The sequence below is a fragment of the Taudactylus pleione genome, unplaced genomic scaffold, assembly GCF_031769625.1.
Source record: "Taudactylus pleione unplaced genomic scaffold, aTauple2 ptg000262l, whole genome shotgun sequence".
Classification (NCBI taxonomy): Eukaryota; Metazoa; Chordata; class Amphibia; order Anura; family Myobatrachidae; genus Taudactylus; species Taudactylus pleione.
The window spans coordinates 2,056,006-2,281,314 of NW_028284664.1; the positions used below are offsets into that span (position 1 = coordinate 2,056,006).

The 225,309-nt window shown below is 43.9% G+C and overlaps 1 protein-coding gene across 1 annotated transcript; it reads left to right on the forward strand.

The window, feature by feature from the left end:
- The first annotated feature begins 8,378 nt into the window (after positions 1-8,378).
- Positions 8,379-212,647, forward strand: CRYBG3 (crystallin beta-gamma domain containing 3). The gene is made up of 22 exons (XM_088481057.1): positions 8,379-8,876; positions 60,188-60,254; positions 88,747-89,156; positions 114,797-119,558; positions 122,791-122,838; positions 134,448-134,563; positions 140,059-140,206; positions 143,979-144,112; positions 146,148-146,262; positions 147,064-147,099; positions 147,199-147,338; positions 150,169-150,295; positions 166,524-166,666; positions 171,165-171,291; positions 172,887-172,919; positions 176,913-177,022; positions 178,736-178,862; positions 183,140-183,279; positions 201,401-201,524; positions 203,020-203,178; positions 208,420-208,579; positions 210,483-212,647. Exons 1-22 carry the CDS (start codon positions 8,542-8,544, stop codon positions 210,569-210,571), a joined length of 7,650 nt encoding a protein of 2,549 aa, XP_088337183.1. The 5' UTR covers positions 8,379-8,541; the 3' UTR covers positions 210,572-212,647.
- Positions 212,648-225,309: the final 12,662 nt, after the last annotated feature.

Here is a 225,309-nt window from a genome sequence, read left to right on the forward strand (position 1 = left end):
TCTGGAGCCAGGGTTCAGACTGCTGTCGGGATTCTGGAAGCTGGTATTTTGACCGTTGGCATCCTGACCGCCTGTACGCTGACTACATCCCCTGCTGTACTAGCTTTACCCAAATAAATATAGTGTGTATGTAATTATAGTATACCTGATGGTGCCACATCATACACACGTGTTCCACATTTACAACCACTTGTCATTATTTTGTTGTTTTTTTCTACATCTATAAATAATCTATTAGGAATCTGTCATTTGTTGCATTAGAACAAATGGCACAGATATTCAATTTGTTTGCATTGCTCAGGCTCTGTGACTGCTTGTAAGTATACATAGGCAAATGCAGTGGGGGTTTCCAGTTGCCCGGAAACGCGGATCAAATCATGACCACAATAGAAAAATGATAAAATACGATTTTACTAGAGTTGCGGCCACAACATGCAGTATAAACAACTGTGGGGTAGATGTATGAAGCAGTGAAAAGAGTGGAGAAGTGTGCCAGTGGAGAAGTTACCCATAGCAACCAATCAGATCCTGCCTATTATTTTATAGACTGTACTTGATAAATGCAAGTTCAAAAAGCTGATTGGTCGCCATGGCAACTCAGTTTGAGCACTCAATTAACGCACTAGACCAAGTTATATCCTGTTAAGTGCTATGCCCCCTCCATGGAGCCTCCTGATGAAGTCTCATGATGAAACATGTAGTGGTGTGGCTTGGCGTTTTGGATTGTGCAGAGGAACCAGTTCCCAGAGAAGTCCTTGGAGACGTCCAGGTTACAGACCGGGTGACTGCCTCTGCTTATTATTGTGTTGTTTACACTAGCGGTGGCTCTGACCGCTTGTTCTGGTACGAGCATTGTCATTTTTAAAGATTGCAATAAAATATTGTTATACTTTTAAGCACGATGTAGTGCCCCCTTTCTATGTTTTCTTTCTAGTGTTGTTCCCGGCTGGATTTGGGGGTTCTTATATTGGGGAAGACGCCGATCCATTTCATATACAGGATCTCTGCTTCACAATCCCACTTTCATATGTGAGGAATTGGTTACAAGACACTGTTTGTGCAATCACTTGTGGGACTCATTCCCTGGACATTGGAATTGTTCCAAACTCTGAATTAAGCGCACTAATTATTTTTTTATATATATATATATATACATACGAGCACACACATATACATATATACATATATATATATATATATATATATACACACACACACGTCTCCATTTGCAAACATTTGTGATATAAAATGGGCCACGAAGCAGAAGACCACGTAAAATCACAGAGCGGGGTCAACGACTGCTAAGGCGCATGGTGCGTAACAGTCACCAGCGTTCTGCAGATTCTATAGCTGAAGAGTTCCAAACTTCCACTGGCATTAATGTAAGCACAAAAACTGTGCGGCGGGAGCTTAATGGAATGGGTTTCCATGGCCGAGCAGCTGCATGCAAGCCTCACATCACCAAGTCCAATGCCAAGCGTCAGATGGAGAGGTGTAAAGCACACCGACACTGGCCTGTGGAGCAATGGAACATGTTCTGTGGAGTGACGAATCATGCTTCTCTGTTTGGCAGTCAGCAGGGGTGGGATGGGCAGGGTGACATCTGCCCCCCGCAGTGGCAAACACAAGATTTCTAGAGGGGGGTTTCCAAATGCTTGATTTTAGAGTGCGTGTGGCCAGTCCATGAAGAGGGTATAATTATCACTTATCCAGCTTTAATACGCGTCATACAATGTGTATTGTGTGTCATAATTCCAGCATATACAGGACCAGAGATCACAGTAACCCATTAGATGTGGCAGTAGGGTCATCCTGCATGAGCTGAATGTTTTTATTATAGATGTGGGCACCATTCCAGAGTATTAGAGCAAGTTCGGGAGTCTGGGGGAGCAGCAGAGGAACCAGCGCTTCCCAGGACATACTGTATATGTATTGGGCTCTATAGCAGCACATTCCTAACAGTGAATGTTTTCCAGATCTCCTAGTTGGTGCACAGGTTATTTATTACGGACTAATACATATTAAAAGATCCAGAGGTGGTGTTAATTATTTAATTTGTGATACTGTGAAGAACATGCATTACTAGTAAAATTCTATTACATTACTATTTCTATTGTGGTCATTGTTTGGGCTGGGGAGGGGGGTTTCCAGGCAGACGGAAACCCCCCCTGCATTTGCTTAAGCCCCGGGATGGTACAATTTAGTTACTAAGAGGGCCGCTTCACCGCAGGCGTGCATTGCATGTACTGTACATGCCTGATGACCGACAGAGAGTGCTTCACTCCCCGGCTGCTCTGATTGTGTGTGTAAGACAATCAGAGTCAGGGCCGTAGAAAAGGGAGGGAGGGCTGCACGGCCGCTGCTGCTCCATGTGCAGACATGCTGCGACGCATAATTCATGAGTGGTGTGCCCGGCAGTTGGCTGGCTGACTCTGGTTACCAATGAGTCCCTTCCTCCTGCTGAGTATGCCAGGGGCAAAAGGCGCTGGTGTTGAGATAGGAGTGAGGGGTTAGGATGTTGTGATGTCATAACGTCTCCTTCACCATCCAAGAAGAACAGCCTGCATGCAAGAGGAGCGAACACGCACCACCCTGGCAAGCCTGAGTCAAGCCCCAGCAGCAATCAGAAGACAAGAAGAGAAGAGGATGAAACTGAGAAACATGTAAGTAAAAAATAAAAGTTGACACAAGATAATTAAACACATACTGTATAAGGGAAATGTGGTCTTGGGAAACAAACTCAAAATACATATGTATTGTAAGGCATGTAGGTGGGGGACACAAATGCAATAAATACAGTATCTACAGTATATAAGTGGTGGTGGTGGTGTTCCTGGAACACAAAATACTAATATATATATATCTGTATAAGTTTCACTTTTACGCCAATTCATCACTTTGTGCATTTGTTCACTATATTCTCATTTTAGTAGGTTCACTGTCCTGTGTAGGTGTGCAATTTCGGGAAAATGGGATATTTTGCCATTTTGGATGCAAAATTACTATGAACTTTTTTTTATTTACTAATTTTATTGCCACAGTTTAATGTCCTTTTGACCCCTCCATGTGCCCCTTATGTGCCATTGGACCCCTCAACATTCTCCTTATGTGCCATCAAACCCCTGACATGTGCCCCTTATGTGCCATCAGATCCTTTCAAGTGCCATCAAACCCCTCCATGTGCTCCTTGTGCCATCAAACACATCCATGTGCCCCTTATGTGCCATCAGACCCCCCCACATGCTCCTTATGCGCGTTCAGATCCCTCAACAAGTACCTTATGTGACATCAGACCCCTCAACATGCCATTTATGTGCCATCAAACCCCTCCATGTGCCCCTTATGTGCCATTAGAGCCTTCCATGTGCCCCCTATGTGGCATCAGATCCTTCCATGTGCCTATGTGCCATCTGACCACTCCAAGTGCCCCTTATGTGCCATCTGGCCCTTATGTGCCATCATATTCTTCAATGTGCCCATTATATGCCACAAGACCCCACCACATGCCCCTTATGTGCCATCAGATCCTTCCATGTGCCCTTTATGTGCCATCAGTACCCATCATATGCCCCTTTATAAACAGCTTGCTTTAAATAACATCACCTGGCTTGTATTATTGTGCTAGTGAGGGTGACAGTCTGAGCATTAGCACTGATTATAAAAATGTATGTTCCCCATGCAGAGAGTATTTATCCTTTTATGCACCCTCATTTTGAAGTTCACTATGGAAGAAGAAATAAACACTCCATCCGACATGTCTCAGAGCAGTGTACAGACCGCTCAATTATTTGTCAATGCACAAATTGGTAGTGTATATACAGTCAGGTCCATAAATATTGGGACATTGGCCCTCATTCAGAGCCGTACGCTCTGAGAAGAGCGCACGCTCTGAATGAGGGCCGGCCTCCATGAAAATGGAGCGTCCTTCTGGACGCTCGTATAGCTGTGGGTCACCACCCACAGGCTATACGAGCGTGCATTTTGATGGCCGCGATGGTCGAGACCATCGCGACCATCGAAATTGCGAGCCGGAGCCTGCGGTTGAGGTTTTCAACCGCAAGCTCCGGAGTGATTTTGGCTCTATCAGAGCCAAAATCACTCCCACTGACATCACTAGTGATGTCAGTGGGCCGGCTTTTGACGGGAGGCGTTCCCTTGGGAACGCCCCCGTCAGGGAGGCACGCCCCCGGCACGCCTACCAAAGGGGGCGTGCTGTCAATCAACATTGACAGCACGCCCCCTTTGATCGGACACAACGAGCGAAGGACTTTCCTTCGCTCGTCACGTCTGGCGCATGCGCACGACGGAGCTCCCTCCGTCGTGCGCATGCTCAGTCCAGAACATCGACCCACTTGCGAGCGGACAGCCGCTCGCGAGTGGGTCTGAATCAGGCCCATTGACAGAATTTTCATATTTTGGCCTCTATTCACCACCACAATGGTTTTGAAATGAAACAAACAAGACGTGCTTTAACTGCAGAGTAACAGATTTAATTTGAGGGTAATTACATCCAAATCGGGTGAACGGTGTAGGAATTACAGCAGTTTCAATATGTGCCTCCCACTTTTTAAGGGACCAAAAGTAATGGGACTATCAACTCAAAAGCTATTTCATGGACAGGTGTGAGCTATTCTCTCGTTATTTCATTATCAATTAAGCAGGTAAAAGGTCTGGAGTTGATTCTAGGTGTGACATTTGCATTTGGAATCAGTTGCCATCAACTCTCAATATGAGATCCAAACAGCTGTCACTATCAGTGAAGTAAGCCATCATTAGGCTGAAAAATTAAAAAAAACCATCAGAGAGATTGCAAAAACATTAGGTGTGGCCAAATCAACTGTTTGGAACATTCTTAAAAAGAAAGAACGCACCGGAGAACTCAGCAACACCAAAAGACCCGGAAGACCATGGAAAACAACTGTGGTGGATGACAAAAGAATTATTTCCCTGGTGAAGAAAAACCCCTTCACAACAGTTGGCCAAATCAAGAACACTCTCCAGGAGGTAGATGTATATGTGTCAAAGTCAACAATCAAGAGAAGACTTCACAAGAGTGAATATAGAGGGTTCACCACAAGATGCAAACCATTGGTGAGCCACAAAAACAGGAAGATCAGATTAGAGTTTGCCAAACAACATCTAAAAAAGCCATTACAGTTCTGGAACAACATCCTATGGACAGATGAGACAAAGATCAACTTGTACCAGAGTGATTGGTAGAGAAGAGAAGGAAAGAAACTGCTCATGATCCAAAACATACCACCTCATCAGTGAAGCATGGAGGTGGTAGTGTCATGGCGTGGGCATGTATGGCTGCCAATGGAACTGGTTCCCTTGTATTTATTGATGATGTGACTGCTGACAAAAGCAGCATAATGAATTCTGAAGTGTTTCGGGCAATATTATATGCTCATATTCAGTCAAATGCTTCAGAACTCATTGGACAGCGCTTCACAGTGCAGATGGACAATGACCCGAAGCATACTGCATAAGCAACCAAGGAGTTTTTTAAGGCTAAAAAGTGGAATGTTATGCAATGGCCAAGTCAATCCCCTGACCTGAATCCGATTGAGCATGCATTTCACTTGATGAAGACAAAACTGAAGGGAAAATTCCCCAAGAACAAGCAGGAACTGAAGACATTTGCAGTAGAGGCCTGGCAGAGCATCACCAGGGATGAAACCCAGCGTCTGGTGATGTCTATGCGTTCCAGACTTCAGGCTGTAATTGCCTGCAAAGGAATTGCAACAAAGTATTAAAAAGTGAAAGTTAGATTTAGGATTGTTTAGTTTGTCCCATTACTTTTGACCCCTTAAAAAGTGGGAGGCACATATAGAAACCGTTGTAATTTCTACACCGTTCACCTGATTTGGATGTAATTACCCTCAAATTAAATCTGAAAGTCTGCAGTTAAATCACATCTTGTTTGTTTCATTTCAAAGCCATTGTGGTGGTGAATAGAGGCCAAAATATGAAAATTCTGTCAATGTCCCAATATTTATGGACCTGACTGTATAAGTTCCAGATGGGTGGCACTCCCATTACATTGATCCACAGCACCGGTGACCTCCGTAGGTACCCATTGCTAGGAGTCCAAATACAGACCAACTTGCGGCGGTACTCAGGGTATATAACACTCAAAACAAATGCAGGTTTAAATCACTGAATTTGTTTTGAGTTTTATATACCTGAGTGCCGCCGCAAGTTGGTCTGTATATATGTGTGTGTGTGTGTGTGTGTGTGTGTGTGTATATATATATATATATATTATATATATATATATATATATTGCAGAAAAATGCAATATCAGTGCGCAAAATTAAAATTAGGGCAACAAAAAAAGTCCCGGTTAGATCATAAAATGTCCACAGCCGGTCCATCAGCACTGTCTCATGTATTGGACTGGCGTCTTCCATTTCTAATTCAAATCCCCATATCCACAGACAGGTGTAGTGTTTATCTAGAAAGCAGATGAAGTGTGCGCCACATAGGACCGTATTCAATTTGAATACCAGCAGAAAAAAGTTCAGAATTGGGGTTTTGGGGTGCAACGATGCGGGAACCCCCGTGCAGCCTTCAGACAGTCCCCCAAAGGTAAACTGTGTCAAAAACAATGTAAAAAAACACTTAAGGATACCCCAAAAAATTACTTTGAATTTGGGGGCGTAAAAAAAAAATGTTGGGGGACAAAGTTAAAAACTAGCGAACTTACTCTGGGGGGGTCCCCAAGTATGCCCCAGGTGTTTTGATTGCAGGGGCTTGTAGCAGGTGGATTTTTCACGATTTTTTCAACTTAACTTTAGCAACTTTAAAATATGCTGACCCCCATTTTCAAGTACCCCAAATTTGCTGGGATAACTTATTTTCTGCAAAAATTACTCCTGAATACTATTCTGCATCAGGTATAGAAAAACGCTATTTAGCAGCTATTGAGCCCATTTAAAAACACCAAATACTTTCAGCAAGCTAAATCGGGGGGTACCATAAGGAACCCCCATGTCAGAGCATCTTTTGGGGGGTGTCAGGCTGATTTCCCCAAATCTGACAGGACTTTCCACTTGTTACAGTATCGCCGGGTCCCATTTTCGCGTACTTCCATATTGAATACGGGGTAAAGCAGGGACGGCCACGATACTTTTCTGCCTACAAAAGACGCGATGTAGGTGAAACATGACTGTGCCCCAGTGCTCATAGCAAGGACTATAAAGACATGGTTTGACGAGTTTGGTGTGGAAGAACTGGACTGGCCCGCACAGAGCCCTGACCTCAACCCCATCGAGCACCTTAGGGACAAACTGGAATGGAGATTGTGAGCCAGGCCTTCTCCTCCAACATCAGTGCCTGACCTCATAAATGCTCTACAGAATGAATGGGCACATATTCCCACAGAAACACTCCAAAATCTTGTGGAAAGCCTTCCAAGAAGAGTGGAAGCTGTTATAGCTGCAAAAGGGGGCGTCACTCCATAGTCAGGGTCCGCTCTAGGGGTGTTCGACCTGAGCGGTCGCACGGGGGCGCCACCCATAGAGGGCGCACCCATCCCCAACATCCCGATTTCAGCGGGCCTGCTGTTCCACCCGTGGGCCGAAGTGGCCCGCGGGTGGTTAAATCGGGAGGATGGGGAACCCCCACTGCCGCAGCTGTGCGGCGGTGCCGGAACCCGGAGACTCTGAATGGATGCTGCGCGCATGCATAAATATATATATAAATATATGTAGATAGATAGATATGATATAGATAGATAATATGAAGTAGATAGATATGATACAGATAGATAGATAGATAGATAGATAGATAGATAGATAGATAGATAGATAGATAGATAGATAGATAATGAAGTAGATATATAGATAGATATGAAGTAGATAGATAGTTATGAAGTAGATAGATATGAAGTAGATAGATAGATAAATAGATAGATAGATATGAAGTAGATAGATAGATAGATAGATAGATAGATAGATAGATAGATAGATAGATAGATAGATAGATAGATAGATAGGGACTTCTGTATTTTGAACAAATACTAAAGATTGGAGGAGGGATCATCTGCAGGCAGTGACAGGCATGCACAGTCAACCAGCAGCTGTGCTTCGTGTGCTGTGACTCTGCCTGGCAGCATGGAAGGGTCACCCTGTTGGCACAATCCCATTAATCTCCCCCTGATGTGTGTGTGTTCATTATACAGCAAAGTATATTACACATGATGTAAGCTAGCAGAGCTCCTAGCTGGGTCATATAACAACATTCCCCGGGCTCCTAGCTGAAGGGCTGCACCTCTGCCTCCTCCTCCCCCCGCATAGTAGGGGCAGGGCCCCGGACAGTGCTGCTGCTGCTATAGAGCCTGTGTGTGTGTATCCTCTCCCCGGACGGTGCCAGCAGCAGCAGGTCACACACAGCAGCGCGCAGCAGGTTCTCTCTCCCTATGCAGTGACCCAGCCCGTCCTCTTCCTCCTTCGCAACTAAACTTCCCAAACTTTACACCCAGGAGGCAGAGAGGCCCCTCAGTCCGCATGTCCCTACTTTCCCCACTCTCAAGACATGGGCACCCGCAGGAGACCCGTCTGGCAGGATGAGCTGTCCAGGAGCTTCTCCAGGCTCTTCTCCCGGACTCCTTCCCAGGAGAGGGAGGAAGACTTCAAGAGCACATCCCAGGAGAGTAGTGACAGCACTGAGCCTGCAGGGGAACAGGAGAGAGGTCAGAGCCACTCCAGGCTCTTCTTCAGGAGGACATCCCAGGAGAGCAATGTCTCAGGTAGAGGGACCAGAGAGGAGCCCAGCGGGTTGTCCAGGCTCTTCTCCAGGACATCATCTCAGGAGAAGGAGGAGGACAGTGACAGTCCCAAGACCAATAGTGCAGGAGAGGACCGTAGCAGGTACTAATTTATTATTTATATTATTATTGTTGTTGTTGTTTTGTGTTAGCTATATTGGATATTATAGTTTTGAGTTATTATATTCTATTTTTATGCAATTGTGTTAATATCAGTCCATTGGGATATTTAAGACTTGTCTGATGTTTGCAAAGGACAGAAATGTTTTGTTGGGCAGATTTTTATTTTTAAGACATAAACTTCAAGGCTGGCCACACATACACACCTATTTTTTGGCTTCTGAATGAGCAAACCGTAACGTATTTATATAGAGCCACAAGAGTTCCATAGCGCCATACATACTGAATGGAACATGATAGTATCTTATACTGTATAATTGGGGAACATGCGTTACAAGCCAATAGTTTTGTTTTTTATCCAGTAATTGTTAATAAGTTCACAAAATGAGTTATTTGCGCCATTCAGTGTTACAGGGTTGATAGTTGAGACGCGTAGTTAGGAGACGCAGACTTCAATGCGCTTTAATACGATCGTTTTCAAAATATTTAGAATGTAGACCTACATCAGAAAATTCCTAACAAATAGTATGGAGGATCCCCTCCAACCGAGCCACATGAAGTTCATTGGATGCAAATCTGGCATACTGAGAAAGTGACAGATTTTGCAGGAAGTTATGTATTGGTGCTGTGTTTGTATGATTTTTGGTGGGGGACTATGTTTTTGAAAAAAGGTATAGGTAAAATACCATATTACTGTGCTAATTCTATTAATCATCATTAGGGTTAACCTTTATTAATTTGACAGCATAGCGATTAGCATACATGCCCAGTGCCGCCAAGACATTGGGCTGGCCCAGGTACTTGGGGGGGAGGGGGGCATATTCACTGCAGGGGCGCAACTAAGTCTCGTTGTTGCGTACAGTTTTATGGTGCTTGGTGGTGGCGCATGCACCTGGGGCTTGAATGTGGCATTGCAGGGGGCGTGGGTACTCCCAGACCCCCACAGAGAATGAATGTATCAGTCTTTTTAATAATCCATAGCAAAAAAGATGATTGTCTATCCATGTGATAAATCCAATTATTTCCATTATTTACTAAGAAAATCTCACTGGGGAAGATAAGTGATACTTCACGGTGATTAGTTGCGACTTCAGCAGTCAGAGTGGAGAGTGGATCTCTGTGCCCATTTCATTAAAAAAAAGTTAGTAAAAAAAAAAAATGTTTTTAAAAAATAAAAAACAATCTGTATTAGTTTTTTGAGGGAAAAAATCCTATATTTACAGCTACGATCTTTCTTAAATGGTAGGGCAACTTTTGTCGGAGAAACCTGGGTATTAGCTTCTTCAGTGGGGTATACAGAGATTAATAACTTCCCTTTGAGCACTGTAAAAACCACTGGTAAAAATGGGGAACACTGATCCCTAGGATAATTGTACTGGCTGTAATTTTAGACACATCAGACTGACCATAAACACTTATACTTTCAGCCTTTGCTAAGTCTACAGCAAGCACAGATACAGTCTTGCTGTCTATCAGAAGAATTAAACCATATTGGAAAATTTCTCAAATAACTCTCCCACTCCCCGACTAGCCGCAAGGGACTCATGCTCGGGGCCTGGTTTGGTTGACAGATTGCTTACCCCAGTGACAGATGTCCAACAGCTTGAATGACAAATGATCACAGATTATTATGAAACTTCTCCAGACTATGAACCCGAGCAAAGCTACCATTACATATGCTGGAGTAGTAATTATTGAACTGCGCAGGTTGGAGGTTATATACCCATGGCAGTGCTACTAGAAGGGTCGTGGGAGAGATGATTTGGATTTGAATGGTTAGTGATCCCAATTGTTACCAGCATTTATCATAACATATGGGGGAGATGCACCAAGCCTTAAGGTGCCTACACATTAGATGATGTGCAAACGATGCAATGCCGTAAACTATTTCCTTTGAACTCACCACGGAACTCCAGGAAACGATATGGTGCTAAAAAGTGTCTAAACTGACCAACGATCTATCGTGCATCCTTAACGATTTTCACAACGTCATTCCTGCTGTAGGTAAAATCTGAAGATACGACGCACGACCCGCGGGTAGGCACATCGTTATCGTGAGTGGACACTCGCGATTTGCACATATTTTGCACGATTTGTCGTTTCGGTTTGTCGAATTCGGGCACATTGTGCAAAATATTGTCTAGTGTGTAGGCACCTTCAGAGAAAGATAAGTGGAGAGAGATAAACTACCAACCAATCAGCTCCTAACTATCACTTTACAGGCTGTGTGAAAAATGGCAGTTAGGAGCTGATTGGTTGGTAATTTATCTCTCTCCTCTTTATCTCTCTCCAAGGCTTCGTATATCTACCCCAATATCACACTGGACTGTATTCACTTGTTTGCCATCAGTCTGTAGATGCCATACCTCTCCACAGCTTGTTATAGTACTGTGTTCTACAAATCACTGCTCAGATAAACCAAACGCCCAAATTACCTTCCCTTTAAAAGACTGTAACGATACACAGATCTGTGCAAGTATGCTTTGCAGAGACTGAGTAACACATAGCCGGGAGCCTCAGAAGACTGAACACTTGCAGAATGTTAGTGCTGTGCCTTATCATTTGTAATCTAGGTCTTGTGTAACTTGTAACCGGACAACAGAAAAGAGAAGTTGGATTGTCATGAGAATACACAGTAATTAATGAAACAAGTCTGAAGTCTGCCAATCAACGATCATCAAATTCTGCACACCATCTATCTGGGATGGGCAACAGGATGCTTATTGCTGGCATGTCGGATTATGGAGAGCCTTAAAGGGCACCTGTAACTGACACACAAATAAGGCAGCCACTATATGGGGGTAGTCATTGTGAAGGCTAAATGTCACAACTCATGGACGGTTAGTGGATGCTAACCCGTATTTTGGGATTGGCGAGACCTATTACTGAGGCGTGGAGTCTAACGTGCCGGCTGTATTCACCAGGAACCCCTGCATGGAGGTTTGGACTTAGCTGCGTCCGACACGCAGGTCGCGGCCCTCAGTTTAGGTTCCCTAATACAGGTGCTGGTGTACTCTGGATGGACCGGAGTATGATGAAGACGTACAGCGTAGTCAACAAGCCGGGTCAGAGCCAAACGGACAAGACGGTACCAGGGACCAGTCGTATGCAGGTCAAGGAGGATAGCCAAGGTCAAAACCGGAATACTAAGCATAGTACCAGGGAGGAGATGAAAGCAGGTCACAAACAAAGCCAAGGTCAGGAACAATTAGAAGGTATTACTGGGAACCCTGGAGTATGGTTTGGGAGTTTATACTCTGGCACAGGAGTGCTTCCAGTGACTTCCTTATATAGGGAGGGTTTGAATTAGGTGCCTCCTGTCACGTCACAATGAGGGGAGCCTGGCCCTTTGAATCTCATTTAGGTAGGTGCGCGTGCCACCAGGGGAGCCCCGGCTGCCCGCACCATGCTGCCAGGAGGAGAAGGACTACACAGCAGCAGGTGCCGGGGACTCCCCACCGCTGCCCTGCCGCTGAGCAGTGTCGCAAGACCCGGTAAGTACGTGCCGGTGTCCGGCGCGCTGTGACACTAAGGGCCTGATTCAGAGCCGGACGCAATTAGCGCTCGCTCATCCAGAAAATAGGGGTGGCTATTCAAATGAACCGTTCGCTCTTTGCGGTCTGTTCACGCCTCTAGGTCTGAACGAGCGAACAAAACTTGCGGTCGTTTTTTGGGAAACTACGCCCTCTGGCTGCTCGCATCCTACGTCATGTCAGCTATTTATTAGATTAATCGAGTACATCGACCAGCGTATGAACTGCTCGCTATTCTTGTGGTTGGTTTTTGCTACCACAATTTTGCGAACAGTTCGGGCTATAAAATAACCCAGTGACGTGGTCAATGACGCTGCTGTTTTAATTATGCACACCCATAAACCGCCCGTTTTGACCTTTAAGCACGCATGCGTTCGGATCTCCACTCCCTGTTTTCAAGCACCTTCCCCTGTTACCACCCACATACGCCTCTTTCTGTCACTCAAATTATCAGGCATTCGCTATTTTGCGAGCACATGAATTTCGACCGCACTGACTGGTTCGCGCATGCGTATAACGATCCGTACGCATGCGCAGTTGGGCAAACATCGCTTGGAGCGAACGAGCGGCCGCTTACGAGCGGCTCTGAATCAGGCCCTAAATCAGTATTCAAGTGGCTGGGTTAGTGTCATTGCTGTACCTTGGTGAGGCTGTTCCTAGTGTTCTCATTGTTTTGTACCATTATTTGTGCCCTGATGATGGAGGAATAAAGTAATCAAAAATGTTTGGTGACACTTACCTGCATCTTCTTGACTGTAATTTACTGAGTGCCACCGTCCCTGTGGTTGTATATTGAATTCACGGGCTGGGTCCTAATACGGAGGGCACCGGGGACTGTTGTGTTTGATAAGCTGGAGTCCATCTTATTGGACATTATATATAAAAAATTGTAATATATTTACGTTTGCTTTGTAGAGCAATTCAGATGCATCAAGCCACTTGGATATTTTATTATTTGCACATTCCGGCCATTAATCTTAATATTTTTCCATTGTGTGATGCGATTTTCATCAACTTTTGTACTGACAGCGAATCCACGCCTCAAGTCACAGTCCAGTCTTATCTCGGCCGGGTACGACGAGGGCAGGGAGTCGCAGCCACGGGGAGAGAGTTGCAGCTCCTGATTTGCGGTTGCTACTGACTGTGAATAGGTCACTGCTTTAGTTACGTCGGTATGTATGAACAAAATCACAAAGGACAGCTCTTTTGTAAGTGCTGTCTGTTGGGACTTTGGGGTCTATGACTCCGAAGTCCCTGTGGTGTCATTCTGCACACGCGCGGCGAGGGGGTGCTGGGAGGAATCCGATTGGATCCCTATCACAGTACTCTCTGAATAGAAGCCCATAAGCTTGTATAGGGTAACGCCATCAGAAGATGGCATTACCCACCGCATCCAAGCTGCATATGAGAAATGCGGTCAAATCCGCATTTTCGGGGGTTTGACCGCATTTCTCACATTGCTTCAACCCGTGTGACTAGGACGCACCAGCAGACTGCGCTGATTAATTTGATGATTCCCTGAATCTGTATACGAAATGCTACAATGAAGTTCCGCAGCTTTTTTCATTCCAAGTTCCATTGTGGTTCATATACAGACTCAGGTATCACACAGATATACAAGTGTCACATATCAAATTAATCAGCACAGTCTGATGGTGCATCCTAGTCACATCGCATTACGACTTAGGGCCGTATTCAATTAGAAGCAAAAAGCCGAGATACGGGAAAAAGTATCGCTGATTGCGTCTTTTCGCTTGTCGGAAACTTATCTCTTTAATTCCAGCCAGGTTTCGTGTACGTGGAAAGTGAATGCAATGTAATAGGTGAAATAGATTCGCCTCTGAATAGCAGGAGAAAAGAAGTGCAGCGTTTTTTTGGGGGGTACAAAGGTGGGGAAACCATTCAGACCCCTGGGGACAGCCCCCAAAGGACAACTGCGTCTAAAAATTCCAGGAAAAAAGCAAAGTACACCCCAAAAAAGTATTTTGAATTTGGTGGCGAAAAAGCACAAAGTGGGGGGACAAGATCGCAAACTAGTGAAATAAGGGTCTGGGGGTGCTCTAAGAAGGGGTCAGGTGTTTTTGTGATTGCAGGTGCTTTTATGAGGGAGGAATTTCACTTTTATTAAAACTACACTTTAGAGACAATAAAAGATGCTATCACCCATTTTCAGGTACCCCAAATATGACAGAACTAGTTATCTTCTCCCAAACATACTTATTTATGCCATTCTTCACCACTTGTGCAAAGACACTAATTAGAGGCAATTGTGCAAACGTAAGTACCCCAAACAGTTTTATTAGGACTAATCGGGCACTGCTACATTGATACCCAATGTTTCTGCATCTTTTTGGGGGGTTCAGGCTGATTTCACTGAATCTGACGCCACTTTCCGCCTGTTCTGACTTCACATGTCGCCGTTTTCGCATCTTTTGGAATTGAATATGGCGAATAGCGGGGACGCGCACGATAAGTTTCCACTGCCAAAATACGCGATGTAGGAGAAAAGTCCGGCTTGCAAAACTTTATCACGGGTGTGAAACTAATTGAATACCGCCCCATGACGCATTTTCGGCACAAAAAAGACGCCCGACCCTAGCAGAGTAGCACGAGACCTGGTTGCTCCTTCATGCCAGGCAAGTCGCACTGCGTGGGGTATCGAGACTAGATGTATGAGGGCACATCTGTATGCCCTTAGATTAGATTTCAAGTTAAACTGTTTACTATTAAATGATTTGCATAATAATGTAATGTGCCTCTTGAGAAAACAATTATGCATATTTTAATATTTTTAAACCAATCTACTTATGAGCTGGTTTAGGATGAATTTGAAAAAAATGATAGTCTAGTCTCTCGTACCTACCTCCTTTCCTTTACTATAGTAGGACTTGGTAGATAGCCAACTAATGTTGTTGGACTCTGGAAGTCAACCTTGATTCTGGCAAAACAATCTGTGGTATAGTAGCTCATTTTAGGTAATTGGCCCAATATTGCTGCTGCTGTGACCCCCCAAAAAAGACGATAAATAATATTAATAACACAAATGAATATTATTTTGGTAAATGGACAATGACCTATACTGACCTTGGTGAGGTCATATTACAAATATAATAACAGGTCCCAATGTTGCTCTTTTCTTGGGGCTGAACCTCCGGACCTTGTCCAATTGATCGTCCCACTGTGTCACCAAATTCGGCATTAGGCCCTGCGAGGACAGCTTTAGTGCTGCAGAGAAGCTTTAAATTGTGTTTTTCAGCAATTTGATGTGCACTTTATTTCGTTAGCAATTGTGGAATATGAAAAAATGTGAACTTAATTGAACTGCAGATCCCATACTGCTCTGCTATATGTTGCACACTGATATGTCACATGTAGGCACCTCACAGGGGAATACATACGATTTACCGCTGGCCGCATGGCAGGCGGTCCTAATCCCGACAGCGGCATCCCGGCAGGGGAGGAAATCCCGATCGTCAAAGGTAAAGGTGCATACACACGTAACGATTTTTTGAACGATTTATCTATAACGGCGTCGTTATTGTTCAAGTTATAACGATGAACGTTTATCGTTCATGCGCGTTCCCGTTTGTAGTTTGTAGTTCATTCTGACTGACCAACTGAACGATTTTCATTAAGGGAAGTTACAAAAATCGTTTGTAGTTCAAAAAATCGTTCATTACACTTTAAAAAATCTGACAGATAATCTCACAGAAAATCGTTCAGAAAATCGTTGGTAACAAAATCGTTCTGTGTGTATGGAGCTTCAGTATTTACTAACCTAATTCTACCCCCTAACCATAACTCTCCCTTAGGGGTGCCTAACCCTAACCTCCACCCCAAGTACTTAACCCTAATCCCCCCTCAGTGCCGAAACTTAACCCCCCCATCCCCGCCGCCTAAACCTAAGTCCCCCGGGGGGGGTGCCTAACCCTAGCCTCCCCCCGGGGGTGCCTAACCCTAACCTCACCCCCAAGTGCCTAACCCTAATCCCCCCTCAGTGCCGAAACTTAACCCCCCCATCCCCGCCGCCTAAACCTAAGTCCCCCGGGGGGGGTGCCTAACCCTAGCCTCCCCCCAGGGGTGCCTAACCCTAACCCGCCTTCCCCTAGCCTAAACCTAACCTCCCGGGGGGTGCCTAACACTAAGTCCCCCCCCCCCCCGGGAACCCTAGGTAAACCGGGTGTCAGGCTCCCGGCGTAGGTAAAATGACTGGCGTCGGCATATCGACGCCTGTCAATTAACCCCTTGCCGGGATTAGACAGTCGGGAAGCCGACGGTCGGGATTCCGTCCATCGTCTTCCCGACTGCTTCCCCTCACAGGCAAAACTTACAATATCCAAGAACACGTAACATGCAACACCAATCATGTGATATACATGTTACAATGTCCCTGCAACCGTCAATATATAGGACGCACTATCAGACCCCTCAAAACTAGAATCGCAGAGCACATTAGAGGCATAGTAAACAAGACAGATACCCACAACGTCCCCCTACACTTCCAAGAAAGACACGCCAGTAACACAAAAGGTATGACCTTTATAGGCATCAAGGCTCTGAGCAAGAACTGGAGAGGAGGGGACATACTAAAAAGAATAAATAAAGAAGAACTCAAGTGGATCTTCACCATGCAAACATTCGCACCAAAAGGCCTAAACATTGACAATGAAATAAAATCAGTAATAACCCGTTAGGCTCAACCCACTAGGGAGGTACGGACCATGCAACACACCCACAACCCAACAATCACCCGAGAGTACCCGACCATTTTACTACATATAAGGTTAACCATTATGGACCACATCGCACACAATGCCTAAACAATGCACTCCCATAATGACACTACAAGAGTAACTCACATGTTACAACCAACACTCCGTCACACCAAGAGCGTGTACATACAACACAACGATGGTACCACCATACACACACATCAATTAGCAAGTTATACATCACCTTCACATAGGACACGGACATGCACATGATGATAACAAATGCATCATGAGACAATTCCCACATCAACCAATACAAGACATTTGTCAACACTCAGTTAGACGTTATGACACGTCCCTCACAACCACCGTCTCCACATCACCGACACTGGACATCAGTGTTGACACACCCAGATTATCAGACCAACAATGCATACCTGATCAGGTCACAGAATATACAACTCTTAAGATTTAGCGCCCCCACGCACCCACCACAGTATGATGGCACCAAGCCACCCATCCCACATTCACCAGAATACGTAACTAGATATCAACCCTCAATCAACCCCCCCCAAACCCCCCCCTTTCCTTACCCCTCCTTTTTCCAAACCCCCCCCCCTCCGTAACCACCATGTCCCTACCGCTTGACTGTAACTCTGCCCATAACTCTGTCGTTAACCATGTCTCTACCACTTAACTGTAACTCTGACGCACCCAGAATAACAGACTCCACGACACAAGCACCTGCCCATATTACACTAACATAAGGGGTAACCTGTACACAGGGGACATAACCAGAATCTCAACATGCACACACCGCATTTTGGCAGCATCGGGCCACCCATCCAACGATTCCCATCACGCGCACCCATACACCTATATATGAAATTACAGACACATAATACCACTTAAATATGTATTGTATACTTTATACTTTATTCAATCCCCTCTCCATACAATATAAACCCCCATTATAGGCGCTATACGCAAGACGCCTGCCGCATACAGCACCTCTGTAGTCAGGTCCCGGCAAGCTAGCGTCACCATGAAAACCAGGACGCTGCCACCGCGAACCCCCTCCCTGATAGGCCCATGTACACCATGTGACGCTCGACGCAGGAGGATGCCTGCGTCTATGCGTCACATGACTTGCCACACCCCCGGCCAACACGGACCACATGTTAGCGACGCGCGCGTGGGAGGTGACGTCAGAGGGATACCCGACGCTCCCACAGCAACGCTCACCGCCGGGCAGCCCGGCCATCACCGCGTGGTGTATTACGCGCGCGCTGACACACACACCCCCCGCTTGCACAATATACCATTACCACCAATGATTAGTCTGTATCAATGTCAATCACTCACACTGCCCCACCCCACCCAATACAGCCCACACCTGCTAACACTGCTGTCATGATAGGCTACACAACCCACAGGCCACGCCCACACACCCACCTTCCACCTATATAGCATGCTCACATTCATACTATCAGTAACTCCTTGAAGAAGGCTTAAGGCCGAAACGCGTTGGAGGCAACACACCCCTGCACAGGACTACTGCACTACCCCACCTTGTACCCCATCATCAACTCCACGGCAAGGTGGCACAGAATTACGAACGCGGACCGCCGCATCATCCCCTATCACAAAGCAGTGACAAGCGCCCGTCCGGCACACCCTGCGGGCTCGCAGGGTGCCAGTGACCACCGGACCGATACCGGAGTACACGACATCTGTACAAGGACTAGAGACTGCAACCTACCGGTAGGTAACTACAACATCAGTGCGGGACGCCGCCACTGCCACTTCGCGGGACTTTATCATAGACATCATCACTATCCTGGTCCTCTAAGACTGTGACCATAGGTCCAGCAGAGGGGACGTGCAGAAGTAAGGGCCGCACGGAAAGGAGCCCCCTAAAAGGGCTCACCAACTCCCTGACCAGGAAATCACTAAACCCGCCATTCAACCCCAATCTCATTCACGATACCGCCTGGGGAGCACTGTGACTCACCAATAAACAGGTTGGATTCGATCTCAAGTGTCTGGCTTTTCATTACACACCAACAACACCCACACAGTAGACAAACACTAATACACGCCATCTATTGTTATTACATAACCACCCATATTCCGCTTTCCCACCTACCCTCCCCTGTCACCTCCCCCCCCACCCCGTTCCTCTCACCCCTCACCCCACCATCATATATACATACATTTCTCCCACACAACCCCCCCCCCCTTTTTTTTCCTCCCCTCGCAGCATGTATCCACATACAGGAGCGCACATGTAAACCCCCCTCGTCCAACTTGTAATTAACAGGATCTGGTACTCCTGTTCCACGTGCAGCACCACCATAGCCCCACCTTTCTTGCTTTCCCCCATCTTGCTCCCTTATCTCCCTTCCTCACACACCTTATAGACATACCCTCTAAGACCTGGAGCGCGGACCACTCTGTTCATTATATATGTATACTGTATAGCACAGGTTCTCAAACTTGTTCCTCAAGACCCTAAACAGTACATGTTTTCCAGGTCTCCTCACAGAATCAGTGAGATAATTAGCTCCACCAGTGGATCTTTTAAAATGTGTCAGTGAGTAATGAATACACCTGTGCACCTGCTGGGTGACCTGGAAAACGTGACCTGTGTGGGGGTGCTGAGGACCGAGTTTGAGAACCACTGCTGTATAGTAACCATTGTAGATGCCAAATAACTTCATTATTTTAAATCTTGAATAAACGAAAGATTATTTATATGTGTATTTCTAAATCATATCAAATGAGAAAATATTCTAATGACTTAAATTCCAGTTATATATATTAGATTATATTGTTAGTTTTATCACCAGGAGCCTCTTTTACTTTCTGCATCCAGAATTTCTGAAGACAGTTTAACTATTCCCCTCCATAAATACAATTTGTTCGCCTCTCATCTGGCCTCTAAATGCCCAAATGATGATGAGTAGCAGAGATTAATGCCAACGCTTCTCATCTGCATTTGGCAACTGAGCACAAGTCTGGCAAAATACCTTACTCAAAAGAAATAGAGCCCTGGGCATTGAAAATGACTGTCAGTGAGAATTACTCTACATGACATGGCACGACCCACACGCGTTGCAATATGCACGGAACATAAATGACCTGTGAGATGATATTATCACATTAACTTTTCTGTATTTATTAACATTTATGTAAATAGCACCAGCATACTCATACCACCCAATGCTTTGCCAGTCTACAAACATACATCAAGTCTTGTTTTATTTATTACAGTAAAGAGGGCTGTAATGTTCCTCTTAAACTTGAGAAAAAAAGAGGACAAATAAACAGCTACTACCCACATAAACCAGGGAATTCTCAAACATAGAAGAAACTAATATATACAGTACACAAAGAACCAATAACAGGGCAATTGCAACAGCAACAAACAAAGCTAGTGTTGTAGCTATGAGCTCCACTTCTATAAAAACCTATGGCAGAAGTTTACACATAGTAGGGCTCTATCTTGTTTGTTTTTTTTGCACTGTTAAAGCTCCGGAGCCAAGCGTATGTAAGTAGGAGCGAGGCAGATTTGCACACATCTCAGGCGCGTCCACACTTGAGACTGAAGAGACATAACTGGGATGTAACAGGGGCTCTCTCACGTAGGCAAAGTGTCAGAGAGGGCGTGTTGACAAAATTGCAGGCTGTGCAGAGATGACCTGTCTCCAGGCGTATCGTTTGCGGCAACTATAAGCTGCTGTAAGTCCACCCTGATGACGAGTATGAAACCTAGTAAATGGATAGGAATGGTCTTCCCACAGAGATGCGTGTAACTAGGCATACAGACAAAAATACGCATTTAGTTACACTCAAGACGGGAGTATCGGGAATGTTGCAGAATTGAATGAACGTCGGCGACAATTGTTCCAGCATATAATGTATTTAGATAAATTTGTATGTCCGCCCGTATGCAGAGGTATATAGTGTTGCCGCTGGGCTGTTTTAGTGGGGCGCGGCGCCCTGCCCTCCTTCTGGAGGGCAAAAAGCACCCTGCCCTCCAGAAGGAGGGCAAAAAGCACCCTGTCCTCACAGCCTGCGGGTGCCGTCTTCACCCGCAGGTCGCAGTGTCCCGTGGGTGGGGAAATGTGCGGTGACCCGGTCACCGCCGGAGAATAGACAGCGGGCGTAAGCGCCCGGCATCTATTCTCCCTGTCGGCAGCGCTTGGGGGCTGCCCAGCGTGTCCGTAAGTGCCGGGCACGCCCCAAGAGGGACGAAAAGGGGACGCGTCTTAAGGACACGCCCCATTTTCAATGGTCACGCCCCCTTTTCGGGCGCGCACACGGAAGTGCCCTCTCGAGCTCCGGCGCCCTGCCTGCCGCCGGAGCTAGAGTGAACACTAGGTCTATGCGCCTGTGTGACGATACCACCACTAATTATACACCTAGTTTGAGAGCTGTCATTATGAATACGCAATGGCACCAGCCCTATACCTCTGTAAAAGGAGCGTTATGCCCATTTGTGTATAGCCGTCACTAAACAGCCTACATGCAAACACCTCCTTACCAGTGATCTATAGTGGGTGCAGGGTGTGTGGTGCACAGGGGCTCATGTGTCCAGGGGTGCCCACACCGCACAAGCTGCTTCCATAGTCTTAAATACTTACCTCTCTAGAGTCCCGCGCCGACAGTGGCAGCGCTGCACAAATCACTGGAAAGAGTGGCGCAGCTGCCCTGTGCAGTAGAAAAGTTGCTGGGAAATTGGTCGTCGCGCCACTCTTCCCGGAGACCTGTGCATGCGTAGTGGACTCTGGCATGGCACCAGAGTCTACCCACTTGCGCCACCCTCTAGAGAGGAGGGGGCCCAGACGGAGACTGCACACGGGCAGTCTTACTATGCCCCTGCTCGTTCCACTGACGCCCACTCAGCCACCATTTCAGATGTGTCTGAGCTGCGTACGATGCTGCAACGCCCATAGAACCAACCAGCCAGAATGCTTTGCTTCGAAACGCAGAAATTGTCGCTTCTTCTTTCCTTGGAACGTTTGTACTTGATAAATGATTTACGGTGTATTTTCCTTTAAGCTAAATGCGTGACTGAAAATGCTGATCAAGGTAATTTTGTAAGCGTAGGCACATGTTTCAGATGTGTCATAAAAATGTAACACAGCCACAATGTAGAAAGCTCACAGTGATTTTATTCCATACATGTTACGTATGTGGCTTTAAGTGGCTGCTAAATTCTAGGCCCTTTATAAGAGTTGCGTGATTCTCTGTTGCAATAGGAGCTGAATGCGGGTGTGGATTTTGCTGCTATTAGTAGATTATGGCTTTGAAGCTTTGACTCTACTGAATAATATATTAATACATCTGTTTTTAACCCTACGCTCTGATTGCCATAAATAACTCAAGGTAAAATAAAATGTAATAGAATAAAAAATAGAAAGAACTCAAAAAACATTATTGTCAAGAAAATGTCATCCATTGCAAAATAAAATCTGATTTCCTAGTAAACCTTTCAGTTTTAAGAGGTGTTAATTGTTGCTTAAGTTAAAACCTGTTCGGCGAATGTTTTTGATAATTGCATTTATCACATTCTGTCCCAAGTTGTAGCTGACTGCATTGACAGAGAACACCTTTGTTGTAAAGATACTTTGTATTACTGTTGTTCATAAATTATAATAGTTGAAAAACCTATGTTGTTCTGATTAATGGCAATGAGCCAGCCATGGATGTGTCTATTTAACTACAGCATCTGTGTCCTGCTTCGTGTTATAGCATCTATAGAACTCTGAACCGCCACCTGTTCTTGAGCTGTAACTCCGATCGTTATCATCCTGCAGATGGTAGAAGCTTGGGGTTCACTGCTTGGGATGGATTTGCTGACCTGTGCTATTGTATAGTGGTATGATTTATTGCTGAATCACTCTGTCGGGTTCATAGTATACTGAGTCAAATTAAATGAATGCGTCATAATGGTTATAGATTGTGCGCTGGCAACCAGCTGTTCTGACGGTTTTGATGAACTACACTGACTAGCATGTCTTAAGCAACATTTGTATAAAATATACTATTTCTTTTGCATACCGATTCTTCAAAGGTGGAATTACCATAAAAACGGACCAGGTGCTGGAGGGCTCTAGCGCTCCATCAGAATTGCTCTACTTTCTTTACACCACATAACGGAACTGTGCCGAATAAGAGGATACAGAACCAATTCCATGGTTCTGTCCTTCCTTCCAGTCCATGGAAAGTTGGGAAGTATCTCCTCTTCATAGCAGAACTACAGTGAACAGGTGCCACTTGCAGCAATCAACAGGTATTAGGAGATCAGATGAGTAATGGGGCCCATACATATGTGACTAATTCCCCGTTCTGCAGATGTCGTGGTCTGAAAATTGGAGAAATTCAACATCTTGAAAAAAAAATCTCAATTCTTGACCCGAAAATCGTCGTAATCGTCAAGTCGAGGTTTTTTACGTTGAATTTTCCGGATCTGCTGATGAATCGCCGATCGTCCATGGCCGCCGATCTGCATACCGGGGCCGTAAATGTAGGGGCTACTTAAGTGGCAGCTTAGCTGTTCATGCGGACTAGGCCCGCCTCCAATTGTAACTCTGAGATGCCTCCATCGTGGCACACTCACTGCCAGTCCCTATATCTCACAGTGAAATGTTGGATGCTTTAACTAATTTCACAGTTACACTGGACTAAAGTACATAATTGATATTTATTAGTAAAAATGTTCACCATCATTAACTTAAGTCAGTCCAGGAGAGTTCAAGGGCCAAATGTAATAGGGTGAGAGTTTAGAAAATGTGAGAGAAAACCAAGCCAATGTAATAAAGTCACAGAACAGGCAAACTTACATGTTTTTCAGACTCAAAAAAAACTCTCAAGATTGAAACTCTCATCCAGGTGTTTCCTGTTTTGAAAATACAACTGGATCAATGTATTAGAGAGTTTTACTGCTAAACTCACATTTTCTAAACTCTCACCCTATTACATTTGGCCCCAAATAGGGAATAAGTCAGAAACCTGGAGCATGTTGGTAGGTATTAGGAATGTTTTTATTTACCTGTGAATTAAAAGAGTAAAGAAAGCCATATGTGGGTTTAATTCAAAACTAGTGATAACACTGAGGAACGAGGCACCATGTACCTCAGTGATGTAATTACTTCTGAGCAAGCTCATAGGCCCACTAAATGGCTACTTACTGTGTATGGGTGAGGGTATTTCTACTTTAGGACATATCACATATTAGGGGACTAGTTTAGTGCATTATAAATGCATTCACTCTGATAATAGCAGCCTTTGTTCCATTCAACAACACATCGTATAACTGATGCTATTTTCAGAGGAAGGCAAGTGGTCTGAACCTGATCCAACGAGATGCGGCCTCATAACATAATTTCCCTTGGGCTTCGTACATTAAATTAGCTGCTATAGCCTCGTATCATGTGTTCAGATTGGATTCCAGTTCTATAACTATGTGGAGAAAAATCAAATGTTAAACCAACTTCCGAACATTACATGTAAACCAGTGTCAATGATTGTTGTATCACAGGCAATTCTTTTACATGCTATATAAATCTACTATAGTTTTTCAGGTATTTTGAAATCATTGACACTGTTCTGCTTCGAGCGCCAAATATGGGCGTCACTTGTCATACATGTAACAAAAGATTAACTCAGTATTCTTTGATACAATGGGCTACATTTATCAATCTGAATTCTCAGGAGAAAAGTTGCTGTACTACATAGCAAGCTGTCAGAAGTTTGCTTTCATTTCCCTGACTGTACTAGAAAATTGCAAGCTAGAATCTGATTGGTTGTTTTGGCTAAAGCAAATATCACACAACCATCCTGATTGTGATAGAGTTTACTATGAACTGCTTCCAGTAAGTCTTGCTGTAGCCTCAGGCCCACTGCTGATTCAAAAATAACATGCAGCACAAACTTTTTATTTAGTATGAATAACATGACTAGAGAGAGATGCATTTCCAGTCTTTAAAGTCATTTACCTTTTCTTGTCTTTTTGTTTTTATAGTAGGGACCTGATTGGCCTATTGAGTGACAATGACATGTACCTGGAGCTGGATCCACTCTTTTTGTTCTAGTGATGTATTATTATATTTTCTGTGCAGAGTCCGGGTGGTTTACAGAATGCCATAAATAGTTATTGATGTTGTTTGTACAGCCTATATATATTTTAATATACCCCATTGTTGAATACATTTAGGGGTAAATTTACTAAAGTGAGAGTTTTTAGAAGTGAGTTTTAAAAGTGATGTTGCCCATAGTAACCAATCAGATTCTAGCTATTATCTTCTAGGAGGTGGTAGTTAAATGTCAAGTAGAATTGATTGGTTGCTATGGGCAACATCACTTCTAAAAACTCTCACTTTAGTAAATTTACCCCTTAGAGTATTCTGTAGTACAGAAACAGGTAAACTAGTCTACTTTTTGGGAAATCCGAGGGGCGTGATGACTCAATTTGCATAATCATGGCCCCGACACCACTGCACAGTGATCCGAATAGCTATCGTTGAGGCATGAGGCACAGAGTGGCTGAAGTAGACTGCATATTGTGTGTAGGTAATGGATTTTTTCAAAGAAAGATCAAAGTAGAAATTATTTTCCATCCCTGGTAAATTGGTATTTAAAGAGTACAAAAAAAAGTATAAATTAAACAGGATGTAGTTATAATCCCGACGTGCGGCATCCCAGCTGAAGATATCCCGGCGCCGGAATGCCACTACCTGGCTACAAGACCGGCGTCGGAATACCGGCAGGAGGTGATATCCCGACGTCGGAATCCCGACAGCCAGGATGTCGAACATGAGTATCGCGGGGCTGGTTAGGACTTAGCCGCTGGGGGGAGGGAGAGGTTATTTTTAGGCGTCATGGGGTGGTTAGGATTAGGTTAGGTACCCCTGGGGGTGGGTTAGGGTTAGGCACCACTGGGGGGGTGGGGGTTAGGTTTAGGCAGTAAGGGGGGGAGGGTTAGGTTTAGGCACCAAGGGGGGAGGGTTAGGTTTAGGCACTAATGGGGAGGGTTAGTGTTAGGATGTACAAACATCGGGTTAGGGGGAGAAGGGGGAGGGTAAGTATACTTACCCGACCCTTTTGGGGATCCTGAGCATCGGGATGCTGCTGTCGGTATATTGACAGCAGACATCCCGACTGCCGGGATTTCATACCCATTCCGATTAGACATCACTGGTTTATGTTAGGAACTCCAAGCACATTTTCTCTTCTACCTTATTATGTTCCAGCAAGTCCCTCCTTGATTACACTTTGGTGACTAATAGTGATACCAGTCATTCTTTCTCCCTGTACATAAATAGTCTACAGTTTATATGGTGATGTCACAAAGCTGAATAATGTCACATGGTAACACGATCTCGTGCTTCTAGTCCTATTCTAAACACGAATATGATCTCTAAGCACTTCTACATAATGTATAATTGTACATTGTACCTTTTTAAAATGTATTTTTGCTATTTTAGTAAAGTATTATGTTATTTATAGATAGAGTTGAATATTTACTAAACGGGGCTGTCAAAGCCGCAAGTTTTCTGTATTTAAACTGGCAATAAATGCAAAAGAAGCCTGGTATAGCATTTATTACTATCATGGACGTCGGAACGTTTGGGGGGGGAGGGTGGGCAAGGGAGTACCCCCCCAAAAAAACATTTGAAAGGCTCGGTGGGCAGACAGGGGCTGTGCTTTATAGCACTAGGCTGCACGGCCCCTGCACCGTACGGGGGAGGAGGTGTAATGTGCTGTGTTTAAGTTAAAGGACCACACATTACACCTCCTCCTTCGTGTAGTGCAGGGGCTGTGCAGTCTATTGCTATAAAGCACAGCCCCTAATGTGGCCGCTGCCCCTGTCTCTGCACGCCGGGCCCCAGCAACAGATAAGGGAGGGGGAGGGGGGGGGATGCAGGGACGTTGGAATGATTTTATGTTGCCCCCTCAACATAAAATCATTCCGACGCCGCTGACTACTATTGTATTAAATTCAGTGGTCATGGCGATAAATACCCCCTAGTCTCTATTATCCAGTGCTTAGTGTTTCATATACAGTATATACATTGTCAGATGCTGATTTGTGTGTGCCTGGATACATGAGATAAAGGCATTATAAAGTAGGCCACGTACCGTAAGGGCATGTTGATGAAATTTTGAACAAATACACAGATGCATATATGCCTGGGAAAGCCGTATTATTTGCGGGTGGTCAGGGACAGGTGCGCATAACAGATGATAATGACAGTCCCCAGCACTAGCAAATAGGGATGGCCATCGCCCATCGATGATTCATAATCATCGGTTCTGATTTCCCCACGGACCAATCAGTCATAGAACAGGGATGACCATTGATGGTAATTCATTAGATAGTTGGTAACCATCGATGGCCACTTGTTATTTTACCATCGATGGTAACCATACCGATGGCCATCCCTACTAGCAAACCTCTTATTAAATTCTCCACTGATGCCTACTGGTAATTTATGTATCGCACAGCCATATGTGATGCATTTGTGAATGTGTTTAAGCAAAAAAAAAAAAAAATATTCCCATACATGAAATAGGGCTTTGTTTCTCCTGTATTAGGGGTTTTAGCAGTTACATTGATGCCTAATATTGAATGCATTTGATGCGAACAAAATAAATGATTAAAAATATAGGTGCAAATGGGACGCAAGCATATGCCTGGTGTAGATGCATCTTAGCATAGTTGTAGTTTTGCATATATTCATAATTGCAACTTTTTGAATGAATGCAAATTGTGCCTACGATTTGGGACGTATTTGCAGTTTACTCTGCATCAGCCCCAATACATTTTTAGAGCACCATGTATAATGTCTTCACTGCTCCTGGCATTCCATGCCTCATTACATTGCTCCTCATAGTAACTATAGATAGAAACACTTTAAGGGAAATGTAATAGCCTGCACAATAAAGGCAACGCCGAGTTGCTGGTCAGTATGGACAATGTCTATCATTTAAAAGTGAAAAACAACCTGGTTTGACATTGTAAATGATTACTCCTTTAAAACATTTGGTAGACTCTCCAGGAACTATCCAATGCCTGCATTGCGCGGGCTGTTATATTTTCCCTGCTGTCTGTACATATCCCCGAAATGTAGCAATAAGTTTCTTTGTTTCCGCTCTGCACTTTGGAGTTTTCCGATCATGGGTTAGTGGATAAAATCAGAACACCTGTATTTATAACTATATTTTATAATCTGCAGCCACAGATGTGATTAAGCATGAAGGTGAATACTTTTGTATGGGAAGTTGTGATGAGAGAACATTTCTTGTCACTTTCACAGACTATAAACATTCAACTAGAAGTAGAGAGAGTGAAGACACTTATCTGGAGAATATCTGCTTATTAATTCATCTACCCAATTCGGTTGGGGAACCTGTAAACATCCAGGTGTTTAACTACAACTCCCAGCATTACCGTCATGTAGCTAGAATATCATGATCAGGGCCGTAACTAGGGGTATGTGACCGTTGCTGCCCCACGGGCCTTGCTTCAGGCTAACGGGGTGCCTGAAACGACACCCTGCAGCCAGTATCGCTGCCGCCATGCTGCCCGTAGTGTCCTGTAGCCCACTGTCTGGAACTAACAGGTCCACTTTAACCATGCTGTAACTTTGTTTTGGGTCAGGACCAAGGAAGGTCCTTGTCACTCCCTTCAGCTCCTCTGTTTGCTCCCTTGTTCTTCATTCATTGTCTCCGCTCGTCTCATATTGGGATCCTCATGAATATTTGTTGACAGAGAGAGACAAATAGAAATCCAGCTTCAAAAAATATTTTTGTATGACATTGTTGGCAGGCTGCTATCCTACATTGCTAATGCCGACAAGCTGTTTGGGGAGGCACATCTTCACCGGAAATATACGGCTGGGAAACCAGATTTATAAAACTTGGATTTTAGGAATATAGTGGGTGTATTGTTGTTGTGGGACTGGGACTGATTTAAAACAAAGAGAACTGTATATATTTTTCCTCTCTCACTATTACTCTTCACTCGTGTCTTTTATTATTCATTTTCCAACACATCTGCAAAAACAACTGATGTTTGCTGAGGTCAAAAGCTTCGTTTTGTTAAAGTTTTAGTGGCGATTCAGTTCAGCGTGATGTGCTGCCGGGATGCTATTCAGGCCGACTCAACTCTTTAAATGTCCCCTTTCAGAATAAACAATTGACATTTCAAATGGTGATGTGGGCATGGAAGATCTTCTTAAAGGGAAAAATAGGCGTAGTCTTATCTTCTCATCTTCATCTGGCAAAAGTCATGAGATAACTGAACCATTTTTTTAATTTTTTTTTAAAAGACAATTATTGAAAGTAATGTGGTTTTACAGAAAATATTACTTATTGTTAAAGGGGGTTTCCGTCCTCACATGGCATTATTTTATTACTTGTACATTGGTTGCTACCAACTATTACAAAGCACATTGCTTAATCTTTCCTACTTCCTTCCTTGCTTTTTAGCCACGTAATTATTGTATTTCTGGACTATAAGACAATCTCGTACATTGGAGCTCTTAAAACTAAAAAAATCCAGTATGTCAGGGCTCCATTAGTAAGAGAGAGTGTTCTGTAAAAATGGGGAATTCAGTGCAGTTTTTGATGGTTGTAATTTAAATCCAGCCTGAAGGTCAATTACCCTGGCAGTGATATAATGGTGATAACAAAAACATAAGGCCAGGTACACACTAGAACGATATCGGAACGATCTGCCATATTGGAATGACAAATTGTCAACATTGTCTAATGTGTATGCACAATTGCACGTTCCCGCACATCGTTTACGACGTCCTATGGTTGGCTGTGCTGCACGACCAATCAAAAGATATTGTGTTTGATGTGGTGCACATCGTGTAGTGTGTACAGCCAACCGAACAACCAGGCGATATGTCGTTCCAATTTGGCATCACCTATTGCCATTCCCAGCCAGTGATCTTAAAGATGGTTGCTCTAGTATGTACAGGAGCAACAATAAATCGTATACGATCAAATGACACGTTAAATCATTCCATCGTCTAGAATGGCACCCTGCAGCCAAAATCTATGCAGCAGTGCCGTCTGGAGAATCCTTAGGATGCTTCAAACAGTCACACCGCTGCCCTTACAGCTCCCCGGGCATCCTCAGGATACTCCGGGCATTGCTGTAATCACCGGAGATTGTGGCCCCACCACGTGTGACATCACACAGAGGGGGAGTGGCCTGCACCAGGCCCGCAAATAATGTTTTATATATCAAAATGGCCCTCGGCAGCAAAAAGGTTCCCCACCCCTGGCCTAAAGGATTGTACAGGGTGTATGCTCAATATCGTTTGTTCTGATCTCAAAGAAAATTGGGTCAACCATCATGCCAATTGTCCGTCATTCTGATGTGTACCAGGCCTAAGTTTAGCATCAAGCATAAGGCTCTCCTATATCAGAAATCCTAGACACTCATGTAGCAGAAAATGTTTTAATAAAAACATATTCTGCGCCAAAAATGCAAGGTTAGCATATACGCTATTTTTACGCCAGGATACAACAATAGTTTAGGCGCCAGATTGACACTAGGATAAAAATAGTAGCATAGGTGCCTGGTTATCACCAGGGGTCGTGGCTTTACAGTGTTGTAAATGCTAAAGTTACAGTACCCAATTTGTAAACAGTATAGTACTTTAATAAAGTATCACATACAGCAGACAATGTATCTGGTCAGTGTTATTAATAAATACTTTAAGTCGCATTTGTCTTTTCTTTATGTGCAAATCATGCTTTCTGACTTTCTAGCTGCCCCCTCTACGGCGCAGCATAGGTGGACATTGCGGGGGTGGCATTCTAAGACGGGGCGGGTTTATGATGACGCGATTCATCGCTAATCGCGTCTTCTGCTGCCCGGTGTGAAGTAGGCGGACGCGGGCATCTCCAGAAGACTTCCTGGTGGCCAAGATAGCCACTTGAGTTTGGAGAGCCTACCGGTCGTTCCGGGAGAGTTGGCAAGTCTAGGGCAAATATGCAGTATGAAATGTGTATTTTATACATCAGATCCGATCTGATTCCGAGCCGTACACAATCCACATCAGGCCCACGAGCTAGGTATACATTATACAATTATTGGGCCGGTTTGTCAATAACCCGGTGATCAGCCTGTTTTATACGGTAGTGTACGTGTACGTTTCGATGTTTTGTCAATAAAACGGTCAAAAAACATTCACATACTCTCTCCTTCGATAGTTGAATCAGTCAGACTTGCCGTCCCAATATCGTGCAGTGTGTGGGCATTCTCGATTGTCTGACCATATGTCCTGCGATTTTTCATGACTATGCCATCCTCCATGTGGGCTGACATACGCAAATTCTGTGTTGTGAAGGTTGTTGTGTGTTGTGAAGGTTGTCAGTAGTACCGTGGACAGTTCTGGCAAAGGGTGGAGTTCAATTGAAAGCGATGTTGAATAGCTACTCAATTCAACACAATGTTTGGGCTGGCTAAAGGATTTCTTCTCGCACCCCCCTGGGAATGAAAGACAACTCCCCTGGGAATGAAAGACAACTCCCCTGGGAATGAAAGACAATGCTCAGCATACAGTAGTCTAATGGTGCATACACACGTAGCAATCATCCAGCGATATGATATCGCTGACTGATCGTCCTGCACCGTCCCTAGTGTGCACACCACCAACTCACCAACGAATATGGCGACGGGTCCCTATAGTAACCTGCTCGATATAGAGCAAGTTGACCTGCATGCATGGCCGATGTACGATATCGCTATCGTCCATACATGGCTGCACATAAAAAAGGTGGTGGCCCTTGTGACAAACTAGACTACAATATAATGCTCACTTAGCAGATGCCTAGCGTTCCTGGTGGTAATTCTGGAAGGGAACTTTGTAATATACTTAATACATAAAGTGAATTGATATACTTGCACTGTGCAGGTTTATTGCATGTTTATGTCTTTAGAAGACTTTATTAAACAATTATGTGGGATGACAGATGCAGTGATTTATTACACTGGTATGCACATATAGCGCATGGCAGCAAGTTAGTGCGTATATAGAAGTAATGGATGAGTTTTACAAGGCAGTTTTATTGTTCTGTTAATGTTGGTGTTCACAGTTTCTGTGTGAGATAGTTTATTGGTGAATTGTGTGATATTATTATTATTGCACCTAGCGGACGATGTAGGTGAATAGTGAGCGGTGTAAAGACAGACTACAGATGTAACTCTCTTCTGCTTGCTGATACTATACACATGCCATCATAGTATGTGCCTATAAACATATGAAACTGCGGATATGTCATCTGTTACGGTGATTTAAAATCTGTTTGTTTGCTTTTTTTCATGCAATTTTCATTCAGACTTCTTAATACAAAATATATGAAAAGAGCTTAGATTTAAGTGAGTCCTGCAATAACCCTACACTTATTCCCAGGGTTCATTTCACTTTTATCATTCTCATAAAGGCTCTTTGGTAAACCCCAGGCTCACTCCTCTTTCTTTCTTCATATCCTTCATTCCTCCAAACTCCTTAAACCTGTGCTCATTCCTTCTCCTTATCCTACACTCACTACAACTCCCTATACTGGTGTTCATTCCTTCTCCTTATCCTACACTCACTACAACTCCCTATACTTCTGCTCCTCCTTTCTTATCCTACACTAACCCCAACTCCTTATACCTGGGTTCATTCTTTCTCCTTCTCCTACACTCACTCCAACTCCTTATACCTGCATTAATTCCTTCTTATCCTACACTCATTCCAGCTCCTTATAACTGCATTCATATCTTCTTAATTCTTCTTAGCCTTCATTCCTTCTAACTCCTTTTATCTGCCTTTGACTTTGTATTAATCTGCTCCAACTCCTTATCCCTTTATTAATTTTGTCTTCTTATCCTTTATTCCTTCAGCTCCTCACACCTGCACTCTTTGATTGTCATTATCCTACTCTCCCTCCAACTCCTTAAACCTGTGTTAATTCTCTCTTCTTATCCTTCATTCCTTCCAACTCCTCATGCCTGCTTTGTTTCCTTCTCTGTATACTTCTTCATTCCTTCCAAACTCTCTCACAAATGCGTTCCTTCCTTCTCCTCTTCTATCATCACTCACTTCACACCTCCACTCTTCCCCTTATCCTACACCTAATCCCTCACCTCACACCTCCACTCTTCCCCTTATCCTACACCTAATCCCTCACCTCACACCTCCACTCTTCCCCTTATCCTACACCTAATCCCTCACCTCACACCTCCACTCTTTCCTTTATCCTACACGTCATCCCAGTCTTCACATCTCCACTCTTCTCCTATCCTACACTTCATCCCTCACCCCATACCACCATTGTCCCCCTTATCCTACACATCATCCTTCTCCTCACACCTCCACTCCTCTCCTTATCCTACATGTCATCCTTCTCCTCACACCTCCACTCCTCTCCTTATCCTACATTTCATCCTTCTCCACACACCTCCACTCCTCTCCTTATCCTACATGTCATCCTTCTCCTCACACCTCCACTCCTCTCCTTATCCTACATGTCATCCTTCTCCTCACACCTCCACTCCTCTCCTTATCCTACATGTCATTCTTCGCCTCACACCTCCACTCCTCTCCTTATCCTACATGTCATCCTTCTCCTCACACCTCCACTCCTCTCCTTATCCTACATGTCAAACTTCTCCTCACACACTCTCCTCCTTATCCTACATGTCATCCCTCACCTCACACCTCCACTATACTCCTTATCCTACACATCATCCCTCACCTCACACCTCCACTCTCCTCCTTATCCTACATGTCATCCCTCACCTCACACCTCCACTCTCCTCCTTATCCTACATGTCATCCCTCACCTCGCACCTCCACTATACTCCTTATCCAACACATCATCCCTCACCTCACACCTCCACTCTCCTTCTTATCCTACATGTCATCCCTCACCTCGCACCTCCACTTGTCTCCTTATCCTACATGTCATCATCCCTCACCTCACACCTCCCCTTATACTGCATGTCATCCCTCCCCTCACACCTCCACTTGTCCCCTTATCCTACACGTTATTATCCCTCACCTCACATCTCCACTCTGCTCCTTATCCTACACATCATCCCGTTCTCATAACTCCACTTTTCTCCTTATCCTCCACTTCATCCTTAACCTCTCACCTCCACTATTCTCATTATCCTACATGTAGTTCCTCACCTCACATCTCCACTCTTCCCCTTATCCTACACATTATACCTCACCTCACACCTCCCCTTATACTGCATGTCATCCCTCACTTCACACCTCCACTCTTCCCATTATTCTACATATCATCCCTCACCTCACACCTCCACTCTTCCCATTATTCTACATATCATCCCTCACCTCACACTTGCACTCTTCATCCTATACTCCATTTCATGCCTCACCTCACACCTCCATTCTTCTCCTTATCCTACATGTCATCCCACACCTCATACCTTCACTCTTCACCTTACCCTACACTGCATCCCTCACCTCACATCTCCACTCTTTTCTGTATGTCATTCCTCACCTCATACCTGTGTTGCATTGGAATTTCCCTACGGGTTAAAATGCTGCTTGGGAAGAAAAACAGCTGCTGCAGTACCACTTGTGAACTACAAATCCAACTAGTGTTTCAGTGTTTTAGTAAGGTGTCATATATTTTAGTCTACAGTGCATAACTGTATACCTACTACTGTATTTATGTCATTTATATGTGTGTATTATATATAGTGCTGAATCTGTGCTGAAACACACAGGAATGCACTTACGGCACTTCTTTTGATGCTATATTATTTAATGTTTAAAGATAATTTTTAATTTCCTCTAAAGGCCTGATACACTACCGTACGCAACTGCGTATGCAATAGCGATTACACATGCAGTTCAACTGCGATAGTATGCTAATTCATTGCGATCGCCCTTCGCAGCACTACACAAGGACGCCCACTTTACTTACCACACATCCGTAATGTTTAGCAAGACTGCAAAACTGTACAATCGAGTACCATCGCAGCCTCACACACACTTGCACAAACCCTGACCTTACTCAGATATTGCTAACAACTACGCACGCCATCAGGCCTCAGGCTGCGTAGGCCAATGCAGTGGATAAGTTATGCATGCCCCTGTAACGGCGATGAAACGCACTGGCACGTCTGCGTTCGCCCGACTACCCCCCCGTCGCCACCCATAAACGGCACTTCCTGCCAATCACTCTGCGATGGGTCTGCGTAGTCACTGCGATCGCAATAACTAGTTTGCGCATGCACACTGTTATGCATACGCATGCACAGAACACAACAACCGGTCGATTGCGTGCGTATTAGCAACTGCGTTCTTTGCTGAATCAGGCCCTAAGTCCTGTCATGTGTGTGTGTGTATATGTATAAATATATATATATATATATATATATATACTGTATATATATATATATATATATATATACACAGGTTGAGTCTCCCATATCCAAAATGCTTGGGACCAGAAGTATTTTGGATATCGGATTTTTCCATATGTGAGATATCTTGGGAATGGGACCCAATGGGACACAGGATGCATTTATGTTTCTTATGCACATTATACACACAGCCTGAAGATCATTTTATACAATATTATTAGTAATTTTGTGCCTTAAACAAAGTTTGTGTACATTGAACCATCAGAAAGCAAAGGTGTCACTATCTCACTCATGCTCCAAAAAAAATCAGTATTTTGGAACATTTCGTATTTCCCAATATTTGGATATGTGAAACTCAACAGAGAGAGAGAGACAGAGAGAGAGAGAGATGTGTGTGGATCCCTGTGTTTTGGTTTTGAATCTGGATTCATCTTCGTGTTTTGGTTTTGCAAAACCACCCTCAAGTGTTTTGGTTTAAGTTTTGGATCTGGATTTTCTTTTAAAAAAAAAGGATAAAAAGTTTTTAAAAACAGCTAAAATCATGTAATTTTTGCAATCCAAAACCCAATATTCGGATTTAAAATTCAAATTCCGAACCGCTGGAAGATCACAACTGCAACTTGAATCTATCTGGATTTCTTGAGGAAAATAGAACGGCGACTGAAATCTATCCAGATTTACGAAATTCGTGAGGATTTGGATTTCATATAAATATACACTATATGGACAAAAGTATTCGGACGCCTGATCATTACACCAACAGGAACTGTAATGACTTTAATATGGAGTTGGTCCCCCTTTTGCAGCTATAACAGCTTCCACTATTCTCGGAACTTGTCTAAACAGCAATCTGAACTTTTAAGTTCCAGGCTTAAAGGATGGAATTTAGTCCTCAAAGATGTAAGAATATGCAGTTATCGTACCCGCCACAGTGATTTCAAAGACTACCTCTCTGAAGAAAAAGGTGTCGTTTTTAGTAAGAATGGTTAATTTGTTATGGAGGCTCTAGGACATCAACAGCGGCCATATGAGTGGCGATTGTTCATAGTCTCATCAAAAGTTAGTTTGAATCCTGTTCTTCTAGAAAACAGCAATACATACCCATCAATACCTGTAGTGCATGCCGCTGATATGAAAGAAACAGAGAAAAAAAATCAGAAAAAATCCAGTATGAAAAAATATAACTGGAATATCTGTGATGATTTGAAGGTCATTGCTTTATTGCTTGGGTACACTACATTCTGCTGTTTCTTGTGTGAATGGGACAGCAGGGATAGGAAGTCTCACTACATTACATTACATGTACACTACATTAGAAAACAATGGCTTAGACATGAATCTCTTATTCCTGGGCAGTAAAATGTGTTAAATTCCCCTTTAGTGGATCCTCAAAAAGTGTATTTACCTCCACTGTATATTAAACTAGGACTGATGAAACAAAAGCAATTGATAAAAATTGCATTTGAAATTTAAATTTCCAAAAATAAGTGATGCAAAACTGAAAGAAGGAATTTTCTTAGGGCCACAAATTAAATTAGTAATGGATGATGAAAATTTTCATTACCTGTTAAATCCACTGGAAAAAGCAGCCTGGTTGTCATTCAAAAATATCTGTTCTTGCTTTCTTGGAAATCATAAAGCAGAAAACTATTGTGATATAGTGACTTCATACAGAGCTATGGGATGCAACTTGTCTTTAAAACTTCACTTCTTGGACTCCCACCTAGACTTCTTCCCAGAAAATCTTGGGGCCATCAGTGATGAGTGTAGTGAGCGTTTCCATCAGCAGATTTCTACGATGGGAAAGAGGTACCAAAGCAAATGGAGTTGCAGTATGCTGGCTGACTATTGCTAGACCATGAAGAGAGACATCCCAAAGGCAATATAGGCCCAAAAATCATCATCTTAAACTTTTTAGGTCAGAAAGAATGAGGTGTATATTTATCATTTAGACTTACGCAAGTACTAATTCAATGAAACTTTAAACGTATGTCACAAAAAAACCCTGCCCAATGGAAAAAATCTGAATGCATGTTCGAATTCATCACGAAAAATACATATGGATTCAATTTATTTAGTTCTTGTGAAAGAAAAAGTTTATTTTTGTAGGCCAGTGTAAATCTGCTGCAATCTTTCACTGGGATGTAATCATTATACCGACAAGTTGGATACCGGTGCCGAAATACTGACACCTGTCAGAATCCCAGAAATAGAACACTGCAATGTAACATGTAGGAGTCATTCTGCTTTAAAGCTTTCTAGGATTTTCCCACCGATAAGGATCCAAAACTACACAAACATAAAAAAATCAATGTCCCCAATTTAAACGGGGAACATGGGATCACCAAAATAACGGGATGCAGTCAGGAAGCCGACGGTCGAAATGCCGATCGCCGGCTTCCCGATTGTCAAATCCCAGCAGGGTACTAATGACAGGCGTTCAAATCCCGATGCCTTTCATTATACCTACGCCGGGAGCCCGACGCCTGGCATACCGAACAAAGGTAAGCCAGGCGCCAGGTGCGGACAGCCGCGTTTTAGGTTAGGGGCTCCTGCGGTGTACTTAGGGTTAGGCACCCCCTGGGAGGGTTATGGTTAGGCTAAGAGAAGGGGGGGTTAGGCACCCCCGGGGAGAGGTTAGGGCAGGGTTGCCTACCCTCCCGATTTTAGCGGGAGTCTCCCGTTTTTTAATAAACCCTCCCGCTCCCCCGCAAACATTAACTAAACTCCCGATTTCTTAATCCTCCTAAGACTGCGCATGCGCGAACCGGACTGTCGGGGGGCGGAGTCAGCTGAGGGGACGTCATGACGTCACAACGCGTAACGTCATGATACTTAAAGGCCGGTGACTGGTTGGTGATGGGCCTGCCTCCTGCTCCGCTGCTCCCCCTCCTCCTCTGGGGACTAGTGCTGCTGCTGGCTGATGGGCCAGCCTCCCGCTCCGCTCCTTCCCCTCCTGTGTGCAGGGACTGTGCTGCTGGCTGATGGGCTCGCCTCCCGCTCTGCTGCTCCTGTGTCCGGGGCCTGAGTGCTGCTGCTCCCCCTCCTGCTTCGGCAGACTAGCACTGGTTGATGGGCCGCCTCCCGCTCCGCTCCTTCCCCTCCTGTGTGCAGGGACTGTGCTGCTGGCTGATGGGCCCGCCTCCCGCTCTGCTGCTCCTGTGTCCGGGGCCTGAGTGCTACTGCTCCCCCTCCTGTTTCGGCAGACTAGTGCTGCTGCTAGCTGATGGGCCCGCCTCCCACTCTGCTTCTCCTATGTCCGGTGCCTGAGTACTGCTGCTGGCTGAGACCCGCGAATCGCGGGATTATGCCACGGGGGGTGGAGCCTGATGATGGAAACTGCTCAGCCCCGCCCCCATCAACAACCTGCTGCAGCATGTCAGGATAGGATCCAAAAGTAAGTGTGTCTTATGATGAAATTTATATAAGTGTGGGTGTATATGTATGTATGTCCCTATGTATGTTTGTCCCTATGTATGTGTGGGTGTGTATGTATGTCCCTATGTATGTTTGTCCCTATGTATGTGTGGGTGTGTATGTATGTATGTCCCTATGTATGTGTGTGTGTATGTATGTATGTCCCTATGTATGTGTGGGTGTGTATGTATGTGTGGGTGTGTGTGTATGTATGTATGTCCCTATGTATGTTTGTCCCTATGTATGTGTGGGTGTGTATGTATGCCCCTATGTATGTGTGTGTGTATGTATGTGTGGGTGGGTATGTATGTATGTCCATATGTATGTGTGGGTGTGTATGTATGTGTGGGTATGTATGTATGTCCCTATGTAAGTGTGGGTGTGTAGGTATGTCCCTATGTAATTGTGGGTATGTACGTATCTCGCTATGTAAGTGTGGGTGTGTACATATGTCAATAAGTGTAGGTGTGTACGTATCTCCCTATGTAAGTGTGGGTGTGTACGTATCTCCCTATGTAAGTGGGGGGGTGTACGTATCTCCCTATGTAAGTGTGGGTGTGTACGTATCTCCCTATGTAAGTGTGGGTGTGTATGTATGTCCCTATGTAAGTGTGGGTGTGTACGTATCTCCCTATGTAAGTGTTGTGGGTGTGTATGTATGTCCCTATGTAATATGTGCGTGTGCTATAATAAATATATATATATATATATATATATATAATGTGTGTGTGTGTGTCACAGGTGTGGCACTCCAAACAATAAATCCATCACTGGACAGGGCTTCTGTAGGTCAACGCTTCAATGTTTTATCACATTTTCATCAGGACATAAAAACACAAAATCGGAGCTTACCTTTATCACCCAGTGAAGGGGCGTACTGAAGCGGGCCGGGACTGCACACCCGGCCATCGGCACATGGTACTGCCGTCATCACCTGGTCATCTATGTCAGTAGCATATTCCGACGGCCGGGTGTGCATGTACGACTAAGTTTATCATACATGTTATTACCTGTCCATGTGGGCTCATATACGTCGTAAAACCGACAGAACACTTAGGGAACGAATGGCGTTACACCGGTAAGCCATTCGGCTTACAGGCTTGCTTATTCGGCTTGCTATTTCTTCTGGGGGCAGTGACCAACCGGTGGCCCGTCATTTCGGTGGCCCGTCATTTGTGGGGTACTGTGAGTATAAACGTTTGTATTATGTGTATATTTCATTGTTGTACCTTGATGACGGGGTTGGAATAAACACTCCGAAACGTCGGTGATATTCATCACATATTCCTGTGCTGTTGTTTGAATGTCAGAGTGCCGCCTGTGTGGACTTTTAATTGTGGGGTCGTCTTTGGCTGACCTTAATTGGAGGGCACCTGCGAATTATTTTCTATATATGGGAGTGCCACCTTTGAGGAATATATATATATATATATATATATATATATATATTTTGTGTGTGTCTCCAGGAATACTGGGCGGCACCTTTCATTCACCTTTGTACTGTACTGCACCTTCTGGCACTAACTGAGGGGGGAGCATGGAGGGCGCACACGTGAATTCCAAGCAAAAGCTGTCATCTGTTGTAGTGTTGGAGTTACATGAGAATTAACACCAAGTGTTTGTATACATAGGTGCTCCCAAATAAGAAATATAAGAATTGGAATAATCCATGTGATCATCAAACTAAAAAAAAAAAAAGCAGCTTTAAAAGGTTAGGAGTTGGGACTAGAAAGGGGTGGTGCCAGGATAGAAAAGAGGAGGAGTCAGGGTTATTATTAAACCGCCCCCCTAAAAGAAAAGTCTAGATCCGCCACTGGATGGCGGTGGCAACAGGCAGAGCAGAGCAGATCGGAGGCGAGTCAGCAGCGCCGCACTGTGTGGAGAGACAGGTGTGTGATCTGTGACGGTCTCACAAAATATAATTAGAAGCGGCCATTGAGACCTGTGTCACAAGCGTCATGAGTGTGTATAATATATATATATATATATATATATATACACATGAAAAGCAGATGATGCCCGGCACTCAGTGGTAGATCCAGTAGTGCTGCGGTGCCCTCTCAGGATGATCACATCCAATGCATAAAGGAACAGGAATGAGCGGCACTCAGCAGACTGAATTATGTAATGAAATAAAAGTCCTTTATTCCTACGGCGTTACGGGGCTATGCCCCCGTCTTCAGGGACAGACAGTATGTCATACTGTCTGTCCCTGAAGACGGGGGCATAGCCCCGTAACGCCGTAGGAATAAAGGACTTTTATTTCATTACATAATTCAGTCTGCTGAGTGCCGCTCATTCCTGTTCCTATATATATATATATATATATATATATATATATATATATATAATATAGCTGTTGGGGTGCTGACTGTCACAGGCAATAACTGCACATTGAAAGTGCACTCACTGACAGCCAATAAATGGATAGCTGTCAGTGAGTGCCCTTTCAGGGTGCAGTTGTTGCCTGTGACTGTAATCTGGATATATGATATTTCACAATAAGGGAACTAAAAATACAGCTGGCACTAATCATTGGCAACTATTGTCTAAGGACATTTAATTGTTAACAAGTCAATATATGATTTATATATTTTTTTTTAACAGGCAGCTGTACTTTCAGGAGCCTCCTGCTAATATAGGGAGGGTAGGCAAGCCTGATATTGACCATAAAATGGCCTCAAACAATAGATTCTAATGATTAGTGTTTTTTGAAAAGTGCTCAGAGGGGGCAGCATTTCCATGCCCTGCATACCACAATGACCACACCCTGCACCTCTCTAGTTTGCACATCGTACGTGCTTGATTAAACAATTTATCAATGACTGCGAGGGTACTCAGGACCTCATTCAGAAGCGCTCGCAAAAAGCGAGCGCTTGCACTGAATGAGGGCGGCCACTTTTTTTTTTTTTTTTTTTTATATAAGTTTTCAGCCTGATTAAAACCATGCTATAATATTATATACAAATACATCTTAACCATCAATCACATCGCAACTAACACATGATATTTGACTATACAGCCTTTGGTAGTATGATACCCATACAAAAACTAGCTCTGGTGGTATGCTGCTGTTAGTACTATAGTTTTCATCTGCCACTGCAGGACACGCCCCTAAATGATAAGACATGCCCATAGGTGGAGCTAGACACGCCCCCAGGGCTGCACATGACACGCCCCCTCAGCCACCGACAATCTCCCTGAAACTAGTTTTCAAAAGTAGGCAAGTATGGGTTAGGGTTAGGCTGCGTGAACAGGGGGGTTAGGTTTAGGCACTTAGGGGGGTTAGGGTTAGGCACTAGGAGGGGAGATTAGGGTTAGGCACAAGGAGGGGGGTTAGGGTTAGGCACTAGGAGGGGAGATTAGGGTTAGGCACAAGGAGGGGGGTTAGGGTTAGGCACTAGGAGGGGAGATTAGGTTTAGGCACAAGGAGGGGGGTTAGGGTTAGGCACTAGGAGGGGAGATTAGGGTTAGGCACTTAGGGGGGTTAGGGTTAGGCACTAGGAGGGGGGGTTAGGGTTAGGCACTTAGGGGGGTTAGGGTTAGGCACTAGGAGGGGAGGTTAGGGTTAGGCACTAGGAGGGGGGGTTAGGGTTAGGCACTAGGAGGAGAGGTTAGGGTTAGGCACTAGGAGGGGGGTTAGGGTTAGGCACTAGGAGGGGAGGTTAGGGTTAGGCACTTAGGGGGGTTAGGGTTAGGCACTAGGAGGGGAGGTTAGGGTTAGGCACTAGGAGGGGGATTAGGGTTAGGGAACCCCTAAGGGAGGGTTAGGGGGGGTAGGGTTAGTTATACTTACCTAAATCCCCTGTCGGGATTTTCACTGCTGTCGGTCTGCCATAGGGCCGGCGGTCATTCATACTGATTCCAAAGTAACAATGCCTTGCATAACGGAAAGATTAACACAGAACATTTCTTACAGAACATTCTTGGTTACAAGTATTTATAATCTTACACTGGGTTTTCTGTGTCTTTTGCCTCTTTCTGCATTATTGCTGTACATCTCATTGCAGCTTCTAGAACGGCAATACTTACCAGCTACAGCTGTGCCTTTTCCTCCTTCCCATATGTCCCGTAGCTCATTCCCTCTATCTGCAGTCACACACTTCCTTTCTTCCGGCAAATCCCATGCCTGCACCACTGTAATGTTCTTCTTTGCTGCCCTTCCCTCCATTACGTCTGCACCTCTTCCTATTTCTCTTTCATTCCCACCTGCTACTTCAGTTCTTTACAAGATAGTCCCTACTTTGTGCTCTGTGACGTTATTATTTATACAGTAATGTACAGGCTTTTTCAGCAGCAATCAGGGGAATTAATGGTGACACAGAGCATAGATGTCATCACTGCTCAGGACAACATGTAGCTGTTTGACTTGTGGAGAACATGGGAGCAATGTTTGCGCAGTATCCTGTCACATGGTTGGCATTTACCATTTCGACATTCATAATGTCAACACTAGAATGTCGACAGGGTTCGACTTATCGACAGCCAGCAGGTCGACATCTTCAGAGCATCAACATGATCACAATGTCGACATCTTAAATGGCGGAATGTGAAATGTCGACATGCTCAGAATGTTGCCGATTAGGGTTAGACTGCGGGGGATGGTTATGGTTAGGCTACAGGGAGTGGGGGTGGTAAGGGTTAGTCACTAGGGGAAATGATAGAGGTAGGGATTAGGGATGGGGTAGGCATACTTACCAGAACACTGATGCATTAGATCACTCCTCCAGGACTGATGTTCAAATGACCACTCAGGGCTATAAGAAGATGCTGGGGACGCCGCTGCCGCAGGGTCCAGGGGAGTAACCGCTAGGCCACCAGGGATGTTAGGTAGACATTATATCATGTCGACATGTCATCTGTGTAGATATAATGAATGATGACATGGTCACTGTCTGCATGTTGACATTTTGTCTATCTTGACATTCTCCTGTCGACCTAATGCATGTTGACATGAGAACTGTGACCTTTGTTCCGTCTCCAGAAATCTAGAACCTTGAACTCTATTTATTTATTTATTGAATAGAATTTGGCTAATGTTGCAATCTATCTGGATTTCTGCAGTAAAGCTCAATGGAAGAGGACTGATTGAATGATTGTATTGAATCTGGGAAGATAGGGAGACTGTATTAAGGATGGACAACCCCTAGTAACGTGAATAGCTTCCTAGGGCCGTAACTAAGGGTGTGCAAGCAGTACAGCCACACAGAGGCCTATGGGTGACACTGTCGCTGCCTCACAGCCCCTGCATCTGGCTAGTAGGGTGCCATGGAACTACAACCTGCAGCCAGAATCACTGCTGCTGCCAGGACGCTGTAGGCATGCACACCGCAGCCTGGACAGCCCCCCGGAGCATCCTGAGTATGCTCCGAGAAGTGCACCAAGGTTAGGTTTGTGTGTGTGAAGCGTATGTTTTTGATACCTGCACAAGACTGGAAGAAAGGAAATATAGATTTAGATAATCATCATTGTTTATATGTAATGTACCACAAACCCCCATAGTTTGCCACTTGAGTGTGGAGGACATGGGTGTACTTGATTTCTCATTGTGTTAAAGGTGCCCATACATCAGTGACGGATCGCCGCGATCCCCAGGTGCCTGGTCGGAGGATCGGTGAAATCCAACATGTTGGATTTCACAGATTTGCCGAACACGATCAGAATATAATCGTTACTTGCAAATCTTTGAAATTTAACACGGTGGAGTTCACCAATCCTGCGACGGATCGCGGAACATCGATGGCCACCCAGGAGCGTATCTATAATGGGTGCACACCTTGCATCCATAATATTACTTACCTCTCCGGAGTCCCACGTCGGCGCGGGGGTCCAACGCTGTAAAACGACTGGAAAATGGCCGTGGCGGCCATTTGCCCATCATTTGCGCATGCGCAGTACAGGGAAAATGGCCGCCGTGTCCATTATCCCGGTGACCTGTGCATACACTATATACTCTGGGCACACTCTAGTGCCCAGAGTCTATATAACTCCGGAGCTGGCCACGTACAGCTCAGTGCGCTGTCGGCTGTCGGGCGGATAGGAGAGGGCCCGTGTCGGAGAATGCACACGCGCCCCCTCCTCTCTAGAAATTCCCCTGTGGCCACCTATCGGCATTTCGGATCCGACCGCAGGATCGCACAATCCGATGGCACGTGTATGGGGGCTTTAGTCAATTAGTGCTTAAGCAGGAGGATAAATAGGGAATTGTGTGTTGGCTGGTCACTAGGGAGATGACCTTTGTGACAGGGCCGTGGGATTCTCTTTAAAACTGCTGGATGTGAACTTGCTGCTGCTGTCTTTGCCATCCTGATAACCTGAAATAAAGTACAGCAAAGAGGTTCTGCAATCCTGTGGACACATTGTATGACTACCACAACTTTTACATTGGTTAACAAAGGAGGTGCAGAAGTGAGACACATGGTAGAGGTGGTCCTGGTAGAGAGCTTACAGGTAGATCTACTGTAAGTAATTGCAAATGGCAATGTGTACAGGACCAAAAACATTTACTGATCCCCACCGACATCTGATCAGAATCTTTGACAAGTCGAGACTTCATGAAACTTTGGCTGGGCAATAATCTTTGATAATATCTGACAATCTTTGATAAAAGCTGACAATGTTTGACCACTGTAATTTTGCTCCATGGGATATGGCACTAAAATGTGTCCTGGTGAGTACTGTACGTAGCAGCCGAATAGATACTGTTGTTTGTTTATGAGCACATTACAGTTGTTTGTTTATGGGCATATTAAGCGATAGGCAGAATCCCGACACTCACAATACCGGCGGCAAGATTCCGACGTGTCAGAAGGCCGACAACTTCTAACGGTAAGTATGTGGGTTAAGGTTAGGCTGTGGGAGGGGCGGGTTAGGGTTAGGCTGCGGGGGTGTAGAGGGTTAGGGTTAAGCTGCGGGAGGGGAGGGTTAGGCGGGGGGGTCAGTTAGGGTTAGGCTGCGTTTGGAGGGGTGGGTTAGGATTACGGTAAGGGTTAGGGTTAGCGTGAAAATACTTACCAAAATTCGTCTGCATTTTCACTATCGGGATACCGCTGCCAGCATTCTGACTGCCGAACCCAGCCCAAACCTGTACGAGAATATACAATACAGAGGACATCTGCCCTAAAGTCTTTCTTGTTACATGATCTTACACTTCTGCAGCTGTTATGTTATGTAACTTTACATCCAGGTAAATATTCAGAAATAGAATGTTGAGCAGAAACTTTGCCTTCAAGGTGCCAACCGGTTTGGGAACAGATTCAATTCTAATTTGTTCCAGTTTGCAGAAAGACAGGGAATGTGTGCTGCAGGCACTGGGAGAGGTTCCAAGAATTTTTTTGTTTTGTTGTTTGTGACTAACAGGAAACAATCGCCGTGCCTTCATATTGCCAGGCCTGTGAGCAGAACGTTACGCCTGGAAGGGTAGGTGTGCCACTTTCTACTATTTCCATTGCTGTCTCTAAATTGTTCTTCCCCACATCTGTATTATGTATTCATTTCATCTGGCTGTGTGCTTGTGCCAACATTGTTCTTCGCCTATATTGCATATATCAGTATGATGTTTCATGTTGTACAGTCATCTCACTGTTGTGTAGATCGGGAGAACTCTGTAGTAGTAGGGTGTACCAACATTTCTTGGGTGACCGACAAGGTATGCAGTCGGGAAACTGGCTGCATTAATACCGACAGCCGGCTTCCCGGTTGCTTTATCCCGGCGTGGGATAAATGACCGGCGTCTATATCTAGACACCTGTCATTTACCTGACGCCGGGAAACCGGCGCCCGGCATCCCGATCGAAGGGATGCCGGGCGCTGCGAGTGGACAGCCGCGGGGGGGAGGATTAGGTTTAGGGCACCCGGGGGGGACTTAGGGTTAGGCACCTCCCTGGGAGGGCTAGGGTTAGACTAGGGGAAGGGGGGGTTAGGATTAGGCACCCCCGGGGGGAGGTTAGGGTTAGGCACCCCCCCGGGGGACTTTAGGCAGCGGGGAAGGGGGGGGTTAGGGTTAGGCACTTAGAGGGGGGATTAGGGATAGAGTTAGGCACCCCTAAGGAGGGTTAGGGGTTAGGTTAGGTTAGTTTATACTTACCTTAGGGATGATCGGGATTTCCAGCGCTGTCGGCCTTCCGCTGCCGGGCTCTGCTGATCTGTCGGGCTGCCGCTGCCGAAAATCGAACTGCCAGCCATGCGGCAGCCGGGATTCCATACCGATTCCACTGACAAAGCTCCAAAAAAACAATCTTTGCATGCTACAAAGATGGGACATGTGCATTACTATGTATAGAGGTACAGAGCTGCACTCATAAACCTATCATGTGCATTACTATGTATAGAGGTATAGAGCTGTCCTCATACACCTATCCTGTGCATCCAGGCTGGGGGTAAAGCCCAGCACTCCGCAACTGGCTGGGCTTCCCCCAGCCCCCTCCCGTCTGTGAATGGTTGCCGGGCGCATGCGCGCGGCATCCATTCACACTCCGGGGGTCCGGCACCGCCACACAGCTGCGGCAGTGGGGGTCCCCAGCCTCTCGATTTGAGCACCCGCGGGTCACTTCGGCCCACGGGTGGAATAGCGGGACAGTTCTGTCCCGCTGAAATCTGGATGCTGGAGAGGGGTACGCCTTCTACGGATGGCACCCCTGTGCGACCGCACTGGTCGAACACCCCTAGAGCCGGCCCTGTGTGCATTGCTATGTATAGAGGTACAGAGCTGTCCTCATACACTTATCATGTGCATTACTATGTACTATGTATAGAGGTACAGAGCTGTCCTCATACACTTATCCTATTTGTACCCTATGGCATGAGATGCCGGGCGCTATTCCTGTGCTGAGCACTGTTTCCTCAATTTTTCTTCTTTTCTTCAATTTTCCATCTTAGGGCCTGATTCAGCAAGGGTACGCAATGGCGATTATGTATGCAGATTGAGTGACTGTTTGCCATCGCGCATACGTATAAGCCGCAGTGCACGTGCGCAGCAATCGCATTGCGATTATGCACACAGAGAAATCCATCGCAAAGTGAGTGACAGGCTGTCAGCATTTGGGGGTGGTGACGGGGGGGTAGTCGGAAGAACGCAGGCGTGTCTGTTCGTTGGAAAGCTGGCGTGCATAAATTAGCCACTGCGATTGCATACGCAACATGAGAGCTCTCTGCATGCGAGTAGACTTGTAGTGTCTTTGGCTGGTCAGACTTGTTGCAAATGCTGCGTGACTGGCCGATGTGCGTCGATAGTACCGATGTTTGCACAGTAGAGTGACATTGGACAGGTATGAGAAAGCAGCAGTTGGCGTCTCTATGCTGGCTGAGCCGTGGCAGGCATTAGCTTATTTTCGCAGCTGCATTCGCATTAGCGTATGCTGCTGATTCAGGCCCTTAGTTTGCTTCTAGTGTACTAGTACAGTAACCCATTCCCCGTAATAACCGTTTCTCCTGTATATTTAGTTGTCCCGTGTACTTAGTTGTAACAAGTTAATGGGGGGATAAGATTTTTTTACATTTTAACTTTGCAGGGTGTTCCCTTTTAAGGCGGTGTGCCCTTATCAAGGCACATTGCCAATTTTGTAGTAACATTTATAGAACCACTTTGGTACTAGCGTTCGCTAAACATATCAGTGTGTGTTACATGCTGTGCAGTCTCAGCATATACTAGTTATTAAAACCCTCAACATATTAATGTTCATAACATATTTCTGTTTTATTTGAAACATTTACATACAGCAGAACCTAATGTATACAGATTTAGAGCAGGTTTGAGGGTTTTCTTTTTTAACCTACCATACAGAACAATGGATGTGATACTGAGACTCGGGCTGGGAATGCTTGGTCTGCCGGTATATACAGTCATAAGGGCCTAGGGCTCAATCCAATTAGGTGTGAGTAGCGAGTTTGTTTCTTGAAACTCGCACACTTCGCAGCGAAACGCGCTCCCGAGAAGTCTCCAATCCAATTAAAAATGCCTATTCGCACTACTCGCAGCGGAGGGGTGCGACTTGACTGCCAAATGAGATTTGAGAGAAGTGCATGAAAAAGTGGGGAGACCTATCCTGGACCTCCAAAAATGGATAATTTCGTTAGCAGGACCCTATAGAAGGCTGTCTGTGGGCATTAGGAAGGTAATGTAGGTGTTTAAATGGTGTCAAATGGCTGATTTGTGTTTTTTTTTTAAATGTAATAAAATTATAAAAAACAAACTTTTTTCGTTTAATCTCGAACGAATTAAATGAAAAAATGCAAAACATTTAAACTAGGAAAAAGGATAATTTTGGGGTACTTTGAGGGCACCTTGAAAAATAAAAAAAATTTTATAAAAACAATTATTTTTCTACTAAAAAATTATTGTAATTAAATTTCGGGTGCATAAACTAATGAAAATGTTGATTTTGGCGTAATTAGAGGACATTTAAATTTTTTACCCCCAAAAAGTGACATGTAATTATAGGACTAATTAAGCTAATTGGAAACTTCCAATTGCCTAATTAGTCATTGGGGGAGGGGTGTCCAAGGGGTTCAGCACAGTGTCCCGACATTTCAACCATAAAATATAGATTTTCTTTTCCATCTCTCACCCTCAGGGAGGTGCGAGTGGAAAATTGCGAATTGGATTGCAAAATGAATTCACTATGCGAATTAGAAGTGAAAATAGCAACTCGCAATTTGCACCTAATGGGATTGACCCCCTAGAGTTGATGTCCAATAAAAAAGTAGAGCTGAAATTGCCATCCTTTCCAGATCGAGCCCAGTTCTCTTGCACAAATGTTGCATTCGAGAACCCCTGGGTTGTATATAATCACACAGTAGTGACCCCAAGACTGTTGGTGGAAGTTCTCCACACATCTAGGCTTATATATATATATATATATATATATATAAATATTTATATTAATTTTTTTAAGCAGAGCCCTCTATTGACTATTCACAATGTTTGCGGCTAAGCACAAACTGAAATGTGCCTGGGAAACATTTTTGAATTTTGCTGCCTACGGTATGTAGAGTTAGCCGCACTTGTGAAATGTGACCGCCTCTGTGTGGGTAGCAAAAGCACTACCCTCCCCTTGGAGCAGATGCCACAGGAGTGGAGGTGCGGCTTCACTGTGAGTACAAAAACACAGTACACAATTCATATACATTATAGTAAGTGGCTGGACAATGTAGATAATGTAGATAAGTGCCCAAGTTGCATGCAGCCTGTTATCAAAAAATTGAACAAGACGCAAATGTAAACTTTTAACACGATAATACACAGATTAGAAGCCTTTACGTTTTCAGAGTAGGAAATATGCTTTATTTTTTTATATTTTTATTTAAAAAATAAAAATGTGTTCAGTACACTGCATTCCTGCTATTAGATGGCACCCTCGGCACAGTAAATTTGCATAATTGGTGTAATTGGTGTATCTTATGTAAATTTGCATAATTGGTGTATCTCATACACACTGAACAACCATCATCTGGCTACTGGGTGTGTCGCGCCCGCTCCCTGCGGCCTCTGCTGCGCCGTACACACCGCACGATGGACTGATATATCTGCAGATATATCTGTCCATCGGCTGTGCAGCAGAGCTGACGCAATATGTCTGAATGACATCGTTCACAGACAAATCGCTGGTGCACACTGGCCGACGGGTACCCAACATGTTGGCCGATCAATTGCTCGGCCAATATATCTGCCAGTGTGTACCCAGCATAAGACTTGCTTGGCGAATCAGATGTGGCCAGTGGCTGTCATAATCATCTGTTTGCAATTTGCACCAGGGGACAAGTACATGAAGACATGAGGGCGTGGGATACATTTTGCATCGACTCAGCCTTATTGTACTTTGATCACGTCAACATGCCCCCTTAAATGCGCCGATTACCCTTGGCGCCGAGAGCTCTAAGTGCAAAATGCGTACGAGTCGCCAGATCAACAGATGCACATTATTAAAAAATAGCAAGTCACCAGGAGGAAAGAACGCTGCAACTTGCTTTGATGGCCAACTCTAAACGGGTCCTAAGGATTTATATTTCTGTTTGTCCTTCAGCTCTAAGCCAGAAAGTGCCAGGCTACTGTTGTAAAGTCAACAGTTTCTCCTTGTAGGAAAGATGTTTACAAGTATCCTGCTAGTCACTGTAAGCTGGGTACACACTGACAGATATATTGGCCGAACAATTGATCGGCCAATATATCTGTGCATGTCGGCCAGTGTGTACTCGGCCAGTGTGAACGACTTAGTTCACAGACATATCGCATTGGCTGTGCTGCACGGGCGATGGAAAGATATATCTGCAGACATATCTTTCCATTGGCCAGTGTGTACGGGTGGTCTACAGACTGCCTGTACACATACAGCGGCAGCCGAGGGGAGGAGGGAGGGGCACGCCCCCGACCTGCCTGCCGGGACCCGCGGGTAGAAGCAGATGATGGCTGTACAGTGTATGAACGACCATCATCTGCAGATGTAGCTGTGTAGTGTGTACCCAGCATTAGAGTGTATCAGTGACTGAATTTTTATTTTATTTTATTTTAATTAGTATTGCACAAAGGAGGTCTAGACATGGAACAATTAAAAAACAGAATATAACAAATACCAAGTGGTAATAACTCAAACCAATATAGTCATAAAACATAAAGTAAAATAAAGTAAAATATGATCCGTGTTTACCATTAAGTAAGAATGTATTAAATAGTAATGATTAAGTCCCTCTCAGATGTGTTTCCCGGAACCAGTTAAACCCACAGAGAGTCGCTCAGCCACAGCACAAAGGGACGGCTGTCTGTATTATCTTGCCACATGCGGCACAATTTGTCATCTTACAAGCACTTAGTGCAGGTCTTTGAAGGATAAAATGGCCGGATTACTGCTATTGCAATATATGAAATATAAATGGCACACAGACCCTTCCTATAAAGAAGAGAGAGAGCAAGCTTGTCATCTGCTAGTGCTATCGCTCTCCAGTGGAAATTAAAAGCAGCATAAAGCATGCATGTATAATTCATGGGTCACCTCACAGGTCACTATGGAAATGATGTGCAGGACATTAGCGATAATTACTATCTTAAAATATATATTTTTCCTTTACTATTTATTAATTTGGAAATGTATGGGCGTACAAATATAGACCCAGCTTAATACAGGTATATCTTACTATTTATTACTTGTTAGGATTTTATACAGTAAATGTAATAGAGATGAGGATCAAATTAATAAACACACTTGTAATAGTACTAAGGCTTCGAGATTTCCGTACGGCAGCCTATATCCTAGCTTATACTAATGCAGGAACTGCCCGGCTATACCGAACATCAATGCTGGTCTTTGTTGGACCAATGACACTTTTTTTTAACTGTTTATCAATTGCACTTTAAAATAACTCCAGTCAAAATGATTATTGCAACATGAACACCGCTCCCTTTAAATAACAGAATTGTGGGCACGAGTTTCTGCGATTGCCAGTTGCAAGGTTTAAAGCAGCAGTATTTTTAAAGGCAAAACAAACCATGGTTTTTACATAGTGCTGCGCATTAAAGGAAGGTTGGCTGCTTTCTTTCTGTGCTTCAGTTAGCACACTTAAGGTGCGTACACACAAGACAATATTTTGCACGATTTGCCCAATTTCGACGCATCGAAACAGCAAATCGTGTATTATATGTCCACTCACGATAACGAAGCCAATGCGTGTACCTGCGGGTCGTCCATCGCATCTTCAGATCTTACCTACAGCAGGCAAGATCTGCCAATCTCGTACACGACGCACTGGAAATCATTAAGGATGCACGATATATCGTTGGTCAGATTGGACACTTTTTAGCTCCATATTGTGTCCTGGAGCGCTGGGGAGCTGCCGGGGAGTGTTCTAGGAAAATCGCTCATGATATCGCATCGTGAGCTCATCGGCTAGTGTGGACGCACCTTTAGCAGGGCACAGTCACTGGTTTTCTTGGCAGCAGCCAGAAGCAGATTTTCTCAGAATTCAGCAGTAGTAAAAAGAACTGTCCACAATCATTTTCCTGCACATACATGTCTGCCGGCTCATGATTGGTTACTCTGCATTCCTTCACTTACTCATAAAGTGTTGTAAATATAGGGTTTTACTGCTATACTGTGACCACTTATGTGTATTTGTCCCTAGGGCTAAAAATGTCCAGCCTTCCTATGCCCTTTACACAGTAATATGCAGTTTCTCAAAGAGTGTCATGTTGCAACTGAACTGGTTTAATTTATAAATGTCTCCTGTCTTACTCTTATTCCGGTCACAACAGTCCCGATTTATGTTATTGAAAGGGAGTGGGGGGATGCAAGACTAGGGGTAGACGTTCTCTGAGAGGGAGTGGGGGGATGCAAAGACTAGGGGTAGAAGTGCCCTGAGAGGGAGTGGGGGGATGCAAAGACTAGGGGTAGAAGTGCCCTGAGAGGGAGTGGGGGGATGCAAAGACCAGGGGTAGGTGCCCTGAGAGGGAGTGGGGGGATGTAAGACTAGGGGTAGAAGTGCCCTGAGAAGGAGTGGGGGGATGCAAAGACTAGGGGTAGAAGTGGTCTGAGAGGGAGTGGGGGGATGCAAAGACTAGGGGTAGAAGTGCTCTGAGAGAGAGTGGGGGGATGCAAAGACTAGGGGTAGAAGTGCCCTGAGAGGGAGTGGGGGGATGCAAGACTAGGGGTAGAAGTGCCCTGAGAGGGAGTGGGGGGATGCAAGACTAGGGGTAGAAGTGCTCTGAGAGAGAGTGGGGTATGCAAGACTAGGGGTAGAAGTGCTCTGAGAGAGAGTGGGGGGATGCAAAGACTAGGGGTAGAAGTGCCATAAGAGGGAGTGGGGGGATACAAGACTAGGGGTAGAAGTGCCCTGAGAGGGAGTGGGGGGATGCAAATACTGGGGGTAGAAGTGCTCTGAGAGAGAGTGGGGGGATGCAAATACTGGGGGTAGAAGTGCTCTCAAAGGGAGTGGGGATGCAAAGACTAGGGGTAGAAGTGCTCTGAGAGGGAGTGGGGGGATGCAAAGACTAGGGGTAGAGATGCTCGGAGAGGGAGTGGGGGGATGCAAGACTGGGGTAGAAATGCTCTGAGAGAGAGTGGGGAGATGCAAAGACTAGGGGTAGAAATGCTCTGAGAGGGAGTGGGGGGATGCAAGACTAGGGGTAGAAGTGCTCTGAGAGGGAGTGGGAGGATGCAAATACTGGGGGTAGAAGTGCTCTGAGAGAGAGTGGGGGGATGCAAGACTAGGGGTAGAGATGCTCGGAGAGGGAGTGGGGGGATGCAAGACTGGGGTAGAAATGCTCTGAGAGAGAGTGGGGAGATGCTAAGACTAGGGGTAGAAATGCTCTGAGAGGGAGTGGGGGGATGCAAGACTAGGGGTAGAAGTGCTCTGAGAGGCAGTGGGGGGATGCAAGACCAGGAGTAGAAGTGCCCTGAGAGGGAGTGGGGGGATGCAAGACTAGGGGTAGAAGTGCCCTGAGAGGGAGTGGGGGGATGCAAAGACTAGGGGTAGAAGTGCCCTGAGAGGGAGTGGGGGGATACAAGACTAGGGGTAGAAGTGCCCTGAGAGGGAGTGGGGGGAGCAAGACTATGGGTAGAAGTGCTCTGAGAGAGAGTGGGGAGATGCAAATACTGGGGGTAGAAGTGCTCTCAAAGGGAGTGGGGATGCAAAGACTAGGGTAGAAGTGCTCTAAGAAGGAGTGGGAGAATGCAAGACTAGGGGTAGAGATGCTCTGAGAGGGAGTGGGGGGATGCAAGACTGGGGTAGAAATGCTCTGAGAGAGAGTGGGGAGATGCAAAGACTAGGGGTAGAAATGCTCTGAGAGAGAGTGGGGAGATGCAAAGACTAGGGGTAGAAATGCTCTGAGAGGGAGTGGGGGGATGCAAGACTAGGGGTAGAAGTGCTCTGAGGGGCAGTGGGGGAATGCAAGACCAGGGGTAGAAGTGCCCTGAGAGGGAGTGGGGTGATGCAAGACTAGGGGTAGAAGTGCTCTGAGAGGCAGTGGGGGGATGCAAGACCAGGGGTAGAAGTGCCCTGAGAGGGAGTGGGGGGATGCAAGACTAGGGGTAGCAGTGCCCTGAGAGGGAGTGGGGGGATGCAAGACTAGGGGTAGAAGTGCCCTGAGAGGGAGTGGGGGGATGCAAAGACTAGGTGTAGAAGTGCTCTGAGAGGGAGTGGGGGATGCAAGACTAGGGGTAGACGTGCTCTAAAAGGGAATGCAGAAGCAAAACTATGGGTTGACATGCTCTGAAAGGGAGTGGGGAGATGCAAAGACTAGGGGTAGAAGTGCCCTGAGAGGGAGTGGGGGGAAGCAAAGACTAGGGGTAGAAGTGCTCTGAGAGGGAGTGGGGATGCAAGACTAGGGGTAGAAGTGCTCTGAGAGGGAATGGGGGGATGCAAGACTAGGGGTAGAAGTGCTCTGAGAGGGAGTGGGGATGCAAGACTAGGGGTAGAAGTGCTCAGAGAGGGAGTGGGGGGATGCAAAGACTAGGGGTAGAAGTGCCGTGAGAGGGAGTGGGTTAGATGCAAAGACTAGGGGTAGAAGTGCCCTGAGATGGAGTGGGGGGATGCAAAGACTAGGCGTAGAAGTGCCCTGAGAGGGAGTGGGGGGATGCAAGACTAGGGGTAGAAGTGCTCTGAGAGGGAGTGGGGGGATGCAAGACTAGGGGTAGAAGTGCCCTGAGAGGGAGTGGGGGGATGCAAGATTAGGGGTAGAAGTGCCCTGAGAGGGAATGGGGGGATGCAAAGACTAGGGGTAGAAGTGCTCTGAGAGAGAGTGGGGGGATGCAAAGACTAGGGGTAGAAGTGCTCTGAGAGAGAGTGGGGGGATGCAAAGACTAGGGGTAGAAGTGCCCTGAGAGAAGTGGGGGGATGCAAGACCAGGGGTAGAAGTGCCCTGAGAGGGAGTGGGGGGATGCAAAGACTAGGGGTAGAAATGCTCTGAGAGAGAGTTGGGGGATGCAAAGACTAGGGGTAGAAGTGCTCTGAGAGGGAGTGGGGGGCTGCAAAAACTAGGGGTAGAAGTGCGCTGAGACGAAGTGGGGATGCAAGACTAGGGGTAGAAGTGCGCTGAGACGAAGTGGGGATGCAAGACTAGGGGTAGAAGTGCGCTGAGAGGGAGTGGGGATGCAATACTGGGGGTAGAAATGCTCTGAGAGAGAGTGGGGGGATGCAAAGACTAAGGGTAGAAGTGCTCTGAGAGGGAGTGGGGGGATGCAAGACTAGGGGTAGAAGTGCTCTGAGAGTGAGTGGGGGGATGCAAGACCAGGGGTAGAAGTGCCCTGAGAGGGAGTGGGGGGATGCAAGACTAGGGGTAGAAGTGTCCTCAGAGGGAGTGGGGATGCAAGACTAGGGGTAGAAGTGCCCTGAGAGAGAGTGGGCGGATGCAAGACTAGGGGTTGAAGTGCTCTGAGAGGGAGTGGGGGGATGCAAGACCAGGGGTAAAAGTGCTCTGAGAAGGAGTGGGGGGATGCAAGACTAGGTGTAGAAATGCTCTGAGAGTGAGTGGGGATGCAAAGACCAGGGGTAGAAGTGCTCTCATTGGGAGTGGGGGGATGCAAGACTAGGTGTAGAAGTACTCTGAAAGGAATTGGGGATGCAAAGACTAGGGGTAGCGCATGGGCGTAACTATCGTGGGTGCAAGGAGTGCCATTGCTATGTGTAGCAGAGCTAAGGGAGCCCAGATCCCATTTAATAGAGGTCAACCAAATTCTTGAATTTACTGGGCCTAAAAAAGAGGAAAAGTCAGTGGCAATATCTGTCTCTCAGCAAAGCTCCACATTGCAATAATCCATCTCCCACACTCCTGTTTTATGCTCACAGACACAGCTGAGCTAATCAGTAAACCCGGCATTGTGGCAGAGAAGGCTTTTCCTTGTTATCAGCCTTTATACAGCTAGGTGGCAGGAAATAACCTCCGAGATTAGGACGGTCCCAGAAAGGGACAGTGTGATAATGTACCTAAATTAAGAAGATCTCTACTCAAAGTTGAATTTCCTGCATTAGGATGTATCCTCTCAGGTAGGAGCTATCGGGTCCCTGCCACCTGTTTGGCATAATGTGAACTGTAGATACTGTGTGCCATAATACGTTTTGTGAACACTACAATGTGGCATAAAGTTTTGTGAACTTGAGGAATAATATGAACTGGTTGCACTGTGTGGTATAATGTGAAATAGGGCACTACTATGTGCATAAAATCAACTAGGGCACTATTACTGTGGGGTGCATAAAATGAACAACCACTGTGGAGCTAGGTGTCTCTCTAGAACCATTGGGGAGGGGCCCCTGCAAAATGTTGCTATGGCTCAGAACATTTTGGTTCCGCCCCTGCATGAAGTACTCTGAAGGGAGTGGGGATATAACTCTGTGAGCACAAATTAGGTTTTTATGTAATGGATGGTGAGGGGGGTTTATGAGCTGGAGCACTGACCATCAGCTGGTTGTAGGAAGCAGGGAGAAGCCCAGGCCAAATGGCTGCATGTCGCTGCCCTCAGTTGTGGGGTTGGTGCCTGCACTGCCACCTCTTACTGGCTTGTGGTCGGGGAGATGGAGAAGCCCTTGGCAGTGAGATAGGGGGAGGTGCCACCTAGTAACAGTTATTTCTAGATGACAGCATTGTTACACAAGTTTACTAGAGAATGTTTTTAGGCTGCAATTTGACTTGTTACACAATGACATTTAAAAAAGAAAAAAAATACTTATGATTCCACAAAGTAAGCTGCTAGTGTTCAACATTCATTATGTGGGTGGGCCAGGAAATTGAGCACCTTTCAGTGCTGGTTCTATTCACTAAGAGAAATATTATCCGAGATGAGAAGCAGATGTGCTGTATTTCATCTTCTTTTTTTTGTTTAGCTGCCAATTGACGGCTAAAGTTTGAGCAAGCCCAGTTTAAGTCTTAATATCCTTTCCAACATACCTGAAAGACCAGAGCCTGAACAGGCTTTATATCATGTAGTCATAATTGTTTACAAGTATTGTCCTTGGATACATTACAGCTGAATTGTAATGTGTGGAGTGGATACAATTGAATCAACAGTTTTTTTCTTGTGGTACCTTTGTGCTGTACAGAGATGGCCATTTTCAAGTAGCCCACCTTCTTCAGGCTTCAGGCAAATATATTTTAATAAACCAAGAGAAGGTATGCCCCCCAAAAAATGGCTACCATTCTTCACTAGACAGATGTACTAATTAATAATTGTTTTCCCAAGTGTTTCCTCTACGGTGTCTCGGAATCGGTATGTAATGCCAATCAAATACTGACAGCGGTAGCCCGGCGGGTCGAAATCCAGACAGGTAAAGGTAAGTAACCTAACACTCCACTCTCCCCCCTAACCCTAACCCTCCTTTAGGGGTGCCTAACCCTAACCTCCCCGGTTAGTGCCTAACCCTAATCTCCCCCCAGGGGTCTGTAAATCTAACCCCTCCTCCCCGCACCAGAGACCTAACCCTCCCGGGGGGGTGCCTAACCCTAACCTCCCCCCTAGTGCCTAACCCTAACCGCCCCTTCCCCTAGCCTAGCCCTAACATTCCCCAGGGGGGTGTCTAACGGTAAGTCCACCTGGGGGTCCCTAAAGCTAACCCCCCTATCCCCAGGCTAAGTGTTATACTTACCCATCAGATGATGATTGGGATGGCGGGGGTCGGTCTTCCGGCATCGGGATTAAGATAGGCGTCGGCATTTCGACACCTATCTTAAGTCACTTGTCAGGCAGGATGAGTCGGGATTTAGACCAGCGGCATCGCTTCCGCCGGTCTATTAACTACATCCCCTCTGCCCATAGCTCCTCTAACCTAGTTTCAGGGAATTTGCCACACTCTCTCAAGAGGAGATAAAAAGAGATAATCTGCTATTTCATGAGATTCCTGGTCACTCCTGGAGAGTCGGTAAAAATAGATATTGGTTATAATCTAGGTCAGGGATGGGAAATCTCAGTCCTGGGGGCCATATAAGGCCCCCGGAATAATTAGATCTGGCCCTCGGAGCTTTTTCTGCTAGCCTCATTTTGCTGCTAGCCTCAATCTATGCAGCAGGGCTGCCTGGAGCGTCATTAAGACACTTCAGATGGTCACACCGCTGCCCTTACACCTCCCCGGAGTATCCTCAGGATGCTCGGGCATTGCTGTACTCACCGGCAATTGTGCCCCCACCCCTGTGTGACATCACATGGAGGGGCATGGCCTGTACCAGGCCCGCGAATAATGTTATATGAATCAAAATGGCCCTCGGCAGAAAAAAGGTTCCCCACCCCTGATCTAGGTCAATAATGCCACTCTGCCTTAGAAATCTTAGAAGTAGACTGAAAGGTTGAAGTGAAAGTTACAGGATGGAATGTACTCACCTTTAAAGTTATCTCAAGATGTAAACCCCTTCTAAAGCTGGGTACACACTGACAGATATATTGGCCGATCAATTTTATCATACGCAACGAGTTTTAAAACACATTGAGTATGATAAATGGTGCTCCAGCCAATCAGCTCCCAACTGTCAACTTTCAAACAGATGACAATTAGGAGCTGATTGGCTGGAGCACCATTATCATATGCAACAAGTTTTAAAAGTCGTTGCGTATGATAAAACTCGTTGAAAAATGGACCCCTGTGGCTTTTATAAAATGTGTCCTATATTAATTCTAGCATATTGAAATAAATAAATAAGTGTAATATATTTCAATGAACCTCATATTGATAAACAGGATTACGTTCCCAATGTTATTTTAAGAAAAAAGAAAATAAATACTACACCATAAAAATATAGGAGCGGTTTAGCGATAAGAGATGTTTTTAAATCGGTAGAAACCAGCTTCTGTTTTAACGGGGTCATTTTAGGTTATCTCTGTGATTCAAGTTCACGGGTTCAATTATCACCAGTATATTGATTATTTACAGGGGCTAAGTTATAAAACGCTGCTTGTTTGTTTCATTTTGGAGAATACTTTTATGGAATAATCTGACAGAATGTATTTATCAGCTCTTACAGTGAGTGTCACTCGCTCTTGGTGACCTTTGATATGAATATTGGTTCACCCCACAAAATGCAGTAGGTGACAGGTGCACTAGCAAATTATTGTGATTTTATTTGCTTCTATCAGCCTCGGATATAAGTCTGTGAGCACAAATGACATTTACAGCCCCATTGATGGATGTAATGAGCACATTAGGCAGGCTATAAAGACAAAACAACAATGTAGGTTTCTGTTGCAGATAATGCCAAATATGCCAAATACATCTCCGCTTACTAAACAATGTGTTTGCTTTTCAGATGTGAAGATAATGGCAACGTGATACTGGAAAGCCATGAACAATTCTCTTCATCTGAACCAGAACAGGTAGGCAAAACATATTTTATATATTAAGCAATGAATTAAATAAAAAGATATTGTGCATGTGGTTGGCCCAGTGCCGTAGCTAGACGGCAGTGCGCCCAGTGCAGCACTGCCGCCCCTCTCACTCCCTCTCCGCCCCCCCCCTGAGCGCTAACCCTACCTTCCGGCAACAGGAGGACGGGCGGGATCTTCCGCCAATTTTTCAATGTCCGGCGCGCAACAGCCGGAGGTCTCTATCTGCAGACCTCCGGCACAGAAAATTGTGTGGCCGGTGCCGCTGCAGGATGGCGCCCGGTGCACATGATCCCTCAGCCCCCCCTAGTTGCGGCCATGGGTTGGCCATAAGTGGTTTGTCTGGATGGTGTATATATATATATATATATATATATATATATATATGTAGTCCAAAGGAGCAGCACTCAGGGTCTTGAATCTAATTTGATTCAAGACCCTGAGTGCCGCTCCTTTGGACTATCTCTACATTTACCTGTGCGGGCACCTGGGCAAGCTACATCTGGATCTGGAGAGCCGGGCTTTTCTGCATTGTAAAGGACACTTTGTATGTGAAATGCCTTAGTGTTGTCAATTAATTATTTCAAGAGTATACTGTTATGTTAGTCTGCGTTGTAGTGAATATTGGTTCAGCCCACCAAATACCTATTTCCACCATGAGTCCAGTGAGTATGGCGTCATCGGGGCCCGGAGGTGAGGGGGGCCCAGAAATGCCATGTTCTCCCACTGAATCAGCAGAGCGGTGGACACTTCTAAGAGGCGTATGGGCCGTGCTGGTCTGTGCTGGTCCCCACTCTCTGCTACAAGCTTTGCTATATGGCCCAGTGCCCTCTGGCTTCCACTGTCTGTAGGTCACGAGTACACTTAATACTAACCACCGATATATGGATTTGGCAGGTACAGTAGGAGTACAAGTGGTTTATAGGTCATGCATGATCAAATCAGACCCTTACAGGTCTCTAACACATAGCAGTCAGCTGATTTGTTGAACTAAATCCATTACATAAACAGTGCAGTCAGATTTACAAAGGAATACAAGTCGATTAAAAGTACAAATAAAACATATAATACAAATTGAGTTATATAAAAGTGATACTAACAACATTCACAAACGTATATGCAAAAGATTTGAAGGTTTTATACTGAATATCTCCAATTCTTCCATGGTATGGTAACCTTTACATATAAGATTTAAGTATGTTATTACTAGCAGCTCTTTTACATAAGCCAACCTGATGCAGCGTTAGTTGCCCTTTTAAGGGGACGGAATATGTCAACATCCAATCTTCTATTTTATAACGTGAACATTCCTGTTCTGCAGAAAGCTCCTGTTAGTTGTTATACTAATAATTTGCATTCTTGTAGCTCACTAATCTCTCTAGAGATCTCCAGTTCATTACCCTGTGGCAGATTCATATTTTGTTGTGTTTTGAACAGCATATAATACTTAAATACCATAACAAAAGCACAATGCAGGATGTATTTATGCACCTTAATCCCAGGATGTCTGTAAAGAATCTCCATACCCATAAATAACATATTACAGGAACATGCTTTCTCTCCATAACTATTGAGTAGAGATGATGGTAACTATAATGCATGGTCACACAAACAACCCGTAAGAATATTCATACGTACATTAAGCATGTTTTTTATTTAAAATTGGGACTGGTTTAACCTTGTTTCCTGTCTGAACCCCTTGTAAGAATGCATTTAATTCCTGTTGAAAACAATGTATTGAAAAAAATGGCATTTATGTTGTGTAGATTTATTTTACATATAAACATAATAAAAAACAAAAAATGTGTTTTTGATTTTATTTTATTTTTTTTAGTACAATTTAACAGCATTAAACCGAGGCACTAACAGTATAAGCGTATTTGAAAGGTTTCCAAACAATATTTCATTGTCTGAGCCAGCCTGTGGGGAACCCAGGACATTGCACAGTGAGGTGGAAATCATGACATCCAGACACACGATGTTACAGTCAGCCGATGCCAAGTCCCACAGAGTACACACAGGACAGAGCTACACACACATCACACATGGTCAGCGGTGCAAGGCTGAGATTTGTTTCTGTATTTTAATGGCAGTTGCTGATAAATATTCTTGGCAGCCTTACATCTGTGTCAGTGTAACAGCAGCATCAGGCCGGGAGTTATCATGACGAACGACTGTCACTTATGTCCAGGGCCAGTCCAAGCTTTTAAATTGTCCCTGATTTTTTTTTTTTAGTGTAGACCAACTCGATGTTGCAGACCAATTGGATAGTGCAGTTCCTATTATTGTTTTTGCAAGATAGATGCAATTTTTAAACATTTATTGAAATGGAGCGTGTTTATATGTACACTATTATCACATTGCGTAAAGATAACATGCTGGGAGCAGTGGTGCATTTCAGTGACAGTGATATGCTGAGTGTGGTGTTCCGCAATGACATCACAGCCCAGTGCCGCACCCCCAGTCTGAGAGATAAAAGAAAGGGCGCGTGCCCATAGAGGGAAGGGCAGCTGGTACACTACCTGCATTTACCCTGTATCTTAATAAGACAGCTAGTTGTAATAAATGGCTTTTCCTGGAATCTTTTGTTTTTCCATATACCCAATTTCTTTCTTATTTTCTTCATTCTTTAAGTTTACTGACCAATAAGCCTAGGATATAAGATGTCTTACAGTATGTGAAAAGATGCTATTAACATTTTGCAAAGATATACGTGACAGGTTACATAATACTGGAGAGTTTTGATGTTTTACATCAAGCGGGTAAATTAACTAAAGTGCAGGTTTACAAACGTGCACAGAAACCAATCAAATTCTAGCTAGTATTTTCTAGCAGGTCCCAGGTGAATGATAGCCAGTCTCTAATTGGTTGTTATGGGTAACACCTTAACTTTTGTAAACCCACGCTTTAGTAAATAAACCCCTAAGTGTCACTCATTAAAGTGCAATATTGCAGGCTAGCAGTGCAAATGTCATTATGTGATGATATCATGCCCCTGTACTTGCAAGAATTCCCCAGTTTTTATGAGGAATGACATGAATTTGCGTACAGTAACGCCACTGAGGCTGCAGAATATACGCGTCGTCTGATCAGAGGGTCTGAGAATATTGGAGCATTCCTTAAGCTGGCCATACACGCTACAGTTATCGGGGAGATACGCCCGATATCCGCGGATCGCCCCGATAATTGTAGAGTGTGTGCGGGCGACCGAGGGTTAAATATTGGCTTGCCGGATTGTCCAGCATGCCCGTCCGATATGTGATATTTAAGAGATAAACTGTCGGCCGCATCGGGCAGTGTATGCTCAGCCGCGGCCGACAGACAGACATTTCCTGCGTTCCTTCCAATGGAAGGAACAGGGAAATGTCTCCTCCCCCGGGGGCGGAGCGCGGATGTTGGGGCTAATACACTGTGAGATATCTCACAGTGTATGCCGCCGGATAAAATGTCTGTCGGTCTGACAGGCATTTTATCTGGACGTGTATGCCCAGCTTTACGGATTGTGAGGCAGGAGAATGAACGTGACTAGTGATCTATCCACTTGTAATACCATAACCTTGGGGCCGGATTAAATTAGCCGGTGCAAACTTTTGTTCTCAGGTGCGAACTTTTCGCACAAAACTGCGTATCGTGCAATCCTATTGTGAAAACTCCATAGACAAACAACTGCACACTGTTTTCACTATCTCACAGCAGGTGAAAACTTGTGTAAAATCCCTATTTTTGGCTAAAAATGTGGGGACTTGGTTCAGAACCCTTCGACACCCCTCTAATGACTAATTAGGCAAATAAAAAATGTATTTGACTTAATTCCCCCTAATAATGACATGTCTCTTTTAGGGTCAAAATGTAAAAGCTGTTTGAAAATGGGTTTAACGTACTGGGTAAAGTATTTTGGGGGGCTGTTTGGATTGGACATGTGTTTTAAACATTGCAGGTGGCTGTACCAGGTGTATTTTTTATTTTTAAGACACAAAAATATACTTGGACCCATTTTAATGTACCCCCAATTTAACTGCAGCATTTATTTTCTTAAAAAATTATTGTTTTTTATCATTTTTCCACACTTATAGAAATATGCATATAACAGCCATTTGACAGAATTTAAAACCCCAAAATACTTTTATTATGTCCTCTAATACACTTCTATATTAATTTCCTATGTCAGTTAGGCTTTTTATGGGGTACAGGCTGAATTCCCCAAAAATGTGCTGTACTTTTCGCTGGTTTCACCATGCGCAGTTTTCGCACTAATGCGTTTTCGCATCATTTGTAATATGAGAGTGCGAAAAACGGGAGCGTGCAGACAAAAGACGTGAAAATATCTCACCAAAACACACAAATTGTTCGAGAACTTCTCCGACGTTAAGTTCTTGCTTTTTCGCGTCTAATTGAATCCTCCCCTTGGTGTAACACAATGAGATTGTTTATTGGTTTAATCGCGTTTCACTTACCAGGAACTATATACAGGAAAGCACCTTTCTAGGCCCTTGTAGACCAATGTAATGAAATTATACAGAAGGAACACATGGTGTTAATAATACTTATATTAAATGACTCTAAGCATGATTTTATCCCTGAAGTGGTAGTATGCCGGACTTTGAAGTGATGTTTTTACTTTCTACATTTCCAACCGGATCTCATTTTTACGGGTTAGTAGTAGAACCTATAATGATTGCCTGCTGTGGACATGTTCCTTGTTACGGGTGAGGCACATTGGCCTAAACAGAAATGTACTGAACCCCTGAATATTTTGCACTTCATAAATACACTTTATTTTATTTACTTACTTAAGTTAGTGTTTAGTGTCCTTGAATAGAATGGTTTACAAGAAGTCTCTTTTGTTTTTAAGTAAACAAATCATGAAAACTTCTCGGGTGTCTCCTGAGACTTTTCTACATTCTGAATGATTGAACCATGAATGGGCATCACTAACATCACTAGATAACGGCAAATCATCACTTTTTGCTAATCATCGATGGTCAATGGCCATGCCTATTTGACGGGCATCTGCCACACCATAGGGGGCGGAGTTCAGTTCTGCACACTGAGTGCATAACAATCTTCGCTATACATAACTGTATATGTACAGTGACCTGTGTCAGGCAGGTAATATTACATGTACAGCAGCAGTAACACTGTCAGGTCATATTGCATGGGAACAAACAGTAACTAGGGAATCACTAAGGTGCCTTACAGAATCCTTGTTGTTGGTGACCTGTGCACACACAGCAGTCAACTATAGCTGGTGGCTAATTCTCACTTCTTGGAAATCGTATCCCCAGAAGTGCTGGACATGTTGGCAAATGCTTGGACATGGGGAATGTGTCTCTGCAGAAGACACGTGTTCTTACATGCTCTGCTTATATGTTTCTTACGTGCATCAGACCTGCTAGTTTCATCTCTGCTACCGGGAGTTTTGATTTTTCATACTTGAAACACATGAATTTGGATCTGGTGAATTCAAATTTTAAATATGAATTCATCTTAATTATATTCGTTCACTTCTATATTTCTGATGTGACTATAATTGGCTGTAACTGTACTCCTTTTTTTCATTATTAATTGTGACTGAGAATGTGAAGATACATTTTTAAAATCAATAATGAAAATATTGAAATGATTAAGGAAGGGGCCTATTAGTTAATGCAAATATCGTGGTCAGTCCTCCAAAAACTGTCATTTTTCGAAGGATTGCCTCATTTTGTTGTCAGTGCTATTTAACAAGGGGGTGCCACAGAAGATATTGGTGGTCCCTCTGTTTTCGATCACAGAGGCAGATCCCTATAGCTTTCGATTTGCAAAAATACCCCATTTAGCAAACTTGGCTCCATTAGCTAACTTCATCTTTGCATAGTGTAAGCATGTTTTTTTTCAAAGGGGAACCCTCTACGGTAGCTTAAGTTTGCATTTGCCGCACATACGTATGTTGCTGAAACTCCTCGCCACCAATGTTAGGCTCACCTGTTTTTAACCAGAACTGGCAGTGTCTGTGTTGCAAGACTTATTGAGTCCTGCTCCCAGTCTCTCTCTTTCTATCTTAATAAGCAAAAGTGTGACTTTTTTTTTAACCAGGTAAGTGGATCATGCATTGCAGGCAGAATTTCCCATCTAGGCATGCCCTCTCTCAACCTGTATAATGGTGGGCCATGACCCCAACAGTTCCCTCTATACCATAAGCAAGTGGTTCCCAAACTGGGTGCCGTGGCACAGGCAGGGGTTCCTCGGGTTGGTGGTCCAGTACTCAATAAAATTATTTTTAGTCAGTGTGATTGGCAGCCACTAGCACTGGATTTGCCTATCAAAAAATATGTGGACAAAAAGAAACGCAGCCCGGTCAACCACTACACAACTGAACCTAAGGGTGACATATAAGCACAATTTACTTCATTTAATTATTGCTGAATTTACCAATAAGAAACTTTCGGCCCAGGGGTGCCGTGGAAAACATGCTGATACTCTAGTGTTGCCGTGATTTGAAAATGTTTGGGAACCACTGCCATAGGCAAAGACACGGGGGGGTTACAGTTGCTAGGAAACACCCCCTCCCCATAGGCCCAGTCAATGGCCACAACATGCAGTGTAAGGGGTGAAACGGAGCAGTGGCAGCAGATACTCCTACCAAGTCTGCCATGTGTGTGCATCTGAGCTCTCAATAGAGCCAGAGAGACCAAAGAGCAGCTGGTAAGTGGCTTACCTTGATCGTTGGCTCTGTATCAAACACTTGGAAATCCCCCTCTAGAAATTCTGCGTTTGCCCCAGTACACCACCAAAGAACACTAGACTCCAAGACAACACATAGCCCTATTCAAATGTTGTCAGATAAATAATTAAGTCCAGATTGCACCTGAAGGGACTGGTGCCTTTGCCATGTACGGCAATGCCCATGGCTGCCATTCTGCATAATAATGGCTTTGTAGTCTAGCAGGAGATCACATTTTCATAGGAACCGTATCACAGAGTGGATTATTTTTACATGTGATTCTTTAGATAATATTCATAAAATGTGGTATGTGATTGAAGAAATAATAGTACAGTACTACATCTGAAAAGTGTGTTTAATCTGTGCCTTAACATTAACCTTTAGACAGTTGTCTTTTAGCTTCTACAGAGTCATATGTAAATTGTAATCTTGTAATTTAGAGACGTTCTGAGAACCCTTCAGACAAGAGTGAGTGCCCTAATTGAGGATTTAGAGCATGGTGTGGTCATGACCAACAGCTAGGTTGGTAGTATTTAAAAAGAGCTCATTTTCTTAAGGTTAAGTGCATCCTTTCCTTGGAGTCCATCCAATTCAATGTTATCTCAGGTCAGAGTTATTGTTTTGCTATGCGATGTGATTAAACGGATGTATCCCACACCACAGTATTTCTGTGAGTTAATTAGCTTATATTCCTATTGTGGGCAACGTTGGCACAGTACTGGGCAATGCATCATATCGTCTGAATTTCAGGCCTGGCAAGGTCACTGCTTGCAGTGGATGAGTCATGGGTAAATATGGAATAGTGACTGATTCTTGAACCCTAACCAAATGCCTTATGGCCTTTCTCCAGTAAGCAGGTGATCTGTGAGCGACTGTAACAAATAAATGATACTGTTTCAAGGAGTTGTCAGAAGCAACGTCTGGGAGAATTATTTCATAGGTGCTGTACTAAAGGGGATGTAGTCAGGAAGCCGACGGTCGAGATGCCAACCGCCGACTTCCCGACTGTCAAATCCCGGCAAGGTACTAATGACAGGCGTCGAAATCCCGACACCTGTCATTAGACCTACCCCGGGAGCATGACACCTGGCATACCGAACGAAGGAAAGCCGGGCACAGGGCGCGGACAGCCGCGGGGGGGAGGGTTAGGTTTTAGGGCTCCCGGGGGGAGGTTAGGGTTAGGCACCCCCCCTGGAGGGTTAGGTTTAGGCTGCGGGGATGGGGGGGGTTAGGTTTAGGCACTTAGAGGGGGGTTAGGGTTAGGCACTAGGGGGAGGTTATGGTTAGGCACCCTAAAAGAGGGGTAGGGATAGGGGTACTTACCTAAATTAGTGATCAGGATCTTCACCCCTGCCAGGCTTCCGCTGTCGGGATTAGAACCATACGGCCGGCGGCATTACATACTGACTCCCTGGTATTTTTCCCTTTTGTAGCTTGTTTCTGTAATTTTCCTGTCTCTGTATATGCTCATTTTTGTTGCTCTGAGAAACAACCCAAAGCTGCTCTTTACCCAATTCAGAGAACAGAGCAAGTAAAAGCTAGTTGTGTCCTGGGGCAAATATATTAAAATCACCTAAGTCTAGTGATATCAGACCATTGCTGAACACCACAGAAGCAAGATAATACAATGCATTTAGTAAAAGTTACTGGAGGGTGTCCATATGAGCCTTTTATGAAAGCTTACGCAACACAGTTACACTTAATTAATTATCAACTTCCTTATTTGGTTGGCATAAGATGTTTCCATCTATTATGTAATATATTTGTAATGTACAGTATTTGTAATTGTTATGGGTTGCTTTTTCATATTTGACAAAATGACCTTCATGTTTTAGGTTTGCAAATTGCATAACTATTTAAGTGTCATAATAAAGTTGGAAGTATAAAGTTTGTTTGGCTTCGCAGCTTTCTGCATCAGGTGATAGGAGGCTCTCTTCATTACTCTTTGTTCTATAGAACCCTGTTACTCAAACTGGGCCTGATTCTGAGTAGGTATGGCATCGACCATCGCTGGTTAACCATCATAGATGGTTAGCCACCGATGATCGATGGTTTTGCCATTGATAGTGGAGATCAAATGGTTCTCTGCAATGATTGGCAGAGAGCTCTGCAATGTTTTTTTTTTTTTAATTTTTGCCTAGTGCCAGGCAGGGCCGTAACTAGGGTGGTGTGACCAGTGCCATGGCAGGGGGCGCTGTTTGGGCTTCATCTTTCAACTGGGCTGCAGATACCCTAGTTACGCCACTGCCCTGCATGCACAAAAAGTATGTATTTGCACCCCTTGCATTGCTACATGGTGTCCAGGTGCATAGGCACTTGCTCTTTTTTCTTTATTCCCATCTCAAAATCAGGCCCTGTGTCAGGTTCTTAGCCTGTGTCTCTCCATTAACTTACATTACCCTCCTCACATCATGACACTGGGGAGATGTATTATTACAGCTCATATTGTGTCACTAAAGCAGCTCCTGCTTTGCCATTTATTTAGGTGAAGAACAAAATAATAGCTCCAATACGTATAAATATGTTAGCTGCCAGAGTACGGGAGAGAAAACTCCTCCCTCCGGCAATCTCAGCAAGCCCCTAAGCACATTTTCATAGTGCTGATGCGGTACGTCTGGCTCCTGTCCGACCCCAATGTGCATACGCCAGAGATTTCATTGTTGGAGAACAGCGCATGCATGATGAAGCTCAGAGCTGACAATGGGACTAGTAAGTAGCACAGTGGCATAACTATAAATTTTGCTCCCCCATGCCAAAAAAGTTTCAGCCCCCCCCCCCCGCCCAAAGATCAAACACACCCAAAGACGACGTTTAAGGTGTGTGGTTACATGATACAGTAATGTGCCCTACACATTATGACGCACTAAGTAATGCCCCTTACAACACATTATGCCACACCTGAAAGCCCCTTACAACACATTATGCCACACAGCAATGCCCCTTACACATGCCACACAATAATGCCACGTATAACACAAAATAACATACAGTAAAGACCTTATAACAAATGTATGCCATGTTGTAATGCCCCTATTTCACATTATGCCACACTGTAATGCCACATACAACACATTATGCCACACAGTCATGCCACATACAACACATTATGCCACACATTAATGCCTCTACACATTATGCCACACAGTAATGCCTCTTACACATTATGCCACACAGTAATGCCCCTAATAGCACATTATGCACATAGTAATGACAGATCTACTTCACCAACCCTCCACTCTGCTCCTGCCAGTCTGTCACCTCAGCTCAAGACAGGTTGCACAGTTTTTATGTCCGTGTAGAACCAGATTATTGGGAACATAGGGCCTGATTCAGGGCCGCTCGTAAGGGGCCGCTCGTTCGCTCCGAGCGATGTTCGCACATCTACGCATGCGTATGGGTTGTAATGCACATGCGCCAACAAGTCAGTGCGGTCGGAAATCGTGTGCTCGCAAAATAGCGAATGCCTGCTAATTTGAGTGACAGGATGAGGCGTTTGTGGGTGGTAACAGGGGAAGGTGCTTGAAAACGGGGAGTGGAGATCCGAACGCAGGCGTGCCAAACGGTTAAAATGGGCGTTTTAAGGGTGTGCATAATTAGTAAAGCAGCGTCATCGACCACATCACTTGGTTGTCTTTTAGCCTGAACTGCTCGCATGATTGCGGTAGGAAAATGCTACCACAAGAATAGCGAGCAGTTCATATGCCTTTTGATGTACTCGATTAATCTAATAAATAGCGGAGATGACGTATGATGCGAGCGGCCAAGGGGCGTCTTTACAAAATAGCGAGCACATGTTTCGGACGCTCGTTCAGACATAGAGGCGTCAACAGACCGCAAAGGGCGAGCGCTCAATTTAAATATCCAGCCCCTTTTTCTGAACGAGCGTCCGCAAATAGCGTCCGGCTCTGACTCAGGCCCATAGTTTATAACCTGTAAACTGTGTGTATCAAGTTAGTGCCCCTTATACAGTGCCCCCTGTAATTGTACCCCAAAATGCAATGCCCCCTATACTAGTGCCCCTTATGCAATGTCCCCTGTAGTAGTGCCCATTATGCAGGGCCCCCTGTAGTTGTGCCCTATATGCAATGCCCCCTATACTAGTGTCCCTTATGCAATGCCCCCTGTAATAGTGCCCCTTATGCAATGCCACCTGTAGTAGTGCCCATTATGCAGGGCCCCCTGTAATTGTGCCCATTAAAGTAGTGCCCCCTGTAGTTATGCACATATGCAGTGCCCCTTGTAGTTTTGCCCCTTCAAATAGTGCCCCCTGTAGTTGTGCCCCTTCTAGTAGTGCCTCCTGTAGTTGTGCCCATTTTAGTAGTGTCCCCTGTAGTTGTGCCCAGTAGTTGCCCCTGTAGTTGCCCTCAGTAGTGAGCCCCCTGTAGTTGCCCCCAGTAGTGAGCCCCCTGTAGTTGCCCCAGTAGTGAGCCCCCTGTAGTTGCCCCCAGTAGTGAGTCCCCTGTAGTTGCCCCCAGTAGTGAGCACCCTGTAGTTGCCCCCAGTAGTGAGCCCCATGTAGTTGCCCCCAGTAGTTTCTCTCCCCCCCCAAGCGCACACAAACATACACAAAAAAAAACAAAACACTTACCTTTTTCCCTGCTCCAGTCCTGCTGCCGTCCATACCCCGGCGTCCGCTTCTCGGCACTATGGGAGTGACGTCATGACGTCACTCCCATAGTGCTCTGCGGGACCCGGAAGACGGAGCTCACTCCTGAGCTCCGTCCCAGGCGACCGCTCCTCGGCACTATGGGAGTGACGTCATGACGTCACTCCCATAGTGCCCTGCGGGACCCGGAAGACGGAGGGAGCTCCGTCGACCGGCTGCTGCCTTGGGTTTGAATAGGAGCCGGGCGTCCGCTGGTAACACACTCAGCGGGCGCCCGGCAGATGGAGGGTGCAGGGGGTGCGACCGCACCCCCTGCACCCTTCGTAGTTATTGGAATTCTGCCACTGAGTGACATAACTACTGCCCCCGTCGCCCCCAAGCTACCCAGCGCCTCCAAGCCACCGCGGGGGCTGCGGGGGCAGTAGTTACGCCACTGAAGTAGCACATTGCTCCATCCTCAGATGGCGCTATGTGTTAGGGAATAAGTGGTGAAAAGCTCAGGTTTTAGGGGTCTATTTACTAAGCAGTGTTAGGAGACAGAGTGAAAAGTGATAAGAAAGTGATAAGGTGCCAGCCAATCAGCTCCTAACTGCCATCTCACAGGCTGTGTTTGAAAAATGACAGTTGGGAGCTGATTGGCTGGTACCTTATCACTTTTCACTCTGTCTCCTAACACTGCTTAGTAAGAAGACCCCTTAGTCGCTTAGTAACTGCCCCAAAATGCTTCGCTGGCAGCATTATTTACACAAGCCGAAGGCGACATTGGATAAATATCTGATTTCTCTGCAGTCAGCCTTTTAATGACATTTTAAAAGAGCGGTAATAATCCATTTTTTTTTCACCTCTTTGATACATGTACCCCACTGCCCCTGTTCTCCCCCTTAACACAATCACTGAACAGGACACTGTCTCCCACAAGACCAGCATAATAATAACCTTAAATATTCTGTGCTGCTGTATACATTCCGATTATATGATCAGCTATAGGTTGTTCAATTACCACCAACTTCAAAACAGAACACATTTAGATAATAAGTAAATGAAGAAAGATAATAAAAAGTTGTTAAACGCACCTTAAGAATGTTGCTACTGTACATCATGTACAGTACATGCACTAGTAATAATATATACAGGATTCAATGTAAATTGTGTTTAATTACACTCATAGGCGTGTGCACAGGTGCCAGCACAGGGGGTGTCCCTTCGGCACGTCCCCCCTCTGCCGGGTCATGGACTAGCCCGTTCCCCCCTCCTTCATACACCTCCTGTGCCGGGTTCTACACACGCCTACGGTTATACTGTAACTAGCAATTATGAAGTGTACTGTAACCCTCCTGAGCCTGTTATTGCCAATCCTGCTCTTATAATAGTCTGTGTAGAAATGTCACATAATTGGCACTTTACTCTTTCTCCATTTATTTATACAATATATATTTGTAATTTTATAGGTTATATGTGTCCATATATACATGACTACTTTTTTAATGATATCATCAATGCAAGGATATATTATATGAGATAATTAAAAAATTTAAGAAGTTGATCAGTCCTATATATCAGCTTTTTCTCACATGCATGTTCCTTTAAGAGTCGCGTCAGTCGGTATTTCTCTGCATTTTTACTATTCACTTTTCTGAATAGTTCTACAGTTCGATACGTTCTACACTTGGAACTCCCTCTGCGAATTTTACGTTTTTACAGTTTACTTAACTAGCTTTGCAGATTCCAATTACCATTAATTAAGAATTCACTCAAATGGTTCAGGCATCATTAAAAAGCGCTATTTGTGATTGCAGAATAATCTAATTACATTAAATCAGTTTGTTAAATCTCTTTATTACTTTGATGCTGCATTTTCTAACTATTCTACTTTGAGTGAGAACATTTGGAAAAGTACATAAAGTAACACATGGAAAACATGTCAGCAGCACAATATGATCTCTGCTACGTAGATCGGTATAAAAGACGCTATACGCTCCTGCGTTTTTTTACCATCATGTACAGAGGAGGGAATGAATGACTGAAGTGATGCAGTGACAGCGAGAGACGCCAGCAAGCTCAGATTTAAATCCCCCAGGCCACTTTTTTTCTGTGTCTCCCAAATACCCTGTCCTCCAAACACCAGGGGGTATATTTACTAAAGTGCAGGTTTTAGAAGTGGAGATGTTTCCCATAGCAACCAATCAGATTCTAGCTATTATCTTCTAGAAGGTGCTAGATAAATGATAAGTAGAATCTAATTGGTTGCTATGGGCAACAACTACACTCCTAAAAACCCACACTTTAGTACATTTACCAGCAGGTCTCTCCATGATCTCAATGTCCTCTGCAGCCCATACTGTATGTATAAAATCAATACACTGAAATCAATTATTCATCATTCAGACCATATTTAGAATGTAAATTGTGAATATACAGTACATACCTCCCAGCATGAGCCTCTCCAGGGAGGGACACAATGCTCTGGTTCTGGACTTCCCTGGTAATTTATGATTGGTGGAGGCTTCAGAGGTGGGGCTGCAGTACAGTCCAAAATTCAAATAGGGGAGTCACACTAACTGCCAGTGAGTCCCAGTCAGTGATGTTTGGCAGGGTGTGAAATGACAGTTGGTGTGACTCCCCTATTTGAATTTTGAACTGCGCTGCAGCCCCGCCTCTTACCAGGGAAGTCCAGGACCAGAGCATTGTGTCCCTCCTGGAGAGGGTCATGTTGGGAGGAATGCAGTACCAAAGATTGAATTATAATATATACGCAGTTTGCAGACTGCTGCCACTAGGCCTGTGTAGGTATACGTTTATGAAGCCGGCGGACGGAATGCCGTCGGCCGTCTTCTAGACTACTAAAGACGCCTGTCATTTTACGGACCGGCGCCTGACATCCCGATCGAAGGGATGCCGGGCACGGACAGCCACGGGGGGGGTTAGGTTTAGGGCTCCCGGGGGGGCTTAGGGTTAGGCACCCCCCCTGGAGGTTAGGGTTAGGCCAAGGGGAGGGAGGGTTAGGGTTAGGCACCCCCGGGGGGAGGTTAGGGTTAGGCACCATCCCCCCCCCCCCCCGGGAACTTAGGTTTAGGTGGTGGGGAAGGGGGGGTTAGGTTTAGGCACTTAGAGGGGGGATTAGGGTTAGGCACCCCAAAGGGAATGTTAGGTTTAGGAGGTAAAGTTAGGTTGCTTTATACTTACCTGGGGACGATCGGGATTTCCTCCCCTGTCGGGCTGCCGCTGCCGGGATTTGAACTCGAATCCGCCTGTGTAAGTCATGTGGGACCTTCCCACCAATCCGTGTATAGCCACAGGTTGTTTGCAAATGTCAATAGGAACAAAATAATTGACATTGACTAATTATTTTGCACTTATTCCAAGAATCAAGCATCCTTTGCTTCTCCAGCTGCGGTGGAACTATAAGTATCAGCATGCCATGTTAAATTAAGGCTAGCAGGACATGTTGTTATTGCCAATACTGAACAACTGCATGATGGATATTTCTGGTATAGATATATATCACTCCCATCCCTTTACTCATAGTTATACTAGAGTTTTAAAATAATTTTCAGGATTTTGCAGCTGATTTGGCGTAACATGCAATATTACTGAATCACTACAATAGTTGTTTTGTTTGCTAGATTTGATTATTTCTTTGCACTTTGTATTCATTTAAATGAAATAAGTGTTTGTGCAGTTGGCCAATATTGTAAAATACGGACAAATGTTGTTTTAAACATTTCCAGATTTCTTTTGTAGACGTCGAGAATTGTCCTGCAGCTCTTTATTGGACGTCGTATGCGTCCTTATACCGTCTTATAACACTTTCCTCATGTTTCTGTCTAAATTACACATTAGTTTTAAGCAGATAATTCTGTTACTCCTAATGATACATAAATACCAGAGTATGTGGGGGATCGGCAAAGTCAGTGATCGTGTGGGCGGATTGGCTTTTGCCAAAGCTGTGTACACTGCCAGGGGTGGGGGTACAGTCACACAGTCCTAGGCTGATCTATGATTCACCAGCTTTTGCCTAGGGTGTGCATACATCCGAGGAGGGGAGTGGCCCAAGATCATACTTTGTGCCACTATAAATAGTTATAGTAATGTATGTATTATACTTATTATTATTATTATTATTATTATTATTATTATTATCATTATTATTATTATTATCCTTATTATTATTATTATTATTATTATCATTATTATTATTATTATTATCATTATCATTATTATTATTATTATCATTATCATTATTATTATGCTTTATGTGGCACTAATATATCATGCACGATTCAGCAGAAAATATCAGTCCCGTCTGACCCATCTATGGGGCGTATTTAATTAGCAGCGATATTATCGCACCCGCAATAATATTGCCAATTTTTCGGCGATACTATCATGTAAAAATGGAGAAAACTTTTCTCCATTTAAAAAAGGGGAAAAATGTGCAAAATCCCTATTTTTGTATTAAAATCTGGGGACTTCTTACAAAACCCTTAGGACAGCCCCCCTAATGATACTTTAGCGAAAATATTTTTTTGTAATTTGTGTACTTTGGCGAAAAACGACCGCTGTCCAAAGGGTTCTGTAAGAAATCCCCACATTTGTACACAAAAATAGGGATTTGAAAAAAAAATTTCGCCTGCCCTAGGCTGGAGAAAGTTTTTAGGCGAAAAACGGCCGTTTTTCGGCGTCGTTGGTGATCGCAGCCGATTTATCGGCCGATTCGCAAACGACGGCGAAACCGGACAATTTTGCCTCTAATTGAATACGGCCCTGTGTAGTCTAAGAAGTTCTCTAATACAATTATATATTGCTGCCTTAAAATCACTACTAGTCGTTGAACCCTTAGGGGCAGATGTATTAAAATTTACACATTTTCCCAGTAAAGTATAATTTCTTATCACCACAAATCGCATCGATAGGAAATCATTTTTTCATTTGAATGTATTAAGCTAGCACAGACGGGACAGCTCTTACGGTAACCACCTGTCCCTGCGATCACCTATGTTATCTAATTGCAGCTGCTATATACTTCTGTTCTAAATCTATCCTAGTTCTCGGGGCGTGCTCAGTACACATCCGGGCTTGCTTGCGCATTTATTAGATCACTTGTTATGTAGCTTCTTTAATATATATATATATATATATATATATATATATATATATTAAAAGCATTCTGAAATCTCTAACAAGCTTCTTGGACTTACAATAGTCCATGTAATATTGTGTAAGCATGTATAACATACCTTTATAAAAGCCCTTCCCTGTATCCCTTCCTCCCCATCTCTGCACAAGACCAACTCCATTGTTAACATCTACTTCTCTGTATATTAAAGTATAATTATAAGTACAGCCCATTATAAAATAAATATATAATTTAAAAAATTATTTCCGGACGAAAAAAAAAGTTATTTTGAGGACTGGAGGCAGCTATATACCAAATATTTGTCTCCTCAGTGTTGTTGAGTTAGCATATGGCATCAATAGTAAATAGTAAAATATATACTGTATAAAGACTACTGTAGGAGGGGGGAAGAGGAGCTGCACAGACAGGGAGGGCTGAAAACAAATCTCGCCCGTGTTTTCTACTCTCCTTCATCCCTCGCGTTGCAAAAATGTCCCTTAGAGCAACATCTGTAGATGATGTTGAAGTAAGCAAGTGAGCTTCAACAAGAATAGCTTTTTGGAACTTGATACAATTTAAAACATCGCCATTCTTATCTTGTTCTATGGGAACGGCAGTGTTATGTGATCTTGGCACGATTATTAAATAACGCAGGGCATATTTGTGACATTTCCTGTGTCAACATTATGTTACATATAGTAGATAATAAAATTAAAACCGCTATTATATGTTTAGTGCAAACATTTGCGTGATACATCAGCCCCATAACCACTCAGATATAACATTATAAAGAAGTGTGTCTATATACAGTATGTCATGCAATACTGGTCAGAGGATAAATGGCTTTTTTTAGAAGATAGATTTTTCAAAAATCATTTTTGTAGAATTCAATTAAAACAAAAGAAGTTTCTGATCTTTATTTATGTTTTTGCTTATATATTTGTGTTAGGACAGCAGAGAGGGATTAGGTACAAGTGCAGTGCTCTATGTACTCTGAGCAGTCTTGTGTCTGGTTGACGTAAAATTGTTGGAGACAGGGGCTACAGAAGGAATAAAGCTGAGAAGCTTTAAGTATTGTTCAAACACAACGTAAGTACAATGGCCCTCATTCAGAGCCGCACGTTAACAACAGTACGCTCGTTGCGTTCCGATGTTGACTAACCGCGCATGCGTCGGTGTTACACTGCGCATGTGCGTACGGCAGATTGCGAGCTTTTTTTCTGTCGTTCCTAAAATAGCGTACAGGAAGTGACATGTCAAATGTGATTGACAGAACAGGGCGTTTTTGGGTGTTGACGGGGGTGGAGATGAAAAAACGCAGGCGTGGCGAGGCGTTTTTGGGGCGTACATACATTAGCAGATGCGAACGTCAAATGTGTTCGGACCGTCTCATACGTCACTGAAACATCCGCTTTCCCTTCAAAATGCTCGCACAGCTTAGGGTCAGGATTACTCGACCACATTGGCGATGGCCTTCTCCTCCGTCCCGGGACTCCACGATGGTGCAGCGATTAATGGCGGCTGGTCAGTAAAGTAATTAGTGTTGGATTGAAATCCGGCTTGGTATGTGTTTGGAAAGCAGTTTATTGGGATAGCACAAAAGCGTACGCAGGTGGAAATCAGAGCTGCTAATGTCATGATTACACAATCAATTAGCGTACATTTTTGGGGTTTTATTTTGGCCACAATTTGTTGGTTATGGCCTATTGTAACAATAATGTCATCATCTTTTAATTAGCTCCCATTTTTTTTGGTTTACTTTGGAATTTGCATCGCTATGTGATTTTTTAAACGTTCCTTAAAGAGGCCTTTTTTTTTTTTTAAGAGGGTCAGTTTTTGCCTTTAGGGCCAGGATTAAATGTAACCCATTTGTACAATAATGTCACAATACAATCTCAGTTTTTTGTTTTTAATTTATTGTTTAAACACAAACAAATTGGCCTAATATTTTGTTGCCTTTTTTTGTGGCCAAGATATTTGATCCAAAAAAAAAAAAAACATAACTGCTAACATAAGCATAAATACAAAATTTAAAAACATTTCACAAGAAAGGAGAGGGAAGTTTTGACCAGAAAGGAATATGAGCCAAGCACAGAAGGAGTGTGGGAAAAGTCGCCATTGCTGTCACCGTTTTCTCGCCCGTTTGGCTGGGTGAGGGTGGGCGCCAGACCGGGTCCGGGATGCCATCGGGCTGGCCTGTCCAGAGGCAGATGTTGTGGCCTCTGGACTAGGCACAGGGCTAGGCACATTTGGAGGATTGCCTGATGTTGTGCCAGAGGTGGAGGATCCGGATGTTCCGGCAGGAAGGGAGGTCGGCTCCACCATGTGCTGGCGAACGAGCTGCTCCAGGGCATCGGCGATGCGGATGTTGGCCCTGGTATTTTCCGCCAGGGCCTGAGCAATGGTCACGTTGGCCGCAGCATTTTGCTCCAGGGCCTCAGCCACCCGTATCAGACTGGCGTCCATCCTCTGCAGAATCTCCGTATGGCAATCCGATTTAAAATTGAGTTCTGTGAGGAGGCCCACTGCCTGCGAGGGGGCACGCCCTGGACTGGCTTCTGCAGGGTCCTCAGCCGGATGTACTGGTTCCTCCCCTGCAGAGCCAGCAGAAATTCTGCGGCCAAGGCTCCCCTCTGGAGCAGACTCATCCGCCTCTGTCTCTGTTAGGAAATTGGAGAAAAGACTCACATTAGAATCTACATATTGGCACAATAGCATTTCAGAGTTGGTGACATCACAAGACTTACCTTGGCCAACATGAGGAGCCGCAAAGTCTGGCATGTCCGTATCCATGTTGGACACGCCAAACACCTCCACAGCCTGCACACACCCCTGTGCCATCTCTTCTAAGTCTGTCAACTCCAATGACACAGGGGTGGGACCCCCACCTGTCCCCCTTGCATGCCTAGCCCTGTCGGCAAGTTTTTGTTTGAGACGATATTTGAAGTCTGCCCATCTGTGGAATGAATTTGGAACCATTATCCTTTTTTTTACAATGGGGTTTGTTTATAGGATGGGAAAGTGTTTACTTACCGCCGTTTGACATCCCGGGCTAGACGGACATAATCACCCACCCTATTGACAGCAACGGCGACCTCCTCCCACATTCTCCACTTCTGGCTTTGGCTCATATTCCTGGCTGCCTGGGGCAGGATGTCAACGCACTTCTGGATCAAAACCTCCATCTCCTTGCTTGTGAAATGTGGCTGCCTTTTTTTTTTGGCAGCTTTGGCGGGTTGACTGGGGCCAGCAGTCTCATCCATGTCATCCTCCTCACCTATTTGGGTAAATATTCCGATTTAGCCACTTCACAACTTGACCAATATATTTGTGTGAAAATAATCATGGAGACAAAATGCATGAAGGCCTTACCGCCGGATTTTTGGCCATTGTTTCCCTGGTCTGAAGCCATGTTTCTGCTTCCAGAATGAAAACAACCAGAATTTCAATGTGATTTCGTGACGTATTTATACATGCGTCCTTTGTTTGCGGCCGCATCATTGATTGTGCGTCCCTATGATTCATCCTTAATTTGTGCGGGAAAATAAACACTATTTATGGCTTGGTGTGTGTGGAGTCGAGGTGGGGTTGTTGGAGTGTTGTCGGTTAAGTTGTTTGGATTTGGTTTTTTGCGGTTGGAGGATTTGGCAGAGTTGGTTTTTTGTTTGTTTTTGCTACATTTCTTTTGTTTTTCCGTTCGCATTTTTTTTCTTTTTTTCCACATCCTTTCCTGATTTGGTAAGTTTTGTGCAGTCAAATTTGTGGCCAATTGGTGTCTTCTTCTGTTTTGTGGTTAGTTAATTTTTTTAACACTCATTTCATCTTTTTTAGTTTTTTTTGGTTTTCGGACCCAAAGAAGTTTTATTGGGAAATCTTATATATTCGAGTTGGGTAAGTCCATTTTTTGTCTTGCATTTGCGAATTAATTACCGCATTTTTGACTGTTGGTGTAGTGACTTGCATTTGCGAATTAATTAACGCATTTTTGACTGTTGGTGTAGTGACTTGCATTTGCGAATTAATTACCGCATTTTTGACTGTTGGTGTAGTGACTTGCATTTGCGAATTAATTAACGCATTTTTGACTGTTGGTGTAGTGACTTGCATTTGCGAATTAATTACCGCATTTTTGACTGTTGGTGTAGTGACTTGCATTTGCGAAATAATTAACGCATTTTTGGCGGCTTATTCATCATGTAATCCAGTTTTGCTTTTCCCTTTTCCATTTTTTGGGTCCATTTGAACCCTATTTGACGTACGGTGTGCAATGTCGTTTTCATCGATGGCCAAATGTGTGTTTCCGCTATTTTCTGTGTTGGCTTGCAACAATTTGAATAAAAAAAAAACACCCTCTAAATTTTTGCAGTCTCATTGTTGGCTTTTTTACAGTTTATACGTATCATGACAATACCCCGGCATGTAAGCAGCTATGGATGGTATCAGAAAGCTAAGTTGTTTTTTGTTACTTTTGGGGTGGGTCAAAAGCCTTACATTGTAAACCTTGAATTTCAGGTAGATCTGGGGCGAATTGTTCTGGCCCTGCTCCCGGAAGCCGACCAACCTCAAACTCGTCCCAGGCGTAGGCATCGTAGGCATGCAAGGCCCCAGATATTTCGAACACGTGTCACCCTTTTTGGAATGCCCGATGATGAGGTTTTAAGACGCTACCGTCTACCTCCCAAAATCATCATAGACACTCTCTCATTAATAGAAAGTGATCTTGAGCGGCAAATTGACAGTCCAACAGCAATACCACCACTGACGCAATTTATGGCGGTGTTACATTTCTGTGCCTCAGGATCGTTTCAAACAACGGTGGGAATAGTGGCGGGCATCTCCCAATCCTCCTTTTCCAGGATCCTGAGGGCAGTGATGGAGGCACTTTTCAAGCACCTCCATCATTTTATTAAAATGCCTTTGGATATGGGTGCCCTTAGTGTGGCCAAGGCCAATTTTTACCAAATAGCTGGCTTCCCACACATCATAGGGGTTGTGGATGGTACTCACATACCACTTCAGCCTCCAGCACGGCTGGAGGCAATATTTAGAAACAGGAAACACTATCACTCCCTGAATGTAATGGTGGTATGTGATGCCTCCCTCCAGATCCTGTCCCTGAATGCTAAATTACCCGGAAGTGCTCATGACTCCTTCATCATCCGGCAATCAGGGATATGGCAGAAATTAACCAACCTACAAGCTGGTGATGCGTGGCTTCTGGGTAAGTGGAGACCATTAGTACATAACAATGTTAAGCTTGATACACAGTGTTCCTGATGTGGTCTATTTTTGTTCACAGGAGACAGTGGATACCCTTGCATGTCCTGGCTGCTCACTCCTTATTTGGCTCCCACACCAGGGCCACAAAGTGCGTATAATTCCGCACTTACAGCCACCAGGCAAGTGGTGGAGCGCTGTATCGGCCTTTTAAAAGGCCGATTCAGATGCCTCCACCGCTCTGGTGGCGAGCTCATGTATGTGCCGGATATGGTGTCGAAAATTGTGGTCCTGTGTGGGATATTTCACAACATTGCCATAAGGAGTGGTGTCCCAATGCAGCCAGAGGATGCCTTACCTGAGGATGGCCCCCCCGAGGTTGGTCGAAGGTCAGTATGTGGGGGGCCATACGCGATGATGTGGTGGCCAGATTTTTTAGGTAAGTTTGAACAAAACTCCAGTGTTTATACCTAATGTGTTTGTGTTTTTTGGCGAACATCTAATTTATTTTTATTTTTCTCACCATCTTCTGTTTGTTCACATAATCTTTGGCACTCCAACGCTCACTACTTCCTGCTACCCTTACCAAACCTGGATCTGGTCCTTTTGGGCATATATTCTGGAACCCATATCGCAACGCCATGTTTGTGGAATCATGTTGGCATGGTCCTTCGTCAACCAGTTCTTGATTTTGTGTTTTTATTTAATTATTTCTGGGTATGTGTTGTATTTGAATTTATCACTGTGTATTTTTTTTGGGAGTGACCACTTTGTTTTCTCTGTTATGTTGTGAATAAATGTTTGAAGAGTGAAATGGTCTTCCTTTTTTGGTACATTAACAGCAAGTGTAACCAGGTTAACACAAGTTACATTTGACTAAGGGGTAAACCAGTACTGACGCCATTTGAGCTAAACTGAAATATGTTTTCAGCTTCCCAATCCACACCAAAAGGAAGCCGGGCCCAACCTTGGGATTTGTAAGATTGGCCTAAGCAGCTTGCGCACCAAGTAGGAACCTGGAAAATGTAGAAATATGTAATTGACACTACACCCAAAAAGGGAAATGACATTGTTACTGTTATGTGTTTCTTGTGTCTGTTTGACATACAAAGACAAAACACAATCTAACTTTTAAAAAAGGGAAATCCTTGCAGGAACAGTCTACTTATGTCAGGCTAAACTATCTTGGTTTTGGTTTTTAAAAATGAGCCACAACGTATATTTGTCTTAATAAATTTAATTGTAAAATAGAACAAAAATAAAAAAACTAATGCCGAAGGAGGCCAGACAGCCGGTCGAGGGCCACCAGAATGCCGATGACATGTTGGCGCATCTGCCCCACAACATCCGCCACCTGTTGCCGACGCCTCTGTTCCTCTGTGGGTGAGAAAAGTGTGTGGGTTAATACAACAATAGGGAATCCACAGAAAAATTATAAAAAACAACCAAATCACTCCTAAACCCAAAAACAAAAATAAAAAGGGTGGGCTGGCAAAAATACAAGGCCTAGGCACAAATTCCCACAGGTATGATATGTGTATGTTTAAATCACCAGGAAGAGGTAAAGGCAAACCTTCACAATCAACAAAAGTCAAGCCACAAAAACACGAAGAAAGGCACGACACATGATTACATACAAACAGTTTGTGCTTTAAAAAAAAATCAAAAAAAACATACCGGGAGACAAAACGGGAGCTCCGGGCAAACCTCCATGATCCTCCTCGGAGGATCCGTCATTCCCCAAAGAATGGGGCGGAGTTATGCTGGACTCCGGGGAGGGGGTAATTGGAAGAGGGGTGGGTGGAGGAGAGGGGGAAGTGGGACGGAGGGGAAGGAGGCCCGACATTTCCGGGAGAGGGTCTGGGAAGGATGGGGAGGAGTGGGGAATAGGGGAAAGATTTGGGGTGGAGTGTTGGCTGGGGGTTGGGGATAGTGGGCGGGGACGCCGTCTGGACGGACGGTGACGGCGGAGTCTTGGCTGTCCCCCTAAAATATGTCAAAGAAATTGCGTTTAGTTTATGGACAAATCCGGGCAACCAAACTAAAAAAAAACAAAACAAAAAAAAACAAAAAACAAATAGCAGTAGAATTAAAAAATCAGAAATAGAGGGGAAACATGCAGACGCAGATATGAGTACAAATAATAAATAGAACAGACAGGAAAACATGCAGACGCAGATATGAGTACAAATAATAAATAGAACAGACAGGAAAACATGCAGACGCAGATATGAGTACAAATAATAAATAGAACAGACAGGAAAACATGCACACGCAGATATGAGTACAAATAATAAATAGAACAGACAGGAAAACATGCACACGCAGATATGAGTACAAATAATAAATAGAACAGACAGGAAAACATGCAGACGCAGATATGAGTACAAATAATAAATAGAAGAGACAGGAAAACATGCACACGCAGTTTGCCCCACAAACACAAACATTAAAACCACAATACATAACACTTACTTGCCAGGATCTGCATGCGAAAGCATGCCAGCAAGCGGGGCGTTCGCCGTTGCAGGTCGGACCACCTGCGCTCCAGCTGCCCGATGTTGCGGCGTGAGCCGAAGGACCGCAGGCGGGACAGTACCTCCGCATACGCGGAGCGCTTCTGCCGGTTGGTCATGGGTTGAGGCTGGCTGGTGATCCGGCGATCCATGACCTCCGTAAGCACCAGCAGCTCGCGCCTGGTGAATGCGGAGGCTCTCATGATGGCAATGGTGTTTTTCTTAAAAATCATTTTTGATAAAGTGTGTAAAAATTTTCTGATTGGCTAATGTATTTTGGAAATTAACAGGAGCAATTTTATTGGTTAGTGTATGAGTCATGTGTTCGACAGGGCCAGAAATCTCTGGAGAGTTAGGATAGGCTTGATGCAGTGACATGCGTAAGCAAATTTAAATAAAGAAATGAACCCAGGGAAATATGCGGGGATCCACAGCAATAGTACAATTGTTTAATTGTGGTTCACATGTTTTTTGAACAATAAAAGCGAATGTTTCATCCGTACGTATTCTGCGGGTAAACACAAACACGGACAAGAGTAAAGTTTCTTGCATTGTGTTGAAAAAAACAAACAATTAAGCTAATTGATACATTGATTGGCATGATACGATTGATGGAGGTAGGCAGAATAAAGGAGCAGGTAATCGACATCTGACAAGGTCACTTCCTGTTTATACTTGTGCGTGCGTTCCTTTCAAGCCATTTCGGGGATGTACGCTCGCTATTTTGTACGCTCGTTAGTTAGAGGAGGGGTCGTCAGAGTTTGGGGAGGAATTTTAGATGCGAACGAAAATACGAGCGAGCCATTGAATTTAAATATTTTTGTACGTACGCCTAACGTACGTGCGCCCGCTTGCGAGTGGGTCTGAATGAGGGCCAATGTTCATTAGAAATATATTGTTGAAAGATAACTGTATCCTGATATCATAAACTCAACCAATAAACAATTATGCATGGTTCAATGGACCAGGGAGCTTCTGTTTGAGCTGCTGCTCCAGGCCCATCTTTTGATCAGCCCACTTGACTGTGCTGATGAATTATTGCAAGAACAGAGGCATTTTTTTGTATCTAAGTCAGTAAATTGAAAGTAATAGAGAAATAAAGCTTACCTCACCTAAACCTTACCTACTGTACCCCACAATGGCAAGACAGCCCCCATTGGCGGACAGAGGGACAGAGTTTTAACCAACCCTGGTTGGATCGAGGAGGAATTTGGGCTGATAGAGGGTGGAGCTTATATTGTCATGGCTTAAGGTGCGTACACACGGTACGATTAAAATGCACGATATGAACAATATCGATCATATCGTTATTGTTCTTATCGTGCATTTTTCGGTGCCTCCAACCCACCAACGACCTACGATGCTCAGGCACGTATGGATGATAAAGATATCGTTCATCGACCGTGCATGCAGGCCAACCTGGTCGATATTGACCAGGTGACTATAGGGGTCGCTGGCCGTCGTTGGTGGTTTGGTGGTGTGCTGGATGATCAACATCGATCATCCAGCACACCCGGGAGATCGTTCAGCGATATCGTTATCGCTGACGATCGTCCCGTGTGTATGCATTAGCATGTCAGTGTGTCATTTCTTAGCATGTGAGTATGTGAGTGTATCATGGCTTTGCATGTGATGTGAGTATGTTTTTTTTGTATTCTTATGACAAACACTGGGTCTGGTTTTGACTGCAGTATAGGGAGCCAAGAATAGTTTACTATTATGATGGGATGGATCAATGTTACACTCTGCATGTTCTTTCCCACAATGATAGGGCTGATTGCAGAATGTATTACTATAGTAACTATTTTCTAAAGCCGTACAAAAGTTTCAGCTAGTAGTATTGAAAATGACTTCCTTTGTTCATATGTCAAAAAAATAAAATAAAACATTAACTCAGTTTTAAAAGAACAAGATGTAACTGATGCAGTGATCTGCTTTCATGGGTGAGGCGCAGAAAGAACTTCTCATCCTAACATATAGGTCCCTACAAGCAGCGATTATAGATCAATAATACTTTTAAAACGGACATACCTGGCACTTTTATTTGCTCTAATGCCGGACTGGTTGACACAATAACAACTTTCTTCTGATAGATTCCTCTGAACACAATGTGCAAGAACGTGGAGAGATTATTCCCGGAAATCATCTTTATTGGGAAATGTTACAATTGGAATTGCTCTCAATATATATTTGTTTATCTGTTTGCAGAATCAGAACAACCATTTTGAGTTTAAATATAATAGTTGATTATTTAAAAGATGCAAGGATGTAATGTAAACTTTGTATGTTCATGGGTGTAAAAAAAGTGGAGCCAGCTGGATGTTTTTAGGATGCCAGGGACAATGCAGCTATTGAGACGTATTACCATTGTGAGGTATATTTACGCAGCTTCTCGGCGGGTTTGATCTTAAAATTAATACGGCACAAATATTAAGTGAAAAGTATGCCATGCTTTGCACTCTCTATTATTACCGCTTTAAATGTTGTTGTCAAACCCGCCAAGAAGCGACATTTTGCAAAAACTGCTGCTTCGTGATTATAACCCTATCAGCATATTCTACTAATTATACCTCTATAAGCATTTTTAGGGGCTGATAACGAGTTGAGCTGATCTCTGTGCATGGACGTAAATGGCGAGCTTTAGCATACAGAAAATGCGCAGATGGGAACTTGCGCAATTTTACATATCTCCTCCGTCCAATACATTTGCCTTATGGAAACTGGCATTAGCATAAGGCAGCAAACCTTGCTTTCCTGGCTACCCAAAAATAGAACCACTTTGCTGCTGAATCAGCCCCTTAGGAATAAGGCCCTCATTCAGAGCCGTACGCTCTGAGCAGAGCGCACGCTCTGAATGAGGGCCGCCCTCCATGAAAATGGAGCGTCCTCCTGGACGCTCGTATAGCTGTGGGTCACCACCCACAGGCTATACGAGCGTGCATTTTGATGGCCGCGATGGTCGTGACCATCGCGACCATCGAATCTGCGTGCCGGAGCCTGCGGTTGAGGTTTTCAACCGCAAGCTCCGGAGTGATTTTGGCTCTATCAGAGCCAAAATCACTCCCACTGACATCACTAGTGATGTCAGTGGGCCGGCTTCTGACGGAAGGCGTTCCCGTGGGAACGCCCCCGTCAGGGAGGCACGCCCCCGGCACGCCCACCAAAGGGGGCGTGCTGTCAATCAACATCGACAGCACGCCCCCTTTGATCAGACACAACGAGCGAAGGACTTTCCTTCGCTCGTCGCGTCTGGCGCATGCGCACGACGGAGCTCCCTCCGTCGTGCGCATGCTCAGTCCAGAACATCGACCCACTTGCGAGCGGACAGCCGCTCGCGAGTGGGTCTGAATCAGGCCCTAAGGTCACATGGTATAGTTATAACATGGTGTACGCTCGGCACAAGCCTGTCCGCGTTAAATCCAGTAAGGTTATCTTGTCTCAATATCAGCTCTTGTGAGGTCCTAGAACAGTCGTCCTGCCCAAGAATTAGCTGGTTGGATAATTTTTGGGAATATTCTAAAATCCAGTAGGTAGATGACCAGATTTGCCTGTGTGCAGTCATATTCCGATCCAGGTACTTTGGCTCAGTCCGGAAACGACTGAGGGCCTGATTCAGCAAGGATAGCAGCTGCGATTACACACGCCGTCTCACTGCGATAGTATGCTAATCCATTGCAATTGCTATGCCGTTGCAGCACAACAAGGACGCCCACCTTACCTTACACACATCTGTAATACTTCGCAAGACTGCAAATACCATCGGTACCATCGCAGCCTCACGCACACTAGCACAAGCTCTGGCCTTACTCAGGAATTACTAATCTCGTCGCATGCTGTGAGTACACAAGCTGCGTATGGCATAGCAGTGGATGATTTATGTACGCCCATGCAACGGCGTTCAATCGCACTGGTTCCGCTGACCACCCCCTGTCACCTCCACAAACTACACTTCCAATCAATCACTCTGCGATGGGTATGCGTAGTCACTGCAATCACAGTCCTGATCGCAGTGGCTGGTTCGCGCACTGCAATGCATACGCATGCGCAGAAGGCAACAATCGGCCAATTGCGTGCGTATTTGCAGTTGCGATCCTTGCTGAATCAGGCCCTGAATGTGGTCAGTTTGGCCCAATGAAGTAGTAAGGCAGTTCCTTTGCTCCTGGGCTGAGTGATACTTGTTCATGTGACTGGCTTTACAAGTGATATACAAGTATTCTAAAGATAAATCGCTGATACGTTACTATGGGAACCATTTTGATAATCTGCTAATACTGTAACCCTCATATGACGACCATAACGACTGTGCATTCTGTGTTCCCCGCTAGGTAAAGCAGGACCAGGATACCGGTCCTGCGCTGCAAAGTATGTCCGAATCCGAGGAGGAAAAGGATAGAGAATCCGCTCACAATTCCAAAGAACTTGACGGCGAGAAACAACCAAAGGATAAGTTTCTTAATTTTTTGGGGAACCTCTTCCATTTCTCGCCAAAATCTTCTCAGGGAAATTCAAAACAGACTCCCGGTGTCCACGACCTCAGCAAGGAAAATGAGGACACACAAGTTAAAAATAACTGGGATAAAGAGGACTTAAACCAGGAACAGGCACTGGAAGTCTGCAGTGGGACAGAACAGGCTGCAGATCAGAAGACGGCTTATGAAGAAGACCCGGTGGTCAGTAATAGTGAAACACTCAAAGAGGTGATAAACCAAGAACAGCATGAAGAGATTTCCCCAAAGTAAGTAGCCCTGAGACAGGTTACCAGGAGCAGATTCATTGCAGTCTAAAATTAATTACTGTTGGAGATAACTTTTCCGTAATGGTTTTTGGTATTTCTAGATTTTATAAATGTTCAAAATAACAAAACTAAACCCCACATTATGACAAATATTAATGGAATGTTTAAGAGTTAAATGTAGATATACACAGTATAGTAGACTCATAGAATGACACGGGTTGGGTATGGGAGACGGGTAACTTTGTAAATATGGCCACAGTGGCTGAGGTGCTTCGAAGGAGAACGCACCCATGACACTTCCATAATACGCCCATGCCACCTCATGTTATGGGAATCACTTTAGGTCACTGCCCTGTCTCCACCCTGAAACGCGCATGGATCGCACACATTGGTTCGCACATGTGCAGTATGGCATTCTAGACCCTTCGCACATGCGCAGTAGCAAAACATTGTTCAACCGCGCAAACATCGACACATTGTCACATATTCACTCTCTGGGCCTGATATAGAGCCGCGCTCAATGCCGATGCTCACGTAGTTGAGGATTTTTTTGCAGCTGCACATGTGTGAAAATTCCCCAAATCTCCTATGGTGCCGGCGTTACAGAGCGTACGCACAAAGGTGCTGATGTGATCGGGACTGACGGTATCAGAAGTGTTGATGAGTGTTTCTGGGAGTTGATTAGAAAAGCAGCAAAAATTCTCCATTCAGTGGGTGTATTTTGGGAGTGTCATGGTGCACTCACAGGTGTACAGCAGCAGGCATAGGAGGCCCTGGTCAGCTGGAGAACCTGCTCCTGTCATAGGCCTGGTGCACGTTTCGGCATCCCAACTGGTGTACAGGTGTTAGGGGTAATGGTTAGGCAGTAGGGGGAGGGTTAGGGTTAGGCACTAAGGGGGGAGGGTTAGGTTTAGGGTGCGGGCGAGTTTAGGTCTAGGCACTGGGGGGAAGGGTTAGGTTTAGGCAGCAGGGTGGGAGGGGTAGAGAGAGGGGGAGGGTTAGTATACTAACCGACAGGTGTCGGTATTCTAACCCTGTCGGGATGCCGGCGCCGGTATCCTGACCGCCGGGATCCCGTTCCCAACTCATCTAAGGATATACTTTACCGGTGCTTATACATTCATTGTCAAATCACTTGTGTATTATAGTTTGTATACTCTAGGGCTAGACTAGTATACATTTTGAATAGGGACCTGAAAAGATCATTGTGTTTAAAACTTTATTAAGAGCCTGATTCACTACCGATCGCAACTGCGATTGCAATAGTGATTATGCACACAGTCTCACTGCGATATTATGCTAATCCATTGCGATCGCTATGCTGTCGCAGCATAACATAAGGACGCCCACTTTACCTTACACACATCCGTAATGTTTAGCAAGACTGCGAAACCATCGGTAACATCGAGTACCATTGCAGCCTCACGCACACTTACACAAGCTCTGACCTTACTCAGAAATTGGTAAATTCCACACACACTATGAGTCCTCAGGCTGCGTATGGCATCGCAGTGGCTAATATCTGCACGCCCCTGCAACAGCTTTCAAACACACTGGCACGCCTGCGTTTCCCCGACAACCCCTCCCCGTCACCACAAACGGCACTTCCTGTCAATCACTCTGCAATGGGTCTGCGTAGTCACTGTGATCGCAGTGCTAAGACAGTATAGAGGGCAGATCAGTAACTTTTTACATTTTACTTCATTATTAGAAACACTCAGACTTGCTTAGTAGTGCTTGTGACCCTGTCATGCAGACTTCCCTGGTGCTCTATGTGTCTCTCTGGTCTCTCACTTATAGCGTTTATATATTTACAGAAGTGAAATAAAGTTACACACTGAGCTGCTGACTCTCCCACTGGGTGTGTGAAAGTGTATCCCCATTGTGTGTGATTCCATTGTTCCCATTTCCGTCCAGAGGGAAAGGACAGTCATCAAATATAATGTGTCTGATTTATTGCCAGAAGTATGGCTTGCCCTTCTGCAAAATCAACGTCTTTATATTTTTTTATTTTTTTTGGCAAAGCAATCACTTCTCGGATGCTTATGTTATGGTAAGAAAGGATACCTGTAATAGAGATATTATTGCAAGCAAATTATCACTGTGGAGAGCCCTTTTCTGGTGACCACAGGAATAGTAACATTATTTATTTATTTCCAGTTATTTATATAGCGCACACATATTCTGCAGCGCTTTACAGAGAATATTGGTCCATTCACATCAGTCCCTGCCCCAGTGGAGCTTACACTCTATGGGCCTGATTCAGACCCGCTCGCAAGCGGGTCGATGTTCGCCCGGTGCGCATGCGCACGACGGATGCGGCTCCGTCGTGCGTATGCGCGAGACCAGGATAGCGACGGGCAAGCCGTCACTCCGGATCTCGCTACAACGGGGCTTGCTGTCGATGTTGAGTGACAGCTCGCCCCCTTTGGTGGGCGGGCCGGGGGCGTGGCTGCCCAGACGGAGGCGTTACCATGTAAGAGCAAGAAGTCCACTGGGACTTGCGGCAACGAGACCCTACCACAAGGGTCTCGTCGCAAGTCTGATGGTCGCGATGGTCTTGATCATCGCGACCATCATCCTGGCCATCCACAGCTATGCGAGCAGCCAGGAGGCCGCTCTAAAAACACAATAGGCGGGCACTGATTCAGAGTGAGCGCTCTGAAAGAGCGTCCGGCTCTGAATCAGGCCCTATATTCCCTACCACATGCTCACACACACACACACTTACACACTAAGGTTAATTTTTGTTGGGACCCAATTAACCTACCTAGCGTTCCCGCTAGGCTGTTTTAGCGGGGTGCGGCGCCCTGCCCTCCTTGTGGAGGGCAAATAGCGCCCTGCCCTCACAGCCTGCGGGTGCCGTCTTCACCCGCAGGTCGCAGTGTCCCGCGAGTGGGGAAATGTGCGGTGACCTGGTCATGCGCCCGGCATCTATTCTCCCTGTCGGCAGCGTTTGGGGGCTGCCCGGCGTGTCCGTAAGTGCCGGGCACGCCCCCAAGAGTGACGAAAAGGGGATGGGTCTTATAGACACACACCCTTTTCAATGGACACGCCCCTTTTCCGGGCGCACGTGCCTTTAGTGCGCGCACGGAAGTGCCCTCTCTACCTCCGGCGCCCTGCCTGCCGCCGGAGCTAGAGTGAACACTACCTACCAGTATATTTTGGAATGTGGGAGGAAACCGGAGCACCCGGAGGACACCCACGCAAGCACAGGGAAAATATACAAACTCCACACAGTTAGGATCATAGTGGGAAACAACATGGCAATATATATATATATATATATATATATATATATAAATAGATAAGTAGAATCGGTATGTAATGCCGCCGGATGTGTTGCGGACAGACGTAATACCGAGGCCGGAAGCCCGAACAGTGAAGATCCCAACTGGGGCTGGTAAGTACCCTAACCCTCCCCCCCCAACTCTCTCTTAGTGGTGCTTAACCCTACCTTAAGTACCCCTAGTGGTGCCTAACCCTAACCCCCCTTCCCGCACCCTAACCCTCCCAGGGGGGTGCCTGACCCTAACCTCCCCCCAGTAGTGCCTAACCCTAACCTACCCTTCCCCTAGCCTAACCCTCCCCAGGGGGTGCCTAACCCTAAGTCCTCCTGGGGGTGCCAAAAACTAACCCTCCCCCCCGCGGTTAACAGCTAACAGTCCCCGCTTACCTTCGTTCGGGATGCCGGGCGTCAGGACTTCGGCGTCTGGCTAAAGATAGGTGTCGAGATTTAGACGCCTATCTTTAGTACCAGGTCAGATTTCCGACGGCCGGCATTCCAGGTGGCGGTAAGTTAACCGTATCCCATATACAGTATATATATAAATGGGATGGTTTGATTTCTTTGCATGTGTGGATTGCATGGGTTGTTGCTGACATTTGGTGAAAATTTCATTACAATAGCCCCATTACAAATATATTTACTGACAAAAATGTTGATGTGTTCAATACTTATTTTACCCGCTGTGTATGTATATATATATATATATATATGTATATATATAGTACAGAGGTACGTCACTCTCGTGAATACATAAATACACACGACAACTGTGTCTTCGATCAACGTGTCAGTACTTTTAGTGCTGTCTTCAGGATTAGCCAGGGACTTCAGCAGCGGGCGCCGGGGACTTCCCACCCGCTGCCTGGCGCGGTAAGAGATCGACAGGATCCGGCGCGCTGTGACAAGTCTTTAAAATGATAGCTAGAAGCTGATTGGTTGCTATATGTAACTTCTCCATCTGCCATCTTTCGAAGGTTTAATACACCCCCACCATAGTTTCAGTAAAGAATCCCATTTGAGTCCTGTACAGAATAATCTGCACATACTGCATGCAATCTGAGTTCAGCATGTATACTGAATATATAAATAAGTACATATATATTTACTTTGTAAGTTACATAAATTCACAAAGATGCCATCAATTCCAATTGCATTGGCCAAGAGGAAGACAAAACCCCTGTGTAGCTGTTTATAGCCTTACAGAAGGGAAATATTTTCTTTCTCTGACCCAAAAGTGAGAATTGGATAAGTTCCCTTCAGCTATCATACCCTTAATAATATAAGGATTTGCACCAAAGCAATGTAAATATACATTGATTATGTGAAACAATGTCCTATGAAGGTTTATTTGCCAACAGCGATTTAGGCCTGGCATGTACTTTCCATCCAGTTAATTGATAATCTGTGACCCATGCCCTCCATTCTAAAGGGGAGGGGCAAACAAACGGGTGACACAAATGAGCCGGATTGTGAGTAGTGGGTTAGGATGAGCGCTGGAAAGCTTTGAGGAAGAAAGGGGTCTTAATTTACAAGGATGTCCCATGCTTTGTAGAAGGGCGCATAGCGCTTTTCTCCCTGCGATAGGATTTCGATTCTCCAGCCCCTCTGACATGTCCCGTATCAGGTCCTTTTCTTGTATGTTCAGCACATTTTATCCTTCCACTTGCATTTCCCCGAGAAAGCTAATTTTTAGGCGCACTTTGACTATGTGATAAAAGTCTTCAGAAACACAATAGTGACACATGTACTAAAGGCAGTTTTTATTTTTTTCCACTCTCAGGCTTAATTTAAAATGTAGATTAGAATACCCAATAAAGTATTTTAGGAGAAAAAAGGAAATATAAAATTAAGGAATAGGGTGATTGTAAAGGGGATATAGATTGGGCTTTAACACGATATTTTTGCTGTTTGCATCATTTTTTATTAATAGAAGTTGTTTATGAGGCACCATCAATTTCTGCAGCACCCTACAGAGCAAAGATACAAAACAAGGTATAAACATTAACATTAGGCCTTGGGGAGATACAGGGGTTTAAGGACGTAAGGGAAGACCAGATCAGGCAGAGATCCGGTGGGCTAGGGTGAATAAGTGAGTATGAAGAGAACATTTGAGGCAAAGTATAATAGAATGAGGGAGAGCGTTCCATAACTTAGGGCAGCAAGGAAGACGTCTTGCAGGCTGGAGTGAGAGGTGGTAGTCAGTTGGGAGGAGAGGCGGTGATCACAGGCTGACCTGAGATGGTGGAAGGGGGTGTGGAGGGAAATGAGGTTGAAGACGTATGAGGGAGAGGAAAGTGTAAGAGCTTTGTGGGTGAAGGTGAGAAGTTTAAGCCCGATCCTGTAGACGATAGGGAGCTTGTAGAGGGATTGGCAGAGAGGAGAGGTAGAGACAGAGTGTTGTGAAAGAAACACCAGTAAGTATACCCTTAGTAGTTTCCATATTAATAAAAAAAGGTAATTTGAGCCAGTGTTATGAAACTCCTGCACTATTACATATGACCCCTAGAGACCCTCTATGGAGGGTCTTCTGTCTATAACAGCCACCCGCTGTTCCCTTAGTGGTAGATGCACACACCGGTACTTAGGTGGCCGCCAGGTCTCATACCTCCGAACAGTAGGGCTTATGCTACAGACAGGAGATCACTAGGTTATAACTGGAGTAGTAGTGTATAAGCAACAGTAATATGGCAAAAACACAGTTAACTGAAGTACTGACACTTGTTTTGTCCAGTACAATGGAACAGGTAGTAGCAAGGATATAATATGCAGACAAAGGATATGGACATTATGTAGAGTAATGCAATCCTTGAAGTGCAGCACAGTATTTAACCGCAGGTGAAATACAAGTAATAGAACACTCAGATCTGCACCACAGTTATCAATGCAGTAGCAATAGTTAAACAGAGTCACTAATATTACAGCAGCAGCATAACACAGCAACCCAATATAGAAAAGCAGAGGTACAGTATATAAAACAGTGATTCCAGCGAGGCACAGGTGGATTACTCAGCAGACAGTGAATGCACAGGTCATTCAGCAGTATACTAAGGAGTGTATATCAGCAGGGTAAATACACAGTAGTGAAACACTTAGCTGAGTAAATCCTTCAGGAAAACAGATAGGATAGCAGGAACAGCAACAGGGACCGATTGACAAGGCTCCAAGAAGAACTATCACTGGTAGGAAGGAACTATCACTGGCAGGAACTGTAGGGCTGGTTGTAACTTAACAGAAGCAGTGACCAATGAAAGCAGCCCTGCAGAAAGCCTCCTTGAGGAGTGAATGGATTGCAGCTCTGAGCTGCACACACACAGACAGCATCCCAGCTGCCTAGCAACAGCCGGGACTGGAATCAAAAAGCATAAAGCAGTGTCCCAGTCGCCTAATACGGCTGGGACCTGCAGCCAAGATGATCCGCTGCCGCAGATCATAACAGCCAGATGCTGCTAATAAAATGCAGGTCATTATTTGATCATCAGGAAGATCTACAAGCAGAACCTAAAATAGTTTGATCTAGAGCATTCAGGTTTGAGTAAATGCTATGGCAAAAAGAAAAGATATATATAATGATCTCAGAGAAACAATTGTTCGTCAGTCTGTTGTATGGCCAATTCCAAACAATTATGCCTCAGTGAGAGAGCATTTGCATATCTAGAACATTGAAATAAGTTTCCAGTCTTCCCAGGGGATGACATCCCAACAATTCCCCAAAGATCAAATCTTATGATGCTCCTAAAAATACAAAGAGAGATCCAGGCATCCATAGGGCTTTGTCAACATGATAACTATTAAAGTTCATGACCACCATCTGAAAAAGCTGTACCAGTATGGTTGTTATGGGAGACAGACCCTTCTTTCCTAAATAAATATTGTAGTATGACTTAGGTTTGCAAAAATGCTTCTGAACGAAACACAAGACTTCTGGAAAGTGTACGCTGGACAAATAAGACCAAAGTGGAATTGTTGTGTTTGGCAAAAACCATAACAGCGCAAGAAGCTCGTAGCAACTGCTGGTGGTGGTGGTGGTGGAGAGGTGGGGTGTGTGATGATTTGGGGTTGTTTTGAAGCCACAAGACCTGGATGCCTCACAGTCATTGAATCCACCTTGAATTCCTCTCTGTACCAAAGTATTCTAGAAACAGTTTAAAAAGTAGTGGGCCATAATTCCTCATATACAGTATGATGTAAGAGACTGGCAAACTCATACTGAGAATGAACGTTTCAAATTATTGCTGCGAAAGGTGGTTCTACAAGCTACTGAATCATGGGGCGTACTTTTTAACGTATACTACCTTCATTGGATTACTTATATATAATTTTTTTCATGCCATACAGAAATATAAATATAATGAAAACAGGTAACAAGCTAGGTATGAATATAAAATCTAACAACAAAACTATATGTCATAGTGATATAACGGTGATGGGACGAGGAGAAGCGTTACATATGATAAATCACTGTCACACTGGGCCGTAATAAGACAGCAGCTGCTGGGTATGCATAACAATCTGTAGGGAGGAATAACAAAGAGAGACTCTCTATCACATGGGGCTTCAAAAGCACCTGAATTGGTATCAGGGAATGGCCTAAATGTAGCTACAAGGAAAGGGAGCCACAACATTGACCTAACATTGACAAAACAAAGACATGCAGCATGTACTGTATAACCTTAAAAGGGAGAGGAACCGGATAACACGTCTAAGTTGTACCAGGAGGTTAGGGAAACTGTTTTTGTTTGAAATTTTAAATGCATTTCATAATTTGAAGAGGAGACCAGCTGCCTGAATACAAAACCGGATCATGTCCTGCATTTCTGTTCCTAGAAAGTCATTATGCCATCTGGCCATACCACTGCGTAAGGTGCCCAAATCTAAGTTCCGCCTGGTGTGTGTATAAATGGAAGAGGTGGAGCGAGGCCCTTGTAACCTTTTGCGGAAAATATTATCCAGGAGATATATTGTATCTGTAGGTGCCAGTCGTGATGACTCCTGGACGGTATAGCTACGAAACTGAAAATAAGAGAACAAGGGGAAGGACAATCGAGGGAATTTTCGCTTGTAAATGTGACAGCGTAAACACCCATCCAAGAACGGGAAAACATAGCACAGCCCCTGACGATGCCAAGACTGCATAGTGCTACAAACCGTACCCTCCTGGAGATTTGGGTTAGCAACTATTGGTAGGAAAAGATAGTGAGCCACGGTAAAACCGAGTCTGTCACATAACACTCGCTATGCACAGGAAGTTTGCAAAGATCAGGGGATTGTGAGCTAAACCAGGCGGTAATTTTTGAGTGGTGTATATGTAGTAAGCTGGGGTTACTTTTCTATGTATTTTTATTTTTCTGAATCTTCCTTTGAATTTTTTTCCTTTTTCTAATTGTTCCTTGATTTTTTTTTTTCAAAAAGTCACATTATTGTCTGCCTCATGAGGGGTACTATGATCCTTTAAGTGATTTACGACCAATGTGTACACTAGGATAGCAATGTTTGAGTTCCCCTAAAATGTTCTATATTAGTTTATTAAAGGAATTTTGCAGTAAAAATATTACTACATTCTGATTTATATGATAACAAAAGAAAATATTTTTTTGTTTCATTAATGAATTTATCTAATTAGCAATACATCACATGCCATTTATTGATATTTATATATAATTATATAAATATGTATTAAGTGTCACCGATACAGTGGCAGAAACCCTAGGCATGTACTATGGCCCTAATTTTAGCAACATTTACAGATGTGCCCAGTCCACATACATCTTACTTCCTTGCGTGTTAAACAGCCCTTCTAGTCGCGCAATGCCGTGATGTGACTCGGTAGCGCAGAGCATCTTTTCGTGAAACTTTTTACCTTGAAATGCATCTTAGTCAAAAAATGATGCAAATCGGGCGCACAAAAAGCTTCTGCTGATTAAAACGATATGTGGCATGCCTATATCCTGTGTGCGACTGAGGCTGTATCTGCATGCGAAATGCTACATCATAGTGTCACAGCTGCTAACGCTGTAACGTAGCATTTCGCATGCAGATAGACCCGCAGTCGCACACAGAACATAGACATGCTGCATATCATTTTAATCAGCAGAATCTGCTTGTGCGTCCTATTCACGTCACTGTGTGAATAAGACACATTTGAAGGTAATACGTTGCACAAAAAGACACTCTGTGCTACTGAGTCGCATGGCGCTCACGTGTTGTGTTTAACGCGACTTGTAGCGCACGGAGGTAAGATGTATGTGGACTAGGGATGTGCAGGCTCGGATAGGTTCGAGTTTGCACGCCGAGTTCGGATTTTCCCTAAAAAAATCGGGTCTCAGAAAGAGGCAAAACGTCATCTTGCATGGACAAAAGTCCATGGAAGATGATGTTTGTCCATGAAAGATGACGTTTTGCCTCTTTCTGAGACCCGATTTTTGGAGGGAAAAATCCAAACTCGGCGTTCAAACTCAAATCTATCCGAGCCTGCACATCCCTAATGTGGACACATCTGTATAGTAAGAAAATGTAATACAGTAAGGGGAAGGGGAATTCTTTGACCATTCCGCTGTCACAGTTATAACTCCAATTTTTCTTCTCTATTTCTTTAGTGCACCTTACTTAATTGTCCCCATTAATTTACAATAAGAAAGCTTCATTCTAAACCACTGTAGTCCATAGAGCTTACACAATGAACGTGAAAGGACCAATAGAAGTGCAGGCATAAGGATTGTTTATTCTTCCAAAATTGCTGAATAAAAGATATAATAAATAAATAAAATAATAAATATTATCAAAGCCAGTAACATACATAGAAGGTCATTGAAGGTTTGGTGCAGTTGCATGGTTCCTCAACACTGCATCTCATGAGCCAAGTTATTATTAGATAATGCTAACATTTCAAATGCATTTCCTCCACAAAGTAAGGTAGGCTCTGAATATGCTGATGAAAGTAGTAATCTTTGAGGTAAATAACATTAAAAATGTTAATCGAATAGAAATTGATCTACCCGAGGCAAACTAGGAGAAAGAAAAAAAGTGCTATAAACAGTAATAAAGTTATTCACTCATAATAGCTTTGATACAAGTAATGTTATTTACAATGATCCACTGCAGGATGTTCTCATTAATCTATCTCTAGTTCTGCGCCCTCCTCTGACATCTTCCTTTTGTTTTTAACTGGAATCCAATGTTTTTATGTGTTTATTGTCAAAGGCAAGAAGCATGTATTGGTCTTTACTGGTCTGTTTGTTAGTCTACATGTTCTCCATAAACACGTTCTTCCTACTTTGTGGTGTCACCAATTACACATGTATTCTATGGCGGACTGTACCTGGCGAAATGCGTGTTTAGTTCTGAAACGTAAAGTACAGTACATATTCTGATTTCTGCTATGGTAAACACTGGTATTTTCACTAACTAGCTCCTCGTGAAAGATTGTCTACTAAAACAATTAATGCAAAACACTGTTTCCTTGTCACAAAATCTCTGCATGCAACATTTTTACATCTGAAACAAATTCATGTGGTCGGTCAACAGCAATTGGCTGTGGTGTGGAAACACAGGAGTGTTTGAAAGTTTTAAAACCATAAACTTTTCTAACTTTAAAATGCCGTCTCTAAACCCAGACACAATGTTAATGTGGCATCTGATTTTCAAAAGTGCCAGTGCTACTTTTACACATTATGCTCCTTGTCACATCTCCAGCACCAATTCCTGCTAAATAAAATCTCCATCAGGCTTCATCTCACTAACTGGAAACAATGATAGACCAGAACCCAGGGCCGGCTCCAGGGGTCGGAGCACGCTGTGCCGGCCCTTGAGAAGGCGCTCTTACAACACATGTGCGCAGCATCCATTCACACTCCGGGGGTCCTGCACCGCCGCAAAGCTGCGGCGGTGGGGGTCCCCAGCTTCCCGATTTGACCACCCGCGGGCAACTTCGGCCCGTGGGTGGAACAGCTGGACAATACTGTCCCGCTGAAATCGGGATGCTGGGGAGGGGTGCGCCCTCTACGGGTGGCGCCCCTGTTCGACCGCAGTGGTCGAACACCCCTAGAGCCGGCCCTGCTAGCACCAAAGCAGAGGGTCATTTATACAGGTCACAAACTTCTTAAACTTGTTAGAATTGCTGGAAACCAACCTTTGCTGTCAAGATAAGATACAGGGGCTTACTAATGGTGTGGGGTTTTTGGGAAGGGAGCCCTTGCTTTACTGTGTTGTGTTGTAGCTACTGCAGCACCTCTTTGCTGGTAGCTTTGGCTGGTACCTCCTGTATTCTTTATACTGTATCAAGTCTGCAGGAGAGCAAGCGGAGTGTTAGCTGAGGATGCTGGGTTGAACACTGGCCAGTTGGAACGGCATAAAGTGGTAGCTATTTTGTGTAGGTCAGGGGGAAGCAGCCGATTGTGACAAGCGACAAGCCATGACCCTACAACTGATTGTCTGTGCTCTCCAAGATTTAACGTTCTATTCTGTAGAGATAACGTTTGCTTCTCTATAGGAACATTTATTTCAACAATAATACAATACTCAAATGAAGAAATTAAGTATGAACAATATAAATTCACCATTTTTAGGAGAGTATCTAAGTTTGCATTTGAGAAAAAGGAGCTTACTATGGGGCATATTTATCACAATCCACATTTTTAATGCAGATGTGATAAAAAAAAAATGTGCCCAAATTTGCAATGTGAAAAAATTAATATTTTCACGCAAATTTACTAAGTTTCTCTTTCCATGAGACGGGCTCCGGTCCTGGTTCAGGTCCCCGACAGCCAATGCGTATGCGCAGCCATCGGCTGGCACATGCGCCAAAGGGGGATGCTGGAGAGGGAGCCGGAGGTGTTACCCTATCAGGGCCAAGCTCCAGAAGCACAGCAGCCCCCATAGAAACCTATGGGGGCTACATTTGCAGGCGAAAATGGAAGGACGTCTGCTGCGATCCCTCCATAGTTCATCTGGGGATCCTTAATATTTGCTGGTCCCCCCCCAAAAAACAGCTGTTTTTGGGGAATATCCCGCAAATATTTAGTGACTAATAGCCTGATTCTGACAGATCTCTTTGCATGGAATTAAATAGTTAGTCAAATAATTAGTCTGGGGTGTGTTGGGTGTTCACAGTCAGCCAATCAGAAGTTGTTCTCTAGAGCTGTCAACCACCATTGTCATGTACTTGCACCTGCCCTCAAGCACCCGTAAATGGTATGACCTTCATAGGTGTTTGTCACGGTCTGCATCTATTCGCAGTGTCTGTACTCGCCCTATGTTAGAAAGCCCCTTCTCTTTCCTGTACTGCCTCTCCAGACTCATACGGGCATAAGTGCCAGAATCATGGAAGTATGCATAGGCGCTTACAGAATTGCAATTATTAAAAGAAATACACAAAGTCACACATGTATACGGCTTATCCAGCTGTGTGTTTTTCATCTAGTTTCAGTAAAATGTAACTTTAGGAAGGTCAGATGAAACGTGCTAGAATGCTCATAAAAAGCATGGAAACAGCTTTATGTGTTCAGTAACTCTGCCCATTTTCCATGTATTTCCCTTTAGTTGCACTGACAGTTGAGTTAAATAGACATTTGTTTCTGTATAATAGAGGCGCTTGCACTTTGCAAACTCCGTTCCTTGGTTGGGTCCGTCTGCCAAAGGAAATTACATTAATTTGTGACCAAGAATAACAATTTAGGATAATACAGGGCAGCTACTAAATCAGCAGTCAGACTCCCTTTATTGGCAGTGCGTTGTGCACGTGTGGATCAACACATTCCACAAAGAAGAACAGGAGGTAGATATCATACGTGTGCTTTCCATGTAGTGTCATTAACTTGTGTAAAGTCATATACACTGAAGGAAGTACTCAGCATTCAGAGCTGGACGTAATCTCCGTATAAGCGCAAACGTAAAATGCAGCCGGAAAAAAAAATGTTCTACCTATGCAGAATGTCCACACAAGCGTGAGATATGACCAACTGTACATAGATAGCAAATGCACCTCTCTCCCCATGCAACAGCAGATGCGCCAGAATACAGCAGGAGGTGTGGCTTCATCGTGAGCACAAAAGATAGGTAAAACACAGTACACAATTCACATTACAGTAAGTGGCCGGAAAATGTAGACAATAAGTACCCAAGTGTAAACCTGCTTATGTTTCTGCATTGCCCACATTTGTGGATCGCCCATTTTCTGGGCACACACAGTGAAAACATAAGCAAGATGCGCTCTGCAAATGTGCGTACGTTTAGCTCTGCTTCATTGCCTTTAAGTGTAATAACATGTTTACTCGTCTCCATAGAACAACAATATCTATGTTTTTAAAAGGATAGACCTGGTCATATTGTATCTACACTGAAGTGCCAAAGTCATGGGATAGCAGTATGTAAAGGTAATGGTAGATGGCATCACCTTACTGTGACATCTTGGAAATGCCCAGACCTGCTTCAGTTGTAATCTGACATCTCATGAATAAGTATGAACACCGGCTAGGCTGCTCATGGCAAGGCAACGTGAATTATCTGAGTTTGAACGGGGCATGATAGCGGGAGCCCAATGGATGGGACATTCCATTTCCGTAGTTGTGCAGACATTTAACATTCCTCGATCTACGGTGTCACAGGTGTACCGGGAATACCTCAAGGAAGGCATTACCACCCACCGTGGACAGCGCAGTGGCCCACCACGGGTGCTTAGTGATTGTGACAAGTGGCATCTGGCCAGAATTGTCCGTGGTGACAGACAAGCATCACTCTCTCAAATCACATCCACATTCAATGCAGGAGGTACCAGACACATATCCAGCAGGTCAGTGCAGCGTTCTTTAGCTTCCAAGGGATATTGGAGCAGAAGACCCACCGGAGTGCCCCTGTTACCACTATGACACTGGACACAGAGCCGCACCTGGCCTCGTGGCATCGCTAATTGGACCCTGGAGGACTGGCAACATGTGGCGTGGTCCGATGAGTCACAGTTCCAGTTGTTTTGGGCTGATAATATAGTTCGGATGTGGCGCAGACCCCATGAGGCCGTGGACTTCAGTTGTTAACAAGGCACTGTGCAGGCTGGTGGTGGTTCCATAATGGTGTGGGCTGTGTACACGTGGCATGGGTTGGGACCGCTGGTCTACCTGAACACGTAATTTCCTGGTAACCACTACGTTGCATTGTTTGATGACCATTTGCAGTCCTTCATGGACTTCATGTACCTCCACAACGATGGAATATTACAGCAGGATAATGCACTGTGTCATCGATCCCAAGATGTCCAGAATTGGTTCAAGGGACATTCTGGAGAGTTCCAACAAATAGTGTGGCCACTACGTTCGCCCAACATGAACCCAATTGAGCATTTATGGGACATGGTGGAGAGCTACATTCGCACCCAAGATCCTGCACCTACAAATATCAGGGAGCTGTGGGAAGCTAACCAGATGGCATGGCTCAACATTTTTCCAGAGGTCTTCCGACCACTTGTGGAATCGATGCCACGTCAAGTTGCTGCACTTCGTCGGCTAGAGGGGGTCCTAAAAGATACAAGGCATCTATACCATGACTTTTGGCACTTCAGTGTATATTTCCTACTTTTAATAATTGCCATATACTCTCTATTACAATGTATTTAAGGGCCAATTTCCACAATTTGCTTACAAATGGTTTCACATGAAAACCTAGGAAATTGGTTAATGGTTCCCCTGACTGCACTACGTGGTTCTATGGATCTGACGTAAAGTTGCATGTAAGTGCATTTGCTTACGTAATGGTGAATCCTGGTGCAAAGTTGCTGCACGGTGCTTGTACTTGGGATATATTACAGATTAAATAGATTTTGAAATATGTTATGAGGTATGTTATATTTTCACCAACATTAAATGGTTACAAGTTTTTCTTTTTTTGCATGTATTGTCCATATAATTTAAAAATAAAGCTGACTGGTAAGGGACTGGGTTAAGCAAATTCGAGTTCTTCCCAGTTGCCTGTTAGAGTTCTGTGACAGTCTAGCGCAGGTCCGTAACAAGAGGTATATGGGCGGTGCCATTGCACACTGCCCAGTGGATGGCACCATCACTGCCACTGTATATGGCTAGCAGTGTGCCGCAGCCTGTACCGCTGTTGCAGTGTTGGCCGGAGCATCCTTTAGACATTCCAGGCACGCGCCCTGCAGCCTGTACGCGCCCTGCAGCCTGTACGCACCCTGCAGCCTGTACGCGACCTGCAGCCAATACGCGTCCTGCAGCCTGTACGCGCCCTGCAGCCTGTACGCGACCTGCAGCCAATACGCGCCCTGCAGCCTGTACAGCAGCTCGGACCATCCTCAGGATAACTGAATGTGTTCAGGGGGCATTGTGGCACAGGTCGCACTGCCGCCCTATATCGGGACGAGTCTAACAGATGGAAATTGCTGTTTCTTATTCAATAGTGTCAGGTTTCACAAATCTATAAAGCCACATGCTTAATTTCTGGTATAACTGCATTATCATATATATTATGCGTATATATATATATATATATATATATATCCAGAGGAAGTCCTGTACGTAACAAGAACAGAGGGCACTCACCATGTCACCATATGATGTCACGGGTGATATATGTGTGCTGGTGACACTATTGCCTATTATGTACAAGTCCTCCGGGATCGAAACGTCGACTAAGACTAAAGTTATTCACCCATGTGAGATATGGAATAAAAAGAATTCGTTGGCTATTGGTGAGTGCCCTCTGTTCTTGTTACGTACAGGACTTCCTCTGGATATATGTGGACTTACAATTAAGTCTTGGGAGGTTGCACCCCGCTGTTGAAGATACTGGACGTGAGTGCAGGACCTCTGGATTTTTATATATATATATATATATATAAAATTTTAATTTTACCAACCTCTGAATACTCTTGGCAACTAAAATGTTAACCTTCTGATTTTGTAAAGCGGCTCAGAATGTTACAGAGTTCCTGGCAACACTCAGGGGCATAGATTTTCCATAATACCACATAAATAACAAATACTTCCTAAGGTGCACAGAGTATTGTTATTGACCTGATCTCCGTGCATCCTTTAATAACACCGTACATTTTGTGGGATTACAATTCGTGGATATGATTTCACTTAAATGTCAAGAGCCTGTATACTGAGTCCACTAAGCACAAACCACAATTGAATAGTTTATTTCACACATTTCGTTTACTAGGAAAAATGACACCCAGTAACAGAGAGGGGATTGTAGGTGTTAAAATAAAGGTTTTTAGGTTAAAATTGCGCAATCACTAGCCACCCCTTGTTTACATTTGTGGGACTTGCATTTTCCATCATAAGTTTATTGACCATATTCGAGGTTTGCCTTTCTGCTTTTAGTTTTAAACACTTTTTAAATATTATTTTTAAATAATAATTAAGTATTTTACTGTGGCAATGTGAAAAAAAAAAAATCTCGCCACTGGTGACAGGCTGGATGACGCTGGATGACTCATGTAAACTTATAGCTAGGTAAAATAACCAGCAAAATACGTTCATATAAACAAAAACAAATCTAAAACCAATTTTCAAGATTGTATCACTCACAGTATTCATAATATAGCACCCATTTATTTATTATTTTAAAAAGAAGAGGTGGGAAGCTATCACTTTTTCTCCCCTGATGAAGACCTGAATTAAATAGCATGAAATGCATATGTAAATTTGGCCCTGTGCTGCTAATCTGATTTACACATTGACATATACTGTAAGAGTTCTCCAAATAAGCCTATTATGTTTTTACCTTTATACGTATGCGTTTTTACAGCTTATTAAGGGCAATCATACCTACTACACTATAATATATTCTCTATAGTATCTCCTTTCTTATTTTTTTGCATTCCTTGAGCTACAATTTAGTAAGAGTGATCTACACTTTGTTTTATTTATTATCAAAGATCAAAACCGTCACAGACAAATCTCTATAAGCCAGGAAATCTGAGATGATTGGCAACTACAGTGCTCTGTATGCGACAAGTCTAAGTTTCATTTAAAGGTATCTGACCAGGGACTTGTCTATAATTTGTGTACCCCACGTACATGGGCCCCTGGCTCCACGGGGCACACACTCTGCACCCATATTTTTAATACCTCTCCGTAGTCCCACGTCAGCAGTATCAGCGCTGTAAAAATCGCCTGAAAATTGGCTGCCGCGCCATTTTCCTGGTGACCTAAGCATGCGCAGTAGACCCTGGACACAGACTAGTGCCCAGAGTCTACTGCTGCAGTGCTGCCGGCCACCGGAGAGCGAGGAGGGGGCCCTAGACAGAGACTGCACATGGGCCCGATCCTTTCTTAATACGCCCCTGTATCTGACTTCATAATATACCTGCAACAGTTTAACAGGATGGTCATACCACTCCTCTGTTCTCCGTCCTCTGTCTAATGCTAGGCACACAACCTGAAAACTGATTGCTCGGCCTGATTATTGCTCAATGAGTACCTAGCTTAATTGGTCTATGTACGAAGCCTTAGAGAGTGGACGGAGATAAAATACCAAACAATCAGCTCCTAATTGTCATTTTGCAAACACAGCCTGTAAAATGACAGGAGCTGATTGGTTAGTACTTTATCTTCATCCAATTAATCTCTCTCCAAAGCTTAGTACATAGATCCCTTAGTCTCCCACTGTGATTTCATGCTGCCTTCATTCCCCTCATGTCTTACATCATTGCATTGCCCCAATCACATGCAGGTCAGTACTCACCATGCCTGCCAACATTCAGTGTCAGAAATGGGATACCATCAGCAGTGCATCTGATCTGCCCAGCCATAACTGTCCCGCCCAAGCCACGTCCTGCATTGTCCAAATAACACCTTACTTTTGTCACATTTATAGCATTTAGGGGTCCATTTACTAAGCAGTGTTAGGAGAAGTGAAAAGTGATAAGGTGCCAGCCAATCAGCTCCCAACTGTCATTTTTCAAACGCAGCCTGTGAGATGGCAGTTAGGAGCTGATTGGCTGGCACCTTATCACTTTTCACTTCTCCTAACACTTCTTAGTAAATAGACCCCTTAATATGTAAGACCTGTCCATATCAAACCCCAATAATAACAACTGTATGGCAAAAGTTGGGACTGTTGGCAAGTAAATTATGAATTACTAGATCATTAGAACTTAGGAGATCAGTAGACCCTTCTCATAAACTACTTTGCCTCTTATCAGCTTAAGGTTGTTCTATTAACACCCGTTTAGTATTTGCATGCTAAATACATATAAAAATACTTTCTATATACGCCTAAGCTCAGTCTACCAATTCCTACTGTATCAGTACTGCAACATTTTATGTGTTTTACAAGAACCTTGATGTATTTTGATTTGTCTGTCTGACTTATATATCTCACATATACTGTATAACAATATCACTGAAGGATAAAAAAAAACTGTTAGATATGCATAGCTCTTTAACATGTAATTACGTTAATTCACATCTATATATGAGATATTACGTTTTTTTAATTACAGCAGAGGTCCATCTTCAGATCACTTGTATTTATTGCCTTCTGCACACCCTACAACAACTGATTAGATTTCTTTCTACTTTCCTTCTGTGGTTTTTAGCCACGTGAATCTATTTTGTTTATTTTGATTGTCAGGGAATATTACTATAGCTGGCCATACACGCTACAATTATGGGGGCGATCCGCCCGATATTCGCGGTTCGCCCTGATAATTGTAGCGTGTGTGCGGGCGACCGAGCGTTAAATATTGCTCGGGCAGGCACGCCGGATTGTCCTGGATGCCCGTCCGATGCGATGTTCAACAGGTAAACTGTCGGCCGCATCGGGCAGTGTATGCCCAGCCACGGCCGACAGACAGATATTTCCTGTGTTCCTTCTCATGGAAGGAACAGGGAAATGTCCCCTCCCCCGGGGGAGGAGCGCGGATGTCGGGCTGATACACTGTGAGATTTCTCACAGTGTATGCCGCGGACATCTGCGGCTGGCAGGCTGCCAGATAAAATGTCTGTCGGTCTGACAGACATTTTATCTGGACGTGTCTGCTCAGCTTTAGCATTGCTGCCCTCTGTGCATATGATCTACCCAGAGAGCAAATGTGTATTGTACGCCATAGGTTGTGTCTCATGATGGAAACACGTGGGTAAAAAGCACAGGAGGAAACAACAAATCAAAAGAGCATAAAGTAATTTAAAGCTGGAGAACCCCTTCAATATCTGTATTTTATGCAGTCCGCTTACAAGTGTACAAACTGAGGGAACCAACCATCATTTCTGTAGATGACTTCATACACGTGGAATCTTCATGCAAAGACCTTTGTGCATCTTGTTAATAAAATATGCAACATCCGCAGTGCTACATTTACCAAACCAATTGATTGTATTGAAATAGAACAGTTTTAGAGCCTTTGCATTAAATATTTAAGAGTTTTCTTTATCTGATTTTTTTAGAGCCTGTGAATAAACAATCAGTAATAGCTTCTTCACTTCTAGTGTGGGACTTTATAACAACTGTAGTTACCAACATAAATTACTATTTCATTTCATTAAATAGGGCATTTGTTACAGCATTGGTTTGTTATGACATCTTTTTTCCATAGTTATTATACATTTGTGGTTAGCTCCACCTCAATGCCAAAGATAGTCTATGAAAACAACTAAAGACAGATGGCCTCTATGCTTTTAGAGTAAATGGGCAGCACAGTGTAATAGTGGTTGGCTTTACTGCTTGGTCTTGAGTTCAGTTCCCGATAATGGCCCATCTGTGTGGAGATTGTATGTTCTCCCCATGTTTGCGTGGGTTTCCTCCGGGTGCTACCACTCTCTAAAAACACACTGGTAGTTTCATTGGCACTTCAGTGTACCCTCACGCAATTATTAATTTTCAAATGATAATGTCACAGATCTGCTTGTAGCAATCCTACAGATGTATAGGTACCTGGAAAGAGCTTCAGAATGCACGCTAAGATTAAGGGTTTTTATCTGAGTACAAAATTACTCCAATGCGTCAAATACAAAAATGATTAAATAAAGGACACACAGAATAATATGCAGAATAATTTCAAGAAATGAAAAAGAATAAAAACTGAACAACTCACTTATTAGAAATATGAAAAGTACTGTCGTGAGGAGACCTCTTAGTGGGACTGGACCAATCCAGTCTCCACAGACTTCTCCAAAAGAATGAACATCAGTTGCTAGCAGAGATTGCTCTTTATGCTGTGGAGTCCCCATCTTCAGATTAACTCTCTCAGTGCCAAAGGCTTATGTATTCTGTGGCACACACCCCTTCTTCTGTCAGAATTGCACAGGACAGTTTTTCACATATTTTCAGAGGGTCTATTTGAAGTGTCCTATATGCTACCCAGGAGATTGGATGCAGGTTCATCAACATACCAAGACACATTTGAGATCTCAATCTTTGTGAATATCCTGTTATAGAAATATAGAATTTGACGGCATAAAAGAACCCTTTGGCCCATGTAGTCTGCCCCTGTCATGTTCTGGCTTTACACACACTTAGGCACAAACCTCACATAAAAGTTATCTTTTGGGATAGTTTTAATTAGAACACAACCTCTTTCAATCTGGACAGATGGTTATCTGCCCCATTCTTGGTCTGGGTTGGCATCAAAGGGCTCAGCAGTTGTAAACCTCATTCTACCCATCAGCCCCTCTGCAGCACAGACCTAGGTCATTTAGAAGGCACAGGCCTAATCCAGTACCTGGCATCCATTTTCATACATTTCACAGGACCATTTTATACAATGGACACATATAGCTTAATAGAATACAGTTGCTTTATACATACAAGTTCATGAAATATAATTTCTGGTGATTACTTCTGGTCTCCATCACTACCACACTATATGATGTGTACAAATTAATTATCATTCCGAGACGCTTTGGAACGACGTATTGGACTACAAATTGTATAGTGTGTACTCTGCTTTAGTCCACGTCAATGACATCACAGAGAGCTTGGTTGTTGTCACATTTTGTAATAAAGTTCTTGATCAAAAAGTTAATTGAGAGATTATATTGTTCTGGTGCAGTCAGTAGGGATGAGTGTGATTCCTCGAATCTCTCTGACACGTTTGGAAGAAAAAATCTGGGCCTGATTCAGAGCCGGTCGCTCTGACAGAGCGCGCGCTCTGAATCAGGGCTGCTCTTTTTTTTTTTAAGAACGGCCTCCTGGCCGCTCGCATAGCTGTGGGTGACCACCCACAGCTATAGCGAGCGGCCAGGAAGATGGTCGCGATGGTCAAGACCATCGCGACCATCGGGCTTGCGACGAGACCCTTGTGGTAGGGTCTCGTTTCCGCAAGCCCCAGAGAGATTTCTGCTCTAACAGAGCCGAAAGCTCTCCCACTGACATCACTTGTGATGTCAGTGGGGCCGCCCCCAGACGGTAGGTGTTCTCATGGGAACGCCTCCGTCTGGGCAGCCACCTCCCCGGCCCACCCACCAAAGGGGGCTTGCTGTCACTCGACAGCACGCCCCCTTTGGTGCAAGACCCGGAGCAACGGATTGCCCGTCACTATCCGGGTCTCGCGTATGCGCACGACGGAGCCGGCTCTGTCGTGCGCATGCGCTCTGGGCCACCATCGACCCGGTTGCAAGCGCTCAACGCTTGCGACCGGGTCTGAATCAGGCCCTCTGTTCGTGCTTTGGCGCAGGACCAGGAAGGTAGAGTTTGCTGTGCTCGTGCATTATTCTGTCTGATCATCTCATACTGACCTGACTTATTCGTGCCTCATTGCTTGTGATCCTGGTCCTAGCTAGTTATACCTGTCTGAACCATTTCCTTCTACCAAAATGCTGGCCTTTATTTTGACTACAATTCCCGTCTCACCAATCATAATAATCAGCTGCTGCCTAGTGCGGTTAGTCCTGCAGGGTGGGAGACAGCGCTACCTGTGGCTTCCCCACAGTGATTTACATTTACATCTCTTTCTTACAGAGTTTTCCTAGTGGGAACAATTTTACTACATTAAACTACTCCTTCTACTGGCAAGCACATGGCTGTGTAGGCCAAGATGGGTGAAATATTTTTATCAGCCAATGGGAGGAGTTGGGCAGACTGATGGTGTTCCATACTAAGATGGAGATTTGTCAAAGCTTGGAGAGAGATAAACTGGAGAGAGAAAGTACCAACCAATCGGCTCCAAACTGTGATTTTTCAAACACAGTCTGTAATATGATAGTTAGAAGCTGATTGGTTGGTACTTTATCACTCTCTCTACTTTATCTTTCTCCAAGCTTTCATAAATCTCCCCCTAAGTGCTAATTAGTGCACCTAGATTTGCACTGAAGTGCAGAAATAATATTTCCTTTCTGTGGGATAGGACTAACACATTGGATCAAGGAGTGAAAAATGCAGTTTACATGGGCTTTCCCTGCTCTGCGAGATGGCACACAGCCATTTTATCCCTGCAGAAGTCCTCTGTCACCTCCATGTTCTTAGAGATTGGGTCTCATCCCTGTACTTATGATGGGACACACTTTGCACCTACCAGTTACACTTCTACGGCATGCCTACCGGACCCTTTCACACCAAGCCGCAACCCGGGTCGACCTGGCAATAACCCAGGTTTTTTCGGCAGTGTGAAAGGGGTAATAGTCCTGATGGCCTCCACACTCTCATAATTCATTTCAATAATGGTGCTAAGCTGAGCAGCAGTTTGCAAGAACTACAATAAAGGGTTCTGTCCTAAAATGGTGTAATGGGCCGGATAGGTGAGACATGTTTATTATTCCCACCGTGCTCGTTTTCCGAAACATTCACTAATCCACAATATTAGGTGCAGCTTGGTTATAAAGAGGGTGTTTACAAAGACCATGAAATGGCATGCATCTAGCCAAGGGCTTGGCGGACAAGTGGTCTTAATCGCATACAGAGATCTCATTGCAGTTTATAAATTACCCTTATGGTTCGGATCACCTTGACCCAATTACGCCTCTTGTTACCATTTCATAAACAGAAAACAGCTGCGGTCACACAATTCTGTCATTGTGATTAAGTCAATAACATTACCAGCATGACTCAACTTTTCCCAAGAAGAATTAATGGTTCCTTAATAGTGTATGATGGGAAAACACAATTTATTCTTTGTTTTTTGTTGAAATTAATAACAAATAGAAAGTTGTAGCCAAATGTCTCTAATTCTAATGTATAACACTATTATCTAAATCTGCCAATTATCCTAACATTTTGTGCACTATAAAAACTATGGGGTCTATGTACTAAGCAGTGTTAGGAGACAGAGTGAAAAGTGATAAGGTGCCAGCCAATCAGCTCCCAACTATCATTTTTCAAACACAGCCTGTGAGATGACAGTGGGGAGCTGATTGGCTGGCACCTTATTGCTTTTCACTCTGTCTCCTAACACTGATTTGTAAATAGACCCCTATGGGTGTTTTATGCAGCATTGATATAGGAATAGATGGAATACATGGTTTAATGCACTCCCTACTGTAAAGTATTTGGCTAATAGAGTCACTAAGGAGTTATCTGGTAATATAAAAGTATAGGGTATAGGCCCCCGTGTTTTCATATAGGTCACAGGAATCTGATGTGCAAGATGCATTATTCCTTTTATTATGCAAGTATTTCCTATAATAACTCCCACTGTAATAACTTCAGTGTTCAGGAGATAACAGGGTTTATTTACTAAAGTGCGGGTTTATAGAAGTGGAGATATTGCTCATCGCAAACAAACAGATTCTAGCTATTATCTTCTAGAAAGCGCTAGATAAATGATAGGTAGAATCTGATTGGTTGCTATGGGCAACACTTCTATAAACCTGCATTTTAGTACAGTAAATATACCCCGACATCTCAACCCACTGTTTCCACAGCAGTTATTTACTAATGTGTATACATATATTGATATCATTATCACATATGTATTATGCATTTTTTGAATGCAATAAAGTACAATAACGTATAAGTAGATGCACCATGTTTTTCCACTCTCAGTGGTGACGTTGATTTGAGTTAATAATATAGCAGATTATGATCACAAAACTGCCTTATAAAATTTGTGTCACCTGACAATCAACCAATGCAATAGACTGAGACACTTTCTGCATTACAGAATGTAAATGGAAGCCCTGAGCAATCATTTCAGACATATTTTTGTTAACCCGAAATAAAAATGAAGACAAGGGAGTGATTTATGAAGTAGAAAGAATAGTGTAGCTCAGCAGAAAAGTTATTTTGTTTTTCCCCTTCTGTCACCAGGCAACCTGGCTGCACAGATTGCGTCTTTCCAGCTATTTGTTTTTAATTCTTTATTTAAGTGGCCAACAAACTATATAATTGTACAGGTATAAAGGATAGGGTGCGGGATTCCGTTGGTTGGGATGCTGGCGGTCAGGTACCAACAGCAGTATCCCAACACCCAGAATCCCGACACCTGAATGTAACTATCTTTATCCACCTATCCCGCAGCCTAACCCTAACCCGCCCCTCCTGCAGCTCAACCCTAACCCTCTCCCCTGCAGCCTAGCCCTAACCCTCACCCCGCAGCCTAACCCTCACCCCTAAACCTATCCCTCCCCCTAATACTTACTATCGGGATGCCGGTGGCCGGGATTCTGGCTGCTATTGAGGTTCCGGCACTGGTATTCTGAGCACCGGCTTCCCAAGCGCCGGGATGATAACTACGTCCCAGTAAAAATACAAAATAGTTTCCTGTTGTGCAGCCAAGTTTTTCTTTCACAGTACACTTGTACACAGTGTACGGCCGAGAAAATGTTATAACATACGCAGTTGCAAGGCCGGCTCGAGGGCCGTTCGAGTGGACCAGGCACACGGGGACGCCACCCCATAGAGGCTGCTCTAACTCCTCCCTCACTCCCCACAGCCCTTCTCGGCCTCCCGCTCCCACCCACTAATAGTTGGGTACCATTATTAAAAGTAGGGGGGGACATGATGGGGGATTGGAAAAATAATGAAGGGGGATCTACAACAAATATCTATATGGGTTGCGCAATATAGCTTTTTTTATTTTTTTGTGCGTGAAGGCTGGGACTGGACAGATAGAAGTTTAGATTAGGAGATATGGAATAATTCTGGAATTTTTTGTTGATAACAATTAGGACTTGTCTTTAATACTGTAGTAATAACCGTAAAATAGCACACAGAATTTATTTTTATCTCTCAGTAAAGGGAATGAAAATATTTATAATGATCGCTTAGAAAATTAAATTATGGTAAATAACTGTCTAAGAGACTTGAAGCATTTCTCTCAATTTTCACAGTGTTACAAAAATTGTGAAGTCAGAATATGATGTTCTTTGCTTTCTTTCTATAGCACTTGATTAGCACAATTGATTTAGTTGTGTACATCACTGTTATATAATTTATCCTGAACAATATTTAACAATGAATGTTTCCACAGGCTCAATGGCTATGCCCACGATGCACCAGCAATAACCTATGGCACCTACAGAGGATCCAGGAGAATCAGGAAGCTCCTCAAGCGACGCGCTGATGTCAATTCTCCAATTCCAGAGAAAGAAGAGACCAGCGAAAAAGAAAACAATTGTACAGAAGATGCTGGGACAGAAAGTTGTCGTTTACTATATCAGTCGGTGAAAGTGGATCCAGCATCAAATGCAAATGGTGAAAATGAGAACCTGCAACCTAATGCCAAGAAGATCTCAAATATTTCAGAGGATCGGCAACCCGGTGATGAGAATTGCTCAAATAATCTGGGGGATCCAGAAACTCTCTGTAAAATTAGCTCAAAAGTTTCAGATGATCTACAGCCGGGTGCTAAAGAGAATGCAAATATTTCAAAGGCTCTAGAAACAAGCGCTGATAGAGGCTCAACGTTTTCAGATGCTCTGCATACAGATGCCGAGGAGAGCTCAAGTGTTTCAGGTGATCTACAACCAAATCTTGAGGAAAGGTTAAGGACTTCAGGGTATATACAACCAAGTGCAGAAGGGAGCTCAAAAACATCAAGGAAACTATCACACAATGCAGAGAAAAGCTCAAGCAAATTAGAGAATTTACAACTAAATGTAAAAAAAAATACAGAGATGATAAATAACATAAAACCAAAAACAGAAGAAATCTCTGCATATCTGAAACCAAAGACAATCGATATCTCATGCTCTCTAGAGGGCAAACAGGCAGATTTAGAGGAGGACTCAAAGCTTTCAGAAGATCTGGAGACAAATGCCAAAGAGTGTGTGAATATTCCAGTAGAACTCCAGTCATGTACTGAAGATAACTCAAACAATTCAATTGATTCAAAGACAATAGAGAGCTTGAACATGTCACATGATCCAGAAACCAATGTAGAACATCTCAGCATGGAGGATGTACAGGCAAATGATGACATTTTAAAGATTGAAAAATATTTATTCATAAGTAATTTGCAATCAGATACTGATGCATTACTAAACAGGGTGGATCTGCAACCAAACACACAGGAGAGCACAAAGATTGCAGTAGTACTACAGCCATATACCAAGGAGGGTCTAAAAATCAACAGAGCAGAGACTGCAAAGACTACAGGAGAGCTACAAGTAAATACACAGGATAAGCTAAAGGTTTCAGAGAAACCTCAGGGAAAAGTAGAGAGAATCCCAAAGATGGCAACAGACCAGCAGCTAAACATTGACGTGGAACCAAATATTTTTGTAGATCAAAATGTACAAGTAGAGAAACCCTCAAAGAGAAGTGTAGATCAACAACCAACCTCAACCAAGAAACATCTTAATTCTGCTGTATCAGCTGACAATCCAGATAAGGCAAAGAACAACTCAGTAACCAGTTTGCCTTCTGTAACACTTGAGAAACCAAATCCATTCATCCATCTCGCTCCCGACTCAATTTCTTGTGTGTCTGAGCATAGTCTTCATATGAACACAGATATTCCTGTTCGCACAGTCTCAGAAAGTGAGGAGCAGGGTAGTCAAGTGTTAACTGACAACTTTGATAACTGTGTAGCTAACAAAAATAAAGTAAATTTAGAGAAAATTGATGGGGCAGCTGGGGAATTTAATTTAAAACCTCTGGTCACTTCTGATCATTTTGATAACAAGCCTCGGATTATTTTAATTAATGACAGCCATCATAGTGTCTCAGTTGTTGATGTCAAGCCTGTGCCAGAGAACTCTTTGAGCAGTATTTCATCTCTGGATAAAAGTCATATCTCAGGAACTGCCAGGACCTTTTCTTTTGATAATGGCACTGAGTGCCGATTGTCATCTCCAACCATAATATCAGACTCTCTATTGTATTCTGCTGATTGCAATAATGAAAGATGTGACAGCCCTCAAGATGCCATTGATTCTGGAATAGTGTCATCGCAAGCTTATACGCCAGAGGAACACATTCCACTTAATACATTTCCTTCTGAAATATTCAGCAAGCATATATCAGATACTTTTGCCGTTGACAAAGAGGCCAATATAATTGGTGATATTAAGTCAAGCAGAGAGAACATAGAGAACGCCGTTTCTTTGGCACATAAACCTGGTATTATAGCTAAATTAACAAGTTCACTACTATTGAAAGAAGATGAATCTCTTGCAGACAGTTGCTCAGCTAACTCAGGTATCGATGTATCCGGTGGACTAAAATCCAGCATAAATTCAGAGGTCTACGTCGCTAAAGTGTCAGTGAAAACTGTAAATATCGAAGAAGTAAAAATTTCTCCCCGTGGTTTCCTGTCGGACGTCATATCTGTGGGTAAAGTTGAAAGTCCTACTTATGAGAAAGAGTTTATATGTCTTCCAAACTTGTCACCCCCACCCAGGGACACAGCAGATGGCAATAAATTTCAGATTCCTCAAAGTGCTCAAGAGGATAAAAGCGTCACCAATAGGAAAATGTCCTTCGATAGAGAAGATGTCACAACAGATAACACTTGTAATAATTGTGAAAAGGATGCTAAAAAGTGTTTAATAGGAACTGAAGAGTTGCCTCCATCAAATAAGGAGAACAGTGTATCTGTGCATATGACTAACATGTTGAAAAAAGAAAAAAAATTACCAACAAATACAGATAAATCACCGGATGTGTTGATAGAAAATCTTAAAAATAACAATTTATCTGTCCACACATGTGGTGACATAATAAATGTTTCACTCCAGACATGTCCATCTAAGAATAAAATAAGAAATCAAACGGTGCTCTCGAGTGATTCGCAGTGGGAAATAGGAAGCTGTGATTCACTTTCAAAATCAAATCCAGATTTGGAAGTGACTCACCGAGAGCCAGGACAGTTGAATGATGTACTAAATCACTCAGCAGTACAAGCTGATGCTAACCTCTCAGATGACCTAATTTCTCCAGGTTCTACGACTCCAAAAGGAATCCTTCCAGACATAGACGATTCTGAGTCAGCCAATGAATTATTTCAGCAAAAGGCCAATGAAATTATTTTCACTGTGTTGCACTCGGCTGTGGATGAATTTAAAAACATAAATAAAAATTCTGCAAACGTAACTTGTCTCCATGACCACATCTCTATTACTCCAGATGTAAAACTAGCAGGAGAAAAAATTTGTAATAATTTCCAACAATCCTCGGAGCACTTCTCAGTGCATAAGAGCAAGGATCCATTTGTGTCTACAGCTGAACGAATAGTAAATGACGTTATATCTTCTTCAAAACAGCTGATGGCTTCCAATATGGCACAGAAGATTGTAAGCGAAGACACAAGTGAGATAAGTCCGCACAAAACACCTAGCAGTTTAAATCAAGCGTTTACGGACATTGAAAAGCACCCACCTGAGGACATCACAAGCTCAAACAAAAGCGATTCTTTATTAGACATTAACAATGCAGGGCACATTTCCTCTAGTGAAATAAATTCTAATACGATGACAACAACAGGAGTGCAGCATAATGTTACGTCTAGCCAGGCAACTGACCCTTACACTCTAAATGAGTCAGGTTCGAGTGCCACTGTAGACATGAGGGAAACTGCCCTGAATGTTCTCACAGAGACAGAAGATATAGAGGAACATTTCAATTGTTCTAGAAACCCATGTGATGCCGAAATAAACAGTCCAGAAAATGTGCAAACTGACAGCTTTGATATGAACATGCGAGGAGGTCTGGAGATTGAAGGCCTTAAGTGCGATGTAGATCAAAATGAATGTTATGGCAGTGAATTAGGATATTCATCAAAATCCCTCGAAATTGAAGGTTCATTGAATGAGTTCTTTGCTAATCATTTATCTGAGGAAATCTACAACATGTACATGTCAGGAGCAACTTCAGAATTATCTGATCCCTTCCAGTTCTTCATCCATAACAGTCAATATGTTGAAATAAGTGAGAGTGATGATGAGTCAGGAGACGGGGACAAGGATTCCGGTGCTAGTGGACAGGACCCATATCTGTCTGTACAGTCAAGACGTGTAAGGATTTATCCCTTTGCCCTGTCTCCGATATACGAGGATGAGAGTTCTTGTGAAGACGCTGTGTCCAGCAGCAGCTCGCCGAGACACGACGAGGGAGAAGCAGCAAGTAACAGTGGGCAAAGCCATGCATCAATCTTATCTCTGCTACAGTCTGTATCAGACCGCTTGAAAGAAGCTGACATGGAAGAAACAAGCAATGAAGAAAGATTACCATATGTCAATAATGAAGCCGTAATTGTCAATGACCAGCCTAATAAGGATACTTTGGAGTCACTCTCTGCATGCAAGACAAGCCTTGATGTCCCCACGTTACCTGAAGAGGGAAAACCATCTGGAGGAAACAGGCCCAGTTTGTTTATTACCAAATCTTTCACAGAAAACAAGCCGACCCCCGTTTCAGGGCGTCAGTCTTTTCTTCTTAATTTGTCTTCACAGTCTGATATAGCGGGGCCAAAGGCTGCTGCAGAATACACTTCTTTACCTGCTCCTGGGAGTGAAGCGTCGACCTCACTAACAAGTGACTCCAATTCAAATAATAACACAGATCTTTCTCCAAATACGGCTTCTGTGAGTGGCCCTTCACCATCACAGACACTAACAGAACCTACATTGTCCATTCAAAAGTCTGATGTCGAGCAGAAGCCACGTCGGACTCCCCAAAGTGTTTACTACCAGTATTTCCACGCTGCTCAAAGCTCCTCAGCCACTCCGGGAGATAAAAAGAACCAGACAAAGCTGGAAAGTGAATCTAAGCAAACCGAAGGACAACAAATGGTAAGAAGTATATCTACTAAAGACATTAATTAATTTATTTATAGCAATATAGCAAATACATGTTATGCAGATATGTATATATATATATATATATATATAATATATAATATATATATATACTTTTATATATATACTTGCACAGGGTCTGCCACTCCAAATAGCATACAGTGTATCCGTAGAGGGTGCCCAGACAGAGAATAAGATACCGCGTCTGAAGGTGCGGCACCACTCATAACAACAGGATCACAAACTTCTATAATCAATGTTTCAGTGTTATTACTAGAGACGTGCGGATAGCCAATAAGATAAATCTAAACTAATCCGAGCTGGCGCTAATTTACTAATTTTGCGATAAGAACCGAATAATACCGAACCCACACATCTCTAATTATTACACTATCATCAGGATACAATGATGACGTCATCATGTCCGGCGACAGCCTGAGACGTGTGACGTGTTACTCTTGTTATTATGGTGATGGGTCACAAGTCTCAGGCTGTTGCTGGACGTGATGACATCATCTCTGACAGATGCTGGCCGGGAATCCAGACCTGCTCCCGGCGTGGTCTCACTGGGTGTGCATATAAGGTAAGAAATGTCTTTTGTATCCTGATGATAGTGTAATAACACTGAAACGTTGGTTATAAAGCTTTGTGGTGCTGTTTTTATGAGGAGTGCCACATCTTTAGATGCTGTATATATATATATATATATAAGGGCCTACTTATCATTAAATATTGCAGCAGATCTCTCAGATATCTTCCGTGGTCCCTCCATTTTTGTCCCATAGGTAGGTAACGTCATCTCTGGATGGCGTTTATCCTATAGTCAATGGGATACAATTTAGCAAATTTTGCGACAGCCACGCATGCAGAGTGTGCACCGAGAACCTGAACTAGGAAGCATGTGATAGTTGTACCTAAATGTATCTTGCTCAGCACCATCCTAATTCTCACCCACTACACCTAGGGGCACTGAAAATAAGGGAGGCGGGTACAAATTACCCTGGCACAAGCTTGACTGAGTGGGCAACTGTGGAGGAGGAGAAATGCCCCCTCCCCCTTCCCAGTGGCAGTTTGTGGAGGGGCCTGGTGTTAGCGTGTTACACTCCTACCAAGTGCCCCCTTTTGTTTCGATAGATCGCATTTCCCCCAAGCCGGCGTTTGGTGGGTGGAGAGGGAGCGGCGACTAGGACCGTTCTACAAAATGGGGGCATATTGCCCCTGTTTTGTAGGCGTGGCCAGGCCAGGGTTTGCATCTTCTGACATAGACTTCCTGGGTTACTCAGATTGCCGATGGTCATGCAGAAGATCTGATGCTGCATCTTAGGACGCAACACTCGGATCTGCGATGCAGTCAGGAGGCGTCTATTTACATCGAACTTCCTGCTGCATTAGCATATGAGTTGTACAGTATTGCACCCTGAGGCTCTGCAATACTGTACACAACTCTGTATAAGGCCCGTAGTACCTAATTATCTGTACAATGTTTACTGGGAACTCTAATGTCTGTAAATATATAAAAGTTCCCCCTCTGATGTATTAGCAATTATTTTATATTTACAAATACGGCAAATGTGTGTGTTGGGCGATATTTACAATACAAAGAGATCTATTTATCATAAGGGAAAGAGCCCTAAATCTATCAATGGTACTAGCCTTTGTACGTTGCCTTTGGCGATAATTTCCCCATGCAATAAAAAGCAAGATCGCAGATTTTCTAGTACCACTGCAATGTTCTGATCTCTACCGTCATTTCCGGATGGCGGGGTAAAAATACTTTATTTAATTCAAATATAAATAATTACTTACAAGTAATTTTTAAACAATTATTTTCTTTTTTTTTTTTTTTTTAATAACTGTTTTTTTTTTATTTTTTATTTATTTATTTATTTTTTTACATTTTAAATGAATCTACTAGTGGAAGCCCGAAAACCAGGCTTCCAGCGCAGTGTACATGTGTGACTCAGTCGGGTGAAGTGTGCGCAGCAGTCGCTCGAGTTATTGCTGCCAGCAAAGTAACATTTTTAGAAAAATTGCAACGACAGAAGATTTTCAATCATTGCGATAAGCGGCAATGTAAACTCTCTTCTATCACCCCGATACCATAAAGAGACCTACTGGATCTCTATAAGGTATAGTATAGATTGAGGCACCTCATCCTAAGGAATAACCGATTTCTTTTCAGGAAAATAAAAAAAGGAAAAATAAGAGAAACCCGTCAAGTGATTTATTGACTATATTTAGCATTTTAGTGAATTAACTGCTTTATTTTTAATTATCCAGCATGAAGCTCCCCCTCATTAGCATGCATATTCAAGGACTGACTATATGTAGAACATGTTAATTGAATGTAATGGAGGAGGACCAAGTGTTACAGAACTGTGCAAGGCAATTACACAGCTATGCTCTGCGATTATACTCCCAGTAGTATCACACTCACACTGTAATAAAAGTTGCCAGTAGGGAGCCTTTATTATAGTGGATTAGCAGAAAGACATCTGTTTTGGACATGATTTACAATTTAGTGATAAAACTCAGGAGAGAGATGTCACGGATGGTATATCACCCAGTTTTGACAGAACTTTATATAAATGAATTCCTTGCTGCGTTCAGCTGTGAGTTTCGTAGAAATAGAAATTTGGGAGGGGGGTGCTAATGAACATTTCACTTTGACGACTGTATTATGGTTCTCCTTTACTGACAAAGTACCTACGGCACAGATAGACTAATTCAATGGGCCTTCTAGTGGTCATGTCCCTAGCGGAGTTTGGGGAGGGCCAGCAAACGACGGTTCCTGCTTCTAATTAAACTGTTGAGAAGAGCAAGTATTTGCCTTATATTATGGGCAGAGTTGGGTGTATTTGGATGTTCAAAGCAGAATGCGGGATAGCTGCTATTGCGCACCTGGTTCTGAAAACTAATAGAAAATTTAAATCATATACTGTATAATAGTACGGTTTGTCCTCCACACCTCTAATATTGATAAATTGCTTTAGAAAAATTTTTTGGAATATGATCAGTCTGAAACTTAGTAAAATAAAAATAATTTTAAATACTCAGTAAGGAATCTAAATCCTTCATATCAACATCTCGCTATGCCTAATGCTGGGTTTTAAAATAGGTTAAATATATATATTTGCTTGGTTGGATTATCATCATAAGTTTACTGAAATATTGTGTTATCCCCATGTTCTGACAAGAACTTTTTTTTTTTCATTTGTAATTGCAGGATGCAGCTGATTCAGACTCCCTAAAGTTTAACCCCCGGCCTGGAAAGGTAAATCTAGCATTTTCTAAAATTTTTACCACTGACTGTAATAGAACCAAGATGAACTACTGAACATTTTGTCAATAGTGTACAGAACACTTCCCAACTTTTTAGATCTAGGTATTGGGTCAAAGGGCGTGTGTGTCCATGTCACAAAGTGGTGAATCAACACCATGGGGGTGTGTATAAGGCACATGAAGTACTAAGCCCCCTCCCCTCTGCTCCCGCCTGATTGCGGGGCAGACATGTCAGCAGGCGAAATAGTTGGGAGGTATGTCTGCATGAGTAAGAAACTAATTGCACTTTACCTACAAGATATATTTGGTATATCTTCCACAAAAAGTTCATCATCAGTGAAGCATTTGGTGTGTTTGGTTCTTATCGGTATTGTGATAGGATCACTGGTAAAGTGGTCTGTGGCAGGTACATTTGTCCCAGATTCCTGTCTTATGTGTTTAAATCCCCAGGAGAAAGTCTGCAGTGTAGCAGGCTTGAGTCTCTGCTTTTTGAAAAGCCGGTTTGGGACCTGGGGGTTGTGGGTGAGAGGAGAGGGAGGGCTCCACCCACGGCCACTCCAGGTTTTGGTTCTCGCAGCCTGGTAACAGGCTTGTTAGGGTTTCCACCTGAGAGTGGCCAATATAAGCCTAGTATGTTGAGGGCTGATTGTCTCACCTGGGAGAGCAGACAGGGAGTTTGCTCAGAGACACTTGGAAAACCTATCTGTGAGTGTTGTGCTGTGCCTTTGTTGCTGGTGAGGGCATTAGGCCCTGCCAGGTTCTGGTAGTGAGGGAACCACCTGTGAAGTTAGTGCCCCAACAGGGCTAGGATTTATGTTTTGTTTTCTTTATGTTATTTCTGACATTGTACAATAAAGACTGGCGCCGACCAGCTTGTACTCGACTCCAGTCTGGCGTACTGTTTCCCAGCTGCTGTGTGTGTAAGGAAGGAGTCCTCTACCCAGGAGAGGGACCCCCTAACCTGACTGTGTCACAATATGGTGGAGAATGCGGGCATTCACACACACTGAAGTTGCAGCAAGAGGAAAACTTTCCGTTTAAAAATTAAAGGGACAGACACCCAATTGGTGAGTGTGGAAATAGCACTGTGTCCTTGGAGTCCCATAGAGGAGGCGTCAGCCAATGCTCAGAGAGGCAAGGTTCAGCTTCCAACCTACACCCCAGGACAAAATGGAGGACATTATTAAGGCCTTGCTCCAAGCTACAGCAGCTCAGCAGGAGACAAACAAACTTCAGCAGGAATCTACCAGAGCTCAGGAGGAGACTAACAGACTTCAACAGGTCGCCATTGAGGAAACCCGCCTGGCCTTATCGGAAAACAGCCAGGCCATAAGAGAGGTGGTACAGCACCTGGTCGCCCGGCCCAGAGAGGTTACTACTGGTCCTCCCACCGATGACTTCGGGCGATGATGTGGAGGCCTATCTCGCCGCATTTGAAAGAACGGCCGAAAGGGAGAGTTGGCCCAAGGAGCAGTGGGCAAGTCTGGTGGCACCTTTTTTGTCTGGGGAGCCACAAAAGGCCTATTTCGACTTATGCCTGGCTGATGCCAAGGACTATAAAAAACTAAAACAGGAGATCCTAACTCGCTTGGGAGTCACCTTCTTTGTTCGTGCCCAACGGGTCCACCGCTGGGAGTTCCATATGGACAAGCCTCCACGTTCACAGATGCATGACCTCGTCCATCTGTCCTCAAAATGGCTACAGCGCGAGACGCTGACGGGACCACAGATCGTGGAAAGGGTCGTGATGGACCGGTACCTGCGATCGTTACCTGTGACTATGCGCAAGTGGGTGAGCCATGCAGACCCTAAGTCCGCGGACCAGTTGGTCGAGCTGGTGGAGAGGTACGTGGCGGCTGAGGAGCTGATGAGTATGTCCCACCGAGCCCCGATGGCGCTCCGGCGAACTCCCACAGACACTGGTAAGACTGTTCCAGGGGAGAAGGGTGCTGGGCGGTGGAATGTACCTAAGACTGAGGGTGTAGAACCTGGAGACAGGCCTGCCAGGCCAGGAAGGTTCTTGCCCCGTAAACAACTAGACATTAATATGATTCAGTGTTTCCGGTGTGGTGACTTCGGCCATATTTCCGCTAATTGTTCACTTACAACTGAACCTATGCAATGTGATACTGCTCATGTCTACCGCAGGGTGTCTTTCTTTGCACAGACAGCCTGTACGGCTGACCGGCAGGCTGAGACTGATAAGCACATGTGTGTACTCACTGTAGTTGGCAACTGAGTAGAGGCACTGTTAGACTCTGGTAGCTTGGTGACACTTGTGAAAGCTGAGCTGGTGAACCCCTTGAGGCATACAGGGAAAACTGTTGGTGTGACCTGCATACATGGGGATACTCGATATTATGTTACTGCCGAGGTGAACATCGAGACACCATGTGGTTCGGCTATAGTTTCTGTGGGTTTGGTGCATGGTCTGATGTGCGATGCAATATTGGGGAGAGACTTTGCTCACTTCTGGAAGTTGTGGGAAAGCCGTTTTGTTCCAGAAGTGAACAACCCCGATCCATTTGAGAAGGTTGCCGATGTAGTGGAGGAGGGAGTTTCTTCTGAGTCAGAGTTATTCCCTTTTTCTACTATGATTGGCGAACTAGAGAATGCGGAGCGTGACGGTGGCCCGCCAACTGATGTGCCTCCCATTGAGGTGGGAAGTGTTGTTGGGCCAGTTGATCGTCTGCCTGATTTAGAGGTCAGAAGAGAGTTCTTTGCCGTGGAGCCGTTGAATGACCCTACTTTGGTAAAAGCCAGGGAGAATGTAAAAGTAGTTGATGGTAAACCCGTAGACCCTGATAGTCCTTTGTCCTATCCCCACATGGCAATGTGTCAGGATTTGTTATATCAGGTGACTAAGAAGGGGGAAGATGTTGTGGAACAGGCTCAACAGGCACAGCAGAGGGTATACAACCGCAATGCTCGGTTACGCAGCTTTGCTCCTGGGGACAGAGTGTTAGTGTTGGTTCCCACTGTGGAAGATAAACTTTTGGCTAAATGGCAAGGGCCCTTTGAAATCTTAGAAAGAGTGGGACAGGTCAATTACAAAGTTTACCAGCCGGGGAAAAGAAAGCCGGAACAAATATACCATATAAATCTGTTAAAGCCCTGGAAAGATAGAACGGTACTGTCGGCCGTCCGAGCCCCTCCAGTAAATCCAGGGCCCTTAGTTCCCGAAGTGACAGTGGCAAAAACCCTGTCGGCAATTCAACAACGAGTGGTCAAGGAGTTTCTGGTCAGAAATAGGGTGCTGTTCTCTGACGTACCTGGGAAAACCTCGGTCGTTAAACATGACATCATCACTGACCCAGGGGTTAAAGTTAATCTAAAGCCCTATAGGTTACCAGAAGCACCAAGAGCATCGGTGTCGAAAGAAATTAAAAATATGTCAGAGTTAGGGGTTATTGAAGTATCACATAGTGAATGGTCAAGTCCCATTGTGTTGATTCCAAAGCCCGACGGGAGTGTGCGTTTCTGCAATGACTTCCGAAAGTTGAACAGTGTTTCAAAATTCAATGCCTACCCGGTGCCACAGTGGAGAAGGAGGCGTTGGCCATAAAGTGGGCGTTAGAGGCTCTCAGGTACTACTTAGTTGGAAGAAAGTTCAAATTGATCACTGATCATGCCCTTTGAAGTGGATGTCCGAAAATAAGGACAGTAATGCGAGAATTACGAGATGGTTCTTGGCGTTACAAACTTTTACATTTTCAGTGGAACACAGGCCAGGAAGCCAGCTGGCCAATGCTGACGCGTTGTCACACGTTCATTGTTTGGGGGCTTCAGTTGTTCCGCCCCATAGGTCGAAACAAAGGGGGGGATATGTGATAGGATCACTGGTAAAGTGGTCTGTGGCAGGTACATTTGTCCCAGATTCCTGTCTTATGTGTTTAAATCCCCAGGAGAAAGTCTGCAGTGTAGCAGGCTTGAGTCTCGGCTTTTTGAAAAGCCGGTTTGGGACCTGGGGGTTGTGGGTGAGAGGAGAGGGAGGGCTCCACCCACAGCCACTCCAGGTTTTGGTTCTCGCAGCCTGGTAACAGGCTTGTTAGGGTTTCCACCTGAGAATGGCCAATATAAGCCTAGTGTGTTGAGGGCTGATTGTCTCACCTGGGAGAGCAGACAGGGAGTTTGCTCAGAGACACTTGGAAAACCTATCTGTGAGTGTTGTGCTGTGCCTTTGTTGCTGGTGAGGGCATTAGGCCCTGCCAGGTTCTGGTAGTGAGGGAACCACCTGTGAAGTTAGTGCCCGACAGGGCTAGGATTTATGTTTTGTTTTCTTTATGTTATTTCTGACATTGTACAATAATGACTGGCGCCGACCAGCTTGTACTCGAATCCAGTCTGGCGTACTGTTTCCCAGCTGCTGTGTGTGTAAGGAAGGAGTCCTCTACCCAGGAGAGGGACCCCCTAACTTGACTGTGTCACAGTATGTACATTAGCTAAATGATTTCTATAAAACCAGGACAGAGTTCTGCTGGATAAGGGTTTGGCCGTACCATTTTCCTGCTTGCTGCAAATATTAAATGGCCCCCAACTCATTCTTTTACATAAACTATTGTAACTTTTTTAAATGACTGCCTCTTTAATCTTTTGGATAATCCCTCTTTTATCTCTACCCCTCTTAACATTATTACCTGAGGCAAGGAGCTGTACTATACCATTTGCATTGCTGCTTTACAGTTCTATGGGTTCAATTGCTATCAGGTTACCATGGGTGTGAAGTTTGCACGTTTTCCCAGTGTTTTTGCATTTGTATGTTCTTCCCATGCTCGTACCTTTGTATGTTCTCCCGTATTCGTATGTTTCTGGATTCAGATACTACAGGGGCCCCAGTTTGATACAGGCGGAGTATGAAAGTATTTTTAAATCTTCAAGGGGACCTAAACTATACATTTTTATGCAGAAGATGTGGAGATTGTTGTTATTAATTTGCAACATATCGCTGGCTTGACAGAGGAAAGAAAGCAGTGAAGAATCTTAGCCAAGGGACCGTCTTACTGTGAATGGTAGTGTCTTGTAAGGAATTGTCTTACGAATGAAAAGAGGAATTAGGCAGGTCCTGGAGGAAAGCCACTTTACCAAAATTAGGTCATGACATGGCAATGCTGCTGCGGGAGTAATACTTTATGCTTCTGTGTGCTCCAATGGCCTTAAATTAATATAACAAGCCAAAGCTGTGATTCATTCTTCCTTATGACTTTCAGATGCAATATTCACATTAAAGATACGGGATATTGTTGACGCTGAAAAGATGGAAAAAATTATTGTATTCTGTGCTGGACTTGCTCTACTAAATCTGACTTTCACTGATGCCCACCTCTGAGCCCAGCCCTAAACATTGTAAGGTGTTCACTACCCACTGTAGGGAAAATGTTAGGCCAGGTGAAGCACCAGGCTGTATTAAAAAAAGAGACCCCCACACAATGCCTTAGGGCCCCCATATATCTGCGATGTATTGTGCCAATTCCCTGATCCCTAGACATCGGAGTCGGGGCATCGGTAAAATCCAACATGTTGGATTTCCCTGGTTTGCCAATCACGATAAAAATATGATCCTGATTAGCAAATCCGGAATTTTTACCATGAAGAACCTCGCCGATTCCCTGACAGATTGGCGAACATTGATCGGCAGATCCATTCGGATGGGGGTATTGGTGAAACGACTGCTTGATGTATGGGGCTCTTAAGTTATATTATCCATGTGATCCGTGTCTGTACATTGTTGAATAATAGAATAATATTGCAACCATGCAGTAAATCAGATCCTCAAATCATCTCTTGTTGAATGTTAGTGACAGGGGCATATCTACTATAGCATCTCTGACAAAACAGATATTGCAGATGCAGGTAACAGAATGGCAGACACAGGAACTAGACAAAGTCAGTGGGGGAGGAGAGAAAACAGAGCCCAATAGCATGCCACGGTCAGGAGTTCCACAATTACACAAGGTTGTCGTGAAGTACAGACAGGTTGTGGGCAGCACAGACGGTGTAATGGTTAGCGTTACTGCCTCACAGCACTGAGGTCGTGGGTTCGATTCCCACCACGGCCCTAGCTGTGTGGAGTTTGTATATTCTCCCTGTGCTTGCGTGGGTTTCCTCCGGGTACTCCGGTTTCCTCCCACACTCCAAAAATATACTGGTAGGTTAATTGGCTCAAAAAAAAAAACCATAAAAATTAACCCGTGTGTGTGTGTGCATGTGATAGGGAATATAGATTGTAAGCTCCACTGGGGCAGGGACTGATGTGAATGGCCAACTATTCTCTGTAAAGCGCTGCGGAATATGTGTGCGCTATATAAATAACTGGTAATAAATAAAATAAATAAGTCAAAGTTGGGTTTCTGAAACATAAGTGAGAGATTTCAGCAGTGGGATGAAAAATTTCAGCGCAAACAATGGTTTTGCACAACAAAAGGCCCCTTATGAAAGAGTAAGAATCTCAGATAATCAGATGCAGCTTGAGTGTGGTGAGTACAGCTTAAGTATGGTGAGTACAGCTTAAGTGTGGTAAGTACAGCTTGAGTGTGGTGAGTACAGCTTGAGTGTGGTGAGTACAGCTTGAGTGTGGTAAGTACAGCTTGAGTGTGGTGAGTACAGCTTGAGTGTGGTGAGTACAGCTTAAGGTTGGTGAGTACAGCTTAAGTGTGGTAAGTACAGCTTGAGTGTGGTGAGTACAGCTTAAGTATGGTGAGTACAGCTTGAGTGTGGTAAGTACAGCTTGAGTGTGGTGAGTACAGCTTGAGTGTGGTGAGTACAGCTTAAGGTTGGTGAGTACAGCTTAAGTGTGGTAAGTACAGCTTGAATGTGGTGAGTACAGCTTGAGTGTGGTGAGTACAACTTAAGTATGGTGAGTACAGCTTAAGTGTGGTAAGTACAGCTTGAGTGTGGTGAGTACAGCTTGAGTGTGGTGAGTACAGCTTAAGTATTTTGAGTATAGCTTAAGTGTGGTGAGTACAGCTTAAGTATGGTGAGTACAGCTTAAGTGTGGTAAGTACAGCTTGAGTGTGGTGAGTACAGCTTAAGTGTGGTAAGTACAGCTTGAGTGTGGTGAGTACAGCTTGAGTGTGGTGAGTACCGCTTGAATATGGTGAGTACATTTAACAATGGGACGGAGGGGACTACAGCTCCAGGCCTCCACATAAATATAGCCCCATCATCATGACAGCAGCATGATGACCAGATACCAGCTGGCCACACGGCCATAAATCATAAGCATTAAAATTGTATTTAGTCACAAAATTATGCAAGTTTTCAACATTTAGGTATTTAGAGAGACATTGGGGCATATAGTTTGATACACACGTGGCACAGGTAACATCCACACAGCTCCTTTGCTTCTCATAGTAGGCTCTTAAATATTTTAAGTCCAAGGACCTTAATCTGGCCCTGGTTCCAGACATTGATTACAGACACTAGTTCATGACAGTGATTTCAGGCACAGCGCTAGTTCCTAGTTTGTTTTTTTTTGGGGAGGTACAGGCATATTTCCCCATTTTATCTATACTTATCACGGCAAAATACATAAAAAATGAATGTGTAAATGCCGCATCACGACTTTTCGAATCGAAAAATGAGGATGAGCATAGCCGCGATAAGCGATAAAAACCTGTGCATTAAGTTATTGCATTTTCGCGGCTAATTGAATTCTCCCCATAATGCTAGTTCCTGACTCCAGGCAGTTGATGATGGACAGGCACAGTGCTAGTTCCTGACTCCAGGCAGTTGATGATGGACAGGCACAGTGCTAGATCCTGACTCCAGGCAATTGGTGATTACAGGCACAGTGCTAGTTCCTGACTCCAAGCAATTGGTGATTACAGGCACAGTGCTAGTTCCTGACTCCAGGCAATTGGTGATTACAGGCACAGTGCTAGTTCCTGACTCCAGGCAATTGGTGATTACAGGCACAGTGCTAGTTCCTGACTCCAGGCAGTTGGTGATTACAGGCACAGTGCTAGTTCCTGACTCCAGACAGTTGGTGATTACAGGCACAGTGCTAGTTCTTGACTCCAGGCATTTGGTGATTACAGGCACAGTGCTAGTTCCTGACTCCAGGCAGTTGGTGATTACAGGCACAGTGCTAGTTCCTGACTCCAGGCAGTTGGCGATTACAGGCACAGTGCTAGTTCTTGACTCCAGGCAGTTGGTGATTACAGACACAGTGCTAGTTCCTGACTCCAGGCAGTTGGTGATTACAGGCACAGTGCTAGTTCCTGACTCCAGGCAGTTGGTGATTACAGGCACAGTGCTAGTTCTTGACTCCAGGCAGTTGGTGATTACAGGCACAGTGCTAGTTCCTGACTCCAGGCAGTTTGTGATTACAGGCACAGTGCTAGTTCCTGACTCCAGGCAGTTGGCGATTACAGGCACAGTGCTAGTTCCTGGCTCCAGGCATTTGGTGATTACAGGCACAGTGCTAGTTCCTGGCACCAGGCAGTTGATGATAGATAGGTAAAACATACTAAGTGGTATTCTGAGTGGTTGAACCACAGTTGGTTTCACACCGCAGGGGTTCAGGAAAAATATCAAGCACAGAGGGCCCGATTCAGAGTTGCACGTATGTCAGATGTAGTGCATGCATGGAAATTAATGTGGATATTTAACTGTGTTCAGAGTTGACTGCATGGATCCAGCTACCATACCATCTATTTGTGAAAATAACCATCATCACTATCAGTGCACATCTGTACCAGTCCTATCCATACTGCAAGAGACCCATCTAACATCAGACTGATCTGTGTGTACACCCAATGCCCAATTCCGCCTTCACACCCTCAGGACACTTAGCATATGTGTGAACGCCCCATTGCCACCCAGGTACACCAATCCACCTGCAAGTGAGGATGCAATTGAGATGCGTAAGACTCTGGGACACCCTTAGTTGCTCATGGCTGTGTATGCTCTTCCAGAGAGCATGGGGAGTTGTGTGCAACTATAAATCAGACCCAGAACATACAGAACAATGGAAGTACCCTTGGCCCTGATTCAGACCCACTCGCAAGCGGCTGTCCGCTCGCAAGTGGGTTGATGGTCTGCACTGAGCATGCGCACGACGGAGGGAGCTCCGTCGTGCGCATGCGCCAGACGCGACGAGCGAAGGACAGTCCTTCGCTCGTTGTGTCTGATCAAAGGGGGCGTGCTGTCGATGTTGATTGACAGCACGCCCCCTTTGGTGGGAGTGCCGGGGGCGTGCCTCCCTGACGGGGGCGTTCCCAAGGGAACGCCTCCCATCAGAAGCCGGCCCACTGACATCACTAGTGATGTCAGTGAGAGTGATTTTGGCTCTGATAGAGCCAAAATCACTCCAGGCCTTGCGGTTGAAAAACTCAACCGCAGGCTTCGGCTCGCACTTTTGATGGTCGCGATGGTCACGACCATCGCGGCCATCAAACTGCACGCTCGTATAGGCTGTGGGTGGTGACCCACAGCTATACGAGCGTCCAGGAGGATGCTCCATTTTTATGGAGGGCGGCCCTCATTCAGAGCGTGCGCTCTGCTCAGAGCGTACGGCTCTGAATGAGGGCCTTTGTCCATTACAGAGGCTGAAAAGGACATTAATAGTAGTGGTACTGTCCAGTTGTCCATATGTACCACACAAGCATACAAAACATAATTACAAAAGTCAAATGTACATCAATGTAATAAACTGTTGAGTTGTATTTATGTATGTGACCACACAAATCCCTATCCATTCGCCTGGTTTCATAGCACTCATTTTACTAGTGTGCATTTGCTCCAGCCCTGTCACTGGTGCAAGAGTTCCAACTGAATACTGGAATACTGGAATATTTCTATGTACGCACAACTGTGCATATCCCAAAATTCTGTCGACACGCCCTCAGTAGATTTTGTCAATGTGCGACCACCCTGTCATCACAGAGCTACGCCCCTTAAACCAGAGATGGAACATGTGCCCTGTGAGAACTTGCAAGATCCGTCTGCAAAACTGAGTTCAGCTCCAGTTTGTTAATGTAATGCAGATACTAACTGGGCGGTTCCTAGAAGCTGGTGGATCGCTGGATTGGAGAATGGGGGGTTTGGGGCAACTGTAAACACCCCTAAAGTGCACCCCTATGTGCATAGCTCAAAGTGGAGGGATAGTGAATGTTGGTCTAGGTGAGCTTAGAGTGCGGGCTCATTGCTATATTGGCTGGTTAATGGAACTGGCAAGCACTATAGTTGTTACTAATTATTACCATAAGCACTGCAGACCATTACACTAGTGTGACCAAAAGCATTTAGTTGACCTGATATTACCTTATTCAGTTTCTTTTTTGGAATTCGCCTTTATTTTATATATAAAGGCTGATTGTTTTATCACTGCCACATTGCATACTAATAGACCCTTTTCAGTGTCAGAGCCAGAAGTTCATTACAGAACTCCAACATAATTAACTTGTTCTGTTAAATACTCGTCACCAACAAATTGCTTTGCAAAACAAGCAAAGCTCCTCTGAAAGTTCAAGAAGTCGCCTTTGTGATCTTTACACAACATGTCAAATGAACATTTTATTAGTAAACTAGAAAGGAGGATGCTAATGTGCCACTGGCTGGTAATAAATAACTCTCATTTATTCCAGACTGATTTATCTCTTTCCACAACAGGAGAAAGGCGTGAGGGTGGGGAATAGCCATGTTTCTGAGTGTGTCTCAACATTGCTATTGTGTTTCTGGGGCTAAATCATTTACTAGTAACAGACAGTTTTTTAGTTGGTTTTTAAGTATTGGTAATTGTGTGATTTAGCCCTAGAAACACAATATCGATGTTGATCAACTTTGATCGATTTTAAATCTATGAAAATTGATTAAAATTGACCTTTGGTAAATATGCCCCTGGGTCTCAGTATGTCAGGGATTAGATGCCTTTAACTCTCTTCTTCATTGAGCATCATAGGAAATGTAATTCAACAACATTGTGTCTTATTAGATAGAAATATAAAAACATAGAATTTGACGCAGATAAGAACCACTTGGCCCAGCTAGTCTGCCCCTTTTCATGTATCCTAGATATTCTATTATTTTGCTTATGCCATCAAATCAACCACATAACTCTTTATTGTACCATATAAACTAATTATTATTATTGGTATTATTATTATTAATAATAATAATAATAATAATAATAATGATACATTTTAATAACAGTTAATTATTGAGTACTATTTGCTCAAAATTGTGCACGGTCATGGTAAAATCCTCATTTAATGTTTTAAAGACAAGACTATTTTCATGTGGAGAAGACAATTTATTGTGTTTCTGCTGATGAATGTAAGCTCTTACGAGCAGGGCCCTCTACCCTCTTGTGCTTCTCCTTACTTTACTTTCACCTACTTCTTTCCCCCCACCAGGGCACCTAACACTTGGTTGCTTACGCTCTGTTGGATATCTAGGTGTTATGGTCACTTATGTATCAATGTATATTATCCATGTCCTTGTCCTATTTTTTACTGTAAATAACTGTACATTATGTACTATGTAAGGCGCTGTGGAACACTTGTGGCGCCATATAAATAAACGATAAAAATAATAATGATGAAAGAACCAACATGTGATCTCTATGGTGGCTCCAAATCACGTTTTCTTAACTAAATGCAGGTGACCCTGTCAGACATAATAGACCTTGAGAACAAGATCGAACTAAAAAGTGACGTTCTTGACGCAACATCCTGGGAGTTTCCAAATGGAGTGAATATTCGCGTCATCAGAGGATGGTAAGTAAAATAAAAACCAAACACAATATTTTCTAAGCTGCTGCAATCAATTTAAATGCCAACTTGTAGCCAGGGCAGTTTCTAGTATGGATTTAGAGGTCTATTTACTAAGCAGTGTTAGGAGACAGAGTGAAAAGTGATAAGAAAGTGATAAGGTGCCAGCCAATCAGCTTCCAACTGCCATCTCACAGGCTGTGTTTGAATAATTACAGTTGGGAGCTGATTGGCTGGCACCTTATTACTTTTCACTCTGCCTCCTAACACTGCTTAGTAAATAGACCCCTCATTTTGTTCTAAATGAATCTAACTTTTTATTATAACAGTGGGCCTCATTCAGAGGTGGTCTTCCTACACTCACCAGCTGCGTCTCTAATGTGGCGGTGTGTGCAAATGGTTGACATCCAATGTTTTTATTCCATTCACCTCTGAATCAGGCCCAGTGTTGCAATTTGTATTTACCTTTCATACAGAATTCACATTACATTCGTCAAGTTATTTGCTTACTCACAATTTTGTGTAGTTGTAAACTCTACCTATAAGCATCAGTAATAGTTTGTGCCCACTCCAGCCCATCCCTCTTGAAAATACAGCAGGATTTCAGTGGATCCTGGAATATTTATATAACATTTGTAACATGGCAGGTAATTTATATCACAGCCTTAATAATGTCTTTTTTTTTTTTTTTGAACACCATTTTTTTTAAGTCACCTTCATGATGTCATGGTAGTCATTGTAAAAGAAACATTATACAACTGACCAGTTCAGCTGTGATTACGTTACTGTAGACATGGCGTTGTATAACACGGACATCATCATGGATAGAGGGGGTACTGTGGAGTCATGCAGGAGACCACGGACTGAGAATTAGAAAGTAGAAAGGACAAAGGGCCTGATTCAGGGCCTGATTCAGACCCGCTCGCGAGCACTGAGCGCTCGCAAGCGGGTCGATGGGGGCCCAGTGCTCAAGCGCACGACGGAGCCGGCTCCGTCGTGCGCATGCGCGAGACACGGATAGCGACGGGCAAACTGTCGCTCCGGGTCTCGTACCAAAGGGGGCGTGATGTCGATGTTGAGTGACAGCATGCCCCCTTTGGTGGGCGGGCTGGGGGAGTGGCTGCCCAAACAGAGGCATTCCCATGGGAACGCCTACCGTCTGGGGCCGGCCCCACTGACATCACAAGCGATGTCAGTGGAGTGCTTTAGGCTCTGTTTGAGCCGAAAGCACTCTAGGGCTTGCGGCAACGTGACCCTACCGCAGGGTCTCGTCGCAAGCCTGATGGTCGCTATGGTCTTGACATCGTGACCATCTTCCTGGCCGCTCGCTATAGCTGTGGGTGGCAACCCACAGCTATGCGAGCGGCCAGGAGGCCGCTCTAAAAAAACAGAAGGCCGGCCCTGATTCAGAGCGAGCGCTCTGTCAGAGCGTCCGGCTCGGAATCAGGCCCTCAGACCCGCTCGCGAGCACTATGCGCTCGCAAGCGGGTCGATGGTGGCCCAGTACGCATGCACACGACGGAGTCAGCTCCGTCGTGCGCATGCGCGAGACCCGGATAGCGACGGGCAAACTGTTGCTCCGGGTCTCGTACCAAAGGAGGCGTGCTGCCGATGTTGAGTGACAGCACGCCCCCTTTGGTGGGCGGGCCGGGGGCGTGGCTGCCCAAACGGAGGCATTCCCATAGGAACGCCTACCTTCTGGGGCCGGCCCCACTGACATCACAAGTGATGTCAGTGGGAGTGCTTTCGGCTCTGTTAGAGCCGAAAGCACTCTTGGGCTTGCGGCAACGAGACTCTACCACAAGGATCTCGTCGCAAGCCCGATGGTCGCGATGGTCTTGACCATCGCGACCATCATCATGGCCGCTCAATATAGCTGTGGGTGGTCACCCACAGCTATGCGAGCGGCCAGGAGACCGTTCTGAAAAACCAGAGGACTGGCCCTGAATCAGAGCGAGCGCTCTGTGAGAGCGTCCGGCTCTGAATCAGGCCCAGAGTTTCCTAACAACACAAAGTAGTGATGCAAAACGGTGGGTTCTCAGCCTAATTGGGGATTGGGTAGATCGTGGGGCGGGGCTTATTTTGTCTCAATTCTGCATGACTCAATTGAGTCAATTCTGTTGAAATTGGAGATCGCTACTGCGCACACTCCATTTTCTTCCTCCAGGGAGGTTTCATTCCCTGTTCCAAGATGGTCACTAGACTTATCTACCACTTAGCTCCAGAGAGACCTCGGTATTTACCACCATCCACAAGGATACCTTCCAGCATCCTATACTGATACCCGGTCACCAGGTACACTCACTGATACCTGGTCACCAGATACACTCACTGATACCCGGTCACCAGGTACACTCACTGATACCCGGTCACCAGGTAAACTCACTGATACCTGGTCACCAGATACACTCACTGATACCCGGTTACCAGATACACTCACTGATACCCGGTCACCAGATACACTCACTGATACCCGGTCACCAGGTACACTCACTGATACCCGGTCACCAGATACACTCACTGATACCCGGTCACCAGGTACACTCACTGATACCCGGTCACCAGATACACTTACTGATACCCGGTCACCAGGTACACTCACTGATCCCCGGTCACCAGATACACTCACTGATCCCCGGTCACCAGATACACTCACTGATACCCGGTCACCAGGTACACTCACTGATACCCGGTCACCAGATACACTCACTGACACCCGGTCACCAGATACCCTCACTGATACCCGGTCACCAGATACCCTCACTGATACCCGGTCACCAGATACTCTCACTGATACCCGGTCACCAGATACGCTCACTGATACCCGGTCACCAGATACACTCGCACTCACTGGCTGATGAGCTGTATATCGCCCTGCTGCGCTCCATCAAACCAGTGTATGACAGTGAATAAGGGTGTATCTAATATATATGTGTATCTCATATAACACATATAAAACCACTCTACTGGTTAAGCAATTGGGTTGGTCCTAGTCTCAGGGCATCCACTGGTGTGTACTGGAACTCTGCTAATCCTACAACCTGTACACACATATTTCCAACAAATTCAATTAGCGGTCGTATATATTTGTCATAATATCTCAGACATTTGTGCACACCTTTCTGGGAGAGAGCGAAATTCCATATGTGTGCGCGATGTGGAATTGTGTTCCAGAACGTGATTTGCACCTAATTGATTCAACCCCAGTAATGGGATGTATGGTAATGTGAGACTTATATCACACTGGTGCAGGGAAACTGTATGTGTCAAACTCCCCTCTGTATGAAACTCAGTACCTGCATCCAATGTGGTTACTCATATTTTACTCTATTTCTGTGTTACTAACCTTTATGACACAGTAGGGAACCTGAAACCTCTGCCTGCCCTCCTAACCCTCCCTCTGTGCAAAACTTTTATACATCCATGTGACATTGGATAAACTTTTTTAAAGAGGCGTTTTTACTTCACCAATCGTGTAGTTGGTTCCAAGTATCAACCACGTGCAAAGGTCCCTTATGGAGGTATAACAGTTTAGATTTAATAACAATAAAGGTAACAGTATATAAACAGCGTGATCATCCATTGTTGCTATGGTAACAAATGATGTCTGAAAAGTGATATTGAAACACCACTTCTGCACAGTGCATGTTGAATATATCAGCTTTTACCATTCGCAGCTGCCTGGTACAATAAACATCTGTCACCTGTGAAATATTTGACACTCGCCATAGAGATGCTCTTTGCTATCATTAATAAGAGGGTTAAGCACTAGTATTTATGGCTTGGCTTCAAAGTGACCACTTCATCTTTATCTAATATTGTCTGGAATGTGTTTATTGCATGCAAGTATTTATGGCTTTGCTTTCTAGAGGAAATTGCTTATTTTCTATGTTGGCTGCGTTTACAAAAATAACAGTTTAGGGACAGAGGAGAGAAACAGAGATCTACAGAAAGACAGACTGTCTGTCCCGGCGTGTAGGGCAAATAACAATAGAGCCAGTAGAATCTACTAGTGTAAGCCATTTAATATGTTCTCTTTATCACTACTAGATCAAATACAGAAATCTATCATGTGTTTGTTCCTTAGACAGTAGTATACAGCACTCCCACAGGCATTGAGGTGTACTGCACCCTAATTGTGCCCTATCAATAATGATAAGGTGTGAATAATAATTTCTGATTGTGCACACTATATCAATGAAGTCAATTACATTATACATTCTAATGAGAATTAGTCAAATTATTTGATTATTATGTATCAAACTTCAGTGGACCACTCGGACGAGGAATGTAGGTTCCTGAATTACTGATTTGGAATAAGTTTCCTGTCTTAATTGCCAAAACTTTAGATCACTATCACTTTTATTCCGTTATGGGACCTTTTATCCAGAAACCGGTTATCCACAAAGTTTGTGAAGACCACAGAGAGAAGAGTGTAAATAATTGCAGTGATCCGGTCTGAGAAATGAATCATTCTACCGCTGCATATATAGGGGTAAATTTACTAAGATGGGAGTTCTATTTAATAAGGGATGTTGCCCATTGCAACCAATCAGATTCTACTTCTCATTTATCTAGCGCCTTCTAGAAGATAATACCTGGAATCTGATTGGTTGCCATGGACAACGTCACTTCTTAATAGAACTCCCATCTTAGTAAATTTACCCCATAGGGTCTGATTCTGAGCCATCAATGGGCCTAATTCAGATATGTACGCAAACCCGATGATTTACGTACATATCCGATGGTCGTGATGGTGATCCATGGCTGCGTCAATGGACGCTGCTCTTGGATCGCAGATGCATGCAGGAAGCGTCTATGTCCTACAGACACCTCCTGCGGCATTTGCATTTTAGTTGGACGGTATTACACAACCGCTGCCTTGTGGCTGTGCAGTACCGTCCCTATCTAAATCAGGCCCAAAGTGCGCACAAATGCAGACAGATTGTCTTCCTTATGCTAATGTATATGTATGGTCTCGTGCGTGTAGTCGCACTGCCCACTGTTCTCCCAACCACAGTGGTCATCATTAGTATCGCCACTTACGCCAGGTCCAGGCTGGGTGCAAAAGATCCATCGGAAACAGGCATCTCTTCTCCATATCCCTGCCTCATTCTAGCACGGAAGCCTGGCTGCAGACCCATGATGACACTCCCATGACATGGATCTTTTTCCATGTGCCTGTAAGGTGGCCGCCCCAAAAACACCCATTTCACAGGCGGAGAGATGCAGCCGCTTCGGAATCCTCCGTCCAGGTGCGTATGTATGGTGCAGCACATGCGCTGACTGCAAATAGTTATGGGGTGCATCCACTTGTGGATCTGGGTCCGACTCAGGACCAGGCCCATATACATTAGTCTATTGTGTTTTTGCATCTCTCTCTCTCTCCCCCTCCCTTTTATATATTTGGGATGGTGGTAGTGAGAGTGGAGTAAATATGCTTCCTCAGCATGTTTCTCTGCCTGTGTTTTTTCATTACAGTATTTATTTCTCTATCACAGCTGGGTTCTATATGAAAAACCGCATTTTGAAGGTCAAGCACATGTCCTTGAAGAAGGGGAAGCTGTGTTATACCGCCTCTGGGATCATTCAGGAACCAAAGCTAAGCCAGATAAAATCAGGATAGGATCAGTGAAGAGAGTAGTGAAGGTATGTAATTATATCATATTGTACAAATCCATTATGTGCAATATTCTCCTCAGCTGGATTGCATCGTTATGTTTATCATTTCACAATGGGTAAGATTACAGTGTCCCTGTAGGCGGTGTTTAGGAAATGGCGCAGTGTCATTAGCGCCGTTAGTTGTCCATCTGCACAGATACTCTGCTATACATTATCATCCCAACTAACGTTTTTCTGTTCTTTTTAATTAAGCCGTGATGGTACTGTAGAGCCCCATGTGTTCGGAGAAGTCTTTTCTCATAAATGTTGTATTGTATGTTTTCAGCACTCTAGGCAGCTTTGTAATAAGATAGTATGATCTATTTATATATATGATATAAGAGTCTGGGAGTGTGTGAAAAAACTGGTGCCTTTCATAGTAGCTAAATATTAGCATCACGTCTTTAATACATATAACAAACTTGTACCAGCTCTTTCAGATGAAAAGAGTTTTATGCTGGGTACACACTAGACGATATGTCGTTCGATCCGGCGGATCAGATCGACAAATATCGGGCACATCAACTATTGTGCACCCGCTATCGGGCTGGCTGGCAACTTTAAGCCAGGGGGGCAAACGCGCTTTGCTACCATCATTTTGGAGCTTGGCCCGATAGGGTAATGCCATCTCCAGATTCAGTTTAGTTAAGGGCACATAGTGCACATGTACTGTATATCCTTACACTAAATTTATTTCAACCTTGCTTCCTCTGTTTGGCTGCACTAAGCAAAGGCCAGAACTCCAAATAGCAAAATAGGATCTGGGGAGCACAAAGAGAAAGGAAAGGAAGAAATTAAGCAGGTAAAACATTTAGGGAGACTGTGGAAACACACCATTATTTTATTTTTATATATATATATACACACACACACGTCACTCTGGGAACATTTCTTCCTATATGCACCTTAATGCAGTGCCCCTTGTACAGTTCCTCCAATGCAGTGCCCCCAGTAGTGGTCCCCCTTATGTAGGCCCCCAGTAGTGCCACTTATACCGTACCCCCAGTAGTGGTCCCCCATTACTTCCCCTTATACAGTGCCCCCAGTAGTGGTCCCCCTGATGTAGGCCCCCAGTAGTGCCACTTATGCCGTACCCCCAGTAGTGGTCCCCATTACTTCCCCTTATACAGTGCCCCCAGTAGTGGTCCTCCTTATGCAGTGCCCCTTATACAGTGCCCCTGTAGTGGTCCCCCCTTAGCAGACCCCCAGTAGTGTCTCTTCTTATGCAGACCCCCAGTAGTGATCCCCCTATTCAGTGCCCCTTATACAGTGCCCCCTGTAGTGGTCCCCCTATGCAGGCTTCCAGTAGTGTCCCTTCTTATGCAGGCCCCCGGTAGTGATTCCCCCTATGCAGTGCCCCTTCTTATGCAGGCACCCAATAGTGATCCCCCCTTTGCAGTGCCCTTATACAGTGCCCCCAGTAGTTGTCCCCCTATGCAGTGCCCCAGGGCCAGCAGTGGTCCCCCCTGTGCAGTTCCCCCAGTTCCCTCTCTTTTCGGGAGAGCTATCCTTTGCGATTTTAATCACAATACTAGGTTTATACCGGCATTATTAACGCCGATATGTACCGTATCCCTAATGCGATGCGTAGTACAGTACATCCCGTCCTATGGCTGATTAAGAATATAATCACAAGTGTGTTCATCCAGTTAACAATGGTATGAGGTTGTCCTTAGAGCTAACATTGCTCTCACCTGCCCCTAGGAACATTTGCATTTAACATGTAAGACTTTTGCAAAAGCAAAGCACGAGGAAACAGATGATCTGTTTGCACATGAATTATGTAGTATTCTTATTTATGGGGATTGGCAACACAGATCTTGTTTAGAATGGTGTATTCGATATAGAAATAAAAAAAAATCCTTTTTTGAGGAGGACAATATAAAATGTTAGCAGATCTAATATAATGAATAAATGGGCTGTAACATTCTAGATTCCATTCTTCATAACAAAGCAAGAATAAGGTGCTTGTTGTAATGGTACACATTGGCGACTGCTTCTGGTAGAATCAGGTTTCATTCCACTGAATGTACCGAGCCTGCAAGAAAGTAGATAGTTCATTTTAGACAGCACAGATGGCGTAGTGGTTAGCATTACTACCTCACAGCACTGAGGTTGTGGGTTCAATTCCCGTCTGTGTGGAGTTAGTATGTTCTCCAGCAATTATGTGAGTTTCCTTTTTTTTGTGCGGAAACCATCGGGACTCAAGCGCAGTGCGACTCGGACGCACGCTTGCTTCCGATATCGCCACTACATCCACTACTGAATCAGGGACTTATTCTCTGTACAGCGCTGCGGATATTAGTGGTGATATATTCATAATAATAGGCACATTTTTAATGGCATTTTTCAAGCAATCATTCATTTGTTTTCTGCTTTAAGAAGGGATTTCGGTTTCAGTTTGTGAATTGTCCTAATCCAATTAATTATATTAGCAAGTAACCAGTTTGGCCAAATTCATATCCTGTTTTAGTGACAAGAAAGGTTACTCCCAGTATATGTAAAACAATATCTATAATTATTATGCTTCTGCTACATTTTAAAATGGAACTTAGGGTTTCAGGAGCTCATTCAGAGTCGGTCGTGAGCGCTGAGCGCTCACGACCGACTCGATGTTGCCCAACAGCGCATGCGCACGACGGAGCCAGCTCCGTTGTGCGCATGCGCGAGACCCGGCTAACGACGGGTTATCCGTTGTTAGGGGTCTCGTAGCAGATGGAGCGAGCTGTCGATGTTGAGTGACAGCTCGCCTCGTTTGCTGGGCGGGCCGGGGGCGTGCCTAGCCAAACGGAGGCGTTCCAGTAGGAACGCTTGCCGTTTGGGGGCGGCCCCACTGACATCATCAGTGATGTCAGTGGGGAGCTTCCTGCTCGATCAGAGCAGGAAGCTCCCTGGGGCTTAAGGTTGACGAGACCCTACCTTAGGGTCTCGTCGTAAGCCCCGATGGTCGCGATGGTCTTGACCACCGCGACCATCACCCTTGTCGGTCGTTAGAGCTGTGGGTGTTAACCCACAGCCTAACGACCAACATGGAGGCGGCCGTTCAGGATGCAAGCGCCCGCCCTGTTTCAGAACGACCGCTTGCATCCTACGACCGCCTCGGAATGAGGCCCTCAATGTGGTTGTACTTTAGCAGGAGTTTGTTCTGGAGCATTCGGCTTTCACCACCTAGCTCAGAGTAAGACCTGTCTATTACATGGTACACATAATAATTATGTGCTGCGCTATTTGTCATCCAGTCAAATATTACATTATTCTATTGAAAGTTAAACTATTGAAAGTAAAATGGAATCTGATGGGGTTACAGCACTAATTCTATCTGATTGCAACCTACAGAAGCCCAGTGAGATCAGCAAGGGTGTGATTAAGCCCCAATTAAATAATTTACACCTCTACAGCTAAGGACTTGTGGGATGCGTCCGCTATTAGCGGGTGTCAGCATCAGTCGGCCTCATAGGAGGTCCCACAAATCACATGAAATGTCTCTCTGTGTATTTGCACATTTATCATCACTTATGGTAGTGCTTAAAAATAAATCTCTAGTCTCAATGTGACTGTATTACAAAATGCAATCAATAATGATGTAGTGTATTTTCTTACCCAACTTGTCTCCATACCTCATTGTAATAGCATATTTCTCCTTGTTATGGGAAAATAGCAATAGTTAATTGTCTGTCTAGGGTTTATCAGACAGTATATCTATATTTACTGTGATTCCCCGGTCATATTTATACAGACATTTGATGTTTATTGTCTTTAGGATTACCTTCCAGTGGTGGTGATATCCTCCCCGCAGGATACGGCTGACTCTCCTGTGTACATATGTACAGAGGTTCCCTCCTTGGAAAATCTTGTTGATAAACGCCCACGTTCCTTAACAGTGAATTCCGGAGTGTAAGTATCATTTGTTATCATGTTACTTTTGGCACCATTTTTCAGTTCTCCCGAAAACTCCAGAATTTCAGGGACCTCCCTGGAGAGCAGTGAACCCTCCCGAAGCAGTGAACCCTCCTAGATCCCACCCGCTTGGTGATGCGAATCTGTACTTGGCCCCTGGACTTATCACTTGGTCCAAAAAGACATCAACTATGTTTGTACGGAATTAGCATTGTTTAGCACATAGCCGTTCTCCCTACGCTACCATCAGTTAAATAGTCCATTTTAGATTTACACTGCTCCATCCTTCGACTACTATCTTAAAACACAGGGCCTGATTCAGCAAGGAACGCAGTTGCTTATACGCACGCAATCGCCCTATTGTTGCGTACTGCGCATGTGTATGCATCCCTGCGCTCGGGACTGTGAATGCAGAGGATACGCAGACCCATGGCAGAGTGATTGACAGGAAGTGCCGTTTGTGGGGGGGTTGTCGAGTGAACATGGCCGTGCCAGTGCGTCGGGACGGCGTTGCATGGCCGTGCATAAATTATCCACTGCGATACCATACACAGCCTGAGGCCTCATAGCGTGCACTGAAGTAGGCAATTCCTGAGTGAGGTCTGACCTACCTTAACTGTGCGTATGGGTCCGATGTTACCGATTATTTTGTTATGTTGCCCAAGTATACGGATGTGAGTAAGGGGTTGTGGGCATCCTTATGTTAGGCTGCGATCACAATGCGAATGCAGACATTTACACATCACTGCTGATCCTTGCAGAATCAGGCCCACAGGTCAATCTTGGCATTACAGTAAGGGTGACTATAAGGTGGGTGACCTACAGAGATAGCACTATAGTTTTAGACAGACAGATGTGTCCTCATAAACTATTGCCGTAGTCGCGCCAAACAGCTCCTCTCGGCGCGCCAGTTCGAATGTGACTTAGCTTGTGACAAGCATCTTTATAGCTCGATATGCATCTTAAGCCCCATACACACTGGACGATCTTTTTGAACGATATGAACGATAACGACATCTTTGAATGATATATTGTTCAAATCGTCCGTTGTGTATGTACTTACTGACAAACGGTGCGCGCTCCCGCAGGTCATTAACGATATCCCCAGTTGACTGTACATGTAGTCCAATCTGGGGATATCGTTAGCGATGCCATGCTACCGAATGCTGCATGGCCCCCGCTTCCCCACCGTTGTTCTTCGTTGCCGGCATCGAACACACATCGTCCAGTATATACGGGGCTTAAGTCGCAATGCACCAAAACAGCTTAACGAAACTGTGCTGATTAATTTGATATGTGACACTTGTATTTCTGCGCGCGTATGAGTCTGAATCCGTATACGAGATTCTACGATGCAGCAGCCGCGGCTTTGTGTGCTTCATCTGCAACTTTGTACATATTTAAGACTAATTCCCGGCGTCTCTGGTACAGATTGGTGTTTTGCTGCATCTGCAGTGTGAATAAAACACAAATTTAAAGGAAAAGTTGCTAAGCGACAGCACTCGGTGCCCCTCACTGCACATGGTGTATGAGGACACATCTGTAATTGCTTAGACAACTGGATCTAGCCATTTAGCCAATCACAGATCTGTTCTGTTGGATTTGGACAGATGTGTGTTATTCCTGTGTAGTACTGTGAACTTGTGCGTACAGATACCATCATGGCACCCAAAAACCAAAACAGCTTGTCACACGTACACACGGGTTAAATTTTGTCAGACGCCAATTAACCGCCCAGTATGTCTTTTGAGCGTGGGAGGACACCGGAGCACCCGGAGGAAATTCGCGCAAACACGTGGAGAACATGCACACTCCACATATATGGGCCATAACCAGGAATTAAACTCATGACCTCAATGCTGTCCAGGAATAATGCTAACCACTCCGTGAAAGTGGGCGTAATCCTGTAATGCACAAGTTTGGGGATCATAAATGGCCCTAATATTTTGCTTTATAGCCTGCTGCAGAAAGTTTTGACCTTCTTTATATAAAGAACAGTTATAATACCAAACTACACTTGACCTTTCCACAGTTGGCTGGCATACACAGAGCCTCAGTATAACGGCACAGTGACGGTGTTAGAAGAAGGTTGTGAATTGCCCCAAATTCTGGGTTGTGGTATCAAATCTATGCGAGCCTTGAAAATGGTGAGAAAGTCTGTAATTCCTGTTTTATCTGTTTATGTTAGTGATATCTCTATACAGTATGTGTACATTGGGATTAGACCTTTATGGTGATTTAGATAGAATGGGATATATAATTTTACACTCCAGCATTTATTTCCTTATATTGATAGGCAGGCCATTTTTTTTATTTTACCTCATGCGTCAGGTCATCTTAATGCACAAACCTACGACTCGTGTCCAGAATTGTGAGGGGTGCCGCCATGCCATTTAAGTGTGGTTCCCATGAGCTTCTCTTTGCAAACCTTATTTATCAGACTTGAATTTCAAATATGGTCTAAATACAGAAGGGGCAGCCATTTTGTAAGCTGCCCTTATGTTTTTCAAAATGTAGGAAATCAATGCGCCAGGACAGAGCAACATCACTGATGTGCCTCAGTAAGAGCATGGGCTCCGAGTGAATATATAGACTGTACTCTAATTAATATTGGTTTAAAATACACAAGATGACTGTCTCCACTTCCACTGATATAACACTGGTCCCTAGTGAATTGAGATGCTGCATTCACATAATTGTTGGTCCAGCCTACAAAATGACTGCCTGCGCTGTGTGTCAGCACTAGGGACACTTTAAATAACACGTCATTTATAGCAGAGTCATTATCTTGTTATGACGGTTGCATTTGGGCCCGCTAGAAAACCACCGCTTGCTTTCCCCTGGACGTTTGTGGCTGGCAGTGATCGCACTCTGTAACTTTGGAATTTAAAGCCTAATTGTATAGAAATAAACAAATGTCTCATTCATTTTTGTTCCATTTATTTCAGGGAGGTTTGAAAGTACAGCTGCCCAGTGATCCAAAGGTAAGTGATTATTTTCCCATGCTGACAATTCTGGATGCTTAATACGCAGTGTGTCCCCTATATGCCAGAACTGTATTTAAATAACCATCTCTTTCACAGATAATCATATACGAGAAACCATATTTCCAAGGGGGTTCAAGAGAGATCACAGAACATGTCTGTAACATTGGGACACTTTCCTATAATGAAGATAATAGTGATGCTGTAAATATTGGATCAATGCAAGTCCTTGGCGGCATGTAAGAGACAACCTACTGTAGCTGTAGTTGTTTGCGTTGGAAACTGTAATATATTAGCAATGGAATCACACTAGGGAGTAGAATCCAGTTGACGTTGGATTTACATTAAAGGTGCGTACACACTTGCAGATATTTTGGATGACTGAACGATAACGATATCATTATCGTTCAGTCGTTCACTATACGCAAAAACTATGAACGATAACGACCAACGATGTGCGTTCCCGCAGGTCGTTGGTCTTTGTCGTTCATCGCCCAAACATGCATGGCAACCTGACGATATTGTCAGGTTGTTGAATGTTCGGGGATGAGGGAGGGAGCCCGGCACTGAACGATATCGTTCATGATATCGTTCAGTGTTTGTGCTCAGTGTCGTTAATGACACTGAGCAAATCCCTGCCGGGGATACATTAGACGATGTCACTCATGAAGCAAATCGTCTAGTGTGGGTGACCCTTTAGATAAGAATAAAAGTCCACGAACTAGACTCATTTTAATAATTGAGATCGCTGGGCCTGATTCAGAGCCGCTCGTAAGCGGCCGCTCGTTCGCTCCGAGCGATGTTTGCACATCTGCGCATGCGTATGGGTCGTAATGCGCATGCGCCAACCAGTCAGTGCGATCGGAAATCGAGCACTCACCAAATAGCGAGTGCCTGCTAATTTGAGTGACAGGATGAGGCGTTTGTGGGTGGTAACAGGGGAAGGTGCTTGAAAACGGGGAGTGGAGATCCGAACGCAGGCGTGCCAAACGGTCAAAACGGGCATTTTAAGGGTGTGCATAATTAACAAAGCAGCGTCATCGGCCACGTCACTTGGTTGTCTCTTAGTCTGAACTGTTCGCATGGTTGCGGTAGGATAAACCTACCACAAGCACTGCGAGCAGTTCAGACGCCTTTCGATGTACTCGATTAATCAAATAAATAGCGGAGATGACGTAGGATGCGAGCGGCCAGGGGGCGTCTTTACAAAATAGCGAGCGCATGTTTAGTTCGCTCGCTCAGACATAGAGGCGTCAACAGACCGCAAAGAGCGATCGCTCAATTTAAATAGCCGGCCCCTTTTTCTGAACGAGCGAGTGCAAATAGCGTCCGGCTCTGAATCAGGCCCACTATCTCTGGTGATTACTTCTGTCACATGTACATATATTAACAGTACCAATCTGTATTTCCATATAAACATTATGTGAAGCCACTAAAGAAACTAAAGTAATGTACAGAATATCAGAACATGTTTAATAATATTTTACAATGTACATAAAAGTGCTGTAGCTCAACCAATCTGATGATGGTTTTCATTACAGTTGTGTTTGAAAAATGTCAGATATAAGTTGATTGTTTGCTATGGGTTACATTTAGTCATATTGAATTATGGTTGCTTAATAACTTATATTCTGTCTTAAAACTTCATGTTGCCTCATTTTTATATCACTTTTCCAGTTTAGAATAATTACTGGAGTTATTATTTGAATAAAACTGAAAGTCTGCTATAATCCTTACCAGCCAATCAGATTTTACCTTTCAAATAGTCTGACTACAGTACACTAATCTGATTGGTCGCTGTGGGTTTCAGCACAATGCAAAATGTTCTAGGTCCCATATTAGCGCAAGAGGTGTACAATTATAAGGGAGAGGGGACTCTTTGTATAATCAGAGAAACCAAATTATTGCATAAGACAAGAGTGGTAGTGTAGGGGCGTGTTTTGGTTTGAATTTATTTAAGGGGCATGGACTATAGGCCAATGCCTCCTTGTTTCCAGTCTTCCCACACTCCCTTCCCTTTGAGCAAGTTGCTTTGGTGTTGTAGTTTTGGCTGTTTTGCGGCAGGAAAGATGGCAGGCCACCAGTCCTGTTGCAATTATTTAGTTTAGGTGCGCGCCCTTCGTTGACTTGTAGTTGACTGTACCACTCCAAGGGGGGTAGTGTTAAGGCAGAGGGTTGAGTGGATTCCTTTGTTGTTTCTAGGGGCTTTTTAGTTGTGTTTGTGGACCTTGGCCGGTATCCGCCTGCAATGCATGTCATTGGTTGTTACTGTGCATTGTAGATTGGGCTGATTTTGCCTGTCCTTTATATATTTAATTTAATAAATAGCTAATATTTTCTGCCAAATCTAAGTCTTAGGGCAGAGGTTCCCAAACGCAGTCCTCAAGGCTCCTCAACAGTTCAGGTTTTAGAGATATTCATGGTTGAGCACCGGTGGTTAAATCAAATTGACTGAGGTACTAATTAAGCAACCTGTGCTCAACCATGGGTATCTCTAAAGCCTGAACTATTGGGGAGCCTCGAGGACCATGTTTGGGAACCTTAGGGGTATATATGCCCATAGCAACCAATGAGATTCTAGCTATTATCTTCTAGAAAGTGCTAGACAAATGTTAATTAGAATCTGATTGGTTGTTATGGGCAACATCTCCATTTTTGAAAACCCGTACATTAGTAAATATAGCCCTTAGTGTCTTTATTTATGGTTATATTTTAGTTGTTAAGTGCTTTGCACACATGACACATTTCATCTGATAGAAGGTTTATAGTTTAACAGTCCTTGTTGGTGTCAGCACATTGATGCATAACTTCATCAATTATTTGCACGACACCTAAAACGATTATGTATTTTGTGAAGATTTTTTTACTTGCTTCACACAATACTATTGTTTTTATAACTGTCACATTTATAAGTTTGATTTTGCATTTTTTTGATATTTTTATATGATCTATTAAATATATGTTACTTTTCATACATCCTACATGATCTGGACTGGTAAACATGTTCCTTTCTCTTCTGCTTATTTTGAGACTAACTACATTTTGATATTGCTTTGCCGTGATCTCTAGATGGGTTGGATATGAAAAAGGGCACTACAAAGGGCAGCAGTATCTCCTGGAAGAGGGTGACTATGAGGACTGGCACGTCTGGGGTGGATATTGCAGCACTTTGCAGTCAATCCGATATCTGCAGGCTGTAAGTACTCTTACCTGTTGCTTCATGTTATAGTATATATTCTGAATGGTGGGTTATGTGTGCAATCACGGAGATATGTGTTAAATGTGTTGCAAATAATACCTATGAAATTCAAATGATTGGTGCAGTTTACATGTGAACGCAATCTGCTATCGCTGTCAGCCGTTATAAGGAAGGGTGACACCTACAGGTGGGAATTGCACATATCACTTCCTTAGGCAGCAGTAACATCACTGAGGCGTTTTCATCAGCCACCGTCAATATTTACGAGGCACCGATTTATAGTTATTGCAGATCTCTTAGACCATAATATTATTATTACACTCATGTGTTTTATATGTAAAAGTATTGGCCATCAGTAAATCAACCTGAGCTTCTGCCGGCTCCTGAGATAGGTATCACTTGGTTCGGGTGACAACAAAAAAAAATCTCCACTATAACTATTTTAGATATTTCAATAATATTGAGAAAAAATTATATATACTGTATATAGATATATTGACTTTGGGAGATACGCTTTCTATAGAGAGTGTATCTGACAGTAGCATCCCTGTTAACCAGCTTGCAACAAGCATTTGAAATGCTAGGAGAGCCTAAACGGCACATGATTTCCCTGATAAATATATAATTTCACATCTTCAGTCAAACGGGAGACTTAACTCACATATACAGATGGGTCCATATACATCTAGCCTCCTTGCGCTTTAAACAGCCCTTCTAGTCGCGCCATGCCGTGGTGTTTTTGTGCGTATTTGTACATTCAAATACGTCTTATTTGCACAACTATGTGACTAGATAGCACAAGCAGCTTCTGCTGATTAAAATGATATGCGGCATGCCTATGTTCTGTGAGTGAGTGCGGGTGTATCTGCATGCGAAACGTTACATTACATTGTCATTGGCTGTAACACTGTAACGTAGCGTTTCGCATGCAGATACACGCGCAGTCGCACACAGAACATAGGTATGCCGCATATCATTTTAATCAGCAGAGGCTGCTTGTGCTATCTAGTTGCATTGTTGTGCGAATAAGATGCATTTGAAGGTAAAAAGACGTACAAAAAGACGATCAAAGTTAACGAGTCACACAGCTCCCGCGTTGTGTGGTGCGACTTGTAGCGCACGGAGGATAGATGTATGTGGGCACATCTGTATTAGTCAGGCAGCCAGTGCTAATGATTCAACCAGCTAGAGTAAAACTGCACACCTCTTCCTGCCCCTGCAGTTCACCTCCCCCCTGCAGTTTTTTCCTGCCCCCTTCCCCTTGCAATTCACCCTCCCCTTCCTGCCTCTTGCAGTTTACCCTCCCACTCCTTGCCCCCTGCAAATCAACCTCCCCCTTTCTGCCCCTTGCAATTCACCCTACCCCTGCAGTTCACTTCCCCTCTTTTTCCCTGCAGTTCTCTTCCTCCACCCTGCAACTCACCCTCCCTTCCTTTCCCCTTGAAATTATCCTCCTCCCCGGTAATTCACACTTCCTCTTCCTCATTCCTGTAGTTCTCTTTCCTGCAGTTTTCTCTTCCTTCCTCTTCTAAGGAATCTATCCAATTGCTGGTGAAATTTTGAAAAACCCGCTGCGCTTACAGTAATTTCTGTAGTAGCCCCAGAGCAGATCTAAAAAAAAATTAAAATTCCCTATTTTAAGCTAAAAATGTCGGAGAGTCCTTCAGGACACCTTGGACACCCCCCTGTTCCCCCATGACTAATCATGCAATTGGAAGTTTTCAATTAGCACAATTTGTCCAACAATTACATGTCATTATTGGCTGTTAAAACCAATAACGGCCTCAAATTACCACAAATTATTTTTATTTGCACCCCAAATTTAATGATAGCATTTATTTAAATTTAAAAAAAAAATATATATATATATATATATATATATATTATATATATACACTGTATTATTTAAATATTACTTATTTTCTTTAATTGGCCCACAATTACCCCAAAATCACCTTTTCCTACTTATTTTGCATTTTACGTTTTATTCGTTTGTAATAAAACAAAAAAAAGTTTGCTTTTTTATTTATTTACTTTAAAAAAATGCGCAAATCAGCCATTTAATGCATTTTTAAAAAATAATATATTTTTGTTTGAGACAGTAATAACCATTATTATTGTTGCCCAATATTTTTTATTTTTTGGAGGAATGGGCAGTTTTCTCTCACCTCCTCCCCCTGCTGTTTTCTCTTCCTTCCTCTACTAAAGGGTATATCCAATTGCAAGTGAAATTTTAAAAAAAAAAACAAGCATGCATACCCACAGTAATAACAAATTGTTTGCAGAGCCCATGTAAATTTATGCTGGGAAAACCTCACCTGCATTTGGAGATGCCCCTAATTGTTTTGCACATTTTTTTGAAGTCACTGGAGAACATTCACTGAGCTGCATTCAACTTATATTATATGTAAAAAATAGAGCAGGCAGTGCCCCAAAAAACTCTGGCACCTTCCAATGCAAACTTAGAACCTCATTCAGACCCACTCGCTAGCGCCGTGCGCTTGCAAGCAGCCCGATGGTTTGCGAATGCGCATGCGCACGCATCGTCCTGCGCGTGCGCAAAATACTCTGCGCGATCGCAGCCCGCTCGCTCGCCCAGCAAAGACAGCCCAGTGAAATGAGTGACATGAGAGGCCGTTTGTGGGTGGTAACAGGGGCAGGACACTAATAACGGGGGAGTGGAGGTGCGAACACAGGCGTGCCTCGGTGTTTCAACGCCGTTTTTTAAGGCGCGCATAATTAACAGGCAGCGTCATAGTACACGTCACATGCCTGTTTTACTGAAGTCCTCGCAGTGCTTGGGGCAGGGTAAGGCAACCACAAGCGCTGCGATCGCTAATGATGGTGCTCGATGTACCAATGTTTTAATACACTTCCTGGAGATGATGTGCGCTAGTGGGCGTCTCAATATAGGCTAATGGGTGTCTGCATACAGAGAGCGATCGCTCGCACAGCCAAAGTGGGTGTGATTATGCCTCGGCGAGCGATCGCTTCCTATGTTGTCACTTTGACAAATTTGCATGTGCTGGATGCAAGCGATCGCATCTAGTGAGCGGGTCTGAATGAGGTCCTTAGTGTGCCCGACTGCAAGTACTAAAGCAAGTAGAAAAATTGTCACCAGCATATACATGTGTTGTACAGACAGGGCCGGCAACAGAAATCTCGGGACCCGGTACACTGATGTCTCTTGGGGCCCCAGCTTCTCACCATCACCCCGATCCCGCACATCCCTCCCCTGCATGTGTGATATGTGAAGCATGAGAATGTTAACTGAAAGATATGCCAGCCTTTACATACAGTAATAATACACTATGACTTACCACACTGTCCCTCTGTCACTGATGATGCAGGCTGTAGTTTTGTCTGCCATCTCTTGAAAGGTCTTCCTTATGACAGTGCTGTGGATGCCTCAGAGGTAGGAGGAATGGTGTCAGCAGGCAGCCATCCTCAGTTCTCAGCCCCTCATCACAATCCTCACCCCAGAAGCCCTCCATCACCTTCTTCCAGCCCCCATCACTTTCCTCTGCCCCAGCCCGTGTGACCTTCTGTCCCCAGCTCCCATCACTTTCCTCTGCCCCCAGCCTGTCAAATTCTGCCCCTAGCACCACATTGTGCCCCCATCACCTTCCTCTGTCCCCAGCCCCCATCACCTTCCTTTGCCCCCAGCCTGTGTCACCCTCTGCCCCCAGCACCTTCTTCTGCCGCCAGCCCCTTCCTCTGTCCCCAGCTCCCATCACCTTCCTCTTCCCCAGCCTGTGTCATCTTCTGCCCCAGCACCTTTCTCTGTCCCCAGCCCACGTCACCTTCCTCTGCCCCCAGCCCCTTCACCTTCTTCCCCAGCACCCATCCTGTTCTCCTGCCCACGCACCTGTTCCTCTAAGATTTCCCCTCCAAAATGCAGCCTGTCTGACGGGGAGAGATGTGCGGCCACGTGACCTATGACGTCACGCCACCGCGTTGCTCACAAGGTCAGACAGCACAGCAGTCAGCAGGCCCCGGCCCGAGCTGCAGATGAGCCACCGGGAAGAGCCCAGCGGTGCCTGGGCCAGGCTACAAGGGACGGAGCAGGGGCTGGGCAGCGGCGGCTATGGGTCCCAGCAGCCGCGGCCCACTGGCTTGAACAGGGAGTCCGCTGCCCTGTTTTGTGTCTGTTCAGTCCTTGGGGCCCTTCTGGACCCCGGGGCCCGGTACGGGTGTACCCTTAGTCCACCCGTCGCTGGGCCTGTGTACAGACATTACAAGAAATAATGGTTAGTAGGCTCATGCATTTTGCCAACAGTGGGTACAGGGCCTAATATGGAGCCAAATGTAACATAATTACAGTATGTTAATAATTCACTGAATGATAGGCCCTAAGGCTGACTCCCATACATATTCTGCGTTCCAGTCTGGTAAAGACTAACTTTAATTATGATAAATATCTAGATGCATTAAATAGTTAGATATTATAATTATTATTATTAGGCCCTAACATATTATGCAGCGCTCTACATACAATTCTACATGAAATGGAAAGTATAGAAACCTCTGCCAAAATGAGCTTAGTTAGAGTACAGTGTAAATTGTGTAGGAAATGGAATACAATTCACACATTGGCCCTCATTCAGAGCCGTACGCTCTGAGCAGAGCGCACGCTCTGCATGAGGGCCGGGCTCCTTTTTCATGGAGCGTCCTCCTGGACGCTCGTATAGCTGTGGGTCACCACCCACAGGCTATACGAGCGTGCATTTTGATGGCCGCGATGGTCGTGACCATCGCGACCATCGAAATTGCGAGCCGGAGCCTGCGGTTGAGGTTTTCAACCGCAAGCTCCGGAGTGATTTTGGCTCTATCAGAGCCAAAATCACTCCCACTGACAGTGATGTCAGTGGGCCGGCTTCTGACGGGAGGCGTTCCCGTGGGAACGCCCCCGTCAGGGAGGCACGCCCCCGGCACGCCCACCAAAGGGGGCGTGCTATCAATCAACATTGACAGCACGCCCCCTTTGATCGGACACAACGAGCGAAGGAAAGTCCTTCGCTCGTCGTGTCTGGCGCATGCGCACGACGGAGCTCCCTCCGTCGTGCGCATGCTCAGTGCAGACCATCGACCCACTTGCGAGCGTACAGCCGCTCGCGAGTGGGTCTGAATCAGGCCCATAGGTAGCTGTATAACAACTGTAGCTACTATATATTGGTGGGTAACGTGTATATCTGCTGTAAGGCAGCAGCATTATCAGTTAGCAGTAGTAAAGAAGCCATTGGTGACTGCCATTTCTGTACAGCTAGCGGCTGTGTGGTATGATGGGAATGAGGAGGCTGTGTAAGATGGAGGCAGGGAGGACAGGGCCGAAACTAGGATATCTGTCACCCGGTGCAAGGCAGCAATTTTGCGCCCCCTCCCTTCCCGTACCTGGATTTTGTCCTTGCTCCTCCATAAGGCAGTGCATTACTCAGACGTCCCTGGTATAGTGACTTACATTATTCCATACACCATAATGCCCATTACACATTATGCCACACACTGTAATGCCTATTACCAAAGTGCCACTTACATATTTGCCGACACCATTTTATGCCCCACAGTAATGCTTCTAATTACTTTAAAATTACCTGCTCGTTGCCATGGGGTTTCATGCTTGTTGTCAGGGGATTTATGCTCATTGCCAGGGGGTTTCATGCTTGTTGCCAGGGGTTTCATGCTTGTTGCCATGGGGTTCCATGCTCGTTGCCATGGGGTTCCATGTTCGTTGCCATGGGGTTCCATGTTCGTTGCCATGGGGTTCCATGCTTGTTGCCATGGGGTTCCATGCTTGTTGCCATGGGGGTTTATGCTCAGCCAGGGGGGTTTATGCTCGTTGCCAGGGGGGTTTGAAGGGAGAAGATGCAGCTCTCAGCATCCTCTCCCTGCAGCGCCAGCGTTCCCGGCACTTCCGGGAACGCTGTGTGCATTGCGCTCTGCTAACAGACACTGAAGGTCCAGTAGGACCTCTAGCATCTGTCTCTTCCTTGGCGGCGGCCATTTTTTGATGGCCGTTTTCAGCAGAGTCCATGCGGACGGCTAGTCCACATGGAATCTGCTGAAAACGGCCATCCATAAATGGCCGCCGCCAAGAAAGAGACAGACAGTAGAGGTCCAGTAAGGACCTCTAGCATTAGTCTCCTCTTCGGCGGCCATTTTCAGATGGCAGAGTCTGCTTTTTCACCCCCCCGCAATCCCCTCCCGGTGCACGTGCACCTCTAGCCCCCCCCTAGTTGCGGCCCTGGGGAGGATGATCCACTCATTGGACAGTCAGCTGCTAGAATAGATTCCTTCCCTTTACCATTTATGATCACTACACCTCCTTCCACTCTCAGATCCAGATAAGTCTTCCACTTTTGTGCTGCATGGGCACGCTGGTCACGGTGGTTATCTGCTAGCTTGGAGTACAGTAGCTGTGTGCCCAGTATTTCCTTATGCACCATGCACTCTGCAGGGCACAGAGCTAGGACACATTCCCCCCGTTCACAGACGATGTGGACACAACTGCTGCCATCAAGAAAACTGCAGAGATCCCCAGAGGAGGAACAGAGATGGCAGCAGCACTGACAGTAGTGCTCTCCAGCAGCAGAACTGAGGCAGGATTACAGTAGTGTCCTCGGTGGGATGACATTCCCTGTACCACCTTGTAATGTCACACTGCCTACACACATTCATACCTGATTTATATTGTGAGAAAATGAGGGGACAGAGTGGAGTGGAGGAGGTGTGTGATCACTAGTAAGCTGTATAGCAGAAGTTGTATTTTACCATAGAACCATAGAACACACTAGCAACATTCCGGTACTGCTTAGTATTAGGTAACAATTAAAACACTATTCAAACTCAAGCAGAACCTACAGTCCTTTTGCTGCATATAGTCCCAGCTCTGGCATAATGTTTAACAGCTCTTAGACTTCATGCGTCATTAATGAGGCCAACTTATACTTAAGCTCAACATACCTTTCTGTATAGGAATTAATAGCCGTAAAAAAAATTCTTATTTGTGTTGGCACTAGCTAAACCTGGCCATTATCTCTTCCCTACCATCTCAGACTGATAGTGATAAAAAAAAGGAATGCCATAAAATGTAAAGTGTGTATTAGGGTTACCTTGTGGTGTAAATGATCACATCATCTAGAGATAATTAAGCAAGATTGCTTGGCTGCAATGTAATATATAGAAGTGGTTAACTTAAGGTTTTTTAGAAACTGTATTTTGTCAGTAATAAAGATGTATGTAATGAATCACTGATCTGGGGGAACTTTACAGATGTGTGAACTTAAATGTGCTTCTTACATTTATTTTCTTTGTGTTAAAAAAATTGAATTTAGCAGCTGTTTATTTCTGTTTGTCAAGGCGTTCACATGTACTCTTATGACGAAAACTATTCACCTACACACTCATGAGGATAGTGATTCACCTGCACACTCATGAGGATAGTGATTCACCTGCACACTCATGAGGATAGTGATTACCTGCACACTCATGAGGATAGTGATTACCTGCACACTCATGAGGATAGTGATTCACCTACACACTCATGAGGATAGTGATTCACCTACACACTCATGAGGATAGTGATTCACCTACACACTCATGAGGATAGTGATTCACCTGCACACTCATGAGGATAGTGATTACCTGCACACTCATGAGGATAGTGATTACCTGCACACTCATGAGGATAGTGATTACCTGCACACTCATGAGGATAGTGATTACCTGCACACTCATGAGGATAGTGATTCACCTACACACTCATGAGGATAGTGATTACCTGCACACTCATGAGGATAGTGATTCACCTACACACTCATGAGGATAGTGATTCACCTGCACACTCATGAGGATAGTGATTACCTGCACACTCATGAGGATAGTGATTCACCTGCACACTCATGAGGATAGTGATTCACCTGTACACTCATGAGGATAGTGATTCACCTGCACAATCATGAGGATAGTGATTACCTGCACACTCATGAGGATAGTGATTCACCTGCACACTCATGAGGATAGTGATTCACCTGTACACTCATGAGGATAGTGATTCACCTGCACAATCATGAGGATAGTGATTACCTGCACACTCATGAGGATAGTGATTCACCTGCACACTCATGAGGATAGTGATTCACCTACACACTCATGAGGATAGTGATTACCTGCACACTCATGAGGATAGTGATTCACCTACACACTCATGAGGATAGTGATTAACCTGCACACTCATGAGGATAGTGATTCACCTGCACACTCATGAGGATAGTAATTCACCTGCACACTCATGAGGATAGTAATTCACCTGTACACTCATGAGGATAGTGATTACCTGCACACTCATGAGGATAATGATTCACCTGTACACTCATGAGGGTAGTGATTACCTGCAATCTCAATAGCATAGTTATTTACTTGCACACTCATTAGGATAGTGTTTCATCTGCACACTCATTAGAATATTAAATGACTTGCACGCTCATTTGGATAGTGATTCACCTGCACACTCCTTCGGATAGTAATTCACCTGCGCACTTAGGATATTAAATGACATGCACACTCATTAGGATAATGATTCACCTGCACACTACTTCGGATAGTAACTCACCTGCGCACTTAGGATATTAAATGACATGCACACTCATTAGGATAATGATTCACCTGCGCACTCATTAGAATATTAATTGATATGCACACTCATTAGGATAGTGATTCACCTGCACACTCATGAGGATAGTGATTACCTGCACACTCATGAGGATAGTGATTACCTGCACACTCATGAGGATAGTGATTCACCTGTACACTCATGAGGGTAGTGATTACCTGCAATCTCACTAGCATAGTTATTTACTTGCACACTCATTAGGATAGTGTTTCATCTGCACACTCATTAGATTAAATGACTTGCACGCTCATTTGGATAGTGATTCACCTGCACACTCCTTCGGATAGTAATTCACCTGCGCACTTAGGATATTAAATGACATGCACACTCATTAGGATAATGATTCACCTGCACACTACTTCGGATAGTAATTCACCTGCGCACTTAGGATATTAAATGACATGCACACTCATTAAGATAATGATTCACCTGCGCACTCATTAGAATATTAATTGATATGCACACTCATTAGGATAGTGATTCACCTGCACACTCATGAGGATAGTGATTACCTGCACACTCATGAGGATAGTGATTACCTGCACACTCATGAGGATAGTTATTCACCTGTACACTCATGAGGGTAGTGATTACCTGCAATCTCACTAGGATAGTTATTTACTTGCACACTCATTAGGATAGTGTTTCACCTGCACACTCATTAGCATATTAATTGACTTGCACACTCATTTGGATAGTGATTCACCTGCACACTCCTAGGGGTATTCAATATGGGTGCGATATCCTCGTTTTTTGCGTTAATATCGCACTTTTTAACGTTTTTGCGTTAATATCACTTGTTTTAGTTTTACACCGTATTCAATTTCAAAGACTTATCGCAGTTTTGAAAAGTCTTTGATAAAAAACTGTGATAACTTTTCACCATTGAATAGGTGTCGAAAAAAAGTGCAGAATTGGGGTTTAGGGGTGCAGGCTTAAAAAAAATAGCCTGCACCCCTGAGATTGACATTTAAAAAAGAACTGTGTCAAAAAAAGTAAAAAAAAAAAAATAGGGACACCCCAAAAAATTAATTTAAAAATTGGGGTGCAAAAAAAAAAAATGGGAAAAAATTGTTGAACAATAGGCAAATAGGTTCAGGGCTATTCTGCATGTATGCGGCAGGTGTTTTCTAGAATAGAATTATAGCGGCAGGTGCACAAATGCAGAATTTTTAAAAACTTACTTTAGGGACATCAAAATATGCTAGTACCCATTTTCATGTACCCCAAATTTTATGGGACCACTTAAAAAAATGAAAAAAATAACCTAAGTGCTCTTCTGCATCACTTCTTCAATGTCGGGAAAAAAACACCTGCTGCGGCTATTTAAAGCCCCGACTTTCAATTAAAGGCTAAAACGGGGGTACCCATAGTGTTCCCCCATGTTTTTACAACTTTAGGGGGGTCTTACAATTATTTTAAGGAAAAATTAGTAATTTTTTGCAAATTCAACTTCTGAGTTTCCCGTTTTCGTTAATTTGATATTGAATTCGGGGATAAGCGGGAGCGCGCACCATACCTTTACGCAGAAAAAAACTCCGATATGAAACGTTAACTTCGCCAGGGAAGTTAACCTTTCATATTGAATACCCCTCTTAGGATATTAATTGACATGCACAGTCATTAGGATAATGATTGACCTGTGCACTCATTAGGATATTAATTGATATGCACACTCATTAGGATAGTGATTCACCTGCACACTCATGAGGATAGTGAGTACCTGCACACTCATGAGGATAGTTATTCACCTGTACACTCATGAGGGTAGTGATTACATGCAATCTCACTAGGATAGTTATTTACTTGCACACTCATTAGGATAGTGTTTCACCTGCACACTCCTTCGGATAGTAATTCACCTGCACACTTAGGATATTAATTGACATGCACACTCATTAGGATAATGATTGACCTGTGCACTCATTAGGATATTTATTGATATGCACACTCATTAGGATAGTGATTCACCTGCACACTCACTAGGATAGTAATTCACCTGCACACTCATTAGGATAGTGATTCACCTGCACAATCATTAGGATCATAGTGATTCACCTGCACACTCATTATAATAGTGATTCCCCCTCACAAATTAGGACAACGATTCACCTGCACTTTCATTAGATGTGATTAATCTATACACTCATTAGGATAGTGATTCATCTGTACACTCATTTGGATAGTGATTCACCTTTACACTCATTAGGATAGTAATTCACCTGCACACTTAGGATATTAATTGACACGAACACTCATGAGGATAGTGATTCACCTGCGCACTCATTAGGATATTAATTGATATACACACTCATTAGGATAGTGATTCAGCTGCACACTCATTAGGATATTAATTGATATGCACACTCATTAGGATAGTGATTCACCAGCACATATTAGAACAGTGATTCACCTGCATATTCATTAGGATAGTGATTTACCTGCAAATACATTAGCTTAATGATTCACCTGCATGCTCATTAGGATATTTATTCACCGGCACACTCATTAGGATAGTGATTCACCTGCACACTCTTTAGGATAAATTTTCATCTGCACACGTGAAAATATTATAAGTGCACACTTATTTGATTAGTAACTCACCTGCACACTCATTACAAATGTTCACCTGCATTAGTAAAGTAGCTCACCTGCACACATTGTTCATGTGCACACTCATTAGGAAAGTTGTTCATGTGCACACTCATTAGGAAAGTTGTTCATGTGCACACTCATTAGGAAAGTTGCTCATGTTCACACTCATTAGGAAAGTTGCTCATGTGCACACTCAATAGGAAAGTTGCTCATGTGCACACTAATTAGGAATGTTGCTCATGTGCACACTCATTAGGAAAGTTGCTCAAGTGCACACTCAATAGGATATTTGCTCATGTGCACACTCATTAGGAAAGTTGCTCATGTGCACACTCATTAGGAAAGTTGCTCATGTGCACACTCAATAGGAAAGTTGCTCATGTGCACACTCATTAGGAAAGTTGCTCATGTGCACACTCAATAGGAAAGTTGCTCATGTGCACACTCAATAGGAAAGTTGCTCATGTGCACACTCATTAGGAAAATTGCTCATGTGCACACTCAATAGGAAAGTTGTTCATGTGCACACTCATTAGGAAAGTTGCTCATGTGCACACTCATTAGGAAAGTTGCTCATGTGCACACTCATTAGGAAAGTTGTTCATGTGCACACTCATTAGGAAAGTTGCTCATGTGCACACTCAATAGGAAAGTTGTTCATGTGCACACTCATTAGGAAAGTTGCTCATGTGCACACTCATTAGGAAAGTTGCTCATGTGCACACTCATTAGGAAAGTTGCTCATGTGCACACTCAATAGGAAAGTTGCTCATGTGCACACTCATTAGGAAAGTTGCTCATGTGCACACTCATTAGGAAAGAGGTCCCTTTCCAGGTAAGAGCCCACTGTAATTCAGGCAAGGCAGGTATGTTGTGTTGGGAGTTACTTTTCAGTAGAAAAGTGGAATTTGACCATGACAAATGTGCAGGATTGCCAGTGAGCATCTTCCCTACCGTTAATGTTCTCCCCTAACAAACGTGCATGCTAACGTGCCAGTGGTGCTCCATGCTATCTATCTATCTATCTATCTATCTATATATATATATATATATATATGTATATATATATATATATATATATATATGTAGGAGAAACTGTTCCTAACAAATAAGGTACAGACAAATTGCCAGCAAGTCATCTTTGTAAAGCTCAACATTTCACAGCACAGTATGTCAGTTTTTATTTTTAGATATATTTTTAATTAGTTGCATAAATGTATTTATTTCTCTTCAGAATTTCCATTCAAGTTGCTTAGTGGTATATTTACAGTACTAAAGTGTGAGTTTTTAGAAATGGAGATGTTGCCCATAGCAACCAATCAGATTCTAGCTATTATCTTCTAGAAGGTGCTATTTAAATGTGTTAAGTAGAATCTGATTGGTTGCTATGGGCAACATCTCATCTTCTTAAAACTCTCACTTTAGTAAATATACCCCTTTATAGTGATTTTTGTTAATATTGGAAGCTGCTCATTTTGTTACAGTTTAACTAAGAAAAGTGAGATATGTAAGGTTCAGATAAGGGGCTCCCTCTGACATAGCTGCCATAGTCACATTCCTCTTGGATTAATCAGTGCTCAGTAATGCCAATTAGGAACTGAACCACACAAAACTGGCTGCCTTTTTTTTACAGCTCCTCCTGGTTCACAGATAGATAGAGCCAAATGCTGTCAGCGTGTAAAAACTAAATTATATAATATAAGACTTAGTAGTGAGGGTACCCATATTGGATAATCAGATATATACAGTACTAGCCTAGATTGTAAAAAATGCTCAATAGTATATTGGAGCAGAATATTATTGGTGTTAGATACACTTGTTACAAACAATGTAACAGAATATTCCTGGTATTAAATACACTTGTTATAAACAGTGTAACATAATATTATTGGTATTAGATACAACTATAATAAACAATGTAACAGATTATTCTTTGTTATATAGAAGTTGCTGCTGTTATAAAAATATATAATAAACTAAATATTTGCCTAGGCTAAATTGAATTATAGACATGCCTGTATATATTTATATACAGGCGTGTCTATAATTCACTTCAGCCTAGGCAAATATTTAGTTTATTATATATTTTTATAAGCGCAGCACCCTCTATATAATACTTCTTGGTTTAATTCCCATAAATTGTTGGGGTATACATTTTACACCATTTTTAAATATAATACATCATTTAACTAAGCGCCTGAAAAGTGTTTGTATTAGATTATTCTTTGCATAAGATACACTTGTTGTAAACAATGTAACAGAATATTCTTGTTATAAGATACACTTATACACAATGTAACAGATTATTCTTGGTATAAGATACACTTATTGTAAACAATGTAACTGATTATTTTTGGAATAAGATACACTTATTGTAAACAATATAACAGAATATTCTTGATATTAGATACACTTATACACAATGTAACAGAATATTCTTGTTATAAGATACACTTATACACAATGTAACAGATTATTCTTGGTATAAGATACACTTATTGTAAACAATGTAACAGAATATTCTTGTTATAAGATACACTTATACACAATGTAACAGATTATTCTTGGTATAAGATACACTTATTGTAAACAATGTAACTGATTATTTTTTGGAATAAGATACACTTATTGTAAACAATATAACAGAATATTCTTGATATTAGATACACTTATACACAATGTAACAGAATATTCTTGTTATAAGATACACTTATACACAATGTAACAGATTATTCTTGGTATAAGATACACTTATTGTAAACAATATAACATAATATTCTTGATATTAGATACACTTATACACAATGTAACAGAATATTCTTGTTATAAGATACACTTATACACAATGTAACAGATTATTCTTGGTATAAGATACACTTATTGTAAACAATGTAACAGAATATTCTTGTTATAAGATACACTTATACACAATGTAACAGATTATTCTTGGTATAAGATACACTTATTGTAAACAATGTAACTGATTATTTTTTGGAATAAGATACACTTATTGTAAACAATATAACAGAATATTCTTGGTATAAGATACACTTATACACAATGTAACAGATTATTCTTGGTATAATATACACTTATTGTAAACAATGTAACTGATTATTTTTTGGAATAAGATACACTTATTGTAAACAATATAACAGAATATTCTTGTTATAAGATACACTTATACACAATGTAACAGATTATTCTTGGTATAATATACACTTATTGTAAACAGTGTAACAGATTATTCTTGGTATAAGATACACTTATACACAATGTAACAGATTATTCTTGGTATAAGATACACTTATTGTAAACAATGTAACTGATTATTTTTGGAATAAGATACACTTATTGTAAACAATATAACAGAATATTCTTGATATTAGATACACTTATAAACAATGTATTCAGAATTTTATTGGTACAAAATATGAGTATTATAAATAATGTAACAGAATATTCTTGGTATGATACACTTATAAACAATGTAACATATTATTCTTGGTATAAGATACACTTATTATAAACCATGTAACAGAATATTCTAGGTATAATATACGCTTATTATAAACAATGTAACAGAATATTCTTGGTATACGATACACTTATTATAAACAATGTAACAAAATATTATTGGTATAAGATACACTTATTATAAACATTTTCCACTGGAATCCTCCATTTAAAGGATTATACTATGTTCGCAGAAGTCCTTTATTGTATAACAATATTTTAGGTGAATGGATTTAATACCCTATAGTCAATACTCTTTTCAATCCCAGTGTACTAAGCACCACATTTATGGGACCTTATTAGGAAAACGATGCTCCACTTCCAAATGCCTGACAGTCCTTTAGGAAATCCTGCTGCTCAGAGCATGCGAATTACGAGCTTGTAAGTAACACCGGTATTTTAGATCACAAGGGCTTCCTACACAAGGATATTATTCAGCTTCCACTGCATAAATGATGTCACCTCCATCTGTAGGCCTAACGCTATCGCACAGTGGCGCCTATCTCAAACTAAAGTAAAGAGCGGAATGTGCAGACATCCCAGCTTGGGAATTATGTAGTGATTTCAACCAGTGGGATAATTGGAGTTACAGGTGTCACCTTAATGATTCATTAACTTATATACTTTAAGGTTATCTATAAGCAAGGTATTTTGTTGCACTGTAAAGCCCTGTAGCTAATTGTTATTCCAATTTACTAATAGTGATTGTGGACTCTAACATCAATTTCTTAATGGATTATCTGGTCCATTTGTAAGCAAAGGCATTTTGTGGTTTGTGATATACCGGTACTTGCCAAGTGGTATTGTTGCTACGGCCATATCAGAATTTCATTTGTTTGCTTTATTTAAAAAACTTGTATTAAAATAAACTAGCAATTGATCTAAGCCAGCCTGTTATTTCTGGTGCCTGGAATGCACACTAGAGTCATACCCACAATATTACAGTTATGCTGCACTTATACAGCCTTAACGCACTAGTGTCAGCACTCCCCTTTGAGTACATATGCAGCTCCAGATCAAGGAGGAAATGTATCAAGCCTTGGAGAGAGATAAAGTACCAACCAATCAGCTCCTGTCATTTTTCAAACACAGCCTGTAAAATGACAGTTAGCTGATTGGTTTATACTTTATCTCTCTCCAAGGCTTAATACAGCTCCCCCAAGCTTTGAATGCTGTGTCTTATTGGCTGCAAACCAGCAGTGTTGCAAAGTGCTGGGCCTGGCACCACTTTTGATAATGTTCCTTGAAAAATTCTATGCAAAGGCCATAACAACTGTTTCTATACCAGCAAGTATTGTAGCTCACTGTCTTTCCTTTTATACCGTATGTTTTCAAAATATAGCTCTCTATCTACCTTTATATTAAGATTAAATACACTCTGAGTGTTATATATATATACACAGGAGCATTGAGTCTGGCTGATATACAAATGTTATTGTACTTTAGAACTTTTTGGAGGCATCTGTAACCTTGCTTGATTCGGAAGCAGAAGATGGCAAACAAGTGGATCTTTTTAACCAGGCGATTCCTGACCTGGAACTGGCTGGATATAACCCAAAAATGCAGTGTATACATGTGAAAACAGGAATGTGAGTATATTTCGTGTTTTTATTGAATATAACGATTGTAGTGTAACATAGAGTAACTATATACTGCTTATAAATCTGCATGAAGTTGATTTCCATTTCCAATTAGTACCATGGGGGAGATTTGGCAAACCTTCTAAAGATTACAAGTGTTGTCCATAACAACCAATCAAATTTTAGCTATCATTTTATATAATTGATAGCTGTAATCTGATTGGTTGCTATAGGCCACATCTCCAATTGTACTGTCTGGAAGGTTTGATACATTTTCCTGTACAAATGAAATGTGTCTGGGAGTTACCGAGCAGTTATAAGCAGGATGTTATCCTTTTTACACTAACTGATAAGTGATACTTAACGCACATTTCCATCAGCAACTATATATAGATAAGGACCTCTTTGATGTTCTTCAGCAGCCACACGGTTATCTCATTAGACAGCATTATGGTTATCACATACTATTTCAGAGATTTTTCATTTTTTGATTTTACAGACCTCAAGGTCAAAGGAACAAGAAGACCACAAAAGCCAACCGGGCGTAAAAACCCATTAGAGAAACATTTATCTCTGCCTCGATGTAGTCTAAACCCACTGGTCAATACTAAATTTACGTGTTCAGGTTGGAGAGGCTTAGTGGGGGCGCACTGGCATTGTAGCCTCTTGTCTTAAGTCGTGAAAAAGAGGCAGGAGACTTGCATTCATCATTGATAAAGAGATTCAAGTTTATGCAGTCAAGGCAGCCCTCAAGGTTGGGCATGTCAGGGGGCTGTTCTCTCTGGAGGCCTAGGGCTGTTTTTGCAGCAACTCACATTATGACAAAACATTTGATAAATGGGGTTTTATCAGACTGGTTGTTTGCTTTGCCCACCCCAAAACTTTACAAAGTTATCGTTCTAAACCTAATTTCATTAATTAGACATTGACATATAATATTTTTTTTTATTTCTCAATGGGAGGTGGGTCCGGGAGAGAAAATTGTCTGGGGAACAATCATTTTTGGGGTGGCCCTGTATGGGGTGTTTGGCCCAATTACCACTGGACACTCCACCATTTGTGTTTTAAATCTAAATGCTCCTCTACCCCCTCTTCTCCTAAATAACAAGGGAAAAAATATGTCATCAGATGTGACTACACTATCCGGGATGGGTTACCGTTTAACCATGTAAGATGTCTTTCTGGTGGTAGTATACTGAGAGACCCAGGTATTCATTTGGTTGGGTTGGGTAAAGGATCCTTAAGGTGAGCATCTTAGTCGCAACGCTGTATTGGAGATGGACGGAATTGTACTACTGCTTGTGTGCGGCTATGCAATTCCGACCATCTCTGAAACTGTTCCTAGGTGAATTGGATGAGTAACCCAGACACAAACCATTCAATTTAATGAAAGCAATTCTCCAGATGGAACATTGAAATTGTTATAAACTTCCTTGTGCAGTATAATAGGCCAAAGTTCTCAATGCCACAATAAATAGTTTAGCCACAAAAATATGGTACTGTACAAAAATATAACAAAATGTATACAAAAAAATATATTACCCAGGATTTCTGCAGTGGAAGTGAGGACCTCATTCAGAGTCGGTCGAAGCGGCCGCACGGTCGTACGCCACCGATGTTCGCTATACTGCGCATGCGTAAAGTCCAGGTCGGTAGTTTGAGTGACAGATGGAGGCGTTTGTGGGTGGTAACAGGGGAAGGTTCTTGAAAACGGGGGAGTGGAGATCCGAACGCAGGCGTGCCTCATTATGCGAACGGCGTTTTATGGGAGTGCATACGGATTATCGGAGTGTATAATTAACAAAGTAGCGTCATGACACATGTGACTTGGGAGGTTTTTACACTGACATGATCGTAGAGCTTAAGAGAGGGTATGGTCAACCTTAAGCTCTACGACCAGTTCCGATGGGTCCCGATGGTCTCGATTAATCCTTATATGCCCGGAGATGACGTGCAATGCGTACGAGAAGGGGGCAAATTTTTTTGTCTTTCAACCGCTTCCTCCCCTTGGTCGGCCAACTACCGATCCGAACTTAGGGACGCAACTTGCGAGGGAATCATTTGCATATCCGGCCCCTTTTTCCGTACGACCGTGCGGCCGCTTCGACCAACTCTGAATTAGGTCCTGAGTGCCTGCAGTATCTTAGTATGCCAAATAACCCAGGATAGTAATTAGTAGCGTCTGTGTCTCATTACTTGCAGCGTCTTACTACACCAATGAGGATTCCATGCTGCTGTTGCAGCTGCCAGGTATTGCGACTATGTCCTGCGTCTTAGGCGCTTACCAGACGAAGATATGCTGCAATTAGTACAAAATCCGAGATAACCGTGGGGTGGATGGCGTCTTAATGTGGCGGAGAAGGCATAGTTCTGGGACACGGCAGGTGGCAGACGTCTGTATGAATAATCCACTATCGGCGTCCCAGTATGGCAACCAGTGTAGCAGTTTTTAGTTGGGGTTGTTGTAATGGTGTAATCAAGGTGTCCTCATACACCTAACATCTGCACGCCATACGGCACGAGACACGCTGACCAGACGAGCGATAGTCACATGACACAAGAATTATTAATAACAGCTTGATGAAAAGAGGTGAACAGCGGCGTGTGTCTGCTTACAGTAATCCAGAATTATTATTTTGAACGCACATCATTGTTTCATGGGATTTACATTTAGTTGTTCAACAATTCATTAAAGAAAAAGTTTAAATTTCTTGACTGCATGTGTACGTTATGTTGTGGCTTTGTTGGTTAAAATAATCTTTTTCTTTTGTCATTTATGTTTCATATGTTTAATTTGTACTGTACAGTGCTTTACATATGTAGAATCAATTTACTTATTCTTGTTGGAAAAACATAACTTTACACCCTTCCTTCCCATTACCATTTGAAAAAAGTGATACTGTACTCTGAAAGAAAGCAAAAGGCCCCCCCTGAAATACAGTTTCCACCCCAGCAGAGGATTCCTCAGTGACCTAGGGAATGGCAATAATGCCAGTCATTTTATCATTGATCTGGGCTACTATAGCCCAGGGGTAAATTTACTAAGATGGGAGTTCTATTGAGAAGTGATGTTGCCCATAGCAACCAATCAGATTCTACTTCTCATTTATCTAGCACCTTCTAGAAGATAATACCTGGAATCTGATTGGTTGCTATGGGCAACATCACTTCCTAATAGAACTTCCATCTTAGTAAATGTACCCCCAGGTGTTTGGTTGACACTGTTTCTCTATTGACGGAAAGCCATTGATTATTTTCTTGTCGTAGAGCCTTATAGTGTATATCATATTAATGATGCTTCATTCGCCTATGAATCAGTGCTCATAAATAAAGAAGTGTACTAATAAGAAAAGTAAACGCACAGAGAGTTGAAACTGTAAAACGTGAAAACAATTAAACATAAGCGTTCAGTAAACCAGATACAAATCCCGGTATCGCCTTCCTGTGACATTGGATAAGCTGTACTCTGGCAGGCACTTGTGTCCGTCTTACAAAAACTAGAATGCAGCTTCTGTATAGCAATGGCCGTTCTGTATTGCTGATATCTGTCATTTATTGCACACATAGGGCTGTATTCAATTAGCGGCGAAAGGTCGGAATCTGCGGAAAAGTATCGCGGATGACGTCACTTCGTCAGGCGGATAAGTATTGTCGTATTCAATTGCAAACACTTTTCGCGTACGCAAAAACGCAATGCAATGTAATAGGCGAAAAAGATTTGCCTATGAATAGGTGACGAGAAGAAGTGCAAAATCGCTATTTTGGGGTGCAAAGGTGGGGAAACCGGTCTGCATCCTTGGGACGGATAACTGCGTCAAAAAAATCTCTTAAAAAAAGGGGGAACACCCCAAAAAATGACTTTGAAAATGGGGGCGAAAAAGTACTAATTTGGGGTACAAACATAAAAAGTAGCTAAATAGACTTTGGGGGGGTCTGCAAGTAGGGGTGAGGTGTTTTTTTGATTGCAGGTGCTTGCAACTGGTAGGTTTTTCACAATATTTTTAACTTCACTTTAGAGACTTTAAAATAAGCTAGTACCCATTTTGAAGTACCCCAAATTTGACAGGACTACTTATTTTTCCCCAAAAATACTGCTATATGCCATTCTTCACCACTTGTGTAAATACGCTATTTAGAAGCTATTGAAACAACTTAAGAACTCCAAACAGCTTTATTAGGCCTATACGGGGACATCTTCATTCATCCCCAATATTAGTGCACTTTTTTGGGGGGTTCAGGCTGATTACCCCATTTCTGACAGCACTTTCCGCCTGTTCCAACATCGTCGTTTGGAATTGAATAAGGCGAATAGCGGGGGCGCGCCCGATAAGTTTCCGCGCCCAAAACACGCGATGTAGGCGGAAACTAGATTCCGCTGTCGACGGCGAAATTATCGCGGCTAATTGAATACGGGCCATAGAAGCAATATGTTTTTATGATGAATATGATGTTTATGTTGTTCTTATTATGTATTATAGAAAGTACCATAACATTGTTTTTATGTCAGGTGGGTAGCGTATGCACAGAAGCATTATTGTGGAGAACAATATATACTGGAAAAAGGCAGATATAAGACGTATATGGACTGGGGAGGCAGCAAAAATACAATTATGTCTATCAGGCCGGTTCTTCTGGTGAGTTTTGGGGGGGATTTTATTATTTTTTTTATTATTTTAAGCTTGATTAAGTTTTAGGAGATAAAACCATTACAGATTCTGGAAAGCCTCTACCACTATTGAGACTATACTGTAGTGGAGAATCGCTGTTTTGGAGATAAAATTGTACATTATCAATCCCTTTAAATTAAAAAGGTAAACAAATTCAGATTGGTTCCAAAGGATCTAACTATTTCGCTCAATGGGGGAGATGTAAGAAGCCCAGAAGCGGTATAAGCGCACGTTAGGTGCACTCATACCGCTTCTCCCCGATGTATGATCGGGGGTCTGGGCGGTAAGTAACAGAGGCGCTATGCGCCCCTGTAATTATCGGTGCTGCTATCTACAAGATAGCAGCGCCGATAGCCTGGGCTATGTACGAACGGTCAGATCGTCTGATCGTTCGGCCCGCTGTAGCTGTCGTTATCGACAGCTACAGCCTGGCGCCAGCCTATCCCCACAGCAGGGACAGCGCTGTCCCTGCTGCGGCGGCTGGCGGCTCCAGGCTGCACGCGGGGATCTCGCGATATTTGCGAGATCCCGTGCATGCTCAGTGGAGCCGGCCGGGACAGAGACACAGGGCGTCAGCACTAGGCTGATGCGCTGTGGTCTCTAGCTGGTAGCGCCGGAGGGGGGAGTTAACGCTCCCCCTCTCTGGCCGATGAGATGTTCTTACATCTTATCGGTAGTGCTTCCTGCTGCGCCTCGGTAAAGAGTTGAAGTGGGAAGCGTTATAGCGGCACGTTAAGTGCCGCTATCATACATCTACCCCAATGGATGATATTTTACTGTTTCTTCTGATCAGTCCAAAATTACCTGAAGGTATGGTTGTATTGGTTGGAATTTTGCGAGTCGGCTCGCTATAAATCCCTGATGGGAGTTTTATAACTCTAATTCCCACATGCACTTGATCACTTAACTTCTGTATCTTGGTCCTTAGGTTCCTGTGGATACGCTTTCTCTCCCCCCGTCACTTTCTCCCTTTTTACTTTTTCTTCCTATTCCACTATTTTGTATTTGTTATATTAGATGATTCATTTAATTTTGCACTTTTCTATGTTATGGTTTATACAAGGCCATCTATTTGTTTGTGGTCTTTTCTAGTCCATACAGCATATATATTGTAATATTCTGGTTACTTTACTTTGTATACTGCCATGAATATTGAATATTATGACATGCTATTGTGCCTATATATTTGTATTTCAAAATCTTTAATAAATTTTACTTGCAAAAAAAAAGGTTATACAAATGTTTATAATTTCTCCCCAGTACTCTAATAAAGCTTTGAGCAGAACGTATAACTGTCTGTTATATCTATTGCCAATAAAGTTTATTTAAATAGAGGTGTGTTTCAGTATTTAGAATGACACTTTTAAGATTATAAGATGAGTACATTGCTATAGTTATATATATTTATGCAGATACTGTATATCTATGCATATAACAACGTAATTTGGTTGCCATTTAGTGTCTTTGATTTATACTGTCTTTCATAGTAAAAGCTTTTTAGCTAAAAGTAAAGGTCTTAATGAAATAAAGTTGCTGAAATAATAGGTTCATTTCATTTTCAGGAACCACTGGGGAGGAACGCTGTGAAACATTTGGTAAGTGGTATTTTCTGCTCGTACTAAAGAACTTGCATTCGGAACACTGAACATTAAATGAGTAAGGAGTTGTTTATTCTGGTTCCACATGAAATAGGAGATCCCTTTCAACTGAAAACGTTGGTTAACTCAGAACGAGATGTAATTATGTGCAGGTGAACTTGCTGCCTCTTTAGTTTATGCTGTTTATGAAAAATGCATGGCGCACGCTGCAAGAATTAATTTTTCATAAACATCTTGCGTTAACTGTAGGAAATTTTCATTGAATGGAATCGCAGTCCTCTAGTCTCTATCAGAAATGTTTATTTTTATATATTTAGGCAATGCGTGCAGTCCATTATGTTTCAAAGTTGTTTCAGTACCATTGAGTAGCGCCTAAAACTCTTTTGTCTTTATTGTTAAGAAAAATATATAATCGTCAGGGTGTCCTCTAGACAGAACACTTTGTCGATGATTAGATACAATTGCAATGGAGGATAAGATGTTCTTTGTTACTTAGGGGTCTATTTACTAAGCAGTGTTAGGAGACAGAGTGAAAAGTGATAAGGTGCCAGCCAATCAGCTCCCAACTGTCATTTTTCAAACACAGCCTGTGAGATGGCAGTTAGGAGCTGATTGGCTGGCACCTTATCGCTTTTCACTCTGTCTCCTAACACTGCTTAGTAAATAGACCCCTTAGCACCAAAGATTGGTTGATGCAGCACAAAATGTCCCAGGGGTGTCTTAAGACAGGAGGTGGCCTATGTGCAGTTGCCTATGGGGATGGCCCTTGGAAATCGATGGTTCATAACAATCACTTATTTTGTTCCAATGAAAATGCTTCTTCAATTCGATTATGTGCTGGCAATGTTGGTAACCATCGCCCACTTCGTTCCAGTGGCGGTTTCCCGCTGTTTGATGATGTCACAGTGTACACTGTGTCTGCTGCATGCTTACATTTATTTGTCTTTTATACTTTCTTGACCGTTGTGCTGAATATCAGATTCCACCAAGACTTCTTCCCTAGCTAACCATGATGAAGTGATGCTATCCTCACCATTAAGGCCTGCAGTGTGGAGGTGGGTAGGAATGTTAGTCTTAAGCTGGGTACACACTATACCACGGTGCGACCCAGTGATGCAGCGATTCGATGTAATGATAAATCTTGTTGCTGTGCACACTACATAATCGGGTGAATGACAACGAGATGTATTGCCACATGCTGCATGTAACAACACCGTGTCAGCCATGGAATCGTCTCATCTGATGTGCAGCAGAGCAGATGGGACGATTCAATGAACAATGGATTGGGCACATACACTATATGATGTGTGCGATATATCTTTCCAATCCACGTCAGAACTATATATCGGACAATAGATCGTATAGTGTTTACCCAGCTTTACCCTGAGGGAGATGTGGGCCAGAGGACCTGTCTGTCCCCTAACAGAATGTGGTCGTTGACCTGCTCCAGTGACCCCTGATCAGACAGTGGAAAGTCACTAGAGTCTAGATGACATATACCCACATTTGCAGCCTGGGGAAGTGTAGCAATCAAAGAGCTATTTCTTTTCTAGTAGTTTAGTAATACTACCAGCGCCACGGGGGATTGGGTACATGTGCTTTGTGGACTGTCTCTTAGAAAGATATTCTGCTTGATTTATATGATTATTTGAGATTGTTTTATATAGTAATGAATGATAGGGCTTTATCTGCCACTAATGACCAAAGTATACATCCTGCCCGGCTCATGGCTTTGATGTAGCTGTTAGTTTGTTGAGGTTTTTCTGTTGACATTATAGATAAAGGAAGATTTACCAAGTTCCAAACACTGCTCCGAAGCAGAACCGTGCCCATAGAACTAAGTCGAGCTTGTGCTTAAGATTGTGCATCTTGTGTTTCTTGTTTGAGCTGTTTCTTCATGTTATTTTATTAACTAGATAGTCAGGATATAAAACAGATCAAACAGAGATAACAAGTGTTACAATGTACAGTATATGAACTATAACTGGTATGTACCTGTTACAAAATAACATTTTGTTATTTGTGTATCATGTTACCACCCCGGGGGAAGATAGCTTCATTTGACTTATGGTGTTGTGTTCCTGGCAGTCTTATCAGGGGACTTGGGCGGGTTCCTGAAACTAATGCTATAGGCTCCTGAAACTAATGCTATAGGCTGCGCAAATGTTTCTCACCTGCTGTCACTATCTTTGGATGTCTATTAAAAAGTCCCATTGTCTTTGCCATCTTGGGCCTGATTCTGGCCAGATCGGGTGACATAATGGGCACATTGTCTCGTATGTACCCGCTATGTCGCTGACAATGCTCGCTCCCGTGTGTATACACTTGCCGATGCTGATGTTGGCACCCCACCGGGTCCTGTCACTAACGAGGTTGGTACACATTAGACATCGTTTAGTGTGTACCAGCCTTAAGATGTTATGTTAGTGCAAGTTTAAGCCTGTATTCTGAGTCATATGGATCCACACAATCGCACCACCCCTGTGCTTCGTACTTAAGAGCAACCCCATGCTAGGTGGATTTAAGTGCCATTTACTGTGTATACGCACAACTCAGCGAAGATAGTAACTCCCTGCACAGCCACAGAATATTTATCTTATGTACGCATATGCCTGTTGCCAACCAGTAACCCTCATTTAACAGACACCAAGAAAAGACTGACATCCATATGATTCTGAATCACTTGAACGTACTGAAAGCAGCCCCACAACACATGCGCAGTTTACTAGGTATGGCCAAATTTCAACATTTGTGCGACTTTTTGGGGTTTATGTATGAAGCTGTGAAAAGCGTGGAGAAGTTGAACAGTGGATAAGTTGCCCATAGCGACCAATCAGCTTTGAGGAAGCATTTATCAAGGACATTCTATAAAATGATAGGTAGATGCTGATTGGTTGCTATGGGCAAACTTCTCCACTGGTCTATTTCTCCACTCTGGGCCTGATTCAGACCCGCTCGCGAGCACTGAGCGCTCGCAAGCGGGTCGATGGTGCCCTAGTGCGCATGCGCACGATGGAGGGAGCTCTGTCGTGTGCATGCGCGAGACCCGCATATATGGGTCTCGCATCAAAGGGGGCGTGCTGTCGATGGTGAGTGACAGCACGCCCCCTTTGGTGGGCGTGCCGGGGGCGTGGCTGCACAGACGGAGGCGTTCCCATGGGAACGCCTACCGTCTGGGGCCGGCCCCACTGACATCACTAGTGATGTCAGTGGGAGTGCTTTTGGCTCTGATAGAGCCAAAAGCACTCCTGGGCTTGCGGCAGCGAGACCCTAACGCAGGTTCTCGTCGCAAGCCCGATGGTCGCGATGGTCTTGACCATCGCGACCATCATTTTGGCTGCTCGCATAAGCTGTGGGTGGTCACCCACAGCTATGCGAGCGGCCAGGAGGCCGCTCCACTTTTAGGTAGGAGGGCCCTGATTCAGAGCGAGCGCTCTTGTCAGAACGTCCGGCTCTGAATCAGGCCCACTGTTCACTGCTTGATACATCAGCCCCTTTGTGAGCAAATCGATTCCAAATCACTGAGGCATGAATTGATAGGCTGTTATCATTTTTTTCTCAGCCAACAAAATGGCTGCCACCACAGTGTGTAGATAATAACTGCACTTCAACTGAACCAGCAGCCTTTCAGCTGCTTTGCTATGAAACTCTGCAAAATAAATAAAAACACGCCCTCTATGGCATTTACAATTAGCTATCTTGAATTTTTCACATTTTTCTTACTGCGCTCCACAAGCTCTTCTCTCCTTCAGCAAAATGTCCTCGTTCCCCTATCTATCAAAGCTAGATGTCATAACAAGAGAACAAAGTGAAATACACATGCAATAATAATAATAAGCAACACAGATTCATTAGACTTTGACATCACTGTAGTATGAGCATCAGGCCAGGGAAGGTCTGTTGTTTTTACATGTAGCCAATTGTTACAGGGTTCTAGTCTGCAGAACTGTCACCAGTCACACATTTACACTTTTTCTCTCTTTTTTGTAGATTAAAGCATATAAAAGCTGCAATTTTCAGGGGGAGTCTGTGGATTTCACGCAGGAAGTGTGTGACTTTCCCTCATTCATGCCCGGGTCTTTCAAGGTCTTAAGAGGATGGTAAGATAGATATTTGTGAATGATATAATATTTGTGCTGTGTTTTGCTTAAAGAAATTTAGAATACATTGTCCTGGAATATCAGGATTCCCAGTTGCTTGTTAGGGGTGTACGCTAAATGAAATTTAATTTCCGTCCAATTTTTGCATTTGCATTTTTGCATTAATAGGTGCTAATTGTTGGTAATATTTGTTGCTGCTATTTAAAGCTGCGCTGCCATCTAGGGTAATGACCAACTTCATATGGCAGCAGAGCAGGGTTTTAGTAGGAGAACCAATCACAAGCCACAGTCACTTACAGTGTCTCCCTAAAGTGCTGTGAGAGTAACGTAGGGGCCCCAAGAAGTGCAGATACTCAGAGCCAGCTCGGAGGAAGGGGGTTGTTAGGAAGATAGTTTACTAGGTGGCAATGAACCTTTAAACTAATCAGATTCTTTGCAGTATAAAGGACTAAGGGGCTAATTCAGCAGTGCACGCAAGGTGAACGCAGATTCCCAACTATCGGGAATCTGCGCATGTGCAGGACCCATTCTGCGAGTGTGCAGAATGGGTCCTGCTAACATGCACGCTAGCCCTTAAATGTCTTTGCCTGATTAACAGGCAGAGGCATTTAAGGGGCAGGGCAGGGGCGTATACGCCCCATTTTCCAGGAGTGACAAGCCCAGGATCTGCGTTGATCAACGCAGTATCCTGGGCTCGCAAGCCAGACCGCATAGGCCCCCGTTTCCCAGAACGGCACCCGCCCCACCCCTTAAATGCCTCTGCCTGTCAATCAGGCAGAGGCATTCAAGGGCTAGCGTGCATGTTAGCAGGACCCATTCTGCACACTCCCCCAAAGCTAGGAAAGAGAGTGTAGGGGGTCACTAAGTCCTGACTGCTGCCTCATCTGTTACTGCCATCCTGCTTGGCTACAAACAGCATTAATATTCCCACTGTAAAGCAACAGAAACAATAACAGTACTTTTTACATATTTCATTATATTTTAACTAAAAAAAAATAAATAGAAATGTTTTTATTCAAATGTATATAGAGGTCAGACAATAAAGGTTACAGAATGAAAGTTCCATGATTTGCCATTGGGCTTACACACCGGCCAACTTGTTTAATCTTTGTATTGAGGTGCAGTACACATGGCGATACTCACGTATAAAATGGCGTGGCCACTTCGGAAGCGTCCCTTACCCCCTTCCTTCCCTTAGGGTCTCCTGTGCATTGCTTCACATACTAGGGGTTGGTGCAGACGGCACCTGTTCTGCCTTTCCGTATAACACAAAGCTGGAAGGGGTCCCAAATGAAAGGGCAGTACCCAGGAAATGCATGTCCTTGTGCAGGGAGATAGCTGCTGAGTTACCCCCTACCAATAAATGTATAAATGTACCAACTCCATCACTTGTATCCCATGACGGTGCAGAAGATTACACACTCATGCTAGGAACATCTCCGATCCAGCCCTTTCCACCAAGCAACAGTTGCTAAATTCTGTTCCTCCATAGATGCAACCATCTTAACTTGCAAATCCATGTGCATCCCCATAAAAGGGTACATTTATTAGTTATAGGGAGGGAGGCTAGCACTTTTAATAGTGTCCACGCTGTTTGTTTTGTCATATTGGACTAACGTATCTTCCATGCACCCTGTCCTCACACACCTGTTTAGTCTGAACACTGTATAATAATAACGACAATGTCTTGTTGCAATGGGTTGTGTTTTCCAGCTGGCTGCTGTGTTACCAGGCAGACTCATGTGATAATCTGTGTGTGTTAGAAGAGGGCCTCTTCCCAGACTTGGCAACATGTGGGATCCCCACCGCTGAGATCAAATACATCAAGCCGATAGACTATGTAAGACATCTGTGCTCGCTGTACAAAGTGTAATAGGACATAATATAAGTATCCTTACTGATGTTTGTAGCCAGTCAGTGCCTTACAGATTTTGTGCTGGCTATTTGTATAAAATAGTTTGCTAAATTAAAAGTCACTGAAACAAACACGTGTTTAGGAAATAAGGGATTTTCCAGATGGGTTCTCTAATGGAATGAGTTGCTTCAGTGAGTGTATGTACTGTATGGTACCATTTCTTGTGCATGACTGATGAAAGGGCTTTTTATTTGGGCTGATTTTGAGCTGGAGAAAACTCGGTTCACGGATGCAAAAGGCACTTGTGCTGTTGCAAATAAACGCACTTTTGCACAATGCTTCTGATTTTCCGAGAAATTGGGTGTTTTGGGGCAGCAACTGGATGCAGCAGTGCGAGCACACGGGACCACCCTGACTTGTGGGAGACTTTGAGGCAAGGGGAAAAGGGAAGGGAAGCCTGTTTCTGACAGATCTCGGCACCTAGCATGGGGCTGCTGCAAGTGCCAACAGTAGACGGTTGCATCGGCGTAAAATTAATGGGCAGCTGTTGGCAGACGCACAAACCCTGACAATAACCCTACTCACTCTCACATTAGCCCAGAGGTTCCCAAACACGGTCCTCAAGGCTCCCGAACAGTTCAGGGTTTAGAGATATCCATGTTTGAGCACAGGTGACTTAATTAGTACCTCAGTCAATTTGATTTAACCATCTGTGTTCAACCACAGATATCTCTAAAACCTGAACTGTTGGGGAGCCTTGAGGACCACGTTTGGGAATCTATGCATTAGCCTAAGGTATTAAATCAAGCTACCACGGCTGCCCGCAGCTACGGCCACTTTGCGTGAGACTCAAAATCAGTCTAAGGAGCTTATGTAATAGTGTGCGACTTCCAGCCGCTGTGGGAACTTCTGCGAGTCTTCCTGTATTTTTAAAGTGGCAGTCATTATGAAGGCGTAACCAGCTTGGCAGCTGGAAGTCGCATGCTATTACATAAGCCCTTAAGTGTCCTTGCTTTAGGGCTGAGCTAGTCAACCTGTGGCTCTATTTGTGTTTATGGACCTAGAAGTCTTGATGTAGATGCCAACTATCTAAGCTTGTGTTAGAAGGAGGCCTGTTTAATGGTAGGAACTGTCGCTGTCAGAGCATTCTGGGACTTAGGAGCTCATTCAGAGCCGCTCGATGCTGTTGATGTCAGTTGGACCGCCCAACAAACGCCAGGCATTCCTAAGGGAACACCTGCGTTTGTCCAGCCACCCCCCCTACCCACCCACAAAACGGGGTGAGCTGTCAATCAACATCGACAGCCGCCCCGTCTTCAGTCGCTCAGGGGGGCTCGCGCACGTCGGACCCGGCGCATGTGCAGTGTGCAAACATCGGGCCGCTTGCGAGCGCACATCGCTTGCGAGCGGCCCTGAATCAGCTCCTTAGACTTATAACAATATTATTGTGTACAATCCCTGATTAATACATAGTTTGCTTCTTTCCACTAATGTCAAGATACAGTGAGTTTCCTAACCTAAGCCTCTAGTCCGCATCCTACCTACAGTAGTTTGTTAGTTTATTGCTCCGTGTTGTCCCATAGATATGTACATTTACATTTACTGTACCATTGTTATGTCATGTTTTACTGTTGCTGTATATATACCCTGTAAGGCACTGCGGAAACATTTGAATAAATTATAATGATAATAATGTAATGTTAATACAGATGTTTTAGATTCCTGAGCTTAAGGCTGCAATCAGCACTTCTGCACTTTAAGGGGGAGCTAACATGTGCGATTATAAACTAACTTCTAAGCGTGGCGGGTAATCTCTAGAACACCGCTACAGAGAAATGAAAAGAGACTTAAAAACTAGTGATTATACACTTTGCAATTGCTGGTTCTGAGTCTCTATTCATTACGGTGTATTAGTGTTTTACCGATTAAGTACCATGCTGAAACGCTTAAAGCTATTTAATTGCTTGTGTGACATTACCATTACGGAGAACTCCAATGTCCTATTTCCTGTTCAATCTCTTCTTCAGGTCACAGTGCATAGAGGATTCTGAGAATGATGTGCTCTCTGCTGGCTGAGAATTATTATTCTGCTGAATGGTGTGAAGGAACCATTCACCTCTAACATCCTGTAGGATAGATAGAGTAGAGCAACGCTGGGTCAGATATTAGATAACAGGGAAGGGGCCATCCTGTACTGAATAGCTGGAGGAGAGGACAATTATGGAAATATTTGTAAGGAGACTGAAGGGTTTCTTCAAATGTAAAACAGCACATTGGTGACCTTTATATTATATGATGTACAGGTTGATGTCCTAATCATCAATTAGGGACTAATTGACCTATAAATCATCCCTTTTCCAAACCTCTAGACATCTAACGATGGGGACTCTATGAAAGATCAATTTAATAACTCGATTCTGAAATCATCGAAACTGGTTTTACTGATTTCAGACACTAGTTTAATCCAAAACCATTTTATGTATGATCATTGAAATGAATGGGACTATTTAGTTCGGTGCTATATGAACAGGTGTACTGTATTAATAGTTCCATGGAAATGAGTGGGCACATTGAGATGAATGTGAAAAGCTTTTTTTTTTTTTTTTATGGAGACACTTCGAAACATTTCTAAATTTGTCAGAGGAATATCACATGATCCTTCACTTGTTTCTCCATATTCCCAGAGCTTCCCAGCCGAGTTAATTGTTTTTCTTACATATCAATAGAAATTAAGAAGTCTTTCAGTAGTGGTAAATTATTTGTTAATACTTTGAGCTCAATATTGAAAGCTTACTATTATTTAAATAATATAATTGCAGTGGAAACATTCAATGTTAATAATAATGTTAAGAAATACATGAACAAATTTATTAAATACTTCCGCCCCTGGATTAATGTGATAATAAATAACTGAGGTCTCCAAGCAGATGCAAATACCCCCAAAAAAGTGCAGGATCATTTGGAATAGACTTGACATTTGGGTGCAGAACTGTCTGATTACTGTATGGCTCAACTGTAATAATGCCGGTGCTGGCGCGTTGGTTTTACCTTTTAAATTATGGCAGTTGCAACTCGACTGTTTGGCAGACAAAGGAAATTTACATTGATGGAGCTTATCATAATTAAGTCAATGGAGCAAATTAATTGGTACATTAAAAAGAATAAGAGCTTTGTAGACATTTAAAAAACAATTGCTGGTGACGTTTTTTTAAATGGAAAGAGATTGCCAATGGTCGCTGCTTCAAAGATTACAGAGAGTTTGGGCAAATAATTCCTGTTTTGTCAGCAATCCTACTAATTTTTTTCTAACTTAGGAGCTCATTCAGACCCGCTCGATAGATGCGTTCACTCGCACCCATTGTATGCAAATACAGCGCACGCCCAGCAAAGCAGGCGATCGCACGGCAAGGCATTAGCACGCCCACTATGTCTTGGCATGCGATCACTTTGTGTATGCAGACGGCCACCAGCCATTCATAAGACGCCCATTTGCGCACGTCATCTCCTGGAAGTGCTTAAACCATTAGTACATCGAGCACCATCGGATGCGATCGCAGCGTTTGAGGTTGACTATACCCTGCCGCAAGCACTGTGATCACTTCAGTGTGAAATACAACCAGCTGACGTGTACAATGATGATGTCTGATAAGTATGCACGCCTCTTAAACGGCGTTAAGACACTCAGGCACGCATGCGTTTGCACCCTGCCCCTGTTACCACCCACAAACGGCTTCTCCTGTCACTCACTCTGTTGGGTTGTCTATGCGCAGCGAGTGAACGCTTCCCGATCTCTTGCAGTGGTTCGCGCACGGGCATTGTGATGCGTACGTATGCGCAGAAAGCAACAATCGGCCAGCTACCAGCGAACACATCCTAGCGAGCGGGTCTGAATCAGCTCCTTAGACCCACCCCAAATATTTTTATTTATTTTATATTATTAGCCTAGGGTTTTTTTTTTTTTTCAATTTGCACAGATTATACTTTTTCAAGTATGCTCAGAATCATTGTGAAAGACAAGGAGATATATTTACTAAAGGTCGATTTTAATTGATATAAAATAGATAAAAATCGAGCAAAATCGAAGTTGTGTTCCTGGGGCTAAATCACACATTTACTTCTTTATTTGTTTTTTTAAGTATTAGTAAATGTGTGATTTAGCTCCAGAAACACAGCATCAATTAAAATTGACCTTTAGCGAATATACCCCTTGGTGGTTTTTAGCTAAAGCACTTACCACTCTACTGTTATTGCATTGTTGTTAGGTCTTTGCTGAACCTTCTGTCAGTTTGTTTGCCCTGGACTCATGTGAGGGGAGAGAACTGCACTTTGAGGAGCCTGTAACTTCTGTACTAAGCAAGGACCTTCACTTCTACACCCAGTCTGTGTGGATACGAAGAGGACTGTAAGTACCAGTAATTATAATGCTATACAAAACATCTGTATCCATGTATAAAACAGAATTGTGCATAAATAAACATACAAAATACACTTTTATACTGTTTGAGAGGGAAAGAAGAGCTCAATGTATTTGAGAATATGGTATTGTTTATAAACTAAGGGCCTATGAAACACGTTAGAAGTTACGCACTGTGTCGTTTTGCACCCTTGGTGCTTAAAGAACTTAGAGAGACTGAATCAGCTGGCATTCCTGGCTGAAGAGGGCATTGTTTTTAAGGATGTTAGTGTCAGGCGGTGCCCTCCTCAGCCAAGAATGCCCAGTATCACGGTCTCTCTGGGCCTATGACCTTGTGTGACCCATTTGGTCTGTGGGAAGTCCAATCCCATTAGGACGGGTATCCAACAGCTATATTTCAAATGCCAATGGCAATGCATATCACACATGACTGCGTTACTCATGAGACTTGGGAAGGTCAGTGGGCTGTAAGAAGGAATGTGAGTGCATATGGTAACATTCTAACGGATTTCGTGGCCATTTTATTTGTATCCTGTAATTAAACCTGGAAACTGAAGAGGACAATGAATGATGATGTTGTCTGCAGCAGCCCATTTAGATTCTAGCTGTCATCATTTATATAGTGCGTTTTATGCTGCATTTTATATTGATATCACATCTATCTATCTATCTATCTATCTATCATATATCTACTGTATCTATCTATCTATCTATCTATCACCTCCATATCTATCTATCTATCTATCTATCTATCTATCTATCTATCTATCTATCTATCGCCACGATTCATGGAACTATGAAAAGGGGCAGTTCCAAAATGATCATAGTGACCAGTGCAAAGTCCTTCCATAAAGGGGGTTTCTGGGTATGGACAGAATGTGTAATAACTGATTTATCTAAACACTATGACTGTGCTGCCGGACACAATGATTAGATTTGCGCTATTGGGCAGGAATCAGGCATTTATGTTGTGCTTGCAGGGAATAGGTAACTTGGTACAGATACAATCTACACAGCACTATTCTCCTAACAAAAACAGAATTAATTTATTTTTAAAGTTGGCTTTATTGACGCTGTTTCATTTGTTAAAGTGGAAATGATATATGAGAGTTTGTCTGTCTTTAATATTTTGCCTAGCACATTCCTAGTTGCACTACAGGTTGAGTCTCCCATATCCAAAATGCTTGGGACCAGGGGTATTTTGGATAATGGAATATTCCATATTTTGTAATATTTGCATATAATAATGAAATATCTTGGGAATGGGACCCCAATATACACACAGAATACATTATGTGTTATATAATATAATATACAACTTATACACACAGCCTGCAGGTCATTTTATACTATATTTTCAATAATTTTGTGGCTCAAGCAAAGTTTGTGTACAGAAATTAAATTCATTTATTTTTTATATACACCCTATACAGTACACACAGCCTGAAGGTAATTTTATACAATATTTTTTATAATTTGTGCCTTAGACAAAGTTTGTGTACATTGAACCAACAAAAATCAAAGGTTTCATTATCTCAGTCATGCCAAAATTATTCCGTATTTCAGAATATTCCGTATTTTGGAATATTTGGATATGGGAGACTCAGAGCAGTGCTAGTTACATTCCACCAAAAATATCCAGATATCCATATTTACAAAGCAGCAATTGCACTACAATTAACATACAGGGAGAGTAAAGCTGAGGTCAGTTTAATAAAGATTGGGGTGATTTAGGGCCGTATTCAATTAGAAGCGAAAAATCCGATGCCTGATTTTTCGCCGTCATCGCTGGTTTTGGGTGTGAAAAAGTATTGTGCTCGTCCCCGCTTATCCCTGTATTCAATTCCAAATCGGCGAAAACGGGACCCGGCGAAACTGAAATTGGTGAAAAGTTCTTTCAGTTTTGGGGAAATCAGCCTGACACCCCACAAAAGAGGCTCTGACATAGGGGACCACTATGGGTACCCCCGAATAGCCCTGCTAAAGGTATTTAAATGGTCTCAATAGGCGCTATTTAGCGTCTGTCAGCAAGTGGTGAAGAATAGCATTTTGCAACTTTTTTGGGGGAAAATAGGTATTCCCATCAAATGTGAAAATGGGTGCAAGCATATTTTAAAGTTGCTAAAGTCAAGCATTAAATAGCCCCAAAAACGCACCTTCAGCAAACACCTGCAATCAAAAATACACCTCCCCCATACTTACAGACCCCCCCAAAGGCTGTTTCGCTAGTTTTTGAATTTGTACCCCCACTTTGATTTTTTTTTCGCCCATTTTTGCTTCTTTGGGGTGTCCTTTGTGGGTTTTTTTGCGTTTTTTTGACGCAGTTAGCATCAGGGGGGTGTCCAAAGGGTGCAGGGTGTTGCCTATTACATTGCATTGTGTTATTGCGCTGGCGAATTGAATACGGGGATAAGTTGAAACCGGCGAAAATTACGTCATCGGCAAAAAAGTATCACCGAAACTGACTTTTCGCTTCTAATTGAATACAGCCCTTAGAGTTGAAGAAAAAGGTTTGTCATCGGTATAGCGGTAGCATGCGTCTACACACTCATGTTTTCACGTCTGTATTTTAAGTAGGGATGTGCAGGCTCGGATAGGTTCGAGTTTGCACGCTGAGTTCGGATTTTTCCCTCCAAAAAAACGGAACTCAGAACGAGGAAAAGCGTCATCTTGCATGGACAAACATCATCATTCCTGGAAACATCATCTTGCATGGACAAACATCATCGTTCCTGGACTTTTGTCCAGGAATGATGATGTTTGTCCATGCAAGATGACGTTTTGCCTCGTTCTGAGTTCCGTTTTTTTGGAGGGAAAAATCCGAACTCAGCGTGCAAACTCGAACCTATCCGAGCCTGCACATCCCTAATTTTAAGTCACATGCATCTTAAGAGATGTCCAACAATGGAATCTCATTATGAACTAGGAAGCTACAACTGTATTGTGTAGTTGCAGAATTTACACTTTGCAAGGAGCAGGTTTTCTTAGCATCAGTAATAAAATAGGAAATAAAATAGTATTTACCGGCCACAAATTGACACATTCAAATTTACATTAAAAAGAGAAAATTGCTGCGATAACAATAGGGCTTACAGTATCCCAATATAGCCACCTATTCCCAGGAGCATATTTACTGCACGGGCCCCCTCCTCTGAGCAGCGGGCCGCCCTCCCCCCCAAACCCCACTTTTTTCCTTGTGCCTGCTAGCAGCTCCCTCTTTCTCCAAGGTGCCATCTTCTCAGAGTCTTTGCTGTCACTGTACGGTGAGTGCATGGTGTGTGGTATGGGGGCCCCCTGGACACATAAAGCACTTTAGATCCTAATTATTAGCAATTATGTAGCTGCAGCACAACGGGACCCCATTGCATGATGTACCTGGTGGTAAATATTCAATTTAAATGATACATTAAACGGTACATCAAACCACTTAATGGGTCAACTGGGCAATATTACACAAAAGTATGTTGCTAACTGAGTTTAATTAAAGTATTATAAGTAAAAAGTATAATACATTATTTGTGCCATAAAACAGGTGCTGATCCCACCGTGGGAGACACTCATGGAGCAGGGTGTACATACTGTAGGGTCAAATTACAATCACAAACAATTCAGTGTAAATGCATATATACCTAAAAGGCAGTATATTAAGACAAAATATTAGTTTCAATTGCTAACCTCATTAAGCAAGTGTTAACATCAAGTGAAGTGTTAACAAGAAGTGAAATTAAAATAATCTCACCACAAAAAGTTGAAATTAAGGTGACATTTTTAAGTGATGTCACACAGGGCTACAAACGTTTTATATTTTGTAGGTAGTTTACTCTGCATTTCCCTTCCCTCACATGAAAGCTCTACAGATCTACAGACACATTTTACAGTTCTGTGCAGAATATAAAGGAAATAAAGAGTTTATAATTAGCTGCTAAATGTCTGAGCCTTAGGGCGTACTCGCCTTCTTTTTTGGACCTATCAAAATGGCAGGTGCGGAATGTGTCCTCGTTCAACATTTGTTTTTCTTTATAAAATGTTGCAATTTGCTGCATTTGTCTATTTTATCCGTCCCAACATATAATAAAATGATAACTGATCGGACATTGAGATGTTTTAAGCCAGCACCGCCTAGCCCTGAAGAGGAATCGTACCTGAATTCCCCTCTTCAGGTGCAGCCTTTGCAAAACTGCTTGTTATGTTTGCTAAGATTGCACGTTTTTTGTTTCTAATATGTCTTATGACCATGTTGTTTCTGTGACACACATATTTTCACTGCAACTTACTTACAGTGGTGTTTGCCACCTTCAAATTAAACAAATTGTGAAAGGAAATGTTAAGCATTCCTACTGCTGGTATTTGAACACGCCTGTTTGCACATGCTTGTGTCTGTCTGTCACTCACTCACTGTGATTAAGGGGCATATTTACTAAGCCGTGGATTTTCAAAACACTAAATTTTTGCAGAATTTCCCTGCCTGATTTAAAAGAGCAATAATAATTCATGCAAAACAAGCCTGAATAAGCGTTTACTGCAAAAATATACTGGTAGATTAATTGGCTCCCAACACAAATTAACCCTAGTGTGTATGTGTGTGCGCATGTAATATAGATTGTAAGCTCCACTGGGGCAGGGACTGAAGTGAATGGCCAAATATTCTCTGTAAAGCGCTGCGGAATATGTGCGCTATATAAATAACTGGTAATAAATAAATAATAAATAATATTATTGCCCTTTGAAATTCGGCAGGCAAAAATCTTGGATTTTGAAAATCCACTGCTTAGTAAATATGCCCTAAATGTTGTTTTTCCTTGTAAATTTTGCTGTACTGTTTTGTGACAGTTGGAGATTCTACCAATTCAATTCACAATTGTCTGGAAAATACCACATCTACACACTACTCAGCTTCTGAAAGCCTCACAGAAACTATACAAATGTTACAGTGCACAGAAAATATGGACTTGGCATAAAACACAGAGCATATAGTCATTGTGTTGCTTTCAAAGACGTTAAAACAAAGTAATATATAAACATTTTGATTATTATATTCTTTACTGCTGCTTTGCACTACAACGTAACAACATCATTACCTCATACACTGTGTAGACAAAAGTGATTGGACACTGACAGCAAATAGATCAGCGAGATTTTATTGACGTCAGTATTGTGTAGGTCCAGCACGTGCAGTGATTACTGCAGACACCATTCTTGGCAAACTGCCCACAAGTCCCTGGACAACAGCAGGTGGTGTGTTTTGCCATTCCGCCTTAAGTACAGTGACCAACTGTCACACTGAAGAAGGTTGAGTTGGCCTAGAAGGTCAAGTTGGCCTCGTCACTCCAATTCGTCCCAGAGGTTCCCAATGGGGTTAAGATCTGGACTCTGAGCTGGTCAGTCCATTAGGGTTACGGAATTTTCTGTATACCAGTCCAGCGTCGCCCTGGACACATGACAGGTGGTATTGTCATCCTGATAAAAACATTTGTTGTTTCTGTAGAACTGCAAGTTCATGGGCCTCCCTACGAAGTGTTCTTGTCGAAACCGCCACATTAGTGACCATTTTGAACTCGTGTGCAATGCTATGCATTTCGCTTGTGCTGAGGTGTCACTTTTGTCTACATAGGGGCATATCCAATTAGTCGCGGGGATTACCCCGCAGCTAATTATCGCACTGGTCGAAATTCAATTACCGGTAGCAGGGATTGCACACGCGGGTGTCCCCGAGACCCCGCGCGCGAGTCCCCGCTGTTGAGCTTTACCTCGCACCTCATGTAGGTGCGAGGTAAAATCTGTGTGAATCCGCCCTAATTGGCCTCGCGCGAGAGGCAATGACACACTGTTTCCGCTTTTATCGCGGAAACAGTGTGTTCCCGCGCGCAAGAGCCGATTTAACAGCGCAGGGAAAAAGCTATTTTATTGAATAGCTTAACCCCGCGCCGCGGAACTTTCATGCCTCAATTATTCGCGGGAGAAGTCCCGCAGGTAATTGGATATGCCCCATAGTGTACAAGAGTACATAGCTTACAGAGATATCCTAATATCCATCACTGATATGCTTTATTCAGTTAGGTTTTCGCTAGTGTAGGTTAGAAAATGAAGTAATTTCACTGGTCATTATGGTTGTTTTGGGCCCATTTGATCAATGTAGTACCCATACCGACTCTTCATGTTCCCACCGAGAGCTCCTGGAAGGTGACATCAAGGTGGGAGCTACGTATTACAACCCCCCCTCTATGGTGATTTGGGGCATTATGCAGTGTGGGCGGAGCCACAAAGATGGGATTCCACGTTATCTAGCCCCAGGCTCCCCCAATTCCCCAGATCCGGGAGGCTGTTCTACTTACTCACCCTAATCCCCGAAATTCATGAAAGTAGACAAGTTTTTCACAGACCCGTATTTGTGTAAAAACCCAGTAGAACATGGCTGGAGAGGTCCTGTAGAGATTGGGGGAATTTCTTGCTATGTACTATCAGTTTCTGGTTATTTGTTTCCCTAAGCATCAGCGTTCCCTGTGTGTATGTAGGTGAGAGGTGCCCTTTAATGCTGTGTTTATAGAATGCACATACATAGATATACTTTCTCATACAGTACAAACAGATTTCTTGTAGACTTTTGTATCATGAGGAATTAAACATACAATAGTGTAACCAGTTATTTTCTTTATGTTTAATAATGGTATACGCAGTTCCATATGTTATGTACCACAAACCTAATAATATATTGGTGTACACTGCTGTTCCTGTAATGTGTGACTAGTATCACACTGCAAGGCACCAACCACAGAATGTAGCTGCACCAGTTCTCTGGAAACTATGTATGTTCTTAAAGTCCATTGTGATTTATTTTCTTACCAAGTTGTCTGAGGGAAACACAAGTTTGTTATTTTTTTAAGAAAAGCTGTTTTTTCAGTGTAATATCTTGTGTATGTCCTTACATCTTTTTTGTTTTTCATTTTCCTCACTTGTTATTTGTCTAGCTAGCCCAGGGGAAGATACCAGCGGTGTCCTACTGACACTAAAACTTGAATTTCAGTGTTTAGTCTGGAAAAGTAAAGTGTTCACAAGAAATGGCCCTCCAGTGTGTGTTTTCACAGTAATCAGTCACAGCGTACCAGTGATGACTCTGTTATACAGAGTTATCTGATGTAGAGACAAGCTAATTACTGTACCACTTTGTCTCTGTGCTCTCTGAGAACTGAAAAATACAAAAATGTTGCTTTGGGAAGGGCACTTTATGTTTAGTGTGAAAATCATATTCAATGTATATATTTAATTAAAAATACATATATCTCACAACCAGGACCCTCTCCGCGCCCTGTGCTGCGTATCACCTCTTTTGTCAATACCGTTTCTTTCTATTTATGACTTGTGCCTTGTATGATTGTCCAGGAGTATACAGTTTTTTGGTGCCCAGATTAAAAGTGGTCCCAGCGTTTGTCTATTACGTTTTACTTGTAGCATGGAAGTGGGTGGTGCAGGGGGCGTGGCAGCACGATCGCATTACATTGTGTGTTTCCTGGACATTACGGCAGAGTAAGCCAGCATGAGCTGTACACATGAAGGGGAGTGAGGACTTATTCACAAAGTGAGTGATAAGTAGTCAGCGTTTAAGGGCGGTAATGGGAGGCAGTTAGAAAAAGACAGACAAGTCAGGACTGTGTTCTGGGCATGCACTATTGAGCCTCTGCAAATTTGTTCCCAGCTGGCGAGGCCCCGGTGTCTTAGGAGTGCCGCACTGTCAGGGGTTCAATGTGCGACTGATGTTTCCGATGTTCCCGCTTTTGTACATGAGCGGCGGATGTCAGGCGCCGGAGGTAGATGTCTCAGAGCAATGCACCTCGGTGCTTGGTTGCGGTGGGTAATGCCATCTTCCTGATGGTGTTACCCATAGAAGCCTAATGGCTTCTATCGGGAGAGTGCTGTCAAAGGAATATAATCAGATCCCTAAAGGAACCCGTCATGGCGCGTGTGTCCTTCTGCAAATGCGCAGAAGGACGCCATAGGGGCTTCTGGGTCATAGACCCGGAAGTCCCTCCACCGCAAAGGGCCACTCTTATCGAGAGAGCGGTCCTTTGGGATGCTGGTCATGCATACCGGCGTTACCAACGCCGGCATGCATGCGAAGGGCAGCGGGATGCATCCCACCCTATGAAAGAGAGATTCAAGCGGTGATTTCATATCCAGGGTGTGTTTACTGTTTGGTGAGAGCTGCAAAGTTTTTTTTTACCCCTCTCAAAAGGAATTTCTTTACATGTTCACTGTTATCAAGCATTTCGGCTTCCAGGCTGTCTATGTGTCATATGTATCAAAGCTTGATGTGAGATAAAATTGTGAAATATATATCACCAACCAATCAGCTCCAAACTATCATTTCTTAAACACAGCCTGCAAATTGTAAGTTAGAAGCTGATTGGTTGGTGATATATATCTCACAATTTTATCTCACATCAAGTTTTAATACATATGCCCCTATGTGTAATAAATACATTCAAAACCACAAAATGAAGTGACATGTTATGGGGTCGATGCATCAAGCAGTGAAAAGAGTGGGGAAGTTGACCAGTGAAGAAGTTGCCCATAGCAACCAATCAGCTTTGAGGAATCATTTATCAAAATACATCTATAAAATGATATGTAGGAGCTGATTGGTTACTATGGGCAATTTCTCCACTGGTCCACTCTTTCCACTGCTTGATACACTAACAGTCCTAATTTCCCCTCACTCACATGATTACTGTATGTAAATTGTGCCATGAAGGAGGTGGATGTAGAATGGTAGTTGGATGAATGTCCATTTCTTGCCAGACCCGTAAACAGCAGCACATTCGTGTAATGTAGACAAGCTTTGGGCATGCTCCTTGTTATTCATGAGACTGATTATTAAGCGTATTTACAGAAATATAAATGTACCGGCCCACTACCATATTCTGAGGGTAATAGAGTGCGTATATTAGCCGTATATACATACTTATAATTAGTGCTGTGGATATATACAGCTCTATCAGCTTCTTCAGCACACTGTCCAACTTGTATATTTTTTATGCTGAAAAAATAATTTCTAAAAAATAAATAAATGGTATATAGTGCTACTAAAAGATGTAAATATTGTCAGACTCGCAGATGCCCGTAGGTTTGGACGGTGAATCAAATCTATACGTATACAGTAACTCTTTTTTTTTTTCTCCTAACTCTGAACACTTCACATGTGAGACAACCTCTATGTGCTATATCTCCTGTGTATTGTGCAATCTTGTCCTTGAAAAGGTTTTCATTCAGTGATTAATGAATCGCTCCAGGTTCGCATTTCTCAATTTGTCTCCTGTCTTCCTGCAGCTAAATACCCTTCATGATCGCCTACCCGTAACAGTGGTCACTTGTGTTCATGATCACCTCGTACAATATGAGTCGTTTCCCTACAGTAATTACATAAGCACATCAGCTATCACAGAGATTCCTACCAGGGTTTCATGCAAGCATATTGCTAATATGATATTATATTATATTATTATATTATTGCCGAAATCCACTACACTTTGTTCAATGCCCTTGATTCAGACCCGCTCACTAGATGCGTTCGCATGCAGCCATCAGCTGCCAATGTATGCAAATCCCGCGATCGCATGGCAAGGCATTAGCACGCCCACTATGTCTTGGCGTGCGATCAGGGTGTGTATTTAAAAGCCCACCAGCCTATCTTAAGAAGCCCAGTTTCCCTTAGTTATACACGTTTAACATCGAGTGCCATCGGATCCGTACGCAGCACTTGTGGCTGACCATACCCTACCGCAAGCACTGCGAGTGCTTCAGCGTGTAATTCAGCCATGTGACGTGTATTATGACGCTGCATCTTAATTATGCACGCGTCTGAAACGGCGTTAAGACGCTCAGACACGCCTGCGTTCGCACCACCACTCCCCTGTTTCCATCGACCAACTCCTGTCACCACCCACAAACGGCTTTTCCTGTCACTCATTCTAGCAGGGCGTTTATGTACAAGGGGAGATCGCTTCACGATCGCATTGACTAGTTTGCGCATGCGCACTGTGTCTTATATGCATGCGCACATTGCAAACATCGGCAGGCTACGTGTGAACGCAGCCTAGCGAGCGGGCCTGAATCAGGCCCAATGACCCCTGCTTCATTTGCTGCACAATGTTACTGCTTCATGTGCAGTCTCTTCAGGATACATGAGCACATCTCCCACTGGCCTCCACAATGGTCAGCAGTGCAATGTTACAGCAGCACTATGTGTAATTGTGGCACTTTTTCCTGCATATGATAAAAACAATAAATAAGGGTCATTTTCACTTGAAAGTCTCACAGTTCGTTTGCCGGTCTGTGGGGACAGTTCAATTCGACGTCCAATTCCGTAGTCGCCTCATGCGTTCTCTTTCTGGGTATGATTAACGATCGTGAAATACAATATGCTTAATTCACTCATTGAAAGGTTTTAGCATTACCTTAATGGCTGTAATTTGTGCTGAAACATAGCATTAGATGCTTAGAAGGCCATCTTGTTTCCTAGTGACTTCATGGGCTGTTTAGCCCAAGCCCACAAAATGGATGGTGGGTGACAATAATTATACATCATTCTTCAGTTGTGGATAAAACAACAAGCTTAGGGGGTTATTTACTAATAATGTGCAACGCTAGTCCTTAGCAATCACCATGGGGACGTTTACAGCATCCGGGTTGTTCTGTAACACTAAGGAGCCGTGAGTACACTAAGGGGTATATTTAGTGTGGGTTTTTAGAAGTGGAGATGTTACCCATAGCAACCAATCAGATTCTAGCTATTATCTTCTTTAAGGTGCTAGATAAATGTTAAGTATAATCTGATTGGTTGCTATGGGCAACATCTCCACTTCTAAATACCTGCACTTTAGTAAATATACCCCTAATTGTTGTATGCTGAGTTTCCTTTTACGGCCCATTGGTTAATAGCTCTGCCTCTTCCCTGTGCCAATTGTATTGCCTGTTACGCAAACAAGCTGAACATGCATTTCTCTGTGATGTTTCGGTTGGTGACCCAGACTGTTTGTGCCTTTGCTGATTTCTTAATTGTCCCGCCCCTAGCCGCACCGGGTATCACAAGAGGGAAGGACGCCACTGGTTGATAGCTGATTGGCTGTAGCACCATTACTTGTTGTGAATGATAAAACTCTCATGTCCTGTCCATTCCTAAACTCCAGCAATATCTGAGTACTGGTAAGCCCAGCAACAAGCGTTATGTGAAAGGCAACTGCTGTAGACAAAGACCTCCCAAAGCAGTTCCAAGGCCTTATTATCTCCTTGCAGGTATTGTTCTAATGTTGGAGCTGTTTCACCTTTCTTGAAATGAAAGGCATTGTGCGCCCATTTTATAATATTGCGTTGCCCATCAATGGTGCAAATTTCACAGCCCCACTAAGCACTTTTCCCATTACTGTCTGTCTGGACGAGTACAGTATATAATATGTAACTATTAACATCATGTATCAAACTCTAATTTTCCTATAGATTGAAAGCCTGCAAGGATTGCCCTTTTACCCCTTTGTCTGTTGGTTAATACCACTGACAACTAATATTTGATAATTAAAAACTTGTCTGGCATGGTCGCATCAGATGTGACCACCAGAGCTGTAACTAGACTTTTTGGTGCCCTGTGCAAGAGTGAGCATTGGCACCCCCCCTCCCATTTTTTAAATAGGGACATAAGATAGTGCACCTGAAAAAGGGCCATGGCCTCATGGGGTAGGGCCAGGGAAGAGATAGGAGAGGACAGGAGATGCTGGGGTTAAAAGAACAGGAAGCTACAAGTGAGAATGATGATAAATAGGAATATTGACAGGCCCAAACAGCGCCCCCTGCCCTGCGGTGCCCTGTGCCATGGCACTGGTCGTAGTACTCTAGTTACGGCCTTGGCGACCACACCAGGCTGGGCTTTCCCTGACATGGTCGCAGCTGATGTGACCTGTCAGAAACTCCCTGTGGGCGGCTGTTGGAAGATAATCTTCCAGCAGCCGCCGTTGTCAGAGGGACCTCCCGGCCCCTCTGCATCTATGGCTCCTCCCCAAGTTTGTTCAGATCACTGTGCCCAGTGGGGAAACAAGTGGCCAGAGGCACCTGCCCCCTCATTGTACCCATTGGCTCCCTGGAAAAGCAGCTGCCAAGGAAACACAGCCAGCGGCACCAGGCCCCTCACTGTACCCAGCGGCTGCAGAGAGAAGCAGCCGCCGTGGAAACAAGCAGCCCGTCACTGTACCCTGGGGCTACAGAGAAGCAGCCGCTAGGGAAAACCAACCTGCCACCACTCACTATATAAAAATAGTAGTCACTAGGGCAGGGATGGCCATCAATGTTTTCAACACATTGATGACCATCAATGTTTTCAAAACATCGATGTTGGCCAACCTTTTTTAAAATAGTTTTGCCATCGATGGCAGAGCCACTGGTTCTCCACCATCGATGGACAAGTGGAAGCCTATGGGGTTTATTTTCCTTGACGGGTCGGAGCTTAGCCCCGCCCCTGGTGGCCGCTAAGCCCTGCCCCTGGTTTTTATTGGCCCATGGCCCGCTGTGCATCCAGCAGTGGTGGCCATCGAGAGGTGCAAACCATTGATGGTTCACCATAAATGGTTTGTGTGCCATTGATGTATACTCCTCCGATGGCCATCCCTAGTAGTCTCTCTTTACCCTAGTCAGTCTCGATCATCATTACTATCGTTTTTCCCTATATCGATTTTTCCGATACACACAACATCGATAGTTTTCTAGAGAAACCATCAGCCGTCTATGGTCATCACTACAGTATACCATAAAATTTGCTATTTTTAATGGTATACAGAGAAAAAAATATTTTTAATAAATCGTGTTGGATAACTTTAAATTGATTTTCTTGACCTAATTCAATCACAATTTCGGAGCGGTTTTTGGAAAAGAAATTTGTCAGTTAAGTGGTTAATTTAATCATAATTGTCTAAAATTATTACATTTTAAAATACATGTATAGTTTAGCATTAAGTACTGGTGCACTATTTTATTCTGGTGGTGCCCTTGTTTTTCTTTTCTCTGTCTATAAAGAACCCTCTCTGACAGGGCAACCTGGAATCATCAGATCAGTTGCCTTCAGTTTCTCAGTGATAAATATTTGAAGTCATGTGACCACATCATTGACTCAGTAATTGATTCCTAACGAATGCATTGGGATATAAGGGCCTGATTCACTACGGATCGCTATTCTGCTTATATGCAGGCAACGCAGTTGCTATTATCAGCGTTGATATGTAAATGTTTGCATTCGCAATGCGATCACAGCATGACATAAGGACGCCCACTTCCCCTTACTCACATCCGTATACTAGGGCAACATAGCAAAATAATCGGCAACATCAGACCCATATGCACAGTTAAGGCAGGTCAGACCTCACTCAGGAATTGCTAACTTCAGTACATGCTATGAGGCCTCAGGTTGCGTATGGTATTGCAGTGAATAATTTATGCATGCCCCTGCAACGCCGTCCCAACGCACTGCCACGCCTACATTCACCCGACTCCCCAACCTCCGTCGCCACCCACAAACGGCACTTCCTGTCAATCACTCTGCCATGGCTCTGCGTGCCCTCTTCAATCGCAGCTCGGATCGCAAATGCATAAATGAAATAATCGACCAATTGCATGCGTATTAGCAACTGCATTCCTTGCTGAATCAGGCCCTAAGTGTGTATTTGTCAGTTATATATTACCTAGAAATACAAAGTGACTTACTGGTCAATTCTTTCATTTTCAACATCCTGTTTAATTTTTAGATTTCTGAATTCATTTAATATAATATAGTAGTATAAGGTCTTATTAATACAATGTATTATGCTGACGCCGGCTTAACATAGAACATTACTCTGGTGGCATCTGTGTTGCCATATTGCTGTCACCTACAATGTCATAGACAAATAGAAAACAAAGACGTACAAAACTGTAGCAACCCATGTTACATACCACCGCGAGGCATGACAAATGGTGTAAGCACATCAAATACTGTAAGCTGCTAGAATTAATTAAACAGTAATGTAAACAATAATGTAACCAGTAATGTAAGGTATGGCTTGGGGAGGACTAGATGTGTGCCTGATACTGTTCCTTTCCTACGCTGCCTCTCCATTTCTCCCCTGCAACTTTCAAAGGTCATTGGAGCATCAAGTCATGTTTGTTTGCATAGAATAAGGAATAGAATATACGATAATAGTATTATCGTATATTCTATTCCTTATACGATGGAAACAAACATGGTATATATATATAACTGTTTCATATTTACATAATATGATTGATAGTTAGTAACAGCAGACACAACTGGGTTTGTATTCGTGTTTAGGTAGGATATAGTGTGAATTACATACATACACAGACTTTATATAAGACCACAATTATCTATAATTTTGTTGCAGTGGGGAAAGTAATATGTGACTGTGTACCTGTCACAGCAGTGCGTAGACAGAGCGCTGATCATTATGTATCTATTTCTGCCTGCTTCTCTGGAGATTATTTGCCCCCCAGAGAATAAATCAGAGAGAACCCAATGACAAACATATGGTGTAAAATATGAGGGTTTATGAATAGTACAGGAGAAATGTAATGCGAGTTTCCGAGATTCTCAAAGGCACCTTCGTCAGAATCCCACAACATCCTTGTAATGTAATTCACAAGGTCAGGTCCTGAGCTCCACTGTGTGATCGAGTCCTATGTAGAATGAGCACTAAATCCTGGGGAACCAGGTGCAGATGCTGGTCTGCCCTTTTACATTGTTCCATTCTCCTCAGAAATACCAGAACAAGTGTATGCAGTAAAGTAAAAGGGAAAATGTAATACAGTAGCCTGCGACCTGCAGGCATCAGCAAGTTCCTGGCGATACTGCCTGATGTTTTAAAAGAGCAATAATTTAAAAGGCAAAACCAGCTATAGGATAACAGTGGTGGTCCCCACCCGTCTGCTCAGTGTGGGTACTACTTAAGGTGAATGGTAAATATCCCTTTTAAATACATCAGGTAACTACAGCCCTCCAGCTACATTACTAGATACAAATACTAAAGTTACTCACTGATAAACTACCAATCCAGAATATAAAGACCAATATAAAATAATAGTTACAAGGAAAGGACGATCAAAGTCTGTAGTAATGACTAGGTTACATATACAGCCATAGACATTCTCTATTCCTATTATCTAACTGGGCCCAGTGTCTCAGAATAATACTTGAGGGAAATACAGATAAACCCCACAATCATGCCTTCATGTAAATCATACAGCACTATTGGAAATGGTAATTAGTGCTCAGAGGGCCTGATTCACAAGGATCGCTTTTGCGATCGCAATAGCGATTACGCACGCAGTCTCACTCTGAAGATATGCTAATGATTGCAATCGCAATGCCATACGCAGCCTAACATAAGGACGCCCCCCTTACCTTACACACAGCCGTAACACTTAGCAAGACTGCAAAATCATCGGTAACAGTGAGTACCATCGCTGCCTCACGCACACTTGCACAAGCTCTGACCTTACTCAGGAATTGCTAACCTCATCGTATGCAGTTCAAGCCCAAGCTGTGTATGACGTTGCAGTGGCTAATTTATGCACGCCCCTGTAACGGCATTCAAGCTCACTGGCACGTCTGCGTTTCACCGACCACCCTCCGTCACCACCCCCAAACAATATTTCCTATCAATCACTCTGCGATGGGTCTGCGTAGTCATTGCGATTGCAGTCTCGATCGCAGTGGAGGGTTCACGCACTGCGACGCATGCACAGAACGCAACAATCGGCCGGTGCGTGTGTATCGCAATAGTGATCCTTTCTGAAAAAAGCCCAGAGAGTGTTAACAGATGGACCTAGGAAATAATTACAGGGTTACTATGTAATGCTCTCTACATTTCTGTCCATGATTCGGTTGTGAAGGTGATTACATTTCTGCTTTCGGTTGTGAAGGTGATTAAAGGCAAATGCAATAAGTACTTAAAAATAATATATACTGTATATATATTAATTTGTCATTTATTTCCGCTAAAATGTCTTTCCCTATCTCCATGGTGGGTTACCTTTGAGCCACAGGTACATCTCAGATGTCGGTATCCTAACCCTGAGTATCGGCTTCCCGTACCCATCCCCATCTATATATACACCTATTCATCCTCTTCTATGGATCTCTTCTCACCATCAAGTAACGGGGGTAAATTTACTAAAGTGAGAGTTTTTAGAAGTGAGTTTTAAAAGTGATGTTGCCCATAGCAACCAATCAGATTCTAGCTATTATCTTCTAGAAGGTGCTAGTTAAATGTTAAGTAGAGTCTGATTGGTTGCTATGGGCAACATCACTTTTAAAACTCACTTCTAAACACTCTCACTTTAGTAAATTTACACCACCATGTTTTACCTCAATGTTTCTCATTTACTGGTTCTCAGGAGCAGATTACACAAATCATATCAGCTTGGTATATCCTATACCCTTGCGGCCACCATTTTCCATGCTTATGTTATTTCTCTCTAGTCCCTCCGTTGGTGTAACTATAAAGGCTTGTATAGGAAGTGATGCATGCATTTCTTATTCTCTGGAGTATATTCATGGCAATGAGTGCCCCAAACTGCACTTTAATTATGGCCGGATCCACCAATTCCTGACCCAAACATTGCCAGACAGTGGCTGCCATGGGTGGCAGTGATCGGGTTCCCTCCCTATATATATAGTGGGACGCATTTTGCATCTTCTAGTTGTTCTTCTAAGGACAGTTATTATTATTAACCTTATACAGCACCAAGATATTAGGCTGTGCTGTAGGGAGGATGTTTAGTTAAGTCCCTGCCCATTGGTGGTCACAGTGTAAATTCTCTACCATGCTAAAACAGTGGGGCCCAAACTTGCACGAAAGTCGACCGCAATTGCTCTTGCATCTAAATGCAGATGTCTATGCACCCATAGTGCCTCTAATTGCATACTGTTTCACAGCCATTATCAGTGTATCACCAGCTCTATACCTGGTGCAGGAGATCCGTCTGAAAACACGTATCTTTGCATATGCACAACTCAGCACAATCCACAATTCCAACTACACGCCCTTGGCATGCACACAGTCAGCTTGGCTTACATGCAAAGATCCTGCCGTTACCCAGTAAGCCCATTCTGCCGCAAGTTGAGATGCATATTACCTTGTATCTACCATAGATGCGTACACTTATCTCCGGAGCATGCACAGGGGTGAAGACACGTGAGATCTGCACACAAAACAGACTTATATTCAACTCTGCTTCAACCCATTGTGCACATACAAACTACACACAATAGTGCTTTGGTCAGACTACAGCAATAAGCACTGGAATGCAGCAAAACGGAATAGAGTACTAAGAGCACACCAGGCTGCCCTGTAAAAAGCTTATTTGCAGGCGCACAATGACCAATGTTATAAAAGTATTCATATATACAAAAAATGACACATAAAGATTCGATGTTTCCTCACCCACATAATTAATAAAAGGCATAACTGAAGATTAACCAAGCACTATTTAAGGAAAAAAGGTCTTATAAAGTTAAATTAATGAAGGAGGTGGTTGTACTAAGGAGAAAGCTGGACACTTTACTGCACCTGCAATGGGCACATGTAGGCATGACTTTCACAGGGTGCTTCCAATGACAGTGATAGAGACACAGGTACTTTAATCTACAGTCTGATCTAATGTGAGGCTGTTAGACGCAGCTTCAGTTTGGGCTCCCACCTAGAGTAACAGATAACAGATTTTACCAATATGTATGCGGTGGGTTATTTTTTGTAAAGTGTTATACGGACAGCACAGTGACACATTGGTAAGCACTGCTGCTTCACAACACTGGTGTCATGACCTGGTCCCAACCTGGGTGGAGTTTGGATGTTCTCTACGTGTGGTTGTGTGAGTTTTCCCAAAGTTGTATAAAGAAATAATAATTTTGGGATGAATAGATCACCCTGCTAGCAGTACGTCTTATCCTAAATACTTTAAAACAAGGTGCAGTATAAGCAAGCAGTATTTCCAGGCTGAAGTTCTCAGTTAACAGAACCATTAAATTGTGAACACATTACCATCTGTCTTGTACTGATCACATTTTATGCTCATTTCCCAGTTGGATTGCATTTGAAGGGGCCAATTTCCTAGGAGGACAGATGTTACTGGACCCCCAAAAAATTGAAAACTGGTCACAATTCAGCAGCTGGAAAGCTATTGGGTCACTGCGTCCCTTAAAACAGGTAAAACAAGCTGTATCATTGAATCAATTCTGTTGACAGGCCATTAGTTACTAGGTAGCACAAGTCGTAAAGATAAAAGACAGTCTGGAAAGTATGGTTACCTTACTCAAGGCCATATTAATTAGCTCTTGTCCATCATATAATCTGCTTTTCTAGAAACACAAGTGTTGTTCTTCATTTTTAAAATGCCAATGAGGCGTCGTCAGACTGAGGGATCCAGTAAATCCAGTTATAATGGCGCCAACCAAGTATTAAGTTATATATTTTATGTATGTAACAGGACGTATTTTCGGGATTGCCATTCCAGGTTGTCCACAATACTATGGGTTGGTATATAAGAGTAAGTGTCACGTTTGATGAGTCCCTAAATGATGAGGGTCACATAAGATGTGCTTTCCAGCCAGAAATTCCATTTTGTTGTATTTTGGATGATGAGGTTAAATGATGCAATCAGACGGGTATACGTATAGCTGCACTACGGGTGTACGTATAGCTGCACTACCACTTAAGAAAATATATTTATATGTCAGCAGCTTGTGGCTTGCGCTTGGCCTCCAGCTCACATTGCCCTGCACTCCTCCGTCACCATTTACTAGGGGTGAACTATATTGATTTGCCGGTTCTGTGTTCGAGAGCTGGGAGCACTGGGAACGATGGCAGTATATAGCAGTCCCCCGGGGCACTTGCTATGAGGGAGTAGCTTAGTAAGATATATTCATAGGGGGTAGTGTTGCTTTAAGAGTATTGTGAAAACATTTCCTGTTACGATAAGATTAGATTAGATTGCAAACTGATTTGTTAGCTGCTTAAGTATCAAGTAGAACACTGAGTTAATCATTCTACTGGGATCCATGAATCCACTCTAGCAATGTTAATGGACAGTCTGAGCCTACCTCAAACAGCAGCATGTTAAAATATTGTAATACAAAAATTAAAATCATAAATGAAAATGAAATGTTGCATTTATATAGTCATAGTATTGGTGCAAATATTTTTACATTCAAATATGTTTGCTTACATGTCCCCAATGGCATCAACATTTCTGCGACATATTGAACTTGGCGATGTAACACGCAAATGTGTATACAAGACTTAATATTTGTCTGGCTTTCATGAGATACAGTCAGTTTGCCGGGAGACGGGATGCTGGCTGTTGAAATCCCAGCATCGAAATCCCGACCCAGGACTAAACTTAGGCACCAATCATCGATGTTCCCTGTTTGGCAATTTAGGTAGCTGATCGGCGTTGGCAGAATGGGGAATTGCGTCATAGATGTATGGCACGCTTAAAGACAGGGGAAGTGACACGGTGAATGTGACCAGGAGCAGGTAGCAGCAGGCAGAAAGCCATGAACTGAGAGGTGGAAAGAGCAGGGTCCCCCAGTAGGAGGTGGTGATATAAGGCACCTGCCAAACTGATGCTGGGATATTGTGATGTCAAAGGCACTTTCGTATGAAAAAAAACGTTAGTCCATCCAAATAATTTTTCTTCTAGCCTGCCGTATTCTTCATGATTAAGAACAGAAACAAAGACAAGTACTTGACAGTCACTGGGAAACTGTCTGATACAAGAGCGACGTTTGTCAGCATTTCGTCAAGAAACGGCCAGAGCACCCAAATATGGTACTTCTGCAGGGGGCTCCTGAAATCAAAGGTAAATATTACATGATATACATGCAAAAATATCTGTCAAACAGACAGTCATTATTTACATCACTAGATCGTCATTAGGGGCAGGTTGTCAAGAAAATTACCCCCTTGCCCTTCCCCCACCATATCTGAAATGGCTACCAACCTCCCATGAGGTGGCCTCGGCCAGAGTAATACTTGCAGTTGGGACCTCTGTGCTTAGAAATAACTTCAGTGCCGACCTATCCCAGTTTGTCGGCCTGTTGGAAGAAATAGCAATGTTAGGATGTTGATTTGCTTATCACTATACTGTCATTGCAGCTCCTCCCAGTAAGCACGTATTGTTACAGAGATGTACTAAGCTTTGGCGAGAGATAAAGTGAACGGAGATAAAGCACCAACCAATCAGCTAACTGTCATTTTTCAAACACAGCCTGTAAAGTGACAGGAGCTAATTGGTTGGAACTTTAACTCCATCCACTTTCTCTCTCTCAAAGATTTAGGGCCTGATTCAGACCCACTCGCGAGCGGCTGTCCGCTCGCAAGTGGGTCGATGTTCTGGACTGAGCATGCGCACGACGGAGGGAGCTCCGTCGTGCGCATGCGCCAGACGCGACGAGCGAAGGAAAGTCCTTCGCTCGTTGTGTCTGATCAAAGGGGGCGTGCTGTCGATGTTGATTGACAGCACGCCCCCTTTGGTAGGCGTGCCGGGGGCGTGCCTCCCTGACGGGGGCGTTCCAACGGGAACGCCTCCCGTCAGAAGCCGGCCCACTGACATCACTAGTGATGTCAGTGGGAGTGATTTTGGCTCTGATAGAGCCAAAATCACTCCGGAGCTTGCGGTTGAAAACCTCAACCGCAGGCTCCGGCTCGCAGTTTCGATGGTCGCGATGGTCACGACCATCGCGGCCATCAAAATGCACGCTCGTATAGCCTGTGGGTGGTGACCCACAGCTATACGAGCGTCCAGGAGGACGCTCCATTTTCATGGAGGCCGGCCCTCATTCAGAGCGTGCGCTCTGCTCAGAGCGTACGGCTCTGAATGAGGGCCTTAGTACATAAACCCCAAGGGGGGAATTACACTGAATAGGCTCTTTAGTGGCTATTATTCACCATTGCTTGTTTCCAGGGCACGGCCTTTGGCAGGAGTTGGGAAGATAGAGTCATGATCCTTCAATGTAGTTTTGACAGAATATCCACCATGCAGGTCACTGATCTGCCAAGTGCATATATACAGCCAGTGGTACATCAGTGATTGTCATGGGACACCCAGCTTGTGTCACAGAAAAAGGAGAGTTATGGTAAATCTTACCTTTGTTAACTCTTTCTTGGAAGTTCATAGGATCCACAGGGAGACAATGGGGTGTAGATGGTACTTGGAGGACCGGACACCAACAGCAAAACTTTTTCTGTCCCTGGATGTTCCGGTTCTTCCCCCTATGCCCCGCCAACAGCCTGAAGGCAACTCAGTTTTGTCTACAAGCCCAAGGGAGGAGCAGGATAGGAGACAAGGAAGACTGGTACACTGAAGAATCACACTCTCACACAGAGAAGCAAACAAGTGACCAAGAGAAGAAACCCACAGAAGCCAGGTGAGTCAGGGTGGGTGCCCTGTGGACCCTATGGACTTCGAAGAAAGAGAGTTAACAAAGGTAAGATTTACCATAACTCTCCTTTTCTTCTTCAGGGTCCATAGGGCTCTACAGGGAGACAATGGGATGTCCCAAAGCAGTTGTTCAAGGACAGGGAAGCTCCTAAGCTGAGATGAGAACCCGGCGTCCAAAGGAAGCATCCTGAGAGGCAAATGTATCAAAGGCATAGAACCTAAGAAAGGTGTGGACAGAAGACCACGTGGCCACCTTGCACAGTTGTTCAGCAGACGCGCCACGGCGGGCTGCCCACGAGGGACCCACAGGGTGAGTAGAATGAGCAGATACTGTAGCCGGCACAAAAAGGCCAGCCTGCGTGTAAGCCATCTGGCCAGAGTCTGTTTGTTAGCTGGCCATCCCTTCTTGTGGAATCCATATAGGACAAAGAGGGAATCCGTCTTTCTGATGGAACCAGTACGGTCCACGTAGATCCGCAGAGCACGGACCACATCCAAAGAGGCCTCACCTGGCGAGAGGTCCGGTGATTGGAAGGCCGGAACTACAATTTCCTCATTAAGGTGGAAATGAGAGACCACCTTGGTAAGGAAGCCGGGGTGCCCTGTCCTGATGAAAGATCAGAAATGGGGAGTGACAGGAGAGCGCCCCTAAATCCGATACCTTACGGGCATACAGTATAGACAGAAGAAATAGAGTCTTTGCGACGAGCCACTTGACGTCTACTAAGTCCAGAAGTTTAAATGAAGGTTCCTGAAGTATGTGGAGAACCACTGACAAATCCCACGGAGCCACAGGAGGGACAAAGGGAGGTTGTATATGGAGAACACCCTGCAGGAAGGTGTGAACATTCGACAGTGGAGCAATTCTGTGCTGGAATCAGAGGGACAGAGTAGAGAGGTGCACTTTCAGAGAGGCCAGGCGGAGTCCGAGATCCAATCCAGCTTGAAGAAAGGCAAGGATTCTAGAAACCCTAAAAACCTTAGGGTCATAGTTTCTGGTAACACGCCACTGGAAATATGTATGCCACACCCAGTGATAAATCCGGGCGGAGGCCGACTTACGCGCTCTGAGCATTGTCTGGACCACAGAGCTAGAAAACTCTTTAGACTTTAGGAGGTATGTCTCAAGAGCCACGCCGTCAAAGACAGACTGGCCAGGTCCGGACGTAGACAGGGACCCTGATACAACAGGTACAGTCATTAAGGAAGTTGGAGAGGAGCGTCTATAGAGAGATTCTGAAGATCGGAGTACCAATGGTGTCTGGGCCAATGCGAAGCTACCAACAGGACCGTGCCCCTTTCTTGCTTGAACATCAAAAGAACCCGAAGAAGAATGGAGACTGGAGGGAAGAGGTACGCCAAATGGAAGGTCTACTTCATAGACAATGCGTCCACGAAGGCTGCTTCGGGGTCCCTTTGTCACAAGCCGCCGCGCTGCCAATGCTGTGCGGGATGAACGCCGGACAAGCGTTCGCTGAAGTCTCCTCCTTCCTCCTGTTAGGATCAGTGGTTAGCAGCATATTGTTGCAGTTCCAGTCTTGGTTGCTGCTTAGCCTCTGCGCTAATTACTGCCTGTCTGTGTGCACTATCAGGTGCACACTGATTGATTCTCCTGTCTGAATACAGCCTAGGTCAGTGTTGGCTAACCTTGACACTCCAGCTGTTATGGAACTACATAACCCAGCATGCACTGCTACAGTTTTGCTATTAGGGCATGCTAAAACTGTGGCAGGGCATGCTGGGATATATAGTTCCACAACAGCTGGAGTGTCAAGGTTAGCCAACACTGGCCTAGGTGCTCAATAATTTGTCATTAGGGAAACTTGCTTTGGTTGGGCCCTGTTCCTGTTATATTCCAGCCAGCCCTTCTACTCCTTGCCGGTGATAGAGTTTCTCGTACTTCCGGTTGTTCCAGTCTCCTGTTTTCCAGTCGAGTTCCAGAGCCAGTCTAATGTATTTATCTCCTGCCGTTTGTCCCATCCAGGCGGAGCAGTCTGCATTCCACCTGCTCATGCTGCTTGTGTCATCTAGGCGGCACGGTGCGCTTTCTCCACCTGAAGCGCCAGTCTGGGTCCAGCGCCAGTGTCAACCCAGCGACATTGGTAGCTACTCAGCGGTCCAAGTGCGCACTCCAGCGCACCGTCACCAGTGTCATCCCGACGATGCTGGTAGCGACTCAGCATCCTCAGTGCGCAATCCAGCGCACCGTCGCATGTATCACCCCAGCGGCACTGGTAGCTATTCAGCATCCTCCTGCCAAGTCGTTCTGCCTTCAAGGCAACAACCAGCCCAGAGGCTGCTACCGGCCCAAAGGCCGCATCACAACTCATAGGCCCACAGGCTTTAACCAGCCCAGAGGCTGCTACCGGCCCAAAGGCCGCATCACTACTTTCAGGCCCTCACGCCTCAACCAGTCCGGAGGCTGCTACCGGCCCAAAGGCCGCATCTCAGACCGGAGGTAAGACTGCGCATAGATGCGAGCGGGAACCCGCCTTACCTATCCCCTTGAGTCCCGGCTGCAGTCTGGGGTCCGAGAAGCCCTTGCTAGTTAGGTCCCCCCCGGAGCCCTGCCGAGAGTACCTAGCCTATGGTGGAGTTGCAGCGCCGCAGAGGGGTGATGGAGCAGCAGTGCAGACATCCAGAGGACTGTATAGCACTGCTTGCTCTGTTATAGTAAATAGAATTAAAAAAATCATAAAATAAAGCTAGGGCTACTTAAAAGCAGCCCCACTGTATAACGGTGATCCAGCTCCTGCCGGACACCAACGAAACTGAGTTACCTTCAGGCTGTGGGCGGGGTATATGGGGAAGGACCGGAGCATCCTGGGACAGAAAAAGCTTTGTTGTTGGTGTTCGGTCCTCCAAGTTCCACCTACACCCCATTGTCTCCCTGTGGAGCCCTATGGACCCTGAAGAAGAAATGTTGGGGTAACAGCCTTTTATGCGCATAGGACATCTATGGTCAGTGAATAAGGCAAGGAATGTGTTAGATAAGAGAAAAGGGTGTAGGTAACAAGGTAAAAAGTACAAACAAGGACAGTAAACGACTTATAGTACAAATAATGACAATGGGGACCTCCATGGAGGAAGAGAAGGCAGAGACCTTGTCAATCTGCATTAAAAAAGCATTATAGGAGAAATGCCTGGGGGCAGGGTAGGTGTTTTTAGGTGTATTCTTTGTGTTCATTGGTTCTTATTATGAGTGTGTAGAAATAGTCCCTCTGCCTTGGCGCTGTAGATGGCTCGCTGTTTGGGCATGGCAATGTATACTGTAAGCATGGGGGCTGTAGGTTATACTGTGAGCTTAGGAAGTGACATCACAGCTACCAACATTATTCATGTATTATTATCAGAGCATGAAACGCTCATCCAGAAAGGTACATTGTTATTTCTTTTCATGCCTTAATTTAATTAAATTGACTGAATGTCATCCAGAATCGAAATTATTTCACCACTTATCTAAACATTTAAATAGAGCAGCATCAAGTAAAGCAATCGGGTCACAAGTAAGATGTGACGCGCAGCCAACAATATTCTAATAGCATTAATTACAGAAACAAACCTCCATTGAAGCAGTTTCGTGCTGCGCACTAAGGGTCAGGTGTCCTCCTTGTTCTTAATGCACCATTAATTACATTGATTTTTGTATCTGTTTATCAGGCCAATGATTCATGCTTAGATGTCATTGGAGGCAGAAACGTACCTGGCTCCAAAGTGTCCTTGTGGTCTGAACACGGGAAAAGTCGGCAGAAGTGGACGATCAATAAAGATGGGACAATCTCTTCGTACATCAGTGATGACCTTGTTCTGGATATTAAAGGTACAATGTATTTTATTTTATATCAGTCCGGTATCTACAGGATAAGAGGTTTTCTAGGTGTGTTTGGCAGGGGTCAGAGCACACTATTGTAATTAGAGAGATGTATCAAGAGCTCACTTATCTCTGCGTTAATATACACCCGTGGAATTGGTATGAAGTACCGACGGAGGAGATGCCGGCTGTCAGTACACTGACAGCGGCATCCCGAAGGTTGGAATCGCGACAGGGGAATGGTGAGTACTGTTCCCCTGTCCTATTTACCCCCTAACCCTCCTTTTTTGTACCCTTATACTAACCCTCCCTACCCCGCACCCTAACCCTCCCGGTAAGTGCCTAAACCTAACCCCCCCTCCTTAGTGCCTAACCCTAACCCTCTCCCCTTAGTGCAAAACCCTAACCTCCCCCCCAGTGGTGCCTGAACCTAACCCTCCCTGTCTGTAGCCTAAACCTAACCTCCCCCCTCTTGCAGCCTCCCGGGGTGCCTATACCTAACCTTCCTTTCCCCTGCGGCTAATACTTACCTTGCCTTGGTCTCCTTACGATCAGTATGATGGCTGCTGGGATTCCGGCGTCGGCATCCCCAGTCATGTCTGGATTCCGGCACCAGTGTTCTCTCAGTGATCGGGATTCCGGTGCCGGGATTCCCGCAGTCAGCATCCCGATAGTTGGGATATTAACTGCATCCCACATCTGTGAGCACCACCTATTACAGTGATACCAGATGTCATAGCGCAGCAATGTATCAATAATTCAAGCCCCCACCTGCGATCTGTGTCCCTCTGTATCAGCGTAGTGCGTTTTTAGTTGTGCAGGCTGTGCATTCGCAAGCTTGTTAAGCACCGTATAACGAACAATGGATGAAGCTCTGGAAAGTGATAAAGTGGAGAGTGATAACAGCCAACCAATCAGCTCTTAACTGTCATGTTACAGGCTGTGTTTTAAAAATGACAACTAGGAGCTGACTGGCTGATTGTTTATCACTCTCCACTTTATCACTTTCAATAGCTTAATACATCTTTCCCCATAGGAGGGAGTAGCCGTAGAGGTGCAGGACCTTAGATAGGCATAGCGCCATCCTCAGATGGTGGTGTGTTTTTTGACAAGTGATGAACAGCTATGCTTTCCTCCACTTAGTAAGTGCCTAAAACATTCCATCACAATAGCCGTCTATGGCAATGGCGAAATGAGACCAACGTTATACACCACTGGAGAAATCTCAGATTTCTCCACAAAATGCCTCTTTTCTGTAACATTAAAACTCCCTTTTGTTTTGCGAAAACGCATATAAAAAGAATTTTTCATCTATATCCTGAATTCCCTCCCCCGTATTCACGCCCCTCTTTTCCTGCAAATTGCCACTCCATCCCCTTCATATACCCATATTACCAATTTGGTTAATTATTGGCTTTTTTGGAACTTTTTGTTTCTTTTAAATAAACCTTGCCAGTTTTTTGTCACCAATTGTTTTCAGTCAATTATATGTTTGACCGTATTATTATTTTTCTTGTACTTTGTTGATGATTGTACCGCCTCATAAATAGTCTTTAAAAAAAGAAGGTTATCTCCCCTTGATGCATCTGCCCCTTAGGGGTATATTTACTAAAGTGAGAGTTTTTAAATGTGGAGTTGTTGCCCATAGCAACCAATCAGATTCTACTTAACAATTATCTAGCACCTAGATAATAGCTAGAATATGATTGGTTTCTATGGGCAACATCTCCACTTCTAAAAACCTGCACTTAAATATACCCCTTAGTCTTCATCTACGTATGTCCAAGTTTTGCAGTGGGAGGTGACACAGAGAACCCGTCAACGGTGGAATGTTCTTTTTTTTTTTTTATGCTTTCTCATTCACTTTTTCTGTGGTGCAGTAACCAATAACTCATATAACTTATACATACAGGTGGAAATTACTACGATCAGAGCTACTTAGTGGTAAACAGATACCAGGACAGCGCCATCACTCAGACGTGGGACATTGAAATACTATGAACACAGACGTCTCAGAGATATAAGTGACATGGTCTTTCCAGTTACGTTGTGGAAAGTGACAACTACAGGGGTCTCCTTTTACTGGATCACTGCTCTACAAATGTGCATGACACGGGGCCAAGAAAGTGGATTAAGGTCTCCAAAGGTTACCCGCCTATGCCAAGCAAAAGGCCAGACTGCTTAATGGTATTGTACGCGCCAGGAACGTACTGAGCACAGTAGCGTCACTGGATCTAGCAGACATGTTTGGGAAATATTTTGGTTTCCTCCTTGAGTCTGGACTGCACTGCCTCTTAATTTAATGTCTATATGCGGAGGTGACTGGAGAACCGAGGACTGTGCACTGAGCCTTGTGTATATGATAGGCTGGTGCACACACATAACTGGAATATATAAAGAATGAGCCAGGCTGGCACTCTATACTTTGTTACACATAACCGGCATGCCTGAGAGTATAACATCATTATGTAAAACAAGAAAACAACATTCTCCAATTTGATTACAAACTGTATATGTAAACAGCATTTATGTAAGCATTGCATAAGTGAAGTCTTAAGCAGGTAGTAAACATTATTGGATATGTGTATACTCAGACTTGTGAATATCCCATAGCCATAGTATAATACTGTGCCATGGACCAGGTTATATTTTCTAATGATACGTACATGTGTTACATATATATTGTAGGAGCAGTTTAGGCAAACCACCAGAGAAAGCTTTCTGGCCAGTCAGAACATAAAAGGACACACAATATGTAATGGGGACAATCGTTTATTGATAAATGGGTCAAAAACACTTATCTTATGGGCCAAAATTATTTTACGAATATATTAGGGAGGGAACAAATTATTGTATGATTATATTGAAGTGCAATATTATTGAAACAATTTTATTATTTAATAATTATGTTACGGGGTCAATAATAATTTATTTATCGAGGGAGCAACACTGTATGATGTGTGCATCATTTGTAGTGCCGTGAAATAATAAATGTTGCCCCTATTATGAATAAATTATTTCCCCCACGATATCATTATTAAATAACGTTGCCGCCTTAAAATGCTGTTGAATGAGATTGCACTCTTAATATAATCGTATATTAATTTGTCCCAACTAATATATTCATAAAGTACATTGTGCCTCCTCTTATGTTCTACATCTGGCCTGAAGTCATCGCAAAAAAAGGCCGTCTTATGGGCGAGTTATAGGAGTGTCAGTGACAGTGACTGCGTCCCCAAAAGCAGGGCTGCAGCCACAGACACCATGTTTACGGCAATTTCAGGAAACACTGCACCAGTTATAGTCTGGAGCAAGTGTCAATGGTGAACGCGATTGTGCGCCGATGGTGAAGTATTTGGAACCACCGGCAGATTTGCACTGTTCACAGTCATTGAAAGTGGGCGTCACTATACGGCGCACAAGGGGAGGTCTGAAACTAGCATTTGCATATTGCCGCAGCTGGGACTCCGCAAAAGATCGCAACCACGGCTGCAATAGCGTCCACCCTTGAGTGAGCCCCGTATGTGGTTTGCACTCTCACAACAACCTCTTTTTTCTGGTGTGTTTTCTCCAGCGTTTGACAAACCACAGCTTGGACACGTCATGGTTTCTATTCTGACCATGTAAAAATAACAAAACAAAAAAAACGTGACGGTAGATTCTAACGTGGTGCTTTGTAAGATAGCAATTTTCTTTAGGTTTCAGAGCAGTTTGGCCTTTTAGTAAATTACTTAAAAAACCTGTAACCTCAATGCTGACGTAACGTCATTTATTCTGGTAGATACAATGTACATAGATATACAGAGTGCATTTGTAGTGTATATATGGGCAGTGTATTTATACTGCCCAGGCTATACAGTACACAGTGGAATATTTATATAAGGCTGTAAGTAATGGTTGTGTATATGTGTAAATCAGATCAAGTGACGCTATAAAACATGGTTATTAATATGTACAGTATATATGATTATGAGGGTCACAGTAACATAAACCCTAATCAGTGCCTTATTTTTTTTTATATATGTTTATATGGATGTTGATTTCTTTACATTATGATTAAAAATTCACTGATTTAAATCTGAAGTCTCACCAGTGAGAAATATTTTGATACACAGGAACTGCTATAATACACAGGGACTGCTGTAATACACAGGGACTGTTATAAAACACAGGGATTGATATAATACACAAGAACTGCTATAATACACAGGTACTGCTGTAATACAGAGGAACTGTTATCATACAAAGGGACTGCTATAATACACATGGACTGCTTTAATACAAAGGGACTGCTATAATACACATGGACTGCTATAATACAAAGGGACTGCTATAATACACATGGACTGCTATAATACAAAGGGACTGTTGTAATACACAGGGACTGCCACCTACCTAAATATGCTGATACGAACATTTCCAATTAAACAATGTGGACATATTACAGCAAACTCCATGTCTGCTAACACCATAGCATGATTGGGCCTCGACAGACATATTTTGGTATGAGCACTCCATTTTTGTACATAATGACTTAATGCTAAGAATATCTATATAATAAGCGAGAAAGCGTGTCTATCCGTCTGTTTGTCCTTTATGCACAGCCTGAGTTTTGGACCTAGCTTTGCCAAATTTGGCAGGGTGGTGTAGTTTGACCAGGATTACTAGGTTTGAACTTCGTCAGGGCCACATGCTGTCATACAATCCCATAAAACTGTGACATTCTCAAATTAGACAGGTTCTGGGGCTGATGGGCTGGCTTACACATACACACAATGTCACACTCTCATCTCTCCCAAAGTGCTGTGGTATATCACTTTTCCAACAACCGCATACATGAAATACAGAGTTAGTCAGCCCCAAATTTTGACATTAAATAGTGTGCATTATTAGCATTCACACATTGTCTCATCTTACATCAGCCGCAGCGGGGGACTTAGCACAGTGGCTGGCAGGCTCATGAGCAGCTCAGCACTCGATACATTCAGACTGTGGCAGACAGCATAATCAAGCCACAATCTTTGATTCTGGCAAAGCTTAGCATACGGAGATTACAAACAGCAAGGGAGATTGATCGCAGCCACTCAGTGTCACCGTCCGGGAACGGGACTCCAGTCCCGGCAATTCCCCTTCTGATGGCAGCCCTGCTAGACATGGTCTTCAATGTTGGTCTGCAGAGTGAATTCAGGGGATTATCCAGCAGCAGACGCAGTGACAGGGATCACGCAGATTCCCAGATTATTGTGAATCTGTGCATGCGCCAGACCCATACTACGCATGTGCAGTCTGGCAGTAACCTGTCAGTGATTGACAGTCTGCTGACATTTCTGTCCGGGGCAACAGGCAGCAATGGCAGCCTTGGTTTCCCAAAACAGAGGCGTGTCACTGCCGTTGGGGGGAGAGTGGAGAGGCCAGGATCTCCGTTGGCTGACAGAGATTTCCTGGCCTCTTTTACTCATCTACGTTGGCTGGCTTGCGTAACCCCATGGTCACTCAGCCGGCCGAAGGATTGCAGATGATCCTTGGAAGTAGCTTGGATTAGTAATGTATGCATTACAGTATTACAGCTATCGCAGCTGCTAACATGTTAGCAGCTGCGTTAGCATATCCGTCCGCAGCTGACAATTGTACATTTTGGAAGCTATAATGATTTCTGTTCTGTAAGTCAGTCTGCTCCTGATATACCCCATTCCATACAGTATGAGAATACGCCTGCCTGCACTGTCATTTACTCCTAATGTGCAGAGTTATCCAGGTTATAGGCGAGGACAATGTAAAAAATATAGAGGCTGCAGGTGTACTTCAAGGTCCAGTCTCCAACCCAGACAGCTAGTTGTACATTTTTAATAGTAGTGTAGCCAAGTTTTAACCTATTCCATTATTTAAAGGAGTTTTCCATTATTAGATAGTCCCTGGAAATATACATGTGTCTTCAATGTTAATTATTATTATGAAAAAATAAGAAAGAAAAATGTGTTTTTAACAAACATTTTGTAATGTCAAAAAGGATAATGATGACATACTGCTAATGACATGATGGTGCACATTAGGGCTGCTACACTTGCAGGAAATACTAGTGTGGAGGCCAGGCAAACGCTTGTCCTGGGGCTACGAGTGTACATGAATTTCCCACAAAGCAAAGAACTCTGGGAGTTTTCATTGCCTTCAGGGCAAGTGCAGCTGCATGATCAGAATACGGAACTGTGCAGGTGTTCCTGTTACACGAGGACTGGTGACCTCTATAAATTCTCAATGGCTCTGTTATGAAGAACATTGTACACCTCCACCTCAGTGTTCATATTTAGTAAACAGCTGCCTTCTATCTGGTAATGACTAATAGTGACAGTTTAACTTCAACTTCGAACATATATACAAATAACAAACAATTTCGGGTTGTTACAGTTTTTCATTTTGGCATGAATGCTTGAACAATTTCTAATACCAGGATATTATATGGACTATATCTTACTAGACAGTATCCTTACTATCCCATAATATAAGTAACAGTACATATGGACATACTCGGAGTTATCAGCTATTCATATATTTCCTATTGGAGGCTTTTTGGAACCTTTGACTAATACATGCAGGCTTTGAAAATTTTTTATGTACCCCTCAGTGTTAAAATTTTACTGAAATTGCAATTCTATGGGGTATATTCAATTGGGGGCGAGAAAAGCAAAAATCCCGTACCTGCAAGGTTTTGCCTGCAGGTGCGTGATTTTTTTGTTATTCAATTAGGTGCGTTTTTTTTCCTTTTTTTGAGCGCTGGGAGCTTTTTATTCTCGCACCTCCAGAGCAAGTGTGATTTTTTCAAAAATCGTTAATTTTAGGAAAAATCAGGAGGATTTGCTTTGGGACCCCGGCGGCACCCCCGAGGACTAACTAATCAATTGGAAGTTTCCCCTGTAATGGGCGCAGAGATAACTACATCTCCCAGCAGCCCTTGCTCTTCCCACCAGCCCCTGGAGCCTCCCAGCAACTCCCGGGACTCCCAGCAGCCCCCTCTGCAGTAAGAAGATGGAGGGGAAGCCACCGGGAGCCACAGAGACCCCCGGGCAGGTAAGTCTTGAATTTTGTATTTTTATCATTTTAACGGTGCAGGGTTTTCAGCTCTGAAAACCCTGCAACCACTTTTTTTTAACTGGATACCGCGGGTATCGGGAGCGCGCATACCTGCAGTAATCCAAAATTGGGCGCAAGGTTTTTTCCTCGCTAAACCTCGCGCTCAGTTGAATATGCCCCTATGTGAAGAAGTTTTTTCATTCTTTTTTTCATCCTTATTTTATTATATTGTGATAAATAAACTGCATATTTTGATGTCCTACACCATCTATTTGTTTGTATATAGCTAATTTTAACTAGAATATCTAGTCCATTGACTAAACAGCTGCTATATTTGTATATACAGTATGTTCTATATTCCAATATCACCAGGACACTATCTGGTTCTGCTTGCAGCAGCTGGTGGTTAAAGTCACTTAATAGACTAAAGTATGCAGTGGATTCTTTAGACACATAATGACTCATAGTAGCGCTACATATTGTTTTATTGTTAGTTTTAACTTACACTTGAGTAGGCAGCTCGCTTTTCTAGTGAATAATACACATAAAAAGTTACACTAGTACAGAGTTGTCTGTTGGAACCAGTGGAGGCTCCAGAGGTGGGGCTGCAGCACAGTCCAAAATTCAAGTAGAGGAGCCACACCAACTGCCCTTCCAAATGCTCGCCGGCCAGGACTCACTGGCAGTTGGTGTGGCTCCCCTATTTGAATTTTGGTCTACGCTGCAGTCCCACTTCTAGAGCTGCCACTCATTGCAACTGAAGCATACTTGCCGACTATCTGGCTACCCCTTCCGGGAGGGAGCAGCCAGAGCGGCATAACTGAGGGGGCGTGGCCAGCAAACGGGGGCGGGGTGGCCAGACAACAAGTGTTTGCGGGCGTGGCGGGGGACGGAGCCACGCAATCGCGTCATTTTGGCCCCACCCCTGATACACACTGCCGATATTACAGGCAGTGTGAAGCAGGGGGCGGGGCCAAAATGACGCAATTTTGTGTGAATCGCGTCACGGCCCCCCCGCTGTGGGGGTTTTACATGTAATTGTGAGGGGATAGTAGAGGTCGGTGGCAGCCGGGAGGCTTGCTTGCCTTCCCGGGAGATCGTAAGCAGCACCCGATTTTCGGGAGGCTCCCGACCAAATCGGGAGGGTAGGCAAGTATGAACTGAAGGTGTTCTGTGGTATCTGGCACCAAGACGTTAGCAGTAGATCCTGTAAGTTGTGAGGTGGGGCCTCCATGGCTCAGACTTGTTTTCTCAGAACATCCCACAGATGCTCAATAAGGAGATCTAGGAAATTTGGAGGCCAAGTGAAGACCTTGAACTCTGTCATGATCCTAACACCATTCATGAACAATGTTTGCAAAGTAGCAGGGAACGTTATCCTGCTAAAAGAGACTACTGCTGCAATCAGGGAATACTGCTGCGATGAAGGGGTGTACTTGGTCTGCAACAATGTTTTGGTAGGTGGTACATGTCAAAGTAACATCCACATAAATGCCAGGACCCAAGGTTTCCCAGTAGAACATTGCCCAGAGCATCACACCACCTCCGCCAGCTTCCCTTCTTCCCATAGTGCATCCATATCCTCCCCAGATAAACACAATCTAAGGAAATGTTACAACACTGAGCGCTAATTGAACGTGATAATGTAATTGCATAAATAAATGAAAATCTATAAATCGCCATAAGAAAATAGAGGAGGGAATCTGGGTAAGGGATAGGGAAGAGAAGTGGGATTGGGGTAAGCAAAGCTACAGTTTCCGCTAGAACTATGGCGACAACACAGTGCGGCAGGAAAAGGTAGGGTATTAATAGTGACAGTTAGTCACCATTAAGAACAGCCGCTACCTTGCGTCCTGAGCACCGGACAAGTTTTCTTATGCTCCAAATTCTACACAAAAGCACTAAACATTGGCTATTTGTGTTCTTACTGCTTTGCTTTCCCCAATCCCACTTCTCTATCCCTTACCCAGCTTCCATAGATATATACACACACACAAGGGTGGTTCAATCAGTAGGGTAACAGGACCTCTCATTGTGTAACTTTATTCAACCTGTACATGTACGTACTGTATAATTAATAGAATGGCATTTGTTTTTGTTATAACGGTACACCAAGGCATCTGTCCCAGCATAGAAGAAATCAGTGTCAAGCGCCTGAAGCCAGGACATAACGGCTTTGCTGAACTTCACCATCGGTTGCAAATCGCCTTCCACGGTCCAAAGAGATGGAAATCACTCAGTGCCAGGTCAGGGCTTTAGGGAGGATGGGCCAGTACCTCCCAATGGTAGCGCCGTAACAAGTCACGCGTGCGGCTGCCTGCATGCAATAAGATCAGCTAACTTCTGAAATACTTTGTGTTGCTGTGAACATTCTGATGATCTCATTGGCTACAAGTTGCTCTAACCCTGACAAATTCATAACAGGAGACACAAATATACGCAAGAGACACAAAAACTAATTTGACTCTAGTCACATTAATTGAAAAGGAAAGCTAGCCTTTTCCATTGTGGGTTTGGGAAGAATGATCATAAAAAAGTAAAAATTCTCTAAGGCTACTAATGTGATTTTGCCAAAGGATTACTAGGGGTAAATTTACTAAATTACTATTTTAATTGCTTTCAATTAAAACAAAACTATCAAAATTGATCAACATCGATGTTGTGTTTCAGGGGCTAAATCACATATTTACTAACAAACGATTTTGTTTATATCGATATAGAAGTGTTAGTAAATGTGTGATTTAGCCCCTGAAACTCAACATTGATGTTAATCGATTTGGTTACATTTTTAATTGAATAAAATCAACCTATAGTAAATTTAACACTAACGGACGGATTCAATTAGCTGTGAAAAGCTGTGTTTTGGAAAAAGCGTTCGCAGCAAACTTTTCACACAAAACTGTGTATCGTGCAATCCTATTGCTGAAATTTTAGCATGTGCGAAAACTCCATAGACAAAACTGGCTAAAAGTTTTCACCATCTCAGAGCAGGTGAAAAAATGTGCAAAATCCCTATTTGTGGCAAAAATGTGGGGACTTGGGGCCTGATTCAGACCCGGTCGCAAGCGCTGAGCGCTCGCAACCGGGTCGATGTTTGCCCACTGGGCATGTGCACGACGGAGCCGGCTCCGTCGTGCACATGCGCGACACCCAGCTAGCGACGGGTGCTCCGTCGCTCCGGGTCTCACACCACAGCTGTCGATGGTGATTTACAGCTCGCCCCGTTTGGTAGGCGGGCAGGGGGGGGTGGCTGGCCAAACGGAGGCGTTCCCGAAGGAACGCCTGCCGTTTGGGGGGCGACCCCACTGACATCACCAGCTCCATTAGAGGCCGCACAAAAAATAAATAAACGCCCAGATTCAGAGCGAGCGCTCTTTCATGATTCAGAGTGTCCGTCTCTGAATCAGGGCCTTGGTTCAGAACCCCTTGGACCCTCCTCCTATTGACTAATTTGACCAAAACATTTTTTTAATTAGCTTCATTTGGCCAATAATGAAATGACAATTTTGGGGTGAAAAAAAAGTGTTGGAAAATGGGTATAAAGTACTGGGTCAGGCACTTTGGGGGACTATATGGATGGGGCAGGTGTTTTTAGGATTGCAGAGGCTGCAGCAGGTGTATTTTTAACATTCTTTTAAAACTGCACTTTATAGACACAAAATTATACATCAAACCATGTTGATGTACCCCCAATTTATCTACAGCAATTATTTTCTCCCAAAAAAATACAGCTTTTTATCACTTTTGAACACGAATTAAAAAATGCATATAACAGCCATTTGACACAATTTAGAAACCCACAATACTTTTATTAGGGCCACTAATACACTTGTATATTGATTTCCTATGTCAGTTAGGCTTTTTATGGGGAACAGACTGATTTCACCAAAATGTTCTGTACTTTTTCGCTGGTCTGGCCATGCGCAGTTTTGGCACGTTTGTGTTTCTGTGACTTTTGTAATAGGATAGGGGCGAAGAGCGTGCATTGCCAAAAGACGGAAAAATATTGCACCAACCCGCGAACAGTGCGAAAACTTCTCGGGCGTTAAGTATTTGTTTTATCACGGCGAATTGAATCTGTCCCTTAGTGTATGAAACCAAATTCTTTTTTTCTTTTCAACAGACATCTGAGCCATGCAGTGCATCCCTCCAGTAACGATTCTGATCATCTGCTTAGGTTCCAGCTCTCAGAGTTCCTGGAAAATGTGAGAAATTGAGTTAGTAATGGCCCAGGGGGCAGAGAGCAATGGCACAGAGCGGAGCTGTATTAGAGCCAGGAGCTCTGCTGGATTCCATGACATAGCAGAGGAAGGAAGCCGCTCTTGTGAATGCAGAACATTTCCATCTTGGAAAATTGGCTAAAGTGTAACTACTGTGCCCTTGAAACACACTGCCCTCGCACAGCACAAACTGCAGGTTACTGTACATTACTCTGTGCTCAAACATTTTGTTTTACATTTAACATGGGCTAATTACCATTTAGCATAGGGATATTTGTGGATCCTTATTCGAAATCACACTCACAGAAATTAGGGACTTCGGTTTCTTTTTTTGATTGTTTTAGACAAAGTGTTTATTTCTATCACCGGGATGTAGTTTGGAAGCCGACGGTCTAAATGTCGACCGCCGGCTTCCAGACTTTCTAATCCCAGCATGGTACTAATAACAGGCGTCGAAAACTCGACGCCTGTCATTAACCATACGCCGGAAGACTGACACCCGGCATACCGAACGAAGGTAAGCTGGGCGCGGACAGCCCGGGGGGACAGGTTTAGGCCAGGGGAAGGGGGGGTTAGGCACTCCCGGGGGGAGGTTAGGGATAAGCACACTCCCCCCCACGGGGGGACTTAGGTTTAGGCGGCTGGCGGTAATACCTACTACACCCCATGGTAGCTGTCACTACAGCTTTGCCGATTCACACTTAGTGCTTCACTCAGTGCTCTGTAAGGGCTGTATGGTGCCGAGCACTGGTGCCTTGCTGTTACCAGGGAGATGTGATGCACAGATGTAAGTTCTAGGATTATAGCAGTGAAGGAGAGTTGGGCAATGTAAATGTAAGAACAGGGCTGGTGATGAATCGGCAAAGCTTTAGTGACAGCTGCCATGACAGACAGTGGTTTATACATTAACACTTCTACATGTCCTGCCCTAGGAAGCATCCATCACCAGGAAAGTAGTGGTGAGTTTCTAGGAGGCCGTGGGGCCCTGTACTTGGGAAGCCTACTGTTCTGTCATGTGGGAGAGGATTGATCTAAAAATTAAAAACTAAAAATCCCAAATTAATTTTTTTCTCAGTGATAATTTTTATCTATAAACATGTGGCTATAATTCATTCAGTGCAGAGCACCCAACTCCAATAGAGCTGCAGTCAAAATAAAATAGAGGAGTAGAGCAGGCCTGGGCAATCTGTGGCTCTCCAGGTGTTGAGGAACTAAAAGCGCCAGCATGCTTTGTCACAAAGCTAGCAGGGTATGCTGGGACATGTAGTGTCAGAACACCTGAAGAACCACTGGTTGTGAGGCCTAGAAAAGTTTGTTGGTGTTTACAAAGTAATACAATTTAAACAAAGTATTTGTGGTACAAAATACAGCTCCTCACTACAGAATGGGAGCACAGGTAACCAAGCAATTGGGCTGGAACTGCTAATCCACTGGTCGGAAATACTGTTCGGCTATCGATGATCGCCGATCCCTCAGGGTTTCGGTGCAAATCCTCATGTTAACAATGCCCGATTTGCTGACCACGATCGGCAAATCAGTGAAATCCAAGAAGTTGGATTTCACAGTTCCCTGTCCCCGACATCTGGGGATCAGCAAATTGCGGGAATCTGCCGCTGGTCCATGGGGGGCTTAAACCATAGCAACCAGATTTTCTTGTATATTGCCAGGGGTTAGAGACCTTATCTTTTTTTGTCACCTTTGTACCAAATTTTATAGGTCCTTCATTTATGTTCTAAAATAAGGAGTATTCCAGTATGAACCCCTCTTTAAGAACTGGCAGAAATAACATGCACCAATCATGTCAGTCTGTATTTTGTGCTTTATAGGTATCAAGTGTTTAAGCTATGATCTGTATAAATCACCAACTTCCATAATGAGCAAATAACTAATTTATGATTTATAGGTGGGCACAATGTCGCGGTTTGTGTGATTATTTTAGTACTGTGCTCCGTCAGGCACCCATTAGTTAAAGCGCCCAAATAAAAGAATTGAATTACCCCCTAAGAGGATAATTCAGAGTTGCCCAGCAAGTCTCACAATTCTTAGCAACTGCGCATGCACCTGTATCTGCATATGCAACTTAGAGCAATTACAGGCGATTCGCAGTTGTGCGCATCTCAGCCGCATTCCCACTTAACGCATACGTTGGGCATGTTGCGGGCAGATTTGTGCGTAGGCAGAGAGCCGGTAGATTTCAGATGGCTCACTTGCTCCAAGGACAAGGGCGGTGCAGGTCTGCACCGATGGCGATGACTAGTGTTCATTCTAGCTCCCTGCACCTATTCAAAACCCGTGCAGTTCCTCTTTCTACTTCAGGGTCCATAGGGGGTCCACAGGGTTGACCTTGGGGTATAGCTGGATCTGGATCCATGGGCACCACGCAGTTAAAGCTTTAGCTGCTCCCAGGATGCACTTGGGTCCTCTATACCCCGCCCCCGGCCACAGCACCTCAGTTTGAGTTGGTGCCCGGCCGGAGTCGGGTCACCTGCGCAGGGGGGCTGCAGGAGCAGCCCCCAAAAGCTTTCTATTTTTATTTAAAAAAAAAAGAGCCTGTTAGATTTTTATTTTAAAACAGAGGCTCTAGTGTGGCAGCGACGGGCTGTCTATGCAGACGTCCACGCTGCCGCTCTCCTTCCCCGCTGGCGCCGCGACGCCAGTACTGCACTGGGGATCGCGGCGGGAGGCCAGAGTCCGTACTAGCCGGACTCTGGGTCCCTCCCTGGACTGCTGCCGGAGTCGCCGGGGACAAGGTAAGCCGCGAGTCGCCGATTAGCGGCGGCTCGCGGGTTTTGCCTGCAGATGCAGTCCTTTGCCCCCGGTCCTAGGGGACAGACCGGGGGCCGCTAGCGGTGGCGGCGGGTTCCCCCTCTGAGGAGGAATAACCCGTGGGACCACTAGACCACCAGGGATATATGGCAAGCGGGATGCCGGCAAGCCCTGGGGTTAATATGCTAGCCAGGGGAGGAAGCCTTCTCTGTCAGCGGCTCCTCCCCTCAGCTCAGCGCGCCTTTCAGCACGGAGTCTGGCGTCGCTGAGCTGCAGCTACTCGGCCACTCCTCCTCTGAGGTCTCCAGCGGCCATTTTCTCACAGTGGCAGCGCAGATCTTCAGGAGCACGCGGACCGGTCCCCCTGTGTACCTCTCCCCTGATTAAGGACAGCGTACACAGCACTATAGCCCTCCCAGACACTGAATCTGGGCAGGTTGATTGTAGTGGAAAGGTGCAGTGAGTATATCTTCCTGCATGGTATGTGACTTTTGCTAGTGCTGCCTGTCTGTGCTTATTTTCTACTTACTGTCAGCTTATACCTATCCCTTTACTTCTCCTACAAGCCCTACAGGTGTGTGGGGGAGGGGCGTTTCTACTGACCTCACTTATATAGATCACGTATTTGTGAGGTCCGTCACATACAGTTGTGTGCTACTCAGTGCCATATTGTGGGCTGTTGTTCAGCACACCGGTGAGTGCGTTTTACTTCTACCCTGGTGCCAGATATATAATATATTCTGTCATGTCAGACGAGGAGGTTGAGCGCTCAGTGGCTCCATTGTTGGCCTCCTGCGGACGCTGTTCTGCAGGAGTAGATAGGGAGGATTTGTCACAGGATGGCCTGTGTAGTCGATGCCAGGTGGCTCCTGGCCCATCCAGACCTTCTCTGGCGCAGGAACCACCGTGGGCGATGTTTTCTCAAGTACTGGTGTCTATTGCGGACCGTCTGTCGGTCCCGACTGCTCTCCCTACTAGGTCATTGTCCCAGCCGACCATCCCCCATTCCTCCTGGGTCTAAGTCGGTGGGTCCCTATGAGGGGTTGCCTATGTATATACAGGCTTCCCCTGTGCCGCAGTAGCCTGTGGTACCTTTTCAGGCTCCTATGGTGACTCCTCCACCCTGGGTGGATGTGCTCTCCAACTCCGTGCAAAATTTGGCGGCCGCTTCCTCGGCTTTTCAGTCAATGTTGCAGACTGACATGCCTTCTAGGATTTCAAAACGCCCACTCATGACACGGGCTGCTCAGGTATCGGACTCAGAGGGTTCCTCAGATGATGGGGAGGTCCCTGATGACACTGACTCGGACGCCTCGGTCCAGGAAATGGATACCAAGTCGTCCATTAATGTGCGAGCACTAGTTAGGAACCGGTGCCTCATCCTCTATAAGAAGAATAGCTCGCACCGCCCTAAGTCGAAGTTTCCTAGTTTCAAAAAAACTAAGGTGGCTTCTGCGGTGTTTCCCCTGTCGGATCAGTTGACGGATCATATGGCGGTAGCTTGGCAGGCGCCCAGTAAGAGATTCCTTCCTTCCTCAGAAGCGGTTGGCTTCTAATTACCCCTTCCGAGGCACATTGTAAAAAATGGGAAACTCCACCGGCGGTGGATTCCCATGTCACCCGTTTAACTCGGGGCGCCACCTTACCATTACCGTCGATATCCTCGCTGAAGGATCCCACGGACAGGAAAGTTGAGACTTGCTTAAAGTCTATTTACTCCCTCTCCGGGGCGGTGGCCCGACCGTCCATGGCCATCTCCTGGGTGGCCAAGGCCATTGAGGGGTGGGCCAATGCATTGGAAGATACCTTCCCGGACGACGCTCCGGATGTCCAGCGGGCGTTGTTGGGACAAATGAGGGACGCTGCTTCTTACATTGGAGAAGCTTCTTTAGATGCTAGTCTGCTGACCTCGCGGGTATCGGCTGCAGCGGTGTCTGCCCGCCGATCCTTATGGTTGCGGTCCTGGAGAGTGGACTCTGATTCAAAGAAAGGTCTGGAGGCCTTACCTTTCAATGGGGAATTACTATTTGGTCCGGACTTGGACAAAATAGTGGACACCCTGGCTAAATCCAAGTCGGCCTTCCTCCCTTCGGCGGCACTGCCTGCTAAGGTTCGGAGTTCGGCTTTTCGTTCCTTTCGGGTTCAGGGTAAGGCGAAAGGTCAGTCCTTCCCGAGACAGTCTGCGAGTAAGACGGCCTCTAAACCCAAGAAGCAAGCCTGGAGTGCTCGGCGCCCTTCTTCCAAGCAGGAAGATAAACCTGCGGCCTGATGGGACGGGCCTCCCTCTGGGGGACCTCAGAGTGGGAGGCCGACTTCTTCTATTTGCCCAGTGCTGGCACAATACCACCACGGATGCCTGGGTTCGAGAAGTGGTCTCCCAGGGGTACGCCCTGTCTTTTCGGCACAGACCACCCCACCAGTTTTTCTGCACAAGTCCTTCTCAGGACAAGACCAAGGCGTTACAGGTTCAGGAGGCTATAGAGTCCTTGCTGAAAGCAGGGGTCATTGTTCCCGTTCCTCTATCACAACGAGGGATGGGGTATTATTCGTCTCTGTTTCTGGTGCAGAAACCCAATGGTTCTCATCGCCCTATCCTCAACTTGAAGTCTCTGAACAAATTCCTCAGAGTTCCCAAGTTCAGGATGGAAACGTTACGTTCCATCATTCTGGCGTTGGAACCGGGGGATT

Coding starts and splice junctions, on each gene's coding strand:
- CRYBG3 (XM_088481057.1), top strand. CDS start 8,542: ATGGGCACCCGCAGGAGACCCGTCTGGCAGGATGAGCTGTCCAGGAGC. Junction 147,339..150,168: donor ATGCAAGTCCTTGGCGGCAT/GTAAGAGACAAC, acceptor CGTGATCTCTAG/ATGGGTTGGATATGAAAAAG. Junction 201,525..203,019: donor CACTGCGTCCCTTAAAACAG/GTAAAACAAGCT, acceptor TTTTTCTTCTAG/CCTGCCGTATTCTTCATGAT.